The following is a 288,358-nucleotide window of genomic DNA, read 5'->3' on the forward strand; positions in this document are numbered from 1 at the left end:
CGACCACTGAAGCTACAGACCAATCACAGATCAGTGGGTGGGAACTCACGCCCAGAATCGAAACTTAACATCCACCATATTGCTTGGAAGCTATGCTAACAGGCTCTATGGAGAAATCTGATAATGGCAAAAAAATATAAATATAGTGGCGAGACGGCTGCTGCCAACAGGCCGGTCTTGTGCTTTGGCTGCTGCGGCCGCTGGCCACCGCTAGCCACCGCTAGCCGCTAGGTAGTTTTAGGCAGTGGACTATATAGTGCACTCACTCAGCAAAATTAAAAAACATTTTGTCCACTACGCGCTCACTCACTGTCGCTGACAGTGACGTCATTGTTGTCGCGCAACTGAAACGTTCAGCTTAACAAACGGCCGAGGATCAATAACAACATGAATTTCCGTGATAACTCATATTATACTGAGTGTATTTTCACGAAACATTTACAAATAATAAATACTTATAAAATATTGAATTTTACATAATGAGACATATTTTCAGAAAAACTAAATTATTTATGCTCACAGACTCTGGTTTCTCGTCTGTCATCATCATTAGGACAAACTAACATCACTAAAGCTGACAATCTTTTAATCTTTATTAAAAAGGATCATAGATTTCAGTAAAACGCTCTGAATATGAACTCTATTGAGTTTCTGTGTTCATGCTGGTCGCTCCTCTCGTCCGTTTGACAGCAGCCGAGTCAAACACCTCTCTCCGCTCGTAAAAATCTTTTGAACCGCAATGCATGATGGTATATATTGCTCAAATAGTGACCATCACTCATACATTACTTTTCAAAATGCTTTGTGGGATACATTTAGTGGACTATATAGGGTATGACCATGCTCACTCTAAATTCGGACAGCACTACAAAATGGCGTGATAGGGAGTGATTTCGGACACAGCCACAGAGTCTGTTTTCTGCCAGGAATTTCCAAGATCAATTCTGGGAGAAATCTCGGAATCTGTTGAGGAAATGGCCGTATGTGTTGAAGTAAATACGTTTGTAAATGTTTTTATTATTATATTTCTACTGCTATATTGTATATTTTGGAGAAACTGTAATGATCGAATTTCCCTCTGGGATTAATAAAGTATTTCTGATTCTGATTCTGAAATCGAGGACCTTAGTGGGAGTGGCCTGCGGTGCTATGCATTCTGGGACAATTTCCAAAAATACACTTTCTGCCTTTTCTCGGCCAAGAAGGCACCAACTTCAAAATGTATTTTACATTTCTACTACATATATAACCCAATGTCAATACAGAGTCATGTTTCAACGGGTGAAGTATCCCTTTAATAACGAATACAACAATATACTGTATGAAGACATTTATATTATACAAGGCTGGTGTGCTGACTTGCATACATTTCCAGCTAAGAAATCTGAACATTGGATAAACCCAGGTTCAAGATTATTTGTTCATTTTGTTGACATATTAAAGACACAGGCATTTACAGAGGGGATTGTGGATATCTCTTTGTATCACTCCATAAATCAGAAAATACTATCAACAGACTTAAAACATTTTCGCCATGTTTTTATGAATACACTGTTATATAAATCAGACTGTGAATGATAAATGAACAAACCCCTCTGTAAATACCTCCAGAATATAGATAGGAATAAAACTGGATGTGCTACTGAAGTGGAGATTTCTGTCACAGAGTATGAGAAAAAAACTCATTTTGAGAAAACAGACAGATTTGTATTGTAAAATTCTATAAATTCTGATAGGAAATGACTATTTACAGACATAACTTTTGTTGTTTTGTATTTATATCAAATGTGTTTCCCCTCTAAACTAATTTTCATTTTTTGTGTTTGGTCTTTGAGATCCGATAGGCTATTTTCTAGCACTTAATAAATAATCTTTAAATCTTTAAATAAAGCCTACTTTGGAACATCATACTTTTTGAGTGTGTGTGTGTTAAGGAACAGAATAAAATAACCCTGTCACATTGTGTCAAGTGACATCCTTTCATCTACTCAAACCTGAAACGATACCTCGGCTCTTCCTTATTCGCAACACGGATGTCTGCCCTGAATGCCATTGGACGGTTACAGGCGCATTTCGATATTATTGGTCAAAATTGGCGTCTGTCGTCTGGAGGGGCGGGCTGAAGACGCTCCGCACGAGGAAATAGGTTATAAATTGCACAGGCTTGTATTGTTATTGTCTGTGCTGTTAAGTGTCGAGTGCTGGGTTGAAAAAATGTACTTTCCCGTGGTCCTCCTCTCGCTCCTGGTGTTGATCCCTCTTGCTGCAGATGCGCTGGACAATGGACTGGCACTAAAACCCACAATGGGCTGGCTGCACTGGGAGCGGTTCATGTGTAATATCGACTGTGACAAGGACCCCAATAACTGCATCAGGTAAGAGACGTCAGAGCTGTCAGGCGGAGATGATTCAGCAGGATCAGGGTCTGACATGTTGGTGAACACAAACATAATAAAACAAAAGTAAAAGCAATGTGACTGTTGTAGCCTACTTCTTTAAGAAATACGTCAACTCCTCCTCCTCCCAAAAATCTCGTTCATAACGTGTGTGTTCCAAAATGAACATAATAATGATAAAATGTGTACAATCTCTTATACTAGGCTACTTTCAAAAAACGTGTCTCTTGGGAGTCCTGCCCTCTGTGGAACCAGAGGTAGCCACTAAAGTATTGAAAACAAAGTTGAAAGCTTCTGGCCTTCAGTGGGCCTACCACAGTAATTTGCTTTAATTTCAAAGTTGTGCCCGCCTTACTGCTCCTGCTCATGACATTGAACCCTCGCATCTAAGTGGTACTGTGGGCTTTGCCTGCCTCCTCTTGTCGCCCCTCTTGCAGTGAGAGTCTGTACATGCAGATGGCAGACGTGATGGTGAAGGAGGGCTGGAAGGAGGCCGGTTACGAGTACGTGTGCATCGATGACTGCTGGCCCTCCTACCAGCGCGATGCCAAGGGCCGCCTGCAGGCAGACCCCAAAAGATTCCCGGGCGGCATTAAGAAACTGGCTGACTATGTGAGTATCAGGTATAAAAGGAGAGACGGGCTTTGAATGTATAATTGAATGACATAATGCCTCCATAGACGTCAAAGAGAGAGGAGTTCAGATAGACTTAAGGAAAGTTAGAAACACTTGCATTTGAGGTTTTGTACTAGCTAGAGGTAGCTAGAGGGAGAGTTCACACTTGAATACAGCTGGGTTTGTTTTTTTCGTTTTCAGTCTCAGTTGAATAGGATACACAATTATTTAGACCATGTCAGATTGAACACATATTCCCACAGATGCGGTTCTAGTTTTTTGCGAGGCAGTGGTGCAATGCGTCTAAGTTCTGAAATCTTTGTCGAATGAGGAGTTTTAGAAATCCCTGGTTTAATAACTCTCAAGGAAAAGTGATTACACAGTCACATTACATATTCATTATACTTCCATCCAGGCAGACCTGAAATGATTTACATAATGAAGGGGGGACGAAGACCAGATGTGAAAACCAAGTCTCAGATTTCACACCAGTAAAAAGTCAGCACCTGAAGATCAGGGAGAAGCAGTATGTGGGCATACATTGTCTTGATTAGGTAGGAGGACACCCTGAGTCCCTGCTACAGACACAATGGAGAGGAGATCTCTTAATGTGCAGACCCCTGTGACAGGGAACTCAAAAATGCTGTCACCAAAAAACTTGGTTATATTCAACCCTACATAGGTAGAGCGATGTCCTGTAGAAGAAACATCTTTTTTTAAGTTGTGCAACATCGCCACCTACTGTTTTTTTTTTGTCATAACCTGTCCAAAATAGAACTGCAGGTTGCACTTTGTAAAGAAACTTCATGAATGTATTTCTGTTTTAAGGTTCATTCTAAGGGACTTAAGCTGGGCATTTATGCAGATGTGGGGAAAAACACCTGTGCTGGATACCCAGGCAGTCTGGGTTACTACGAGACAGATGCACAGACGTTTGCTGACTGGGGTGTGGATCTGCTCAAGTTTGACGGCTGTAACATGGACTGGAAACTTCTGGGAGAAGGTGACATTTTTCAATCCAAACTATGATTTACATGAATCATTGCAATGCTTGTCCTGCTATGTACTAATCCTTTAACAATAATCTCAGATTATGTTTATGATATGCAAAATGAAAATATGATAGAAACACATTATCTTAACATTTACAATTAGTTTCAATAGTATTCTTGTTAAATTTTCTCTTTTCATTCAGAGCCTCCTTGGAGTTGATATCCATTTTTATCCAACAGTTTCGTTATTCTGTTTTTGTTCAGGTTACGTGAACATGTCAAAAGCACTGAACCAAACTGGAGCAAGCATCCTGTACTCCTGTGAGTGGCCTTTGTATGAGTGGCAATTCAGACAGGTGAGACGGATGCATGTATTATTATATTTTTATAAATGCGTTTATAGTTAGAGCTGCAAAAAAATAGGTCGATTCATTAATTAACTTTTTTACTTACAATTTATATGCAACTGTTTTGATTATTCATCAATGGTTGGAGTTAGTTTAAACAAATACAATTGTTTGACAATGGGATGTTATTCCTCCTTGTCATAATAATGTTGAAAGACATAAAAGAAAATGTTCACTATTTTGTACATTAAGAATACTCGATTGAAATGTTTTGGTATCAGTAGGAACACAATCTGTAGATGTAGCTCTACAACAACTTAACAGTCATTACTCATATTTCATTTTCAAGACTCCATCTACTGAACCGACAGTAAAAACAGCTTTAAAGAATAATTATTAATGTTTATCAACTCATGTGTTGTAGCCTGTACTACATTCAGAAAAACCCGTCTGTGCCTACAGCCCAACTACACAGCCATCCGCGAGACGTGTAACCACTGGCGTAATTATGCTGACGTGTACGACTCGTGGAACTCGGTCAAGTCCATCTTGGACTGGACTGCTTCTCATCAAGACATCATTGTCCCCTCGGCCGGACCTGGGGGCTGGAACGACCCTGATATGGTACACTGCTCTATATTTCTGTTTGACCTCAAAAACTAAGCAGAGAAATCAGGGTCCACAAGTAACAAGCTGTATTCATTTGTTAAAAAATATTTAATTACTGCAAATGAATAGTGACTTTTTGGGGAGATTAACATTTTTGCTTACCTGCTGTGAGGCAGATGAAAAGATTGACACAGCTACGTTAAGTCTCTGTATGGTTTAGTTGGTAGTTTGCAGAATAAGATTATCATGGAGACTGCCAAAAAAAAAACACCTTGCCTGGCTCTGTAAAATGAATGTGTCTCCACATATAATGTTTGGATTTGATCCCCTGTAAAACCACAACTCTTTGTTAATTGCAAAAATTAGACCAAGGTGACATTAAAAGTAATGAAGTGACTTTTAGAAGATCAGGTTGACAAAATGTGTGACTGTCCACTTTTCACAGAGCTGGGCTTCCATTGTCTGTTTCTGAGCTAAAGTAACAAGCTGCTTGTTGTAGATTCATGTTAACAATACATAAAACAAGTGGATAGTGTATGTCAGGTTTGGATCTTTTCATATCACTTAAAAAAAACAGGATACTTATCACAATAATTAATAAGTCTTTTAAAACTTGCTTTGGGAGAGATTCATCTTTTATCTCTATGAAATGAAATGCGAGAGTGAAACTGACAGATTATTCAGTCACATTAAGGTTTTAACAGCAAAGTTTAATGATGCACCACATCCTGTCAGTCAGACAAATCGCTCTGCTATTTACACGGTCCACACTGCTCCATCTTTCTAGCTCGTGATTGGGAACTTTGGCCTGAGTCATGACCAGCAGGAGTCTCAGATGGCATTATGGGCCATCATGGCAGCCCCTCTACTCATGTCTAATGATCTGAGGGACATCTGTCCTCGCTCCAAGGACCTGCTGCAGAACAGACGCATCATAGCCATCAGCCAGGATCCACTAGGCAGACAGGGATACCGCACTGCCAAGGTGGGTGTTACAGAGCAAGGTCACCTTCCTGAAGTTCTTTACATGCTTTATGTTCAACAATAAGCAGTCTGAAGTTTTTTGTTTTTTTTTACAACTAATCTCTATGAAAGTAATGCGACTCTTTCCACAGGTGGATAGCTTTGAAGTGTGGGAGAGGCCTCTGTATAAGAACCAACTGGCTATCGCTGTGCTGAACAAACAGGAGATCGGGGGTCCAAGAGGGTTTTTCATCAGTGTGGCTCCTGGCTGGAAGATCTGCAGCCCTCAGTGTAATGTCACACAGATCCTGCCTCAGTTCAAGGAGATAGGTGTTCAGACCCTAAATAGCAAAGTGGTTGTATCCGTCAACCCTTCAGGGACCGCTCTACTGACTGTCACTCCCATCAACAGAGTGCCAACAGGCTCTCACAAGCTGCACTGGCAGGACACACCAGTCAAACACAACATGCCATTTCTGAAATGAGTCCATTTTGAAAGTCAAAGTTGGGCTTCTTTTACAACAATATTTCTTGATTTAAAAGAAAAAGGGAAACTATTTGATTGACCACAGAAACTGCTTCAATCAGGTTGTTACCATGGTGATTACAGAACACATCCTGTCTTGGTTATCATGAACTACTTACAGTGTTTTGCACTCATGCTGTGAATAAATGCAGATAGACATAAAATGCTTCAATTGATATGCATCACATCCTACAGTTTGTAAAATGTGGGAAAAGAAGGGCTCAACTCCAAAGTGTGTTTTGATACATTTATTGGAAATAATGAAACTTCCTCCAGAAAACTGAGCAGTTTAGAACTGGATGACCTGGCCCTGTAGGAGAAGAAAAACAAATATGTGGTTAAAAGGATGCACAGGTAAGAGTTATACTTGTTTAACTCAATGATAAATGGCTTTTCTAAATGCTACTGGAAATGAATTCATGACTGAGAATAATTATGCTGAGGTGTATTTAAATAAATACTTTTTTAAATAATATATGTTCTTGTTTTTTTCCACTGTACTCCATTTTTTATAACCAGAATAAACCTGCACTGCTGAATGGGCAGAGAGGAATAAATGCTGTAACTGATTAAACAAATAAAAGCATGCGCTATACACATTGTCAAATCAGCCTCGTGAAAAGCAGGTTTGACTTTCTGTTTTTGACTTTGTTAGTATTAATGCTACAAGAATCCTGGTTGTGCCGCAAAACTCTAATCTGTAACTGGTTCTTTATACGACTATATAGCTGGTCATTTAGACCGGTTTAATGGCTATAAATAGGTTTAAATATTAACTCAAAGTCATAACTACAAGAACAGACACAAGGTTTGTATAAAGTAAAACCTTATCGTTGCTTGCAATACAAAGAAAGGCTAGTAAATTATTAGGGGAATGATAAACACATTTTATTTGCACTTGAATTTGTTGTTTCACTGTTTTTCATCCATGAGTGCATGAGACATGAGTTATGTGAACCAGTTTATAGCAGTCCACTGAAAATCACTAACATTTAGATTTTGCCTCCCCCCCCACCTACTATCACCTTTACCAAACAGACACGGTCCCTTTAGAATTAAATATTCCATAACACAACATAAATAAAAATGTCCTAATTCATCATGGACATTTCCAGCGACATCTGATTCATTATCTTTCACGTTTTTTTTTTTTATGTATAATCATCACTCAAACTTTTTTTTTAGCAGCACATTTGTATCATCCCTGTAAACTAATCATTAAGGTTTGGAGAATAATTACTTTTGTATTATTATGGCCATGGTTAATATAATAATTGAACATCCCACTTGTTAGTTTATTCTACACTTCACTAATTTTCAGTGTCAAAATCTAACTACCGAAAATTAAAATTTCTGTTTTTTTTCTCAGCAGCGAAAGCATCAAAACACAAGCAGAGTGGATACAAGCAGGACTTTGACGTTATTATGGGATTATATATTATTAAGCGTCTGGGAATTCAACCGACAGCACTCACTGGTGAAGTTCAAAGTCGATTACACAGATTTTGGGGAAGACATTATTTAGCCTTCCTACAAGACTGGACCTCAGAAAACTTTACAGAAGCATCAACACGCTCCATGAACACAGTACACTGAGGTAACGCACAAAATGACATCACTAATGCCTACCTTTCTCTTCTTGTCACCACCCAACTCGAAGTGCTTGCATCTCTTGATGGGCATCATTCTCTTGGATCTACAGTTGGGCTCCACACACTCAAGCCTCAGCACGATCTTCTTTGTAGTCTTAGCCTGAGGAGATGAAACAGCATCAAGTCAGACAAACAAACAAACATACTGTGGCATGATCTGACCTCATGGATCAGCAATAAAAGAGCAGGTCATACCTTCTTCCTGAAAATGGGCTTTGTCTGACCACCATACCCGCTCTGCTTTCTGTCGTATCTCCTCTTACCTGCACAACAAACACATAATTTAACTCCATCTTCACAACACATTGAACACATAACAACCAAAAAAATAAAAAGCATTATTTACCCTGTGCATAGAGGGAGTCCTTTCCCTTCTTGTACTGGGTAACTTTGTGAGGTTGATGCTTCTTGCACTTCTTGCAGTACGTCCTGCGGGTCTTCGGGACGTTCACCTGGACAAGAAAGAAGTAAAGCATTGAAAACACTCAAAATATTTCATAAGCAACCACCACTTTTTAACCTTGAATGACCATTAAAGCTCATCAAAAGATGGTCAATAAACTAGTTGCAACTAACTTCCAGGCCATGATGGTTTTAAAGTTTTACACTGTTATTGTTGCATTGCATTATGTTGATGCTGTGTGTAACATTTCGCACAATGACTAGACCACTGTGTTTATTATTTTTGACTGCAAGCGTCGCTACATGAACATGGTGAGTGTACGTGAGCTACCAGGCTAACATGTTAGCATTTCAGCTTTACCGTGAAGAAACAGAAATGAGGAAATATCTTCTTATGGGAAAATATAGAAAACACGAAGCAGCAGCTGTTTAACATCACGCAGACATTTAAATGACTACACTCAACAGATAATCTTTCAAACAGAGGCCGACTGCGTGGAAGCAGCAGCAGCAGCATTTCAGCATTAACACATCGGGTATCATTTAAAGACAGTTTAATCAGCTTAAACACACAAAATGATGGTTAATAGTATCATCTCTGCAAGGTTTAAGACTTCCTTAACATATCTGATTCAGCAATACACAATATTCATTCTTTAATCGGCAAGATTGAGTTAGATTCTGTAAAGTGTGTCCGTGTAATATTTTCTTACCATGGCTGCGCCCCGATGCCGAGGAAAAGAGGAAGGTGGAGTCCGGAAGCACTCCTTAATGTAGGCCTCAGCGGTGGAGCAGCTGCCCAGACTGCCCCCTAGCGGTGGTACGAGTCAGGAGGACAACCACTACAAATAAACCAGATACCAGAGATTAACTATTTCATGCATCAACAGGGTTATAGAATTAAACCTGTGCAGGAAAAAAAATAAAGTATTTAGTATTTAATAAAGTATTTTGAAATACATTTGAGTGTATGAAGAGGTTTGTTTATCTTTGTTCTTCACAAATCGAATCAGCTTCAAAGTATAAAATAATGAATCTTTTTAAATAAGAGTAATAGCACATGCGGGAAACAGATGGGGTGTTTTGTTAAAGTTTAGCTCGCTTCTACTTATCACCAAAACTTTCCAGAGGGCTGATATGAAAATGAGCAGGAAGAAAAAGGGGAAGTAAGCCAAGTTGATTCCTCTCTGTGGGTGTGTTTTAGTTTCTTGCATCACAAACTAACACACAATAAATGAAAGGCAAGCAACTGAGGCAAAGGTTCATGCCACTGCTTCTAGCCCCAGCATCTGCAGTCGTCTTGTCTGATGCTTGACTTTTTTGGATGTCTGGGTAAGTGTAAAATGCTCTTTGAATTAAGGATGGTGATCCTGAAAATGTTTTAGTCATTAGTTCATTTAAAGCTGCTAAATTAAATACATTTTAGTTAAAAGAAATTTAACAAAAAACTTGTAAATTCTTCAAATTCTGCAAAAATCCTATGACGTGTGTACTTATAATTCAAATCATATATAGTGACATTATATTCTTCAATTCTGCCGTACTTTGAACATGTAACTGTCTAAATATAGTCCATTTACGACGTCTTGTAGAACTGAGGGTTTAGAAAGAAGCTGTTTTGAAGTTTGTTGAGGTCATAATCAGATATAGTTTCATGCGGTTACCTTGAGAGACTTTCAAATGAGCACTTTAAAGAAAAATAATTTAAGATGCTGTCTTTGTAGTTACCTGCTTTTACGTGCATCATGGGAAAAATTGTGCATTCTGAAAACAGACCTCCAAAGAACACCACAATGTTACATTTAAATGGTATTTAAACTACTTGTGTGGGAGTAGATTATTTGTGGTTAGATTATAGGGCTTGAACTTGTGAGTCTAACCCCCTCTCTCTCTCTCTCTCTCTTTCTCACACACACACACACACGCAGGCAAACACACACACACACACATACACACACATATGTTCTTGTTCTTGTCACTTATCAGTCAGGAAACGTTAAGAAAGGCATCATCATGACAGGTTCCTGTTCAAACAGTTTTGCATGTTTAGGTTTGCTGTATAATACCAAAGTGAACATCATGCAACTCAATTCATGAATTAATTCTATCACAATATTTGTGTATTTGTTAGGGTTACCCATTAGCTGTACCCAAGAGCTCAGCTGTTTGGGGCCACACCACCATTATGCATTTTAATTAACAGTTTATAATGTTTACATTTTGGAACTTCTAGTCAAAACACGCATACTGTACAGTCCTGGATGAAGCTCGATGTAAATGACTAAACGTAATGATCTGTTGCCCATTATTCAGAAAGCCATCACAGTCAGATATTATGAAATCACTTTTAAATATCTTGTGATAACATTTTGCTGCAACATTAAAAAGGGGGTTTGAAAGATCCACTTAAGCTTTGCTTAAAGTTTGAGATGCTGAAAAAGTCGCCTTTGTTAAGTAAAAACTGCATTTTGTAAAAAAAAACAAAAAAAAAAAAAAAAAACTTTTGAGCCTTTTTTTCACAACAGATAGAGTCAAGCAAGTAGATATGGTTAAAGTTGAGATCAGACAAGATACCACAAATATAAAGTAGAGAGTGAGAGAGAAAAAATACATTCCTGCAAAGTGTTAAACATTTTGTTTTGCTGTGCTGAGCAGAGGGGAACTCTGCCAAATCTAAAAATAAATGTGAGACTCTGTTATAGTTATATGCATGTAAGTGATCAAGTAAAAAATACCTCATAGGTAGTTAACCAACATTTTAAAGTGCTAAAGACAGATATTAACATTTAAAGGGGAGATAAAGTCATGTTGAAGAGGTGCAGGGTACTGAGTTTCTTCTCTCTTCATATTGCAGTACAACACTGATGCAACTTCCCTCTGAGTTTGTCTGTGTCAGCCACCGTGAGTCAACTCCCTTCACAAAAAGACACAAAAATCGACATTTTGTCGCCATGATACATCAGTGAAATATTGGCATACAGTTTCGGTCAACTAGCTCCAACAATCAGAGAAGAAGAGAGAATAGTTTGTACATGTGAGTTTCTATTGGCTGCAGAGTTTGTGATGTGAGAAAATCTAAAGTGGTGACAGATGAGGAATGAATAAACAACGTTTAGTCGATTAGGGAACAATGAGGTATTATCCGTCTGGTGTGAAGAAATGTCACACTCCTGGTTAACAGCAGAAAGTTAACAGAAGCTTCTAGTGTTACAGTAACAGTTCAGATGATAGAAGGAAGTACTCTCAGGCTGAAAATAGGCTGAGCTCAAGTGCAAACACATTTGGACACACACTATCAGACAATGAGCACTCAGCTGTGAGAAGAGGCGAGTATGAGCATCTCAGACTTCGTGTTTCACTTCACAATAATACGTTCTTTTTAACTTTAGTGCCCTTTGTAGGTTAGTTGTGTTTGAGAATAAAAGGGTTTTGTGAGATATCTAAAATGCATTGAGCGTTCTGGTGAGTCGTGGATTTGCACTTTGCAGTTGCAGCTTCACCTGATCTTAATTTCTATGTAGGTGAAAAGCACAAACACGGACCTGTCACAGGTCTATTGACATTAAATTGGTGTCAAATCTACTTCCCTTTTTAAAATTCATCGGTATACAAGTTGATTTTCCTCTGACTGCCAGTTATTTTTTAATCCATACTGCAAAGTGATTTCCCCATAATGTTCGCGTCTCTTTCCTTATCCCCTAAAAAACATCAGTGCTTCTTTGTCCCACTACACTCTCATCTACTTATGGTAGCAGCATAGGAGCTTTGACTTGACTTTGAGGTGCAAGTTTCATTTTAGAACTAGCGGTTGGTAGGTGTTGAAAACCAGACACAATAAAAGTTGTGAACTATAGAGAGACAACCTTTTTTGTTCGCCTTCTTATCTTCTAAAGCAGGTTAAATGTTCTTCTGTGTGTGAGTGCATGTGTGAGATTAAGGTGAGATTTTTAGGCTTGGAAGTAAACACACTTCAATAGGTTTCTGTTTTACCAAAAACATAGAAATTATGTATTCTGAGTATTTTATTCAACAGTAAGTGCTGTATGAACGTATGGTCATAGTAAGGGTAGGTTGTGGGAAAGCTGTTATATGTTCACTTATCTACTGCTCTTGAAAACTATATATATCTATTTATTTATCCCATTAAGTTAGATTTTACTGTAATAAATTTTATGTTTTTACTGCTTTATTGCTGATTGTGTGTCCACCTTTCTTTGGTTCAAACAACACACATTTTAATGTGTTAAATAAGCATGAAATGTGTGAAAATCCTTTGACAACCAGCTTTAAAAAAAAGTAATGATGTGTGTATTTTAGAACCTGCGTAGTGAGCTAGCAAAGTTGCCCCGGCATCCTGTCAAACAAATATGCATAAATGTGACATAAGGATGCAAAACACAATGTTTTATCTGATCCGACTTCTGATGTCAAAACAATCCAAGACAGGGAGAACACCTGGAAAAACACCTCCGACCAATGGCATTAGGAATACATACTAGACGGGGGATTTGGTAGATACACTCATCTGATATCTTTTCCCAGCTTCTTATCACAAATGTATAGGGGCCTCTGAGCAATTGTGATCCGGCAGGGGATTTGGGAAACGGAGCATGTTGCTGGCAGTAAAAGCAGGCTTATGCAAACTACAGCTAATCTAACACTGATACGTGCAATCTCTCATGGCTCTTCATCTCTGTCCACATCTCTACTCTTACCAGTTTTAGTGGCATTGCTTTGACCATATGGAGAGTGGTCAGTACATGTCAACTTACTGAATACTCTTCTCATGTGAAATGCAAAGTGAATAGCTGTAAAGTGTTAAATAATGCCAAAGAGGGCCCTAGTTTTGTTAAGCTAAGCAGAGTGATAGTGGATGAGTCAGTCACAGCTCTCAGCAAAATGATCACCATGTGAGCTGAGGTGTGAATGTTCATTGTGTTTCTGCTGCAAAGTAAAGAGTTGCGTGTTAGGCGTCCATAATGCTTTAAAATAAGTCTTAACCATTGTCCTTATCTCTTGTATCTCTTGTAGACTAATCCTGACTGAATCATGTCGGACAGTATAATGGAGGAAATCTTCATTAAACGATCTCAGCAGAAGAAAAAGACCTCACCTCTGAATTACAAGGAGAGATTGTTTGTTCTCACCCAGGAAAAGATAGCCTATTATGATTTTGATCCAGAAAAAGGGGTATGTATAGAACTGCTTACACCAATAAATGACAAAGCATTGCATTTGTGCCGGACTCAAGTTTGCAAACAGAGAACTTTGCAGCTGCATGTGTTGGTTATTCCCTGACTGTTTCCTCATCTTTTAAGCAGAAGCGAAAAGGTCTGAGAGGATCAGTGGACCTTGAGAAGATCAAGTGTGTAGAAACGGTCCAGCCAGAGCCCAACACCCCGCAAGAGCGCATGTATGCATTCCAGGTAGACCCTTTTATCAGTTTATTTATTAAACATCAAGGGATCTTTCCAGAAACTCCTCCCAACATTTTTAAAAGTTACAGAAAAAATCTGCAACTCTGATTTATTTCCCAGACAACACATTACTACCCTGACTCCTAAATCTATGCTGGTGTTCAACCAGTTGTTTTGCTAATATGCTGTTTTAAACTTGGCTTGTCACAGAAGATGATTTTCTTTCCTTTCCTGACAAAAAATATTCAAGCCTCTTACAGTTGATAATGTGAAAGTTCATTGTTAAGAAGTGAAACTTTCTCTTACCCCCAAGTGAACTAGGGGCTTTCAGTGACCGTGCAGCTGTCGCCTTTGCGCACATGTGAAGTCACATGACAAGGGAGTATGAAAAAGTTGTTTGCCATGGCAACCCCTGAAGTACAAGTATTCGACGTTTCTGTCCTGGTCTGCATTGGAAATGATGGCACACAAGCATGTGGAAAGCTTTACTTCATTTGTTTTCAAACTGGTCAGAGGAAGTAGAAAATGTCTTGAAATGACTGACAACTTTCGTAAAACTATAGCCGATGGGAATTTTCTTTTTTTTCTTGACCAGATTATTTATGATGAGGGGCCGCTGTACGTTTTTGCAAAGACTGAGGATGTCCGGGCGCAGTGGATAAAGAAGCTGAAAGAAAGTTAGTATATTTAGTATATGCAAACAACATTAAAAATGTCTTTTCAGTATCAGGATCTCATACAGAATGTGTGTTATTTGAACACATCTTAACATCACCCAGAAAGGCTCAGTGTTTATGCAAATGCCAGGATTAACTCAATGTAAATGCTCTTCTTCTGTGTGTGTGTGTGTGTGTGTGTGTGTGTGTGTGTGTGTGTGCGTGTGCGTGTGCGTGTGCGTGTGCGTGTGCGTGTGCGTGTGCGTGCGTGCGTGCGTGCGTGCGTGCGTGCGTGCGTGCGTGCGTGCTTCATGCTTGCACAGTGGTGCGTTTCAACAAGGACCTCATGCAGAAGTATCATCCTTGTTCCTGGATGGATGGGGTGTGGCTATGCTGCCATCAGGAAGTTAAACAAGCCATGGGCTGCAAAGTGCTCGATAACAAAAACGGTAAGATTCTCTTTTTGTAAACACAATAACTAAATCCTAACCTATGAATTATATATATTCACTTTATAAATATTGATTCAATAATGTCATCAATAGGCTTCACATCAAAACAATCACGACGAAGGTGCTCTAGGAAACCTCTTCCTCCAACCCCAACAGAGGTACATGGAGAGTCCCTTCAGAATATTTATTAAAGAAAATAATTTGTTCAGTAGTTTATTTTATTAATCTTACATGCTGTTTCAGGAGAAACCTGGTCGACCCTTACCTCCACAGCCTCCTGAACCTTCTGGCCCCTCTGTAGGCATGACTGTTATAGCAGAGTATGACTACACCCCCATGTCAACCCAGGACTTGGAGCTGAGGAAGGACGAAGAGTACACCATCCTGGAGATGTCCGACACCAACTGGTGGAGAGCCAAAGATAAATATGGGTGAGTCAAAAAAATAATAATTCTGCAGCCATGCAAACTGATTTGTCAAAATAACTTTTAATAGATTCCTCGTCCTTTGTGTCAAATAAATGCAGGATCTTTAAAAATGTATCATTATTTACATTTAGAGTTCTAGGAAAAAATGTTGTTGACCAGATTCTACTTGGACTTGAAACCAGCAAAGAAAAAATATATCTGTTTTTGTGTTTGTGTGTGTCCATCAAGACATTAAAGATCCATTCAAATTGTTATCATTATTGCAGAAAGGAAGGATACATACCAAGTAATTATGTTGTCGAAGCGGAAAGTGGACTAGAAAGATTTGAGTGAGTATGGGTATTATTGTACTGTTCTAAAAGGGTGAAATAATTATTTACATAACTTTTTATATGTTATATAATGTCAGAAAATGACAAATGCTTTCATGGCAAAAGCAGTAAATGGTATGGAGATATTATCTGTGAAAAAACATGTTCATATTTATGTTCACAGCTGGTATTGCAAGAGTATGAACCGTAGCCAGGCAGAAGTGCTGTTAAAAACGGAGGTAAACTCAGTTTGGACATATTTCTGCAGCTAGAATTACATCAACCTTCATTTCATTTAATGAAATATGCATTCATGTTGTTCCCCAGAACAAGGATGGAGGGTTCTTGGTACGGGACTCAAGCAAGGCTGGGAAATACACCGTGTCTTTGTTCAGTAAGGGTGGTGGGTGAGTAAGCTTGTTAGTGTTAAACACTGCTTTGAGGTGTAGCATTTACAGTATATCCTCTATTCAATGACTGGAGCCATGTGTGAACATATCAAAAGAAGAACTGTTAGAGATGAAAGCGGAAACAGTGAGCCACAGAGGGAGAGAGATGTAAATTCATGCAAAGCATGGACTAATCTTGCCTGCAGAACTTTCACATCCCTGGGCTCTGAGACTGAACTGTGTTGCGGATTACCCTGAGGAGATATTACCTACTCCAGCAAATGTGATAAATGATAGCTTCCTGTGGTGATGAAAACCTGCTCATCTAATCTATCTCCACAGGGAAACTGGTGGAAGCTGCAGACATTATAACATCTGCACCACCTCTCAGGGCCAGTTTTACCTGGCAGAGAAGCATCATTTCAGCAGCATCCCAGAGCTCATCAACTACCACCAGCACAATGCAGCAGGTTAATACAGCAGTTGGTATTCATGGACATCTCTTTAAGTATTTCTTTAAGATCTTAATTCTCCTGGCATTTGTCATGTATATGTATGTATAAAAAAAGAAATGACTATATGTGGCAGATGAGCACACACAGGACATCATTAAATTGAATGACTAGAAATAAAAAAAACTGCTGACCGCACAGGTTATAAAGTCGTTTACTCTCTCTAACTAGGTATGGTTAGCAGGCTGAAATACATTGTAACAAACCGGGCAAGACCTCCATCAACAGCAGGACTTGGCTATGGTAGGAGCACATCTTTCTTGATCTCTAAATTAATTCTCTTGTCAATCATAATGTGACTGATGACTTATTAAATGTTATTCTCTGTGCAATTTATGGGACACACATTATTTTTTATCAAAGCTGCATGTAAACATAGTGAGGATTTAGAGTATGTGTGACCTTTGGAACATCAGTTTAAGTTCCTGTTAGGAACTTGCGATTTGTACTAACTATGACGTTTAGTCTGGACAACAGAATCTGTCTTCATTTAGCTGATCATGTCATGTTCTTGTGTAGGAAGTGTTTTCTGACCCCACCAAAAAACAGTAAAATGTATAGATTTATTAACAGAAAGGTCAGTGTGTTTTCGGCATGTTGCTAATCGTCTCTTCTGACACCCACATGGCAGCAATTACAGCCTTTAAAAGAACCTACAATATTGAAACAGACAGCTTTGTCGCTGATGGTCGTGCTTGCATTTGAAGGTCATAAAGATGCATGAATATCAATTTCAATCTGTCTTATAACCAGCAAAAAAAACTCCTCACAGGGGCTTTAGTTCACCCCTTTTCACTTTGTGCTATTGGAGCTTAAGTGGGAGATGAATAACATTCACACTTCAGGGACGATGACTATGTATCTGGTGTGAGCAGTGAGTTAGCTTAGCAAAGCATAAAGACTGGAGACAAGAGAAAACATCTAGCCAGGCTTTATCAAAGGTTAACGACACACATACAAAAGTACAATATAAACAATATTGTACTCTTGTGTGTGTTTGCTGCTAACCTTTGATTTAATGTTTACAAAAATCAAGTCAACTTCTAAAAGTCTCATTTGTGCTGTAATATGCTCACCAGTATACTTCTTGGTTTGGAGCATTTACTGGCAAGTGTCTTGTTGTGGCCATAAAGTTGCTAGGCAGCTATTCCACAAATAGCTTTATTTTTTTCACTTTGGGGCTAAAAATAAACAAACACAACCTGTAAACTTGAGAAGTTAGAGGTGCTGGTAGGGAAATTATATTTGGCACAGTTAGGGCTTGCTGCTTCCAATATTATGCTAAGCTAAACAACTGCGTGCTAAAGCTCCACACATTAATGAACATCTTCTTAACTCTTGACAATAAACCCAAAATGTAGCTTTTTAGTTAATGTGGTCTCTATTGTTTGCTCCAGGTGTGTGGGAGATTGACCCCCGTTACCTGACCTTCATCAAGGAGCTGGGCACTGGTCAGTTTGGAGTGGTAAAGTATGGAAAGTGGCAGGGCCAGCATGATGTGGCCATCAAAATGATTAAAGAGGGCTCCATGTCTGAAGATGATTTCATAGAAGAGGCCAAAATCATGATGTAAGCGAAACAAAATGAGTCTGTATTTTAACCTTTTATCTTCAATCATAACTGACAGCATTTTACATTTTAATCGAGATGTGCAAGATCATTCAAATCGATGTGTCATTCTGTAGTTTCTGTAACTCTGTGACAAAAACCAATGAATTATGCTTCCAGTAACTTTCTTCTCCTTTTGCTCAAACCAGGAAGCTTCGCCACGAGAACTTGGTTCAGCTTTATGGAGTGTGCACCAAACAAAGACCCATTTATATAGTGACTGAGTTCCTCTCCAATGGCTGTCTGCTAACATACCTCAGGGAGGGCCTGAAGCAGCACCCGACAGTTGTCCAGCTCCTGGAGATGTGTAAAGACGTCTCTGAGGGCATGGCCTACCTTGAATCCCAGCAGTACATCCACAGAGATCTGGTGAGAAACATACAGGTTTATTATAGTATGTGCAACCAAGTATATTTGAGGGTAACAGTAGTAGTTTAAACATTACACATAAACCCAGAGCATTTGTTTTTGTCCTTTAGGCTGCCAGGAACTGCTTAGTAGACGGCAATGGCACAATCAAAGTGACTGACTTTGGACTTTCAAGGTAAAAGACATACAGAGGCACATTAATGCGGCTGTAGTATGTATGATATTTTAATTTAATTATGCTATCTCTGTATTTTTAAAGAGGGAATAGACTCTGAAAATTTGGTTAAGTACAAGATTTTGGTACTTTCTTAGCAATTTATTCTGCTTTTTTTTTTTATTTCAATACCCGTTCAGCTTTGACCCTAATGCAGAAATTAAGATTATTTACTCCATGACATTTAGGTTAGTTCCTCCTCACTTTGTGTTTGAATATTTTGTAGACAAAGAAGAAGAAAATGTCGGCCCAAACATAAAAATTAAGTTGATACAACTACCTCCACCTAAATCAAGTGCAGCAGTAAAATGCAGTAAATGAATACAGAAGTAATATTTAATCCAAATACACAATGTTTAATAATATAACAATTAAAGGTGACATTTTTCCTTCACTTGGTTTTACTTTTGAAATTCTATGCCAATTACTTTTAAATACTTTGGCTTTATTTCTTGAGTGTTTTCATATTGCTGTATTTGTACAACCTCATTTCCTAAAAAATTGAGATGTTGTGCAAATTGTAATAAAAAAAACATGTATTTTAAATTGAGTGCAAGCCTTTCAAACCTTAAAAAAAGGTGGTACAACAAAAGACTGGAGAAGTTGTTAAACTTAAAACACCCGGTTGAACATTTCATAATTAATAAGGTTAACTGGCAACAGGTCAGTCACATGATTGGGTCTTTAAAAAAGCATCCCGGAAAGGCTGATTCTTTCTGAAGCAAAATTGGAGAGGGGTTAACCACTCTAAAAACTGTAAACCAGATTTAGAAACATGGCTGCCTTCTCTGGGCCTAAGGTCATTTAAGATGGATCAAGGCAAAGTGAACTGTCCTGAGACCTGACAAGGTTGAAATGTGAAATTCTGGTTGGAAATAGTGGACACCACGTACTCCAGGCTGAAGAGGAAAGGGACCATCTGACTTCTTAGCAGCACACAGTTCAAAAGCCAAAAGCGAAACATGCTGTCAAATATACAAATTATTTCCAAGGAGATGTTTATGCAAGACAATGCCAAACCACATTCTGGGTGTATTTCAACACCATGGCTCTGTAGTGAAAGAGTCTAGGTGGTAAACTGGCCTATCTTTCACCCTGACTTGTCACCCCTTGCAACACTGAACTGTTGAACAGTCGAAATCCTTCAAGCAAGAACAGGACAGCATTCTACGCTCAATATGACAGAAATTGGTCTCCTCAGTTCCCAAACGCTTACAGAGTGTTATTAAAAGAAGTGTTGATGTTACAGAGTTGTTACCATGACCCTGTCCCAACTTTTTCTGACACATGTTGCTGGCATCAGATTCAAATTCATGGACATGTACTTTGCCTTGTACTTTACTTTGATCATACAGTCAGTTTCAACATTGGATATGTTATCTTTGAGCTATTTTCAATCAAATACGGGGCCTCAAGTTCACAAAACCATCACATTGTGTGATTATGTTTTTCACAACTTCCCAATTTTAAAGGAAATGGGGTTGTACTTCTGCGTTGTATAACCAAGTATTTAGATTATTATTTTTCCTCTACTGTCTCAGGTATGTCTTAGATGATGAGTACACAAGCTCAGCAGGTTCAAAGTTCCCTGTTCGCTGGTCACCTCCTGAGGTCCTCCTCTACTGCAAATTCAGCAGCAAGTCAGACATATGGGCATATGGTGAGTTAACACCATGTACTCCCATTTCTTAATGTAAAGGTCTTCTCTCATTATTGATTCATATCAGTATTAAAAAAAGTATGTGTTTTTCACACCATTAACCTTTCTTTAAACACATAGGGGTCCTTATGTGGGAGGTGTACACTTTGGGGCGGCTTCCGTATGAACGACTCAACAATAACGAAATAGTGGAACAGGTGTCCAGAGGCCTGCGCCTCTACCGCCCCCAGCTGGCCAATGAGAAGGTCTACAGCGTTATGACAAGCTGTTGGTTTGATGTAAGTGTTTTTTTTTTTTTGTTTTGTTGATTGAAAAAATTGAAAAATAACACACAATTTACAGCCTCTCTTTTCCTTTTTAGAAAGCTGATGAGAGACCCAACTTTGAGGAGCTGGTAGTAACAGTACAGGATTTGCTGTACGAGCTGCAGTAAATTTCTGTAATTTACTGGCACAATACAGACATTTCACCAAGATCAGTTTTAAAATAGGACAGAGGAGTCTAACTCAGTCCCTTTGTCATGTAATCAGGCGGCTTACAAAAATTATGGCGACACGCCTGACAAAAGCACCAAATGTTTTCCACAGTCTCCATCACCATAGCTTTCAATTTGGGGGGGGGGGAGCCACATCATCAAGATGGCGGTTCCAAGATGGCAGCCATGTGAAATCTGTCTTCCAAGCAATATGTCATCCAAGCCACTTAGAAAGTCAATCTTGTTGTCAATATTTACATTTTCTGGGTCAAGGAATGCATTAAAATGTCATGAGATGATTATTTGTGCCAAGATCAAATACATATGTTAATTTTGACAATGTATTACATAATTTTCCTTGGTTCCCATGCAGTTGGACATGAATTAATTGGACATGAATTAATTCACACCATCTTGATAAAGTGCGCGTCAGGCGTGTCCCCATTCTTCCCAAATCTGGTCCAAAGCCGCCTGACTAATGTTGATATCTTTCACGTGAAAGTCACTAGGTCTAGCTCAATGTTTAGAATAGCTCTTCTAAAACTAGCGTTTTATATGTGAATATTTTATTGAAGGTTACTGGATTAAAATAAATTGTATCTGACTTTTATTGTATTCTGTATATTGTGTATGAATTGCAAAATGTGAAGACTTGTATATGAGTAAACATGTTGTGTGAGAAAACATCTATATTTCAAAAATAAAAGCCACTAGGCCTATGTCAGGCTTTGAAGTGTACATGATATGAAATTAAAATAACTTGTGTTAATTGTTTTGTTTTTAAATATATTTTGTTTCTGCATTTTAGTTAAGTGTCAACTACATCTGCTGCATTAATACTTTTGATTCAGTCGAGTTTAGTTACTACGACGGATGATTAGGGCCATAAATTTTGAGATTAAACTCGTTAATTTACGAGAATAATCTTGTAAATTAACGAGTTTGAGACCAGCCTGCGCAAAATGATTAAAGCAGAACTCTATTTTCCGCTGAAGACAACTTCCTCCAAGTCAGTGTGGTTCTTTCTTTGGAAAAGCCACAGTCTCTTCAATGTGAAGATGATGATGTGCCAAAAGCATGTGTAGCTTCATATCTGCATAAGTGAAGCCCCAACACAACTATTTGTGTCTGTTATCGGTCTGCCTTGTTAAAGTGTCTCATGTGCAGAGCCAGTTTGTACGACAGAGGATTAGGGCCATGTTAAAAAATATATTTTTATTTATTTATATTTATTTATTCTCGAAATTAAAATATATATATATATATAGTTAGTATAGTTCTATTTTGCTTTTATTGAATAACATTATTAATTAAATATGGCTGAAAAATTACGTATGTATGATGACGGATGACATCAGAAGAACGCACTCTGTGATTGGTTGGTCTACTTCCGCTTTCCCGTCGTTCATACCATCATACATGCACGTGAAGGTCAGCATCAGAACCATAAGAAACTTGGATATTGATAAATTATCTACTACAGCGTCTTGTCTTTTAAACAATGGCCGGCCAGGGAGCGACTGCGGACCCTCAACTTCAACAGTTTATCGAAATCGAGTCGCAAAAACAGAGATTTCAGCAGCTGGTTCATCAGATGACTGAGGTTTGCTGGGTAAGAGTTCAGCTTGAAGCTAATGCTAATGTTTCAGCTCTTGTTTTTTTACTTTTGACTACAACTGACTCACATTGACATTAAATTCATAGTTCATGTTTTTTATTTTATTTGCTGTTTTCCAATAATTATGTAAACATGCTATTATCTTACCTCATGTAGACAGTCTTATGTGACCCATCTCTCCATATGTCACTCATTCATGACGTCACATAGCGACTCCTTTGCAGACCTGCAGGAGCTGAAGTGATGCATATTGTTAAAAACGTTTTTATCTAAGTAATTATAACGACATATGTCCTCTGTCTGGGCGACAAATTATTATATTATATACAGTGTATGGTTACATTACGTGATCGTCTTCTTACGACGGGACGTGATGAGGTCACATCTGGGGCAAGTGTGCAAACAACTACTGTGCTTAATTGTGTATGCTACGGGTGTTTACCTAAATAAACCAGTCTGTCTCTGTCTCTAGGAGAAATGCATGGATAAACCGGGACCAAAGCTGGACTCAAGGACTGAAATGTGCTTCGTTAATTGTGTGGAGAGGTTTATTGACACCAGCCAGTTTATCCTTAACAGACTGGAACAGACTCAGAGGGGCAAGGGCTCATTCTCTGAAAGCATGTCAGACTAAAAACTGTCCCTGAAAAGACTGACGAGACGCAGAGCACGCAGCAACCACCACCCTGAGAGGATGTCATTCGGCAGCCAACGTCATGTCATGTCGTTGAACTGTCCCATCAGCTGGAGAAAAGGAAAAAACGTGAATTGTTGCTTTTGATACAAGTGCCTGATATTATCATATATAGAGTAATGAAAAAGTCTGTTTGTCCTCTCACTTTGAGCTTAAATGTTATACTGAGCTTGAATGTGTTAAACTAGTGGGTCAAGTGTAGGAGACTGTCAAAAAAATGGATGCACCTGGGACATTAAGCTGGCCAGCTGTTTTGAAAGCTACTTGGACTTCTCGGTCTACTCGACGATAACTTAAGTGAGCAAGCGGTCATGTCATGACAGAGGAGGAGGAGTGAGGTTATGGACTGTATATATGCAATAAACCAAATGCCAAATAATTCTGTTCATGCTTTGAGAAATGTTTGTCAATTCATGATGTAGTCGAATGTTTAATCAGCATTATCAAACACAAAAACAGTTAAACATCAGAGATTTGTTACAGCTTGGCATATATTTGGAATAAATGTATACAGGGGGAAAAAAAACATTCTTTGGTGCTGTTTGTATATAATACTGAGGTATTACAGAAACTCATCAGAGGAATTTGAACGTGCTCAACAACAGATGTTTGAAATGTATTCAGGGCAAATATGGTATTTTCTTTACACGTTACAATCATTTATATGCTATGGTTAAAAGTGCAAACCTATGAATAAGGTGATTGTTTTCAGTAACAGAAGGCACAACCTGGTGAATTAATTTAGTTTATACTCGCAATGTAAAATATGTAAACGGCAGTGCAAAAGACTTCATTTAATATAAATTATACCTCAACCCTTTGTGAGGAGTTTTAAAACAGACTTAAATACTGACGCTTCTTTATGACCTAAACAAGCAAACCAGACCATTCAGGGGGGAAAGACTGACTATTTGTGTGAAGTTATTCTTAAAGCCTGTCACCGCTACCACTGGGTCTGAAAAAGACAAAGCAATTTACAGCAGGCAGACAGAAAGAGCCTTTGTTTGTATTTCTACAGTGAGTGAGTAATAAATTAGCTGATTTAAAAACAGGAGGGAGAGAACACATTCTCTCACAGGAAAGTTTCAGCAAAGAGGTAAGGCGTACTGCTTTTTCCACAAGGACCGCCGAAACTGACATAAAATTAAATTTCCTCAGTTGCTTTCACATTAGAATTCTGCCCTCTTTTTAAAAACTTCATCAGTGGTATGAAATCCAGTGTTAAAAGTTTATTTTTTTCTTCACTTTGGCAACTTTGTTCATCCAGTTCATACTGCATTGACTCAAACATACTTGAGCTCAAATTTAGTAAAACAAATCTTGTCATATTTTAAAGCTACGATGTGCGTTTAAACTTCAGAATTGCAATAACTTTTTTTTTTTTTTTTAATAATTGAAAAGACGGTTGGTCCTCTTTAAGAAGTCCTCTGGTGTGCACCCCAACCACCCTTTGAGCCACCTTCTCTGTGTAGCTTTACCTCATCCTCTGCTTGACTGTCGAGGGTGGGGAGAGCCACGTAAGGCTGGTTCCCCCATGGAAAGCCCTGAGGACCCTTCCTCAGGTAGAGTGGGAGGGAATCCCAGCTAAATGTGATGTCCTTGAAAGCATGGAGTAGGAAGATCCCCAGAATAATGGTGAGAAAACCGCTTATCGTTCCAACTATACCGTCAGTGGTCATACTCAACCACTCCTTGAAGAGGATAGCTGAGCAGGCCATGACGGAGGTGGTGAAGAAGACGTAGTAGATAGGCGTGACTAAGGAGGTGTTATAGATGTCGAGGGCTTTGTTCAGGTAGCTGATTTGAACGCTGACACAGATTACCAGGCAGATGATTAACGACCAGAACAGGGGTTCCTTCAGCACTGCGGTCCCAGCGAAAAGCTCCTTAATGCCAATGCCCAGGCCCTTGACACAAGACACAGAGAGGGAGCCAATCACAGAGCAGATCAGGATGTAGACCAGCACATTCTTCTGTCCAAACCGCGGAGCCACAGCAAAGATAAGAACCAGGCTGCTTCCCACAACGCACACAGCAAACACAATGAAACCTAGTGGGAGCATTCAAAAAGGAGTTAGTAACCTGGAAAGAAACCCATCCAGGCCTCGTTTGGGATTCAGATTCCACAGTTTGGTTAATAACATCATACGGATGAAGAGCTGGTTCTACCTGGGTCTTTGAGCTTCTCAGCCATGGCGGTGAGGGACGCGACCTCTTCCTCCTGTGGGGCATGGATCACCATCACTGTGGAGCCCATAACACACAGCAGACATCCGATCTTCCCATGCACATTCAGCCTCTCGTTCAGAAAGTAAGAGGAGAGCACAGCACTAGAAGGAAAGACAGATGACGTACACAAAGAGAGATAGCAGATATGTTTCACCATACCATTTGTGTAGTAGTGATACGACATCGTTTTCTTTGTGCTGACTTTCCTTTCATCAATCCTTTCAAATGTTTTAGGCCGGTAATAAAATCCTTCATTCTAAACACTTAAAGGGAAAAATACCTGAAATTCAGTGTCTCACAAAACTTGCTGCTGTAAGTCAGCTGTTACTATGGTTATTTACGACAACAAGATGATGTATGAGCTCAACTCCAAATAACAAGTCTTTCTAAAGGAACATATCTTCCAGGTCCATAATGAGGCTCAATTTTATGTTTTGGTATTACAATTGGTCTTAAACAAAGCTCTGCCTTTTGAGTGAAAATTGCAGTTGCATACAAGTTTAACATGCAAACAGGAATAGGCAATAACAGATGGTTGTTTATTTGTAATAAAATATTTTATTTTGCTTTACCAGGACATCTCCTTCTGCAAACTGACAGAACTTGTTTGTGCTAAAACGCCAGCTTGACTGATTCAGACAAAGCGCTTTTGCTGTTAAAATGATTTACAACACCTGGAGCGATGTGTTACTTATTGTTAAAAGTCCACGTGCTGTTGCTCATCGGGACTTTCTCAAACCATTCCCTTCCCACTAACGCTTTTTGACATCACGCCCACAGCTGAATTAACTGCCCATTGTCAAGGTGGAGGGAATAAATACAGCAGCAAGCTTTGGGCTGACCACGCATCACGGAAACAGAAACTTTATATAACGATGATTTTATGTCATTCACCTAAGGTTTCTATATAAATTACCCCAGGCAGACTTATTGAACCACTTAATATGAGAAAAATCTCTATATCTTTTTGGTCTATTTTTTGCAAAAATCTGTTTATTAAGATGTTCAGTTTTTGAAAGTCCCAGAAATTATTAAATACTTTATTATCAAATTAACAACGGTGCCCATTCAAACCTAGAAAGTGTTAATTAGATCCTGAATATTAAGTAAACTTTTTGGAGTTTTGCCTCTGCATGATACTACTATTCTTTATCTAATCTAAAGCGTTTACGTTACTGCGGGTGATAACTTGGAACTTCCATATACAGAGTGTCTCCCGCAACAACAGTGAAAGGTGTTACACCTGTTCATTAGCTCAGCATTGGTGCAGACTTGTCATTGGACGGTTAAACAGCCCACTCTCACACCACATTCAGAGGTTTTTGCACTCAATGTGGCGGACCCTCCATGGGAGCGTGCAAGCAGAGTGGAAGTGTATAGGGAGAGAGTGATTTGAGAAAGGCACATGTAATTCCTGTAATTTTGTAAAATGTAATTGGACCTCAGTTTTGAACAAATCAAAGTCATAAACATGAAGGTTGAAAGAGCTAAGTATATATGTATCATGTTTAGCTAATGTCTTATTCAAGCATGTGATAAAATAAGTGGAGGTCAAATAAGTTGAGGTAAAAAACGGCAAAATATATCTTGGGAAAAAGACAATTACCTTACAAGTACACTCAGTGCTCCAAGAGGAGTCACCAGTGTTGCCGGTGCAAATGCATATGCAGCAAAGTTTGCAGCCTCTCCAGCTCCCACTAGAATAAAAACATGACAGTGTACATTCATTTATTTTTTAGCAACTTATTAAACACTGGAAAATGATCCTCTTTCAACCCACGTGTGCAAATGTGCTCTTTGTAGGAATGTGTGCTTCGAAGAGGTTGTGTAGGTGGTGCTCCTACTGCAATCTCACCAGCATAAATACCAAACCCACTAGAGCCTCATTTCCCCCTTGAAAACAAAGAAAACAGTTGTGCTATGGTACCCATTTGTAGAATGAAGTATTTAAATCATTCACTTACTTGAAATAAGTCCTGCCCACCACAGCCATTCCTTCAGGTAAGCATACCCCCCTTGACCTGAGGTAAAAAGAAAAAAAAACAGTTACAGATGTCTCACTTCAAATATTTTTTTACATTTGGTTTGTTATGCAATGTCTTTGGCTTTCTTTAAAACACTTTAATAAACCAATTACACAGAAACTGATTATACAAATTATTTAAAAACGTTAGCTTCAGCTACAATAACATGGTCAAGAGCAATTCTGTTGCATAACAGGACATTTTACTTTGATACTCTGAGAGCATTTTGATGCCATTTTATTACTACATACAAATATGTAAAATAAAGACAAGATATACTTTATTCATCCCAGCAGGGAAATGTAGGTGTTCCAGCAGCCAGCACACATACAAACACACAACACAACACATATATACATACATACATATCCCACCCATACAAAAAAAAACATGAGCCCACAATACAGTTTGATATATGATATATGCAACTCAGGCTAAAGTTTAAAAGTTTAAATGTCTTCTGTCCTTACTTAAAGGGGAGTCGTTATAAAGTGCAATTGCAGAAGGTAAAAAGTCAAGTCAACTTTATTTATATAGCACATTTATAACAGCCGAGGCAGACCAAAGTGCTGTACAGTAAATCAGGCAAAATACATTGCATCCAAAACATCATAAAAACACGTAAAAGCAAAAATTAAAAGTGAATTAAAACACAAAACAATCGTAAAAGTTGTAATAGACACTGCTGGGACAGGACAACTCTTACATGTAAATGAACATTTCACCTGTTGAAAATGTTCTTCTAGCAAAGACGTGAGAAGAAATGTAGTTTAATTTGAATAAAGTCGTCTTTACACTACCTGCTCGCATTGAACCCTTGCTGGCCAATCGCAGCAGACCTTTCTTCTTCAGGATGAAACTTCCGCCGATAAAAGCGCTGGAGCTCACAGCCAGGGTGAGACCGATGTAGAAGTCAGTACGGTTCACTTCCATCTAAAAAACAAAAAAAACAAAAAACAAAAACACAAACCTCAGTTCCTAAGTGTGTTTCAAAATATGGCTTAATTCGACCGTAACTTTTAAGGGAGGATCCGGGCAACAGGCAGCTAATGTTTAAACATCACATGATAAGAGGGACTCTGTCTGTCGTAAAGAGGTTAAAACTATTTTTTTTTTTTTTTACAGAGAATGAGGAGGAAGAGGTGACTAACAACTTTCTTAGCTTTTTTTTTTCTGAGTTCGCTACCGATAATTAAAATATACATTAAAGCTGCCGCTAAACGTCAAAGTGTTTTACCTCCTCCGTGCTCAAGTCAACCCCATTCGTCGTCGCTGACTGACTGACTGCAGGAAGTGGAACAGCTGATTGCCCACTTCCTGGTAGTTTCCTAGGAAACGTGAACGGGGGGGGGGGGGGGGGAGTTAATTTCCTTCAGCTTTACAACTTTACGAATTAAATACAATGAATATAATAGATAAACAAAAATAAATGTTAAAGTCATGACGTCATGTTTAGTGTGTTACATTTAGATAAACGATAACATTTAATTAATCAGTCAATGTATGATCGATGTTCATTAGATATACTTTTTTTAATGTTTTTTTATTTATTGTTATTTCTATATTTTTTTTATTTATTTGCAGTGTCTGATATGCCAAGACTGTCTACACCCTTTACCATACTGTAAATAAATTATATTCACTTCCGGCTAGAAAAGTCAACAAACGCTACTAACTTTGCGGAGGATAGTACTCGCTATCTGATTGGTCAGTGGACTCCACAACGCACTATGCAGCGTTTATATTGGTCTAGTGAATCCGGAAGTAGGAGCTAACCTTGACGAGTGAGCAAAACACATGAGCTGCTGGTTTTAGGGGGAACAACTTGAAATGAGATTATACCGGATCGTCAAACCGGATTACAGGATTATTAAACGATATTCGATTTACCTTTCTGATCGTGGTTGCGTCTCCCCGTCGTTTGTTTGTTCAAAGAAAATAGACCTTGCTTAATGATTGGGTAGCCATCTCCACATTTCCACTTGCACTTGCCATCATCGCTTGGTGGACTTATGTTGACATCGACTGCTCTCAAATAATGAGGACCCTTTTGTTGTCCTGTGTCAGAAGCTATAAGGCTTTTCACAGACTGCAGCACAGCCCATGTTGTTTTCCACTTCCAGCTGTGACACGGAAGAGGTTCACTGTGTTGAGATGCATGAGCACACATGTCTGCAAAGAAGACACGAGTTACTACATTACAACTCCCATCTTCTACGTCAATGCTTCTCCTCATTTAGGCCACCTGTATTCAGCTGCGATTGCTGACTGCCTACACAGATACAAACTACTGAAGGGGTTCAACTCTAAGTTTGCAACAGGTAATTCTTCCCGTCCATCAATACTAACGCGTTTGTGTAACCTTTATTATGGGGCACACTGCAAATAACATGTCTCCACATTTAGCCCTAAAAAAATAAAAATCACGTTTTATTCACATTTAGAGAAATATTTGTGAACTTTGTCATATTTACTTTTGTGAATAAAAATGTAAGATAATTTCATTGGCAAATGTAAATGTTAAATATTATATCTAAATGTTAAATATTATATATAAATGTTAAAAATACATTTACAATCTTAGCTAAATATTTACATTCTAAATATTTAGCTTTGATCCAATATATTTAGCAAAGATTGTAAATATTTATAATCAAAGCTAAATATATAGAATATAAACAAAATATTTAGAAACGTAGCTAAATATTTAGAGTCAGGACATGTATTTTTAACATTTATATATATATATATATATATATAACATTTAACATTTAGATATAATATTTAACATTTAGATTTGCCAATGAAATTATCTTACATTTTTATTCACAAAAGTAAATATCACAAAGTTCACAAATATTTCTCTAAATGTGAATAAAAAGTGATTTTTTTTCTTCCACTAAATGTGGAGAAATGTTGTTGTTATTTGTAGTGTGTGCAGCTTTACAATCAGCGCCCCATACTTTATTCCTGTGGGTTTTATGTGATTTACAGAATATAAACACATAGGTTTCATTAGAGCATGTCAAGTCAGACATTTGTGGGTTTCAGCCTCATGTACATTCAATCTGCAGCTTTTTTTGTGATATACGTTTTAAATTACATTTCTGGAGTTTGGGTAAATTAAGGGATTAAACAAATCACCTTGGGCTATGGGACATTTGGATTGGTGTTCTTCAAATTCTGTTTTGATTAAACAATTCATTGTTTTATCAAGGGCATTACAATAATAACTCTTTATTATCACATTTCAGGTACAGATGAGCATGGTTTGAAAATCCAACAAGCCGCTGAAGCTGCAGGAAAAGACCCCCTGCAGTTCTGCACTGATGTCTCTCTGAGATTCAAGCATCTCTTTAGCAGCTGCAACATTTCGTATACAGACTACATAAGAACCACCGAGCTGAGACACAGAGAGGCAGTGGAGCATTTCTGGTCAGTACTCTGGAACAAAGGTCTCATCTACAAAGGGAGCTATGAAGGCTGGTACTCTACCCAAGATGAAAGCTTCCTCACACCATCGCAGGTGGGAGACGCTTTTGACTCATCAGGGAAGGAGATCAAGGTGTCGCTGGAGAGTGGCCATAAGGTAATATGAGAGAATGTAGGATCATAGCAGTGTGGGTTTTAGTGGAGTGGAAGGAGTGTCAATACACATATCATGCATGTAGTATGTCTGCTGTGGGTTTGAAGGAGTGCTTGACAATGAAAAAACAAAAATCCCTGTTGGGCATACAAAGACGTGCCAGCCAGTGAGGGTCTTACACACTTAGTTGCACTATATCAAGTGTAGACATCAGTGATTTTGAATTGCTTTCCTTTTAATTTTCTTTCATTATAAGAGTTTGATGACACTGATTCGACTCTCATGTCTTCTCAAAATGAAGCTAAAGACTGAGGTGTTTTTTTAAGTAAAATCATCACTCTGAGACATTAAAAACACATGCTATCATGTTGGCTGAAACAGTATTAAACACTGCTGTGTAATAACAGAGATTTGTGGTTATATCAGGCGTTATATATTGTAATATGTCTTAGAAATGACGAGTAGTGTCTTCATGACACCTACAGACAGGCCCATGCTAGTTGTGTTCCCATTACTACTTTTTATGCTGATGCATGCAACTACTTCCAGGCTCTAGTTATATATTAAATGGACAGATATTTATCATGTCAAAATAACAAAGGTGTATTCCAAAATGTCAGTCTACTCAGTATTGCAGACATTTAATCACATCTCTACACCTTGCACAGTTTAACTTTATCAACACACCTTAAATCTACTTTCCACTCTTTTCTTCCCAGGTGGATTGGATGATGGAGGAGAACTACATGTTCCGTCTGTCTGCGTTTCAGTCCCAGCTTCTGGACTGGCTCAGAGGAAATCCTTGCGCCATACAGCCTGAACGATTCTACCACGCTGTTCTCCAGTGGCTGCAATCGGACCTTCCCGACCTCTCCGTGTCCCGTCAGAGAAACCGCCTCCAGTGGGGCATCCCTGTGCCTGGTGACCTCGAACAAACCATCTATGTGTGGCTGGACGCTCTGGTGAACTACCTCACAGTTGCTGGCTATCCAGAGACGCATGACAAATGGTGGAGCGTTGCCCATCACGTTGTTGGAAAGGACATTTTAAAATTTCATGCCATCTACTGGCCGTCTTTTCTTCTCGGGGCGGGGCTGCCACTGCCAAAGACAATATATGTCCACTCTCACTGGACCGTCAGAGGGAAGAAGATGTCTAAAAGTTTGGGTAATGTGGTGGATCCTATTGAATGCTCTCAGATGTTTACAACTGATGGCATGAGGTACTTTCTTTTGCGTCAAGGTGTCCCAGACGCAGACTGCGATTACACAGATGACAAAGTGAGGAAGCTTCTGAATGCAGAGCTCGCTGACTCTCTTGGTGGTCTTCTTAACCGATGCACAGCTCCAGCTCTTAACCCAGGTCAGGCCTACCCGTCGTTCTGCTCTCAGTCCTTCCCCAGAGATCAAGGAGGGCGGGCAGTAGCTGAAGACTACCACATGTTGGATGCTGTAAAGAATCTCCCATCTGTTGTAGAAGAGCACTATGAGAGCATGCATGTATACAAAGCTCTGGAGGCCATCATTGCCTGTGTGAGGCAGACGAATGGATTCGTTCAGCGCCACAAACCCTGGAATCTGGACCGGGGGAAGAGTAAAGACCAGCAATGGCTAGAAACCGTTATCCACGTCACACTTGAGTGCCTGAGGATTTATGGCACTCTCCTCCAACCAGTTGTACCAGAGATTTCAAACAAACTGCTGTCCAGAATCGGGGTGCAACCTGGCGAAAGGAGCTGGGGAAACACTGACTTCCTGCCAAAATTTCAGGGAAAGGACTGTCCATTTGAAGGAAGAGCGCTAGGATCTGACTTTGGAGTGCTTTTTAGTCGCTTGGAAAGTCCAAATGCAGATAAACAAAAACCAAAGCCAACAAAAAAGGCAGCAAGGTCAAAATGAGGACATGTTTTACTGTTTCCTGTACACAGATGAAAAAATAAATAAATAAAAGTCTTCTGGCTGTTTTCACTTAATCTTTGGGAAACTGTGGTGTCTTCACTTAGCTGGATTTCCTGTTAACAGCAAGTACCTTAGAACTTGTACCTTTATGAATTTGGCAAGTTTAAGTGTGTTGTCTTTACATTTTAAGAATCTTATAGCAGCATTGTTGAAACTATGAAAGCATAAAAAAACAGTGGAGTTGAAATTAAGTATTTTAGCAAGCCAAGACATTGAAGGAGCATACATACACTCCAAAACGGACACATCAGCCAATAAAATCACTTTAACCAATGTGTCTAATTAGGTAGTATAAATAATAAAAGGTGTGTTGGTGCACAGGACCTTTAAATGTAGCCATTAATACCTTTTTTCATTTTGTTTAAAATTACAGAGCAGTAACCTTTTCAGTATAATTCTACATCAAGTCACAAACAATTGTTACTGTTAAGTGAAATATAATTTAAAATCCCTCAAAGCACTTTTCATTACATTCACTAACAATAATGAGCTCCCTCTTTTGAAGATATTTCTTAGCCATTGACATGTTTATGGAAGACACTCTGACGTGGCTTAAATAAATAGGAATAGTAAAGGCTTTAAAACCATTTCCCAGCATCATTTTTGGGTCCCAATGTTGTGCATGGTGGCTCTCTGTGGCACTTAACACAGCTTTGATGAATGATACTTTACCGGTGTTTTTCATATCTGGTCAAGTCGATACCCCTGCATTGAAAAAGGTCTGTAACCGTGGCAACCAATCACATAAATTACCAAGATAAATTTAGAAACACTTAAGTAATATTGTGTTGTGTGATCACTACAGTAATTAGGAACATTGGCTATAAATCATGAGTTACTGTGTTGAAGAAAATTGGACCTTAGTTGTCATGCTTCATGTTGGGTTATAACACATCAGAGAGAATAGTTCATTATAACCTTGCTGTCTGAACTCAGTATAATCAAACAGGGAGGACACATATATATATATATATATATATAAGCCATTAATGGCTCTAAATTCAATTTTAACAGGTGATGTAAAAGTTACCTAAACACACGAGATAATCAAGCATCAAATAACTTTGACCATGTTGTCACTTGAACTGATTGAAGGGATTCTTCTGGATCACAGCAGCCTTGTAGAGACAATCCTTTTGAGATCTTTATGAAATATTTCATTGACCGTCTAAGAATAAAGCATACAGGCAGATAATACAAGTACAAGACATAAAAACTGACATGATTTTTTTAATGAGAAATACACGAAACTGAAAAAATTGTACAAATTGAAATAAAATAAAAAAAATTGCATTATTCTTATAATTTCTGGTACTTTTTTTTACATAGACTTCTCCATTTTTAGCCATTATCTGTTTACTTCAGAGCAGGATCCCTCATTTGATACTCCATAATTACACAGCTGAACAAGATATTTTCTGATCGCTGCCATAGTGGTCGAGATGTGATTCTGTTCGTCTGTGTCTGTGTGTGTCTGTGTGTGTCTGTGTCTGTGTCTGTGTCTGTGTCTGTGTCTGTCTGTGTGTGTGTGTGTGTGTGTGTGTGTGTGTGTGTGTGTGTGTGTGTGTGTGTGTGTGTGTGTGTGTGTGTGTGTGTGTGTGTGTGTGTGTGTGTGTGTGTGGTGGTCCTTTGTGCCTTAGACAGCATACATCAGACTGGATATATCTCAGTTGTAGAGCTGGAACTTCCCACATGATTAGAGCCTTTATCCCACTAACTACTATGAACAAGCACAATCAGTAATATGGATTGGTGCCCTGTCCGGGTTGTGTGTCTGAAAAGAGTGGGAACATTTAGTTATAAACATGAAAAGTATTTGTTCTCATCAATGCACAAAGGTAACAAAGGAAGCTTCAGGCACACATATTAAAAGTGATTAATTAATAGTTCTCAAGCTTCTGACTTACTTGAAAGTTGCTGTTGCAGCTGTCTGACCAGAGCTGCTGTCTGCTGCTGCTGTTGAGTCTGTTGCATCCCCTGTCGTGGGAACTACAGTATAAAACACACATTTGTAAGCACAGCTGAAACAGTTTACCCCGCAATTAGTTTTTGAAAGCCGTGATGTAAAGATCACGAGTCGATTGTTTTTTTCTCTCTCGTGATAGCCGGATAATATATTTTTAGAAGATAATTGGGATGGCCATACTATAAAGGACTCGTTAAAGAGTGCCATTTTATTTAATCATAAATGCTTGAACCTTTAGGATAACGGTTATCATTGTTTGGGAGATTCATAACTGAAAGGTGTTTGAAGTTATGATTGGTACTTGATCGGACATTTTCAGATTGATTGCGCCAGATGTGAAATCATCTAAACATGCTGGCATGGCACCCCTCGTCTTTGATAAACAACAGTATTGAGCAGAAATTACCTTTGTTTTCTTGTTTTAACATTTAATTATTTGTTTATCTTAGAGTAACAAAGCTTGTTTTATCGAGTTAAAGATATATAAACTGCAAGCATGGCAGTTCTCCGCGTCAGTGAATTGCAACACTCCAAGTTTCACTAATTCTGCAGAATGCATACTGTATCATTTTAGAATTTGTTCAATATTAATTTTGTTTCCACACGTTAATTTGGGATTATTACAACAGTGGCTTTGAGAGACCTAATATGTTTCTGTTGTTATCAGGAAAAAATTCAATTGCATTTCCATGTTGTGTATTAGGCCAGTCTGCTGTATCCAGTCCCTGTGTAATACTTTTGAGCTTGTCAATACAAGAGTGGCTGTGAGAATCCTTTTTTTATTAACAGAGAAAATGGCATGTTAGAGCCAAAAGTGTCTGTTACAACAACTGATGGAACTATGCACATCTCCTAACTCACTAATCATACTAACAACTGGACTACCTGGATAAGACCTACCATAGGTTGCTGAGGGGGCAGGGGCTGCATGCCCAGGCCCTGGTTCTGAGCCTGGCCTGGTGGTGGCCCCGCTGACACCTGCTGCTGCTGCTGTTGCTGCTGCTGCTGCTGCTGCTGCTGCTGCTGCTGGGGAACCTGCTGTTGAGGAGGAACCTGCTGGGGTTGGACCTGCTGCTGCTGCTGCTGCTGCTGTTGTTGTTGTTGCTGTTGCTGTTGTTGTTGAACTTGTTGGGCCTGCTGCTGCTGTTGTGATAACGGAGAGTTAGGAAAGTAATGTTTCAGTCAAGCCTGATATTAAACATTAAGCCCAGCTCGTTAAAGCTAGTGCTTTTTGTGAGAGTACTTTCCCAGCTTATCAAAGCATAAATTAAAAATGTGTATCTGATTCTTACTCTGTATATGATGATACAGCACAATGAAGTGCTGGATAAATGAATGATCTAGTGACTTACTCTGAGTGCTTGTTGTCTGAGGTACTGCTGCTGTTGCTGTGCTGCTTGTTGCTGCTGCTGCTGTTGCTGCTGCTGTTGTTCTGCCAGCATCTGATTGGGCCTCATGCCTGAATGGACGCCTTGGCCTCCCATGTGACTGAGGTTGTGCATGATGGGATTCTGCTGGAGGGGCTGATGGGCAAACCTGAGACAAGAAGAAGATGGATGAGAGCATGTGGCGGTGTAGCTCCTCACAACTGGACATTATCCTAATGAGTTTAATGTTTGAGTTCACATTAGAAAATATGTGCTGATTATTTATCAAGCGATATAACGCAGAAAGGAAACAAGAAGACTGACCTCTGTGTGTTCTGCATGTTGTGTGCGTAGCCCGGAGCATGCTGATGAACATAACCACTGGGCCTTTGCTGCATTTGCCTCAGAGGATCCACCACAGCCGGGTTGGCTCCAGGGTGGGTGCCCTGGAAGTTCTGGTTCCCATAGGAGGGAGGAACTATACCACCACCTTGGGACGGATGCGGCTGCATCCCCATGTGTGATCCATACGTGGTATAGCCCTGAGATATGTTCTGAAAAGACAAAACATTTGTAATAGTTCAGTCAGGATTCTTAATGAAGTGAATCCCAGTAAGACCAGATAAGACACGAGGGAGTATAAAAACTACAAGTTTGTATGATGCAATTCTGGTAGGATGGAGAACAAATGGAGAAAGATCTGAAATTGCTGTGGAGGTGGTAAAGGGAACCCTGATTTATCAGCATTTCTAGTACTCTTGACATTATTTGCATAAATAAAGGTGATGAAGTACACATAATCAAAGGAAGGATTTCAGATGACTGATGGATTTACTGACAGAACAAAACAAAACAAAACAAAAAAATCAGATTTACCTGGGAAGCCTGCATTGAAGTGTATGGTTGGTTGGGTGTTATTTGTCTAATCTGCTGTCCTATCATACTCTGATTCTGAAAAGAGAGACACAAAGTCAGCATAACAGCAAATTCAAAGTTCTTTATTCAGAGTGAAGGAGGATTCTTGGTACTGACTTAATAGTAACTGTTATTTTTAACCTAAAAATAAACAAACAATATTGATCCTAACCTTTACAGATGATGTTAAGCAGAATTCTAACAGATAATCATTCGTCCTAAAGCTTCTCCATTTAGCTAACTCCTGCTTTTGGTTATCTCCTCTTCATTATCAGGAGAAGCCTGACATCTCAGCGCTGACTGACTCACCAGTCTGACCTGTAACTGCTGTCGTAGTATCTGGCCCTGAGGCATGCTGGGCTGGGGCTTATAACCCATCGGGTATTGCTTGTCCATTCCCATCATGCCTGGCATGCCTCCCTGCATACCGGGCATCATGCCTGTGTAAGTGGGCCGAGCGGGCATCATTTTATTCATCTGTAGGTTTCGAGCCGGTCTGTATGGAGGTTCTAAACCAGGACCACCTGTGAAAAGTAAAACCCAATTTCAGACGGTACTTCATTCAACTGAATAGTGTTGTTGACGTAGTAAAGGAATGCGAATGTGAGAATATGCCTTTAACTGACCTGGAGGTAGAGGCTGGTTCTGTGCGTACATGCCCATTGCCGGCTGACTGTATATTCTGCCATATGGATGATTCTGCATCACCTCAGGTTGCATATTAGTCCCATAAGCAACGCCACCAGGTGTACGGTTCACATAGTCCTAAAGACAAAAATGGAAAAATTGTATTTATTTGAAAATAAACTCATTGTAGAAATAATGGCCGTCAGTAAAGCTCTTCATTGACCTTAAAGTCAAAAGTCTGCTCCACAACTAACCTCTGTCTTGGGTGCTGGAGTTTTCTTCTTCTTGGATTTCTTCTTGTTGGTGTCAGAGGGCACAGCGGGCACACTCTTCTCTGGCTTCACCGGCTCCATCATCTTCTTCTCTGGTTCCTGGGAGACGGGGGTCAGGGGCTCCTCCTCCTCTGGGGGCAGCGGGAGCGGCTCCAGGTAATAGCTACGAGGTTTGGGCTTCAGGTGGGTGTGGTAGAGCAGAAAACGCTGCTGCTCCTCAAATTTGGTCACCTTTCGATCCACGCGCACCGTACCGAACCAGCCCCAGGAGAGTGGGGCCGAGTGTTTGAGACCCTCGAAGACATCCCAGGGAGAAATCTTCTGTTTGGTTGAAACTTGAAGGCCCTGGGTGATACAGAGACACAGCAGTGTTAGGATCAGCATGTGCACGTAGTAAAACTAGGATAAATATTGGAGATGCTTTAGAAAAATGGAGAGGTTAGAACGTAGAAAGCTTTAGTCGCCGCGACATGGCAACCCTTTTGCACATGGACACTATGGAGGAGGGGATGGAGGGAGACAGCTAACGGTTAAGAGTTAACGGTTGCTCCTTTAAGATTCAGGTTACATGAAGTTGGGATGAAATGACGTACCTCCTTCTCAAATCCAGCGATCTTGTTTCCCTTTGTGTCTATTAGCGAACCTTGAGGCTCACAAGTTATGACATCTCGGGTTTGCTTGGGCAACGGCAGAAGCTGGCGAACCTTTTCCAAACTCTCTGACTGTCGATCGCCAAGCTCTTTCTGTGGATGTGAAATGAGCACATTTTGAGGAAAAGCTGTTCTAAAAAAGAAAACTCTCTCAATGACTAAGGGAGACTTTCTGCCTCATTTCTATACACGTTTATCACTCAAATGTTTGCTTGCATACAAAGTTATCAGCTTATCAAGACATAGAAAGTGAAAAGAAACCTGAAGTCCTTTTTAAAAACTGTGGAAACCTTTCACACTCTACGTAGTGGGGTTGCAGCTCCCCTTGTTTTACCCTTAAACTGTCATGGTCTGTCACATTTTCAGTTTATACTGTTTTTTGTTTTGCCATGAGAGATTCTAACTTGTGGAGTTTCATTTGAAATGGTCTTTTTTCTCAGTGCTACATTTTCATCTGATGTTTTGAGACTTTAAAGATCTACAAAACCAGTTTACAAACACAGGTAATATATATAACGTATGAAAAGCAGAAAATAATTGTCATCGTAACAAGATTCTGTTTTTACCCTGAGCTTCTTCACCAGGTTCATGTAGGCTCTCTTATTCTCTTCCATGCTGCCCTGAGAGATGCTGGACATGTCAGCAGCCAGAGTGCCGTTAATCAGCACACTCAACATGTCCAACACCGTCGTGAAGAGCTCACTGTAGGAGAGGAGGCAAAGAAAAGTGTCAGGTCTTTAATGAAGCTGAAATGTTCTTGAGAACAGATTTTATGTTTTGAAAACTTTCTGACGTGTCTAAATAGAGAAATAATTATGTTTCTTTTCTGTAGCCAACGCTCACTTATTGGACTGCATGTCCACTGTGCCGCTGCTGATGATGTCAAGGAGAAGTACGGCCCACTCAGTGGTCTGCTGGGTGCTGCGCTGCACAGTGTCAAACATGCCACCCACCTTGTTAGAAGAGAAAAAACAAAATATTAGCCTCTTCATAACACATTTTATGTTAGATCTAGGTAAGAAAAGCTGAAACTGATAGTTAACTTTGGATGATTAGCTTCATTCATTCGGCTCATTTGTATTACATTAAAAAGGAACGCTGGTTCTTTGTAAGTGTCTTAAACTAAAAGTGAACATGCAGAACTTGCACCTCCATTTGTACAAAGCTAATAATAAATAAATGAAATAAGATGCTGTTTGGAGTGATCATGAAGTTCTTACGAGATTGAGTCGAAGTTTCAGAGCCTCATGCATCATTTGCTTTGCTTTGCAGTCGTCCTGGTACTGGTCTTCCCTCCAGTTAGTAACAATCTGCTGCACTTGGCTGTAGAGGGAGGTGAGAAGGCCTTCCCTCTGTTCATCCTGTCCCTTCAGGCACGTCAGCACCAAAGACAAGAACGGCTGCTGGCTCAGCAGAGACATACTGAGGAGAGGGGGTAAAGATGTGATTTAATAAAGAAATAAAATCATGTTCTGAAGACTGGCTCATTTATTTAGTTTCTGAATCTTTCTCTGAATCAAGTCATTTTCTGCAAAACAATTTTCAAGTTGCTATCAAAGGATCTTCTTGTCAAAGAAGAAATGCTTACGCTTAATGCTTACCTTTTCTGTTTCTGCCTGTCCCTCTCTTTACGTGAGGAAGAACCCAAGTGCTGTCCTTTCTCCAGCTCCTCGCCTGCTGCCTTCAGAACGTGACCCTGAACTGTGGTGGGCAGCTTAGCAATCAACGGCGCCACCAGCCACACGCCTGAGCGCTCTGATGAGCTGCAGCATGACAGTGCAAACAAAAGGTTTCGATTTTAAGCAGGACAAATAAACAAAAACATCAGACCCAAAACATCTATTCGAGGCCATGGTTGATCCTGCGTTATGCAAGACATTTACATGTTGTTGCTAGGTTGTGGTTTATCACAACAAACATAAGAATGAGAAAGTTGTAAATCATAGATCTCCTGAGGCAGCAACCGACTGATACAGAGAGCTGGGTTGACCTTGATAAATATAACTATGTCTGTTACATTTAAATTCAAGAACAATGTGTAAATCTACTAAAGGTAATGCAAAGAAAATTGTTTGAGGAAAATGAATTAGTAGGTAAGATACATACCTTAAAATTGGCTTTATCTTGCTGGTGGCGCTGTTGTTGGATGCAGAGCTGCCCTGGGCCACTGCTCCATTCCCTGAGGGGTTATTGGAGTTCAACTCGGCTGACTTCTGAAACACCTCTATGGTGGCCTTGGCAATGTTTTCCAAGAGCGAGTAGAGCTCCTGTTGGAAAGTAAGTGAGGAATATTCAGATGAATACTATCGTTCATAAATGTCTTTTTAAATAGTTCAGATGCACTGAAAACGTACATTATTTGTGCTCTGTTTGATCATCAGCTGCAGCTCCAGGGACGACTGTCTCATCGTCCACTGGTCCATATTCTATGGAAAAGAAGTATAAATCATTTAATAGACAGATAGATAGATGGGTACTTTATTAATAATTTGCAAGAAATACAGTCAAGACACTACATAAAAACTGAACAAATAAAAACAAGACATCAAAAATCAGTTATCAGTTTTTAGAAACTAGACTAAAATTTCAGAATTGTAAATAAAAGACGTCCTAGAAATGTAATTAACTCTTAGTGTGCAAAAGTATCCAGTGTGCAAAATCTGTTAAAGTGTATTTATAAATAACTATGAGTACTTGTATTTATTGTGCGTTAAACAGTCTGATGGCAGTTAAGAAAAAGGACTTCCTGTAACATCCAGTTCTGAAACTGAACCGGCATTTCTTTCTCCTCCCTCAACGATTAAAACGAGCATCACCTAATAGTTTTATGCATGTTTTTTCTCTCTTGTAGTCAAGTTTGGTTAAACAGTCCCTGATTCGTGCAGGAGAGGGCAGTAACACCTCACAGTTTTGATTCAAGAAAGACGATTCACTGCAGATTGTTTAAAAGTTATTTTTATTTATGGTAATTTTCAGAACTGATTAGGTCTGCGTCGCTGCTCTTATAATCTCCTCAAGTTCTACACCCTCAACTAAAGACCCTTCACTGGCTTAAAAAAAAAAACAAAGATCTGGCACACAAACACAGAAGTCTATCTAAAACATTCTCATGTTCCTGTGTGTTCTCTACCTGAAGGATGCGTTTGATGCGCTGCCTCTGTGGGTTGTCACCATCGTCACTGTCCAGCTGGCGGTGTGGGTAGCAAATAAGCTGCAGGAGCCGTTGGGCCTGGATGTTTACCAGCACCGGGTCCTGGAGGGCACTGCTGTCCTCAGACAGAGACTTCAGGCAGCGCTCGCCGACCCATTCCTGCAAGACAGACAGAAGAAGAGGGGGGGAAAAGTGGGAAGAGTGAGAAATGCGAAAATTGTCGAGAGCCTGAGTGATCTCAAGCTTTCATCATAAACTGATTGAGCTTGGTGGAAGGACTGAAAATTAGTTATTTCTGAGGAATTTTACTGCAGAGACTTTCTGGGTAGAAAATATGTCGTTTGTATTCTAATAACATGTCCAGCCATCTAAGCTACCACCAGCACACTCTCTCCATGTTCCCTTTTCTCTATGTGGTACCAGTGAGGGCTGCTGCTCTGCTTAATGCATTTGAAGTAGCTCGGAAAACCAGAGTTTCAATACAGAGTTTATTGTTCTATGGGAACAGACAACATTACATTGCTGAATATACTGAAAGAAAGCCTGTGTTCTTAACTCTCTACAGTAAAAACAATTAATTTGAGACACATTAATTAGTCGTCTCAGTCCCTTCATTGTCATATTTTTCATTTCACACTGACTTACTGAACCACGGTAGAGAATTTCATTACTTTTACATCATTCCCCCCACGCCGACTCATCTCCTCACCTGCTGGCAGATCGTCTTCAGAACATACTTTGCATACACATCCAAGCTCGCTGTTTCTATGGAGACATTGCGCCCCTCCGATATGTCATCGAGGCCAGCAGGGTGTGAAAGTCCAGAGCCTCTTAGCTCTGCATCACCTAAAGCAAAAGAGAGAGGAAAAGTAATATCAAGCATCTATCAGTGACAACAGGATCCAGTATTTTCACAGCATGTAAACCTGTATCAATCCCCTGTATGACTCAACTTATGCTACAACAAAGCAGCGAGAATGTTTGACGAGGCAAACTGACTTTAGCTCACCCTGAACATCGTAATCTTTTGAAAGACAGACTCTGGCCTTAAACTTTCTGCAAAGACTCTTACCCAGCATGAAGACAGCTTTGAGGACAGCAAACACTGCTCCCACAACGATACTGTTCTGAGAAGCAGCAAGAAGGTGGCGGTCACAAGATGACCGGATACCAACAGGAGATTTATCTGCAAAGATAAGACAGTACCAGCATTAGGTCTAGAAAAAGTCACAAGTTTGACAAAAAGGTAAACAACTGCTGAAAAGAAGCTTTGAAGGTTCAGCTTGTTTTCATTTTTATTTTTATTTTTTACCTGACTTCACACCATCTTGGGGGACCGGGTTGCGCTGTGGCGTCTTGAAAAGGTGCAACAGAATCCTGCAGGTGAGTCTGGCTCCTGGCTCAGAGTCTTGCTCGCTGCAAGCTGAAGATACGTTTCGACAGAGAAGCATCGTTTAGGGATGAGTTTTTGTCACATCAGGTATTTTTGCATACTCTACACCAGCCTTTCCCAAACTAAAGACTGTCGCGGCCCGCTTTGAAATACAAAATTAATCCGGGGCCCGTTATAAAATAAAATGTATGACTACAGCTATACCTTTCAGTAAGGGTAAAGTATTAGTCATGACAACTTGATATTATGGCAAGATAGACACGAACATCTACTAAACAGATAGTAAAATATTATGTGATATAATGTCCATGAATAGTCATGACAGGCCTTACTAATCACTTAAAGGGTTGACTCATGGTAAATCATCATTATTGTGATATTTATTTTATTTCAATACTTGGTGGAGGTCTTTTTGCGGCCCACCTGCAGTACCCACATGGCCCACCAGGGGGCCGCTGCCCACACTTTGGGAAGCACTGCTCTACACCATGTACCACATCAAAGACGCACAAGCTCTTTTCAGATTGCGATTGAGTAATAACGTCATAATGAAGCTCTGGACCCGAGGGCTGGTCTCCTCGCCTGCTCTGCTGCTTTAAAGTGATCCCGTCCTCTATTACTAACTCCGATGCCAGCACAGAGGTGGGACGACTTGGTCCCACCATGACGCCTCTGTGACATTTATATTGAAGCAGCATGAAGGGGTGTAAATATCACACCTTGAACTGGAAATATGAAAAGGGCTACATAAAAATTTAAATCTTGCCAATAACAACCTCTTATCAATCACGATGAAGTGGAATTCTCACAGAGCTGCCGTCGCAGACGAGGGGAGTGAGAACAAAGCATTCACAAAAAAACAGAGCTGCAGGCATCTGGCATATGTAGGGAGGTTATAAAGTGAGCTGGATCAAACCAAACAGCATGGCTGAATGGAGTTTTGTCTCCAAGCTGAGAGGAAAAAAATGATTAACAGTGGGGAGAGAAAGGAACTTCTGTGATCAGAGCACAAAGTGCACCAGTGCTTCATGAATCCACATCAAACAAGCTGCGTTGACTCTCCTCTCTGCTAGAAGTCATTCATTATAAAGTTTGGTGTTCTTTCCTACAGGCCAGAGCTACAACGTAATGCTCACTTATTAGTGGAAAGCCTAATGGCTGTGGTATTAATATACATACGGATTCATGGGAGGGAGTTGGCACAGAGAACCTTGACAAAGCTGTATCACAGATTGAAACAAGTTTACTAAGTTTTATGAAGTTGACAAGTTTCAAGGATGGTTTGAGGAAATGATTAATTACTGTGGGGGCGGGAAAGTTAAGGGAGCTTAACTTATTTCCAAAAATATAGATTCAGCACCGAAAAGCCCGCTCTAAGAATGAGAGGAGGAGTAAAATAGGTGACGTTAGTTCATCAGTACAAAGTTCACCAGTTAGCTCAAAGTCAGCGATTAATGGTTGAAGTAGATAGTTACAATTTGGGAGTCATACATTTAAAAGAGATTTTATTTAATTAATTAATTAAATTTTATATTGGTAAATTGGTCGCCCAGGTGTATGTAACTGGACGATGATCTGATAACCCTTTTTCTATACTCAGATTTGGTAATACATGTTTGTACACAGCAGTAACATTTGAGATGAAAGAATCTTTACCTGCATTGAGGAGGGAAGGAATGGCCACACAGCGGACCAGGTCCTCCAGGAGTAGGCACTGTCTCGCAATGAGTATGGCTACGAAGGTTGCCAGGGAATCATGGAAGGACAGATCGCTGACCTGAAGAAGAAAAAACAAAGATTAAACGCTCAAATAAACGCTGTCAGATAAGAAAAGATACTGAAATCAGACAACTTCTGTGTATTATTTGAAAGGGAATTAGATCGGAATCAAGCTATAGATAGACACACGGTCAAATATAAAACACATTTACCTTACAGTACCATAAAAAAAAAAAATCACAGAAAAATACACGAGAACTGATATTTAACAAACCTCAATTCCATAAGTAAATGAAGGAAGTTATCACTATTACAATTAGCAATAGAAGGCACGTTACAGACGACTGCTATACCACACACGCTTCTAGCATTAGGGAGGTGATGAACTTACATCCACATTACACAGCAAATCATTGAAGCCACAGTTTCCGTTGTTAGAGGAACAGCAAAGGGCCTTGAGGATGCCGAGCCACTCGGCACTCAGGGAGCGACAATAAGCGGTCAGCTCTGCACACAGGATCCCGATATCATTCACCCTGAAAGAACGTCACCATATGAAACGACAGTCTGATAAATGTAATAACCAAAAGTAGTGGGAAGTTCAATCATAAACAAGGTCTCACACCTCTCAGGGTCTCTGTGGTCCACACACACGTCCATGAGCACGTTACAGACGAAGCTGTAGCGATTGGCCGGGCTGTCGTTCAGGATGGTGCCCACCATTTGGTGGTGGAAGCTGTGAGCTGAAGGGTTAGCGATGGCCTCCATCATGAAGCCAGGATCCCACAGCATGTTGGAGTCCGACGGGTCGATGTTGCAGTAGATGGAGTTTTTCACTTTGGAGCAGAATTCACTGAAGAGAGAACACAAAGGGGGGTCAAATTACTAAAGGTGAAATATAGACAACAACATATTTAGTGATCTTTAATTGAATGTGCACAACTGCTGGTTGATCCTTATGAATAAAAGCTATTCAGAAATAGTGCTAATACATGTGTGGAGTATAAAGATGAAAGGATTTTCTTACAGTTTGACTAAAACTTCTCTTTAAAATAAATAAATAAATAAAACGTGACGCTAAATAATCCTTTTTTAGTGTAACCTAAAACATTACAGATCTTTTCAAATGGTTGACGATATTCTACCTGAATATTTCTCCGAACTTGTTCTTCAGGTGACTGCAGGACGTGTAGAGGTCGTACAGGTACGCCAGGATACAGCGCTCAGCTGATGAACAGTCTGCTGGGTTCACACCTGACTTCACAGCGATGCGCAGTCTGTGGGAAACATTTACACACATGATTCAACATCTTCTTTCACTTCAGACTGTCTAACAAATGTGAGACATTCTGACAGATGGTTTTGTGCTTTCTTGCTGGCAGTGAGAGTGGAAGATTAAAGTTTGTGCAGCTCAGTATGGAGTAACAGTCAGTGGTCACTAAATTAGCTTAGAATGAAGCCTGGAAACTGGTCATCTTACTACCTTCAAAAGGTAGAATAGTCATCATATAAACCCTTCATATCCTCAATAATCACCCATTATCTCAAAGGGAAACGACTACATAACTATTTTGCTGTTTTATTGGAGGTTATGGACTGGACTTTTTCCTGGCCCTTGCCAGTACCGTCCTAAAGATCAAGTCAGGCAAATAATCCCCCTTAAATTACAAATACTTTGGGGCGCTGGTGGCACAGTGGTTAGTATGGAGGCAGCGATTCCTCCAAGCAGGCGGCCCGGGTTCGAATCCAGTCTGTGGCTCCTTTCCCGCATGTCTCCACTCTCTTTCCCTGATTTCCGACTCTATCCACTGTCCTATCTCTACAATAAAGGCACGAAAAGTCCTAATAATTGCAAATACCTGTTGGAACGAACATGAAAAATTGTGTAAGGTCCGTCTAGTTTTTATTTTTTTGTCTTTTGGACCGAACAATGACAACCCCACCCCCTTTCTAAACTAGCTGCCTGCTGATGGGAGCGTCCTGTTTACATGCGAGTAGTATCAATTGTCCCATCTTGTCAAGAAAGTGGAAAAGCATATTTCCCAAACTGCTGCTCCATTCCTGTAAAAGTACTTTCAGCAAAAATCGCTGCGTAAATATTTAATTACATTCCTTTTAATTAGAGGCTTTCTATAAGCTATCTTAAAGCTTTTCCTTATCGCCAACACTTGAGGCGTTTAGCTAATGCTTTAATCCAAAATGACTTTCAACCACTGTAACAGCAGAATCAGCTGAATGACTAAAATTAAAAGCATCACAAACAACACCTAACGGTCTGGTGCGCAGAGAGTGCAATGTCAGCAAGCTGTGACAGTAAAAAATAAAATCATTATCAACAGAAGAATCAGGCACAGAGAGAGAGAACCCAAGACAATTATTTAACCTGCTCTGAAGTGTCCTTTTTACTACTTTGATTGTAAATGAAACTAATTAACTAATCTTTCCCCTGCAAACACCTTTATGGATTTGTATGATTATCCTCTGTGTGTCTACAAAACCCAATAATAGCAGATAATAGTTTGTTCCTCCAGTGTTAACCAGAGAGAGGGAGTAAGATTAAATTCTTATGACTCCTATGAAAAATAAAAGCTTGTTAGCTACATACCCGTCAAAAACCTGCGCTGTCTGCTCAGGGTTGAGAATGAGGCAGGAGTGGTACCTCCTTAGCACAGCTACGATACACAGACACAGGCCGATGGTGTAACTGCCCGCCAGGCTGGACGACTTCAGCAGCAGCTCAGCTTCCACCAGACTTAACTCATTCAAGAGCTACAAAACAAAATGCAATGGTTTCTTTCTTTCTTTTTTTTTTACAAACAAAGACACATCAAAGATTTTCTTTTTACTGGATTCATCGCTATGACATTAGTAATGAAGATGCCCATACCTGAATAGCAAAGTCTATGAGGCCACTAACGTTGAGGGAGTACTCCATGAGGTCAAAGATAAACTGAATGTGCTGGACGAGAGGCAGGTGATAGGACATCCCTAAGGCAAAGCTGGTGATCTGTTCCATCACATTTCTGGATACCTACACACGAAGAAGAAAGAAAGTATATCAGACATCGTTTACATGCAAAAGAATTTCAGCTTTGTGTCATCAGCACAATAACAGGCTGCTAATCAGCAGAGCTCCAGACAAGACTGTCTACATTTGACCTAAAAGGAATCACTTAAGCATAATTAATTGATGCCTAAACTTCACATATAAATGCAAAAACAACCAAAGGGGAGTGATTACAGTCACCTTGCTAAAACCACCTTCTATGAGTGTCGTTGAAATGTTGCACATTAGATCAATTAATTGTTCTGTCGCGACCTGGACCAAAGAGATTCTAAATATGTTTAGTTATGGTGGGATTTTAAATGACAGCTGACTGAGTGCATTGTCTAATCAAGCTAAATGAGTCACTTCATTATTTGGTTTCTTGCTGCTAAGTTATAAGCATCCAGAAAAGCGGTGTTAAGCCCACAATCGGGTGATTCTTGCACTGAAACACGGGACACATGAGAACACAGATGAACAAGGTTTCCTAGTCACAACCTGGGAGGTAACTTGGTGCTGGTCAAAGTGGGAGAGGTGCTGGAATTTGGAGAAGATGTCTTCTGCTGTGGGAAAAGCCTCCGGCTTACTCCGCTTCCTCTTCTGTCCTTCCTCTCCTCCTGTGTGTGTGTGTTTGTGTGGAATGAGAGAGGAACACAATCAGAGAGGGAGCAGCGACACTCAACTGGTCAGCAGTATTCTTTACAGTCTGCTGAACACACATGGAATGAAATTCCACTTTAACCACCGGTCTGTTATCTTATTTTACAACGTGGATTTCAGGCTTCAGTGCAAAAGACACTCATACATAGACACTTAGAGGGAAATCAAATTGAACTTTTCATTTAAAATAAACACAATTTCAAGCTGAAGGTCGCCATCAGCTCATGGGAATGTGATAAGGACCCACTAGAACATCTAATCTATGTCATTATAACTCCTTTAATCACTTTAATAAGGTCACTTGTATCAGAGATAGAGTGGCTGAGAACAGATGAGAGCTATTAGCATAGAAATAGGGTGGAAGGAAAATTGAGCAATGCAATGCCCCGAGGGTCGATAAGAGATTTAGAAAAAAAAGCTTGTTCTCTTCAGGGCAGAAGAAAGACAATACAAATGGAATGTATTAAAGAGCGGGATGTATTAGGGAAGACAACAGCTGTAATAGCCACTGTGGGGAAAGTCAGAAATCATCCTGAATGTAAACTATGTTTAACAAAATCCAAGCATGATGAAGCTTCAGCTTTCAAAACTGCAGAACAAAAACAAAAACACCTGATCGTTCTTCATGCAAAACAATGATTTTTCTACAGAAGAGGCAGGAATGAATGATCAATTTATTGCATAACATGTCTAAGAAATGTAAAGCCATTTCACTGACTGATTTGAATTCTTAAACATGAGAAAGTTGAACATGAGGTGATGCAACACATATATAAATGTGTAATAACGCAGAGCAAGCGCTCAGTTAGAGGCTGATATGAGAAGAGAAACACAGTTACCTGTTTCTGCTGTGCTTTTGCGGTTGAGCACCTTCAAGATGTCTTTGGTGATTTTCTTGATGGTGTGCCGCGCCTCATCTCTCAGTTTGCCCACTCCATAGAGGACAACCAATCGTTGGTTGCACTCGTGGCTGGCACTCTCCTCCTAAAAAAAACCGAAGGCAAAGACACAAAACGAGACCCTCAAAACACTGTGTGCACCTGAAAAAGATGTGAAACAGAAATATACCTGGACTGTGTGTTCGTTTAAATTTAAGAGAATCATATCTGTTTGACCTATGAGAAATTGAAGACTGGAAAACCTGTTTAAAATGCCTCCTGAGTAGGCAAACCAGCTTTGAGGCAACTTCCGCTGATTGATAGCACTAAGAAATGTAATTTCTAATGTTTTGTTTAAATGTCAAGCGGTGTGTTCTCTTACCTGAGGAATAGGGAAGTGAGTGGCATACTGAATGTGGCGAGGTTGCTCGTACAGCTGAGGAAAGGCAGGGTCCATGCCCTTGTCTTTACAGCCGGCCTTGCCGTCCTGGTCTGGAGCCGACTTCTCAGGAGACGGGCTCCCTTTGGACTCGCAGTGCATCGGAGGAGAAAACATCTGCAGGGCAAAAAAAAGGGACTGAAATAACTCCCAGAAGGGTTGATGGGGAGTTGACATTTTGCGGTAAAAATACATAAAAAGGGGCAGAAATAAATACTCCAAACATTAGGGAAATTTACTGAAAGTGGACTATATTGTGAGCAATACTAAATTATACTAAACCTATTTCATTGAGGGAAATATGAAGTGTTGAACACTGTGTGTACCTCGTCAAAATTAGCACTGGAGTTTTGATCGATTTCCATGGACTCTGACAGACCCGTATCCTGTAGAACAAAGAACAGCGACCTCAGGTTAGTCTTTTCTGTAACGCTGAAACAAAAATGATTCATCACACTCCACATCAGATGCCTCCAACTCGCCTCCATCTTGCCACTGCCGCCTGCCTCCTGCTCCTTGCGCTCTGACTCATCGGAGGGCTCGTCACTGGGCGAGCGCGGGCGCGGCAGGTGGGAGTCAGACGCCAGGTCACCGCGGGAAATGAGCGTGCACATGTAGATGTTGTGGGAGAAGACGTCGTGCCTGATGAGCTCACAGAAGAGCAGCACGAGGTTTGAGAACTCAACGCGTTCGCTTTCATTTCCAGGCTCGGCTACAGAGGGGCGGAAAAGAGGGTTTGAATAATTTAATACCAGGTTTTCTGCTGCCAGATCATTCATAATAAATATGCACTGGGTGATGAAATGAGAAGCAAAGTCATAAGGATATAAAGTTCCTTCAATATCAAACAGATTGACAGCTTTGAGAATCATAGCCGCAGGAAATGTACAAAAAAAACAAAAACAAACAAGGAAGGAAACAAGAGACAAAGACTCACTCAGTGTGGGGGCCTGAGTGTCGAGGAACTGCAGCAGCACCTCCTGAAAGACTGGAAGTGTAGCAGCAGAGAGAGAGCCGGATGACACTGAGCCCTTCTCATCCACCACCTCTGACTCACCACACCTCTGCAAACAAACACACAGCACAGACAGACATCACGCAGGGAACAGGTGCTGGACGTAATTACAAGCTTTCCTCATTTGAAACATTCGTTAGGATATAGAGTTTGTCCACAGACCGCCACAAAATATGACTAAAGCGATGACAATATTTCAAAAGGCTTGATGGGTCTATTAAGCATTTCTGGAGAACAGGACAATCAAAGTAGGGGCCAATAAAAGTTGATGATAAACATGCACATAGAGGAGTTGGACAAACTTAAACTCTGTGCTAACTAAAGAAAGATCATACTCAGCGGTACCACCTCAGTTTTAAAAAAAATCGTATTTATTAGTTATGAAGGTTTGATAGTATCCATAACATTTCCGATTTAATCATTTCCACTTAAAACTAAATGTAATCCCATGGTGGACTAAAGTTGAGAGTCTCTGCTCCAGACTGCAACGGCGTACAGTATGTAGTTCTTATGCAGCCTGAGAGTCTCTGGAGTTGCTGTTGTTTTTTTACACTGCTGTTTTTGAGAGCATTATCAGATAACAGCCTGGTGTGGTCACTTTCTGTTCAGCTGAAATCACAGATAACTCGCCTCATGCTATGAAAATCATGGGTGTTGAAAAAAAACCAAAATCTCTCCAAACACTCTTTGAACAGTCTGTTGTTGAACAAGCACAGAAAAAAAGTGTCTAACCCCGACCCACATTCTTCACTCTGAGTTCGAGCTTTTCCCCTCTGGGAGAAGAGTCAGGGTCCCTCAGACCAGGCTGAACCCCTTTAAACATTCACGTGTGCCGATGTCCATCAATATACTGATTAAGAGGTGATGTAGGATGATGTGCCAAGGGGCCGTGCAAGATGTCAATATGTCACTGCTGTACGAAGGTGTTTTGATGTTTATGTGGAATTGTTCCATGTTTTGTATGATCTCTGTCTTTGTACTTTTAAATTCTCTTGTAACTGCAGGACACAGTCTCAGACACATTTCACTTTGTAGACAATAAAGTACATCTTATATTATCATCAAAGAAATGTCTCTCTCCTTGAGCGGTAGGCCCGGGTTCGCTTCCACCCGTGGCCCCTTTCCGCATGTCATTCCCCGCTCTCTCTCCCTGGTTTCCGACTCTATCCACTGTCCTATCTCTGCATTAAAAAAAAGGCACGAAAAAGCCCAAAAATAAATCTTTAAAAAAAGAAAAGAAGAAATGTATTATGTATCCCTGACCAGTATTATATTTGGCGATCTTTCTGTAAGATGTGAAAAATATTTGATGAAACTATGGAAACAAGTCATGTAGACATTCTATGCAGGGTTGTGATTTGTGAATTTTGGAAATCAGAATATGTGAAATCTTAGCAGTGAGCCTGTGCTTATCTTTTCTTTCATTTCATGCGTAGATGCAGACACACATTGTAGATGAATGGTCCATAATCAATTTTTTTTTTTTTTTTTTTTAAAGGAAAGATTAATAAAAAAATGATACAATGCCATTCAAAAATTGATTCAGTACAGCTTGATACTATTCGCTCCATTTTTGTCTCCAGCATGCTTTATGTGCTCAAGCAGCGGCTAAAACCTGCACTCCTTGATGCAGGTAGACTCCTCTTGCAGGTACTGTCAGTGCTCATGGATTGTTGTTAATGTTATGGCAATGTTTGACGCTTCCCCCGGCATGAATTATGCCACCGTTACTCTTATTGTTGACTGAACTAATTACTGTACAATGTGACACTTCTCTAGTGGGAACAGGAGTAATAAGAAGAAGTCTATTAGTCCTTATCTGTTTATATTGTCAGACATGACAGCACAGTTTAGCTAACTGGACACCAGAGCAGAGGAAGTGTAATTAACTTGAACACTACAGAGACAGATATATTAGAGCTGTGACGGGGACAGAAACATGTTGTAGTAACTCACAGAGGGGGGAAGTGCGTGTGTGTGTGTCTCTTACCTCTGCTTCTATTTCAGCTTGTCTCTTCTCCAACAGCTTGGCCACCACCATGGCCCTGTGTCTGCCAGAGCGCTTACAGCACACTGCCCATTCACAGAGCAAGGTCACCACCGCATCATCATCCGGTGACATCTGCACACAAACATGCCTTGTGAGACAATACGGCTGAAAATAGAAGCGCTTGTCACATTCTGTAATCTGGTAATCACATGGTTTCTGCAGAGACGCTAGACATTTGGTAGAAGATTGCCCCTGTATTTTTATCCTGTATGAATCTTAGATTATGACACTGAGACAAAAGTGGAATGTATTCTTACCTCGTGGCCGTCTTTAGTCTGACCTGACCCAAATATTCGGTTGTACAGAAAATCCAGTGAGTTGTTAAAGTCGGACTTCTCAAAGCTGTGGTTGTCTAACACCTCCAGAGTGTGGAGGACCCTCCCGATGGTGAACCCTGGCAACAGATTACAAAGACCATCTTAAACATCGGCTTTGTCTTCCCCACGCACAGATCTATTCCAATGAGGTGTAAACGCATATATTCAGAGATAATAAAGGAAACGTTTTCTGACCTGCTGTGGTCTCCTGACACTTGTCAAACGACCACCTGAACTCCACCGCCTGGCCTCGCTCCTTAACCTGCTCCTCGATCTCTCTGAGCTTTGTACGAACCTGTGGTCAAAGAAAAGTAGAACACACGATTGAAAAAAATACCGCTACACATTTGTGCTTCTAACATGTTAAACATTCATCTTTGAATTAGAGCTCGACCGATTAACCAGCCAGCCGATAATATCGGCCAGTATTAGCATATCAAGTGACTACTGGTATCGGCTAATTTTATCACAGATATGCGCCGATATTAACAGATTTATTCACCAGTCAAATAGCATTTCATTTGAGTTTCACTGTATTACACTTTCAGTTCTCTTTCTGGCTGTCACCAACAGAGTGTGCTGTATGGATTACATCAAGCATTCTCACTCTCTAGAGTGCAAGTACAGTGCAGTTCCAGTACAAAAGTTCCAGTTGAGTTAACATCTTTTCTTCATTAAATATATTTTTCATAATTGTTTGATAACTGCATTTTAGGGATCAACGCAAAAAAAAAGTGTAACTATATTTATCTATCTCGACAGATGGAAGAGCTAAGAAAGATATCGGCCCCAAAACTCTGATATCGGTCAGGCCCTACTTTGAATGCATAAACAGGACATGGTTTCTGGAAAAATATATTTTAGTAGTGCAAAATTCATAACAACCCATGGTTGATTTTCTGTCTAGAACAACTCTCTCTACAAAGACTCACTAGATCTTTATAACTGAGAGTCTATGTCTATTGAACAGTTGGTACGCAGCTGGAAGAATTGAACTCAGTACGGTCATTTTTATGCTACATACTACATGAGTCCTTCCAAATGTTTTTGAGCTTAAGTTTGTTGCTCTTCTTAAATATTTTCGTATTTTAAAAAGGTAAAAAGAAGCTTGGGTTAAATTATACGTTTAATTAAACATGTACTGCAGGAACTCTCACTGCTCACTCTAGCCGTGATTTGCTTTTAAAATGTAACCATGTAAATATGTACAGGGGTATGTAAGAAGGTTTGGAAACATCATGCCCCACATCATTTTGTGGCATGTGTAGGAGTTTACTATATTTGTATGTTTTTGTCTATCACTTCTAGCAACATATTTCAATGTGATGAAAAAAAAAAAATCAGTTAAACTTTTCTTTATCTGTACCATTGATAGAGGTACCTGCTGTGTAAAGGCAGTATTTCCCCCTGGCATTGGTAAGCTGGACGGGGCGATCGGCAGGAGGTCCAGAGGAGAACCAGTTTTGTTTCTACTGTCTGTGAGAGAATAATGCCACACCAGAGCACTTGGACAACACAACACGATGCTCTAATGAAACAGTAACAAGGGGAGAAAAAAACAAGGCAAATGTTAGTGGGGAATTTGAAGTCTTGTTTTTCATTTCAAAAGCTGACATGATTGAAACAATCACTGAAATATCCTAAAATAAAGAGGGTACCTGTAACATGCAGCTGAGGCCGAACACCAGAGGCCTGTGCTGAGGGCAGATGTAGAAGTCTGTGAAAGGTGTCTGCGGTTGGTTCCCGCCTGCTGGCTGTGAGGTGGGGGTGGGTGGCAGAGCGTTACCTTGCTGCGCCAACATGCCATGGGCCGGATGCCCTCCTGTGCCGAGGCCCAGACTCCCGTCGCTTAGCAACAGGTTGAGGCGCCGTGTGCAGAAGTAAGCCAGTCGCCGTGACAAGTAAGCCGACTGTACAAATTCCCCTGAGTACTAAGGGACGGAGGAGAGATTCACAGCATTAGCCACAGCACTCAGCGTCCATTAACATCACTCATCTTTGGAAATGGAAACAAAATGGGAGGCTGCGCCCTCGGTGAGCGTCTGCCAGAAAAGGTCAACACCAACAAAGTGCTTCAGACGACATGCAATCTGTCCATGACAAAACTGCTGCTGCTGTACAAGCCAGATGAATGAATGCTAAGAAGGACTGCTTGATTCTCAAAAGCATCAGTCGTCATTATAGTGATGATAGTAAATAGACAGACGGACATACCTGTAGTAAAAGGGGCAGAAGGAGTCTTAAAAGCTCATCTTCACCGGGTCGGACCTTCTCAAAACACTCCAGCACCCAAGTCAGGAACTCGTGTCTGTCTAACATACCATCCTGAGTACAGAAAACAAACACAAGTGGATCTTAATATCAGGTGGATGTAAAAGATGTTGGCTGTGGAGAGGTTGTACTTGTTAATTGGGCTCATTGTTTGACATTATGTAATGATTTCTGTCTTCAGTTCAAGGAATCCGGTTGGTCAAATATGCAGAAAATGTGTTGAGGAACAGAGTAGCAAAAGGAAATCATGACAGATTTCTTTCCTCAGATGAGTTTTTGTTATTTGTTTAAAAATACAGACTTGTTTTTAGCTCCTAATTCCTCATCTGAAAACCGCTATAGATCTGATTAAAACTCAGATCGAAATTAGCGTATCAAGTGACTATCGGTATCAGCTAATTTGACTGTAGATATGCACCCATATTACTAGATTTATTCACCAATCAAACAGCATTTTCTTTGAGTTTCATTCTATTACCGATCTGATCAGTTCTCTGTCACCAGCTGAGTGTGCTTTATTGATTACAGCAAGCATTATCACCCTCCAGAGTGTCAAGCCGTGATGCACGTACATGCACAGTTACTTTCCAGTTGAGTGACCATCTTGTCTTCGTTAGGCTGCCTATCTTTTCCACAAGTGTATTATAACTGCATTTGACGGATCAACACAATAAATGTTTATATCCTTATCATATATCGCTTCTGATCAAACAATGATCAAAGTATAATATCGGCCGAATTATCAGTATCAGATTTTTTTCTCTTCCTAATATGGATATCGGTTTCGGCCCCAAAAATCCCATATCAGTCGGGCGCTAATCTTTGCCAGGCTAATGAGGCAAAAAGCCGATGATCGTTGGGATAAAACTTGAAAATGAAAGGAACCATGACCAGCAGGTACCCTTAAAGTGTGGCGGTATGTTGAAAAATATTTTTGCTGTTTCTATATGTAACAAAAGTCACAATTTTCAGCACAGCAGTACATCATGTAATGAGATTAGACCCACTGTGGCACTTAACAATTCTTTAAAACTTTCAAAACTGTGTGTGATCTTCATATTGCATTATACTGTTGAATTGTTAACCCAAACACAATCAGCTGTAGATCTATTTAGTGAACAAACCTGAAACATGAACATGGCGAGCTTCTCGTTGTACTCCCACTGCTTCATGGACATCTCCACATCAGCAGGAGTGGCCGGTAGTGGAGAGCTGCAGCCCTGACTGGGAACCTGTCTGTAAAACTCAGCCACCTTCTGAAGCTGCTCCCACAGGTACTTAGTAATAATCTGAGTCCATTCTACACACACACACACACACACACACACACACACACACACACACACACACAAATCATCAAGTCACAAACATCAAGAAACATGAACCTAACGGTGCTACGCTAACATTAACATCACTTTCTTACCTATACAAGGATCAATCACGTGCCTCTTCTTGACTTTAGTTTCTGTGATGGCTGCGTGATACGCACAGGTCATCTTTATCATCCATGCTGAACGCATTACAGGGACCAAGTACTTGGCCAAATATCCAAAAACCTCCTCTTTTTTGCTGAAGATAGGAACCTGTAACCAAAAAAAGACATTTCATGTGTCAGTGACGTTGAGTGCAACAAACAAGAATATAAATTAAAAAAAACTGCTCTATAAATCTTTGTATAATACAATGAAAAAAAAAAAACACATTCAAATAAATAAACTGGGGGAATTGGTTTTCACAATTTCCATTTAACAAATGTGCTTCACTGGGTTGTTTTTTTAATGCAAGAATAAAAGAAAATACAAAGTCATTTAAAATGACTCATAGCTTTTATTCACTGGGAAATGAGAAGCTCCACTTTAATTCAGCCTGATCGTCCTGAAATAACATTGTTTGTTTTGCCGCTACATGTGTGACCACTTACATAGAAGACCATTTGCTGTGTGAGAACAAAAATCATCTAGCAGGGAATCCATCAACAATAGATTTACAAGTTTAAAAAAACGAGGAGTGATACAACTTTTTTCACAAAGAGCCATAACATCCATTTGTTTTGGGTCAAAATACACCATAACAAGACAAACCACAGGCTTTCTTTACACAGAAACATTTGGTTTGCTTGATTAGGAAATAAAAACAATGACTTCCTTAACTTTTGGGAATGATTTTCTGTTTTGTGAAGTTAAATTCAATCGTTCAGGAAGAGTTTGCAGACTGTTAAATCCCTACAGCCAGACTGACACTTATCTTTCTGACTTTCACAGAACTGACATGTAAACTCCTCAAACCACTCATATTCTAACATTAAAACATTTTTAAACTGTGACTGATCTCTGAATTTCAATATTTAAATCAAGATTATTTGCATTCGCTATTTTGTTTCCAATTTCAAAACAGTTTTTGTTAAGCTTTTATTTTGATATCATGAATAGCTAAGGGTACTTCACTTCCTGCTTTACAAACCTGGTTTATTTTTAAATGAAATAAGAAACATCCAGAAGATCTAAGGTTACAACATTAAACTAACCATGGAAAAAGTAACTCATCACGGATGGCAAAAGTAAATAAAAACAGCTGCCTGGAAGTTTTGTTTTTATAAGTGAGCCATTCAAAGGCGCAGCCAGGTCGGTTTTCTTTTCCATCACTGTGACTGACTATAAGGAGATGTTGTGTTGGCTTACCTAGGGGGGGCCCTAAAAGGACAAAATAGCATGCAATTTATGCTATTAAAAGACCTTAATCAAATCCCAATCAATGCGTCAACACTGAGAGCCCTTTTACTAACACATCAGGATCCTCAGCAGCACCTGATCTGGTTCTGTAAACTACTCCATCTTCCATCCCAAGAAGCAAAAACCCCATGCTCAAGCTGAAACCTCCCGTTCAGATTAAAAACTATAGAGCCGATTTAAGGCTTCAATATGGTAGTCCAGAAACCTCACTGTTGCTGTCAACCCTGAATAAAATCTATGACACTGCCTTACATGAGATGTTGGCTCAATTAACATGAAACTGATATATCAGAACTGTATGAATATCAAGGAAATCAGCCTTATAGTAACACTGGTAGCCCTTTGAGAATGCAGTGCTTATTATATTCAATTTCTATCCAACATTATTATTACTAATGGGGGGTTAATGTCTCGTCACTAATAACAACTAAGGAAACAATAGACTAGCTTGACAGAGCCTTTTTATGTTCGCATGATAGCACTGTAGCATGTCATAGCAGATGCAGTTATAAATGCTAAGAATTAGCTGTGAAGTCGAAATGGTTTCAAAATGTAAGCATGCTTATTCAATAAATCTAAGTTTGACAGCTACCTTATTATCTCATGGCAGATGTTTTTTTTGGGGGGTTTTTTAGAAAATGTGGACAAGATTACAGACATCCAAGATGTGCCTCGTCTCAGTGTGAATGTGAGTGGGGGAAATGGTTGAGCCAGACAGGTGGGGAATGCATTCAATACACAGCTCAATGATACTACTGCTGCAGAGACAGTTTTTTTTATGTGTGTATTTTAGCAAACTTAGATTCTTCTAATCCGTTATGGAATTCATTTCTCATACAAATAGGTTTAAATGTTGGGTTTTGACGACAGCTGAATGATACCATACCAGTCCTTCATGTATGTGAATACTGGCACACAGCAGAACCAACCACAAACGCAATCAACCAACCTTGTGAGCCAGCGAGCCCAAATTGTGACCTTGTACGTTCAAACCGGTCTCCAGTAACCCGACTGATCGATGAATCAACAACATTTACTTAAGGAGGCTTTAACAGACTCACTGCCGGCTCTTACCTTTTTAGCAAGCTGCGTTAGAGGTTTAGTCCCGGCTAAATCCGTGAACCAATTATTGATGGAGCTCTGTGACCTCGCCGTGACGAGCCAGAAATTATCCTTCTGGTTAACCTGTGGCTTACGCTTCCCTGTGTCTTGAAACGTGTTGTACCGCAGCTTCTCGGCGATGATGCTGCTGAAGTTGGAGCTGATCTGTGAATCGAACGGAAAGGGGGGGGGGGGGGACATGAATGAGGGCGGACTTCCTTTAAAACTTGCAAAAAAAAAAATATGACAACAAGCGATCATCCAGTGAGCGGATACCTTTGAAGGGTTAAAGTTGACATTTTTTGCACTTCCATGTTCATCCCCAGAAACAGCTGGTTGGTTATTGAATCCTTGCTTTACATTCAGTGCAGTCAACTCATCCTGAAGAAGAAGAAAAAACACATATTTTAGTGCATTGTGATAGTGAATTAAAATAGTTAATGCAAAGTAACTAGTGTGCTTTAACACTATTTGATATTTCTAACCCAAGGCCAGTTTTGAATAGTGCCTGATAAGGTTAAATAACACAAAACACATATGCTTTTACAGTGTAATGTTATGAGTTCAGTATGAACGTCATTTGAAACATTAACACAATACCCTACAGGTAAAGCAGCCAAATGTGCATCATAAAACCGACTGCCTCAAGTTAATAATAGATCAGCAAGGCAGCAGTGAAATCCTGCTCGGCTTAACCTCAATTATAAAAACAAAAATAAAACATATATAAAGATAAGGTTATTTAGGGTTTAGCTAACTCGTTGGATAGAAACCTGAAGCTAGAAAACAATTATCAGTCACGCACAATCCCAAAAAATAAAAAATAAACTCAAAACTGTTTCCCTCATCACAAAGAAAAACACTCGTGGTGATTTATATCAAACTAGTTAGCATCTGTTAGCTTAGCTTAGCAGCCTCTGGTATTTTAAAGAAGCTGTTTTGGGGTGTTTTTTACAAGCAAGCTGATGAGCTAGCTAACAGACTGACAACTAGGTGCAGTTCATTGTTATTGCTAGGCCCCAAAAAATCGTCTAGAGGGCTTTGCTAAACAGGCTAATGCTGCTAGCTTTGCACAGCTTCTTGTGCTCTCACGGAATCCTTTCTCAAAAAACGTGATTCTCGTTCTTTGTGGTCGCGCGTCGTCGTGAAAATCTGACCTCTTTCTGCTTCGGGTCTTGAGGATAAACGTCCGGAGGGCCGAGTCGGGGCCGCTTTAAAGGCCGGTGTTCGTAACTTAAGATCCCGAAAGCAGCCATCATCCAGCGGCATCACAGCCAGGGCTTTCCTCCTCCCCCCCCTTCTTCTTCTCCTCCTCCTCCACCTCCTCCTCCTCTCTGCAGCCCGAACAGAACTACAACAACCACACGCACTTCCGGCATGGCTCACATCCCGCAACCTTCAAAATAAAACGCGCGCTCGCTAAGAATACATGAACAAATAAATTAATTAATTCATATTTAAATACATAAATACAACATTTTAGGGGTTTTCATTTCATATTATAGGCTTAAAGGGTAAAATTGTGTAATTCTGAAAAATGTATCCTGTCTTAAGAAAGGCTCAGTTAAGAACCACTTCTCCCCAGAATCTGAGGGGCCCTTGATGTTTACTGAGAGCTGGTCAGGTGCTGGTTTGTGCAAATTTACGAGATACATTTGGGATAGTATAAATAAAAACAAACAAACAAAAAAACATCTGACATGATGCAGGTAAAGAGGTGTTTTTTTCTGTTCTGTAGCTCATGTTTTTAAAAGTTCCCATGTGTCAGAATTTTATTTTCAGAGCTTTTGTTTTCATTTTTAATAATTATATTCCCATTCCCTGTTTTCTTGAGCTGCTGTAATGCACAAATTTTCTCCACGGGGATCAATAAAGTTTATCTTTATCTATTTTTTATGAAGTTTGATGCTTGTTCCTAAACCATATTTTAAAATGCTCTGTAGGTAAAGATGTACTAAATAGAGGGCAAGAAACTGAGGCTTGAGTAGGGCCCAGGGGCAATTTTTCCTGGACAAAAAGAGAAGAATAAGTAAAGAATGGATATTCATAACAACAATAGCTGCAGTTAAAAATACACAGAACACCAATAACACAAAAACACAAAAAAGAACAAAAAGATAATGTCCATTCATTCGCCATCAATCCTAACTGACATTTTACATCTATAAACCTATTTAAGCCTACCCCTATATTCTTAACTTAATTGTAATTAATGATACCAATATACAATAATTGTTCATATGTTAATATTTAAATACACACTTATATAATAAATATTCCCATTACAATATACCATCACATTCATATATCAGTATAACAAAACCCACAATGCAACATACAAAACTAAATGATAAAAGACAAACCTCTGTGATTCTCATAGACCTTCCTCATCCCTACCTCATGAAAAATGTTTTCTTTACATTTCCTTTTAAACTGGATTATACGACTACATTGCTTTACATGGCAATTCAGTTTGTTCCAAAGTTTCCCGCCACAAATTGAAATATAGAAAAGTTTTAGTGTTGTTCAGATATACTACGTGTCTTTAAATGGAAATGCCCCCTTAACTTGATTCAAGATTAAAGATTCAAACATTTTTATTGACTATATCACATAGTTACTGAAAATGATCTTTGGTTAGAGGCTTAATTAACATAAAAACAGGCACACCCATTAGACTCACATACCAAAAATTCCATAACCAGGTAAACGCACAGGTGCAAAGCACGTTAAAAAGTAGTGTTCAGCCTTGTTTAAAATGCGTATTGCAGTGGGAATAAAATGGTTTCTGTTAACTTTATTTTTAGCCAGTGGTACTCTGAAACGGCTGCCTGAGGGGAGCAGTAGAAACAAGTGCTGAAGGGGATGTGAAGGGTCCTTGTGATGCAGACTGCTTTCCTCTCTGCTGCACGCATGTAAAGTTGTAACCCCCCCACTAAATCCAACCTTACGCATTCTTCTTATGGCTCTTTTTTTTATAAGTATACTGAGTAGTAATATCAATCTTATGGAGGTAAACTCTGGGGAGAAAAATACTGGCTTTGGGCTGCTTACTATTTGAAAATTCGAATTAGAAGTTATATAATAAGAGTATTGGTTTAGTGTCTAGTAGTCTGGACACAGTAGTTCTTCTAGCCTCAGTTATACATACACATTCACACAGATTGCAGAAAGGGAAATGTAGTGTGAATTTTGTGTAGTTCAGTCCCTCAAGTGAGCAAATGCAACATAATCCCCTCATTCCTGTGTAGCTCCAAGAATTCCAGCTATTTTCCCACGTTGTTAAGGAATTTGTGTTGTTTGCTAACAGCTGACCATTTTGGACACTGTGCACATAGTGGCTGCTCCCAGCAAATTAGCAGCTGCGCAATAGGTGAGCGAAGCAAATGGGGTACTTCGTGCCACACAAGGGTTTAAATGAGTGGTCTTCACATAAACAGTAATGTTGCCAAAGAGCTCCAAAGAGACGTTTCCATGTGGAATCAGTGCAATGTCTAAATATCAACAATGAAGCACTGGACATCAGCATATTTAGAAAACAGTTTTTATTGAAAAACCAGACCCTTTATGACAAATTAAACATTTAAAAAAGAACATTGCAATATTTAAATCTCAAGTGTCCAAAGGCAATCTTGAAAAAATATATTAATGCAATAAAAAGATATTGCAGGATTCATGATTGTTCAGCACGTACTTGATTATAAGGCAGAAGTTTACAATCCCCAGCTTTGTAGAAAAACACAACATTTGAAGACACATCCTGATGTTTCTCATTTTTATCTTTGTTGCACATTATGCATTTTGTTCCAAGGTTTGCAACCTTTACTGCAACCCCACCTTTTTTTTTTATTGTCACAAGGATTACATTGCCGGTAAAAAGATTACCATTAGCGTAAAATGTGCAGATTTTAAACTCCAGCATTTGGATTAAGAGGAAACATTAACTCACTCCAAAACACATACCTGCATGCAGTCTAAAAAGCATGCTTACATGGCTAACTCCATTAAATGTCCTGAAAGGTATATAGCTCTAGGCACATATTGCATCGGCAATCATTTCCTGAAATTACTGCATTAAAACATTTAACTAGGTGCATGAAAAATCAGAACAGTAAAACCTTTTAAGCATGTTATCGACAGTACATCCTACAGAAGGAATGGTTAGTAGGTGATCATTTAAAATAATCTGCATTGGGTAATAAAAACTCACTTCTCATTTGTAAGCTATTAATAATTTCCTGCACCATGAATATCTTAGATATGGAAATAAAATAGCGTAAACTAACTCAGAGGCCCACTGAGTAACTGACCTCCACAGTAAGAGGAAGCATCACATCCTTCCATGTGTCCACATGAAATATAAAGTGCTATTGTCAGAGTCATTGCTCTGTTTCACCTGCAGCTAACTGCTTTGTCTCCAGGTGATAACTTCTGTGACAGAGCGGCAAAGAGCAGGAGGCTGGTATGTTTCTGTTTGCATAGTATGGTTTTATGTGTTGTTAAGAAATGTGGTCCCTTGTTCTTTGGTTTGGAAATAAACAGATATTGTTAAACAGAGCAGCCTCTGTATTGCTCAACACTTTCACACCATGGCAGGATTTATTTTCACGTTTTTTTTTTTTGTGTCTCCTGGATATTTTGTGTTTGTCATCGCTCATATCCAGAGTTCTTCTCCAGTGTCTATTATCTGCTTTGGTTTTCTGAGGCTTCGATCATGGCTCTGAATCTTGACTTTTCATCTGCTAGCAACGCAGCGGGACTGTCAAACTCCAAAATCTATGAGAACAAAAAGGACAGAACAGTGATCAGTACCAGCATCTTTAATCAGAACCTGCTCATTCAGTGGATAAGAGAATGTTTTATTATTTCCTCTATGAATGTTAAAACCTCACTTATTTCCCCACTGGCAGCTCATGAAAAGAATTTCAATATCTGGAAATAACCTCCCTAATACAGTCTTGTTATGCTTTGGCGGACGACACAAGTTTCTGTAACCAATACTAATTGATCCTTAAGGGTACTTTACACTCAGCGGTCGGTATTCAAAGCACGTTAGGTTTCAAATTATAAGACTCGTTTTGTAATTTCAGGTACATTTGGATGTCTTACAGAAATAAAATTGAGCTTTTGCCTGATGCCATCTTGGTGCTTTAAAACATTGCTACATCTCTACCCTGAGAACTTCTCAATCACAAGACAGCAGCACCCTTAAGCACACCCTGCTCTTCCTTTTGTTTGAATCTTATTGGGACAATCATTTACAAATTGCAGACCATGCAAGATTGAAATCTTAAGCAAAAATTTTACTTCGGAAATGATCAAATAAAAAGTAAGGTATTTAAAAAAAATGTATTTGGTATAATTATTATATTATAAGGTTTGGACAGCTAAAGAGATAAGAGATATAAGGAGAAGAGAGCAGGGGAGGACATGCAGCAAAGGACCAAGGTCAGATTTAAACACACGGTCGCTGTGACGAGAACTATAGCCTCTGTACATGGGGTGCGCAACATAACTGCTGGGCTATCCAGTGCCCTAAAAAGTATGGTCTTCTTTATGCACCTCCATTAAATCCTGTAGGTTTTTCTTTTAATTTGTTTTTTTCTTCTTTTCTTTATATTTTGTATGGTGTCCCATGGTTAAATGTTTTTGTTGTTTCTTTCTTTCTTTCTTTTATTCCTTATGTACCTGTACTGGAATAATCATCTGTCAAAGTGTTGTATGAAAGTTTTTGACACGTTTCAATTCTCAAAACACATTATGAATACGCTGTTGAAGAGGAAAAGTAAGATAGAATCTCAAATGCATAGACATTACTGTGCTGTCTCAGCCAGATAATGTTTTTGAACATTTGCTGCGTTGCATTATTTCAAACTGGGATGCAGTAGTAATCCAAATTCTGAAAATGAGTATCTGTGAACGGCAGATTCCAAGTTGACTCATAAACTACAGACCCAATGGCTGCAGGCTGAGGAAGACACATGCGAGGGTAAGGCTATAAGCAAAAGTGGCTTACTGACAGCAAAGTAAAGTGCTGCAAAATGTCTAAATATGGTGTGTACACATCTTCATTGTTTTTAGGATCAGTTTTTCTTAAAATTATCTAAATGATGGGATATAAATGGCTTGTCTGCAGCAATGTACATCCTTGCTTCCAGTCCAGCATTCTGGCTGGTTTCTCACCGACGTCTCCTATGGCTAATACACTTACTATTGACCTCAAAAAACTCCACTTAAAAAATTCAGAACTTTAAGTCAAATGTTCACTGCCATATCCAATCCATCATCTCAAAGCGACCAATTCCCACAGTAAAATGGATGTTGTGTTTGAAATGTTTTAACAAGTTAATCAGTTTCAACCACTGAATCATGCCATCACACAGTCAGTCGTGTAGTCTTTATACACACCTGGCCGTTGTCCAGGACCATGACCCTGCTGCAGTTCATCACCGTGTTGAGACGATGGGCAATGATGAGGGTGGTGCAGCGGCCAAAGGCGGAGCTAATGGTCTCCTGAATGAGACGGTCGGTCTCAGTGTCGATGGCTGCTGTTGCCTCGTCCAAAATCAGAATCTAAAAAGAAGAATTAGAAATGTCAATCAAAACATGGAAGCGGTTGTGTGACAGTGTCAGTATTACATCGTAGCAACAGTAGGTTCGTCTGCCAAGGTGTTTTTGCCTCTGGTAAAAAAAACAAAAAACAACCTTGTACTGCTATGAAGGCCATTGAGGACATTCATGTCACTGCAGATGTATTTGTTGTCTGAATGCTGTAAATCAAACCGTTTTAAGACTTGCTCGTAAAGACCAAACCTCTTTTGTGTAAGATTTCCTTTTCCAGTTGACAGGACATTATATTATCCCAAAAACTAAATTGCATTGGTCAGTTCTTGCTGAATCAAATCTGAAATTAAAAGAAATATATCTAAAACTAAATCAGAAAAAACACCATATCCTCTGTGTTGTTCTTGTTGTAACAGTCTTGGATGCCTTTCAGATGCACTCCACTAGGTGGCAGTGTTATCCCATGCAGAGACACATGTACACTGATGGCGATAAGGAGAGGTTCTATTTCCCTTAAATGAAACTGACAAGATTCATACTTCAGCTGCTGTCATCACTCGTATGCCTTACTATCCTCCACATGTAAATGTGAACTAGTCGTGTTACACAATCAGCACCTTGCTGTTTCTCAGCAGGGCTCTGGCCACACAGAGAAGCTGTCGTTCTCCCACTGAGAAGTTCTCCCCGTTCTCTGTCACCTCTGATTGGAGTGAATGAGGAAGCTGGCTGACCTGATGGGGGAATGAGGACACATAAAAGAGGTCATATTCTCTTCTTAGAAATGCATTATTGAAATAATCCAACAGTGTTCAACCATCTTGTCACTCACCATCTCTTTAATATGTGTCTCCTCAAGAGCGTCCCATATCTGGGAATCAGAGTAGTGATCCCACGGGTCTAAATTACTCCTATTGGGAAGAAAACACAACTGTTAAATATCTGTTAACTAGACTAAATGTTGAGACTGTTTATCATTAATATTGGAGGTTAAGTATTGTGCCAGTGCTTGTCTTCCATATCTCTGCTGACCACGGTCAATTCTCGCCTGAGGGGATCAGCATCAATAAAGCAACTGACTTCTTGCTTCAAAAACAAAGTAGTGCTGCTGTTTTTATTTTCAAATCAATCTTGCGTGTCTAATTCAGTATATCTTTTATTGGTTTTCTTTCTGCCTTGCAGCTTCTTTATTAGATTTCCCTCTAGTGCTGCTCTGTGTTTTCATTCATGCTGTGCCGGCACATATGAAAAAGTAGCTAGTAAAGCTTAATGTCCTTTTAAATTTTTTTGGGACAATTTGTCGATATATATAAACAGGATCACAGACACAGATGTAGAACATCAGCTGCTCAGTTTTAATGCAAAAATGATAATCCACTGAAGCTTTGAGCAGACAAGTTGACTGAAGGCTCATGACTGTTTCCTGCTGCAAGAAGCAACTACACAGGAAGAAATAGTTATTGAAATGAAACACTGGTGAAAGATGCTACATTGTTGCAGCACTAAGCAATCACAGCTTGACAGCGGTGCAAAAGATCACAGTTGATACGTGATCCGTTCAAATCGCGCCCCACTGTTCGGACCACATGTGATCCTCGGATCAATGAAAATGGTTATCATCATTATGTAAATGACATGTTCTCCTGCTGAATCCCTCTGCAGAGCAAAGCTGAAGCTGGAAACGTATCCAAACCAACTCTGTTACTGAGCACTTTTTTCAGTCCAAAAAGGGGAAGATGTAGTCTCTTAAGGCATGCCTTGGTTGATTGTTTTGTCTGACTCGCACAACATGCTTTACAGGAGCAGCGAGTGACACACACACATCTCAAAAAAACGGTGTGTGTGTGTTACGTGTTACATTTTCAACATTGTCAAAGATCATACTCGGAAAAAAAAAAAAATTTTAAAGACAAAAAAAATGAACGATCTGTTGTATTACCTGACTGTTCCGATAAAGAGCACCGGTTCCTGAGGAATGATGGCTAGCTTGCTCCGCAGGTCATCCAGTCCAATCTGTGCAATATTGATTCCATCAATGGTTATAGAGCCTCCTGTCGGCTCCACCAGTCTGAACAGAGCTACACCCAGGGAGGACTTTCCTGCAAGCAGAGAAGATAGCGCATAAGGGAATGTGATATTCCTGCATTTTACGGAAAAGAAAAGGTCAGTTACTAACCTGATCCTGTGCGGCCCACAATGCCGATGGTCTCTTCAGGCAGAATGGTAAAGGACAGATTCTTAAGCACAAGCGGCAGATCATCACGATAACGCATGTCCACATCCTGGAAGGTGAGCTGTCCCTGCTGAGGCCAAGAGGGGGCAGGAGCAGCTGCCTCAGGACTCTGTCGAGGTGCTTCTCTCTCCAGAGTCTGCGATAAGAGAAGGTGATGGTATCAGATATTAATCTTTTAATCTCTGTAGAGGTGTAAGCCCCCTAACTGATTTGAAGTGATTTTCACTCTGTGAGCTTTTCTTTGCTCTTGAGACTGAACAGAAAGTTAAGTCCATGAACCCATCTATGCAGGTTGACGGCTGTTGTGTGAAACGAGTCCTGTCATGTGCTCTGGAGTATGTGAAGACGGCACACTGGTGCTCCCTGCTGTGTTAATCACACATATTCAATCTCACGAACACAACAAAAACACACATGAACGGAAATCCCTGTCCCTGTCTATGTGACCAAGAACAATATGTCTGCTTTCAACATAGTCCACATATATCGATGAACTGACCTTTATATAATGATTGATCCTCTCCACTGATGTAAACCGAGCTTCAGTCTCTGTGAGGAGACGCACCGTGAACTGAAACAAGCCGGTCAGCTGGAGGTGAAAGACAAGCAGAGAGTGTTAGAAGGTAGCACAATTTCCTGCCAACAATGAGCGTTTAAAAACTCAAATAAAACATCTGAATGTTTTAAATAAAGAAACCAATGATCCCTTTTAGCCAGGGTGTGGAAATACTCTTGCATGCATGCATGGACCGTTAAAGCATCCTCTTTCAAAAGAGAGGATGGTATGACTGAGAAAGAATAAGGCTGATGCTTGGTGATTTAAATAAAAAAGTATCGCAGCTAAAATTTGAGTGAAGGAGAGTCTGAAAATGAAGTGACCTGAAATGTGGCCCTACACAAGTAAATTCTCACAAAACAACATTATCCACCATAACATACTGTTCATACTGGACCAAGTAAAGCTTTAACAGCAAAACTTTAATTGTAGATAATGCAGACATATTTCCTTGATATAAACAATGTTTATAACTTTACTTTTCACATATTGTACATACTGTAAATGTAAAGTTAACGCTTAAACTACCAAAGGGCGGTTCCACAGTAGCTGTTAAATCTGAATCCATATTTCCTAGCTCCCTTTTAAAGCGTCTAAGGCTGCCGGTGTGTCTCAACACACGCTGTGTTACTAAAGGTGTTGTTTACAAACCTGCACTGCATAGGAAATGGCCAGGCCTGCGTAAGCTGGAGGTATCTGATTGTGCATGAAGACAATAAGAAGTGCTACAGCAGTGATAAGCGAGATGCTTATGAGGTCCAGGCGGACAGCCATCCAGCGCATGGAACAGCTGAAGAGGTAGTTTGAGGCCTGGTTTGTGTCGAGTAATTCCTGATATCTGAGAGAAGAGAGAGAAAAAAAACCTGTTTAAGCAAGAGATTAAATAAGAAGACACACAGGGGAAATGTTCCAGGACGAGGTTTGGTATATTTACCAACGTTGGAGTAAACTGATAATACAACATGAGATAGGATGTTATTAAAGTTTAATCATTTCAATCTCCTCACAGACACCACAATGCTCACCTTTGGAGGAAGTCTTGCCCCCTTCCGTAGGCGTGGATTGTGGAGAGTCCCTGCAGACTGCTGGTGATGTGAGAGGTGAATGGTGATTGGCTGATGTTCTCCAAGCGCTTCAGTTCACGTATCAAAACCCTGGATAGAGAGAGAGATGAGGTTGTACATTTAAAGCTCCCATTGAGAGTTTGTAACTGGTTATGAACTGGTTATGAAACAGACTGGCATTAACAGTGATGCCTCTTTATAACCAACAAAAGCAGAAAGGACCTTCAGCAAAAAGACTGATTATTTCTAGACTGTCATTTTTAATGCCTGTCACCGCTGTCATTGTGTAGATATCAGACAACATCATTAACAGCACGAGGGGAAAAAAAGCCCTTTTTTTTTTTTTTTTTTTCAAAAGCAAATATTCACAATGAGTGAAACATTTGAATGCTAAAGAAAGAAGGATAAAACATTACTTTTACATGTACAGGACTAAATCAGCTAATAGACAAGAGGTCCCACTTTTTCAAAGGGGGGGGGGGGGGCGCCAAAATCAACACAAACCAAAAGTTTCTCACAGCAGCTTTAACTTTCTTAGTTAACAGTATTTAAAAGTATTACATTCATAATATTTTATCAATGCTATTATCATTTGCAAATGCGTTTTTTCTAATATTTAAAACTCATAAGTAATGTTTGGTCCAGATATTTTCAGAACAATTTCATATAATTTTAAAGAGTGATTTAAAGTGGCTTGGTCTTAAAACATTATTTTTTAATTTTTTCGTTTTTATACTTGCTTCAAAAATGCATTACAGCTACGTTTTTTAATTATTTACCAATAATGGTTGAGAAAATCATACTTAGGCATTTAACTCCACTCATGTGCCTCGTTTGAATTAAAGAGGCAGGAAAATCAGTACAAACACATTCCAGTATGTGAGGTGCAAATCATCAAATACATTGCATTAAATCTGGAACATTATAAGACTTTACTCTTACAATGAGCCAGACTAAGTACAAAGGAGACATAATTTTATAATCTTGTATGACATGATGCATAAGAAACCTTTGAGAAGGAATCTTGCTTTAAGTTGGATGTTGACATTTAAAACCAGCAATAAGCACAGACAGGTAACTCGTCCCTAACAGAACACCAGTCCTGTCCCTCTTTCTGATTCACGTTGTGCAGTATTATGAGCATCCTCCCACAAACAACCACACAACTGTCTGCCAGAGAGACACCAGACTCCCCAACCACGAGGCTGTGTGTGTGAGAGAGAGCTTTATTGACAAACGTTGGAGTATCTTTCTACTTTTAGACACCAGGCTGGAATAGATGGTGCCTGTGAATTACATGAGTCCCATGAATCATTTGGTTTTCTCATAAAAAAAACCCAGAAGAGAGCGAGAGAGAGACGGAGAGAACATGACACTTCCTCGCTGCAGGGCTGTGATCCAGACAAACATGTTTATGCCCTTGGCGTTTCATTTCAGACTTTAATAAAGGCGGCTTTAGAAGCCGGTATTTTCAATGGGAGATGCAGTTTGATGTAACTTACATATTCTGGGATGTCATGACTTTGAAAGCTACAGTTTTTTCATCTTTAAAAAAAAGATGCTGTCAAGGGTGATCACTCCAGATGAGGGCCATCTCTTCCCTTTGGTATTTTGAAGTGCCTGTAATACTTCAACATGAATTCCCCTTGAATGGCATGCAAATCAAGATTCTCTTACAAGATAAATGAAAATATTTCGTAATTAAATGGATCCCTCCAGAGACAAACGTGGTTTAGATGTGATTAAAGGCATAAAGAATTGAAGTTTATGTAGGAACATGAATGAAGTGATGCAAACTCGCAGACAGGGAGGGGAATTTATGTGTGATATGTGAGCAGAGAGGCTGCTCTGCTGTGAACCTTAATAACTCCTTTATTCCACTGAAAGCTTCTCCAGCTGTCAGATATGTTGTCAAATCACAATTTTACATGCGTCATTTTAGATTGGGCTCGGATGTAAAGCCACAAATATCATGTTCTGTTTCTTATTATTCTATAATTTATTTGTACTTTCTGATCAACACCATCAGGAAAAAAACAACAACACACAGATTAAAAAATTGAAGAAATAACAAGATACCGGGTTATTTCCCGAGACACCGATGAGCTGTTGTTTCCCTCCAGTGGATTCACTTCTGTTGCGCAATTTTTTGAAAACTGTGAATAATGACTCAAGCAGCATCATCCAATCAAACTGGCTGTTCCTCAAACAATAACCAGAAGACCTGGAGGTGATAAAAAACTGATAACCTGATAAAACAGAATAAGTTTGCTTCACCTGATTCAATGTTATTATAGGTTGTGGTGCCACCGATGTTAAAGTGTAATAAAGCTAATATTCTACTTTCTTACACAAAGCCAATCAAATTCAGGACATAAAGAGATCGTTTTCCCCGTAAGACTTTCTGGGTTGAACATTTAAACAAATGCCTCTTCCTACTGTTTAGAATGGTTGATCATGGTACTAAAATAAGACAGAATCATCAAAACAAAAACTATTTCATTTTTTCATTTTTAAATTGTTTGATAACAACAAACAACGCGGAAACAAAATGTGAATTCACAACCTGGGACACCAACATTAGCAGGTCGCAGAATCAATATGAATGTACAAAGACATGACGACGGCTGAGCTTAGCTACGACACCATAGTAGGGAAAAAAGCAGTCTGAAAAGGGCTAATGTCAACAGAATGATTCCCCAATCTTGCAGCTTTTCAGGGGTTTATAGCCTGTTACAGGTTTGTTTTTCATCAGCACCCCAATGTGTGTAAACTCTGTAGATTACCTGCCTAAACTTAAACAGAATACTGTGAAAGAAAACTGGATTCAGCAATTATCTCAAATGTTTTAATGATTCTTTGTTTGCGTCTTGTATGTAGGAATACTTCCTTACTTTATACTTTACTCTTCAAATGTTGGTATATTACGTTGCAAGACTCCAAAATCCAATAAAAAAGGTGATGCGCTGCCTTTATTACAAGCTCATGGCTCCATTGTTTGCATTCACCAGGAAGGGTTTATTATACCGTCGTTGATATATGAGTCTTGCTAAAATCCGTCTGCAAAAAATCTTCAGTCAGTTCATTATCAAACTATAAAAAAGTAAGCTCTTCTCTTTTATCCAGACAATCTGTTAGTGGCGTTCAGTGAAGAAGTTTGTTTTTTGTCCATCATTGTACAACAATATCATAACATTTTATTACTTTAATCCACTGGCGTTGTTTAAGTTACATCGTGCCATTTCCAGGCAATTTTCCACAGCAAGACACTTTTTTTTTTCTCAAGCTTAATGTTTTCTTCACTGTTTGCAGTTGTCAGGATGCCAGCAACTCCAAATAAATGCAAATAACACTCTGTGTCTCAAGGCAATTGTTTGCAGACGTATCATCCCTGTTAAATATACACATCTGTGTGTATCCATTAGTTTATTTTGCAGTGTATCTGTCCCCTCAACACAAAGAATGTAGTTGGAAGTTATTAGTTTATTAAAGTGACTTATGTTCCTGTCCTGTTTGCTTTTTTATCATTCGTTTGGGAGGTGATGTGTAATGTGCAAACAGTCAGTTCGAATGTGAAGGAGTGAAGAGGTCTGACCTTGCGACACGGTTGACGATGCAGAGGAAGGCTCCCAGAGGAATGATGGAGATGAGGAACCAGGGGAAGACGATGCCTAACATCCCCAAGCAAAACAGCACCAGGGTCAGGTTCTGCAGCAGCATTTCAGCTTGCATGGTGAGACGCACGTCAACTTTGGAGAGGAAAAATATTACACATCAGACACACTGTGTGGGGTTGGATGAATCAGTCACTGTGAAGAAAACTTTCTCCTTGTGCCCTGTTAAGTGTTTTTTTTTTTCTCCCAAAAGAGAGAAAGAGCCAACATGGAGTCTCCAAAAATAGTATTGAATGAAACAAAAAGCAACCATCCAGAAAAAAAATAAACAGAAGCCCACGAATCAACCTGACAAGCAAAGACACCAGTGAAGTGGATAACACACAAAGCCACTCCCTCCGGAAAAAAACCAAACTTCATTTGAAAACACTCTGCTTCGTGGCACTACACCTTGTCAAACACGATGACTTCACTGACTGAGCGCGCTCTCTTTGGGGGAAAGAATCCCAGTCAACACAAATCAAGCCTCACCCTCGTCCATGTCCCTGGAGAAGCGGGTCAGGATGCGGCCCAGAGGTGTTGTATCAAAGAAGTGCATGGGGCTGAGCAGGATCCTGCGGAACAGCTTGTCGTGGAGCACGGAGGAAGCCTTCACGGTGCACTGTCAACACAAACAACAGCCGTGTTTGAACATGAGACCTGACACATGTAAACAAACAACTCGGAGAAAACATACGGAAAGAGTCAGGGCTTGGATAAACACACAGTTGGGAGGATTTTGTCTGTCAAAGTGCTCTGATGTAAGCGGAAAAGTACACAGTGGATAAATCCAGTGGTGCTAAAACGACACCCGCAGAGCTGAAAATACTACCTCGCATATGCTAAGCATGTGCACAGTTTTGGGTGGTTATCTTTTCTCCTGGCACAAGGCAAGCTGTCAAAACTTCATTTCGTAATGAGTTTCTGGAAGGCTGACATAAAGGTCATGACCTAATGAGCAAGCGACATCTCTTCAATTGGACATAAATTACATGTGGCAGCAGAGGACAAATTAATTCTATTAATGGAATATTCAACACTCTCAGAAAAGTCCTCACAGCCAGAGGTTAAAGAAAGATTAGCCATCTTTGAAAAATTAGAAATTTCAAGTGGCACACGTTAACGTGGGGACCTGAACTCTGCAATGCATTGTCAGGATGGGTTAGCTTGAAAAAATAAGAGGCGCCGAAGGGGCAGTGACACGAACGCATGCACACACACACACACACACACACACACACACACACTTATTCTCTTTGTTTCCCTTGTGCTCTCTCTCTCTCTTTCATCTCTCTCTCTCTCTCTCTCTCTCCCCCTCTCTCTCACACACACACACACACACACACACACACACATGCAGTGGTTGTGCTGTGAGACTTGGCCAGGGACAGATAAATGTATTTTGCCCACAGGCATTTGCAGCTATAGCACAGTAACCATCAGAGCATGAACAAATGACAATAAAGACATTAATGCAGGGTCACTGCTCAACTGCACACCAATAAAACATCAACTTTTCATATTTCTTATGAACACCATGACCATTTTAAAGAGGGGATATTAAGTTAACTAAATGTGGGCCAAAGTCTCAAATCAGTGTAGTGTCCAGAGCTCAGCCTGCAGGTTTCTCTTAACACCAGAGTTTTCTGACAGTTTTATCTTCCATGGGGATTTTGAGACATCACAAAGTCGCTGAATTTCTTATATGTTCATATGTTCGAGGAACAGCTGTACAAGGACACACCCACACACTCTGAGGGTTCTTAAAGGGACAGTACCTAAAATCGTCTGTGTCTGACAGAGGCTGAAATGAGGCTGTTCACGGACAACAGGGTGAGATAAATATATAAGAAAATAAATGTTTCCCTTTTTAAAACACAGTTACAAAGTACTTCACAAAATCTTGAGGATACTTGGACAAGCACAAATAGATACATACAGTTGCAGGAAAAAGTATGTGAACCATTTGGAATTTCCTAGTTTTGTGGATAAATTGGTCATAAAATGTGTTCTGATCTTCATCTAAGTCACAACAATCGACAAACACAGTCTGCTTAAACTAATACCACACAAACAATTATATGTTTTTATTGAACACAACATGTAAACATTCACATTCAGTGCAGGGTGGAAAAAGTATGTGAACCCTTGGATTTAATAACTGGTTGACCCTCCTTTGGCAGCAATAACCTCAACCAAACGTTTCCTCTAGTTGCAGATCAGACCTGCACATCGGTCAGGAGGCATTTTGGACCATTCCTCTTTACAAAACTTCTTCAGTTCAGCAATATTCTCGGGATGTCAGGTGTGAATCGCTCTCTTGAGGTCATGCCACAGCATCTCTATCGGGTTGAGGTCAGGACTCTGAATGGGCCACTCCAGAAGGCGTATTTTCTTCTGCTGTTGATTTACTTCGGTTGTTGTCCTGTTGCATCACCCATCTTCTGTTGAGCTTCAATTGGTGAACAGATGGCCTTACGTTTTCCTGCAAAATGTCTTGATAAACTTGGGAATTCATTTTTCCTGTTGATGATAGCAATCTGTCCAGGACCTGATGCAGCAAAGCAGCCCCAAACCCTGAGGCCCCCTCCACCATACTTCACAGTTGGGATGAGGTTTTGATGTTGGTGTGCTGTGCCTTTCTTTCTCCACACATAGTGTTGTGTGTTCCTTCCAAACAACTCAACTTTGGTTTCATCCGTCCACAGGATGTTTTGCCGGTAGTGCTGTGGAACATGCAGGTGCTCTTCTGCAAACATCAAGCGTGCAGCAATGTTTTTCTTGGACAGCAGTGGCTTTCTCTGTGGTGTCCTCACCATGAACTCCATTCTTGTTTAGTGTTTTACATATCGTAGATTCGTCAACAGAGATGTTAGCATGTGCCAGAGATTTGTGTAAGTCTTTAGCTGACACTCTAGGATTCTTCTTCACCTCATTGAGCATTCTGCGCTGTGCTCTTGCAGTCATCTTTACAGGACGGCCACTTCTAGGGAGAGTAGCAACAGTGCTAAACTTTCTCCATTTATAGACAATTTGTCTTGACTGATGAACATCGAGGCTTTTAGAGATACTTTCGTAACCCTTTCCAGCTTTATGTAAGTCAACAATTCTTAATCATATGTCTTCTGCGAGCTCTTTTGTGCGAGGCATGGTTCACATCACGCAATGCTTCTTGAGAGTAGCAAACTCAAAGCTGGAGTGTGTTTTTCATAGGGCAGGGCAGCTTTAACCAACACCTCCAATCTCGTCTCATTGATTGGACTCCAGGTTGGCTGACTCCTGACTCCAATTAGCTCTTGGAGAAGTCATTAGCCTAGGGGTTCACATACTTTTTCCACCCTGCACTATGAATGTTTACATGTTGTGTTCAATAAAAACATGAAAACATATAATTGTTTGTGGTACTACTTTAAGCAGACTGTGTTTGTCTATTGTTGAGACTTAGATGAAGATCAGAACATATTTTATGACCAATTTAATCAGAAAACTAGGAAATTCCAAAGCGTTCACTTACTTTTTTCTGCAACTGTACATTCATCAGTGATTGAGGGGATAGGGCAGGTGATAGAGAGTTGAGTCTTCTGAGGTAAGTGAGGGTGGCTTACCTTCACAAACACCAGGCCCCTCATTGTCTTCAGCAGTAAAGCAGCTCCCATTGATGCAATGTAAACAGCAGAATAATACTGAATGTGCGGGTTGAGTCTCATGCTGCTGCTCGCCATCGTTTCATTCACCAAGATTGATGATGTGTTCTGAGGGCAGATGGAGCAAACAAATTACAAAGACTGAAAGAAAAATGAAATCTTCACCCTGATGTAGAGGAACCTTGCCTCTAATAAAACTGAGAGAAGCACATGTTGTCATACAAAGAGCTCATGAAAGTCAGCCACCTCGATAATGTTTACTATTCCCCACACATTTTTCAGAAGCAGCCAGTGCCTGCTTTGCAGCACATCTGTTTCTTCACTGCTCGTGCTTGTTTTTAATTAACTTTACCGTGGTGCTGTTACTTTTTTAATCGTAGCACATTCAAATTAATGCTCAGTCGGCTCCAACAACTCACTGAAGAACAGCAGTTATATTTCTCCTTGGGGCAAACTTAAAAGAGCTGTCTATTTAGTCAAAGAGGGTCATCTCTTAACTCACCCCACTGCCCTGCTTGATCCAGTGACTCAGCCACCAGTTACTGAAGGCTATGCTGCCTGTGGTGGAGAGGAAGAGGAAGATGTTGATGATGAAGATGATTGGCCCTCCTGCTGCTTTGATGTAGGCACCGTACACAGACCAGGCGACTGCACCTGAGCCTTTCTCTTCAGCTTTCATCAGTTGATCTGAATAAAAGATGCGAGAAAGAAAGCAAACGGGAAGTTACTTTTGAGCTTTTCTCATGGAAATGAAAGTGTTTAGCATTCATTCTACATGTGGAGCACAAAAAGTGTCAGAGTCGCTCACTTCCTTTGTTGCTCTCCACCTTTGGTCCAACTTTGGAGACATACGCAGCATTGTCAGTCTTTTCTGCAACCACACTCTTCTGTTTGTTTTTTAAATTCTCTTTCACCAGATTCTAAGGTAGAGAAAGACAGAAATCTGAAGCGTGCCAACGCCACAACTCACAGCAGCAGCAGCAGCAGCAGCAGCAACAACAATAACACCCTGCAAGGCATTTAAACAGAGATATCTGTGACAGGGTCTTTAGCAGCCCACCAGTAAATCAATGCTCGAATAAATAATGAAAGGCCATGTATGCATTAACATTTCCTGGCTATTGGGCCTTCCTATCTGGGCTTATGAATTATTCAGCCTGTAAAGCTCACTGTTATTGTGTAGAGAGGGCAAAGATGCCTCTGTCAAAAGAGCTGGCTTGGAGCCTGGTTCGCCCCCGGCCTTACCTCCTGTTGCATGCTGTTGAACAGGGTGGCATAGTCACGCTCTTTGGCCATTAGCTGAGCATGGGTGCCGCTCTCGGAAATCTGCCCATCCTTCATCAGAATGACATGGTCAGACTCAGAAAGATACTGAAAAATACAAAGGAAAAGAGGAAAAAAAGGAGTTACAGACACTCTGCAGACATCAAGAGCTCTAAACTTCAAAATACTTTTGTAAAGTTGTAAAGTAAAGCTAATTTTGGGAACTTTGGGAAATTATTCAACATAAAAATGAAGTATCAGAAATTCATTGACCCTTACCTGCAGTTGATGGGTAACAAAGAGAATGGTTTTGCCTTTGGCGATACCCCTTATAGCTTTATGGAAGACATGGTGGCCCACACAAGCATCAACAGCACTGAGAGGGTCATCTAGGAGAAGTATGGGCCGTTTACTGTAGAGAGCACGAGCCAGGCTAACTCTCTGACGCTGCCCTCCACTGAGGTTGGCACCTCTCTCTCCAATCTAGAACGATAAAGTAATAATTTAGACGCACTGAACTACAAACATTCAAATACACAAACTTAAAATACTGGTAATTCAGACCATTTTCATCTTTTTCCTCTCTGTTTCTAATCTTTGCTGATGGCGTCCATTAGGACAAATCTCATTTGATTAACAGAGAATGACCCTGAAGTACGCCCCACAGAGCCATTGCATGCAGAGCACACACAATAACACATGCGAGCCCAGACACTACTACTTCACAGCAAAAGTTATTGTTTGCAACAAGACAAGAAAGTTATTTCTACAGGTACCTCAGTCATGTCTCCATATGGAAGTTCTGCCAGATCTGGGAGAAGACAGCAGGCCTCCAGCACAGCATGATAACTGGTGAGAAAATGAGAAAACTGGTGATTAATCCAGCTTCATGCAATTTTTTCTTAATTGCTTGTGTTCCTCGTGAAATCATTTTGCAGCAGTTGATCTTACTTGTCTTGGTTGAACTCATTTCCAAAAAGGATGTTCTCCTTTAGTGAGTGATTAAGGATCCAGGCTTGTTGTGAGACATAAGCAAAGCCACCACTGGCTGCTACATTTCCTTCTAATAGAGTCATCTGCAGAATAAAAAGAGGAGGTTGGAAACGGGAATACTTCTTTTTGAATCACAGGTTGTTTCTTTTCTTTGTTTGAGAATAAAAGGGTTAAACAAAAAAAAACTGAAGCTACCCTTGTTGCTATTATTCTTGTCTGTGCTGCATTGTTAAAACTCACCTGTCCCAGTAGAGCTGACAGAAGAGAGCTTTTTCCACTACCCACACCTCCACAGATGCCAACCAGTGAACCCTAAAAAGAAACCAGTGGTATTGTGATTCATAGTACATAAATCAGGCAACATCTCTTCGCGCCATTTAATGCATGAGTTTTTGTTGTTACCGTCTTAACGCGCAGGTCAATGCGGTGCAAGGTCTTATGCAATGGAGGTCGCATGCTTTGAGTGGAGGAGATGGTGCTTTGTGGGCTCTCCTGCTCCATATTTGTGAGGAGACTTTGCGCGGTAGGACTTTCCTTGTTTCCTTTGCCGTCGTCAGTGGAGATGTAAAGTCTAAGTTTCTCCCTGCGCAGCACGCGCTTCATCCCTCTTCCCTTCTTGGGGGGCTGGGTGGGTTTTGCAGATGGAGGTCGAGCCTTTTCCCAAGCTAGCGTGGCGTCCTGAAATTCCACTGCATTGCCGGGATCATCCATTTTGACCAATACCACCTCTCTGTCATCCATCATAAAGAGCCTCTGTGGAGACAGAAGAAATAACTGACTTTGTGCAACATTTACATTTCACCACATTGTGATGATCAAATTGACCAGATTTCTTAAAATTTGAATTCCCTTTAAAACTGCCAGCTTGTTTTTTTTCTTGTGTGCATGTCTAACAAAAATGTTTTCACTCTTGCACTCAGCACTGTTGAAGTTGTGCTTTGACATGAGATACTGGGATATGCCGTGGTTATGATACAGGGCAGACTCATAATTTTATGATGTGCTAAATAAGAAAAGAAACACAGAGTACAGTGAGCCTTTTGGTGCATCCTTGGCAGATGCGATTGCTTACTTAACCCGAGATGGCTCTGTGAAACCATCTCTCACTAACATGTGACTTCTACCATGTTTGTGAAATACAGTACGTTGATAATGTCAACATGTGGTTTGGGCAGGTCAGTAACAATGGGAGCACATTTTCCGACGAGTAAAACCTGCTTGACTGTTGGCTTATTGGAATTACAATCTCTCAGTCTACTTTAGTCTGTTCCTGACCTCTTTACGTGCGAGCAGCAGGAAGAATAAGCAGTCTGCATCATTTGACCCTTCACTTCCCCTTCACCACTCATTTCAACTGCTCCCCTCAGGCAGCCGTTTATGTGTACCATTAGCAAAAATTAAAACCTACAGAAAGTATTGCCTTAAAAAAAAAAGTGTTTTTACCTATTTAAGGTTGTTTTATGAATTAATGTGAGTCTTAGTGTGAATGTTTTTATGTTACTGAGTCTCAACCAAAGGTAATTCTCTGTCACTATGTGATAGACAATATAGTTTTTTGATCTTAAATCTTGAAACTTCACAATGTGTACTGTATGTAAATGATGATGGGTACACATATACACACAGACAACTTATAAAGACATTTAGACCGACAGTTGGGAACCCACTTTATACTCCAACAATGTTCGACTTTGTCACAAAACAGTACTTATCCATCTTATAGAATGTAAAGCTCATTACAGTATACTCTTTCTCTGGCTAGGGTTTGGTTGTATGATGTCCTAAAGTAGCATGGTCTGACTGGACTGGCAGCAATATTATGAAGAGTGTTGATTTACATTCATTACCTTTGATTTAGATTTGTGGGATGTAATGTTAATCTAAAGAAATAGCTACAAGTACTGCAAGCAGATTATAGTGTTTGTTAAGTTCCATGACACTCTTATGGATCAAATCCGGACACTGCAATTTAGATGGTTCTGTGAGGGTGCGGTTGAAAGATTTCTCAATGTTTCTCACCTGAAATCGTTTGACTGCGACAGCACCCTCAGAGAGCGACCTCACAGCCAGGGGTGTGACTTTCAGGGCAAACGTCATGGAGTTGAAAACTGCAACCACGGTGAAAGCCTGAGGTAAGATGTGCAGAGATGGAGTTAGTTATTTAAATGTCCTCTTACCTGTGGCTACAACTAACATCAACATAAATACATATTTATAACAGTAAGAGACTTATCACATTAAACTGAAAACAGTGGCCAATTGAGATATTATCTATGAACCTAATGTAAAGAAATTACCAAATATTGGGTGCCATTGGGTGCATTTTGAAAACTGGTATTGTGACAACTCTATCTTGGACTGTAAGTACTTTTAAGATTATAAAAGAGGCACTAGGACTCTAAGGAACCAGTGGCTCTTACACCGCAGTAACTTTTCCTTTTTTCTCTTCTCCTAATGACTTATGATATTCAAGAATTTCACCCTCATTGTGATAACTCATATGACTTTTTTTCTGGATTATTTATTTTGGTGTCATTGAGAATACAAAAAGATGGAGCATGCATTGAACAGATAAAAAATAGGAGATTTACTACTTATAGAACTTCAATAGAGTTCAAGAAAAGCGATCTGACATGTGTTTGAAGTGAATACAGATGACTCCGAAATGGCAAGATTGAACATGGTAAGTACAGGCTCACATATTTAAATACCTCAGCTGCAGTAAGGTCATAACCCAAAGCCATATGCAGGGTGAAAGTGCACGCGCTTGCTATCACCACGATGATGGGAGCCACGCCCACTGTGAGGCTCTGGACGACGCCAGCTCTCTCCAATATCCCCCTCTCCTCTGATCTCACCTCTGTGGACGAGATAATAGAGAGAGAGATGGGCAGATGACTAAAAAGGCAAAGGCGTGCTGACAGTGAGAGAAACTCAAGTCTGAGTACTACCAGAGGGTCCTCCAGTGAACAACCAATCAACAACAGCGTAAGAGTCAGTAACCAACACACACGGAGAGTGGACAAAAATAGATACCAGAGGGAGCACAAGGGGCCCCACGTCCATAAATGGTATGAAAAGAGGCTTCAGAACCTGCTGAACCTTGATAACTGTCCAAGTGTAATGCCCAAATTATCACCCCCCCTTTCTGTACATTTCTATGTCTTGAATGCACACCCTAGCTGCTTTGTTCACCCAGTTCATCGGGTGCAAATACTGGAATAAAAAGGCATGTGCATCTTTCATTCAGCCCGGGCAGAATGTGTGTGAAATAAAAGGACTCCCTCCTCCTTGTACATGTTACTCTCCATGGGACTTTTCTCTGTATGGTATGTGTGTTTCCGCTTAGACTACAAAGCTTAAGCTGCACGCCACAGGGCAAAAAAACATGTGATCGTCAATTAAACAACAACAGTAATTGAAGGGGAATGACACTGTAACTCTCAGGACTTATTGGCCATCGAGCTGAATCCCAATTAATTATCATTATAAAAGGTAATCAAAGGGCAGCAGTGAGAACGAGCATCGCCTGGCTAATTTGAAGAACGATTAAGAGGGGAAAATGATCCTTATCCACAACTTACAGATAAGCCCTCATGAGAAAAAGCCATCACTAATTCATGGGTAAGTAGAGCAGCCTTGACAGGCATTCGAGGTATCATAATGCCCTAAACACCTGGCAAATTAACTTTGAAGCCAAAGGATTCATCGGTCCTGATTACACAACGGTACAGGGAAATACTTTAACAGAGCAAGCTAATGAAAATGGATTTTAGGGTCGAGGGTTATCTTGCCAGTTTACGAAGAGGATAAGTCTAATTTAAGGTGATAAACCGACCAGTTTGGAGCTAATTTGCAACAATGACAGAATTTTAAATGAAGTGACCATTTATTCTGATTGATCTGTGAATTAAAAGATTACTAAAATCATAAAATTGCAACAAAAAAAAAAGTGTCTCACTAAAACTAGCCAGCCCTTGAAAACAAGCCTGAAGTGAGCACTTTAATTGTAAAAGCTACTTTGCTGCCACTCACTGTGAATATTCTGAGCAAAGGCGTCTTCCCAACAATACATCTTGATGAACTTTATGCAGCCCAAGATCTCGTTCATCAGCCTCACGCGTCGGTCAGTCACCACCACGCACTTCTTGCGGAAATATGCTGTCAATCTCGAGGCGAGCATCTGACCAGACGGGGGGACAGAGAGGAAATGATGACAAGAGAAATAAGTGGCAGGGGAGGAAATGAAAGCAGACACAATCACATTAGCTTTGCTGCAGAGCTGTCTGGGGGAGCAGAGTGATAAATGCCTCTCACATCAACAGCAGGGTCTCTGGCTGTCAGGCTCCAACTTGGACTGAGTGTAATTTGAAAATAACAGCTTCAAAGTTGACAGGAGATTGATGGACGAAGAGCTGTGACGCTTTCTAAAAAAAGTGCTGAATGTTTTGTTCAAAGTTTCTAAAGTGATGCAGTGTCATGTCTTCGTCTAACTACATTAAAAAAAATCATAGCCAAGAAAACAATGACTCAACACTAAGGGAATATATATTAACTTTGGGTTAAACTTTTAGAAATAGCTCCAACGAAATTGCTTGGAACAGCAATTAAGAAATTAAATTACTTGTCACTGTCATTCCTTGGAATGAGACTGTAATTAAAGTATGAATTGTTGTTACAATTTTCTTTATGTTAAAAACAATTACAGTTGTGGAGACGTACCATGACAGGGTAGAAAAGGATGAAAACGGCCGACCCTATTAGAGCAGTGGGGCCCAGGAAGTATGCAGTGTAGGACAGACCCAGTATCCCCACCAGGGGCCCCCCAGCCAGCAGGCAGCCCACTGATACCGCTTCATGCAGCCGCTGGCCATCACTGGAGCAGATGTTGATCAGCTGGGAAGAGAAAGAGTGATGGAGGATGTAGATATACTAAGATATAAACCTCACCTCTAATACTATACAAGCAAATTATAGTTGTTTACTTGTTGGGCAATGATTCTTCTTCGTCTGTGTCAGGACTTATCTAACAGCCTCTTTTCCCTCAGGCTATGAGATTTGTCTAGATCTAAGCAAATACGGTGTAAGAGCAAGAATTAAATCCATCTCATGCATCTTCATAAGGTGCCCTGCAGCAAGGGATGTTTAGTTAATTTAGGGTCAAGTCCCCCAATTGGGTTACATATTACCTCTCCTGGACCGATGTCTTTAGTGCTGCGTAGGCGGAGGATCTTATTGAAGGCAAAAGTGAGAGCTGCCCCTCGAAGGCGTGCAGCAGTGCGGTAGTTGACGGCCCACATGAGCGCCAGAGACCAGGAGCGCATCAACTCCATGAGGAAGATCCCGGCTACCAGAGACAGGCCGTACAGCACGTGGCTCACCGAGCTCTGGGAATACTCCAGCAGAGCTCGCACCAGGAGAGCCTGAGGACGAACAGAGGAGAGAGGAGAGAGAGTGGAGAAGAAAGTTAAGCAAAAGCAGTGTAGGGATGGTAACAGAAACAAAATAGCTGAAAAATAACACAAGCAGTAACATGGGGGAGAGGAAGTGCGACAGGAAAAAGAGAAGAAGATGAAAGGGGGAAGGGATTCAGGAAATATCAAACATAGAGATTAGAAGAGCAGTGGCAATTTGAAAAATGGGAGAAACATATGACTTAAGGAAGAAAAAGGAGGAGAAGAAACAGAAGAATGAGCAGAAGAAGAAGGTGAAGGGAATATCTATAACCACCAGATTAGAGATAATGTGAGAAAATAGCATAAGTAATACTATACAGAGTGGTTAAACAAGCCTGATGGGAATGACCTGAAAGACTTGAAACCACATGCTTTGAGTTGATGATGTAAAATAAGATCAACTAAAGGCTGAACAGTACAGCTTTCCCAGTGAAAGTACTCAATGTGAGACACATGTGTCCTTGTGTAAGAACTAAATCCAGTTAATGCTATTAGTGTTGGTTGGCAGCAAGTACACAGTCCACACATAACATCACATGGATATACACAGTGCTAGGAACAATAACAACGACTCAGGAATATCATAAACTAAACAAGTTCAAACGTAATAAGCGTTTGGCTTAAGGGGAAGATAAGAAAAAAATGAATTAGTTTATAAAAATGAATCTCTTCATGTATTTTTTTGGAAGATCAAAAAAACATATCAGCTAACGTCTAGACCAAAATGGGACTGGGTACAAATCACATCATCTACGGTGTTAATTTGGGTTTCGTGATCCAAGGCTTGGTAATCTCCTAGGATGGATCCATTTCAATTTTGTGTCAGACCAGCGTGACACTAGATAAAGAGATTTTCTGAGAATACATGCAGACTTTGGACTCAAAAACCAGCGACCATGCTGAGAGGCCAATTAGCCAAATCAGCAGAATTAGGATAATAATAAAGAAAAGGGAGGATTTAGGACGGTACTCACCGGCCCAACGAAGCCTGCCACCATTGTTAGGAGGAGGGAAAAGACGGCCACCAACATGCGGGTTTGGCAGAACCTCCAGAAGACTCTTGTCAGCGAAGCCTCTTCTCTCCCTCGTCTTTTGAGCTCATCATGCCACAAAGTTTCGAGCCTTGAGGCAGAGAATCAGAAGACATTTAAATTAAATTTGCTGAATGACCAGCCTCAAAAGTTCCTCTGTTTTTGCCCAGCTTGCACCACACCACCATGAATGCTATGCAATGTATTGTTTTAGTCCCAATTAAGAGTATGTAAAAGTTGGCATTTCAGAAGGGCAAACTGTCATGAGGGGAAAGAAACTTGCATTATTATTCCTAAAACTGTAGAGCTGCACATTGAATTAATCAGCCTGCCAAATGGCACAATGGGGGATATATATATATATATATATATATATATATGCAGTTTGGCAGGGAATCATGGCAGCTGAACAACACAAGAGAAAAAATGAGGCAGTTTGGCTAATAATATTGTAAAGGTGACCTACAATATACATCATGAATGATGTATTACATAATTAGACCGCAAAAGGTATTAAATCAGATGTATAAAGAGGTGCTAATGCCCTTTATTGCTGTATAATGCCCATGAAAGATAGTAAAATATCATGTTGGCCGAATGTTTCAATGCTAATGACTCCGTAATGCAGCAGAAGAGCAGCTGCAGAAAGTCATTTATGTCCTAACGACTTTATTAAAAACGTATCAGGGAGGACAGACAGAACATTAAACCCTCACACTGATTGATTTTTTACTTCTGAAAGTCAAATGGTTTTCAATCGAAGAAATATAATCATTTGCAACCCAAAAACAGGAAAGAGCACATGACGGGATAATGGAAATGAGACTTCAATGCAACTATTACATTTTGTTGTTCTAAATCCGATCAATGGGCAAAACTAATACGTTTGAACACAGTAGAATACGTAAAGAGATTTATCTTCTATAATACGTCCCATTGATGGTTAATATTAATATAATTGTTCCAAGGTTCTGTTTATTTATAGCTCTTATAATCCCATTAAAGACCCTATCAAAGACTAAAACAATCCTTGATCAAACAGCAGATCTCTGGATGTGAGCATGGTCACAAACATTTATCCAAACAGAAAGCACCCAGGAAGCAGTGTGGGACCGAAGGAGAAATAATTGGCTTTTAAACACAGCTGAAATGTTCCTACCAGCCATCATTTAAGTTTGCCAAATGGCAAGCGAAGCTGAGGTTTTTGGCCAGGGCTTCGCATTCAAGTTTCGCACCTCACTGAGCACCAACAAGTGTCAACTCTCCCAGGGTGCTTTTCGCATTCCCCCCTCACACCGTCATCTCTGCTTTGCATGCTGGTTGCATAACTGTTCCTGCTATGTAAACACAAAATAAAGACCGCCCGTCTCCGGAGGGTATGCTGCTTACCCTCAGTGTGCTATTTAGCAAACAAAAAAGCAGAAGTACTAAACCGACAGGCCCTGAGCCAGAGAGCCTTTACAGAGAACAGGTTATTTACAACCTGCACAGTTTTTACAAGTTAAAAGTAGACTTCCTCAAATGGTGACCCTTCTCTTTACTGCCGAATCATTGTGCCATGACAGCACGTGAGCAATGGGAATAGAATTGGTTTTCTTTGTCAGCACGTGGTAGAAGCTAAATACCCTCTAATATCCTTATTGTAAGTCTATTGTTCACTCAAAGACTTAGTGCATTTCAACAGGGCATTTCTCAAGCTGTGTTTGGCAGGAAGCAATGACTTTTATCTCGCAGTCAATCTGATGCAGCCTAGCTCAAGTCAATGACAGCTAATGAGTGTGACAGGAGACACAGTGTATCCCAGGTAGAGGAGTTAATGACATAACCACCCAAGTCAGGCACTAACTCTCACTGTAATCTCTAATCCATGCTATTCTTAGCAGCCTCCCATCCAGGCACAATGTCCCTGTGTTGGTAAAGAGAGACGGGATATTCATCAATAAAGTCACACCGCACAGACTCAAAACACACACAGTATGGAAACACAAAACCCTGAAAGGTTGCTAACATGGCAGGGAATTACAGATTTCTGCCTACGCCAGCGTCTGGTTTTCTTATTGTCCGCAGTTTGTTTGACAATTTCCACATCCATCTGGTCTGCTTTCACTGCATATACTGCAAAGCAAAAAGGTTTCTCAGTTCAAAAAAGAAACAATTCCAGCGACCCCCACAGTGTGAGAGTGAAGCACAATGTCCAGATCAGTTCACCTGAGCACATCCAAAAACAACAAGCTCCACTGGGTGCCTGAAACAAAAAAACATGACTTTTTCACCCTGATGGATCATTCTGTGTTTCCTGAGATCAGTTCACATGAACAACAGTATTTTCTTTATCGGACAACACTTTTTTCATATCAAGTGGGAAAGCATCACGTACAAAAAGTCCTCCACTTCTGAGAACAGAAAGACATTCCCTCAAAGTGATAATAAACATTATTCTTTCTCCGACTACACTTGGTGCAAAATGCTAATCTTGCAAAAATGTCACGAATATAAACCTGTACAACACATACCTTTTTTAATACAGACAGGAAATTTCAGGAATCATTACTCAAACAGGAGAATATACTGAATTTGATTGAAGTAAGTTTTTTTCTTACCACTTTTGCTGCTTTGCTAAACTGCTTTGCTAAAGTGCTCATGATGGATTAAGCCGGGTCTTTGTAATATAGGATTAAGTAAGGTCTTTTTACCTGCTTTTTGTAACATAACAATGAGTAAGGTCTTTTTACCTGCTTTTTGTAAAGTGTCTCGAGATAACACTTGTTATGAGTTGACGCTATACAAATAAAATTGATTGATTGATTGAGTTGCCATGTGTGTAAAGCACGGACTAGCAAATCCAGAATGAAGCGTAAGAGTCCATGTTCATGGTTAATGTGTTGACGAGTCATGTCAATTACAGTAAAGGTGTGGCTTAACGATGTGATAAAAATAATGGTGCAATTTATTTGTCTTACAATGGAAGTCTATGCCACCTAATAATAAGCTGTATCAGGCTTTAGATAGTTGTAGAACTTGTTCGTCTAATCACCGGTTTTGTTAGTAGCAAAAAAAAGAACAAAATGTTTCAGGAGAATTATCCTTTGAGATGCAACAACCTGCATCTCAACATGATCTTAAACTGAAAAGCAATCAGTCAAATAATGAATGAACACTGGAGACATTGCACGTCATTCATTTTGTTTACTACAATGGCGGCGAGAGCAACACATGGAGCTGCCATTAACTGTGCTGTATTCAGAGCCCAGAGAGATATCGCTGAGATCAAGAACTACAAATCCCACAAATGTAAGTTGAAAAATTGGACATCTATCTCAAAAGTCCCAGTTTCTACTTCACACAATTAGCCAGTACATTAAAGCATAAAGCATGCGTCGGTAATGTGGAACCATCAATCAAAGGCCCATTATTCATATCTGACCTTTATTTCATAAATAATACAACCATACAGTAAAAGTCATCTTCTCAGCATTTAAGTTTTTCAGTAAAAAAAAAAGAAAAAGCAACACCTGCTAATGACACACGAGTTAGTCAAGGTCAGTCTTGTTATTTTTTTACATTTGTCCCTCATCATCTGGATCAGAAGTTGTAAAACGTATCATTTGGAATTCCATCCTCCGTGTTTCAATTGAACCCAGCATTAGATCAGTAATCTTAACAAAAGTAAGCAGCATGGCTCCAGAGAGCCACAATAACACAACAGTGTGACAACAGTGTTCTCTCTTGTTACAAAGCCTTGAGCCCAGCGGCTACACCAAAAGTGCCGACACAGAAACTTTCTCACAGGCAACAAAAATTTTCATTCTCTTTACGCTGAAAGCTCCAGAAGACTATTCTATCTGACGTGGTAGAGTAGGTTTGGGTCAAAAGGGGTATTTCAGCATATTCTGGCCCAATTTTGGCCCAGGGAGGCTATAGTCTTATAAGCGGGTGGCCTGGGATCAAGTCCGATCTGTGGCTCCTTTTCCACATGTCATTTTCCAACTCTCTCCTTCGATTTCCTACTCGACCAAGTGTCCTGTCTACATAAAGGCAAAAGCTAAAAAAAAAATCAATCAATCAGCTGCCCTGTTTAAACACTACTGTAAGCTATTGTCTAGCTAAAGGTTATAGAACATCGTGTTTTAAATCGCCTGATACCCCGACAAATTATTTGGCTGAACGTTCAGGAAACAGTGAAATTATTTTTGCCACAGGTCAAAAATGTACACAACTTGAAACCTGGTACACAACACATCACATTTCCCCTTTTGCAAATCAAATACAAGATTCCCCCCCAGAGCAGACCTGAATATGATAAAAGGGGTTTAACCTCTCCTTTCTATTTTTGTTATGTCTCACATATACTGCAGTTTTCTGGTAATACTGTGTTTAAGCTCCAAATGTAATTTTCCCAACACCACATCAGTTGCTCTCATACGATAAACCCCAGCAGTGACCTCACCTTTGGCAGTTGATTTCAGAAGCTTCGTGGCAAGACAGTCCCCAAACATCATCTATAGACAAGCTGGACGTCCTGTAGGCTTTCAGTGCCAGCGGGGAGAGCCAGTGAAGAGTCATAAATGAGAAGAGGCCGGCATTATCGACTGGGTGCTGGTGCCTAGAATAGAGAATAAGACGTGAAAATGGGTGAGATGTCTACGAGTGCGGGCATACACAGAGGTGCTATGTTGGGGGGGCGGGGGGGTCCACTAAGGCAGATGAAAGAAGAAACGGCGTCTTTGCTAGAGTCGATGAAAGATGAATGACGCCCGCAATGTTTGAACAGTAATTTGCACGCTCTGAACAGAAATCTGACAGAGCAGCGAAGTGGGAAAAAAAGTTCAGGGGCAGTTTATCAGGCGGCATGTGTTCAAACACAGAGCTGTCTGTCGCTGGGGGATAAGTTCACACCCCTTATCATAGCCTCCTGCTATAGCCTCATGCTCTCAGCACACAGCAAACACAACAAATTTGAACTTCTGTAAGAACGTGTGCTATAATTGGTATCTTCCTGTCAATTTGCCAGCCTAAAACTGTCTGTACATGTCTGCATTTATCTGGCTCACACTAAGAGAGACCCCACTTGAACTTAAATACGGTCTTGTTTACTTGTGTGTTATCCTGAAGGGCTTCAGAAGCTGCAGGCTTTGCCGGTAGCGGCCTCTTCTCTTTGGCCCCCTCTCGCCTGATTCCTCCTCCTCGATCTCTGGAAGAGGCTGCGGGGAGGACAGAGGCAGGCCCTCCACACGCCCTGCTGCTTCCAAGGCATCAGGAAACATGGCAGACCTTGAACGAAGGGGAGGAAAGCACAACATTTATTGATAAATCACAAGCCACAGGTGCAAATATATAACACAAAGACACCCTTTAAGAGACGATAAAAAACATGCACGTTATGCTTTTGAAAGAGGTAAAAGTGAAAACTGCTGCAACACTTTTTTTTTTGTTAATTTCTTATAAATACTTTACAAAGCTTTCTTGATTATTCAAGTGTTAATGTGGTCTGTAAACTTCTGCAAAACTGAACGAGATGCTCATCACAATTTTCAGAGGGCTCAAAGTAATGCACTTTTGCTCCAACCAATGCAACAATACAAAGATTTCAATTTTACCACGGTATGTGCCAATCAAATCCCTTCCTATAATAAGAGCCAAAAAAAAAGTCTTAACATCTAAGAAGCCAGAACTTGTGAAAACTTCAGCTAAATTATCTGCAGTAAAAAGGAGGACTAAAACTCATGTCCTGCCTGCTTTATCTTCCTTCAACGCTAGGAACTATCAGCGAAGAGCCATGTTTTGCTGTATCACCCTCTGAGACGCAGATAGACTTGAGAAATCACCTTGCATCAGAGGTCGTGGCCCCTCGCTGGCATACAACTAAAGTGCTTATCTATTTAAAGACAACCTGCCAGCCGCCCCAAGAGCTCTGGTGCAGACATCTGAGCTGCCTGTGTGTCTCTGCACTGTCACTGATCCCCGCTACAGCGAAGCTTTGTGACAACAAGGTCAACCAGGACTCTGTGCAGGTTGCAAATTGACTGTCCAGAGAGTGTGGTCAATAATGAGAGTCAATATAGACAACACAGTCACGCAGCAGGGGCACAAACAGAGTCATATAACAGAAATGTACAGAGTATGTTCCGCTAGAAGTTCACGGGCACAAACAGTTAATTTATGTATCTATATAACAATGTGATAGGAGCCGTATCACCACAAATACATTTTTGTTGTTGTTTTTGTAAACGCTGCTGTTTAGGATTGCTGCTAACGTTCGTTGTGTCCTTGTATAAAATGATAATAAAGATTCTACCTATCTATCTAAATGCTGAGTTAAAAAAAAAAAAAAATCAAGCATGAAAAGAGGTTTTGTGCTCCTTCTGCAGCCCTCAATGCCTGTGTCATGTGAAGTTTGACATATGGCTGTGAACTGACAGACTGCAAATCATGCATGGCAGAGATGAACTTGTATTCCTGCATCGTATGGATAACATACCTGCAAGATCTGTCTAGTTTAAATAGGCTACACTTTCATTTTAAACTGATAGGAAGGGTTACACAACTTCACATGCTAATAAGTCTTGACATGTTCGTCATGTCTAGACATGTTTGTGGAGTCAGGACACAGAAAACAGATATGAAAAATGAAGTCAGAACAATTATAATCAAACTGTCCCCTTTTTTTTGGCAAAAGTATACTCCAAAGTTTACTTTTCAAGTTCAAGTTATGTTTATTAGTCAAATGCACAACATAACAGGCAAAGCAGTCATAGCTGGCAATGAAATTTTTGTGTTCCAAGCTCTCCTTAACAATGCAAAAATAATAAAATAGTATAGAAGATAAGAGCAACAATGTACAGCGCAATTAAGAACCAAAAAATTAAATAAAACTAGAATGTATGTACAGTGTATATATGTAAATATGTATGTTTAGAATATATATATACATATAACAATAAAAAAAGTAAAGTGGTAAGCGGTCCAAAATGCAGCTGGGTGTTTTGTTTATGGTGATATATTATTAGCCCAGTGTTTCCATAGAATACAAAACATGATGTATGAAGCCTCTTTAAACACACTTTTTGAATACACACATTTTATAGATTTAAGAAATATCCTTTAGGCTGGTGAATAATTAAATAAAAGTTTCCTGCCCAACACAAATGTAGACCTGCTGTGTTATAATCACGACCACCATAGCACTATCATTTCATTCCTTTTCACTTTGGTTGTAAAGAGTAATATAATACAGTTACCACGAAGCAGTACTGTGTTAGTGTAATGACTGACTTTCATTCATAATACACTTACATTCAACCGGCCTCAGCAGCAGTGCAGCTCTCAAATGTTGTGTTTATGAGCAGGAAATGCAGAAGATGAAGATGAAGATGCAGTTGACCATGTTGTCTCTCAGTCTAACTTCATGTCATCTAAACAAGTTTCTCACAATCCCGCGGACACGTCTCGTCGCGGTCCTGCGCGGAGGAGATGAAGACATGAGCAGGAAACACACGGTGAAGTTGACGGCTCACCTCACGTGTACAATGTACGTGACGCTTCCTCCCGGCAGCGTCTGAGAGGCTCCGGTTCGCCGTCACACCAAAAGGCACCCTACAGGGAGAGGAATTCCCGATATCACTTTGACGTCATAGCGGCTCCGCCAACCGGATGCGGTGCTGAATGGTCACCGTAGAAACGGGTACAGAAAACGAGGAAGAACACGTTCCAGACAGGGGGCGTGTCCTTCTCTGTGTCCACTTGGGGAGGAGAAATGCACTCATCAAAAGACTAATGCGCTTCAAAGAGATGGGGGTGACTAGGTGGAAGGTAACAAAAGTGTTATAAACACATATTTGTAAAGGAGTAATAAAAAAAAAATCATTAAAAAAATGTTTGTATAGCAACCAACCTGTAAGGCCCTGGCTACATAACAACCTAATGTAGCCTATTATCCCATTGCCCTGTCATTTCACTGTCTACAAATGCCTGATGTTTTTTTTTTACTATACATTTTTAGAAGACGTTTCTATCTGTTGGCCTGTGAAAATTATTTTTAAATACTGATACCTTTATAAAGCGTCCTTGTTTCAACTGTCTAGTTCCATTTATGTACATAGAGGCTATAGGTCATGTAAACAAAGGGGGAAACGCCTCGGTACTCATGCCTGAGCCATGAAGTTGATCTTTGTTTTGACGTTTAAAGATTGAACACTTTACAATCTCGACAAAAACAGCAGATAATAAAGATATAGCTTGTCCTTTGTGCTTGTATTGTTCTAGTTGGGGACATTTGGTGGATTCAGATGAGAGTCATAGTACAATTACGCTCGTCAGAATCATGTATGATAATCTTATCGAATTTGTAAGTTTATTAACACTTATGGAGTAAGCTTCAGGTAGTAGCAACATGTTCTATTATCAATTGTTAAATCTTTGAAACCTCAGACAGTTTTGTAGTTTGATGTTTGCAGGATAAATGTGCATCTGTCTGTTGGACCTTTAGGTCAACACACAGGCATTCATGGTCTATAATGTAATGCATGTGTATCATTTATTATCTTTAAAGCAGATTCCACAATGGAATAATGCATTATAGAATCGGCTTTATATAACATATATCAAAAAAAATTATTATAGACGAATCAACAGATTTAAAAAATGAATCCATGAATTATTTAATCAAAGGAATATAAGAAAACTATGAAGAACCACAGCTAGGCTCTAAGTATACTTTATTACCCAGAGGGGCAATTTGCTTTACAGCCAGCAGTCAATATAAAAAAACTGAAATACACACAATAAACACTAAAATACACACATGAGGGGGGGGGGAGGATTTACATGATAGTGTTTAGGAGACCAATGGTACCAGGGACAAATTAATTAGTAAATCTGTTAGTCCTGCTGTGCAAAGTATATCAGCTATCTGTTTTATTGTAGAACCATACATTTTACTTATAAAGTTGCTAATTAATTTTTAGGTTGATAAATAGACTCATTAGTATCATTTGGAGTTAACACATATGCACATGTAACAAGAAAATGAAGTGTTCCTTTCTTTTGAGTAACAAATCAGTTATTCAGCTTCTTGTAGCAGCTCTTGTTGTGATGGCCTCTAGAATTACAAAGGTGTGTCGAGTTTCTAACATTTGAACTATTCTGTGTCACTCTGCTGCCCGAGGCTCAGAGGAGTTAGTTTGTAGAAGTGTCGGCTGAATAGTAAACACTCTCCACAGTGACTGAGAGCTGTCCCCATATGTAATGATAAACACCTTAAGCAAAGGGAATAACATCTACACCGACAACCTCCTAATGGTCCACAGCAGTCAAGCTATGACACTTTATAGGTCTCAGTTGTGCAAAGTAGAACAGCATCAGATATAAAGCATGTACTAAAAAAATATTTATCTGCTTAGTATCCAGCACACGTAGAGTCAGTGTGGCTTGTTTAAACATTTAGCAACTTCTCACTGTTTGGAGAAAGAATTGAAGAAATACAGGCTTCACCCAGAAACTATTTTAAAAGCTCACATTGTGATTCAAGAGTAAAACCATTTATAATACAAAATAATAGGTCTCAGGGTTGTTACCACAGCAACAATAAAGTCATCCTGGAAAATACAGGTACATACTGCAGCATTGAAGAGACATCCCGTTTGTCTTGCAGAGAGTACGATGTTAGAGGGAAAGGTTCTCCCTGAGGTGACTCGGCTGCAGCTGCTCCAGATCCCAACAAAAAAAATCCCTTCTGGTTCCGACTAAAGAGTTACCTTTTTTTTTTCAAATGAATTGTCATGATTATCACAATGACCACATAGATCTCTTAAACCTGTTTTTCATCTTATTTAATAACAGAGGACAAAAGTGTTGAATTTGGAATGTACCACCCAAATAATTCATGCTCTCTTCATTCAGAATATACATCATTTATGATGTTTCACTGTGTTCCTGAGATAATCAGTTCAAAACATTATGCAGTTTTAAATGTTTGTTTGTTTAAAGAGGTCATATGATGCCCTTTTGGGGGTTCGTATATTTAATCTATGTACCTACTTTTGTACGTTCACAATAGCTAAAGTTTGAAAAAAGTGTCTGTTTTCATGTACTGCTCCTCCTTGCTCCCTCGCGGCTCTGAGTCCGTCAGCTGCATGCAGCTAATGCTACAGCTAACAGGAGGACGTAGGAGAAGCCACGTTTCTGCGGACTTTGAATTTTTGCACATAGATGTGCCTAAACATGCACAGGACACTTGGAAAACACACTAAAGAGCATATAAAACCAGAAAAAAGCATAATATGGGCCCTTTAAATGACTGTGGATGTGGCTCAGTTGGTAGACTCTGTTGTTTATCAACCAGGAGGTCGAGAGTTCAATTCCTCACCTCCTGCTCCAACATGCCTGATGTGTCCTTGAGCGAGACACTTTCCCCACTGCTTCATTGGCGGCATGTGAATGCGGCTAGTTATTTTTGATGGTCACTTTCTGCCGTCAGTGTGTGAATGGGTGTGAACAGTAGGGGTGACATGTGCTGTCAAAGCACTTTTAGTAGTTGACATTTTTAGTAAATGGGGCTGAAACATTTGAATCCTGATCTATGAAAAAATAAAGGCTTCTGTTATATCAGTACATACTCTAAAAATCATGCAGAGTTGAATATGATGGAGTTTATGTGTACACCTGAAACATGTTTCTCTCTTTGTGTTTATCATGTGATATTCTCCTTTACTGAGTTGTCTTCTTTGACAGACATGAACGACTTTGATGAAAGATAAGAAGTGTCAAAAATGACAGGCTGCAAGTGTACATGTGCTATAATTCAACCAAGCATGTACAGAAAGCCTTTAGAGCAGCCATAAGTGTCCAACAAAAGCTTTTAGAAGTGAAATGTTTTTCTGGCTTTGTGGTGGCACCGGTGTGCTTAAAGACACATTAATGCTTTGTGTATCTCCCGAACACTGTCTCTGGTCTGAATTTGAATGTATTTCTTTTAATAGGGACAATGCAATTTAACATAATTTCAATATAAAGCATGAAACTGATGTGCTGCATAAAGAGTATTAGCTATTGCTAATTTGGGCCTTTGTGTAAACAAACAGATTAAAATGTATAACATTCGGTTACATAAAACCCCATAACACTATATGAGGATACATTAAAATGCATGTACAACGATACAAATGCTATAAGTTTAAAATAAAGTTTTAAGATACTAATTAAAAGTGGGTACAGCTCTGGCTTGCTTTGAGCCAGCATTTCACCTGTTTTGTAAAACATTTGAAGTCTGAGATTAATTTTATTTCAGGTGGGAATGTCTTCCAGAGTTTACAGCCTTTGATAGAGAAGGCTGATTGACCAAACGTAGATCTACGATGTTGTACGCTACAGTTTCCATTCATAGTGCTACCCTGTTTCCGTCCTGTTTTTGAACATATCTGGAGGGAGGTTCAGGGGCCAGATTGTTGATGCATTAAACAAGTTTGAGGAAACATAAATGCATAAAGCTCTCAAAACTGAGTAGATTGTGTTTTTTTAGTATGTGACAGTGATGCCACCGGACAGGTTTTTTGTCCATTATTTTCAGGGTCTGGTTGTATAGTGATGAGAGGTTTCTGATTGTAGAGGGTGAAGCTTGTGACCAAACTGTCACACAGTATGAGCAATGAGAGAAAATCATTGAATGCATGAACACGTGCTGCTTGAGTTGGTATGTAGTGTCTTATTAATTTAAAGCAGTTCAGGTTGTTCTTGATTGTTTTTGTGATTTTATTTACGTGTTTATCAAACTTGAGTTGTGGATCTAAAATGATTCCTAAGAACTTAAACTCACTAACTTCCTCTATTCTGTATCTTAACGTTAAAACTTCCAGGTGAGCACCTTTTCCTAATGGAGAAACACATTGAAACTGTTTTACTCTGATTCAAAACAAGACGGTTGCATTCTAGCCACTAATGGACATTGCAAAGGTATACTCAGTTAGGATCTCAGCTGCCTTGCTTTAGACAAATCATTTATAAACAGACTGAAAAGCAAAGGGCCAAGGATTGACCCTTGGGGAATACCCATTTTACTGATTAAAGGAGAGGATTTTTCTTGGTCAACTTTCACACACTGCTCTCTATTCTGAAGGTAAGACTCAAACCAGTCAATTTACTTTTTTGAGAAATTGAAAGATGGTAACTTAGACAGGAGAATGTCATGGTTGAAAGGGTCAAATGCCTTCTTTAAGTGAAGAAACACAGCACCAACAACATAACCACAGTCAAGTGAATGCTTTACATTCTCAATTTATTTTTTTGCAGTTTCTGTTGAATATTTTGGTCTGAAACCAAACTGTTGAGGATGTAAGAGTTGATTTGTCTCCAGATGGTCAAAAACCTGTGCCGCCACAACCTTTTCAAGTACCTTAGACATTACAGGGAGAATAGAGATAGGGAGGTAGTTGCTCACCAAATCGCAGTCACCTGTTTTAAAGATTGGTGTAATGACTGCCTTTTTCGAGTTATTCGGAAATTTACAAGTTCTAATTGATAAATGAATAAGATAGTCAGAGGTGTATAGATCATCAGTATAGAGTTATATTTTTTAATGAATTGAAAATCTAAATTCTAAACGTCATTAGCCTTAGAATCTGATAGTTTCTTGATTACTTCTGCACATTTTTTTTCAGTTATCTCTTTAATACAAAAGGAATCGGATGATGTTTTAGACTCTGTGTTATTTGTGATTGTTGAACAGTCAACATTTGGTGTTAATTCCTCAACTGATTTAGTAAAATACATATTAAATTAATGGGCCATTGTGGACTTGTCAGTGATGACTTTTCCATTAGTTTGTAGTTCTTTGGTTCCTTTTTGGCCATGTGATTTATTGGTTAAGTTGTTTAAGTGCTTCCAAAAGGGATTTGCTATTGCCTTTGGCATTTCCTATAAGTTGTGTGTAATATGAAGATTTTGCTTTGCGTAACTCCAGGACTACTTTGTTTCTTAGACTCTTGTAAAGAAGATGGTCGGTGGTAAGTTTAAAAGATAGTGATGTTTTTAAAGCAAGATCTCGTTTTTTCAAGAGTTTACATATGTCATTATTTAACCATGGTGGAGTTACCTTCTCTCTTCTTTTTCTTTTCTTTTTTCTTTGGAGTATTTTAAATATAGTGTCATTAGAGCTGTAGTCATGGAGTCACAGTATGCATCCAGATTATCCATTTCTGATATTTGATCCCAACTAATATTCCTAAAGTCATTTTCAGATTGTGCAGTTTTGGATTTAGGAATGACCATCTTTACCGGGTCAGGATTACTGTGACCATAATATTGAAGACGACTTTTTGTCAATTTCCTGACGGTGAGCGTCATATTATGGTCAGACAGACCAGTTATTAAATTATACGTTTTTGTTATCTGATCAGTTTTGTTGGTAAACACCATATCAATCAGAGTTCTAGTGTTGCTAGTGATTCTTGTAGGCCCCTTAATTACTTACTTAAGGTTCAACTTTGACATAATGACTTTTAATTTGTTTTTGCTGTCTTTGTCTAACCAGTTAATGTTGAAGTCACCATAGAGAATTGTTTCTTTGCAAGTATCTAACCTCTTCAATACATCTTGAAGTTCATTGTAAAAGGTGGGATATACAGAACAATTATATTAAAATTCATTTGAGGTGAAAGAATAACATTAAGAGCTAAACATTCAAGATGAGTTTCTAATTGTATTTGTTTGCATTTAAACCTATCTTTAATAAAAAGCAGTACTCCCCCACCCCTACCCAAGTGTCTGTCATTTCTATAGCATGCATATCATGTTAGTTGGTATATTGCTATGCAGCCATGTCAGGCAAAGATAGTCCAAGTTTGATTCTGATAACAAAGAGTGAATCTGATCTATTTTTGGAACTACACTTCGGCTGTTTAAATGCATTTTAATGCATGTTTGGCATGGTTTACTGTCTGAAAGAACAGCAATGGTTTTTGCTTTTGCCCTCACACAGTCTTTCCACAGCCCGTTTAGTGACGTGCTTCAGCAGTTCCCCTGGCGGTGCACACTGACACAGATACGGCTTTCGGTTTCAGATTTCCTGCATTTAACATCATGTCTGAGAAATACGTTTGAGGAGGTTCTGTCATGATTTGGTCTTTTTTTAGTTTTGTTTTTCAGTGTTTAGTGTTTCTTCATGTTCTAGTGTGTTTTGTTTCATTCTTGAGTTCTGTGTGTCTTCAGTGTTTCATGTATTTATTTTGTAGTTGTCCTCAGTGTTTCTTGTCTTGTGTTCATTCCTTCCTCTGTGTGTTTCCCAGTGTGATTGCCCTAATTGTCCTCACCTGTGTCTTGTTAGTCTCACCTGTGTCTGATTACCCTACGTCTATTTAGTCTCTGTGTTTCATCCCTTCTGTGTCAGTTCATTGTTTTAGGGTGTTGTTATGTCAGTTTTGCTCGTGCGCCTCTGTGGCTCCTTGTATTTGATCTCTGTGTTTTTTGTTAAACTTTTGAAGTAAGTTTTTGTTAAAATAAATAGTTTAGTTAATTCTGCACTTGGGTCCACACCTCCTTGTTTTCCAATCGTGACAGGTTCATGATTCAGTTTATTCATTTTGTGTTATAATTCCTCCTTGGATATTGTGTTTTACAACTTGAAAGCCTGTTTGCTATGCAGAGTTTCTATCTCTGCTTCAGCCCAAATGCAATGAAACAAAAATATTATTTCAAAGATGCATCATTAAGGAATACTCTTATAATATGATAATACACGCTGCTGGGTGAAGCATTATTCCATCATTTGATAATAGACACAAGACTAATTAAGTTTTATCCAGCAGTTCCTGCAGAGTTACTGTTGCTGTCAGCAAATTTAACGAGAGCTTCCACAGTTTTTACACCCTGCCTCTATACTTTCTCTGCAGCATCTGTGCTCTCACATTTGAAATCTCCCCAGCAGCCCTCTCTGCACCGCTGACAGACAGAAATAGCAATACACCAAATGGTGAAGAAAATCATCGACAGGGTTTCACTTTACTGAGCTGGGAAATTTGCTGAACTCCTGCAATCGATGCCCTGAATCTGGACTTCGCTATCAACCTCCTGGGACATTCATGATAAGTGCCGAGCCAGAGTTGATTCCAGAGCGGAGAATGATCACCAACGTTTCCTTTTCCATCAGTATTTGATGACTTCAAATGTAGTGGAGAGAGCTGTGCAAAGAGGGCCATCAATAAATGATAAGCTCAAGAAATCAAAGGAAGGGAAAAGGACCACATGTAATATCAAGAACAAATAAATGTGATTAAGGTTTAGAATTATGGGGATTACCATGCCAAGTCTATGTCTCAAATATATTTCAGATTTATCATTTCAAACATTTCAAATTTTGGCCCAAAGTTAAAAAACGGCGAAGTCAATCCTGATCTTTTTTAAACATGCAGATCGGAGCTTTTGTCTCCTTCTACTGGCAGTGAGAGTAATAACATATATAATGACAATGCTAAGCTGTTCCCTTTTCTTCACCTTGAAGTTCTCACCAGTGATTAAAAGCTAAATCTACATTTTCTTTGCTTCTTCACAATACAAAATCCTTTTTGAGACTGTAGATTTTGTGTGAATTGTTGGTGATAAGAAAAAAGTGGTTACAAATGTATAATTACATCACCAGCGCCCCTGTCTTGTCCAGTTTTGTAAAGTCCTTACACACTTTATTCTGCAGACTTTTACCATGTTGCAAACTTTACTGTATGGTATTCATTTCTACTTTTTATTGATTTATTTTAAGTACATTATTTATCTCAAGGGGAGATTCTGGTGTTACACTCTGAGAGACATGCTTCTCACACACATTGGCCCAAATTAAACACATGCACAAACAGGACCTATGGACACAACACTTACGGCATGTTGAGACTTCTTCATGTTTTATGGCTTTCTTTGCATCGTCTAGATATTGTGGATTAATGTTGGCAAAAAGTATGCAAGTTTCAGTGTCTGTTTTTCAGAGTATATCTGTTCTGTGCAAATCCGTTCTCCCTTGATGACACCTAAATGTTCCGCTCGATAAATGCAGAGCAGAGCTTGTTTGTTTCTGTGTGGAGAGTTGTTAAATCCCATTAATATTCATAAATCAGTCAGTAGCATTGCACATTTTAATAACTTGGCATTTATTAGAATTCAGGTTTCCTTTTGTTTACATAATGCAGCTGAAGAGACGGGGGCACATGTTTTGGGCTAAGGGTGTGCATAAATCAGGTCTCTCACAGGGAGACACTTAAATTAATCATGCAGGAGCTCGTGGATCTGAAACTTGAACTCATCATCTGAAATGAAGGTGATGAGGGAGACTTCAATAAACTGACTGAGGCTCTCGTGTTAAACTCTTTTGTGTTCACTGCTGCCAAAAACATTACTTCTGCATTCTTATCCCTTCCTGTTTTTGCTCTCTTCCACATATGTCATCAGTGAATGAGTTTGGTAAGAGTTGTAATCTACTGTCGAATGCATTGAGAACAAGACAGGCACAGAACAAGCAGCAACCTCTGATGTTGAAAGCTGAAAGAAAAAAAATAGAATTGCAGTTCATTGTGTGTCCACTAGAGGCTTGATCCAAAATTATATACTGTAACTCAGGTCTTTTTTTTAAATTAGTAAAGACACTTTAACAATGCGTTTTATACGGTCCTTTTTTTTTGTCCATAAAATGTTGGAAATGAGTAAAGAATGATTATAAGCCTTTGATGACCCATTGAAGTAGCTTGTTTTGCTCACTCAAAGATATTACATTTTCTGTCACAAAGAAAAAAAAACAAAATATTCATATTTAAGAGTAAGTAAAAACACTGATTTATTTTCAATCGACTCATCATTCTTTTGGATGAGTAAAGTTATGATATCACAGTCACACCTTATCTGGAAAACTAAAAATGTCCCTTCTTCACACTCAACTTCCTGCCTCATAAAAAATGGATGAGTAGTGTACACAGCTTGTTTCAGTGGTTTTGTTATCTTTAGACTTTCTGTCTGAAATTCTGCAGCTTGACTGGACGAACTACAAAATCCCTGACAGCAGATCGGGGACCAGAGCTCACGAGTTGACAATCAATCAGGTTTAATAAGAGGTCAGTCATGCATTGAGTGAAAGCTTTGGGCCTGTCACTGTGGAGCTGACAGAATGTGTCCCTGGGATCCTGATCAAACTGTGCAGCAAGAAATCAAAAGACATTAACGGCAGACAGATGCCGTTTGAATGACTCTGACCGATTCAACTTTGTTGTTCTTCCAGGGAGACTGCAGCCTCTTAATATTATCTGGAAACGACTGTATTTTCTGTATGTAGCAAAGAAGTCATGATTAATAACTGATAAATACCCTTGGGAAATAATCACTTATGTCACAGCAGAAAGGGAATTTATTTCAATATTGTTCCTGAATGAAGTAATAGAGCCTGCTTTGCTAGTTTGTAACATATTTGTTGTGATGCAGGTTTTTAAGGCTGTCTTCTTTTTTTTTAGTTTCTCTAAAGGTGTCAGGAGAAGTCCATGACATCAGATCCCCGGGCCCAAAAGGAATCTTGAGGGAGCACAACCTTAAACATGAGAATAACAAGATGTATTCTCGTTACATTGTTACACAGGAAAAGAACCAAGCTGCTCGGGGATAAGAATATATATATATATTTAATTACTGAAAATAAAATAATGGCTGTGCTTTGAGTTTGAGCGCCATGCTAACTTCAGTATTCTCACATATCGAGTTAGAAATTCAAAGTTCAGCCTGAGCATTCAAACACTTTGCTGGTTACTAAACAGTACACCTGAGGATCGGCTCACACTTTTGTCCAGACATCTTTTACATATGAAACGATTACAGTGAAACTGACTCCCACGTGTCTCAGGTGTGGTGCTTTGGTGGTAACTGTTAAAATGTTAGCATGATAAACAAAAACTGAGACGTTTAACACGGTGAATATCATACGAAGAGGGCAGGCAGGTTTTAAACGAATGGATGACTGTAGAGCGGTTGGTTCAGTTCGACCTGATTGTATTTTAGGGTGAGGTGGAGAAAATATTCAATAAACCATTTTAGATGAAATCTTCATAATTATGTTTCATTAAAAGAGACCCATTTAAATCTTAGTCTGCAGTAATACATGTATTATATTATATTAATCTGTTAGGCAACATTAAGTAAAACTGTCAAAAGATTATTAAAGTTGTGTTAGTAGTAGAATATTTTATATTTTATTCACGTATAAACAGTTCTAAAGTTTATTTTACTCGGAGTGGACATTCAGTTTAATCATCTTCAACTTCTCTGCTTCTAGTCAAAAAACTTGAGGCTGCCTTTGAAATGTTTTCTTCAGCCCAGTGAGATGAAGATCTTTTGAACGCACTCTTGTGTATTGAACTCATATATTGAAAGCTTTGTACATAACAGTTCCACTGAATACAGTTTAAACAGCAGTCAAAGATTAGAAAGGTAAATTGTAAGAACTATTCGGAGCAGTCCTGTTTTGATTTGGCATGTGATCTGCAGCACATCGTCAACTATGCCTGCTGTAGCTGTCAAAAATGAAAACACCTTCTCTCTGTGCTTCTCTCTCCTAGCATTTTGGAGCTGCTTCGATGCACCTCACCTGTCTCCCCTCTCCCCTCCAGCTGATCATCAGATTCAGATTGATAGTGACTCAGGGTCCAGGTCCGGTGAGCTCATCTCATATTCGGCCTCATGTGTCATCCGTCCATCCAGGAAGAGTCGTCATCGGATCCCAAGTCGCCGGAGTCGCCAGGGCTTCTATTTCTACATCAGCTTCTCATTTTGACTCTTTTTTGTGTGGACATAAATATTGTTCATTGAAACATTAGAAAATCAAACCTGTGAAAACTTTCTCTTATGCCCTTACAGATACTAAACAAACGGTAACAAAGAAGCACAACATATCCGTAGTTTAGAACAGGGGTTCCCAAACCTTTCAGCCCGTGACCCCCACTTTGGGAACCACTGGTTTAGACAACCTAACATTACACTGAGAGAGAAGGAATGTTTGTCTACTGTCATTTTCCCATATCATTATAACTTCACTTTTTAATTGCAGTGGGCAATTGTGGACAGTGCTTACAAGTCAGTGACCACAAATTGATTACATTGCCTGCCAGACATAAATGTTTCAAATCCATGTCCAAACACAGAACTTTTTCTTTCTATAGAAAGTGTGAACCAAAACCACTTATCACTACATCTAAAAATAAACTTTCTTCAAGTTTTCCTCCGAGGAGGAGGTAATTGCTGTCGGTGAAGAGCAATTCTTCTTTGGTAAAGGTCACTCGATTCATAAGAGCATGAAGAGTGGCTATCGCTCATTAGGAGAGAGTTTCAGTCTAACCTGGCATTTCAGTTCAAACACAGTGATCAGGCCCACTGGTTCCACCAACTAATGGGCCTGAAATATCACTGCTGGACCTTAAGGCGGGCTGACCTTTGACATGGACATTTTCTCACCACAGAGGAGTATTAAACAGATATTTTGAAGATGTCTTGCACGGCACACGATGTATCTGCCCTGTAACCTGTTTCTCATCTGTTGGTTTTGGGTATTTGATGTGGCAGAGAATCCGCAGGTGCAAATACCTTACAGGCATCCACTGCTGTGCTTTCCAACTTGTCTGATGTTCAATGTAGAGGAGAGCGGAAGGACACAGAGAGAGAGAGAGAGAGAGAGAGAGAGAGAGAGAGAGAGAGAGAGAGAGAGAGAGAGAGAGACGGAGGCAGAAAGATTTGGTAGAAACAGTGAGATGCATTGTGTGTCATACTCCAATGAGCCCCGCAGCTTAATATCCTGCGCTCAGACACCCCGGAGAGCAGTGTAAAGCAATTATTCCAGCACTTGCCATTCATTCAGGCTAAAAGTGTGTGCAATTCTCAGGGCATACCGAGACGCAGTAAACAAAACACATTGTTCGAAACATGATTTGCTACCTGCCAAACTAATAATCCTACCTTTAATATCTCCATAGTTTTTAGTTGCTAAGATGTCTTTCCAAATGCCTGCAGGCGAGTGTTTCTGGAGTGGTGCTGCATCTCGGTGCTGCAGCCCTGGCTCGCTGGAAATAAGAGTTAATTTAAGGAGCTTTTATGCAGACGTAAATTAATGAGGACCGTGGAGCTTTTACTAAGAAAGAAACCTTCACAAACATGTCCCCCAGCGCTGTGGCTGTACACCCGCTGTCAATGCAAATCACCCCCAGAGCAGGCTGTGGAGAAAAAAAGAAGTAAAAAGTGTGAGGTGTAGCTGCGGTTATGCTCAACAGGAGGAGCTGTTGACTCACCTGTTCATTTCAATGGGCATTTTCATCTTCATGTGCTTAAGATCTGAAGATATTTGGTGATTTACATGCTCTGAATGGCCAAACTCCACACCTGCAAACTGGTTATCTTCTTCTCAGCCACATAGCTGCACACACAGCCAGCCTCCTCTCATCTGCCTGCTCAGGGGAGACCATAATCATAATGAAGCAGATGAGGAGGCCTTCAGGAAGCAATATTAGAGGAAAAGGTAATTAAGGGGGTCTTGGACATCATGATATCACCCAGAAGAACCCGGTTATCTCCTAGTGTCCAATTACCGACGTCTCGTAAACGTGATAGGAGTGTATATGAATGGATTTAAGGACAAAATATCCAACAAGAATTACAATAACACCTTTAAAAGTTAATAATTCAGGCTATGTAATTGCTGGAGCTTAACATCAAAAGATGCCCGAGGACATGTTCAAACATCTTCTCAAATGTAGAAGTGTTCCTAAGGTGGGGGGTCAGTGCCTGCGAGGTAAAACACACCTTTGAATAGCTTTTACCGGCATACACCTTGAACTGGCTTAATGAGCAGGCTCCTTTGCTGTCGCAGCATCAAGAGGACAACAGCGAATGGAGACCGGCATTCACAGGGGGACTGCTGCTGGATTGAATCAGTCTGTGTTTACCGCCTCGTGAGATGCCCGAGAAACTGATGCACAATCACAAGCACGCTCATTGACACACAAACAGCTGTGAACGAGATGAATAGTGAGCGCCTCCGGTCAATCACCTTGTAACAGCAGTGGCGAGGAAACCCGAGACAGAAAGTTGTGTCTGAAGGAGAAGAATGCAACGTATTAGTGTTTTGTTTATGTCAGGGAGAGCGGGAGGGAAAACTAGCGATCGAGCGAGAGAGAGAGAGAGAGAGAGGGGAGGCTTGAGTTTTTCATCAGGGATGTTCTGCTGAGATCAAGTTTTACAGTGTGGAGAGGAAATGCAGCGATGCATGACTCTGAACAGCCTCACAATCCCATGTGCACCATCAAGCAGGGAGAAGCTGAAAAGTACAGCTGTGCAGTTCTTCCTCTCTTTGTAACATCATCTTTGTACGACAAATGGGGGGAAAATACTACCTCAGAAGACAGATGCAGACCTGATCTTTGCTCTTAGGCTCTGCTGTGACTACATATGAAAAAATAATGCACCAGCATTTACTCTTTCCTATTCATGCTTGACAGAAGCCAACAACCTCCGTGGGCTGGAAGTTACACACTGTATGTAACATAACATGCAAACAAGCCCACTCCCGCGACATTGATTTGACATTTTACCCATGAAACCATTTCCTATTCGAACCGATGCTTTTAATAATGGATACGTGTAAGAGGAAGTAAAGCCTGGTAGGAGCTTGTAGGCAGAACATTCTCATTCTCCATTATTAATTAAGGTACAAAGAACGGTACGCTGACAAGTGCAGGAACGCTAATTTTTCAAATGCAGTGCCTGTAGGAGACCGATGAGAGCAAATCATGTGTAATAATAAACCTTGGTTTCTGAGAAGCTCACAGCCAAATAGCCCAGTTGAGGCACATTAAGGATGCTTGACTGGGCTTCTGGGAGGAACCTTCGGTCCTGGCGGCTACAGCTCTCTATCTGGGGAAGATGGAGGAGAAAACTCCCCTCTGTAGAGTGTTGTGTAACCGCTTAATATATGGATCCAGGCAAGTAGCACACAAACACACACAAACACACACACACACACACACACACACACACACACACACACACACACACACAGGCTGCCTCCCCAATTAAACATCATTAACATGATCCCTTAGGTGTGTTTCAAAGTTAAGTGTGATGCTGCAGGCCCTCAGCCAGGCTCAGAGCCAGGCTTAACCGGCTCTGGAAAGACACTGACACTTATGTAAGGTCTGAAATGACTGCCTGAAGCGTCGTCTTATAATATACGATAAGTTGTATCGTAGTATCAGGTATATTAAAATCAACACAAACATTTCTATATTCTAAAACTCTTTTTATCATCAAAAATATTAACCAAGATTTTACAGTGTATTACAAGAAATGATTCTATGCAACTGTTAACAGCCTTTACAGAAAATGAAGAAATATATCCATTTTTGATCTATGTTACAAACCAGACAGCAAAACAGAGAAGAGAGTTTGCCGAAGAGTTTTAAGTGTTCAGTTAAACCCTGATTAGCCTCCTTCAGTTAGCCTTGTGGTCCTGGCTCACACTGACACCATACAGAGCCGACTGTAGGCTTGAAAAGTACAACATTATAATCCAGTGGCTGAAGGAGTCGGTGCACTTCTGTGACTCTTTAAGTCTTTAGGTCAAGAAATATTTTGCAGGCATTGAGAAGCTCAGTGAGAGTCCATGCTCAAGAAGCCTCTGTCTTCATGATTGTGTGACATTATTCCAGTAACCACGGGAATGCTGCGTCTTTCAGTCTCTGCCACCTGCTCAGAGTCCCTGAAAATGCTCATGTAACATCCTCTCTGCTCAGTCTTCTGTGTCCTTGAACAGTCAGGTAGAGTCCACAGTCTCTGATATTTGTGGGCTTTATACTCTGTCCTTCACATCTCCACAGTGTTCCTTATGTTGAGCCTCGTCTTCCTGTCTTCTCCTCCACATCTTGGAAGTGTAGCCAGCAGACTCTATGTGCTCTTGATGCCCTGAAAGCCGCAGAATTTCCATCTTTTCTCCAGACTGGCTCCGACTCCACTCAGCTCCTGTATGAAGGTGCAAGGCAGCCGAGAGAGAAGAGCCTCCACCTCACTGGTGTTTATCTGAAGAGACACACATACCAGACCAGGGTTAGACAAGAAATCAAGGGAACGTATTCATGTTCTAACAGAGATACACCCAGTGTACATGACACCCACAATAATTAGGGATACTTCTTCAGAAAGCAGCTGTATCTATGATTAAAAGAAAACTCTCATTTATTGTGATTGAATGCAAAATGAAAATAAAAAAAATACAGAAAACGTTCTTGTCCACAGTGTTTGTCCACATTCCTGTCTCAGTAATGAGAAAATAAAAATAAAGGCACGGGGGAGTGACAGAGGGAATGGCTTGCCACAGAGAGCATACAGTAGGCTGTAATTGAATCGAGATGGCTGCAATGAGGCCTGATATATGGGACATGGGGTCTACCAGTTGTGCTACAGGGGCTCTCATTTTATATTTAGCACTGAGTAAATGAAACAAGACCTCTGTTGTGGCTGCTGGAGCCCACTATCTGTTGTTATACTATTTGTTGTTGCACAAGGTGTTACACTGGGTCTCATAATTTTGACACGTTTAGTAATCACAACTCAATCTACACTGCAATCACAATCATTGTAACTCCTATTCATGCCCGCAGTGCTGTTAATGATCTAAATGCTTCTTTGGATTACATATCAAATGTCCTGATTGATCTTTTAGATTCAGAACTGTCATATTATACTCGAGCTGCCACTGGAGTACAGCAAGCAGCTTCCCACTCATTGCTAAGAATCAGGTGTTTTATTCAGAGATCTTGATGCTTTTATCTCCTCCAGGCTTCATTATAATAATTTGATTTATTCTGGTCTCACAGGGAAAATATAGAAAACAGTTAATGAAGAGCCCTGACACTGAACTCTTCCAAGAGGAGCAACCACATTACCCAGGGTGTTTTTCTCCTTCACAGGCTACAAGCTAATCGTACAGAATCTAAACCTTACATGGTACAGTTACTGCAAATACACCAAAACCAATTTGAGCCCAGTGTGGTATACTATGGGGAGCCCTTCTGGTGCCCCCCAAGTCCCACCTAGGAGTTTGTGAGCTGCAGAACTCCTGAGAACTAAGTGTGTTATTTTGTAACCTTTTTACTGTGACTGTGAAGCGCTGTCATTAATCAGCTCCTGAGTAAGACCTTCATTTAAACATTCAACAGAGCAATATTATAGTTGATGTTTTATTAACACACACTCACAGTATCCCCACTGAAACACTGAACTGATTTATATCTCAGAGGCCTCTAAAGTTTGAAACAGTAGTGACAGCGCTTTACCTTATTCATTACTTTACACGGACAGTTTGAGAAAACTTTAGTAATTTTAGAAAAAAACAGATGATCTTGCAGATGAATGTTTCTGTGGTGGAATTTCTGTAGTTAGTTAGATTATAATGTACAAACGTCATTAGGTTTATTCACTGTTCTCTAATGTCAGTCAGACCTGACGGAGTTCAGCTGTTATTAGAACATTAAGTACAGCTTAGAGAGTGTCAACTGTTTTTCCTGATATCTGCAAGGATGTTTGGTAGACTTATCGGCTGCTCCAGTGTAATCGACGTCACAGATTAGTTTAGGTGGGTCAATGTGACAACGACCCTGATAATGATAATGTCTTTTGGGATATATGCGATGCCTTTCGAAAAGTTCGGCAGATGTGATTGAGCAAGACACGAGTACGGAAGTGTGATGTTGAATCACGTCTCCTTGAGTCTTATGTATAAACTTTCATCAACGTAAGCCATCTGAGTCAACTGAGTCTTACTGCGTGGAGTCAAGTCTTAGTAATTTCCTCAACAGTTTCAATGCCATCTTCAACACTGAGGACAACTGAACGAATGATCTTTAACTCCAGCTACTGCTGTTGTTTTAAAGGTTCTGCATGAAACAAGCAGTGAAATACAACTCTCCTGTTATATTATTATCTCTGTATGTGAGGCTGTCAAATGTATGACAGAGAACGTTCTGAGAAAAGTGGAGAATGTAAACTCTCTCTTTTATTATTCACTTGTGAGCTTGCTTCAACTGCATAGAATTTGTTGAGTTGATGCATGAAATGAGTAACAAGACTCCAAATAAGACAATCAATTCAAAACATGGAGGTATACGTACTGTACATGGGTTTGATTCATGTTTTTCACCTAAAGCTATCTGGGTTGAGATGTTGTGTTTAAATTAGAGGGTTGGCATGAATCACTGTTTCATAATATTATTTTCTATTTCTTAAAACATTATTTAAAGCAAAAAGAAAGAAGCGTTTGTTGCTTTGAAAAAAAGGAAAGCCATTTACTTTTTTTGGTAATAAAATTGCGACCACTGTTTATATACATCAACTAGATTCGTGGATTCTGTAAAACTTTAAGCGAGATTGTGACGGCACAATCCGTGGGCTGAGGATCACGTGTTGATTGAAATTCTGAGCTGACACTTTTTAAGTCTACTGTAAATGCTGTTGTCAACAGCGTCTCACATTTATAATTACATTGTTCAGGCTCTGTGTTGATGTCCTGATGCATTAAGGTCCGTGATGGAGATAAGACGTGTGTGACATTACACACAATGGAGCTGTGTGTGGAGCGTGTAGATAAGAAGAGTGGATCAGTTCTTGTCATTGGGGAGTCAAGTCTGTGTTATTGAAAAAAAAAAAACTGTGTGGGCTGCTTTATGTGTGCAGCCGGGAGACTCAATGTAGGAGCAATACACAATGCATTCATACGCATACGGATACATAAGAGTGGGCGTTTGCTCACGTACACAAACACATACTGGACAAAAAAACAAACCAAAAAGGCCTGAAAGAATACAGTCACTATCTTTTCTTTTTGTGTGTGAGGATGAGTCAGGCTGGTGATGAGCATATTCAAAGAGTTCCTACTGTCAGAAAGATAATTCTGGCAGCAACTTTGTGTCGAGTTTTTGCAGATGACAAATCAAATCTCACAGTGAGAAACACAAATGGTTATCTTGCAGAATAAATCCCCAGTGAGGCCTCTCGTGTAAAAGATATCTTAATCTCATCCTCTTCATCTAGCTCGTTGTTCTTTATAAAGATACTTTGACATTTTGACAGGGAGATAAATGAGAATATCTATTTACACTACAGAATGTCAAACTATTCATTTTAAACCCTTCAGCTTCTCCTATAGCTGTTTCCTCCAAAACCATCAATTTCAATTAAAAGAGCAGTAGAAGCAGAGAGGAGCATTGGCTCAACTTCACAGCAGGGCATCTGGCATACATAAAGTCCATATGTCGGCTCTGTAGGGGGACTGACACAGTGTCGGCATGTAATCTAAACTCACACTGAAGGTGACTCTGCTGATCTTTCCCACAGTGAAGGTTTGTGTCTGTTACCTTTGTGTCCAAACGCTGCAGGTAGGAACAGATGTACTCGATGCTGGCTCCAAACGGATGGACGTGCAGGAACGTGGAGATGATCCCTGAGGAGGAACAAACCAGTCATGCAAAGATAAAGTTAAGGAAGAAATGTGTCACATTCCCCTCCTCTCCTCTCCTCTCCTCTCCTCTCCTCTCCTCTCCTCTCCTCTCCTCTCCTCTCCTCTCCTCCCCTCCCCTCCCCTCCCCTCTCCTCCCCTCTCCATTGTGGCTCCTGATTAGAGGAAGTGTTTAATGACAGCTTTTGATGTTGTTGCCTCTCGTCAAAGCTCAGCTCAAACAAACCATCTGCTATCAGCTCACCGGGACATGAGAGAGATAATCCTCCACCTCTGCCCACTAACTACCTTTAGAGCATCCAGAGATCAACAGTTGAAACAATGTCATGCTGATAAGTCATAAAGTCTCGAACCCTAGAGCAGAAATAACAGAATTAATAGATTTTTTATGGGGAAATTTAAACTCAAAGACCTTTTTTTTTTTTTTGCTGCCTGCATGAGGCTGGTTGATACTCGCACATAAACAACATGCTCGCCTGGAGCTGCTCCAACAGCAACAAATCAGAGGCTAAGTCTACTGGTGCATGGAGCTACAACACCAAGTATTTGATGCTGTTGATTTACTTTCAGAAAACAGCCCACTGGAGTGGTTTTGCCGTCTGTGTGTATTTGCCTTGAAGGGCCAATGAACATCTCCAGCTGAAAGTGCAGACGTTCGCTGTGACAATGCGCCCACTCAGTGAATATGCAGATTTAAGTGACTGTGAGACCTAGTATGTAAGACTTAGAGGCAGCATCAGCAAATGTTTTAAAAAACGTAGCTACCAGAAACTATCTTTTTAAAACTTTTTCTTATTTTGTTTCCCCTGGAGTCTTACCACTTCATATCAATGACAAGTTGTGACTGTAATATCAATTCTGCATCTGATGGAATCCAAAGTTTGTTCTTTAAACTGTGTAGCTCATCCTAAACAGTTACAGATGAGATTACAGTGAATCATACATGAGCTCTGTGTCTGTTTTATGTCCTTTGTGCTTCATGCTGAATCATAAAGACCACACATGCATGTTTGCTTGAGTTTTTGCAGCATTCGCACCTGCTATCAGTAATCTGCTAGACTGGCAAAAACTGAGCTGTGAGACTCTGCTGACACCACTTTTCAACAGTTCAGGGAATTTTTAATAATCATGGTCTCTTTAAATACCCATTAAGCAAAGTTCCCGCAGCCTAAGAAACCAGTAACCGTACAATAACCAAACGCTGGAATAATTGAATCCAGTTTTGTTGTATATCAACGACTTAATGGTGTTTTCATTAGACTAATAATATATGTAAGCGCAGCAGTCAATAACCTGAAATAATACAGCTCCATATCAAACAGTTTGAATTGTAGCTGCTAGTGCTCCTATTAGGGAGCATTTTTTTTGCAATATAAAAGATTTGTGTCAGCGTACCGACTAGCAGAGCTTCTCTTTCAGAGTGGACAGGACTCGATGGAGTCTTCTCTGTTGGACCTTCTTTCTCCTGACTGCAGCTCACCACTGCAGAGACTGTGGCTTCCTGCACACACAAACACACACAAACACACACAAACACACACACAGTTAACCTGCATGCTTCTGCTACCAGCCGCTGCTTTTGATGAGAAGTAAACAAGCCAAACTTAAGTTCATAAATGACACACGATATAAAGAAAAAGATGAATGCCAATGAACACACCAGAAAGTTTCTCCAGCAAAAAAATTATACCAAGAGAGAACAAGGTTGAGGATAATGAGACGAGGGAGGATTTTCAGCCAGCAGCTTTAGTTCTCATAAAATGAATAACTCACACACACAAGGACAAAACAGAGACGAGTGTAGGAAGAAGAAATAGAGGGAGAGAAGAAATGATCAAACTGTTTGTTTCAGATCTCTGACAGGTGATGGAAAATTTGTCAGAGGAGTGTTTGCTGTTTGTGGTCCTCCATAACAGTGTGTGTGTGTGTATTCTTTTCACTTATGGTGTGGGATGCCTGTTGGCCTTTTTCTGTTTTTAATCTATCCATTACACCCTGACAGTGTGTGTCAGTGTGTGTGGGTGTGGAGACAGACGCACATTTGCGAGTCATTGTGTCTTTATGACTCCTTTATTTCTTAGCCTAGTTGTGTCTGTGCTGATTTACTCAATGAGAAATGTGATGGCAGTGAATTGGATCGGCCTGCAATGATCTGTCATGTTAGAGGAAGAGTTTAGAGAGGAGAGTCAGAGGAGGAGCGGGAGAAATGAGGACACAAAACAATATGTGAAGAGGAGAATTCAGGGTTAGATCTCTTTTTTTTCCCCACTTACACTGGCTTGATTCTCCTCACTGCCTCTGTCGTCCTGCTTCGACATCTCCAGCTGCGGCACATCACAAACACACGAGGACAAGAGGCAAAGAAACAAGGTAAGTGCTAATGTAGACAGACTGGCGTGTGTGGATGCACACAGCTCGGTGTGCAAAAACAGACAAGTGGGGAGTATTTTTAGAATCATGTCAAGAAATGTTTTGATTCAGATCATAAATAGAAGCAGAGACGCCAAACTGCAGCTTGATATAATGAACCCTTACTGAGCTAAAATGAGCAAAAGGGGTTTGTGAGATTTTTTGGGCATGCATAATAACACAGTTTTATATTTTTTTTGTTTCTACATACGACCATAGCTCTATACATTGGGTTCTGAGCACCCCTTGACTGTACCTCTCCTTTAAACAGGACGACTTAATGAAAGTCTGCTTGCTCTTCACCTCAGAAAACCCACCGTCTGTGGAGGATGTGCGGCTGTGCATATGAATCCATATTAGACTTACTGATCCTGGTGTTGTAAATGTTTAATGTTTCTTTTTCAAGGTGTTTGGTCAAGTTGCCTTGATATATATCTATCATTTAGAGTGTCAAATTATTAATGACATATTTATTATCCATAATTATACGTGTTTCACTTTTGCACTCACTAGATATGCAGGTTCTTGACTCACTGTTACATCTAGTGGAAAGGTTTGAAAACTGAAATTCAACAAGTTCTATCTAATCACAGACAAATATCAATGAAGACAACCTTTCTTAGAGGTCTCCTCTGGGAGCAAAGTTAAAGTGCTGCTGGTGTAATCAATGAAGGACTTCCTGTCATGACTTTCTTCTCAGTGCGTGACATGTTTTACAGTCAGACTAGCAACTCGAGACTCAAATGGGGTTGATGTTGAGAGATGTCATATAAAACCAGATTGTTAGCTGCACTTGACTTTAAAAATGGTCCCGCCCCTTATATTCTGAGATCATATCGATACCAAGTCCTTCAAAAACATTTTCTGACAATTTGATGGTCTCCATGGACGGTTTAGTGGGAACATATGAACTTTAGTTCACCTGAGATAAGGTTTATCATTCACTGGTGAATAACTTTTCATGTGGCTCTGGAAGAGAGTACGCTTTGTAGGTCTGAGACAATAACCCTTTTATTTCCATCACAGTTACTTTAGTTTTAGCTTTAGGGAGCTCTGTAAAACATTTGATTAAAATGATCACTTAAGCGATCACTTAATAATACAAATAATCATTAGAGGGAGCGCTATAACATATTTACTGAAGCTTGATAATAGGCTTTTTTTCATGTTTATCATACTGTAAATAAAAGTGCCAACAGCCTCAATGACCTGCACTGGTGTAAATCCAGTAATGTGTGGTGACAGCAAATCAGTGACTGGACCAGTGAAGGAGAACTGATGGCACAAAGAGAAGTCCTCAACATGACAAATCACCCACAATGACCGCTAATCTTCAGAGAAACCTACACCCAAACATTGATTTCTCTTCCTCCGTTTTAATGAGACTGCCTCTCAGGATTCATGTGTGCTCACATGCAGGGGGTTTAATTAGCATTTCTCCCACAGCTCCCAGTCACAGGGACACATTTCTAATCAAATCGTCCCTGTAACACTTTATTGACAACTCTGTAACTTCAGTAGATCTCAGCGCCCCTGTCAGCTCGTACATCTCGGAGCAAACAGACGACATGCTGAACCACTCCCGAGTGGATTGAGAGCCTCTAGTTTTTATTTTTATCCAATTGAAAAGGAGATTGAACCCTTAGCCTACTGCTAATGGAAGCCCCTCCTCTCTACTCACTGTTGCCCTCATTCTAGTAGAAAACCGTATTCATTTTTACAATCTTACCTTACAACTATTAATGCAATATTAGAAGTAATATTCCCTAAATTTCCCCTCAGCCCTGGTTTTAACTGGCTTATAGTCATTTGCAGGGTTAGTTCATGGTGATCTCACTATTACTGCTCATACATACTGAAAGCAGCATGAACACACTTTTAGTCCATCACAACTAAATGATGAAATTATTTCTCCATGTGAATCAAGTGCAGATTTAGCCAGAAGGAGCAACATGTTCAGGAATGACAGGATGTGGGTTTTGTGGTGGTTTGATTTCTCATAAAATCTCAGCAGCTGACAAACAAGGAAACAATTTGACTGTGGTGCCACATGCTCAATGTGTTTCTAGTTAGGAGAGAATTGATTTCTTCTTGTTCTTTGTTATGTGGTTTATTGGATAACATGCAGTTATGGAGGAGTGGACAAACACTATATCTTATCTGGCAGAGGAGCACAGATGGGAGGAAAAAACATACACTGTGTGATGTACTGGAAGGTTTTTGAAATAAAGGTTGTTTTGAAGACTTTTAGAGACGTTTTTACTAAAATGTTTTTTGATGCATTATTCTGTTAATGTAAGTATTTGACATTTGTTGTGTGTAGGTAGCAAGATGGAAATACGTTTGGGGAGTTTCACAATAACTCAATAAAAATGAGTTGTATCATAAAAGTCAGTCTCGACATATACTCAAATAATAAGTAACAACATCGCAGTGAAACAGGCTTCATGTGTTTAAGCAGACGGTACAGAAGTATGAAGATAAAGACGAAGCTGTATCAGGCAGCTACTGATGATTATCTTCTCTAGTGATCGATATGCAGAACATTTTCATAATGCGACATTGTGATGGACAAATGAAGGAAAGTAGTCATGTTTATTGTCAAGCACACAGGGTGACATCATCGTGTTGCTCGTGTTATGCATTTATCTAGCCATGTATGATCTTGTGCTTCCTGTGTTTAATTGAGGAGCTTAGAAAATAAATCTTCAAACTACTCTCTCTAACTGAAGATTTTTTTCTCTAATATATTTCCCACAATGAAACTCATCTTGAACTAATTTCTTTCTTATAAAAATGCAAATTAGATACAAGTGTTGACTTTCAAACTTAGATTGTCACTCAGAAACAAACTAATCAATACAATTCCATCAGAGGAACACGCCCCCCCCCCCCCGTCACACTAACCTGCGCTGCGTGTGTGTTTTGCAGGTTCTGCAGTCCCTCCTTCAGGGTCTGGACTTGGTTCTTCAGCTGCTGTTTGTCCTCCAAACTCTTCTCCAGCTCCGCCTCTCGCTGTTTCATTTCTTCTCTCATTTTTAACAGTTGCTGCGCAGAGAAGAGGGAACAAAAAGCCATAACTGCTATTGTGAACTATGTAACCGTGACGATATAAACCTTTTTTATTCAAACTGCAAACTGAAAGCAGAAAACAATCAGACATTGGTTTAATTAATATTTAGGATGAAATCCTCAATGACAATAAGAACAAAGAAGAAATCAGACAATGATGTGAATTATATCTCCAATAATCCCTTTTTCAAAGGAAATGATTGTTACATTATAATCCGTCACACATGTTTCTGTTGTATGTGTCCAAAAGGAGAAATATGCTCAAAAAGTACAAATTACATTGAGAGGAAGAACTCACAGGGGTAAAAAAGGAAAGAAAGCTTTGATAGCTTACAAAAGTTTGTATTTCTTACTTGTCCTCTGAAGTTTTCTGCTAACACAGATAAAAAGAAAGATTCCCCTCTTGCTGTTTGAATTTCAACAAATTAAAGGTCCACACCTTGACAAATGAGAGGTCTTTAAGTTTGATCTGCAAAGCTGCACATTAAGCACTCCCTTATTACAGGCACTTCAATTCAAAAATTAGAAAATGGTTTGCCACTTCATGCTGAGACTATTTCATTGTAATTTGTGTTTTTGCATGGATATTTGCGTGGGTGGGGGGTGTTATCTCATTTCAGGGTGTTTTTATTGATTTAATCCATCCACCTCATCGTTCCATAAACACATCATGAGACGTAAGATGGAGAGGTAATTAGTGTCTGCAGGCATAAAGGAACAGCAGGGACTTAATGGATTCTCTTCTTCTAAACGTTATGACAGCCACCAGAGTGAGGACACTTTTCAAACGCACAATGACTCAGTAGTTCTCTGGTATTTATGGGGTATTACATTTTATTTATTAAAGGTAAAATTCCTCCCGTAGCCTAAAGATAAGGTGGTTCAGAAAACAACGTCAATGTCTGCACATACTGTCATTCCTCACAGTGCACGCACAGTAATATCAATGTCCTATAATGTATTGACATTTGCACCTTGAGCCCATACTCTGTTGTATGACAACACAGTATGTTGTTCTTCTAGACAACGTACAGTTTTTCACATAAATCATTCTTCCAGGACTTTAGTTCAAATTTCAAAAAATTCTGTGCCAAGAGAAATCTTAGTGAACTATTAAAAAGGGATAAAAAGGATGGGTCCTGTTTGAAAAAAAGACGACTGAGGATGCTGTGGATCCACATGTTTTCAAACAAAGAAAAAGAGAAAACATGAAAATTGATTTTTTTGCAGCTCTTCAGAAAAAGACTAACAGCAGCTGCAGACACCTGTTCTTGTACTTGTTCCCTCACTGGTCTCTTTGAGAATACTGAATCATGAACAAAAGACAGTCTAAGAGGAAAATTCAACGGGTTAACCTGAACGACCTTGTTCATAAAAAGAACCTGGAGCAGAACGGTAATGAATAGGAGATGAAACTTCTTGCTGGATACAGGACAGGAAAAGAGTGACTGTATGATTCTTTGCTTATGTTTTTGTAAAATAAGTGTTACCTTCTGCATGCCCTGCAGAGCCTGCTGCAGGAAGCTGAGCTGCTGAGCGTGTGTGCTGTCCTCCTCACTCCTCATTGGTTGGTTCTTGCCCTGTTCCTGTTTGAGCAGCTCCACCTCGTTCCTGTAGGCGTCCAGCTGACAGCGAAGGGAGTCGTTCTCCTCCTTTAAGGCTTCAGCTTGAGAAACTCCTGCAGGTTTCAACATAAAGTGCACAAAGCAGTGTTTACTATGGTCATTATTATGTATAACATTGCACTGCTGTTCAATTTATACCTCATTGCTGCCTACTGCTATCAACCTGAGTGCCACTTTCATCGTATAGACTTTGAGTTTCCTTCTTTTTACTTCTGATCTTTCTTTCTTTGTGGAAACATTTCTGTCACAACCTGACATTTCAAATTCTTATTAGATCACTCATCATTCATTTTTGTCTGCCTAAATGAATTGTAGAAGGTGTATAAATATTCAGCAGGGTGCCAGGGTAGTTAGTCCAATCTAAAAAATCAAAGCATTATTGGAAAAAGCAAAATCTCAATTTGACTTTTTTTTTTTTACAAACTTCAGGCTGCTTTAAACACAAAATGGCAAATTCCTTCTGGATATATTTCTGCTGATATATTTGTATCTGCTTCTCCCAGCAGGGGTTTTTCAGAAACAGTATTTAAGTCCCTGAAACTTGTCTTTACATCTGAAATTATTCTTTTCAATATCAGTTACACAAAATAAAGAAATATGATAAACTTTTTAAAGCGTGGTAGACACTTAGAACGTTGTTTAAGTTACATTGGTTAATAAAAAAGCTTCCTTGGTTACTTTTCTTACTTTTAGGGAAACATTTGATCACTGCTTTCAAATTCTACGAGGGTTGAGACAAAATAGTCTTCAGCCTAACTCAACTTTCCTTTGCATTTTAAGTCAAATACTGGGATACATTGTTCAACCTTTAGCCATGTTTGGATCATAAATTTAACAACGAAGCTCTTTAAACTGCTTTGACACAAGACTTTTTCTCCATAGCAGTATGTATACGTCAAAATGGTTAAAACAAACAAGATTGATCAGAAACAGTTGAACTACATAAAACTTGTGATTAGAGAATTAACACATGTACGGGTAGTCAGAGGGTGTCCTCTAACACTCTTTGGTGAAGCATTAAATAAATAATTTAAGTAGAAGTATTCTGCTCAATGAGAAACGAGCTCTCTACTGGAGGGAATCATTCTGAGTCTGAGTCAGAATGAGTCTCTCTCCTTTCCATTTCACAGCAATATTACAAGCAGCAACATCAGCAAACAATCCCACACAGCCATCAGACTTTAATTAAAATGTTGCCCCAGCTCGAATGTTGCTCCGGTTCACATAAATAACTCTTTCTGGAGAAATTACACTTCAAATTATGTGCCAATAAAAGAAAAATTAAGAGCCAATAAAAGAAAACCAGAGACAATGTCTCATGTGTAACAAAAACGGGACCCCATCCCTTTAATTAGAAAGCTGATAATAAATCTGAATGATAAAAAAGGTTTCCTAGCACACTACTTGAAAATATTGGTGAGAGGTTCAGTGTAGTTAACTATCTGGAAATGTGTGAGGTAAAAATATTGAATCCATGCCCAATAATCTGGCACCTTCAGCATACTAACAGAGAAAGCTGTGATAATCTCAAAGTGTTTCAACCATTAGCTTTCTTCTGGACATCTGAGCTGACCTATTGAGCACAGAGAGGAGACAGAGGGAGTTATTACTGTATGAGACCCGCTCAGCTGCAGTCGTATCCACTGTTATCAGCTCTGTTCTCCTCCTGTGGGCCTCAAGGGGAAGCTCTTTGGGGAAAGTTCAACACACTGACTGGACGGTGAAGATAAGCCCCATCCTGTGCAGGTCTGTGTGTGTGTGTGTGTGTGTGTGTGTGTGTGTGTGTGTGTGTGTGTGTGTGTGTGTGTGTGTGTGTGTGTGTGTGTGTGTGTGTGTGTTTATCTGGCTCGTTTTAGTGTGGGTGTCCACGAGTGCTGCCTGCAGTCTATCACAGAGGACCATTGGTTGTGTTAATGAACTGTTGCTGGGTGTGTGTGTGTGTGTGTGCACGTCCATGCTGTGTTTGTGTGCACTTCTCTACCATCAAAATAAAGGTTTGCAGCGAGAGGAATATTGATCTGAGAGCCTCATCAGCTCGGTGCGAGGAGATGTCAACCACTTGGTCAGATTCTGAGTAATTCCCCCTCTCTTACATCACAGGTAGAGCTATCGACCTGCAGACATCCTGGAGCCTGCATGCACACACACACACACACACACACGCACAGGCATACAGCCATTCACACAGGCATACAGTCCTGCACACAGGCGGTTCTTTTGCTATTCTGCGCAAGAGTCAGACGCAGAGCATCGGTCGACTTAAGAGGCTGCAGTTGTAAAGAACTGGGTTTCAAGCTGAAAAGTTAACGTTTTCAACTTAGTGAGTAAAGATCGAGTAACAGTTAGCCTTTTAATACAAATACCAAGAAGTATCACATTAACACCCGTCACCTAGGTCGACGTTGCAGCATGGAGAGGAATGACAGATCAATGACAGCAATGCTAATTACTGATAGCTAAATAACAAGGTTGCCGAAGAGAAGGGGGCTGAGCTGACTTCATTTACATACATCTGCATGCTGATGAGAGAAGCTGTCATATCAGCAGAGGCAGAGATCAGAACGATTAAAAAGCAGGAAGATAGAGCAAAACAACATGAAAAATATCAGATGACCTGACATGTGGTGGTCACGGTACAGCATGTTGTCCTGACAATCACTCTAGATACATGCTTTATTGCGGTGGGGGTGAAAAGATTATCAGCACTGTTAGTTTTTGTTGCTTGACAAACATAAAGATGCTCCTCAAGGGGAAAAACAGGAGATTATGGTGCTTAGATATCAAATGATTTGGCAGCTTGGAGATGTGGACACATTCACACACGCTCACACACGTACACACAATTATAGAGTATTGTGTACATCCAGTAGGGACTGGGCTTGATGTCTTTTAGTAGTTACAGTATGTTCATCATTCACTCAGTGAAGCATGTATGTTGTCAGCATGTTGATGTGTTGTGCATGTGTTTCTTATTCATGTGGAGTTGTCGGGTGGTTGTCAGATCCTTAGAGGAAGATTACTGTCACTTCAGCTTTCTCCCTCTGTGATTTCAACGCTCTCAGAGTACATCCTCTGGGGCTTCTGATCACTGAATATCCTGTCATGTTGACAGAAGTGCTGATCTGTGAATACATGCATGTATATGAATACCTGAGTCCATTGAGTCTTTGCTGTCAGCCATGTCCTCCATGTCGTCGTCCGACATCTCCATCTCCTCCTCTCGCCTGATGCCCATCAGCTGCTCGTTGTGCATGTTTCTGATCTCCTGAAAAACGCAATGAAAGAGAAAGAGGAGGCTCAGAGGTGCAAAGATTCATGTGATGCATGTTTTAGTTGGTGCTATCAGGAGGAAGATCTGCTAGGCACCTCTTTGATTAGCTGTAAGGAACCCTTCAGAACAGAATAAATGAGTGTGATGAATAAAGATGTAATAAAGGATAATTCCTCCTCTTGAACAACTCAAAAGGCGGATGGTAACAAAATCCAGCTGGACTACACTCTTTTTTGCACTTTACAGCACAGATGTTAAATAAAGAAAACAGCTCACTCATGCAGGAAGTGATGACACTGACAACCACAGCTCCCGTCACTGAAACTTCAGAAGTCACTGATGTAGGCTGACAAAGCGAGAAATGTCTCCAGTACTAACTGTCACTGATTTGCATCCATTAGTTTTTTTTATGTATAGATACACATACAGTTGTGGTAACTGTAACATACTGACTGTATATGCTTCATGTCAATTTTACAGACTGATTTTTTAATGAATACATCTATATGGAGGCGAGTAGGTTTAAAGACTAAGGTCAACCCAACAAATAACTCTCGAGGAGTGTGCCAAGAGAAAAGAAAAACAAACACGATCTACATAGTCTACATTTCACACATTAGACATCAGTTTGACCATTCATGAAAACACTATCTCACTGAGATGAGAAATAAAGTGTGCACAAGTCTCTCTATTTTCAGCTCTCCTTCTCTGTTATGAGAAGATGTATGGACTACACCTGTAAATGGTGTTTTTCATGAAAACAAAGAGGTTTCTTGCTAATGGAGCAGCTTAACAGAGAGTCCAGCTTTTTACACTGTAAAGAGACACACATTGAAAACAACTTTTATAGAAAAAGAGGGTTGAAGGTCCAGGAGAAATGTTCGTGCATTGTCAGGAGACCATCGTCCTTTGGGTTGGGGTCAGATATGCAGGTAACCATGGAAGGTTTATTGAAGTGGGCAAAACATAAATGACAGTAAAAATGAGATCAATACATTTCATCACTGTTTAACAAAGGTCCAGTGTTTTTGCGAGAGGTGTCGGACAGGTCACGTACTGGTAGAAGTTACCTAAGGATTTGCCTCATCTGAATGCTTATTTTTAAAACCTTTTTTTTTTTTAATAAGTCTCCATTAAACTCTGTTGAAATCATCAAATGTGTGTTATATAGTGTCATAATGGAAATCTGCATTTAAAATATCACTACACTTACCTTCTACCACATAACATAGTTACCTTTTTAATTGAACACAATTGGTAATTTAGCAGATATCATAAAATAACACATTGTTAAAAAACCTGAGATCAGCACCCACATGTAGCACCTACACAGCAGCTTCCAGCAGGCTTCCAGTGCTTTAGCAGGCTAGCATAGATGACTAACATATTGACATATTATTTCCAACATAAATAGTGTGGTAAGAGATGTATTTCTTATTTTGCTTCACATGGAGAGACACAAACAGATTCAAAATTACTTAATTTGTCTTTTCGTCTCTCATTTAAAAACACACTCACCGTTGTTTGTAATGAAATAAATGAAACCATGTTTATAAGGTCTCATTCTGAATGTCAATAAAGTCTACTTTCACAGCTTATAAAGTATCATTAATAAAGTAAAGTTTCTTTAAGAGACAAATCTCAACTCAGATGTCATTTTAAGGATTTTTCTCTGAATGTTTTCTGAATGAGGATATATTCTGCAGATCTGAGTCAACCCACAGTGGTGACTTCAACGGAAACCTATCCTCATGTTGTACTCCTTGGAGTATTCAGTGTATGCAACACAATATAAAAGGAAGCATGGGATGAATTGAAATGTCCCTGAGGCCTGATGAAAACACTTGGTTATCCTCATGGTAGATTTTAATACTACTGCTTCAGAGTGAAACTAGTCGAGTGTTTCCCCACAAAGAAGATCCTTAAGAGACCATGGAGGTCTGGATGAGGGAGACAGTAAATCAAAAGTGGTCTTCACTGACGTCACACACCCCGGGTCATGTACTCAACTATCATCCTGCCTCCTACATACTGTTCAATATGTGTTAAAACACCTAAACACACACACATGCTATAATGAGCCTGAATAGCAGAAACGATGGGCAAAGATTCAGGTGATTCATCTGTCATCAGTATTTTCATGTTTCTGCAGCATCTACCAAAATGAAAGCATACATTTTTACTTCACAACACCTACCTTTAACTAGAAGTTTTGGCCAAGTTGATTGCTGCATTTGCTGTAAGATCTTAAATAGTATAATTGTGTGTTCGATTAGAATTGAGATCATGCCTTAAATCTGTTGTTTTTTTTACAAAGAAACTTACCTATCAGATCTGATCATATCCCATCTCAGGAGTGCAACACACTAGAGACCCTCCATTATAAACAACCCATCATCATGTTAGTTAATGCTAATCATTTGGTGAAGAGAGAACATTTTGAGCAGACAGTGAAGAATAAAAAAGGCATCTTGGTTTAAAAAAAAAAAAAGGAATATGCAAATGTCTCAACGTGTTTGTGCAGGGGGAGAAGGCATATTCAGAATAAGCTGCGTCTTGGATATCATAAGAAATGGAAAACTCACCCAGCAGCTTGAATCCAATTCACAGAGAAGGGCAGTAATGGAGGGAGGGGAGGAGAAGGGGTAAAGGTTTGGACCTGTGTGTGTGTGTGTCTGTATCTCACACTGGCTGGAGAGTGAAGGCACCTGTTCTGTGTTCAGTCTAATGTGTACCGTACTTACTGTTCCAAGGACTCTGCTCTTGTTATGCTTCTTGCTTTGACTAGTGATTAGACAATTCTTCTTCACTTGGTTACGTTTAAATTCCATGAGGTAATCATTCTAACCATCAGCCAAAATAAAAATAAGAACTTAAAAAGATACAAAATGGAGACAGGTGCTGAGCAAAATTGGACAAAGTGTAATTCTCCAGAAATCATGTTGACATCAGAATGAAATCAAAGTGGACTAACCTCTACTTGTTTTCGCCACATGTCCAGGTTCTTGCGCTGAGCTTTGGAGAAATGGTCCCATGCCTTTTGTTTGGAAGCAGCTTGGAATACAGACACAATCTGTTCAACTGTGGCGGGATGCAGGGAGGGACCAGAGACCATCCAGAGACAGAGAGAGAGAAAGACAGAGGGCAGGTGGGAGGGAGCAGAGCAGTAAGAAAGTCCAGTCAACTAGGGATGTTATGAACTCTGTGTGCTTTTAACTGAGTATGTGTTCGGTCTGTGTGTGTGTGTGTGTGTGTGTGTGTGTGTGTGTGTGTGTGTGTGTGTGTGTGTGTGTGTGTGTGTGTGTGTGTGTGTGTGTGTGTGTGTGTGTGTGTGTGTGTGTGTGTGTGTGTGTGTGTGTGTGTGTGTGTGTGTGTGTTTATAAAGGCGTGTGCAACCAGCAGATCAACTTACCTGCTGATGCCAGAGCATCATATCTTGGATGTTTGGTCAGAGAGTTCTCACATGCAAAACTTTAATTAATCAAACAATTTCCAACATCCATAAAGTAAACATCATATCTTGGTTCATACAGAATGAAGCCCTCAAACCCTTTATTCTTTGTCCTTCATTTCTCCAGAAAGGGGAGCCCCTTACTAGACAAAAATGAAAAGAAAAAAAAAGATAAAATGGAATGAAGTATAAATGTCTTGGCAGACTTACTGTTATGCCAAGACAACATACAGTCAGTGTATGCTCACAGAGCTGTCAGCATGGCTGTATCTTTGTCTGCTTTAATATTTTTAACAAGGAAGTTTTGCTAAGCAACTGACAGCTGTCAAAATGAACCTACTCGACATGTGCCACTTTTGACCGCTGTGCAGCTCCACCGCAGCAGTGGGAAAATAACCAAATGACAACATTTTAAAAGTAACACAGTGTTTCTTAATTTACTTTCTGAATGTGGATTTAAACTGTTATTAAGAGAACAGATATAAAGGTACAAGCTGCAAAATAACAGTGTAGAAACGTTAAACTGGATTGATCTTCTTTAAAAAGTCTTTAAAAGGCCTTGAACTCTCAGGTTTTCAGAGTTCCTTTGTGTGTTGTGCATGAACAGCAACATTTTGAGTCAGATTTCATTTTAGATGCGGTGTATTGATAAAGTAATTCTCCCTCTAATCTCTAAACTGTTGACATGTGGGCTGTCATGGAGGAGTGTTTGGGTGGTCTGTGTATCCCAAAGGTGCTACTGAACACAGGGGGAGTCAATATGACCACCAGCTAAGTGTGTATGTGTTTGCAGAGTGGTGAGAGACAGAACAGTGCAGCGATCGATTGCTCTTTCCCAGCACCCTCTAATTTTGACGGAGCAGATCGATGAAGAAGTAAGAACAGAGAGCAAAGACCACAGACAGACCTTCAGGCATTTGAGCTCCTATACAAGTCAGTCCGTCCATCTATCAATTTATCCATCTATCAATGTATTTATCTATAGGCAAGATGCATTTTTGTGACATGAGTGAAGTGACCTTTAAGGCGACATATCCCATCAGAGACAGACCTTTGTTCTGCAGCTTAAAGGGTCGACAGGCTGATTTCATTTTAAAAGAACAGAGAGTTGTTCCCAAGCTAAACTTTAAACCTCCACACAGGAAGACAGAAAGAAAAGTTATGGGTTAGAAAGTGCCTGCAAGGATGGATGGCTAACACAAGTATAGCTAGCCCCCCTCTCTCTGGTGTATAAAGACACAAGCACCCATCATACCTTTGAATATCTTCTCCATGTTATATTTACACATTTAATGATTAAAGGAACAGAAACATGGACCTTCACTCCGTGTTGAAGGATGTTTATGTCGTATTAAACATTCATTTGGTGGGATATGTGGAGACAAAGCCTTTACTGCACGTCTGCCATCGATGACTGAGTTGGGCTACTAACGATTTTTGTCTGAAGACAACTTTTTTTCTGACCTCACCTCTTTGTTTCAGGTTAAAGATAAATGTATTAAAAGAGAATAAAACTATCTCTTTTTGAAAAAATAAAGAAAACTTACCTTTAAGTCTAGCCTTAACCTAGCATCACACAAGATAGCTTCTCCTCCTTCTCACTCAAAAACATCCATCCAACCATTATGTGTTATTCAGAGAGAATAGAAATAATGGGTTTACATGCTTTGTGCGTTTATACTTACTTTGTTTCACAGCAACAAGTTCTTCAGGCACCAAAAGTCTCGACCATGATTTAAACTTAAACTTAGAACATCTGGCTGCATATTGCCTTCCTAGCTTCTTTTCAATAATGCTGTGTCTAGTTCTTTTATCTGGAAACTTACATGGACTTCAAACCAAGCTCTTTGTTCCTTTCTAGCCTCCTACTGTTCACATACTTCACATAAAAAACATATTCTACAAAACAACTTTAAACTATTTACCCACTTTTCCCTCATTGTGAGTGATCCCCGACTTAAATTTGGCCTAAATACAAAAGTAAAAAAAAAAAGTAAATAAAAGTACAGTTTAAAGTGTATTATACATCACAGTCTGTAGTGTGTTATATAGAACATAAGACTCACATTGACCCAGTATGCCAGACAGAGCGGTCTTGAATTTGTCTTTGGCCTCCTCCATCTCCTTCTCGTGCTGACTCTTCTCGCTGCTCAGCCGGCGGATGTGGCCGTTGGACGACTGGATCATCGAATAGAAGTTGTTGGCATTCCTGCGGTTGACTTCCCCTCGTTCCAACCAGGTCAGGAGAACACGCACAGCTTCAGGAAACTTACCGTCCTCTGCCAAGGGTTGTGGGCACAGAGAAAAGAAGAGTCAGGTTCCAGGACACTTAAGTCAGTGGAAGCAGTACATGTCTAAAAAGATGTCCGAGCAACCATAAGGAAAATAAAAAAATCAGAATCCCTGTGAGACAGGGCTGTTCATTCTATCTATACCAGCTCTCTGTATAACATATTTAAAACAGTAAAAAGGCAGAAACAGGTGACTCAGGGTTATTTTGAGCAAAGACAATGAAAAAGATAAAAAACTAGAACACAGTGATCCAAAGAGAGTAAGGACAAGAGAACAAAAATACATCGGATTAAGGAAGAGAACACAGTACAGTAGATATAAAACACAGTACAGATAAGAAACTGTCATTATGTAGGCAGCAGTGGAAAACTTCACAGACCACAATGACACCTCAGAGACATGGAGAGATAAAGGGGATGAAAACCATTCAAAGGGTCTGGTGAAAATGTTTAACTCCTGTCATGACAAAGACGCAGTGCAGTAACGGAATATTAAGAAAAGGGCTTAACCTCCATTTTTTCTCTGGGTGGAAGATTCAGGGATGAAAAAATCTAAATTTGAAAAGCCAGGATGTGTTTCTTCACCACAGAAGCCGAAAGTAATCAGAAAAAAGTCTGTGGCTACAATGTAATAACATGACAGTGCTTTTTTCTTTACTCGGGACCAAGAAGGGGAAAGCTGGGAGACTTGATTCGAACAGAGTGGCAGAGAGTCACGACTATTTGTTAATGGGCACCAGTGACTTAGACCTGAAAGTGTCATTTCTCATTAGTGAAATATGTTTATTCAGCCAGAAACTTGAGGTAAGCTCTTCAGAGAAGGACAAGGAGAGCTAATGGAAAACATGTAAAAGTTGAGCAGTAAAGGAAGGAGAGTGCAGAGAGGGAGAGTGGAGGAGATAAGAGAGAGAGGGAGCATATGCCTAGGGATGAGTAAACTGATACACGTCCTTTAACAGTGTTTGTGTAACGACCCTTGAAAACAAATCCCTGAATTTATTAGAACGTCAGAAAAACTGCGTTGTCAGTTTACCTGCTGCAGTTTCAGACCATTCCCATAATGCTTTGTATCCTGTGTCCCCGACCATCACAAAAGACACATCCAAAAGAAATACCCTTTTAGCTTTTCCCTACCTCGTATGTTTATCATTTGAATATATACTTCCATTTTAACTTGTGTTTGCTTTTTAAATCTGTTAAAACTTGATTTTTTTGTGAATGTCCTTTCAATATTCAAAGGAAATACTTTCCCTTTCACACAAGTTGAGGTTCATCTGTGTATTACATGTTTTATATTTTTTTATTTTGTAAGTATTATATAACTCCTGGTCTTCTTACCTTTGATCTTGTCTCCCAGCTGGCTGCACTCGTGCTCCGAGTAGTGGACGATGGGAGGAGGGGACGGCGGTCTGAGTCGATCCTCCTCCATCTTTCGTCGGTGCCTCTCCTCTCTGGCAAACATGCGCTGTCGACACTCCCACTCATAGAGGTCGTCTCTGGCCTGGGCGAAGTCCACGTGGAGACGACCCGAATCCTTTTTGTCTGTGCTGGAGCCCAAGCGGATACGATAACCTGTCGGAGAAATAGAAGGATATATACAGCAAGCTGACGACTAACCGTTTATAAAACTTGACTGTCTGTCCAGTGATTTTAATGTCATTCACACTTAGTGCTGCATGTTCTACACGTGGTAACTGTCCTTTAACTTTTAATGATGACTTTTCATTACTTTCTTTTTTCTTTTTTTTGTAAGGCTCTAGTGGTGACACCAGACAGCTAATCCACTAGTTTGATTCAGAATACTAACTTTCCTTTGATGACAACTGACCTCCACCTTGCACAAGCAAAATTTCTACATTGGTGATTTTTAGTTCTTGCATATATAGGCACATATCATGTCCTCCTCAGAATGAATAGCATATATAGGTATTAAAACTCAAAGTAAGTGACTTTTCTTTTATCTTTTATGCTTTTTGACTTTAGTACAACTAGTCAGTGCTCGAGTACATCCAAATCTACAACTTTGCATTAGCATTAAAAACACAGTCATACTGATGTTAGCCTTTAGCTAAAACCAAAGTGAGTACAGCTGCTGTACAGACCATCTGTGAAGAACATCAGCTGGCCACTATTTCAGTTCATTTTTCCAATATACTTCATTTACACTGAAGACATACATCTTCCAGAATGCTAATGAACACACAGAAACAAATAGTTGTATGAGAGAGACATTGCACATTTTGTAAATGCAAAATAAAAACTCCTGGAGGTATGAATGTGTTTTGATTTGTGAACTTAATAGAAGCATAAAAAAGAGACAAAAAAAAAAGGAAATACATGAGCTTTATTCTAAATGTCATAGACTCTCTTTGTGGATTAATTTCAACAAATTAAATTCAGAACAAAGAAAATTCTATTATTCTGGCCCTACCTGTTGGATTACCTTTCTCTTTTTGCTTGCTGTTACCTACTTTACAAGTTGATCCCTGAATATGAGGAGGTTCTGTAGCCAAAGAGCTTTGTGGAGTCCAGAAGGCCTGCATCATTACATCAATTCACTATAGAGACTTGCAGAGGCCGATGACTTCTCTAGTGGTGCTAACAGACCACAATATATCCCTCATTACCCCCTCTTCTTCTCTCTGCTCCCTCTCATCTTTATTCAATTTTCACTAATGACTGGTTATGGTTTTCGGGTGAAATCAGACCCTTTTTTTATTATTTAATTTGTTTTGAAATGATAACACAGTGTGTTCAGTGCAGTGTTTTGGTACACATGTTGAGTGCGTGCTCTAGGCGGTCATAATAATGATGCCCGGTGTGTTTCAATGGGAGACAAACACACTCATCACAGTAGGCATTGCTTGTTCCAGTAAAAACAGGGAAAATAAATGAGCATGAGTTTGTGGGGTTTCTACTTCAGTCTGCTCTCTGCTTCCAGCTTCAACTCCACCAACGTACTTCAATATTTCATATGAGGATATCTCTGTGTGCTGGGGAGGGTGCGTCACTGGGTGTTATGTTTGTACATGGTGTGTATGAAAAGTATGTGAGTGGGGTATTGTTTATGGGAAACTACACAGCTCTGTCATCTGTCTAATATACAGGCTCCAGCTCCCACATGTAGCGGTAAGAATAGAGGCTTACTGAATCACAGCTAAGTTCAAGAAACTGCTTTGAAAATTGACAATTACAGAAAAAACTATGAGCTTGCTTCCCACAGTTAATGAATGTGTATTTTGTGCTCGCAAGTCATACATAGCTCTTGCTGTCTACAGTTACTCTTATTTATTTCTAGAACAGTCCTTCTTACAAGTTAACCTCATGGAGCAGGGAAGAGGGAAAGGGGCTGTTTTCACCATTCTCTGAAGTTCCCTAACAATTTGTCTTTTATCTTTCTCCTTAAATTAGAATAGGAACATCAGTCCCACAAATAACTATATCATCCAACAGGTTTGTGATGCAGCCAACAGTTTCTATCATTTTAGCTATATGTGTTTGGCATGTTAAACGTCCCCTGACAGTACAATACAATGGACAGGGTTTCTTTTGGGAGGAAGCCATGTAACAGGCATATTGCAAGTTCACTACGCTTTATTACAGGAGTCTTTGTCAGAAGACGGCACATTGATGCAGCGTTAAATCCACATCGACAATCAATCCTTAAGTGAAGTAATTTACAGAAAGATTATAAAATAATGTGAAAAAGGGAAATCGTTTTTTTGCATACAGGCATCAGATGATTGATGCATTTATTCTTTAATGATCTAACTGTGACTCACTTAACATTCTTCAGGGTTAAAAATAAACCAGTTTTACTTTCAGTGACTCACTTCAGAACTCTTTGTATTATTGATTGTGATGTATCCAGGTATCACTGACACAGATCCACTGACATGTTACACCAAAAGGCATCATACATTAGGAGAGACTGAGGTTTCTGAGATCTTACCTGATAGAAAGAGAGCCTTGTCCACAGTGAACTCTTCAGCAAATCTGATATGGCAGAAGTTTTTCTTGCTTTTTCGTATGGCTGTGATGTCTCCACACTGTCCAAAGATCTCCACGATGAGCTGCTCTGTGGCGTTTTCTGGCAGACCGCCGACAAACACCGTCTTACACCCTGGAGGGCGATCTCTCGTGGCTGGAGGCGGAAGGTCTGTTCAAAAGTAGGGACACAAAGACTTTTTATTAATTATGGGAGTGAAAAACATCACCAGGTTTAAAGTGACCTTAATGATGAAACTTTATGAGGGAATGAAAGAGTTTAATTTCAAACAACTATTGAAACGATTCAGCTGTCCATGAACACTGAATACCGACATCGAGTATGAATTCAACTCTTCATAGGTAAGAACAAGTTGTTTTTATTAAACCACTGCGGGAAGCAATAATGGCAGACATAAGGAACAGGTCTGATTATCTATGTGTCATAAAACACATTTAAAAAAAGTGAAAAGCATTTCAAGACTGACAGTTCTTTAAGCGTCAAACAGGTAAACATTATAAATAGGGTTAGAAAAAAAGACTACCCCAGTACTGTCCTACATTTCAAGAAAGAAGAGTCAACATGCTCATAACTCCGATCCTCTAGATTTTCAGTGCCTGACGTTTTTAGACTCCTATGATCCAAAACAGATAAAAGTATTTAAGAAATGTAACGGTATAACTTGAGCTTGAAACTCCTTGTAATATTGTGGTAAATAAACCAACAATATTAATTAAATGTTAAAAAAACAAACACTTAATGAATGTCACAAATTGAAGACAAAACAATCCAAACTCAGATTTTTCTTCTGAACAAAAAGTTTGTCGACTCAAAAGCTCTCTCTTGTCAGAGCTGCTTACACTCTAAAACAGCTCTTTGAAGAGTTGCAACAAACTTTTCAAAGTCCGAGCCAGCCCCGTCCCGTTCTTTGAACTTTTTTCACAAAGAGGCTGCCACTGTACCCCCTCTGCCTCCTCTCTCCCTTTAAATGTGCCTGCGAAAGCAAAATATTGACTGTCTATTTATTCTTTGACCTCCAGAGCTGGGGCGGATTAAACACATTTTGAGTTGAGATGGCCACTCAGAAAGAAAAGGTGAGTTCAGAAATAGCCTGCAACAGCAAGAAGAAGCTTTGTTGGCAGATGCGACAAAGCGTCCCAAATGATCTGACCTTTTGGGTCCATGAGTGGGTGATGCTGGTGAGCAGTGAGGACAGAGAAATGAGCACAGGTGCAGCGCCGCAGAAACATGGGTGTCATGTGGTTAATTATCAAAATAAAGTTTTTGTTCAAAAAGTGTTTTATTATTTTAAGCTCCAGTCTGCTAATTTGTTTCACTGCTGCCAACAGTTTTCAGGAGGGATTTTCTCTTCTCAGATACCTGCCATGCCACTACTTAGCACAATACCACAATTTATGCAAAAACACTGTGAAAATGAACTATGATCCAACTACTTTTGATTGACTGGATTAAAATAAATTACAATAAATACATGAAATAATATGTGAGAAGTGAAAGTGATTGCATTACTTATGAAAATCAGAGCAGGTGTACCTGAAGCAGAGCGGACAGCAGGAGCAACAGGAGCAGCCAGACAGATTTTGAAGTGTACAGTTTTGACCAAATTCATCATGAATGTGTTTTTTCTGGATACCTAAAGCCTGAATATTCGAAAATGCAAATCTACGTGAAGAGAGGGGAGGGTGCATGCAGGGCTCAAGGTAGAGAGAAAATGAAATTGCAAAAACACGATTAACTGTCAAAAAAATCCTTCAGCAGTAAATCTATTCTACTAACATCAGATTTTTGGATTACAGTTTTACACAGTGTAAAAATGTCAGGCTGAATCCGAAGCCACATTCAGCTGGGAGTAATGACAACACATCAACAACAAAATCCACATCAATATCATCATCATAATGCATTTTCTAATCATCCTTAATATCCTCATTATCAATATCATCAGCTACATCAATATCACTCAGTGTGCGAGTGTCCATGAAAGAGCTGGGTCTTTAGGATTTCTCAAAGGTGGAAAGAGACTCTGCAGATCGAATGGAGTTAGGTAACTAATTCCACTGAAGGACTATGGAGGAGAAGAGTCTTTGGGTCCTGTTGTGGAAGTAGGACCAGGTGGTGAAGAGCATTGTGAGAGGGAGGGAGCGTGGTACTGGGTGAGGGAGTTCAGGTAAGCAAAAGCTGTTTTTTAGCTGTTTTCTAAGCACATGGTGATTCTCTCTGCAAATGTTGCACGTCTTTAATGTATAATGAATCATTAGCTGACTAATTACTTGGTTCCTAAGCTTTCATTCTGACATCTCACTTGGATAAATACGGAGGCCTCCGTGCAGCAAACACACAGGCTTATTCTCAGTCTCACAGGAGAGCTGCCTGCGTGGCGACCCGCCGGTGTGTTATAGTAACACAAGTCATCACCATCCATCACCCTGACTTGCTAAAAAACCTCTTTATGGTCCACGGGGACGCCACAGGGGGGAGGGGGGTTTGAATCTCAAAGGACTATTTTTCAGAAGACAAACTGTATTTACAAACTCTCACTCTCAAGTAAACATGTTGGTTCCTTCATGTCACACAATGAAGTGATTTATTCTATGAAGAAACAAACTGCAGAGTCAGCATATTCTAATGACTTATTTATCCTCCTGTGAGTCACTTTGTCAGGTTACATTAGTGCTTGGTGGACAGACCTTTTTTTTAACTAGCTTGTTTTAAGGAGACATTTTACATGTTTTAAGTCCTTACAGAAAAGTACATAAAAAGCGAATTTTAAATGTTTTTTTTATTATTAAAAAAGATAAATTAACTGAAGACTAAATCAACCAATTTCTTTATTCCAAGACATCCCTAAACAAGTCTGAGTCGGTATTAGTAGAAGGGCGGAAAAAAAAACTAAGTTTGTAAATATGTGAACATCATTATGATTACACATTATCGGGAGGGGGGTGAAAAAAACCCCCAAAAAACAACAACGTGAAAAGAGCTTGATGAAGATGCACACTGAAGCTAAAGGTGAGGAGGTCAGGTCAATAAGAGGGGAGGATGCTCGTTGTTACAGCTTCAGTGTGATGAACAGAATTTGCAGCCTTGTCATGTTATCTGCTAAACGCATCAATACAGCTAGCATCAATACAAAACCCTTAAAATCAATTAAAACCTAAAACATCTCTGGCTCAGAACAATGCGACTGATTTATGCTTCAACTTTTTACAACAAATATAAAAATAAATAATTCTTGAATCCATAAACACAAGGCAGAGGTTTAATAACATGTCCTTTATTGCTCTAAAGTTTTTAAGAGATGCATTCTCTAACACCACTGTCGTGCATTCGAAAGTACTTTTAACAGCTTGCAGAATTAAGTAATGATTTACCTCCATCATTAATGTTTCCTCTCACCCTCTCCTCGGCTCCATCCTCCAGAGAGGCGACGTAGCTTTAGTGGGATGGATGCTACAACCATCCTCAAATATATTTTATGATTTTACAACCCTTTTACCTTTTCAACTTGACAGAATAGGCTTTTTTTCCTGCCTAAGTACCTGGCATAACCACCAACTCACTCACTCACTTCTAGAAATTTCAAAAGACGTTTCAGCTTTGATTTGACAGAACTGAGCAGATGACTTTATAAAGAGGTTTTACCAAAGGGCATAAAACACCCGTAGAAAGGTATTCTATCCATCCACTGGATTTGTACTTTCTGCAGCTCCAGGATACAGTGAGTGCAGTGGTTCCTGAATTCATTCCAGATGTCCGTCTTTTCAGACATGTCCACCTTGAGGGGGTTCCTGAGGCATTTTCAGACTTAGAGGGAAGTATAATTCCGAAAGCACTTACCAAGTCTGCCTGAGTGTCTCCTGTAAACTGAACATGCCTTAAATCCCACCACTTAGAAGTGTCCAGGAGGCATCCTGAGGAGATTCTAAATCCTTTATCCTTTCAACGCAAAAAAAGTTTAGCTCCAACAGTCCTCCTGAAAGTCGTAAAAATCCTGATTCCATCCCAGAGGAAGTCTAGGAAGGCTTCTTGCAAGCCCAGCCTCCATTGTTTGGGTTGACTGATTTGAGGGTGAATCGGTGCAGAAAAGGGAGCTGAGAGCAAAGTGTCATGTCTAGATCTTCAGCTCCACTTTTACTTTATTGTAAAGCTGAAAATAATTGGAAGCCAATAACAACCAAGCTGAACACTAATGGTCATGGTACAGTACAATCAAGTCATCAGAACTGCCAAAAAAACAGGGAGGTGAATGTAAGGTTACCAAGGGGGAGCTCTAGAATTCTGCTCTACATAGAAATGCCCCATTGTTAAGAGATGAAACAATTCACATACAAGTCTTTCCGTTTTTATGGGAAGTCTTTATCTATTTTTATCCATTGCCCCCTAAGTGTCTTCAGACACTCCCAAAAAGATGCTTTCTCTGATAAAACAACTCTCACGGTTTAGTGGCTTTAGTGTAGACTAAGAGCTGAAGCTTGTAGAGCAATTTGACTTTTATGAGTAGAAACGAGCCAAAGCCTTTTTTGTCAGATGGCTGCTTTTTCAAAATACCTGGATTTGAGAACTTGTTTGGTGACAATTTAAAAAGGCGACAAGCAAAAAAATCCTTAGAAGAGATTGGGATCATCAAAGAGTAAATAGTAACTGGGACAGAGAAGAAAATGAGAGCAGGTCAAGAGTGTCATGACAGAGTTTGAAAACTGTTTCATGAATCACTGCAGATTAAAACAACTTCCCATTTTTGTTGCACATATAATCTTAGAGAGGGAAACGGTGAGAAATAGTGAGGTTACATTTTCCAATCCACGTATGCTTCACTGCGCCTCATACATTCAGAAAAAAAGTTGTGCTTGTGCCACAGAGTGATTGTGACAGGCTCTAAAGTTGGAGGGTAAAATCTTGACAAGCTGATCCCTCACACAGCCTCAGGGTTTATATGTGCGCAGAGTACTGAGTTCATTTTGCTCAACTGACGCTGGGTTAGAGAGACTTTCTAGGTGGAGTTAAACTTTTAATCAGCTTTTCCCTCTGCACCATATTGTGACAGTGATGGTTTCTAAGGAGCCACAGGGCAACAGCACAGCTCTAGAGGAAACACTTCTGCACAGTTTTTTAGGTGTGGTAAAATAATCATATTTGTCTAACAGAATGCAAAAAGTGTGTTTTTTTTTTTCAAAACGGATCCTAAACTCCTGACTGCTGCTGCGGTGAGAAGCGTTTGTTTTATTCCAGCTTGAAGATGACATGTGAGACTTGTGAGAAGAAAGTCCCCAGGCAGAAACTTTTCTGCAGTGTGAAATCTGAAAATATGGAGGTGAGATCAATCAAAGCGCCCCCCCACTAACTCTCATCTCACTCTGGATAATTGGATGTTGGAGGTGAGATAAATATAAGCAGCGTGTGGAACACACCTACAGTCAGATGATACAATGTGACTCTCTGTGAATATTAACACTTTGATGTGTAGATTTCAATGTGGACCGAAGGTGAACAGGTAAATGGTTGGGCAGGTAGAGGAGGACATAATAAGATAAGGAATAAATAAAGATGATAAACCATTGGCTTTGGTGTTTTTGAACAAAAGTTCCCATATTGCAATAAATAAAATACAATGATCTCTGATATAGTATAAAAAGCGCTATCTCGAGGTTTAAAGGGATACAAAATCTGAACAAATAAAGGTTAACATGTTATCTGCCATGACATCATTGAATTGTCCCCTTTTTCTTGCCTTTCATAAAGACAAGAAGTCCTTCTGAGTGTCAGTGTTAAGAGCATCACATTAGACCCTCTAATGAAGGCAAAGCCCACAAATACTTCCCAACATCTTTAATGTACATTGGTCATTTTTACAAGTTCAAATAGCAATTTGAGCTGCAAGAAGATGATAATTATCTATGTACAGTACGTGGATATGTTTCACAATTTTTGCTCAGTATAAAACCAAAGCCCGTTCAAAAGTGATTGGTCAGTGATATTGGAGAACATTCAAATGCTTCTGAAACCAGAATTGTTGTCCCTCAACTGCTTATTGTGGATTGAAATTTCTATTCATAGAGACTATTGCAGGATTAGCATGATGTTATAACTCACTGGGGTTGGCGGGGAACAGTGTGCAGGTCTTGCAGTGGATGATCTCCTTCACAAGTGGGAAATCCTGAGAGAGGGGAGCTGGCCCCATACCGAGGCCGGGCATCAGGGGGTTCAGGGGGGTAATTCCAGGCATCATACCAAGGTTAGGATCAAAATCTGGAGAAAGCAGGAGATTAAGATTAATGAGATCACACAGACAAACCTTCCTAAGAGAGAATTTTAGGGATCCCTGACATTATCATTTCATCCTGTTTACTTATTTACTCTCTGTCATCACCAGTGACACACAAGTAGTCTACACGAAATACAAAACTCAGTCATTCATCAATAAAACATTTCGTAAACAACATGCATATTTGAAGATGTTTTTAGTGAGCCACTCTCTCTGTCACTCATGCTGTTTGAATCATGACCTTATAGATAATGTACACAGCTGGATTCCACACTACAGAGAGGCTTTATTTATAACACTGATTTAGACTGCAGAACTAGCATCCATATACACACATGCTTTTATGTGCACATGTATTTCAGGAAGAAGCTTTTTGAAATGGAAATGACGATGCCCTCCAGTGTTTGCCTCAACGTCACCTGCAGAAGATTTGGAGTTGACAATTATGCCGCAGGGTGTGTGATGTTCATACACCTGTGTACGTGCATACAGACACACTGCTCCCTAAAACACAAAACCTCAATGGAGATTATACACACACTGTTATATAGTAGACATGTTACAAAATCAATCTGACAAGCCGGAGGACTGTTTAACACAAGGAGATATTTCTGACTGCAGACACAGTTGATGAAACTAGAATCATGAAATGCATAAACAAACAAGTCACATTAAGATGATGAGACAGTTCAACTATAAATCCTTCCATTACAAAGATATTCATGTTCAGCTTAGATTTACACTATGTCTCTCTAACTAACTTGTTTGTTCGCCCTTCCTTAAGATGTTAAATATCGTAGAGAAAGGGAAGAAAACCTCGATGGAGGGAAACATCTATGAATTTATGTCATACAGATCCAAGCTACCCCAGTTTTACTTCAAGCTACTTTAAACAACTGTGTGTTATTTTTTTTAGAATTTTCACATCACTGGGGGACACAACCTTTTTGACACCACACCACCTATAAAAATGTAAAATATTGTCATCTTTATGTTGAATATAAAATATGTGTACTGTACGTTAAGACATGATGACAATAAAAAGTAATTAAAAAAAAGATGTACACTATGTCTCTCAATGTTAACTACTTGTGTTGTAAAAGGCTAAATGTCACAGGGAGGAGTTGCCAAATGATTACAGTTAGGTCTACCCCTTTTACAAACACAAAAACATATTTCTAACCATACACCCCCAGTCCCAACATATAATTACATTTACACATCTAGCCATCGTAGCTAAAATATCCAGTGAGTGTATATTTTGTCAATGTACACCAAAGTACTTTTCCAGTTGTCAGAGGTGAAATGTTTCAGTTTTACATCATTCATCTCAATAAAGACTAAATTTTTCTCAATTGCTCTTTGCAATTGCTTCTGTTGAACATTCTGTTGCTAGTGGCAACCATTGTTGGCAGAGCCAGCACATATTAACATACTGTCTATATTAAAACAGTTTACTGCATACTGCCTCTAAACCCGACTGTTAGAATGTCTTTAGCAAAATACTAAACTACAGGTCACTTGACGTATTTCCGGTCTGAGCTACGTTGGAGCAACAGTCGGTCCATAAAGTTTAACAACAATATACATGCATTCATTACTAATACAGCTACGTTGTCATTATAATATTATTTGACAAGACATATTACAGTGCAGTTACTTTTGTTTGTCTGAGAGCCGCAACGCAGTTTAGTTGCGGAAGTTTGATTCCATACTTAAAAAATCTGGTAAATCTACATACAGGCATTTATCGCATACACAACAATGCATACTATGATTTCTTAATTTTACTACATACTTTAAACAACTTGAGGCAACTGGAAAATATTAACATTGTGTAAAACATATCTGAAAATATAGCAATAAATACAATGTAGTAATTTGACACTTACTTTCTTAATGTAGCTTTTCCATTAACCAGGTTAATAGTCTTGCTATTTAAGTGTAACATTACATTAACCTTACTATATTGTGTATTTTATACCTGTGATAAAATATCTAGTTGAAAAGAACTATTACATTCTCCTCCAACGGAGAATAGCTGAGCAAACATTGTGTGTGTAACTATTCAATTCCGACTAACTTATGTTTAAATGCAATAAATCTAGTGAAGCAGAAATAATATTTAGTCTTCCAAAGCACAAATCATTTACCGGTAATACAAAGTACATTTTCCTGTAAGGGATTTGTCCTAAATCTAATGTGAGAGCCAAAATGGATGAGTTCAGTGACACTAAGTAAACGGATGCACATCATTAACGATTCAGGATAGGTCTCGAGAGACAGAGAGGGTGCAATAAAGAGGGCTGAGGACTGAGAGGAAACAGGTGATGTGAGAAGAAGTAGCCTAGTTGCCATGCGAGTGATGTTTCCCTCTGCATATAGGGCGAGGGAAAGAAGATAGAAGGAAGGAAGATAAGAAAGGGGGATGGAAGATGGAGAACTGGTGTATAACAAATTTAAATGCCAAAAACAGAATAGGAAAGGACTAAAGGAACAAAACAGAGAATACACATGGATATTAAATCATTAATATAGTTGGAGGAACTAACATTTAAATACATTAACACAACATATTATATATTGATCCAAAGCAAATGATCTTTCGGCTCATATGGAGGAAACGGTCTGGTTACATCACCTTATCATGGCTGCTGCAATTGCAATGCAGCATTGCTCATGTTACCTTGAGTGTGTGTGTGTGTGTGTGTGTGTGTGTGTGTGTGTGTGTGTGTGTGTGTGTGTGTGTGTGTGTGTGTGTGTGTGTGTCTCTGCACCTATATATCTATCGTCTTTCATTAAAGAGCCTTAGACCTGAAGCAAGCATGAGGCAGGGCTGCGTGTAATAAAGGAGATTATTTACTTCTAAAGGTTTTCCAGCTCCACCAGACTGCTCTCATCTCCAGTCTCCACAAAGTGCTCCAGGATGTGTTTCATCTCTAACGCACTCTCGTTCTGTCATTCTGTGTAATTCATCACAGTATATACAGAAAGTACAAATGTATAAAAAAAAAGTACCAAGTACAAAGTACAAATGTATAAATATCAGACTGGCACACGTCATCCAACCTACTCCCCCCAACCTTCAGTGAGCTGACGTCCCTGACGCCCAACCACCACCATCAGACTGTGTCGTCCCCACAACCACAGCTATCCGCATTCATGCATGGCCTGCTCAGACCTCCACCTCAGCTGCAAAGAAGTGTGAAGAACAGGAAGGCGAGGAATACAAAGGAGAAATCCCCCCCACTGAATTGGTGCTATACAAATAATGATTGATTGATTGATGGACCTAAATATTTATGTAGATTTGTAATGGATTTGCTATTGTTGCTAGTTTCTCTCCAGATTAAAATATATCTGATGTTATTGAGAAATCCTTTTGAGTTCAGTCTGCAAAACCTTTATACTGATGGATCTGATGTTTTGTCAGCTAGTGTCAAAAGTGCATCTTGTAGTTTGGAGCCTTGAAACAGGAGAATACTTCAACTATGATTTTCTACCAATCAAAGTGGTATAATTCTCAAAGAAATGAATGTCCTACAGTACAAACCTGACACTAAAAAGTATTTTGTAAATATTACAACATTGTCAAATAAGTGTAGAGCTGTAAGCAAGTAATACAGCAGATTTACTTCCTTCTATCGAAATGATAATAGATACATAAAAAAGTGACATTTTGAAGACAGGATTTGAGCTCATCATTAACATTTCTTTGGAGCAGAAATATTTACTTAATTTTGGAATTAAGTAAATATTGTGTATACTTTCTTCACCACTACCTTGAATCTAGTTTGGCTGAGAAGCAGTGAAAGGTTAGAAATAAGTATGCAGTATGTGTCAAAGCCATTGAAGCCTGGAGCCACTAAACAATACTGTACTGAAGATGATCTTCACAGTCATTTCAATTTCATTCTTACAATGAAAAGACATTGTGCCTTGAATACCTAAACACTGTGGGTCTGTATTATAACTCCATCGATGATACTTTAATGAGAATTTAAACTCTGACGGATACCACATACTAAATAATGAGGCTATGATTGGACACAGAATAATGAGATCATTTCAGTCAACCAGTCAATGAGATGAATGTTAATCGAAGAACAACTTAAACTTAAATTTCCCCATCTGTTGAGGATAACCTCTGTTATCCTCGAGTGGTTGTCTTCTATGTTTGTGAACAAGTGTGTGTGATGAGTTTCATTCAATCGTCTCACCTCAGTGAGCAGATAAGATAGCTGGCTAGCTACTTATCTTATCTCATGTAATCATCATTGAGTTTAAAAGTAAACACTTTATAAACATCAGCTGCCATCCACAGAGAGTGAATCAACAGCATCATCGGCCAGTGAAATGAGGGCGGTTTGGAGGTCTCCCGTGATCAATTTTTATGCACAATTTTACGCGTTTTCTGCACCACATCTTTTGTTTCTTGAATTCTATTGTCGTGTTCATTAAGGTGCATTTTCACACAGTGATGCGTGTTCTTGACTGTCCGTACTATTTTAGCCCTGCAGAATTTCGACAACTGACTTGTAAAATAATCCAGAATATGTTTATTCTGTGACACGTGGTCATAGTCGGTTTGACTGAAATCTTGGGTTTTATTCAGAGGGACTGAAGTTTGCCTGAGCTCCGCTCTAAAGACTTCTTAGGATATCGTCTCTCCGGCTTGTTAAAAGGGTTTGTAGTGTCGCCATCCAAAGTGCAAACGTTAACTGTGCAAACCAAGCAAATGTTAATTTCTTGCTCTCATTTGGTTTTGAACAATCTCAAACAGTTCCATATAACTGAGATGGACTTCTTTTTACAGAGTAACTCTTAAGTTTCATTTTCACTTACAGCTATGAATCCCGCTCCACTGCAAAACAAAAGGGAGGGGAAGCGACTGTGTAGGAGCATCAGATAGAATGAACACTGTAGCCCGATTCTTCAATCGTCAAAGCAATCTAATTCTTCCATTAGCTTTTTGCGGATTTGTTACTAATTTTATTTATTTAACCAGGAAAAAGTCTCATTGAGATTAAAAATCTCTTTTACAAGAGCGTCCTGGCCAAGACAGGCAGCAGCACAATTACAGGGTTTCAGACATAAAACACTTAACAACAATGAACATAAACACAGGAATCACAAAAAGAACCATTCATCAGAATCTGTCATGAATCATCAGCAACAAAGCGATCAAAAAGGGCAATACGAGGAGTTAAAAAGGGCTAACGAGGAGAGAGTGAAGGTAGAAGAATGCGAGGACCCAAAGAGAAACAGCTCTGCCCAGCGTCTTTTTCATTGTGCTCAGAGTGTTTGTTGAGCAACTCCAGGCGCTACTAAGAAAACATCTCAGCTTGAAATGTTAAGAAAGGTGCTGGTGAAACCGCTGCAGGCAACTAATTAAAAAGTAAAGAGGGCGAGACTTGTAAACCCGCTAACCAAGAAACTAGATGCTCGAAGAATAAATTATAATTTGCTTTATACATTCTCTTTGACGGGAACAATACAGTAAGGTATTATACAATGAGCATTTGAACTTTTGAACAGTTTGAACAGGGATACAGCATACAACTATTCATCAGTGTGCTTCATAAGTATGGCAGAAAGAGAGAAGAAAGTATGGCCCTTTTGAAAGAGGACAACAGAAAAGAAACCAGCAGCTGGGTCCACCCACACATGTTCACACATCTGTCTGATAGCAGGGACCTGTTTGTGGTTTTCACACCACATCTGTTCACAGTAACACAAGAGTGCACATGTACTCACACAAAAATGGTCTTTTAAGTGATTTATTTAACTTCTATTATCTTCGTACCCTATTTCTCCCCTTCAGACTCCACTTTGGATTTCAAACAAGCTATTTCCTAAAGTGCTATCTTTAAAGTAATTACATCTAGAGCTGACCATCAATCAGGAGATGCAAAGAGAGAAAAAATAAATCAACTGGAACTGGAAACTGCTACCTCTTAAAGTCTTCTTTACGTCTAACAATCTTTCGCTTCTCGGATTTGCAGAGCAAAGGTCCCCTCTAGCAGTCAGCAGAGGGTGGGGGACATGGTGGTTGTAAGGCATGCTGGATAATATTCTCTAATGAGGCGAGCTAGCAGCACCTGAAACTCTACCAGAGGCTGAAATCAGCCTCTCTCAATCTCTGCCAGGAGTCACACACTTTGCATTTTCATACGAACATCTCCGACTTCATTTATCCTGCAGGGACATTTTTCCTTCCTGCACTCTGCAGGAGGGAAGTGAAAAATAAACACCTTACTGTCTATTAAAGTTATCCCATCTTCCCTTTCTATTACATCTAAATAAGAATCTGTTTCTTACTGCCTTTGATGTTTTATTTCTTCATCTGACACCTTTACAGTCACATCACCATTACAGATCTAACTTTTTCAATATCTATCCTTCAATCTAATAAAGCTGCCATAGAAAGGAAGAGCTTTCCATCGGCCCATTACTGCAGCCCTGTAACTTCTGCTCTATTATTTCTCCCCTCAGACACACTGTCTATCCAAAGTATATCCACTCTGTCCACCTACACACAGCCAAAACTTTCTGGCATCAAAACCAGTGCAACTCCCGAGCAGGCAGCAGAAAGGGACACTGTGTTCAGTCCAAGGATTGGAAAAGGCTTACGGCAAAGGAATGACTGTCAGTTAATATAATTCATGATGGGGATTCAGGTGAGCTAATGTGTGACAATGAGGAGACCCTGATTCATATCTTGGGGGATTCTTGAGTGCTTTCACTTCACATGATGAGCGCTGTTTGGATGTTTGGTAATGAGACATGACACAAAGTTTGCATATATACCACTGTGGGTTTGTATGTGCATATATTTGTGTTTATAAGCAGTTTGATTACTTTGGGTGAGGGATAAGAATGGAGGGGGATGATACAGAAAAAGACCACAACTTAATTCAGGAAAGAGTTGTTCGTCCCTGCAGCCTGCTAATGTATTCTCCAGGCTGTTTCAGTTTGTGTTTGTGTGATCATGAATAAGAATGTGCATCCAACATTTATTATGTTAACCTTGCAAACACATGGCTGTGAAAAGCTGAAGGTTTTTTTTTCCTTTGGTGTTGTGTGTGTGTGTGTGTGTGTGTGTGTGTGTGCTGTGTGTGTGTGTGTGTGTGTTTGTGTCTGCGTGCCTGCGTGTGGGTCTGCTGCGTGTGTGTTTGTGTCTGCGTGCTTGAGAGTGAGTGTGTGTGTGTGTGTGTGTGTGTGTGTGTGTGTGTGTGTGTGTGTGTGTGTGTGTGTGTGTGTGTGTGTGTGTGTGTGTGTGTGTGTGTGTGTGTGTGTGTGTGTGTGTGTGTGTGTGTGTGGGGTAGAGCAGCATATTTCTCTAGGTTCTAACCATTTCACTGTGTCAAGTATCCAGTGAGAAGCTTTGGCTCTAAATAATAAAATAGCAAATATAACGCAATATTTCTGCTCTTACACAAGCTGAAGATGAAGCGTGGGTACTGGGACTCTGTGCAGTTATTGGTAAGGAAGGACACACTAAACTATCAAGCTGAGACAAACACAAAAATTGGAAATTCTTGTACCAAAACAAGCCTTACTGCTACTTTTCACAAAGCTTCATTGAGAGGTGGTTCAGTGTTTAATGCTCTTAATGTGATGAACTCTAATTGAGAGGTAAGATTGGATCACAAGTTAATTAAAGAGAAAGAATACAAAAGTAAAGAAACAACACTGCTCATACATACGCATGTATAGTCTAAAAGTATGGTCGGTGTGTATTTTGAAAAATATATTGTATTCTGCTCTTTAGAAGTTTGTTGTTGGTTTTTCTGTTTTCTAAATTTTATTTCTTAGGGCTAACCTTTTTAAAGGAAGAATCTGTGATTTTCACACTTAAATGTAGCAGAAATCCAGTATATCCTCTGAAAATAACTCTGAGTCATGACTGTCTACAATGAGTGTAACACCCGAGTCCTGCTGTCTGTGATGTTGTCTTAGCCGTATCTAAGGCGTGTTCACATGGAAGGGACATATAGAAGTTGTTTAATTGAGGGACTAGAGAAAAGAAGAGTAACATACCGTACTCACTGCTTATTTGAATGTCATGTTAGCATTTTTAAGATCACGGTCATTTCGTGTAAATTTACATGCAGTGTGAAGATACGAGCAAAATAAAGAGCGCTAGCATTAGCATGCTAACACAACAATGCATCGTGAGTCGTTTTGTTTTCATGCTGGTGCTCAAGGGCGACATCTGCTGGATCAAAAAGTTTTTCTTAAAATAAGACAACAAGATCAAGCTACTAACAGTAAATAATATCATATGTCCAGTGTGCATTAATGTATTTTGTAGTTCCAGTGGTATTGCTGCAATAAAATCACTCAAACTCCTCAAAAATGAGTACAAATGACAAACTCTGTGTCTCTCCATCTGGTTCTGCTTATATTCGGGGTGTGTTAGGAAACATCGCAAATTCTCCTGGAAAGGCTTTTAACTTCAGGCTTTAAACCTGATGTTGATTCCTGTTGTTATTGTTTAAATTTCGACTGTGTTCGCATAATATATAGGAGTGTGCTTTATGCCGTACTCATCCAGTCAAACATCTTTAATTTGTTATGACACTTTAGAACCTATAGTTTTGAAGAGGGATGGGTTTTCACTTCTCTAGTTTCTTTTTTCCACTTTATGGTCATTCTTTGGTTGGGACAGCTCTGGGTGAGTCAGAAACTGCTGCAAACCTAGGGCTATACAAGTCAAGTGAATTTTAGATATAAATATTTATTTACTTGAGAAGGCTTCAAAATACCTCCAAATGACAACACCCTCTGTCTTTCAGCCAAAAGACTAGAACTCCAAACCAGAAATGACAAGTGTGGGAAAAGCCACAGATAAATCCTTTCAGACTATACATACATGCAATCCATTCTGTACAAGCAGAATAGTCAGGTTTAACTTGAAAACAGAAGAACAGTACTTACAAACTAGATTCAAGTGTCTGGCCTGAGTCAAATCTTTCCCTCTATGAACACCTCACTAATACAAACATGCATGAATAACTTTGTAACACTGTCACTGTCCAGACCATCTATAGAAATAAAACTGTCATCATTAGAAACATGTACCAGACATGTGAGGCTGCAGTGGGGTGAATTCTCTGCTCACAACGGTCTGTTTATCCAGCTGTCTGTCTGCAAATATCCACTTGGGTGGAGGCAGGAAACACATTCACACACAGAGGATGAAACAGAGACCAACTATAACTTATGATGAAAGCAGTCCAGCACAGACAGTTCCTGAATGAATGATAGAAATTGATAGACACAGAACAGCTCAAACCTACATGGAAACGTACAACCAATTATACCCATGAATCAGCAACCTCTTAGATAAAACATGAAAGGACATGAGACACATGAATGGAGGCTATAGTCCGCCAAGAGGGCAGCCCAGGTTTGGGTCCAACCTGCTGCCCCTTACCTGCATGTCTTTCACTACTGTCCCTCCCCAGTTTCCTACTCTATCCACTGCCCTATTGAATAAAGGCAAAAAGCCCCAAAATAAATCTTTAAACAGGGAGGAACAAAGAGAGTGATGGGGAATTTTCTGCTGTTGTTTGGAGGTGAAACAAAAGGGAGACAAAGATGATGTTCAGTCATGATGAAGAATCAATAACTCATCCACCTGGAGTAACTTCAAAGCCACAAGGTGCTCTGAGAACAAGAGCTGCGTGACAGAAACCCCATGAGACATCATGTGAAAGTGTGTGCCTCAAGCTTTGTGCTCTGCGAATTTTTGGGAAACTTGGCTATTAACTAAAAACAGAAGCAACTAAAACAGACGTGCACAGATGCCACTTTTTTAAGGCAAAGTACATCTCTTTCTTACATAGCTGAATAATAGCTGAATTTAGAAATATAATTATGTGCCGTAAACTGAGACAAAGTGACAAGCAAAAAAAGAGTGCTTTAGTGGATACTCTCCCACTTCCATATTTCTCCAGGGGTTCAACAACAAAAGTTGTATTGGCCCAGGTGAAGTGAAGTATGCATGTGGTAAAGTAGAGGCCCGTGAATAATATATGTTAAATGACTTTAGCGTTGAGAGATGATAACACAGCAGAACATTTCTTGAATATACATATCAGAACAGAAGTATCTTTACTATTCATATTGGAGATGATTGTTTTTTTAAGCATTCACAGTAATTATATATTTCATACTTTACAGTTGGAGGGGTCTCAACATCAGTTTTTGTTCTGTTTGAACAAATGATCATTTCAGTGTGACTCAGAGGAGTCTGAGTGTGTGAAGGGGCTCAGAAAGTAACAGTGTGTGTTCAGTGCAGCTCTCAGTTACAGTTGCTGACTCAGCTGTTACAATATATAAATGAGAGTCTGGGTTATTTAGGAAGTTAGGAAAGAAGGGATGATGAGGGAAAGGTAGGAAACACCAGCTGTTACTCCAGTTGATCTACTAGAGGAGACACAGCTGTCCTATTAACCCTCCTCTCCTCCCTCTCCATCACTGTCTCCTCCTCTCCTCTCCATGGCAGCCTCTACAAACGGCTCCTGAGACCTCATGGCTTTCCACAACAGAGGCTAAAAAACCCTGATCACTCATGGGAAACATACTCAGGACAGTTCATGATTTTGTCTGATCAGAGCTTTTTTGTTTCACTCGATTGTGTTTAATTTAACCTTAAGCTCAGTCACATTCTTACCAGTGTCTTGATTTGGGAATCAATTGAATGCAAAGAAATATACTTTATGATCTTATAAATTAAATAAGTGCTGCAGTGGTCTAAAAGCCTTACTTAGAGGTTGGAAACAGCTTTAAAGGGCTTATTCTGTGATGTACAGTGTTTGTCTTTATTTTTTATGAAAGGAGAACAGTGCAATATGCAGGAGGTGCCTGCACAAATGACTCACTAATGTCTAATGAGCACCGGTTAATGAGATTTGCATTTTTCAGGAGTTTCAGTTCAGTTGCTTTCTCTGTGTAAGTACAGGGAGAGCACACAGGTCATGCTTGACAATTGAACCGTTCAGTGTGAATGCAAAGTGTGTGAGCTTCCGCTGTTCATTGTAAATGCTTCAATCATTGTGTGATTTTATATTCTACCTCAACATTCACACAATCTACAGTGTACGCCCGGTCTTACCCAATAACTAGAGACGTCATTAGGAATTACCTTAAAAAAGTCAAGCTTAAATTGTTTTGTCATGTCAGGTTACATTAGCATTAATCCAATAATTCTGATGCACACAGCAAGGGTAAACTGATAAGTGTGGTCAGTCATGTGCGTTGATGCGCAAAAAAACATGTTGATGGAAACACTACTACTAAATTAAAGTCTAGTGCTGTCCATATATTCGTGCCTGGTCTTGGTTTTGTGTGTGTTGGCTCCCTGGCATGGCTGATTGGAAGACTTGATGGAACAAAGCCATCATTAACACAAAGTGTTTTGACCTGAGTGTATCTCCTGCTTTGATAAGTCAAAATGTCTGCTGTGAAAATGGTCTTACTAGGTTTTTCCTCCAATTACACAAACAAAGTCCAGAACCAACCAGTGTTTGCACCTGCTTTTAAGTACGACTGCAGGCTAAAGCTGGCAGAGGGCCTGATTGATTATAAGAGCTGTTTAACTGACCTTTGTTACATTTGGACTCAAACAGGTGCAGCTAATAACTTCACTAATTGCTGCATTCCCCTCATGTGGGCCAGTTCATCAGGCTCTGATGTTTTGTTAATGCTGTATCACTGCTGGCATGGCTTAATCACATGCTTAAACTGGAACAGAGACATCATTAATGTTATTAGTTACACCTGTTCTTTCCCTCAAATTACAAGTTATAAAATCTGCTGAAGAAACACACTTCAAGTAAAGTTTAAAATCAGGAAGTAGTTACTTTGCTCTCTCCTGAGCTGTAAGGTTTTAGTTTACCGTATTTGAAATATGACAGGCCTGCACGCGTGCGTGTGTGTGTGTGTGTGTGTGTGTTGAGTGTGCTTCCCTTAATATTTCCAGAAGAGGATATAATCCCACAGTGCACTGACCAAAATACTGAAATAAACCTGCAACACAAAATCTGTGGTTCAGGTTTCGGTGTTGAACAGTAGTCAGTGTGTTACCTGGCATGAGTTGCTGTCCGGTTATTCCCATTGGAGGCATCCCCAGGTTGTTCATGGCTGTAGCCCAGGCGTTGGGGTCTGACAGGGGGATTGTCATCGAGTTGGAGTCCATCGTCATGTTACAGATCCCTTCTGTAGAAAAAACACAGAGAGAAGACCGAGTGTTAGGCTTGAAGTCAATCACTGATACGAGTAGGATACTGGTTTAAACATTCAACAATGTAAGTACATCAACACATGGACCTCTGGACGGATCTAAAACTGTTGACAGCCCAATTCTAGTCAAAAGGGTCAGTGGTCTGTAGCTTGTCTGCTAATTCTGAGTAGTGTCTCTGAGGTCCCATAAAAGGTCAACTCTAAGAAGATAAATCATGCCGACAAGATTTACAGATCACCTTCTAATCAATTAACTTAAGTTGGAAAACATTTTTATTTCTCCCCTTCACCAACCTAAAGTGAGACTGTTTCCCTTTCAAACTGTATCGTCTCTGACTCAAACTGTATCCAATACATCGAGATACGTTTCACAGCATTTTATTTGGCAGAGATACAGACAACTAGTCTGTAACCTCTTAGTCATCATGATTCAAGGTCATGCTGAGCGGTGCCCTAACGGCTTCTCCATCCTCTTCCCTTCTTCTAAAATCGTTCCTTTAAGTCTCTGTTTTATGTGAGAGAGGAGCGGAGAGGGGAGTCTCGCTGTGACCCTGCAGTCCCCCTGACACGACAGTGATTTAAACAAGACTGTCATTGAGACTCTGCTCACCCTGATGCTGCTGTTTGTTCAGTTTCTGCAACGTGGCCGAAAACAGCCTGGCCTTTTGACACTTCACATGTCAGAGACCTGTTAGCTCAAAATGCTGCAGTGAGAAAGAAAAACCTGTCACATATGTTTGGAGTCTTGCTCACATATTACAAAATAGATATGGATTCATGTACCTACACAAAATGAACAACAATGAGTACTTCAAAGAAAGATCAGAAGCCAGAGTCAGAGATAATGCGGTGTAAAACTAGATTAGCATGGCATGAGGCATAAATCTGGATATTATCAGACATTTGCCACATGTTCCGCTACCAGACCTTGGAAAAATCTAAAACGACTTAGGACAAAAAATACACTCTCACGTTTTACTCACAACCGCAGACTCATGGTTTCCTGCCAAATGTTGCGTAATAAAGAAAACACATTTAGATCCCATAATAAAAACCTTGAAGTAAAGTCAACATGAACAAATCATAAATCCAGCAGCAGCTCATTCTCTCATCTGGGGTCTATTTTACAGCTCTAAACGCTCTTTAATTCTCTTCTCTACTTGACCTCTTTCTCTTTGACAAACCTGTAAAATGCTATGACTGCTGGCTGAGCTGAGCTGCCCTTTACTCTCCTCATGCCAAAGCCAACACAACTGTTCATAATGAGACACACTGCACCCACTTCACACCTCACAGGGTGTGTGGCAGAGCTCACTGTGGAGGTGATCTGTGTAGGCAAACGTGTGTCTGCCTGCACAACAACAGCTACATTGCTATTCCTAGTGTTCAGACACATCTGGCAGAGTGTAATGATGATATTTGACTCTTTGCCTCCTCTCTGAGCGGCAAATTTCAGAGCTGTCTGCCGTCACAGAGGCCTGATAAAACCTTCACCGTCTGTGTGGGGCTGTGATAATGCTACTGAAACAGACTTCACAGCCTTGTTAACTAACACAACCCCATTAACCTAGGACACTTTCCAGGAAAAAAGTGGAGCAAGAGGGATGGTGGTGAGACGTTTATAGCACTTTCTAAACATTTTACAGGACACCAACTGCAGTGACCACAGTACTGATAGAAAAGGATACACTGTGTTACAGTCTGAGTTCAATAAAGGTGAATCATTGTTCTTGTTTGTGTCTTAAAAAGATGACAAAAAATGTTAGAAACAATTAAAACTGTTGCATTAAGCTGATCATTTTTGGGAAACCTTTCATTAAATGTCTATTCAACTTAATATTTTTCATAGGCAATTTCTTTAGTAATTCAAACAAAAAAAATGCTAATGTCGTCAACTTGTTTGTTTTGTCCAATAAATCCAATCCTTCAATCTCAAAAGAAAACAAACAAAGTTTGATTTGAGAGGTTTTCGCCCTGCATTCTCTGTACACACACAAACACACAGAGTCAGTGCATGAATTATACTTTTCAGACATGAAGCTCGGTGTGTCAATCACTGAGGATTTCTGATTTCTGATATGGGACTTGATGTAACACAATGACAATAATCCTAAACTATGCTAAAAGTAATGAGCATTCATAGAAAAGCTTTTTAAATCATCTTGTGTGCAATTTTACACCATTATCCCCCTCATACATTTATGTGTGGCTATAACCCATGGCGATTTAAGTGATAGCAATATGTGTATAAAGCAGAGCTCCACATGAATTAAAGTCTTTCCTGATCTTCACTCTCTGCAGGCTGTGACCAACTTTTAGCTCCTCTAAAAGCTCCCCCAGGAGGCAGATAGAAAATTAGGTCATTTGCAGGCCCATTGGCCGTAAGCTTCAACAGCAGGCGGGTAGACGCTGGGGGCTATTTAGTCTAAAATGCACATGGTTTTAACAGCTAACTACAGGTTCATTACAGCTCCTGCAGAGTGAGTACAAGAGGCAGCTAAAAGGATGACGGGCATTAAGACAATAAGAGGAGTAAAGGTTGCTTTTAATAGAGAGATGCGATGCTGACAGGACAAAATTAAAGAAAGAAAGGTAAAGTAGAAAATGGAAGAGACCTGATGATAGTCATTACAATAGAAAACCTACAATTAGTGTTTAAATATAGCATCAACACTGAACACAGTGTTCGAGCAGAGAGAGCAGCATGATTTAGTTTCAATGTGTGTACTTTAACCAAAGAAAAGGTCTCTGAATACTGCTGCTGATGTTTCTCATTCTTTGGTTTGAATCACAGTATTGCTGAAGAGGTCAGCCATTTTCATCTGCAGGGACGTGTGAACTGTTCACACTTCAGCATGGAAAGCACACAGAGGGGTAAAAAGCCTCCAGTGCACAACAGCTTCTGAGAGCGGCTGCCTCTTTGACCTTAATGGTCTCATGAATGCAGGTCTGTATGTCTGTCCGTGTGTGTTTCTGTGTGTGTTTCTGAGCAGGGAGGAAGGTCAAAAGGCCAACTTCAGGGTCATCTTTTAATGAAAATTCTCATCAAGACGTTGGAGAAGCCTGAGAGCATAAAGAAAGGATGAATACGTCAGTAGAAACCTACTTTAGGGCAAGTTGTACAACCTTACATTTGATGTGAAATATACATCATATGTTTATCATTTACTTACTTGCCGTTCAAAAGCATGCAAACACAGTTTACCTATAAAAAGTCACTTTTCTCAGCTTTATAAGCCAGTTCATTTCATTTTTGTATCGATTGTTTTTTAAAGTTTCATTTTAGCGCTCTTTGTGCCTTTATTTAGTAGACTGGACAGTGGACAGAGTAAAAAACTGGGGGAGAGAGAGAGAGAGAGAGAGAGAGAGCGGGGAATGCAACGAGGGAAAGGGGCAAAGGGTTGTAGTCGTACTCGAACTGCACGGTCCAAGGACCATGGCCTCCATGACCATGACCAGTGCAAAAAGAACCTGTATACACAATAACACACATTGAAACAGCTGGGAAAACCCATTCATGCCAATAGTTAACAACTATCCATCTGATCTACAGGTGTGAGTTACTTGCAAAGAAATGGTACAATGCACAAGGTATGAAGAAGACTAAACAACACAGCTCTACAACCTTCCCTAAGATTACATTTTATTACAGGAGCTGAATATGTCAAACTAAGTCACCTGCTTGTTTATTGCTTGACTATATTGTCATGGAATTCGGAGACTGAAGCTGTTAAAATTTAAAGGGAAAAAAACAGATTTCAGATTTCACCCCCTGGCAGCGTCTGAGAGACGACCTCAGGCGTTACACGGCAGAGACTTTAAATGGGACAATGCCTTTTTTAAATTCTGTGCTGCATCAGAAATGTGGTCATAATACTGAGCACCTACCAAACCATCTGAAAACAAGCAGAATGCAGAGCTTAGCATCCATTGCAAATGAATGTGTTGCAGTTGAACAGCTGGGACTTCATCTATGTTTTCTTAACACGAGGCCGTGGCTTTGGTGTCGTGGTGGCAGTGGAGGTTATCAAATCGAATGACAGCCTCAAGAATGGGACTAGAAAAACTAACCTGAATCTAATCTTCAGAAGAGGGGATAAAGAAAATTCCAACCAAATACTAAAACAGCAAAGCAGATGCAACAACTACTGCAGTATCAGTCAACTATACATCGATTAAAATAGCTGTTTAAGAGAAGATACCGACGACTTGTTTTTGACCTGCAGTTCGCCGAGCTTAAAAACGTCACCTTCTGAAAATTATCTTCATCTAGCAATTAGCACGACAAGGCTCAGAAATAAATCATCGTTTAAAAAAAAACAAAACACACTAATGCTGAGCTCTAAAAAAAGGAAAACTTGGGATTGTGAACGCGTTAGCTAGGTTAGCAGCTGTAGTCCAGTGGACGAAAAAACGTCAATAGACAAATCTTACCCTGCCTCTATTTGCATCAAATCCTACTTTCTTCCAGAACTGAAATATAAACATCACACATCTGACACATTAGAACCCTTAACCCTCCCACGTTTCTTACCTGATGAATCCATAGCAGCAAATTGCCTGTACATATTGATCTAGAGTAAATATTGATCGAGAGGAGACATTTCAGTCACTACATGATCAATAACAGCAGCACAGACAGAAAGAAGACAGAAGAATGATTCACACCTCATCCACCTGTCCATCACCAGAAACACCAGGCAGTAAAGTATGTAGGGTATTCATGTAAAAAGGCTGCGTGTGCGATCAATAAATAACTTCTTAACTCATGTATTTTTCCGGTCTCAATTACATTTAAGAACATCCCTGATCAAGTGTTGACCCATAATAGGTCAGAATGTAAAATAAATGTAATGTTTGAATTCTAGCTCTGCGGCAACATAAACATAATTAAACATACAGGTGATGCAGGGGCATACAAATGACCAAAGCATCAACATGTGCACACATACACACAAATGGTACAAACTGAGAGAGATTCTAAAATACTCCTGAAATGGCCACATGCAGCATATCCTCATTTAAAAATATTTCACGATTAGACTCAGCTATGAAGCAAAGGCTGACGCAAGACTTGAGCACATGAAGAACTGAGTCACAAATCCCCTGTTCATGACAGTTGCTTTCATTATCGGTTAATTAAACGCCTTGACAGGAAATACTGGAGGAAAAGAAACCGATGCACAGTGGACTGCAGCTGACTGAAGACTTCCCCGGGCAGATTAGTAATGGTAAACAACCTCTGTTTTTATGGCCTCAACAGGAGCTATTTTTGTACAAACGGAGCAGAGGCACTTTTGTTTGTGTCAATGTTGTCAAGGAGGAACATCCGTTCTCAGGAAGGAGCACGACTCTTACCTCCCTTATCGGGCGGGTTAAGAGAGGTGACAGACAAGAACAGATTACTCTGATATCTTGAGGTGAAGAGGGATGGAAGATAACGTGCAAGAAAGAGACAAAAAAAGCAATCAGAGCAGAGCTGCAACCTCAGCACATCAATATTATCAAAGTGATATAATCTGAAGTTGTTCATGAAATCTAAATTTATAAAAAACCATGTATGTCAAAAACCAGCGTTCCTGAATCCTGAATCAAGAAGTTGTTTCCAGTTCATCTGCAGGACAGTGAGACTGGCTATGATGATCTTAAACCTTGGCAGATACTGGAATATATTCAGATGCCTCATTTTGCACTGTTAGCCATCGTGATCTCCAATATGTAAACAGTTCAAAACCAGTTCCTGCCACTTGAAGCTGGCTGTAGAAGCCCTGGAAGTCACAAGCATACCCACTTTTTAGGCTTAGGACCCACCTCAGCTCCAGCGTTGCCTGTTGTTAGGTTGAATGAAAGTTAGGTTGAAACAGCATTTCAAGCATGGCGACTGCCATCAATCAGACTTGAAAAGCATGATTGATGGCTGTAACCCCCAGTAACCAATAGGCGATGTCATTCAGGTTTCGTCCATGTTTATTTGCAGTCTATGGTTTAACTTCAACCATGACTTTGAAAAGTATGACGCTCATATCACAGTATACGTTTCTAAAAGTATTCTGTAGATTAGCTATTAAAAGTGTCCCAAAATTATCAACTTAAAATGTAAAAAAACAAGTCAACTGTCCAAACTCCTTCTGCTGAGGTTGGTCAATTCAAGAACAATTCATGTGTGGTCCACTTTACCCTGAGAGTTAAACATATTCACCTCTGAAGCTTCCCTAATGTAATCATCAATACTGAAAACAAACAAAAAGAGACACTTGACATGTACCAGCAGGAAAACTGACTGACAGAATGCATTAGCACACTGATTGTAGCATAGATCTTAATGATGAAACAAAACGGCTGCTACTAATCTGTAAGAATGACGAGCTCGAAGAGACAGAAAGTTACTTTAATAAAGACTATAGTAAAATAGCCGCTGACATCCTTCTGTCCACGCTGACAACACTGAAAATTTGACCAAATATAGAGAAACTGATAATTGTCCTGTGTTTTTGTCGCCAGTGGGAGAAAGATGCCACACAGATGGGAAATCACCGGAAACACACATTAAGGATGGGGAGAGGTCTGCACATCTGTTTCTAATTTGGCTTCTTATAAATTGAACATGCACAATGAATGACTGAAGCATTTTGTAGAACAAAACTCTGTTGGCATTTTCTGGCTGATTATTTCAAACTTGCACAATGAACCAGTGAAGCACTTCATAAAACTGAACGATTTTGATGTGAAGTAAGCTTCAAAGCCACAAGCAATGTTTGTGATGTGCTAAACAGCCGTCTCACATTTACACTGTACATGTGAAAAAGGACCAACGGATCTCATTACTGTGCAGGAGGAACGGCTTCTCATTTTAATGTACAAATGATTCACAGCATCTATTCCGGAGGGGAGATGAGCAACAGCGATGGCAGGAACACATCTGAAATATTTCTTGATGGCCCAGCTGTCACATCAGTTAATACTTATATGTGAGGCTGCAATCTTATACACCGTGTAGTACAGATTGGGAGAGACTGACTCAATAACTAGACCTCCAATCTCAAGAGGAGAACTGTAATTGGAATTTGGATCATTTAAAGTGAGTGCTGCAAAGAAAAAGATGAATCCATGCTTCAAGTCCTGCAAGACATGAGCCGAGAAAGGACATAATACCAGGGATCAATACAGCATTGTTTTACTTTTATTAGAAAACAGACCATTCTGAAATAAGCTTCAACACAGTGAGAGTTATCAGTCTTTTTTCCCCACAAGTGCTCTTAATATTTCCATCAAAGAGAAGTTCTGAGGATCTGATTCATTTAACTGCTACCTATTCTTACAAGCTTGGGATGTTGATGATGGGGCAGCAGTAGCTCAGTCTGTAGGGACTTGGGTTGGGAACCGGAGGAGTCCCGGACCAAATATGGAAGTTGGTCTGGTAGCTGGAGAGGTGCCAGATCACTTCCTGAGCACTGCTGAGGTGCCCTTGAGCAAGGCACTAAACCCCCTCACCACCACCAGCTCAGGAGCGCCCGCTGTGGGTCGCTCCGTCACTCTGACATCTCTCCATTAGTGCATGTCCATAGGATCCTGTATGTGCATGTGTATATTTCAGCCTATGTGTGTGTTGCATGATTAACAGAGTGTAAAAACAGAATTTCGGGGATCAATAAAGTAAATCTTAATCTCTTAATCTTAATGCTTCCATGATATATGTAAGCCTTGCTGCAAAGGACACATTGTACCTTAAAAACAAATCCTTAAAGTTTGAAGTGATCTGAGATTTGTAGAAGGCCTATGATGGAGATCCCTACTAGATGATTGAAGCTTATAGCAAAGATTATGTGAAGGATCGATAGAAATAGGAGCATTTATCAATGGCTTTTAATTTGGATTCCTAAGGCTTTACAATCTAAAGATGTGAATAGTAAAACAGATTTAAAACACAACTGCTTGCACCCTGCACAGAAAATACTGTACTGTATTTGCCCTGTGTTTTCAGGACTCATTATCCCAACAGCCTGTGTCGAGTTTGTAGTCCTTTAGGAGCTGTATGTTTAGCAAGTAGTCACAACACAGCCCAACTCTTGTTTAGAACAAGAGACACAAATTGAATGTGTGTATTGATGCCTGAAGGACAGCTTGACACCCTCCAGGAGGAAAACAAGCCGGAGAGATTCTTTACATCTGCTTTCTCTCTCATTTGAAGTTTAAACCTTCAGAACAAGGGACCCTTGCCTGAGAAAAAAAAGCGGTTGGACTGGCACTCTTTGTTGTTTCTCGCATAATAACAGTGCTGGAAGTGCTCATGGCATGTTTTTCATGCTATGCATGAAGACAAAACAGCTTCGATGGTCATGGTTAATAATCAGCTGGAGTAAACTCTAAATCAAGAATCATATGGTCTTGTACGGCAACTTGCATGCTTATTATCCTTAGAGCACTTCTTAGGCTTTAAAAAAAATGCAGAAAACATTACAACCCTACAAAACTCAACATTGATATTCTTCTAACATAGAAGAATATCAATGAAGTTACTCCGCTTCCAAGAAAACTAACAAATATTCAAATTATGGCATTTATTTGTTTACTACCTCAGTGACCATTGAACCACTCCAGTCAGGGAAGAAAACAATGAGATGTGGCTGAAATGTCCATAGCATACCTAGTTAGTTGACCCAATGAGCGTTTTTTGTCAAACCAATAACACCAAGGTTATGGATGATCTTCAAGCTAAGAACTTTGTTTTCCCTGTTAAATTAGAAAATATCTAAGGACACAAATTGAAGAAAGGCCGGCACACTTAATGTTGTGGTTACTCTCTGTTTTGTCCTCTTAACCCTTTTTTTCACCCACTGGTATCGCTCACACAAACTCTTCCTTTACTAAATAAGAAACATGTTCACTTACTCAGGATCAATACATGACTGAATGCTCTTGTGTGAGATACAAGCTACCATGAATAATGGCCTGGAGTTTAAGGAAGATGACAGGAAGTTATGGGAGAAGGGCAGGCTTCAAGCGTATTAATTAAATATTGAACTAGGCTAAGGACACAAAAGCACAAAATATATTTCTCAGCAGTTCCAGCCCCAACCCAAGAGACTCTGAGCTACTTCTGCCAGCAAAAACATCTGCTGTTTCTGTGAGTGTGGCCTCAAACACAAATATATAGCCTGATATCTTAACAGAAAATAGCGGCTTAGATTCAGCAAGTCAGTATTTAATAAAAGAATAGGTATACCTCGGTATGACGCATATAAGCTAATACAACAATTGTTCCCCCTTCATGACCTCCTACTTAGCTGGGATCTGATCAGGAGGCCTGTTTCTATGGCGACCGTTCAGCGCAACACCTCTACCAATGCATTTTAATGATAGCTAACAAAAGACTGATTTTAAATAACATGGATTGGAGGCAGGTTGCTTCTTTCTCGAAGCCAGCAATAAAAGCAGAATTAAATTTTGGATTGAGTCACAGATTATGTTATGTAGTTGTATAGAAAACCTCAGTGATCACTCAGTACGTTCAGTGGCTTCATAGCTTCCATTCAAAAATCTATGTATTATTATAAACCATAGAGTAACAGAGGTTTGAATGTCTCTCTTTCCATTTCTATTGTAGGAAGTAATTGTTGCCATAAATGTCCTTTCTCTCCATTTTATTTCAATACATCCCATGCCTTGCAGCTCCTTAAAGGCTGTTTTCAATATGTTTCACACTAAAATAAGAGTGGCTCTTACAGATATTTTCCATGAAATAAACAGTTGTTCATTTAAAAGTCCATGACTTTGCTGTTTTGCACTTAGATTTTGCTTTGCTCTACATGCTCTCATCTTGTTTTCAATCACAGCTGGCAGATGCTTTTTAAAAAAATTTAAAATAGGGGCGCTGGTGGCACAGTGGTTGGTACGCGTGTCCTATGTACGGAGGCTGTAGTCTTCCCAGCGGGTGGCCCAGGTTCGGATCCGACCTGTGGCTCCTTTCCTTCATGTCATTCCCCAGTCTCTCTCTTCCCCATTTCTGACTCTATCCACTGTCCTATCTCTTAAATAAAAGGCACAAAAAGCCCAAAAATAAATCTTCACTACTCGCTCTTACCAAAAAGACATTTAAAACTGACTGAAACTACACAACTTAGCAGCTGTTAAAGACAGGTATGAGACCAAAAAGACAAAAACTGATAATAGTATGGGAAAAAAACATTCTTAGTTGTTGGAACATCAAGAAAGTAAATTCATTGGCAAGAGAAATTCTCCACCCCACACACAGTAAAAATATTGGTTGAGAAAACATGTGAGCCATTAACTAGCATATTATCTTGTCTTAAAGTCTTTGTTAAACCTGTAGGCACACCTCTTACTGGAAACGTTTCTCTGGCATATAAGGTTCAGGGTCTGGATGTAGCCCTGTCTGCCCACAAAGTCCTGGGGTCTCATTTATAGCCGTTGAGTACGCACAAAACGGGGTCTGAAACTGGCGTACTCCTTTTCCCACGCAAAGTTTGTGATCTATAAAAACAAACCTGATGGTAAAATGTGCGCACCGGTAAGCAAACTGTGACCCAGGCGTACGTTCATTTTCGAGGCATGGGAAGTTGGCGACACAGACGACGAAGTGGTGAATTGAAGCCTGCAGATACATATTGATGTCTCTTCCACAATTTATTTCACTAAATATCAAACTTTACTGACAGATCCACGTCATCATAATCATTCAAACCGATGGTTGTATTTAGGCTATAATCGCGCATGTAGTGAGCCGTTTCCAATAAGTCACTTTAATTATGACAATATATAAACATAAAATAAAAATAAAGCGCCGCCTCGCCTTCATTATCCCGGACGGACCTCAGAGGACCGGACTTGTGCACTAATGTAATCACTGATGTAGAGTTAAATATTAGACTAACACAAAGACCATAGAGCCACCAGTTTTCACTAATATCTTTCAATGTCGTGCATTTATCATCAAGTGTGGATTTTAGTTTTAATAAAGATGCCTGCGTCAAGACGCACAGAGACACAGCGGTGGCTTCACACATTTCGCCTTCTCGTTACTCAGCATGTCTTCATAAGCTGCACATATTTATTCTGTAAATAATTCAAGTGTGGACATTAAGTCGGGGCATCTCTGAAACGATCATTAGACCTATATATCCTCATAATTAGTCACAGTGCAGACGGAGTTTCCCATGAAAAAAAGGGGCCAACAATCAAACGTTTTAGTTCGTTCATCAAACTTTTGATTACTAATATGATAGAGTGAGGGAGCCTGCTGACTGACGTGAGCACTCTGGCAATATGAAGAAATCAGTGTGGGTCCTGTAAACATGTAAACATTGCAGATATACTCGTGCGTAATGATGAACGGTGGATGTTTTGGCACATAGGACAGGGTGAATGCAGCAGGGACGAGGTGTCATTCTCTGATTTTTCTTCAGTTTGTGATCCTCCTGCTGCAGTTATCTATCGATATGTCCATTTTATCCTTCACTTCATTCACAAACTCCTCCGTTTCTGGGTCAGAAAGTTTCGTTTCTTTGTCTAAGCTTCTGGGTTTCGCCGCGATCCAGCGCTGGAAACCTTTGATCTGCCCCCTCGTTTGTATGCATTTTCATTCAGGAGCTGCTTTGCATTGACCATTTATGGTCGAATGTGGGCGTGTAGAGGGCGGAACATGGGGCTAATGTACGTGCGCACATTTCCAGGTGGATCGTGATTTATAAAGGGAACATTGCGTACGAACGGTTTTATAAATCTGAATCATTTTGGCGCACGCACGTACATTTTTAGTATGGATTCTACGCACTCTTTAATAAATGAGACCCCTGAGCTGTTGTCCCCTCACCATGCTGCTGACTGCTGCAGCAGCAGCTGAGAGCATCTTATCAGCAGCTGCCAATTACGACACAGGAATCTTATCAGCTGCAGCCAATAAGAACCAAAGGAGTTTGTGTGAGGAAATGTCAACAGCTCAGTGAACCTGCCGGGCCTCTTATCTGACCACGCCTCAACATCCAGGCAGCTTTCTCTGAGTCTGCTGTCATAGTAACAACTGCTTGTGCAATGTTGTGACAAGAAGGGCTGGAGGAACAGCAAGTAACAAAAAAAAAGGAATAACTCTTCCAGAAAGGCTTCATGTTTTCTTAAAAACTTTAATACTTTAGAGAGTTTTTGACAGCTGGAGATGATAAGTTACAAAATGATTCAATCATTCGCTTTGTCCCAGCTGGGTGCTGAGACTGAATACAGGAGTTTGACACACTCTCATAACAAAATCAAACTTAACTTACAATAATGAAACATAATATGTTGGCTTTTTATGAGACATGCTTTTCAGATTCAATGAAATGTCAGAGAAGGAGACATTCATTTCTCCTTTTCACAGCGTTGTGTCATAAATGACAAGTAAGATGTATTATTTCTGTTTTTCAGCATCTGTTCGTAAATCTCTACAGAGGAATCAACGACATGATTATGCATCCTTTATCTAAAGCTTCTAAAAAACACCAATAAACAAATGCATAATTTATGTTTGCCGTCTATTTATAGAGCACTGATTTAATGATTTCGTCTTGATAAGACTTTACCATACGCAGTTTGAAACCGCCAAAGGTAGTTTGTTTCTCCCCATCATGTTATAATTGCTCACCCCATTTTAACAGTTATTAGATCAACTCAAGGGCTGTTCTTTGTTAATAAATCCGCTGATTGTTGGCTTCTTTATTTTGGTCGCTAAGATGTAAAAAGTAGTGAAACAAATAAATAAAACATAAAGAAGTGTCCCAAACCTGAATATATTCAATTTACAAGGATATGTGTGCAAGAAAAGTAGCAAAATGTTACATTTAAAAAACTGTGGGAACAATGAGAGGGGAGGACAAGACGTGATACTTTTGTGGTCAGTACAATGGCTGTGAATGTAGACGGGCACATTTCTGTCAAATGTTATCATCAACTGCATCATTGCTCATGAAACTTAATGGAGACACGTAAAAGAATGGGCTGTCTGAGGTTGTATAGCAGACCGTGACCTCCACAGACTCATTGAGTGTTGAATGACTCATGGTCTGATGATTTCTGTCGTAAAGCTTTCAGGATGGAGTTGAATGCAGGAGTAGACGGTATGACCAGATTATTATTATTTTTTTGCGCAATAGAAGTAAGCCTATTAGAAAATTAATATAAATACTATCTTAAAAAATAATATAAGAAAGTATTGCCTGTAACATTAGTTAAAGAAGCAATATCTTGTTATAAATACCACATGTTTGTTTTGGGAATAAATAGCGCAAATGAAAAGACTTGATAGTTGTTATCCTAATGGTGTCATGGTGCAGGTCACACAGGTTTTCAGAATTTAGTAAAAAGGGGGGAGAGTGTAAAAGAAAAGTCAAAGAGAGTAGTTGTTAATTTGAAAAAGAGCTTTTCTTTCAATGGCTTTGACAAATTGTCTGAGCTCTGTTCTGGTCAAAGCGATTACAAAAAAAAGTTGGACTTTAACAACCCTAATCATTCCGTGTTCTGACTTTAGATTAAACCTGCTAGCTCTCCTACATTACAAAACACCTGAGAGGAAAGCCAGGGGAGTCAAAAGACTGCTAACAAAGCCCCTGCTGTGTTGATACAAACACCATCACACTAGAATCCCCTGCAGACCCTGAAATATTTGAGGAGTGACACTTCAAAAGACAGAGGCCTGTTCACACAGCACAGCCTGAACCGGAGTCACATCATCTGCATCCCTCATTTCATCATTCTAATGAGAATTGATATTAAAATGCTGCTGTGTTAAATAATTAATCTTCATGCTCCACTTGGATTGTGTCACAATTCTCTTTATTGATGCCAGTCTAAGTGTCCCACAGCTACAGTGTCATTATTGACTTCTCCGTTATTTTTCTTTATGACCACATTCCTCACCACAGGCTCTGCTAATCAGGTCATCTATTCACAGCAGAAGATTTAGCCCCCATTTCACACGTCTGCTCACAGGTTGAGAGACCTATGTGTACAAAGTATGACCAGGTATACATCCTGTCATGAAGCTGAAACAGTTAACCTGCTGCTCTGACCCCACAACAATATACCTCTATCAGAAAACAGCAAGGTGAGAAAGAGGAAGGCAGAGACACGATCTGGAGCAGAGCTGTCAGAACATGGGCTTCCTTAGCATAAAATGAAACTGTGGCAGCACACAGTTCCTCTGTCCATTTACATGTCAGAGACTTGTTGAGAGGAACACAGAGAAGAAGACAAATACAACTATAGATTAACTATATTCTGATCCATTAGACTTCTCAAACAGACAAAACACCACACAAGAGACTTTTATATAATAAAAAAAAACCTCAAGTAATGTCCTGAGCTGATTCACAAGACTTAATTTTGTTTTTTCTTTGATGCCACATCACTTTTCAAGCAACAGTTCTAAAATGCTAAAACCAATTCTGACTGCTTCATAGTCTTAAAGTAGACCTCATTTATCAATATATAACAAACTAAAGCCTAAAGAAAGGATCCTTCAGTAGCAGAAGAAAGACAAAAGCACAGCTAATCTTCACACAGGCTATAGTCATTATAACTATTTAGACAAAAGATTAGAATATGCTTTAAAAAAAAAAATCATGCATCCTTCACACAAACCTTCATAGGACAAACACAGCCGTCCAACCCTTAACAGATCTACACTTTGTGTATACACTTGTTTTCTTTACCATTCTTGAAGCAATCAGTGTTTCCCTCAACAACAACAGTGGTGTATAAATACATGTGCTTGTTTGCTTACATGCTGTATGTGTTTCTACAGGAGGAATCAGAGCCCATGGTCAGACACACAGCAGCTCTCCAATGACATCTTGGAGTTCAGAGCCTCAAACACAATAAAACAGTCTAGTGTGCACTGCCTGTTAGAATCTAACCCCACTTTCTGCCCCATTCCTCTACAGTGTTGTGTTGTGTAACTTAGTACCGTTCTCTGACTGACTCCTATACTCAGAAGCCCTGATACTAACAAACACTCTCTCATGTATCTGCTGGTACAATCATGCATTAATAATGGCTGGGTGGCTCCCTTACCAAGAGTCCTGACATCCAGAGAGTTGCAATGATAATATAGTGCAAAACCAACATATGAGCAGTGAAACTGTTCTTTCTAGATGTTGGTAAAGTACACCCTTTTGACCAGGATGGATACACAAACTTGACTAACTAAAGTATAACTAAATCAGAAAGCGGTCTGCAGAGAAAACCACCCACTGCATCGACATGATTGTCCCTGCAATGCCAGTTCAATGTTGTTTCAAAGCTGTAATGCAGATGCCTGCCATTAGCCAGGAGTCGGACTGACATTTTTTGGGCTATTTTCCCTTTATTAGAGAGGACTGCTTCTACCCGCATGTAAACAAGCACAGTGGACAAATGGCATCTCATAGTTCACAGTATTTTGATCTAGAAAATGAAGATTCACGTGGGCTGTGTCAGGTTAAACTAGCAAATAACCCCTCCACAATGAGGAACCACATTTAGCAGAGGCGTGTGAATGTTAACCTGCAAAGAGGACCAAAGGCTGGCCGTGCTAGCACTAGTAGCATTTGCCACACTTCGCAAACCCATTTGACATTGTTGACCTGCAGACACTGTGAAACCGTTTTTAGCTTTTAACTGTTTTCTGAGGGCTTTCTTACCTTTACACTTTTCGACTAGAGTGAATATACATTTGGGTTTTATTGACTTTGAAATTAGATAACATCCCTGAAAAAAGTCTTTCAATTGGTTTAAGAACCCATCCATTAGCAGAGAGGTCAGCCAGGAAAATGATGATGGTATAATAACACCGCTACTGTTTTCTACATTCTACAGGCAGAGAGAGGCAGCTGGTGAGGATCAGTTAACCCGGCTGAAAGCTGACAGAGAGGAGACAAACGGACAGGGGAGGGGAGGGGAGGGAAGGATGGAGGATGTGGTGATACAGCAGCTGCAGGGTCTATATGATGAACATGCTGCTATGTACAGAGTGTTGTATGAAAACAGGGACATTTCTTCAGATTCTCAATAAGAAACGTGATGTGAAGGAGCACAGGAGAAAGGACAAACAAGCAGGGTGGTTGATGTTTAAGTCCTATCTTCTTATGTTTGGCTTCCGCATATAAGTGATTTTAATATTTAAAAATCTCCACTAAAGCTTTGTGTGTATGTAATAGAGCAAAGCATGTCACATCCTGTATAATTCAGTCATGTTATATCACCTCAACCTTTCTATCTCCAACTATAGCAGAGGGAAGACGTATAGTAATGCAATGTTTCCAACAGCGTACTTGTACAATTCTAAATAACTTAAATAACACCGGAGGTTAGCTGAAACTAAATTTTGATTCATTTGTGGGAGAAACTAGATCCCATGAATAATTCATCAGGTAAGCCGACCTACCGACTTCTCAGACATGTAGAAATCTGACAGTCGCTGGTGGCTTGATGAAAATCACTGCAGATAAAAAGCCTCTATAACAGACTTTACATATGTAATTAAACCCTCTGGGCCCATGCGTATTGAACCAGTCTTCTCTATTACAGAACATGCCCTCGACAAAACGAAATAGCAGCTTTAATTGCAACTATAAGAAAGGGGGGGTCGGAGGGCTGAGATAGAAAGCAGGTGCATCGGAGATTACAATTGTCTTTTACAGATTTACAGATAAGAGATTATGAGAATACGCAGAAAAGGACATGTTAGAGAAAACATGTTAAATATATCTTACATAATACTCAGCCGTATGCACGTTTTGGGTCATGAATGCAGCTTTGGGTACCTATTAGGTAGGAAAATGTTGACAAATTTTGTTATTAGTTATCTGTTAATTATTTTCTGATTAACCAACAAAAAAATGTCAGAGTATTGCTAATGAAATGTCACCTCTTTGTTACAGACAAACTCCCAAGACCCTTTGCTGTCAAACAGATCTCTGTATTTTAAAAACGTTTTCAGGAGCTGTGGAAGTTCCAAAAAAAAGTTTTTATAATTAAATACTTTGGAGTGATATCGACCCTTAAAACCTTTTCAGGTAAAGTTAGAATAACAGATGGTGTGTTTCAAAGTTTTAATGGAAAAGTGAACTACATGTTTTGCTTTTATTGAAGCAATAAAGAAAAAAAGAATCATAAGAATATCTTATTTAGTGTAGTGTTTGTTGAAACAACAACCACAGGCAAAATGCTGATTAAAAAGTAGCAGAGATAATAACTAAAAGTAAGATGAGAATAGTGGAGAAAATCAATTTAAAAAACCTCTGCCAGAAGACGATTAATCTGGCTGTAGTTTTCCTTGAACAGGTTTATCCCTGAGGCAGCAGAGAACAGCTCATCTAAAGGCTAATTGTTTGTGTTCCTACACTGATAATGGTCAAAGGTAATAATAGGCGGACAGCTGTGTGCTAAACAACCCAACCCTGTTTGTTTTGATAAAGTACAAAACTGAGAGCCAGGAGAAGATTTTGGTTTTCTATTTTGAACATTTCAGGGCTCAACTTTTGCTGGAGGCTCTGCCATTAACCTCAGTGTGAGTCTACAGACAGAGCAGAGCAGAGCGCCTTCTGGCACCCTGAATTATTTAGAGCTCACATGATTGTGGGCTTTGCAAGATGGGGTGAAGCGGCACTAAATCCCTGACCACCACAGGACACAGAGGAGTGACTGGGAGCGAAAGAGCACGGCTAAGAAGAATGAAAGGGAAAAATGGGGAAAGGGTCTGGGATAGGGAAGATGAAGCCCAGCTTAATTTGCTCTAATCATCTGGTATGATTAAGACAAAGCAGTCTTATTTCAGTATCAATATATCATCTTACGTATTAGATTGTTTCTGGAATGTTTAGTTGATGGGAAATTAATCTACAATTTCAGAGTTAATAAATCTATTAAGTAGTTAAAAAACAAACAAATATATAACTAAATTGCTTCCAAACTCTATTAACATCAGATCATTTTGTTAGCTTTTCACAACATCAAAAGTTAAATTATTCGATTTAAGGACAGTCTAACAGACAAATAAATACATAATTTAAGACATGAACTACACTACTTGATGCAACAGTGCTAACCATTGCACCACCATGCAGCACTAGCAGGATTTCAGAAGTTTGGAAATAGTAGCAACTATTTAATTTCTTCTTTCAGCTTTTGAGAGGTAGATATAAGAAATTTCACATTTAAGGTAAAGTAAAATAAATATGTGCTCAATTTAGAGTTGTAATGCAGCCTAGTTATACTTTTCCCCTTGAGCTCTTCAGTATCATTCATTTTCAATTGGATATTTCTGAGATACATCCAAACTCTTGTCAGGCTATGGAGGCTCAAGAGTAAAGGGCTGGATAATCTTTAAACTCAAGCTTGAAAACACCAGACTGTGGATTCAGATGCAAATAGGTCTGTTCACACATATGCACACAACAGAAAGTTATAGAGCCATGCTATTCCATGTCATGTCAAAATGTCAATATGGGTGTAAAATACTGCTGCTCCCTGAATACACACACAATGTATCTTTATTATTTTATGGTGAGAGAAATTCACCTTTTCCCCGAAGAATCACAAACATTTTGTTCAACACCTCTCTCTTAACGCCTACTTAAGTTCACGGCACAGCAGATTGGATCGGTAAGAGGACAACCGCTTCATACGCTAAAACTAAACTCAGAAAATAAACCTCATTATCAAAGCTGATAGGACCTTTGCTACAAAAAGGATTCATGCCTCTTGTGATGGTTTCACACTATTCTACTGGTGTACATGCAGTGGGAAAAAGCCAGAATATGCACCAACACAGGCAGGGAAAGAGAAGACTGCAGTTGAACTCAATGTCAGAAATCCTGGAATGAATATAAAATAAATCTGCTTTGATAATGTTAAGTGAGGCAATGCTGCTCAACATTAACAAACAGCAGCATTTCAAAATCTCACAGTCTTCACCACGCACAGTTTCAACACAGCAGCGCATGAGGGGATATGTTCTCTCTGACTGTGTTGTGAAACTGTTGAACTGTTCGGTCATGTTACTGCGTCCACAAAAGAGAAGCACAATAGTGATAATTTTGGAATGTATTTTTAAAGAACAGTCACAATAAAATGAAAATTTCCTGACTTGATTTTGAATGAATTTGATTTCCCTGAAGCGGTTTCACTCACAATAGATAAAAACATGGAGTGCGTCTGAGTGTGAAGTGAGTGGACTCTGATGAATAGTGTCTGTTTTGAGGAGAGTGAACAGAATATGAATTTAACTTGCAAATGTTTCCTGTTACTGTTTACAGGAGATGGTAGGCTTTTAATATTTTATCTGTCTTCTTGTTGTTTGGGTCTTGGTTTGGCAGTTTAAAGATCATTATTAAATCATGTGTCAGCAGGGTGGCATTAAGTATGAAAGGACTCTCTGGTGACATCCAACAGACAGTTTGTTTGTCGCCTTCAAAAATTCTTTATCAGTAAATGAAATAAAACGTGTGAGGATAGTTGAAATAAAAGTTGATGTGTTGTTATGGATGACTGCACACATGCATGATGGATTAAAGAGAGTTATAGCAATGGTAATGAGACAAATCTATCCAGCAGGGTCTCTTAATGAGACTCAATCAACATGGCTCTTAATGAGTCGGTGCTGCATTGAAAGGCTGGGGGACCTGACAGAGACAGGAGACGATCATGAGTCAGACCAATAGCGGCGGAAAGTCTTTGTGATTTAGTCGATTCTTCAGACATTAGCTTGTGGCTTGATGGGGAGCTCTCTTTGCTGGTTTTGCCCCTGGCCTTCCTTCACTCTTTGAGAGGGAGTATTATCTTGTGGCTCCATGGGGACCCTGTCTGGACTGGTTTTGCTGGCAGCCTTCGATGCCAGCATTCTATGATCTCCCAGAATCGTTGAAAATATCAAAATATCAACACAGCAAAATACTTCATTTGTTTTCAGAATATTTAATCAAGTACTCCTGCCCCTCACATCAATACAATAAATGTATTAAAACAATAGCATCTTATTTCCCTCAACACTTCAAACAAAATGAAATCAACATTTTTCAGTGTTCTTTTGTCATCGTCATTTAATGTGCTGTTCTGACATGTTCACCTTCTCATTTGAAATGTAATTTCATCAAGACATGACTTGTATGTGAAGATATTGAGGGAGAGATCCATTTGGCTGTGTTAATGCGGTGCTTTTACCCAGTCAAATTAGCATTGCTATGAATGCAGAAAACATGAAAACAACACCTCTCTATCTGAAGTGGTCTTCTCTTTCTATTACTCATAAAGGAATTCATTAGTCAGCCCCTTTTCATTATTTAATTAGAAAGGTCCTTCTTTGATTTGACTCATTACCAGCACAAGCTCTCACTCAAATGACAAACAAATCAACACACACATGCACAAAAAGCTTTCTCTCAGAGTGCCCATCTTAGTGAGACAGGTCAGTGTTTGTGTGTCAGGAAGCTGATGCAAGTTTGATTGGCAGGTGCTGTTGGCACGGTAACAGACAGTCTTCTTGCAGCTGCCCGACCTCCAAACAGGACAAACAAGCAGAGCCCCAGGACATGGCAAGCTAATCTAAAACAACAAAGACTGAACCAAGCTACGTTTTTTTTCTCCATATTGACACCCAGAGAAATGGTAGAGGAAGAGTAGGAGGTATCTCAAGGTTGTATCACAGCTTTTCTGTCGGCAGTACAGGCGCGTGTATTTAGAATTGGACACAGCTGAGGGCAAAACGCTGAAGATTTGGGACCCTCAGTAATCCTGCAGCAGATGTGAAATACTTGTGTTTGTTGTGAGTACCTGGAGGCAGGCTGGCTCTCTTCCTCTTCTTGCCGTTTTCTGCAGTGTTTTCCAGAGGAGGACACTCAGTCATCAGAGGCCCGCTGGAGCCGTTAAACTGAAGAGGGTCGTTGTTGGTTGCTGCATCAAAGGGCAGAGGGTTGAGTCCTGGAAGACACAAACACAGAAGGCCTGATTAAAGTGAATGAAGTGATGGCTGCTGACCAGAGATGGAAAAACACTGAAACATCAAAAGGGATGAGCAACATGAGCTCTGAGTGCGACAGTGCCTTTAATGTCCAAACACTGCAGGCTTTATTTAGTGAATACTAAGTGAATACCTCATGAATGGTTATGATTAAATACAGTCTAATACTAAATATAGAAACAAAATCCTGTGAGGATTTCTTTAAAATTCCACAAAATGTTACAACATCTGAAGATCAAGTGAATATTACCAATTCAAAGAAGACAAAGGTACTCTACTGATGTAGATTCACAAAAAATAATAAAAACCACAATTATTAAAATAAATTGTAACTGATTTTTTTGTTTTAATTACAATATAAATCACAGATAAAAAAAAATATATTGCAATGCTAGTCTTTGCCAATATGATTCAGCCCTATCATGAACACAAGAAAACAGCAACATTTATATCCAGAGTAATAAAAACAAAAATAATGTGGACGTTGTTTCTGAGTCCTAAGTAAATACCGGTAATAAACGTCCCTTCTGTTTTTCAGCTTAATAAATTGCTCTTATACTCTCTTAAAGAATTGAAATGTGTGTTTGTTTATGATCCAGAGCAGAGTGCTGGGGAGAATCTGTCTACAGTCATGAAAAATTCATGACACTTCTTCGTGCACAGATTTGTTTTCTCTTCCATTGAACGGAATAGATTTGCTCCACATTAATGTGGCTCTATCAGAGGTCCACAGGACACCAATCAGTTAGGCACAAAGTCAGACAGTGCTCTGAAAATCAACAATGTCACTATCGATTAAAACTGTTTACTGTTGTAAAACCCACTTAAAATAGCATCTAAAAAAAGAGTCTTACTTCATGTCTTGACACTGCTTCTTAAGAAAACATTTTCAAGGTGTGTATTGCATGTTTTGGTTTTCATGTAATACTGGATCTAAAGGCATGACAGATTTCTATCAACTTCATCTTTGTTATTGGTTTAAAGGAAAGCAAAGAATGATCTTTAGTTTCAAAGAGGATAATTACTTAAACAAATTAAGAAAAATAGTAAAGTAAAGTAATGTAAGAGAGTAAGAGAAATAATAATATTGAAATCTATTAATCTTATAAGTTTAAGGAAACACAATGGGGCTTTCAAGCTGGTGCTTATGTTTGAAAAAAAAAAACTTTTTCTGTCTCTCAGACTCACACACACACTCTCTTATCCTGTATAGGTATTAACACTGTTACAGTATCCGCCGTATGTCCTCAGTTATCAGGGATTTTCTACATTTAAAGAGAAAGTGAATAAACATGTCTAAAAGGAGAACAAGCAGTCTCAGAGCGGAGGCAAAGGCCGTGCTGAATATCAGACAACACAGTCTGAAAAATAAAGCCTTAAAATACATTTAAAGCTGTCAGAGAGAGATCTGTTTGATTTATGCAGAACATCCAAATCCAAATAGGTTTTCTGTTTTATGTCGATTGAAACTCAGCACTCATCCGTCTCACTTCTTTGAAGATGACTGTCAATACTGCGGCGAGTGAAATAAATTGATCACTTAAATTGTAACGCCAACTCTGTCACCAATACACAGCTGCAGTCTTCATCAAAAGAGGCGGCCTTTCAGTGAGAAGCATGAGTGAGCGTTCCCATAACACAAAGAAAGAGTGAAACACTACAGAACAGCTGACAGGGAAATACCTCTCAGCTTCAGCAAACGTTGGTATTTCAGTTCAAATTCAAGGCCAACAGTTTTTTAAACCATAAGTGCTGTGTTTATCTAAAAGATATTCTAACTCTATCAACTGAAAACACAGAAAAAAAAACAGAACAAGTGCAAATGTGGAATAAATGTTGACTCCTGTGAACGGAGGAAATGGGTTGCAGTGAAACAAATGTGATTTAAAACTTGTGTAGAGCAACATGACCGACTGCATCTCATCCGAATAATGCCGGTTCACCATGCTCTGGAGGGATAGTGTTAAAGTCTAAAGCTCTGAGGCAGAAGTGGAGAAAAGCATTTTACAGATTCAGTCTCACTACTACAGCTTTTGGCTTCACATCACATCAGTCGCCTGCTTTTCTGGTTTGAGCTTTGAACAGTTGTTAGTTTTCAAAATCTGTGTGTGTGGTTGTGTGTGTATGAGCCTGTATATAAGGGATTTCTTTGCTGGGTCATTGCCTCTGTCTGCTGTGCAACTTTCTCTAGGCTGATGGATAGAGTGTTTAAGTTTAAACATCTGGCCAGAGGAAGGAGTGATGTCATCAAGTATCACTCCCTGGGGGGGGGGGGGGGGGAGGATAATATACCAGAAGGCTGGGTGGAGATGGGAGGAGGCAGCAGGGGAAATAAAAATGCTAAGAAACACACTGTAAGCTCTGCAGACTCAGAAAGCTTAAATTTAAGTTGTATAAGTCAGGTGAAATATCAGCTGATTATTTGTTTTGTGACAGAAGCTTAAAGAAACATGCCATCAATGAATTTCAGCTGCTTAGATGTACATTTGTTGTTTATGATAGAGCAGTGACTTCTTTTTAAGGGTTGGTTTGTCAGACAGATTCATTTTCACAGCAGATATTGAGCCCATTAATGTTGTTTATTATTTTTTAATTTTCCATTAAATAACAGTTATTGATCGTGAAAATGTGCAGCAGATAACTGGTGTGAAATCCATTATTAGTTGCACCCTTTGGTGTTCATGAAGCTGTAATATGCCATTCAAAAAACTTCTGTATAACATCTTTTTTCATCAGTTTAATCCACAACAAAGCTAAACATACAAATATAATGATGTAATAAACTAATTCAGTGAAATAGTTCACTCACACAGTACTGCTGTCTACATCTCACATGTAAAACTGGGTCAGACAATATTAGACACAGAGGTAATCAAGCTTGCTGTCACATTGTAGCATGAAATATGAGAGAAATTACATCATGAGTGTATTATTATGTTTAATAATGGTGTTAAGGCAGACCTGCAGCTGTGGGGATCAAACCTGTGATCTTTCTTGAATCACTGCTGTGTTTGGTTTCAATGACTCCATCAGTAACACGTTCTCCTGTTGTCCTTCATCTAACTTTGATCAGCAGATAAACACAACAGTACAACAGTACGATACAGTATATGAACTTCGACTTGTATAGCGCTTTTATAGTCTTCTAGATTACTCAAAGCTGCTTTTATTCATTCACCCATTTACACCTTGATGGTGGAGGCTGGTATAAAAAGTGCACATCAGTATGAACTCATACCATACACATTCACACACCGCTAGAAATGGGTATAATTAGGATTCTATCAATACCTGCAACTATACAGATTCTTCTCAATACTCTTATCGATACTACTCTTTATTATTTGGGACAAAAACTAAACAAATGACATGAAAGATGTCTCCATGTAAGTCGTAAAATATAAAACTAGAGATTCCACCACATTTAGGGCATTCATTTTTCTAAAGATTTATTTTTGGGCTTTTGTGCCTTTAATGTAGAGATGGGACAGTGGATAGAGTCAGAAACCAGGGAGAGAGAGTGGGGAACGACATGCGTGAAGGAGGCCACAGGCAGGACGCGAACCCGGGCCGCCCGCTTGAGACAACAGCCTCAATGCATGGGGCGCGCGCCCTAACCATTGCGCCACTAGCGCGCCCCAAGGGGGCATTCATTTGAGGTTCACATTTCAAGGAAGAATTTTTCATTTAATATTAATGTATTTAAATTTGAAACACTATGCAGTTCATGCAATTTTCCATACACTCCTAATACAGTTTAAATAACCTGAGAAACTCTGACGGTAGCATATGGCCTCTATGGGGGGATGGAGTGTGTGTGCAGACGGATGCCGACACAAACACTTGAAGGAATCTTGGTGTTCATGCGTTACTTTTAATGACAGCTGTCCTGTTCTATCGGAAAGGTATCCTTAAATGACTTCTTTCCCTGATTTCCGACTCTATCCACTATCATATCTCTACAATAAAGGCACAAAAATGTATATATATATATATATATAAAAATATAATGGTAACACTGGGTTACATTTACCTACCTTTTAATTAGGCCATTAATGTGTAATAGTCTATAATAATCTGTGAAGCGTCTAACAGTACATCAGAGCTTTTCTGTCACACAGTAAAACGCTGATATGTTAAAATGAGAACATTATTTTAATGAGACCAAACTCATCAGGGTGCTTAATATTAACTTAATAATACAATATCAAGACACATTGTTCCCCGATAGACCGGGCGGGGGGCTTAACGGTAGTCTTAGTACTGGCCCAATCATGTACCGGTATTCAGAACCCATCCCTACACATTGCTGGGGTTCAGTGTCTTGCCCAAGGACAAGACCAACTCTAAATCTGAGCTCCAGCCGCATGAATAATGCAGAGAGTAAGGAAATGTGCATCAGCACAACATTGTAGCTAAGTGCGTAAGAGGGGGCAGCCTAGGCCTTTCATCTGTGATAGCAATCAGAAACATGTAGAAGCCATGGAGATTACTGGACCTTCATTAATCTAAATTAATTACAACATGAATATTCTTCCAACCTTATAAGGGCATGTGTTTCTCTGACTTTCAGCATTAATAAACTGAACATGTCGGCAAGTTCTCTTTCAGCTCATTTCATTTATATAGTCAAACTGACTTGGAGGCGTAGCACATTGACATATCAGAATTCAAAAAGCATCTTCTCTTAATGAATTGTCACATCATCCATACAGTCTGAGTGTGTCTCAGTAAAGTGACAGAGACTATAACTCTGAGTGCTGTTGGCTGGCAGCTGGTGAGTCCACAAACAGGATCTTAAATTAGACTTCAGTCTCCTGAAAGGTTACCGAGGAAACAAAGTCACAGGACCTCCATTAAGTCTTTGCTAAAAAAGTTTCTCCACAGATCAGTGAGCACAATAAAATGAGATATTACTCTATTCATAGCCTGCATAGTCCATCAGAACAACACAACATGTTCTGGCCGAGGCTACGACCACGAGCTCCCAGGCTCCTAAAAAGGGAAGCACACTGTCAGGTTGTGAGTGTCCTTAACAGATGTATAAACAAGGTGTCTGACTGATATGGCTTAGCAGAGGAAGGTGAAGCATGCCAAACAGCTGAGGTATTCTCATGAGGTCTATTAGCCAAGCTTTTCACTTCCTGTGTATTTATAGAAAAGACAAAGAGCCGTTAAAAACAACACAGTTCATACAAACTGTGGACACCCAGGGCGGTTTCGTGTGCAGCTGCTCCAACATGCAGACTTTGCTGATTTTAACAAAGCAAATTAATGTCTGAGAGTATCCTGCTTTGTTTCTCACTCATGCCTTCAGTGGCGAAAAGGGAAAAACTTGCACATAACAGGCTGTCGCACATGCAAGCTGTTTCCAGCAAAGGTTCACACTTCAAATTTAAGATGAAACCGTGTAACAGAGAGCCGCAGAGAGAAGTATGTGTGTTTTAATGCAATCAAAAGAAACACCGAGTGGTTTCAAGAACAAGGTCTCAACTTTCAGGCTTTTATAATATTTTACTTCAGTTTGAATTTTCGCACATGAGGGGAACCTTTTTTTCTGCAAGTCTTTTGTGTTGTGTTCACCCTGAAAAAAAGAACATGATTTTTTTTGTGGTTGTTTCAACACCATCTGATAATTTGAGCCAGGTATATAACACAGGCCAAACAATCCAATTTTCCTTTAGGTCTAGTGTGTTATTGTATCCTAATACATAAAAGACTGAGAATATTCAGCAATTTGCATTTATAACAATACAGTTTGGAGTCTGGTAAAGGTTAATCTATCTGTTGCTGAGCCTTCAAACTTGACCTGTGTTAACATGGATGTTGTAATACACTCACTCAAACAATGTCATAACAGTTCATAACATCAATGACATGAAGTAAATTCCTCCTCAAACCCCCTCTGTTGTTCCTCCAAACCTCGGGGGATTGACTGAAGGTTAATGTATTTAAATCTGCCATCCACTCATCTCTGTTCCATTAAACTCACTAAGAATCTTTGGTCTGCAGTTTAATCCGCTTTCTACTGTCAAAGGCCTGTGCCCTTTTTGCTATCTATTAGCTGAACAAGCATGTGTGTGTTAAAAAGACAACACAGCGGTTGGTAAGGTCATGTTAGCTTACACATGCATGTGCAATGTCCTTTGGGGGCAATTCTTAACATTGGACTAATAACTGTGAGGCGCCCCCTGTAGGAGGTAATAAAAATGTATAGTTCATTCAGGAAAATTATTCTTCTCTTCTGTCCTCAAGGACGCTGAAAATCTAAGCTCTACCATCTGGTCTCCACTTTAAAGACAGGATACTGTAATGCCTGCAGTGTATGGTGAAATCAAGATATCAACAATTAGGCTGTGGTACAAAGGATATCTTGGCTGTGTGGACAATAGCTGCTGTATCATTATAACAGCATGGCATGTGGTATGGTTGGCACGGGCGCTCTAATGCTAATGACTTTGGGATTGTTCTACCTTCCCTTGAATAGTTGGTGAAGCTGGTTGCAGTCAGTTAAAAAAAAAAACATTGGATGTTTTTTTGGCTCCAGAGGAACGGCTAATGAGACGCCGTCTGGCTCCAACACGCTTCAACAATGACACGATGGGAGAGACGTGTGCGTCTGTGCAACGCCGTGACCGGCTGCGAATGGTCATCTTTAAATAACACTTGGCTCCACAACTGACTTTAACTGTCTGTCCATTATGAGCACATCAGGAGATTTACTTTAAAACTTTCTAACACATAGTGACTCAAACTTCTGCCCGTCTCTCTGAGGTGGAACATGAACTATTTGGCTTCCCAAGAAACTCTCAATTTTGCAAGAGTTTCTATTTAAAAAAAAAAAACCAGATACTCCTTTAGAGAAAGGTGAAAGTCTTTACTTCAAATTAAAATGGAATCACATCACAGAGGGAACCGGCTGTTCCTTTAGGGCTTCAAATGTATATCACAAGTCACGACCCTTTAGCACTGTCTGCCTGTCTATGAACCTCTCCTTTACTTCATGCCACCTTCTGTTCTTTTCCATCTGTCTACTCAAATATAAGCTTCTCTGAATTATTCCTCTGTCTTCACTCCACTGCTTTTTGTCTTATTCTCTGCCTGTTCTGAAATCCTAACTGTTCTATAATTTGCTTCAGACCACCTATATTTCATTCTTGTGAGGAAATGGACGTGAACAGAGGACTCAAGAGATGTATGATGAGCAGCTGTCAACAGTGACAAAGGCTTTATAGAGCGACAAGCTGTATCCTGAACGTTTGCCTTTGATTGCAATCTGACTGAAATCCTCACTGAAGTCTAACATTAATCACAATGTCATTTTTTAAGGTGGGCACAGATTCTTCCGCAAGATAACTGTGTAGGTAAAATGCATAAGGAACATTTAAGCAAACAAGACTATTGGTTAACAATCGATGTACGCAAAGATCAGATGTTCTGACTTTTAATCCTAAACACAGGTCATTCTCTTGTAATTATTTTGAGAACTTACCATGACACATGGTAATGAAATCTTTTCTTACACAATTACTATCAGCTCTGTCTAAATGCTCATGTTTTTCAACCTTATTTATCCATGTTTGTATCAAAAGCTCAAACCGAGATAATCACTACAATCATCGCCATGTTGAGTAAACTGTTTTTTTGGGTGTAAAATAAATGTCATATCTTACAATGAATACAAAGGATAAAAGTGTTTTTCTTAATCAACATGTTGCAACACTGTAAGGGCTTCGCCTAAACACAAACATTAAAGACACATCTGCTCTTTAAAGCGACATTATTAAGAAAAAGCCAAAATCCATTTCTGAGAAATAAAAGCTCCATGACATTTTGGTCTCTTTTGTCCCTCACTTAGTGCAGACATGCCAACATTTGGAGCTGTGTGTGCAAAAAAGCAATATTTAGTCACACATGAGAGTGTTAATGGACCCTGTGGCACTAAATGTCAGCACTCATTGTTTGAAGTCTCTTGTTGTTTTGTCACAGGAAAATGGGAGGGAGCATGTTTTTGTGGTGAAGAGGGGTTTAAGTGTGCCAGAAGGAATTACTCAGTGAAGCAGAAGAAACTTCCTCCTGTAATGACCAAGGGACAAGTCGGGGAAAATCAATCCCAGAAGCTGTCATACTGAAATTTAAGGCATAAATAAAGATAATGGTTTAAGAGCTGCAATATTTGTTTTTGGGGAGGCTGGGAGCAGCTGGGGTCACAACAGGTTGCTCTCAGTCAAGTAAACACCCACTTAGGAACACAATGATTTATTTGACTTAATTCAAATGCCCGGGGTTTAAATTGATGCATGCTAAAGCTAAGCTCGGACTCATTTAAAGACAGAAACATGGTGACAAAGGGTAAAGTGAATCATCTTCTTAATGTGATCTCTGGTGCAAACTGCCCCAGGAAGAATAGTACAGTAGAAATTCTGAATAATAAATAAAAACAGTCAGAGTCACAGGTCAGAAACTACTGATTTAATAATTATTGTTTTAGCGGGACTAATGACAACAGTCTGTCAAAATTACCCTAAGAAATGTGTAGAGTTTGGACACTCCGATAGGAAAAAATAGAATCAAGCTGATTTTGACGCTGATGCTCGCTCGTGTTGCATGCTATCGGGACAGGCTATAACACATATAATTCCAGCAGGAAAGAACACTAAAATAAGGCATTATCCACCATAATGGATTTAACCATTTCGTAGGACTACTCCTTAAAAGTTTGTGACATAAATTAAGAATCAAAGGAACATGGGAAAACCTTTTTTTGTAATAGCTACATAGTTGTAAACAGAGAAATACAGGAACAACAGGTACAGCAGGCAGTAAACTTCACAAACCAAGTTTCAAAATGACCAATTAAAAGGGGGCTGGGGGTGGAAACAGAGAACAGCATGACACTGGACACGGCCTCCTCTCCTGCTGCAGAGTGTGACTGATTGTAGGGCTGACAGCGCTGTCATCAGCAGTGCAGTACAGATGCCCCATGGTGTCCTGGGACTAAGCTATGAGCAGGACCAGACTTTTACTTGCTCTGAGTATGAATAATGTGTCTCTCATGTGAAGAAAAGTAATTTGAAGAGGTTGCATTGTACCAGATAAAATTGTGATGTGCATTTTTTACTCTCTTACATTGATTCCAATTAAACTACAAATGTTAGGTGAAGCTCTGTTGGGTTCCTTTCTAAATCTATTGTTACAAATTGCATGTTTATTTCATACACTCCTTACAGCATTAGTTAGAAAATCCAGTTCAAATACTGGTTTTACAGCGTCATGATCTGCAGGGTACTCCTCAAAAAACTGTCGTCACATCTACCCACTCAAGTTCAATCACAGTTCCACTAAATCTGTGCTCTTTGTCTCCTGTGCCAAAAAGCACCAGAATAAAGCAGATTTAAGACTAGTTTCATTTTGTATAGAAATCAAATCCTGTTTTTGTATTATCAAGATCTGAAGTGTGAAAAGTGGTTGTAAATCAACCAAGCTACCTTTTCATTTTATTTTAAATTGCCTCTGCTTCCAGGTAAAATAGGGTATTTACTTGTATCTGTCAACCTGCAATGGATCCAAAAAACAGCAAACAAGAAAGAGTTTGAGACTCTTTGAGAAAAATATCTGCTTCGTCATTGTTTGTTGCCAAAATGACATGCTAAATTAAGTTAGATCGAGTTTACAGTCATCTAACGTCCTGTCATACATTAAGCATTAGGACACAACTGCAGGGTAACAATAATACGTCCACTCTTTACTTATGTCATTTGTTGAGTCAGTCTCACAGTTTGTTCTGACAGCAGCTTTGGGATTGAACTGTGTCATCAAAAATAGATGAGATCTAAAAAGTCCCTGCTCCTTTACTTTTCAAACTTCAACACGGCTAAATGGATGAATGCTTCCTGTGCTTATCTTTTTGATTCCTTTTCTTATCCCAACTTCGTACAGGAACAGTTAGGCACAAATGCTGCATGATAGCTTTGAGTGCTCAGATAACCATATGCTGACCTTTTTTGAATTCAGAGACGCATTCCCAGCTGTTCCCAAATTCCATGATCTCTCTTCAGTGGATTAGCTTCAGTAAATTGACAAACAAACCCTACAATCATGTTGCAATAACATCATCTGTGGTATTGCTCTGTGCTGTGGAGCAGTTTCCCTGATGGATTCCACTGTAACAGGACAGGAAATGACCTTTCCAGACAGTTAACGACCTGGTCATAGAGGCGATCAACACAAAGGCAATTAGCCAGTCCATAGATCACACTTATCCGGCTATAGAGAAGGCAACCAAGCCCAGCAGTGGCCACTCAACCAACATAACGAATAAAGAGTCCCACTTCCATACAGCCATTAAGAGATCTAATGCCGTGATGTGAGAAAGCTTTCTAATATCTGAGAGAAGGTTAACAGCGCAGCACTTCCTTGATTTGATTTTATGTCATATGTACAGCTACTGGATAGCTTGAAATGAGATATTGTAATTGAGTTTGGTTTGATATAGGATATAACACCAAGTAATAAACAAAAAAAAAATATTTTTTTTATTCACAAGAGTCACTTAAGAACTGTGGCAAGTAGAAGCTGAGGGCGCGGTCACACTGGCCATCCGTACCGTGCTGTACTCAAGCACGATTGCCCCCCCGCAGCGCCATTCCCGACAGGACTATCTGTGCCTAAGCACGATTACCTCTTGTACATAACTTTGTCATACAACACATGCACGCTTTATGTTATTATGAAGCGTGCTCAGTTTACAAACAGGCGGACGAGAGAGAGAGAGAGAGAGAGAGAGAGAGAGAGGGAGAAAAAGAGACGCGCAGTCGAGTCCGCGTCTGCACATCAGAGAACAACACACAGAGCATGACAGCTACTTTACTGAATTTACAGCTTATTCTAAGCCATTTTAATCAGACACAGCAATAAATTAATTAATTGTTCTCCGATGTACGCCGGCACATCGCGGACAGCTACTTTGTGTCTTATATTGAGTAATTTTAGCCAGATACAGCCATGAAACTCTGGATTTTTCCTTAATGAAGGCTCTCAGCGTTGTTTACCCGCGTGCTTGTGCTCGTGCATGAAGTGTACTGTGCTGAAGCACACCTCTCCGAAGTGTGCCAAAGCCAAGGCAGTGTACCGTGCCTGAGCACGATACGGAGCGGTCACACTGGTCAAATGAACTGGACTTTAGCGTTGAAGCGCGGTACGGATGGCCAGTGTGACCGTGCCCTGAGTCTTTTAAATGGAGCTTGAGTACAGGGAAAGTTTCATGGCGTTTGCGAAACTTATCAACCAAGGTATCAGATTGCTCTTGTATTCACTTAGGCCCATGGCTTAAACTTGACAGAAATATAGATATTCAGTTATCAGTCCTGTTCAGTTACTTTCTGCATGTCATAAACATTTTGAAGCCTCTTGACAATGTCCAAATGACATTTTTAAAACTTTCTGAAAAATTACCAATTTGTTTTTAGCAAAAAAAAGGTACAATGGGTTGCCAGGCATACGCATCATCATGTCACCCAAAAACTGCATCTTAAGACTGCAAGAATGTATTTTCTGCATTGAATAAAGAAATACTTATTGTCCCCATCATAAAAATGTTCTATAATTTGAAGACGGGGGAAGAAACGATTCCAGAATTAGTATTTCTCTTAACTTTGACACAGAACATAACATAACCTATGCATCTAAAACAGGTGTAATAGTCTTAAACTAATGGAAGACGGGTAATGTCAGGACTGAATACTACTCATGGATTTAAGGTATAGACTAACTAATCTTTTGATTCACTACTGATTTGTAGAAGAATTAAAGACAAATTACTGAAGACTTTTCATTGTATAAAACTGGCCTTTGTGAAACTTAATCATGGTCACACCTCTAAATACCTTGAAGCCCTCTGGTAGCGACTCAGTCCCAGAGCAGTTAGCAGAAAGCTTGTACTTTTTCTGGATGATGGACCACAGCAGAACATTAACCCTATCTTTACTACAAAATCCAGTTCTCATTCATTGTTGTAAAAACCTCAGAGAACCACAGTAAAAAGGCTAGTAAATAATTCCAAATAGTCACGTTCCCTTTGGGACTGAAATATTCATGGTGTGCTATAAACTCATGGAGATGTTCAAATGACCATGAAATTAAAGCTTCTCTGATTTTATACCCTTGCAAGAGAGCATCTAGTCTTATGCAAATGTAATCTAATTATTTAAAAATAATTGATGACACAGTTTATTAAAAGACGTAAATATCAAAAGCCAATCAAGGGCTAGGACTCAAATGGCCCCTACTTTATCTTTTCGACTTACTAGCGGCCAAGAAATGCAACACTAGTATATAAAGATAAATTCAGAGTACGGTAGTCACAAATAATGGTTGCATCATCAGGCCAAAGCACAAATTGAGTTGAGCTCTAGATAAAGTTTTATCCAACCTTTTCATAACGCCTCCACATTAAAATGACGTGATTTAGGTTGAAAATTGAAATCTTTTTTAACTTTACATTCGTGTTTAACGATCAAAAACATTTTTCAAAACTCAGACACACTTTCAGTCATCTCTGAACTTCAGATTCTACACTCAGATCTGAATCATAGAGTCACATCATAACAAATTAAAATGCAACCAGTTTGTTTCCCTACCAGCTTGAACCACACATATACTGTATCAGCAGATCAAGAGTCCTCTGTTGAGAAATCTTTCAAAAGTCAACCAGCGTTCTGGGCAGTTGCCGATATTTGTCTTTGTCATATGACTCTATAATACAAAAACATTAACATGCAGAGACTCATGGAGCTGATGAGACATCGACAGAAGGCAACATGTAAAAGCTTGCTGTCCAAACATAGTTAAATAAACAACTACTTTACCATGGGAATATCTCTCATCCCACACTGCTCTGTTTACATTTAAGCAGCTCCTGGGGATTACGTTCTCCCTGGGACATTGATGAGACAGAGTGTGCTGCGTCACTCAACGAGAGAAATCTACTTCAGCCGAAAATACAGACTCTCCACACCTTTACCATTGAATCCCGTATTACTACATTAATTTGCAGTTAGAAAGCCATTTTCTCAAGAGTGTTGAAGAGGCGTCTCCACTGAGCCTGCACTCATTGTTGTTTCTCGGTTTTGTTTAATGAGGGTCTGGTCAGGAGGCTGAAGCTGACAGCTCAGACCTTAAAAAAACATGTGTCAAAACGTTGCCCTAGGGGAGATTTGAGCAGCTATCTGCCCACAGGAACAGTTCTAATATGGGTATCTAATTCTCCCACTTGGCTGTTTACCTGCAGGCTACATGTCGAACTATTGTGAGTTACAGACCACATTCAAACTTACATCAAGTCTTGTTTATTCCTAAACCAATAAATCTAATTTAATAATGCAATAATATACAATGAATACTGATGAACCAACACTTGATTTTTTGAAGCTGATAGTGATGTTTGGACCAAGAGAAAAAATATCCAATAACACTATATCGTTGATAAAGTATTACTGAAGGAATCTATGAATAATTGTGACCAAAATACTCATTGAGCCTGACATTTTTAAGCTGAAAAATCATATAGTCAATTAGACGCCTGCATGGGACTGCTTTCTTAATCCTGCTTGTGCTGGATTTTTGATCATTACCGCCCGCTCCCGCAGTCTGTTATGCATTCCTGGCTGCAAATGAAACATGCATGTCCAATCCAGCTCGCACCCACACAAATTCTGACCATTCACATTAAAACTTTCAGAATAACAAACTTTCAGAATAACAAACATTGAATTCAGTTGAAGGAATGATAATATTAATGTGTTCACTTAAGTTAATTACCAAACATGACGCATCACTTTTTCATCCATCAAAGACAAAGCTTCCTCTCTGAATGGACTCTCATTAATGGACTGTTACTGCATGCAGTAAGGGTAAAACTGCCCACTCCTACCAGATTTGTGTTGAGTCCCACAGGACCTGCTCCCAATGCAGCCCTCTATTGTCAATGCTCTATACTGAAAAAAAACAAATAGGGAGATTATGTTGTGTCTACATTTCCTGATACTTTGTTTGGCATTAACGTACATGATATTGCTTTTTGGAAACCCATACACCAATAGACCTAGACTGCTAAGCCTTGCCAGTCCTGACAAAATTCTATTTTATATGCACAATGTATCACTTCATTAATTGTTTTTTTTTTTTTTCAGTTCACGGGATCAAAAAGTGCACATATAAGGGAATTAGATTGCATTGTACTTTGCATGTAGATTTTTTTCTGCGTCACATGAATAGTGTCATTGAGCGGGGTCTAAGAAAACACACAGACGGTCCTTCTGTGGTAAAAACTCACTAATGCATCAAATTCATGGCTAAAATCAAATCCCAACCAATCCACCTGTTTGAGAAACGTTTGGCAAAAACACCACGCCAGCTGTTGTAGGACATCATGCGGTATGAATATGGAACATTTCCAGCCATATCTTTCAATGATTTTTGAATGATATTTCAATGAATACTTCTATAAACTGAGAGGGATGATGTGGTGACAAAGTGGGATTCTGATGCTTGAGCTTTCAGAAGTCCCATAATCCATTTAATACTTGCATAAAACAAACAGTCATGATGTCCAACAATTAGGATGAGGGATAAATCCTAGCTGAGAATATTCTGCTCCAGGGCTTGTCACGATATCATCTGCCATTAGACGTCTGGACAGACGCCACATCTAAATATCTGTGACCACCACAGTGATAACATCCTGGCCGAGCTCCCTATAAAGAAACAAGGAGTAAGTTGAGTAAACAAGATGATTCCCTCCCATTACCAGAGGGACTGCAGGCTCTCCTGTCTTTCCATCATTAATTATCGGGTCTTATGAGAAGATTAGAGGAGAGAAACTAATCCAACAGCATGACTCCACTGAGCAGGCCTCCCCTGTTTAATTATCAAAACAGCCAAAAAAAAATTGAAAGCTCATAGATCATATGAAAGGACAGCTCCGGAGGCTACGATCTGGCTCAGACTGGCTCTACTCTCTCTCTTTCTGGTCTCTACTGATGCCACCCACCCAACCATCAGTCATTACAGCAGATAGACTGTTGTCAAAAAGACTGTGTCCCTTCATGTTAGTAACAGTAAAACATAACTAAAGAGAGCATGTGAAGTAAGTCTTTACTTTAGAACATTATGGGCATGGTTTGAAATTTTTTTTTAATTGATTTGGAGGAAGTAAGTTTAAAAATTCCTGCCTCTTTGAAAACCTGTAAAGTGTCTCCTTAGTCTCTCTGTTACACAGAGACATAATCACATCTGATGTCAGAAAGACACCTGATTGTGACTAAATCAAATTAATCTGTTGGTTTAAATCATCTTCACTGCGAGAAAGCATTTAAAGTCTCTCTGGTGGCCTTCAGAAGGATAGTTTATCATTCTCCTGTCTGACATTTTCTTGCTGAGGCAACTCAGGTCCACACCCAAACAGATGCTGTAGATAAACTAGCATGACATTACTGACATTTTAAGGGACAATTTATCAATGGGATTCAATGAAAACACGTTGATAATGTATTCTGCAGACACCTTGTAAATATTCCTCATATTGAGCAGAAATATATATCTAGTTTATTTGGGGAGGAATTTCAATGCTGGATTTTAGGTAACAATATGACTGTGCCAACCTTGATAATTACATCAGATTTGGTTTTGTAATAGGAGGAGAGAAAGTTTTAGTTTTTAAGCAATAAATCGATACTATACACATATTTTGAACAAATGAAATTCTTAAATTACCACATGATTTTCTTACTGACTTTCTTAAAATCAGTTAAAATAATAAAAAAAGATCTAAGTATACATGAGACTAATACCTTTATGAATGTCTTTTACTTAATCAGACCCCAAACAGCAGTTGAAACAGAAATTATTTTTTTCCCCCTTTATCTATAAAATGTTTATTTTTGGCTTTTTTTGTCCTATTTGTGTCATATAGTCCGTGTTGACTCGTTTTTGCAGAGTCACTCAGCCTGAAACTGTATTTCTGTCCCAAACTATTATGCTTTGTAAATTACTATTGCATAAGAAAGCATTAAATAAAACTTCTGGCTAGAAACTGAAATGAGGAAGAAACTGGTGGAGTTTTGAAGAGAGCAAGAATGACTCTTTGAGCCGGGTTTGAGTGGAGAAGGAAAAAAAGGTTGACAAAGATAACAGCGGAGAATATCGATTGAGTTCATATCTCCAGTTAGAACCAGGGGTGTCGCTGGGTGATCCCCAGTATCCCCGATGACGACCGGGGATCTCCCCATTTAGAACGCTATGAATGACTAGCTACCTAGCTAACTATAGCCCTTGCTCTCTCCACAACTACAGCAGTTTCTCTTCCTTCTCCACAGTCAAGAAGAGCCACACCTTCCTTCGCTTCCTGGTTGTGTTTACTAGTTCGGAGCCTCCTGTTTGGTGCCAGGGAGGTTTTTCCTATTGGTTTTTTGATAATCATCACATCATTAAACAGCACAATTTGCGTAAGACAAGACTAAAGACCTGTGATAATATTTGATTGTAACGCCAAGACAATATAAAGTCTGCCTTAAGATAGCTCTGATTGAGTTTTAAGACCACCTTATACCAAACAATCGCAATCACGGGAGCGCATCCAAACTCCAGCATGACTCTCAGAATTATACTCCGATGTTCAAAATTTGTCCTCGACCTTGAAATCGCTTGAAAAGTCGGTAGGTGTAAGGCCAGCATGAGCTGAGCTACACTGAGCCTTAGTGGGTTATCCTTGGAGCCTGGACCATTTTCTCTGAGCACAGCTTTGGTTCAGAGACCACACTAACAAGCTAAAGCTCAATGCTCATAAGATGGGGAAGCATTGTTGATGCCCACTAGAGGCCTGAAAAATGCCTGTTGTTGGTGCAGCTCTTAAATCAGACACAATAATTAATCTTCATATTGATCTTCCTACCTGACTTCTAACGGGACAGGCACAGAAAGCCAAGAAGTACGCTTCAGACCAAGGAAGACAAAGGAAGATTTTCTGTTCCCACCCAGCCTGAAAACACACACACCTCATCATGCACCTCTCTGTGAGTCAGTCGAAATTTTATATTTCAACAAGGGAGAAAAAAAACAGAAAGAAAGAAATGGATATACAGAATAAATGGTTTAGAGGCAGAATCTCCACATTGAGCACTGAAATAGAACAAGATAAACTTAAGGAAGTGTTCATAAGATGGCAAGGTCAAAACAACGAGGAGGACAATTTCAGTAAAAGAAAAGAAAAAAGCTACAGTATGTAAATGTTTCAATCAATTTACACCTAAAGCAATAATATTCGACAAGACCTAAATACAGGTTACATGATACGGAGTCTTTTCTCTCCCTGTGTTTCTCTGAGACCAAAGGACAGCTCAACATCTCTGACTCTCTCTCCTGCACCAGTTTCAAGTTACAACCAAGCCCCACTCTGACAGCCTGCCCACCAGTCTCCAGTCTGAAATATTACCCATAAAGCCCAGTGCCACAATAAACCCCGAGCCATGGCTGATTTGTGAATCCAATTACCTCCATGTCTGTAATGGCTGTGTTCAGTGCCATGATATTAAGTCAGCTGTTGTCAGCATATGTCCTTAAGGCCACAGCTTCCACAAGGAACCACATTCAGCATCTAGGAACAGATCATCTCAATAACCGCCTTAATGGATTGCAGAACAGGAAGATAGGCTGCAAGAAGCCCCTCCAAAAAAAGTTAAGTTTGCTGGCATGAACACAGACGAATGGGTCAAAGAACATTAAACGACGTATGGACGTGTAGTTACTGAGAGGACTTGCTGACAGAGATTCCTGGAAAGTAATTGTTCTCTGTGTACTTGGGCACCTTTACACCTCTTATGTTTTAGATGCTGTAACACAACTCTGCTGACAGACCAATTACCTTAAACAGTGAAACATTCAGTCTTACAAATTATGTCAAATGATTTTATATCTCGACAACATCATTAAACAAGGTCAATATCTGCAAGTATGAGCTTATTCCACATTTATATGCCTCTGTGTGTTGATAGGCTGATAAGAAACAACAAATTGTAAAAATGCAGATGATATGGTTGAAGCAGTGTCACTATTGCATACTTGTGCCACAAAGAGTACTGGCAGTTATTTTTTCTGTAGTAAATTGTGCAGCGATATAGATACTGAGGAACAAATCAAAACAAATCTAAATTAAGGACTGTCTTTGTCTGGGATAGTTTACAAATCAGAGCTGACTAGAGATCACTGACTTTAAACAGAGACTTTGCAATTGCAAGAGCGATCTTAAACCCCTCACCTACCAGGATAATCCGGGTAAGGAACTTTTAGTGTAACTCAGCACAGGCCAAAGTCAAAATGTGTTTACCATGGATGGCTTGATCTGGCAGTCTGTAAGGGGCTAATTACACCTGGATGGACAAAATAAACCAGGGTTGGTGGCTAACTTAATGTGTTGATTACTTTTTGTTTGATCTTTGGTCTCTCAAAGCTTTCAACTTTTTGTTTGAAACCCTTTTCATATAAAGCATGCAAACCAAATGACAGCCACAGACATGTAGCAATGTTACTTTCACAGTTTTCTCGGAGCGCCTGCTTTACATTATCCCCCAGAGTTTCCTGACACTAGCCTGAGGGCTGACAACGTAATTTGAGCATGAGCTGCAACTATTAATGGTGGTTTCCTAAACAGGGTATAATGAAAAGCAAGAATGCTGTAGTACGCTTCAAGGAAACAAGACTAATGATGCACTGAATGATCAGATTCAGGCATATCCACTCAAGATAGTTACGGAAATGTTTTAACCAAGAAGGTTAATCTAGAAAGTCGTAATTGCCAGCTGGCTTTTTGAATACCAAACTGTGAAATCTGTGGACATTTGACTTCACAGCTGCCGTCTGGCTCCTGTCGGAGGGGGGGTCGTAACCTTTTTTTTTTTCCACTAGTTTTGGTTATATTTTTAGGTTCCTATATAGGTGTTTCATCTAATTGATTTTAGTTTGTGAACAAACGACTCTGCTCACTATTTGAGTGGATGTGTGGATGTCCTCAATTCATCCTTTGACCGTGTCACTGAGCGGAGTCTAAAGATCACCTAAAGCCTGGCCTCAGCTGGCATTCTCAAGCTCCAAAATAGAACAAGCTATAATTCAAAGAACATGACTGAAAAGTACACCCATTCCCTGGTCAAAATGTTACTCTAGGGTTGTATCATCCTATAATACATGCTGACCTCCCATTTCTCAAAAAAAGAAAAGCTACAAATATTGGCCAGTTATATGTGCCGAGTCCAGAAATGGCTTAAATTTATTCAGCAGCGGAGATCTATCTGCACCAGGCTTCACGTAGTAAACACGCACATACAGGGCTTCCTTTGAGCTCGAACACAGAACCCTTCAGAATAGTCCCAATGACATTTGAGATAGGTTTTTTCTGCTTTGGTATGAAAGAATCTGCACAGTGGGGATCTTTGAGAGTGAGTTTGTTGATGTAAAATGGAAAAAAAAACACCACAAACAACATTCACCACAAACATGTGTTAGCAAATGGAAAATTATTTGGTGACTCAAATTCTTCCAACTTTCATTCCACAGAGGGAACACTTAAAGATTCAACACGGTTTAGAATATGGACTTATGAGTCTTGCAAAACATGCTATACCCACGAGCTAAAGAAAGCACTTTCTTTAATTCACAAACAAAATGCCCCCACAAGACAGAGCATGCAGAGAACCATGGTTGCTCTTTCCCTCTCCCCAAAGTAAGAGCCCCATAAATCTTGCCTTGCCTCTCAGTCTCTGTTACAGTGGAGTGATGGCTGCCTGCCAGACAGGCAATCTCTGTGGACACCCTGTTCTCTGGTCATGACCACTGAACCACAGTCTCAGCTTTCTCCATTTTCTCTACAGGGAAGTATTCAACATATCAATGTTTGGGGGAACAGCATTCAACCAAGAGGGCCAACTCTAGCACAGACATATATCCATATGACAGCAGAAAAGGTTTAATAAATGTCTTGAAGTATCCTGTATTAAATTCAGGTTCCCCGCAAATAAATCAACAGTAAATGCAAAAGCCGATTCTTATGATATTTAAGAAACTACACAGTGCAACTTCAAAATAAGAGTTAGATTTAGTGGCTCCATTTATCATCCAGTGCTAAGGCAGAATATTTATTGTAATACAATCCCAGAAGCAGCAGTGGTCTCAGGTAACTCCAGAGATGTATCCAGCAGTAGTGTCCAACATCCCACTGGTGATCCATCACATTGCAGGCTGTGCTACTTCCAATTGCTTCTCTTGGCATGAGTAGTGAGGGGAAAAAAATGCCACCATAAAACAAAAAAAAACTAAAAATATCAGGTTCACCCAGGGAATCCACATTGCTGGGCAGTTGTAATACTGCCATGAATGTTTTAGAGATGTTTCAACTAAGTAGAACAGACAAGGAGATACAACTATGCTTACGTCTGCACAGTAAAGTGACAGCTGTGGTGTCCCTCATTACTAAAACACAAACATAAGCACAAGCCCAGAAGGTTGGTCTGGATGTTGCTCTTTAATTTTTCAGTTGTAGAGGTCTGACTGTCAGATATGCTTTCAAGGCTGACATTCTGACAGTTATTCTGTAATAACTGACAGTCACCCAGCTATAAGGATATCTATAATAAGCTAAAAGTTCCTGAAGTGTATCACCCAAAACTTTCAATGTTGTACTTTTCTAATTAAACACTGCAGATAAGTGGCAAAGACTGACAAAGTAAGGTAGGCATGACGGAATTTAGTAATTGGACAAGATGAGTCTGACTTTTATTCCGAATCCTGCAAGTCACATTCAGCTGAGAAGTCCAGATCCACATCTTATTTCACAAAAAAAGCCAAAAAAAAAAAATGAAGGCCTGCATTGCTTGTAATGAGAAAAACGAAGAAGATTGTAACTAAATGATTACATCTCATTTTAAAGACATTAAGTACCCAAGTTAGTTTTACAGATTGATGATAACAATGTAGATGACTAATAATAAATATCTGGGGCTTTGAGGGTTAAAAGTGCAGAAAGGTTGAGCAACTCTCCAATGAGCAGTTTAATTCAGCTTCATCAAACTTCTCCTTAGTCTCCTGTGCTCAGATGGACTCTCAGCAGGGTTCAACACTGTAGCACTGCAGACTGAATCCTGTCTCACACACCGCCCATACACAGCTAATGCAAGACAAGTCTAAGGGCTAACTTCATCCTTCATGGAGTGCTTAAATGGTTCAAGATTCAAGGTATCTTTATTAGTACCCCAATTGTTTCGCAAACTGGAGATTCAGTATTTCAAATGTGCTGTTCTGAGTCCTAAGCTCCAGCTTCAAAGTTCCCTGCGTGGCTGTTTGTCAAATAAGTGATTAGAAATGAAGAGCTCTGACAGTGATATGGTTCGGGCTATGGTCAGTTGCCTTCAGGCTGCCAGGCTCTCTTACTTGATAGATGCTGCAGTTGAACTGCTGCCACTGCCAACACTGGTGATCCTCACAGGGATCTCTCACACAAGCTAATATACTTTCCTTCAACATGAACACACTTCAGACTCACTTTAATGCTGTGGATTTTCAAAAGCTGAACAATTAGACCAAGTCAAATTGGGTTTCTGCAGGGCATATACAAGTGAGCATTAAACACAGGAATAAACAACAATCATTACATTACATTAGGCTGCCACACGGACTTAGGATGAGTGGTGAGGCACTGAAACAATCAAGCTATTGCACCAACAGTCTTAAAAACCAGCCTGACAGATGGTGTGCCAGCATGGTAGTACCACATGACAGGAAATAACTTGACAATAGAAGCCAAGCATCTTGTAAAGTAATTTGAGGAAGCATCTTTCCATCACTTTTTCAACAGGAGGTATTTGTAATGAATTGCTGTTGTTTTATGATAGAGAGTTGAGGATAAAACTGTGTTTTTCACCATGTAATCTATCAAATGAGGATCACATAGTTAGTACTATTCCAACATGGCATCCAGTTTGGTAGTATCTACTACAACATTTTTCTTCAAGTAGCCGAGAGCTGTGGAGTAAGGAGATACAGAACACCAGTTTTCATAGACGTATAACTGATGTAACTATTTTCCAAAGACATAATGTTAATAGACTTGATGTTAATAGACTTGATGTTAATAGACTTGAAACATGTCTGAATACCAATATGGGGACTGAGTCATTGAATAGCTGTGGAAGTTTGTCCCAGATTAAACAGACACCACTACTTTTTCTTTCAGGTAAAGTGCTTGAGCTTGTTTTAGTTTCTAGTGATGATGGATCTCCCCTCTGTTAATTCTGGGGCCTATCGCACCAATAAATTTCCACTTAATTGTGCTCTCAGTGAGGTGGCTGGTTTCACAAAAACTGTTACAATGACTCAAACTATCACTTGGTTTTCTGCATTTTCCGTTTGTCTTCGTCACTTTTTTCATATTGTCATGAACTCAGCAATTAAATTTGAGTTTTAAAACTGCCATATCTCCCAGAAGTACAGAAGTCATCTCTGTATTCTGTCTTAATTTGTTCTGCAGCACTCCCATAATGCCAAAGAAAGCTGAAATATTTAAGCTTCTTTTCAAGCACCTTATGCACAACCTTTAAATCTTTCCTCTCCAACACATCGGAGTAAAGAGCTCCCTCCCTTTACACCATTTTAAGCAATCTGAGGACACTCTGCCAATTGATCAGAGAGAGGGAGTGCAGTGTAGAGGTAAATGGCTGTCACAAGGCCTGATGGAACTTTTCCCTCTCCCAGAGGTGCACCGTTCAATCGTCAGGTGACCAGAATCGGCCAATTTTCAGCCTGACCAGCAGTGATCGGTGACTGTATGGTCCTCACAAGTATAGCCAATCCGGGGCTGATCACACACACACACACACACACACACACACACACACACACACACACACACACACACACACACACACACACACACACACACACACACACACACACACACACACACACACACACACACACACACACACACACACACACACACACACACACACACACACACACACACACACACACACACACACACACACACACACACACACACACACACACACACACACACGAAATGCCAGGGTACCACACAGCTGCTAGCCGCAACATTTCACAAAGTTTGGAATAGTTGGCCATAGACACCCGACATATAGATAAAAGCCCTGGATTGAAAGTAACTCTGCGAGTTTGTCCTGTATGGCACAGCCTAGGTTAATTTTGTTTACTCAACACTGTGGCCGGAAGGCAATACTGCCAAAAAAAAAAAAAAAAAAAAACCTGCATATGGCAGTTCGCAGATGATTTTTTTCCAACCCTCGTCAGCGTCGACTATGTCCTGTCCCGGCTGCATTAATCCTCCACGTCTGTATCACGGTGCATCAATTAAACGATTAATTTCAACGCTACTAATTTAGAGGACTAATTTCAAACATAGCATTTAAACATCTTTATTTCTTTGTAAAAAAGGTAAAAAAAATATCGGTACTTCACAGCAGAAGTCAAGGATCAAGAGACAGGTGCCTTTGACTATGCTGGAGGGGGAGACCAGACGCCACATGTGAAGAACCAGTTGCATCAAAGCCCACAGTACCTATACCTGACACAGACATGCTTCCATTTTAAAAAAAAAACATGTAGCTTTCTGCATTCAGCACATTAATCAATGCTGAATGGGAACTCTGAGGTGGGGCACCTGCCGGATCATCCTTGATATATGCAGGTAAACAGTTACCTGTCTGAGGTGCCCATCAGCAGAGGCGAGAAAGCATTGAGCTACTGGAGGAAAAACAAAGACATTTGTTTGCACCTCTCTGCCCCATGTAAAAGTGTTGAAGGTGAGCTCTTGTTCAGTTTAGCTGGAAAGGTGAGAGAAGAAACTGACTCTGGTGACAAGGCAGAGATGCTCTTATTGTGAAAAAAAAATCTGCTACTTATCTTGGAATCTTAGTGACTGAAAAACAGCTAAAGGTGCCTTTTTATATTCTTCGGTTTCCTGTTCCACTGGATTTCCTTTCAAACAGAACAGATACTAAACTTTTGTTTTTCAAGGATCCTAAAAGAAAAAAAACTGTTAAACTGGTGCACTTTTTAAATTTTTTTTTTTAGATACTATAAAGAGAAATAAGTTTCAGGTTCGGTTCTTGCACTTTCCAAAGTAAAAGAAATATTAAGAAGTTCAATGATATTAGTTGTGTTGTTAAAAAGTTCTGTTGAACCTCATTTCTTTGTGGAAAAGTGACTTGTTTGATACAAGTCATAAACTTTAAGTTCCCACATTAGAATAAGGGGAATAAGAATAGCTATAATAATTGCAATGACAAAAAAAAACGAGGTAAATTTCCCACAGAAGAAGCTGTTGAGCAAAGTGCCAGAATAAAGCAGAGTAAGCAGGATAATCTAAGATTTCAGACATTATCCGAGTTTAATTACATCCTGTGTGCCCAGAGAAAATGCCCCATCCTGCTGTGTGTGCGTTCTGGTGACTCATGGATAAATGAAAAGGAAATCGTAAGAGTTGAAGCAAACACACAACTTATCGGCTATATATAAACAACACGCGAGCACCCTCATCACAGGCCAATTCATTATTCTGACTGATTCATGTATTTTATTCTGTCTAAATATGACAGAGCATGAATTTTAATAGCAGAGACGTAGCGTTACGCAGCGGAATAATCTGAAAACTTCATCCATACAGAGCTGCAGTAAAGACGGCTGTCGGTCAACATAACAATAACCACTCGTTCCTATAACAGCCTACTTTCTGCTCGCGTAAAATGCGCACATTTCATGCCTGTCATATCACCATAACGCACACCGTTACACAGCAAATAGCCTACTGACGAATAGGCTATACGAACAACCCTACCACAGTGGAGAAAGGCAGCAGAGGTCTCTTCATGCGGTCTTAAAAGCTGGTCGGCTATACGCCCGTCAATTAACACGCTGAGAATATTTCATAGTGTAGCCTATTATTGTTTAACTTGTATCAAACAACGAATAGATACGATAAATACACGTGACAACAATACCCTGTGGGGTTCAGTGATATATTTTAGCCTGCGGCAACACAAAACGGACAGTCGGTGGGTTGTGTGCACCCAAAATATAACCTTTTAGCGTTTAAAAAGGAGACCGTTTGAAGAAACAGCGCATGAATGATACAACTTGAAACACGTAGCCTACCTGTGTACTGCAAGAGAAACATTGTCCACAGATGATGAGCTACGGTTCCTGTCGGGTACCCTGCTTTAGGACGAAGTGTACGAAGTAGAAATATATCCTTGAATGGAGCACCGGGTCTCTTCCCTTTGACAGCCCGCTCCGCTCTGCAGACAGGACTGCATTGAAAGCAGCCAGGAGAAGCGGGACCTTGTAGCTACAGCAGGAGAGCCCGCCCTCGCGTCGACGTGCCCGCGCTTCACGACAGAAGAAAGTTCGCCTCCCGTGCACGAAGCGCGCAGGCGAACTGTTTTTGGCTGTGTTAAAGGGCGGTACAACATCCTGTGACTAAACTCCTGCTTCTTTGACACCGAAGGCGGACTCAAGCACACGGGTAAACTGTCCAAGAAGGATGTCAAAGCAGATCCACTACAGCTCAGGCACGGTTTTAGCGAGTTACTCTAAGCGAACAAGCGATCACCCACACATGAACCAAGTGCCATATATCAATATCCTAAAATATAATCTGAAAAACATTCTTTTAAGACAACTTCTGAGATGCTGCGAATCCATAAATGGCCTATAAGGCGAGGTATTTTAATAGAAAGAAAACTTTGAGAGCTGTGCTTTCCTGTTGGTGTCAATCTGTAGCTGCAGTTTCTATAGACGATGGTAGAGGATTTCTTTACTCAAAAGGAGCATTCAAGCCAAATTGGCCTCATGCTGTGCAGTGTGCATTATTAAAATGTTAAAAATGATTGAGAGCATGAACAGATTTGGTTTGATCAACACACAGCCAACACATGTTTAGTCCAACCTCTAAAAAGAATCTTCATAAAAGGAGTTTACATTTCATAAAAGATCGTTATGCAGTGTCCTTTAACAGAGTCAGAAAATCAGTCTTTTTTCTGAGTTACTGTTTTTCTGGCATTAGGAAGGTGGATGGGTTCACATACGGTTAGGGAAACTTGGTTCATAAAGACAGTCTAATTTAGGAGCCCTGCAAAAAAGTCCAAATGAATGATTCAGGTGTCAAACATTAAGAATGTTTTCAAATATTTAGCCCTACATATTCATAAGGGATATATAGGCTGGCTATATACATACACACACACACACACACACACACACACACACACACACACACACACACACACACACACACACACACACACACACACACACACACACACACACACACACACACACACACACACACACACACACACACACACACACACACACACACACACACACTCTTAAAAACCATCTCTGCTTTGGCAGATTGTCAACACATTCTAATCCACAATGTCAAAAACAAACACAATGGAAAGGGCACACTTCATGTATCAACAGCAGTAACATTACAGTCTCTTCACTGATCCTCACAGATGATATGAAGCTTTCATCTGTTGCTATTTTAAGTCTCTCCATTATTTTAACAAAGGCACTGTAACTGTACTGTAACACTATATCCCTAATGAAGGTAATGAAGGATTTACTGCAAAGCTGCTGTATTATTAGTCTAACTTATGGACCCTTAATATGGCAACTCACTGTGTGTAGTTTAAAAACAGGGCTGGTACAAAACACACACAAACAGGAGCTAAAGCTGAGGTCACCTTGTTCTGGTTAAAAGGCCCCTCTCTGCCCCTCCAATAAGTCTGCTTCCACTGCCATCCCAAAATGACTTCAAAAGCTAAATAAATAAATATATTTACCAAAGGCCAGAGTGCTGTTCTCCTTTTTCACAAACCTCAAAAGGTAAAGTATTTCTCAATCTCAAGTCTACTCTGACGCTACAAGAGCACTTTTCTACAAACTGTGTGTTGGAATGATTCAAAGTTGGGTCATTACTTTACTGTGCCATCATCTGTCCAACAATACCTACAGTCACTGATATATAGTGATACAAAAGCTAATAAATCAAACAAGTTTCAGTACATTTTATATGAATTCAACGCTTTTAAAATCAAACTAACCAGCAGACTGACCTGAAGACTAATCAAGGATAAATCTCTTTTACCTCTGCAAATAATTCCTGTTAATATGTCAAAAGGATTACAAAGCAATTTACATTTAGACTTTAAAAAACCTTGGAGGGCTGTTGCATAGTTGTTTGCACCTCTATGACTTAAAACCTCTCTGACTTAAAACCAATCAGTTAATAGCTGATGTGTCTCATGAACAAACATCAATACTAACCAATTTCTTGAACACTTGAAGTAAAGGTAAAGTGAATGTTGTGATGAAACTACCATACTGTTAAACATGACAGCCACTTCAAACATGATTGTAGACACAAATGCAGCAGTTATGTCAAATATGCAGGTCCTCCAAGTGAATATGAGGCTGGATTGTTGGCCTTGATGGAGGCCAGAGCTGTTAGAGCGCCCGTCTATGTTACAATGGGGATTCTTGGAAAGGTGTGAGAAACTCGACACAACTAGAAAGGCACCCAGAGATTAGAGACCACCACCAAGATCATGAGTCAAGGGTTCTATGAAATGTAAATGTACACGCACAACATGTACATATCTAGAAATTCGAGAAACAGTTCCATATCGAGAGAGACAGTATTTTCAGCCTGGAGTTCCTTAGTGATCATCTACTTTCAAGGTTGTACAAGTCGAAAACAAAGCCACCAGCTGATTGTTTGCTATTTTGCTGTCCATGTTTCTCCAGAAGAGACTTAATGATGAATAAACAGAGTTATTTTTCTCAGCAGAATTCAATTACCCCTGTCAGCCAGTAGTAATGAGTAACAGCCAGTGCATGCTCTCATTCAATTTCAGAGTCCATCCGTAAATAATGTTGGTCTGATGTCTTGATTTTTTTCTTTTATAACAATGATGTTCTTTCAGCAGTCTGCTTAGTGTAGCAAAACATTCATATCAAACACTAGTTTGACTCTGTGCCTCAGCAGATGAAGATGCCCTTAGTTTGCTTTCATGGTTTCATATAGGAATGCAATAGTTATGAGACTTGACAGCCATCTTTAGAGATATAATCTCACTGTCATGAGAGAGCATACAGTAAGTCACACAAGTCATTCTAAGCTGCAAGATTGAACCATATCCCAAGCAAAAACAATAATGCAACAAGACTGACTCACTCACAATGGTTTAGTTGACACCGATATCCTTCATAGATGGAATTATTGATATTTAATTACTGCTTTTTAAAATGGAAGCTGGGTTTCATTTACAACTTTATTAAAATTTTAACAAGACCTTTAAGAGACTGTCTTCCTCTTCACTAGCAATTTTTTAGACTTTCTGCTTATAACATTTTTGACTATTTGTCCTGTGAGATATTGGAACTGTTTGTCTGCCTCTATTGAGTAGTATGCAGCACCACTCACTCCTGTTTTCACACTGTAAGAGTGCAGCTCCACGTTGTATCAAAATGTTCTTTTCAGACAAACAACATTGTTCAGGTGGATGCTCAGAGAGGAAGAGAGAAGATTCAGCTCAGCAGATAGTTTAAAGTGATTGTAGTGGTATTTCTGGTCTTCAATTTTGAAATCATTAAGTGGAGTTTTTGTAGCTCATGCATGAGTAGAATATGTCATTAACTCCTCTGCCCTCTGTAGAAGAAGACAGCCAACACAGAAATGTGTCCTGAGGTTGGGGGACATCCCTGTCTTTTGCTTTTCACTGGTTATCTTTGACCTCTATCTTTCTTAATCCTCCCTTTTCTAATTACCTCTCCCATCTTCTCCTCCCCTCTCCTTATCCCGCACCCCTGCCCCCTGACTGATGGTTAGCAGATGATCATCTGGACAGGAAAGGTTGCAGTGACTCCCCAGCTCGTTATGACACCTCATTAAGAGAGCCGCACAGTGTCCCAATTCACGTACTGGTGTGTTCCTCCTTGGAGGAATTTAATGAGTTGAGGGGGAGTGATAAGACACCATAAAAAGCTGGATCCAAAGTGTTTGCCACAGTTTCCAGAATGATCTGAGAGGAGGGAGTTACTGGTGGCGGCAGCATCTGTCCTGGAAACCGAAACTAAGCTCAAAAGGAGGACAGGCCTTGTAACTAGAGAATTTCCCCTCAGCATTAATATTGATGGAAATGGGTCTCAAACAGAGTGCAAAACAACTGTTAACCCTCCTGCACTGCAACAATGTTGTTAACAGCCCTCGCTGCCCCACCATCATTCACAAACAGAGATTCACTTGACTCAAACACCTCTCGTGCGTTTCAGCCACAAGAAGAGGTGATGATGGATTGTGTTTGTTTATTTGGCAACATAAGTTCACTGTGTTTTATTGCTGAAAGCCCTCTGATACACGCAGCAGCATGTTTATGAGAGAGAGAGTGGGCACTGTGGTACATTTTTGGCAGCTGAGGTTTGTAGCTAGCTGGTTGGGGATCCTGCCACCAAATGTGTCATCAGCTTCCCACAGGTATCAAACTTCACTGAAAGTCAAGATTCACACAAAGAGAGGTTTGTCTTACCCCCAATCCCCAAAAACCCCTGTTCAGCTGCGATCCGTCAGCGCCAGGCTTTTGCTCCGTCGGACGCCGTGACCCACTGGATCCGTTTCTGGAACGTGAGTGCAGCCATGATCAGCTGTACACACATCACAGAAGAACTACAAGATCACGGGGGATTAAAGAGAGAAACAACATGTTGTTTTGTCTTTCTGAGGATATGATCGTGGGTCCGTATATTGTGTTTTACGCTCTGTGTGTTTCATTGTCTGACTTCATGTCTGTGTTGTCATATTCTGTCCAGCTCGACGCGTGCCTGCAGCATACTACGTCGATAAAAATTGACATTCAGCGTATTGGAAACGGAGCAGAGCGTAGTGGCGCTGGTGGAACGCTCCTTAGACGGACCGCGTCGCTCGCTGTGGAAACACAATGATTGACTGGAGTGGCCTGGGAACTACGGTGTAGTGCGCTGATGGACCGCGGCATGCACGGAGTATGTGGAAATTGGGGGTTTCAGCCAGACTTTTACCTCCCACAGAGAAGTCAAAACACCATCAATAAGACTGAAGATAGTGGTCTAAAGGGGACTTTGGAGGAATTGAAGTGAAAGTTTGGTTCCCCTCAAATTTAGGATTTTTTTCAGTAATCTGCTGAGTTACATGCTCAGCTGCAGTCAGAAATGAAAACAGCCGAAAAATCTTCCTTCCTTAAAACTACAAAATGTCAAACAATACTTTTTTTTATAAACCAGCATAAATTAACATTCTTATTTTCTTACTAAGTATTAGTCACACCATTATTGTCTTGTTCTGCTGGTCTGTCATCAGACATTTGATAATACAAACTGTTCAAAGCACTTTGTTTTATTCTCATTAGAGGAGCATAGATTCTTCTAATCATCATACCAGCATAGATACCACACCAGTAGCATATTTGCTGCTTGTATCGGAGAAACATACACCATCGTGAAAAGGTAAACTCTCTCTGAATGTTCACCTCGTATGATAGTTCAGTCAATGTGATTGGTGGCCAATTGATGGTTTACTCCTCACAGGAGAAGGGTTTGACATGTAAAACAAACAAATCTATTGAATACCATTTAAAAAGGTTTGAAGGTACAAAGGAAATGGCTTGACATGCATGCTAGCATTTAGTTTACACTCAGAGTCTTTGTTTCCTACTAAAGCCTAAAACGGAGGGGTTATTTTTCATCTGATTTCATTGATATGTCATCAGATCCAACCTTGAACCTAGATCTAGTGTTTCAGTGAAATGTTGGCTGAATGTATTATTGCATCTCTTCCTGTTGCAGACGGCTGTGTAGGGGGGGTTGATGTGCTCAGAATTTAATTTGTTCATCCGATGCTGTGTGCTCGGTGGAGGCTAAAGCAAATGATCCACTAACAAAGGTTATTTTTGTTTTTGTTCATACAAACCAGAAGAAAATGTGTCCCACAGTGAAGAGACTTTGGCCTTAAGTCAGAGTTTAATTAATGAAGAAAGAGAGAGAAAAACTTGACATCTTTAACATCTCACACCTTTTAGCTGCACAACAATCCTGAGGAGGAAGAGAGGAGATTGTGAGATTGTTAAACCCACCAGAGGAAATTTACTCGATGGTGTAGAAATAGAGGGAGAAGAAAGAGAGCGAGGAACAACAGAGAGAGCAGACCAGACAAGCAGGAGGAGGAAAAAAGGCCAAGTATCAGACAGAGCATTCATTATCACCTGACTGACCTGCATATTGCTCTGCGTGAGAGTAATGGGAAAGGACACACTCATCGGCTGAAAAGCCAGCAAGAAAGGCGCTTTTTATCCCCCTCTCTCTCCACACTCTTCAGTAATCTGTCACTTTCTTACTCAGTTCAATTTCTATCCTCAGACAGTGTGCTGCAGGAGCCCACTGTGTGTACTAAATACAATAACAGCTCAGTAATTGAAGGCTTTATGAAATTAATGTTGAATAGCCTATATAACAGTTGTTCTTTAATGGCTAATTGTTCTTGATTAGAATATTTGGCACTTATTTCAAATAATTGACCATTTTTTGTATTGTGCACATCAAGTGCATATTATACATAGAGTGGCAGGAAACTTCTAAGAGACAATTAAAGAACATTATACTTCCGTTTATGCATTGCAAGCATACTTGCAATGACAATGCTATCATTCTGATGTAAAGCAGATGCAATGGTTACCTTTTTCAACATCTTGGGTTAGTGTGTTAGCAAACTCATATTTGCTAGTTACAAATAGCAAAAGGGACTGCCCAGGGCAATGGCAATGTAATTTGCTCCTTAGAAAAGTGTATAAAAATTGCCTGTAAAAAGTGGCCTTGAGTGAGCGTTAATCCTATAAAAACACCTCTTAACAAGAGAGAAGAGTGAGAGAGACAAAGGGGATGAGTGAGGAAGGTAAAGAAGAGGGAATGACTTTGACAATTTGGCTGGTGGCTGGTAGAAAAAAAGTGAAATTTATAGTTGAGGATACTGACATTTTGCTTGCTGGTCTGCACTTTTTTTAGGTATTCATCAGCCTGTTTACATCAGGGACTAGTTTCTGAACAGCTGCGTTTTCAAAAATATTTCGATTTATAAAATCTAATGTAATTATTTTTCAAATGTTCCCCCTTCTCCCACAAAATGCCTCACGGGTCAGATGAAACCTGCTAGCGGACCAGATTTGGGGTCGAATTTATTATCTGTAAACCATTAGTGTCAGTGCAAGTTATAGTAATCTATCTACTAGCTGTTAAAGAGCCCATATTATGCCCCTTTTGGGGTTCGTATATTTAATCTATGTAACTACGAAAGTATGTTCACGATAGCTAAAGTTCGAAAAAAGTGTCTGTTTTCATGTACTGCCGCTCCATGCTCAGCTCGCTTCTGACTCTCTTTCTAAGGCTCTGAAGTGCCCACGTTCAGAGTCCCCACGTGTGCCAAGTCTGATCTGATTGGTCGGCCTGTCGGCTCTGTCAGTCGCTCAGCCACTCTGGCTCCGAGGGCCGGGGAGCAAAAACCTTAGCACTACTGTGCTACCGCAGGCTACGGCATATCGTGGGCGTGCCACAGAAGTTAACAGGCATACAACATGAGCTGCTGGGCTTGCCACAACGAGCCAATGGGCTTAGATCAGTGATATCACACTGACAAGACATCACACTGACAATTTTTTTTCGAGGGGGGCTAGAACCGAGCGTTACATGCAGCTAATGCTACAGCTAACAGGAGGACGTAGGAGAAGCCGCGTTTCCGCGGAATTTTTCAAATAGATGTGCCTAAACATGCACAGAGAAAACACACTAAAGAGCATATAAAACCAGAAAAAGCATAATATGGGCCCTTTAAAATATTTCAGACAATAACAAACTGGTGGACTGACTTGCCAACCTCTGACAGATGTATAGCCTCTCTAGGAGGCTCGCTTACAAAACAGCGACAAAAACGGCTCCTCCTTACTTTAACTCTCTCATCCAGGTCTACACTCCCTCTCGCCCACTACGCTCTGCCAATGAAAGGCGTCTGATCCAATCTTCACAACAGGGCCCTAAGTCTCTGACTAGACTCTTCTCCTCTGTTGCCCCCCGGTGGTGGAATGAACTTCCAAACTCCATTCGATCGGCAGAGCCCCTCTGCACCTTTAAGAAAAAGCTAAAGACCCAGCTCTTTCATGAATACCTACTAACTTAATGATGATGGTCACGATATTATTGATGATGATGATGATGGTTGTGATGATGGTTTTTGTTTGATAACGGCGACTTATAAGATGGTTTCTATACTGATTAGAGCTCTCAAGAACTGCCGTCAATGTTGTGCTTTGCCTCTGTGCAATGCCTGTCAGCACCTGTGTGTCCAATCGGACTCAAAGCTGATCGTTTGCTCTTACTGACATTGTTCCCTTTTTTCTAGATCCTTGCTTGTGTTGTACTCACTCTCTGATGTACGTCGCTTTGGATAAAAGCGTCTGCTAAGTGAATTGTAGAATTGTAGGAGCATCATTGTCTCCAATGTAGCTGAAAACCGGATCGTTGTATCTGCCACTTATTACAAAAAGTGTCAGAAACTCAAAACACTATAACAGTTCATAACTATTTCAAGAGGGAAACTAATACAATCTATAAATAACTTCAAAACTATGTGAGCGACATATACAAGAGTACAAACTATACTTGAAGTAAACTACACCTCCCACTGAGAGCTCCATTCTCTGCCTGACCTGCTTTCTAAATCATTGGTGAGAAGGATCCACAGAACATTTGCCAATGATCATCATCAACATCAGTCATGCTGCTTGGCGCACAAACAAATGTCCATTGGGACAGTATATAGTTTATCTTGTGCAAACTGAAGTCTAAGTAGGGTAAATATCTTATATTGCAAAACGGAATTTTGACTTTCAAGTATATAAAAAAACGTATGGGTTGAAACTTTCCCTAGATGCCACTAGAGATGCAGTTTCTTTTGGAAAGCCAGACTATTCCTCAGTGCCGTCAGTATCTGACTTCAAAAGAAGACTACTGTATTGGCTTAAGGAAAGTAACCAGCTGCAATCAGTTGCTAACTACTTCTACACAATCCCAATAATTGTATGTATTATTCTTGTTAGCATATCTAGGTTGACAAACAAAATGATGAGCTTCCTCTGACTTTTGTGACAGTGTGTGTGTGTGTGTGTGTGTGTGTGTGTGTGTGTGTGTGTGTGTGTGTGTGTGTGTGTGTGTGTGTGTGTGTGTGTGTGTGTGTGTGTGTGTGTGTGTGTGTGTGTGTATGCGCGCTACTATGTGCTCTCCATGTCAGAATCACATGTGTAGCTCTGAATGAGATCAATAAATTGATTCAAAGGCCTTGACACCAATAACAGCAGATTGTGATGTCTGCACAAAAAGAGGCAGAGGAATACGGGGAAAAACTAGATACGATTATGGAAAAATATTTGAAATCCACCAAGCAGTAAGACAGGTTTAAAGGTTAAGGAAGGTAAGAGGATGAAGATCTGATGAGATAGATTCAAAATAAGACCTTTAGAAGGTGCACTGACTGTGTTGTTTGTGTGTATACAAAAACTTCTTTGTGAAATGAAAACCCAGCAGTTATTAGACTGGCTATTTTTGCTGCCCTAGAACAAAGCCCAGAAACGCTTGAATTTTAAGTACACACAGACACACACACAGACACACGCACACACGCACACACGCGTCTTACCGTTGACTCGGCTTGATCTGTAGTCATTGTACATCCTAGTCATGCGGGGTTGTTGTGTGAAATCTCAGTTTCTCAAGGAATCTGTTTTGAAAACAAAACCAACAAGAAAAAAGTCAGCTCATTCTCTGTTTGTCCAGCACATTGAAACACCACACAAGAGCATGTATTACACCACAATTTTGCAGGCCGACATTTTTCACATTTTAGTCACACAAGGACACTGACCTTGTTAAGAAGGGCTAAAATAAAGGGGCTTTGTCTTGTAAAGAGAAAGGAGAAAAACAGCAGAGAATGTAATTCATCCACTTCTCTTTGTGAAGCAGAAGCCCATCAGAGCCGGAGATGGCTCTGAGGCGAGGGAGAGTCCCATTGACCGCCCTATTAACACTTAAACTGGGTGGATCAGCTTAGAGGAAATACAAAATGCTGCCAGGATGTACAGAGAATTTTATAATACATTTCATTCCACCAAGAGGAGCCCTGAGGGCGCCGTGATGACCAGAGTAATTGGCTTTCTCCAGCTATGATAATCTGCATCAGTCACGGCATGCCAACAGTCTCTAAGGCCACTCAGAAGGTCATAGTGATCCACAAACCTCCCTCTGACTATAGAGACCCTGAGTTTCTATTAAAGGAAACACAAGTAACACATTTATTCTGCATTTCTGGTATTTTAACTTTAATTAAGGAACTCTACCAAGCATTGTTTCCTACACATAGATGTATATTCTGTACATATTTACAGACTTAACAAAACAAAACAAATCTGCACTCACTAGAGAGAAAGACCGAGTGTGACAGAGCACGCTGAAACACTGCACGGATATTGACAACGTCCTGGCCTCACTTAATCCACAGATTTTGCAATGCAAATCTGTGCCCAGAGTTTTCAAATCTGGAAGCACAGTTTAGGACAACATCCCCATAGATTGCAGATTCATGCACATGGATCTGCCAACTGTGGGAACGAACTTGCGGACATCTTTTTAATTATTTCTTGACTGAGCCTTAGGGGGGGCTCCGTGCAACACAACAAAACTCCTGTTTTGGGTTTCAATCCTTTATCACAACAGGAGAGCCTCGCGTGGGGAGGCTTGTTATTCAGTTGTGGCAAAACCAAGAGAGAGCAGAATCACACCATGCAGCAGCAGAGAGGACGCCTGCATGTCCCTCCCATAAGTTCACCGACTGCTCATGTCAAAACTGGAGCTTCTCATGCCTTCATTTTAACATAACTAACTAGTTTAGGATGATTGTTACGATGCAATCATGGATAGGCCTCCTCATACGCAGATCACCCGATGAATAAGGCACTAGCGGCTGCTAGTGTGTGTGGATATGAGAATGGATGGGGAACAGAAGTGGGACAAGCTGAGTAAAGTTGTTTGTTACACAAACTAAAATGAGTGTCAATTCCACTTCCCAGGTACAGCATGGAAAAACACTTCCAGGTATGCTTTTAGTCAAAGTTTGCTTTGATTCACGTTTGGAATTGAATTTACTGTCTCTACATAACACCTAACTAATGACATCAATCATACACAAGGAGGGGTGAAACGATGAGTTGACAAATTTACAAATTTTAGGATAATTCATTGATAGCAATTGTGCACACAGTTGAAGTCAATTAAAAGTGAATAATTACAAACACTCTTGTTTAGGTTACACAATGTTTAAATGTTAGGCTATGCATAATGAATAATAATACTCCCCCTTTCACAGAAAGTGGAACCCTCCACCACTATATCTCATGTCACAGCTCTAGTAGGATTTTAGTGCATCAGCTCTGTTATTCTCTTCCTAACGTGTCGGCTAGTGATAAGATGTTTATCACGCATCCACACCTGTCATGTAGGTACGTTAATGCTGACACACTGAATATGACAGGCATAATAAGCTCTTGGCACACACAAACACATCTTCATGGCAGCTTTAAAAGCCAGTGTGTGTGTGTGTGTGTGTGTCTCAAACTGCTCTTTTCAAGCCACACAACAGATGAGAAGCTCACAGGCTGTAGTTCAACATGAGGAGGGAACACACTGTACAAACTGTGTTACTTTTTTACTAAAAGTGCACCTTTCACCTTCTACACTAATGGCAGTCTGCGTACAGTTATGTTAGAAGTTGAAAGAACCTGCTGGAGAATTTGTCTCAGGTCATACACAGTTTATCATTTAGCATTTGTGATTAGTTGCAAAGCTTCTAGAGGGCGAGTCTTACTTAGGTGGAGCCTATTGAAGGGCAGACAAAAGACAGTCGAGGTTGATGTGCTGCAGATGATCACAAAAAAAACATTTAGGTGAGAATATGGACAATGAACAGCTGCCTCATGTACTTTATTTAGTTTCTGTTAGTGTTCGTTTGTGCATCGAAACCGCCATGAAGTTCAAGGCATGGTTTAAATATAAAAAATGAATAAGTTATAATCTCGCAGGCTTCAGGTCTTTTATCCTGTGCTGTTGTTGGTAGTTACAGCGTAGCCAGGAGTAGCTATTAGAACGAAACGCTTTGATTGTGGTCATAAAAAAAATACAAAGATAAACCTAAATTTCATTATTTTGTGGCTCTATTTATTAATCTGTTGTTTTATGATAATCTGATACATCTGCTACTCATTTAAAGTCTGGCAAAGCTCAGGTTGAAAACCCTCTTTTCGGCCCCCTGAGCAACAGCAGCCTGAAGATTTGTTTTATCACTGTTACTGTTTCTGTTCAGACAACAAATCAGAACAAAAGTAGTGTTTGACATGCTACAGAATCATGTTGATTCTCTTTTTACTTGTTCCTGTCTACAATGTAATCAATGTAATGACGAGGGCTCTCTATTTACACTGCAGACCTACAACGATATCCTAATTTATCAATGAGCATATGGACGACGGATGTAAAGACAGTCTTATAACATCAGATTAACCCAGAAAACACAAAGAATGTTTGAGACTGAATGCAGAGTTGTTTCCTCTTTTCCACATGGTTTTAATACAGCAAACAAAGCAGAGTGGAGAACAATACTTTTGAAATGGGAAAAGCAGAGAAGTGATTAAAACACTGGCTTGTGTTCAGTTTGGAGCTCTTGAAGCATGAATAATTCAAAAAGGGCTGTGTGCCTTTTTTTTAAGAAGTAAAAAAAAAAGTCCATACTTGCACAACTAGACCACTTTGTAGGTGTCTTAAGTCCTTGTTTACACATGATGGCTTGTTAGTACAATGTTGTAAAATAAAGCAAGACAGCATTGACTCATCATCTGAATAAAATGACTTTAGTTTAATAAATATTCTTAACGGACAAAACCAAAAACCACAACTGAGAACAAAAATAAAACTCTGGCCTCTTTAATCTGAAAAGAAAACTTTTAATCTGTGACTTCACTCTGTAACAAATTAAAACTAGGAGGAAATGACAAACAAGGTGAGAGAGAGTGATGCATGACACGCTGGTAGATGTTATTCTGAAGCATCTTTGGGTGCACTCACACTAGGCAGTCTGTACTCAGCACGCTTCACCCCTAAAGTCAGTGGACAGTCTTCATTATGGAGAAATCCCGGAGTGTTCTGGCTCTATCTGACTAAATGACTCAAAATAAGCCAAAAAGTCAGTAAAGTAGCTGCCATGTTCTCTGTGTTGTTCATGCACTAAGCTGTTGTTCTCAGATGTGCTGACACAGACTCGACCGCGCGTCCCTTTTTTGTTTTTGTCCGTCTGTCTTGTAAACTAAGCACGCTTCATAAATACGTAAAGCTGTATGTGCCTAATGTGACGGATGAAGTTTTTATTGCCCTTGCACCAGGATACATATTATATTATACATGTGTTAATCCTTTGCAAGAACCATAGCGAGGGAGCTTTGTTACTCTTCAAGCACCAACATTCCCCATCATATTTGTTATAACCAACAATTTTTTATTTCTTAACACTCTGCTTCAAATAACTCAAGAGTTTGGAAAAAGTACAAGTTGGTTACATCAGGGAGTGTGTCCACTAAACATTATGAATGTGTAAAAGAAGCTGTGAAAAGATAACTTTCACACTGGTCTTTGAAATCAGATTCTGAATTTAGGATTCAGATCAGCCCATCAAACAATATGCAAGCCTCAGAGTACACAGCACAGAAGCTGTAGAGATCGAGTTCAAGATAGATTTATGTAGACCAGGGATGTTACTAAAGTCAAAACATAGAGTTTCTTTAAGAATAAAAGCTACTTAAACTTGTTTCTCAAAACAGGAGGGTTTAAAGACAATAAGCCAGGGAGCTACAACAGAAGTAGGTTAGAATTATAAAAGAGAGTCTGATGAGTAAAAAGAAGAAAAACAACCATCCTGCATCTTATGAGACGTAAGTTTGTATGACCTTTAGTGTTAAAACAGGAAACAAAGTCAGTTTTTACTGCATCAAAGATGTTTGTTGTGCATCATTCATTCAGTGTGTTCAGCCTTGTGTTAGTGTGCGTATGCATTATCATCTGTATTCTCACTCACAGCTCAGTGCATTAGTCATCCTGACGAACGCACAAGGCCAGACACCTGTGTCTAGGAGGGATTAGAGGATTCCCTCAGTGAGGAGAGGATTATCAGAGTGAACCGGCCCCTATAGTGATGGAGGAGGAAGATACCCCATAATATCCCCGATCGGTCCATTCATCTTTTGTCTCCACAGCAGGAGACAGCAGCCGGGAGAGACACAAACCAAATCACCCTCTGAAAGTATTTGCAGTGTTGGATAAATCACACAAACTTTACAAGAACTGATGGGTACTTCAAAAGCAGCTCTCATGTACCTTTTCTTTTCCTGTAGCTGTCCCTCAGCCTGACTGTTTATCTTTATGATAAAGTACCTCCTCTCCCACACAGGGACAACAAAAACAGGTTTTTTACATCTCTCTGGAATTCATAAAATTACGCCCACATGATGTAGTGTAAAAAGCACAAGCTGACTGCTGTGAATCCGACGTTTACAAAAATATACAAAGAAACTAAGTTTAACATGTCTAACTACTTGCAGTTTTCTGGTCATTTTTAATTGGTGTGGTATTCTAAGTAAAGTAACTTTGTAAATGTAATAGAGTATTTCATTTTTTAAGAGCATTCTTCTTCTTCATTAACATCATTAATGTCACAATCAAACAAAATTTAGCAGTAAAAATTAGCTGGTTTGACCACTGTGTGTGACATGCGGGAAAGATTTGAACCCTAGTCACCCGTTTCTAGGACTACAGCCTCTGTGAATGGGGCCTGCACACTAACCACTAGGCCAACGGCACCCCAATTTTTAATATTTTATTCAACTCATGACATTATTTCTCTTGTTGACGTATTATGTATTTTCAATCTCAGAGGCGTAGAGTGAAACAAAAAAAGGGGTCAATAAAAAACTAAAATAAATAACTGAACTGAAAAAAAGATCTGACAGAAACAGGAGAAGAATCTCCAGTCAAAGTCAAGACTCAAGTCATGTTTTACATTATCTTAATGCAGATGTTTGTATTCTACATTTAAACGTGGTCCTAGAAGATGACCTTGGTACCTTGGTTGCATTTAAACGCTCGAAGGGTAGAAATGTAAGACTAATTACCAAGAAATCCTTAGCAGATTAACCCTGAAGACAAGTTTTTCTTTATGCTAAATATTCTAACTGTAATTGTTTAATTCACAAAAATAAAATTCTATGTAAAGGTTTAACATTTTTCTACATTTAAGACTAAATAATACATTTTTAACACTTGTTTGTGAGTAACAAAAGGACCATTTTTGGCACATGTCATTTGTGGGTTGTTGTGGGTATAAAAAAGCATCTCACTATAAAGTTGAGTCGTATTTATAATGAGGTGCATATTTCTGTCATCGTTCCTAAAATTACAGTTTGGAAATTCATATTTTGACATGTAAAAAAGACTCTTTGAATTTCATATATTAAAAAAAATACAGTCAGAAGTCTTCCCACGACATTACAAACACGCATTCCTCTTCAGTGTTTGTTTTTTTTAATGAGCCCCTGCTGACGTGTTGAAGAGATGACAGTCTGACAAGCCGTCCTACACACGAGAGAAACAACATGTCAGAGAGATGGAAGCAGCACTACTCGGAAAAATATGAGGCCAACAAGTATAAATAAAGATGTAAACTGCAGTCATGTGTCCTCTGGGTGCATTTCTCCACCAACTGAACTGATCCACCAGAACAAACAGAATGACAATCAGTCAATCGTATAACATTCATACCAGCTGATTGGTTTCTTGTGTAGTCATGTTGAAGGAATAAAAATAACTTGATATCACACAAGATTACTGACAAAACTTTGGAAGAAAAAAGTTTACATTGTCCACTTTTTCCCCACAAAACAATCAAATAGAAGGGATCTCAGTTTGTGTGCATCTTCTTTTGTTTGGACTCGTCTCAGGCTTAAAACTGAGGCACTGAACAGGAAAACAATTTTCTACAACGTTTAGCACCACAGCCAGAGGACTGACCAACACAGCACTATTGTCCATCACCTCGAGACAGCAAACAAGCCTCTAAGTGTGAAGAAAGCAATACAATGTGAGCATCCGCAAATAACTAATGAAACTGCAGCTAAGGTGTTATGGACAGATTTACACAGAGTCCACAGCTCAGCTTTAATAAAGAGAGTAACACAATACAAAATGAATACACACATGTGTAGAGAAGCTAGGTGAGCAAGTATGAAAAGAAAACAAGGCCATCCCAGTGTATTCTTTATTATTGAGTGTCTTTATATTTAAGCATTCAACCAATTAACCACACTAGGGGCGGGACGAACAATAATTTCTCAATTAATCTTGAGGTAAATAAGTGCTATGTTTTTTGAAGGTTTTTGGGGGGCTTTATATGCCTTCATCTAGAGACAGGTCAGTGAACAGATTCAGAAACTGCGGAAAGAAAGAGCAGGAAAGGAGCCACAGGCCGGACACCAACCCTAGCCACCCGGAGGACACTGGCCCCCGCACACGGAGCAAGCACACCAACCTCCACAACACCGCTGCACCTTAATGCTATATTTTGTTATACAGCACTGAATCATTGCAATTAAAAATTGCCTGTTGGACCCTCTGGAGTCTTTATAACAAGACTATCATAATGAAAAGAATTCTTTATGTAAGAAAACAAGGGCAGTAAAGAACTAATCAACCTTCAAAAGCAGCTTTTCATTATTCTGAAACACATACATGATCTCTGAACCACAAAACAGTTAACTGACAGTCGCGCTGTTAGTTACAGAAATCCACCTTTCTGACTGCTGTCGGGACACTCCATAATATACGAGTGTGCCAAGAGCCACAGTGTTTTGTTTAACAGCTGTAGACATGTGCTGCCTTTACATGCTTGGCCAACGAGAAGGTTTGGGAAATCAGTTTCTCCCTCTGGCTCACAGAAACAGCAAACTAACTTTAGCACCGGATAGCATTGAGTGGTGCCAAAAAAAAAAAAAAAAAAAGAACTTCACCTGAAACGTTGGAAATTAACTGGATTTTAAATCACCTGAAAAAGCAGCAACAAGTGCTTAGATTGCCAAACTTAGATTGACTACTTCCACTTCAAGAAAAATATCTAAAATGAAATCATAAGTGAGTGTCTTTATTTTGTAATGATAATCAGACAAAGTCTTGACAAAGAGGAAACTTGAAACTTGAAAAAATGAATTAAGATAAAGTCTGACTACTAGACATGGCAACAAAGAACTAGATTATGTTGTTTTAAAGGTCTCTGTAATTAACCCTGGTATAAAAAGTCAAGGTTTTATAGCTCTAAAAGAAAACTTACAATGATCTCATTTGACAGAGTAAGTTTTCTCCAAAGTTTTACACAACAAAATTGTTACCAACAAACATGATTTGTAAAAGTGCTACTGGGTGAATGTGTAGCAGGGAATTGCTGAAAAAGAGCAGAGGTGTAGAGTCAAACAACCCTTTGTTAGTAAAGGCTTAAAAAGCAGTCTTGCATGTGAAAGGGTAGATGAGGCTCAGCTCTCGCTGTCACAAGTGTTTAAGTCAGAGGAGAAAGATAGAAGAGCAGCTAAAGTATGTGTGAAGAGGGGAAAGGATGAGACATGGGATCATTCTACTACTACTGTAACAGACCCACAGTCTTTTTATCCTAAGACACAGTCAGACCTACAACATGTAATTTAAATTGATATTTTATATTTTTAGTTTACATTTTTAGCCTACCTTGCACTGTCATTATATACTACTCTGTGTGCCTTTCAAACTATTTCTGCATGTGACAGCATATGGTCTGAGTGTGCACTGCTTCATCTTTTCTCTCTCTGCATAACAAACAAAGAGAGAGCCCAACACATGAAAGAATATTCTAGTCTTCAGTTGATGGTGCCGACGTCATTTTTTTCTTTGACGTTGCAAATATCCACAATTTTTAAATAAAACAGATTTGGCTGTCACTAACAGTAAGAGTGAGAAAATATTATCGGTTCTTCCTGTGTCCTCATCGATCAGTTCCTCTGCTGCTCTCTGCAGCCCTGAGTGCAGAGAGCCTCTGATTGAAAAGCAGATGAGTCTGTTCTGCTCCTCAATGCACACTCCTCTTAACAGCTAATTGCCTTGTCTCAATACTGAAGCTGCTGCTGATAAAAGGTATGAGAGGCTTGAAAGCAAAGAAACACTGTGCAGCCCACTGACACAATTAAACCTAAGAACAGACGTTTTTCGTATGCAGGGCGGCTTTATAAAGGCTTCCTGCCATTACATCAAATTCACTGGGAATGCAATTTACAACTTCTTCCCGAAGTAGCCGCATACGCCTCTAATGTGCATACAAATAGCCAAAAACACACATTTAAGCAACCTGTCATTCTGCTTTTTGTGATGCCTGATGTCAAGTAGGATCAAAATCCTATTGGCTGGTGAGGTGCAGTATGAAATTGCCCCAGGGAGTGTTAAAACGACTGGATCACATAATGAGAGGTTCTCCATTGTCCTGCTAGCTGCCTCCTATAAACACTTAGCACACTGGCACTCAGTAGACTTCTCTGTCTGGCCAAATTGACTAATGGATTTCAAAACTCTGCCTCAGCCAAAGCTATTAAGTGGTCTGCAGAATGACTTTACAGTTGCCATCGAAATGCAACACAAGACTCAGCAGTTTCTGCCCACTATTGTGCAGGGCTGCTGTGACAAAGTTAATTTATTGCGAGACAAGCACAAACACTTGTGCCGACACACAATAAATAACAATAAATAAATAAATAAATAAAGAGAAACATCTGAATGAGCCTATTTTCCTTTTGGTCATATGAGGTGACCATTGCTTTACAAGTTCTCTTCAGGGAATGTAGGTAAATGGCTTTGTCTTTTTATGCTTCGTGTACTGTGTGATACATTAACTACCTCGAATGAATTCCCCCTCTGTGCTCTCAATTAATAAAGGAATTGAAATAATATGGCATTTAATCTCAATCCTGAAAAACATCAGAACATCTTTTTCTTATGGACAAATTACTATCTTCAAACTATAAAAATGAACAAACTCTGAAATGAGTATGTGCTGTTTTTTCATGAAAATGTGGGAAATGACAAACAAGATGCAAACTCAACCCTTCCCTGCATTATTCTTGGTCATATCTGAGTGTTAGCAGATTAATCCTATCCTTATCTTCATGGTGATGGTTTGGAAGAGCAGGCTTCTAGTTACACTGGGATTTAACTGCCTGCCATGGTGAGTTAAACATAGAGCTGGTCTCGGAGAGATCTGGCTGTGACTATGTCCCTGAAGGGCTTGGGGAGGTGCACTGCATATCCAGTAAATATATTGCAGTCAATGGACACTGCAAAGAGGTAATCGAGAAATACACAGCTTACAACCATGTTAAAAACTGAAATTATGTTCTCAACCTTATTTCTCGCTATTTATGTTAAATTGTACATGTAAATTAGCTTTCACCTACACAAAAACAATGCAAATAGGGTCTTAAAATATGACGGGAGAGGAAGTTAGAGAAGAGGTTAGCTCAACCATATTTGACTGAATGGATTCAGATTTCTTCTAGCCAGGATATACAGACAACTAAATGCATCGTTACACTGTAGACACAATGCATTTTGGTACTTGAAGGCACCACAGACAAGGCTCCCTGAGGAGATACCTCACATTTCCTAACACTCTTACTTGGACTTTTTATTGCCATCAACTCTTACTTTGCAATTGTGAGAATTTAATGAACACATTTCAAGTCTCAAAGTCTGCCTTTGACTCGCACTGTAAAATTCCTCAACTGGAACCTTTGTTCCAAATCAGGTAAAACTCAACAGCAGTCACAGTGTTAATTTAGCAAGAACTAAAAGATTTCACATTAATCTAATTATTTAAGTTACTTGTCATTAGCTCTAACACCTGAAAAACATTTAATTAACACAGACAACTTACTCTGAGTTTAAAAGTAAAGTATTCAACTAGAGCAAACTGTTAAGGGTCATTAGTCCCATATCTTGTTTTCCTCCCCTCCATTGTAGTGAGTGGGCTCTGACTTCAGTGCCTCTTGTCTCCGGGTCTTATCTGGCTGTGAAGCACCAGGCTCTGTGCTGCTGTCTCTGTTGGCGTGGTGATGGAGGGAAGGCCTGCCATCCCAGATAAACCTTCCTCTGTTCTCCCTGCAGCACAGCAGGCTATATGTTTGCTGCAGGTGTCACATAAAATGTCCCTATAGCTATCAGAGCTTAGCGCTGCATGTGACATGTTGGCACCTCTGATGGGACATCACTAAAGATGGAGAGAAGTGACAACAGAAATTGGAGACAGAAAACAGGGGGATAAGGAAAAATAAGAAGGATGGGTTGAAAAGTTGTGGCCACCAAAAACAGAATATTTCTCACTGAAGGGCTGTAAAACTCAGTTAATAAGAAAGGTCTTTCATAAAATGATTAACATAAACAGTTCTGCGTACCAATGAACCAAGCATGTTTAAAGCAATAATTCCATAGAGTGTGACACCATGAGGAAAAACTGAAAATGTGTGGCAGACAGGTTGTAGCAACATCACAGTAATGATGCTTGTTGCTGCTGCTGCTGCTCAAAAACTGTCACCAGGGGAGAACCTTGTTATGCTGAATATTCAGCAGCCAAATAATTATCAGGTGGGCTGAGATTTGATACAAGGACACCAAATGCACCAGTAGAGTCTATAATCCATAACGTATACAGGTAGAAATCAATCTTCATTTCAATTTTTGGACTCAGTCGAGGTGCATTACAAGCTGATTTCACCTTCATGTCAAAGGGAATCCAGGCTGCTGATGTTATGTTTATGATCATAGTCACTTTATGTGCCAAATATTTTACCAAATAAAATTGAAATCGTTTGGGGTCCGACATAACCGTACCTTAAAAAATTATGTTTACTATATGCTAAGACCAATGTTAAACAAAGATAAGTTTTGAAGTCATTTTGAAGTAAATTTTCAGTCAGTTGACTAAGCTCTTTGTCAAGACCCAGACTGTCTGCAGTCCTTTTTATCATGTCCATTTTGATACAAGACATGGTTTATTTTACTATTCCTTAATTTAATAATAATAATAATAATAATAATAATTTATGCTTTATTAATTCTGCGAGGGGAAATTCGGTTTTATACTCTGTTTAATGAACATGAACACACACACAGGCCGAAACACACACACATGCACAAACAGGATCTTATGGACATGCATTAATGGAGAGGTCTCTGAGTGAGGGGGATGCCCACAGCGAGCACTCCAGAGCAGTTTTGGGGTTCAGTGCCTTGCTCAAGGGCACATCGGCAGTGCTAAGGAAGTGGACTGGCTCCTCTCCAGCTACCAGGCCAATTTCCGTACTTGGTCCGTGCTGGGACTTGAGCCGGCAACCCTCTGGTTTTCAACCCAAGTCCCTACAGACTGAGCTACTGCTGCCCCAATTTAATAAGAGATCAGGTGTCTCTTAATTTCCACCGTGTCATCAGTATACAAGAACAGGCCCATCTGGGGCCACTGAGGCCAATGTTAATGTGGGGACAAACAACCGTCTCTGCCACCTTGCCAGACAGGGAGCAGCACACTGAACTGGCAGATTAGACCACCTGGCCCTGCCAGACTGTCAGCCTATTTATACTCAGAGCCAGAATTTACACCAGGAGCAGAGAAACACAGATCCAGACAGAAGCAGCTCACTGTGACACTCCCATGGTGGAGAAAGAAAACACACTATGATGACCTTCTCCCTTTTTTTTCCCTGGAAGGTTTTCTCAGAGTGAACCAATTACAATTTCCTCCGTTACGATGCTCTTTCACCCAGCAGAGAAACTTCTCTATGGTAACATTCCCCCTCCTCCTTAGGGTTGTTGTGATTGCACGTTGCCATGTTGCGGACATGGTAGCTTCAGTGTTTAGCCAGATCTACATCAGTCTTGAAAACTTTCTGCATTCTAACCTTTCTTCATTTTCAAAAGCATCTCCGATATTTATCCTAGTTTCACCATGTTTCTGGTCGTCAAGCTTATTTAAAAAAAAAATGTTTTTTTAAGTCGAGAAGCATCAGTAGTATCTGAATCAGTTTGCTTGCCCACTTCATCGATGCAATGCCTGTTGGTTCGCTGTGATAACTGGTCTTATATCTGGCAAACTGAGGGGTGCCTAAAACAGCCATGTGGGGTGCCTTAAACTGCCTACCTTCTCTGGTCAAAACAAATACAGACGGAGAAGCAGCACCACTTCTGGCTGAATGGCTTTGAGTAAATGTTGGTATGTTGCATCATTTTTTGTGTCATTTCGGCTCTGTTAACTCTGCTTAATTCTAAAAAGTAGTCATTTACAGTTTTACAGTAAACCAGTCTGCAATTAAACCAGACATGGAGACGTTTGAACTTTAAATCCCCAAAGAACATTTTCTCATAAGTTGCACAGGCGCGTAGGTGGTGGCAGAAGTATTTCATTTCAGAGTGAAATTAATGTGTCACTGTGTTTGACCAATTCTAAAGAAGAGGAGAATTTGAATCACTTAGAAATTATAAATCAGTTCAAAGCCATTATCAGAGTTCATGCAAGTGACAGATTATTTTTTCTGTTTAACTTTAAAACTATGTCCTAACTAACTTTTAAAATTAGCCTCAAACGCAAAAACACATTTTGTTTTCACCTAAATGATAGAAAATCGAACAGCATGTCTCCCGACCAGCATTTCTATCTGTCAAGAATGTTGTATTTAGTTTGTTTACGCCAAACGAAATCCTAAGTGTCAAAAAGCGGTTTACATAACATTTGCATTTAGGTACAATTAACAGATAGATGTCATGTTATTGGCAAGATTTTTTTAGGGAGCCTTTTTATAAAATATGTCCAGGAACAGGACAACGGATGAAAATTTGCCTTTTGGCTAACTCTGGCATATTTATAGAAATGTTTATTAATATGCAATGTCCCTGTAAAATAAAATAAAAAAAATAAATAAATACATTTGCAGTTGTCACTTGTCAGGAGCATTGTTGGGGGAAGCAGCTCCGTAAATTATCCATCAAAAAGTCCAAAAACATCCATCAAATCAATCAATATCAAAGTATGGCTATTAGAGAGTGAGAACTAAAATCATCACTGTACAGGATGAGCTGTTATACAGTATGTGTTGTTGTGGAAGACAGGGCTGGAGTGTGTGTACAGCTGTTTCAGACTAGAAGTCCATATTTTGTAAATACAACAAACAAAACGAAAGTGTTTTCTTCAGGTATTCCATTCAAATGTTCTAATGCTTAGAGTTGAATCAGTGTACAAGTTTAATTAGCTAAGCTGATTAGTCAGTTTTGAGTGACAGCCATACAATCTGATTATTAGTCGATGTGAAAATGTTTTGACTGTTCAAACACTCACATCTGTTCTGCTCTCTATAAGCTGAAAGGTGACTGAGAGTTTACTGCTGATCGTGGAAAACAGGTGTAACTAAGCTGACCGGGTGTCTACCTTGTGTTTGTATCACAAGTTGTATGAGAGAAAGACAGAGCGAGACAGCCTCCCACACAGAGCAAAGGTGAGTTCTAATATTAGTCTGCTGCTGTGAATGACTTGTTTGTTAACATGAGAGGTTAACAATATGCTCCCCAATCTTAAAAAGTATGTTCTTCTGCCTGTGAATCTTTTTCTCTAAATGGAATACGTGGTTTGACTTTTACTGGGTTTATACTTCCCTCAGACACCTCTGAAATGTTCCATCTGACTGGTCATGAAAAACTGGAGTATTGCTTTCGTATGTTAGTTGGAATTTTAATACACTGTTGTTCCATTCAACTGTGATCAATTAAGTTAAAGAAATAGAAACCATATTTTGTCAATCTATTAACCCAATAACTTTATGTACTTCTCTGTTTCAAACAGACGACTTAAAAAGGAGTGGGAATATAAAGTGTACAAGGTCATTTCTGAAGATATAAACCACTTGATTGTAGCCATTATTGGTAAGTTTGAACTAGTGTTGCTCTCACTGGCTTATAAGGACATGCTTTTGCAGGTTGCCAAATACTGAGAACTATTACTCCCCTGAAATACCTAAACACACGCTTTCACCCTCCTACAGTCAAGTATTAAATTGTAGACCTTCAGAACAGACGGGAAATGAAAACAGAAGTATAAAAATGCACAGAGTACTTGACTGAAAATGACTCCTTCAGTATGTTCAATTGTAAATTGACAGTGATTTGTTCTGTTCTGTAAATGTCTGCACTAGGAACTGAATATCAGGTAATATCCTCTCCGTGTCAGACACACAGTGGTGTCTGAGCTGCTCTTAAATGTCAAATAGCTTTTCTGTATAATATAATCAGTGAGAGCTTGACAAATATTCCTCTGGCAAAGTCAGTCTGGTATTGTGTATTGTGTATTGTGTGTGTGTGTGTGTGTGTGTGTGTGTGTGTGTGTGTGTGTGTGTGTGTGTGCGCGCGTGTGATGGGGAGGGGTGTGCAAGCAGCTCTAAGCAAAAACAGCAAAGGTACTTTGGAAGCCATATTGATGAAGGAGAAAAGGAAAAGTTCATCTACAGCTGGTTTTAAGTGGGAACTCACAAATATAATCCAGTTACAAAAAGATTCTTTGTATTGCAGAAAAAATCCACTAATTGTAAACAGACTTTGTTTCATAAAAAAAAAAAAAAAAGTCTGCGAGAGCAACCAGAATTGCAGACTCCAGCATCTCTACAAATATGCATGATTGTTTGTTTTGGATGAGAACAGAAATTGAACATTGTCATTGGATGGGTGATCATAAAGCTGTCAAAATATGTTATCCCCATAAAACTCTGATTGTCTTGTAGATCATAAGACACACACACACAAAGAAGTATTTTCCTTTTCTAAGAAGGATGCTTGATGCTTAAAAAAGCCTAAAACCTGTGCTTTGTTTCACTGATGCTTGATTTACTGTAAAGGTTTCTAAAGCGAAATAGGTAAAAAAAAAACAAAAAAAAAACAGAGGATCAGAGGAAGATCATCCACATGTCATATGGTCCTCATTAAACTGAAGTCACAGTAGTACAGTCTGTACAGTCAACATGCAAATGAAACCCATATGGACTTCACTGCATGTGCCATGACTAGAAAGTAGTACAGGTAAGGAAGGTTGGGAGAAAACTGTGCTGCATGTGCTGACTACAAAAGCAAACTGTACTACCTGTTTATCAGAGTGTCCTTCTGCTCAGTGTAGATTTTTTTTAAAAAACCTTCTGAACATGCAATTTTATAAATAATATTATAATTGCAGGAGATTATGGTGATTCCCAAATTAAACTAAAGGACTTGAGTTTGTATAGCGCTAGTCTTAATCTAGAATACTCAAAGATCATTATGCCATAGAAAAAAACAACACACTGCAGGACATGAAAACAGACATCCATTTGTGAATGTGCCCACAGCACCGCAAGAGAATCTCCTCTAGTCTGGGGAAACTATTTGACATGCAGCCCACATTTCCAGTAGTTAGTAGTTCTGAGGCAACTAGACAATTAGAGGAGGTAGGACTGCTGCTATCAGCTTTTAAAGCTGAAGGCAGAATCGAGTAATACAAGCCTGAGAGGCAAAAAGCACCTAAACCTCTGGGACTAGACAGAACTGAAAGCAAAATACTTTAAGCACTTCTCTCTCGTGAAGTACATCTCAACTTGTGTTGCGCTTCTTCAAGTCTTGTACAGATCATGAAGACATCAAACCTTAGCACTTAGCAGGTGTTTGTGTAGGCACTCTCGGCAGACAGGATTTAGGGTTTTTTTCCTCCTTTTTGCTCAAGCACAAAAAGCTAATTAACAGTGTGTTTCAAAAACTGAACTTAACTTTAAATTTTAACTAACGACAAGCACTTTCCTTCTCCTTGAAGAAATGGTCACTAAACCTTAAGAGTCACATGATAAATAAAAAACTCAGAGGTAGTTTTGGTTCAATGTTTTGTTCAATTTTGAAGAGGATGGATTGACCATGGAGTTGAGATTTTACCTTTTGGACTGTTGCAATCGTCAAACAGATTCTTCTTAGCATCAGGACACTTCGATCTGGCAAAGACGATGTTGCAATTTGCTTCATCTTTAAATCTGTAGAACACAAAGGCAGAAAATGAAGCCAAAATGAACACCACTACAAAACCTAAATATGCCTCAACCGCCATGATTCTCAGTAAGATTAGGAGCTACGTCGCTAACCAAACTTAAAATTGTGGTCTTGAGCCTGATTTACTTTTGATTCTATTACTTTGAAGCTCCAGTTAAACTGCCAGTCTCATATTATATTATTATATATTCATCAACATATTGTGTGTGCTTATGCTCAGCGTTGCATTATTTCAGTTAAAGTAAGTTTCAAAAATTCATGAGTTCAAATGCAGACATAATGATACTCATCATACATCATACATAATCAGCTCATTTTCAGTCATCAATGATTAGATTAGTACCTACCAGGACAGCATTGAAATAGAGTGCAGAGTTCTTGAATTTCCCCTCTGGGGATCAATAAAGGATTATCATATCTGATTATCTCATTACTTTCTGGGGTTGTACAATCACGCTTCAGACATAAACCGCAGTGTTCACAGTAACACCTTTCAACCACCATGCAAACACTTTGCAGCGAAATAGGAAAACTAAGTGCCTCCCACCGCACTGCTTTACAGAAGTGTGTCCTAAGATAAGCAAAAAAATTACATTCAGTACTGCTTAAAACCAAAGAATGAATATAACACAAAACTCTATAGATCATTAAAAAGGGTTATTACTGTACATTGCACTGTACTCCTCGCAGGAAATTGATCTATTCAGCGGATTCAAAACACTGCAATGTATTATTCATTTTCCTCCTCAGTGTCCCATTACAGCTGTTACATCACCAAAGAGCAAAGGCTCAACTTGATGTGTTTTGAACAATCACACAAAAAAGCTGCCTCTCCAGGCGTGGATAAAGTCCTAAAAGATTTTTGTTGTGTTAAAATTTTGTGTTGTTCGGTTTATAGAAAAAGAGACTGGTGTTATTTGTGGGTCACAGAAGACTGACTCTCTTAACTGTGGCCTGACATAGTGTGTGTTAGAGGAGGGACAAATACAGCTATATAATGTTTTCCTGACTTGTGTGATACAATCATCGATTGATGGGGCCAAAAAGAAAAGGGAGCAAAGCCAAATAGGATTGTTCCAAAATTCACTTTTTGTTTGAAATGTTTTCAGCTTTCTGTTTGGTTTCAGAGGAGTTTGTGGTCAGCTCAATGATTGCTAGAATAATAAGTTAGAATCACCAATATTGAAACGGTAATTGTTGTCAACATTTGAGCAATTCCACTGAAAAGGGTAATCATAATACAAAGACTTTGTCCTTCGCAAAATCTCTGACCCTCATGCCCAACCTCATCCTCCTCAGGATCCAGCTCCCACCAGAAGAGAAAGCATTAACAGTAATGACAATCGATGTGGGTCTTAAAAGTATTGGCAGTCCAGGAGCTGCTCTCTGTGCCGTCTTTATTAGTCTGGAAAAAGAGTGCTGGTCTCTAGCCTGCCAGCTCCAAATAGGAGTGCATTGATCAGAAGGTCACGCCAAATGAATGTAGCTCTTTAATTGTCTGTCAATCCTCATTCTTGGTCCAACCGCCGTCATTGGTCTCTCAGGTAAACCAAAGCCACCAATACACTGAGGAGGGTTTAAGACCCAGACAGAAAAAAGATAACGGAGCCAACAGGATATTCTAATATCACAGTGTGTGTAGCTTAAAGGGTAACTAAACCCCAGAGTTTCGGCCAAAGTGGGTTGCAGATGGCACAGCGGTTTGATTAACCCCAATACAGCGAGGCTACAGTCCTACAGTCCTGTTGCTCTTTGACAAGCAGCAATGATACTTGGGACATAAAAGTAGTTTGAAGTAGAAGACTTCTTTCCTCAGGGGTCTCCTGTAGGCCATGACCACAGTGGTCCAGAGCCGAATGGGTTTGAACCGTCCAAAAGCAGCAGGTGCTGGGACATGGTTTTAATAAGGTTTGGTGATGAAAAGCTGTCACCTGCCTCCAAATCAGCCAATATTCTAATTAAATTGCAGTAGCTGGATCTCAACCTGTAGAAGGCAGTCCACTATACGTAGTTCTAAGACAATATGTGGAATTTAAATACTTTGTACTCAGATCTCGAGATTTGAACCCAAACTGATCCCTAACAACACTTATAATCAATACGTAGGTTTTCAGCTGAAAATAGTGATCTTGGGGTTTAGAATAATATGGTTTGTAAATAAAGTCAGAGTTGACAAAAAAAAAAAAAAAACTGTTATCAAGCACTGGCTAATTTCATTCATGATGTCGGACTTAAGTGTGTCCCATGTGGCACTCAGAGTATGAGCGAGTCCACTTATCTATTCTTTCAGCCTCTTGGGAAACGTACAGGGTGCTCTCATACTGTCAATTAAGCTCATTTATTTTTGTACCAGGAAGGTAGGTTTTGTAAAACTTACTCAATAAATGTATTTTTAACAACCGTTTGAGTGAAGTGGAACAGGAGGTAACATGAGACCCCTACTTGGAGGTAACTATTATTAAGTCACTATGCCAGCTAAATGTCTTCAACTGCACATTTGCTCTGTCCTGGTTTCTATCCTGGGATTTCACACATAAGAAATGAAAAATATCTTTACCAAGAATGCTCTTCATTGATGTAGGAGTGATGTAGAAAATAGAGCTGGGCACAGACATGACTTCTTTCAGTCAGGATGGAACAACAGATAGATCATTTCCACATTAAAAACACTTTCATGTTGATAAGCTGGTTCAGTCTGAGAGTGATGTACATAGCTTTGTTAACCTGAACGACTCTGAGCTATACTTAGAAAACAAGGTGTGCATTATCAGCTCCTTTACACTTTCTGATGTAACGAATTATGACGTCACAATGATCGATCCAAGCGGGAAAAAAACTTTTTTACTTTTTATCCCAGCTCTAGCAGAAAGACACCAATCAAGAAATCCTAAGTTTCATTTTAAGTTAGTTAAATTGACCAAAGCTTAAGAATCCACATTTGGTTGAAAGAAATAATAAGCACAAAAGACATTACAGGAATACAGTTTTAATCCTTTTGTATCACTAAATTAGTAACGTTGAACACTACTAATACGAATAAAGGTTATTATCATATTTTTAATTGATGACAATTATTGTGCTGAAATAAGCATCTATTCAAACATCCTGTAAAAAGTAACAAACTGACACTCCCTTAATATTTGATGTGAGCAATATGACACTATTATCATTAGAATCAGTTAATAGGACACTGCACGACTACATTTTCTTCATGCAATCATCATCAATTATCAAATCTAAGATCCTTTTAATTTCTTTTAATCAAGGCCTCATTGAGATTAAGTATGCACTACAATAAAAATGAAATAAAATATCAGGTGGAACTCAGTTTTACACGACACTACAAGAAGAATCATTCAATTAAATGTAATGCTATTTTAATAAACTCAAACATGAAATGATGTCATTAATGTGCCCACAGGTTTTATAGTGTCTGGAAGATGTATGATTTTTCTCCTTTAGTCGAGTGACCGTAACAAAGAAGTAGAAGTTTACCTTTACGAAGGGTCTTACTGTAGTTAACGAAAACGAGCACAAAAGAGATACATAAAAAAACATAAGCACCAATCTAAAGCTTTTTGTAAGAACATTACATTTCCGATAATAGACATTTCACTAACACCTTTTTTTTTTTTATTCACTCACTTCGGTGTTTTAAATTAAGCTTATTGATTTGCTGCTATGACATCCCCTCACTGCCTCATCTTATCAGAGTCCAAAAATCCCTCGAGGGGCCGATAAAACATGTCATAATAAGAAATGTCACCTTTCCTCACCCGAAGTGGGACGAAAACAATTTGGTTCAGAACATGGGAAATGTTCTCAACGTGATGCCATCCGCCGAGCTAAGTTTAGTAAGATGGCCTCTGGCAGGTAAGTCTAGTCAGACAGCGCTCGGGCATTTTTAAGCAGCAGACATGAAAAAAAAACACTAAGGCAAGAAAAAAACTCTTAGAAGTGATATGTTGAAATATCTAAGCCCAATTCGATTTTTTTGCCAGTAGCTATGGTTCACTTGCAAAATATCTGACTTGTTTATGATTGACATGCTACATAAAAACAGTCATTTACATGTAATTTTTAATAATATCCCACTGAAGATCCACCCCTGTCTATCTCAATCTGTATACCTCATTAATATTCCTGAACAGGCTTTGAATGACTCTGACATAAGCACTCTGATAATCAAGGACACACACTGTAAATGTGGGCAGACAGACTGCCCACCACTCACAGTAAGGAATATGTTGACCATATGGTGGAGGAAAGTGGTTGTGCTGTTATTCAAATGTATTTTAATAAACTGACTCAGTATAGCAGAAGAAAAACACAAATGTATCCATATGTGAACAAAAATGGGACGTATGGAGGCAGAGTCATTTTACATGTATCATCAATAACTCAAACTGCTGCTCGGACCTTAGGGCCAGAAGTACAAATGTGTACATCACATTATAAATAAGACAGTGACTAGTAGTGAATATGTGTATTACAAAACAGATTTTTTTCTCTGCATCTTAATGGGTGAGTCCAAATTAGAGCCCACATCACCCTCCCTTCTGTTGACTCCTCTTTAAGTGTAGCTTGCCCTTCTGTTCAGAGCCAGTTTTATCACTTTCACTTCCCTAACCAAGATTTTCAGTCAATTAAAACAAGCATCCTCCTGTCCCACTGACACCCCGCCTTCCCTTTTTAAAGAGGTCTTGGAGACCATTAGACATCAAATTCAGAGCCATCACTGATTCTGTGAAGAAAAAGCTTTTTAATACTCAATGAAATACTCAAATTACTCAAATTAGAGAATTGATCTGCAAATGAAAATCTGCACACCAGCTAAAGTCTCTATTATTAAACTCTTTTGAAGGAACAAGATCACTTTATGAAAATGCATACTAAATTCTGAATGAAAGACAAACCTAAATGTGTGTGCGTGGTTGGCTTTAAATTTAAGTTTCTTCATGTTATTCAATCTTAGTTCTGATTCAAGCAGCCAGGGTCACCTTACCAAACATCCAAATTTAACTGAACTGACAATTCTGTAATGAAGTGAAGACAAATTCTCTTTTAAAGAAACAAAGATTGTTAGAGCAGTTTGCTATGATAGCATATTGCAATGCTTGAAATTCTATTTTGATTTTATATCATATTATATGGGATACGTTTACAAAACTGAAAGCCTTAGAGAGCTTGACAGGGATAGAGAAAAGTCAGAACAAGCGAACGCTCTCTAATCATTGAAAAAGACGCTGGCGCTCAGAAAAAAAATGCTGGTTGTGGCTAAGTTGTAGATTGAGCAATACATTTGACCGGCATCAAAGGCCAAAATATTAATAATTAGTTTAACCGACAAATGATTCTGGGTGTGAATAGCAAGGGTGATGACATTTAACCGTTTAGTGGACTACACTTCTCTAATTCTACGACATGAAGAAAACACTTTCAATAGATTTCTAAATGTTGAATCAAATCTATGGGGTAAACAACTTTTTAAATGCTTATACATTGTAATATCAATCTGAAAAGTACAAATAGTAAACCAGTAAGCCTCCTCATATTCTACACCTAATCTCCTCAGCAGAGTCTTGGTGTCCATTCGTCTCTGTCCCGAGCCTTCAATAAGTCAAGCACTGATCCATCAACCAGCCAGTAGATCAGGTAACACTGGCATGGCTGCAGTTCTTATTTGTGCAAAGCAAGGTCACAGAACTACGTGGATGCCGGATCAATCAGACAGATTAATGAAGCACAACCTGCTGACATGACGAATATTGACACCCCTATTACATCCTCGTCCTGCAGTCCTCAGCACCACTTCAATAAATCAGGTCCAAGTAGAATGAAGCAGGTAAACTTCTGAACCTAATCCTTCACAGCATAAACAGAATACAAGAGGAGTCTGAATTTAGTAGAGACGGAGATTTCCCTGGAAGTGAACTCCAAAATGTCCTCAGAACTAAACATCACTTTGGCAGCTGTGACTGCAATGCACTTCATCTGAGCTCTACACTCTGCTTAAGATGAAATTCCTCAAAACCTTATATGAAGTAGCAATGCAAGCAACAACACAACAAGGATATGATGAACAATTAATCAGTATTATTTAGTTGATAGATATTTTTGATGGGTATTGTAATTATTGAGAAAAAAATAAACGTGAAAATAGAGAGAATTTAAGTTGCTTAACATAGAAACGCAGCAAACCTTAACATTTAAATGTCTGACATTTTTCAAGCACAAATACTAAACAGTTAGCCTCTCAAATTAAGAAAGTTTAAGAAGCAGATAGAAATAACTCCAGTTGCTTCAATACTTAAATCCCCTCAACACTTATTCTCGTTTCCTGCCCAGATTCTGATTGATTCTGACTTGTATGACCTGAACAAATGGCATGCTCCATTTTTAATAAATAGAAGGATTAACCTTTGCCAACAGCGGTGCCTCTTTTAGCAAAAATGTGCAGTCGAGATTGTGTACCTCTGAAGACATGATGATTAGACTCAGGTCGTTAAACATGTAGGACACCGTTCATATTATTGGAATTAGGTTAAGATGAATGACTCAGTAATATCTCCCAAGAAATAAACTTAAAATGAGTGTCTTTAGAAATGCATGAATTTGCAAAAGGTTTCTTTAGTAATGATTGTTAATATTTTCACTTCTATGCCCTCATTAAATTAAATGAATGCTGCCGATCCACAGTGCTAAGACTGTTACCACACTGCGTAGGTACTGTGCTGTTTTTTTTAACAAAAAGGTGGCTGCCAATACATGGTTCAGATCAGAAAGTATCTAGACCAGGGACGGGCAACTTTGGTCACAGCAAGGAGCCACATTCATTTAACTCTCACTGCCAGGGGGCCAAATTGTAGAATACAAAAATGATTACAGTCAATTATGTCTCAAATATAACTCAACATAAACCAGTGATCAAATATTATTATGGACCTATTTCTGGTTTTCACTATTTCATGGCGGATTGTGTCATCTTTTCTTCATGTTTCCAATTAATTGATATGTCAAAATTGACCCGAGGGCCACATTGAGGGTTGATGGGGGCCGCATGTGGCCCCCGGGCCGCCAGTTGCCCACCCCTGATCTAGACCATGCCCACTTGACATGATATACAACAGGGACGGGGCAACTTTGGTCACAGCAAGGAGCCACATTCATTTAATTCTGACTGCCAGGGGGCCAAATTGTAGCACACGAAAACAATTACAGTCAATTATGTCTCAAATTTAACTTCAACATTTACCAGTGAGCAAATATTATTATGGACATATTTCTGGTTTTCATGATCTCATGGCAGATTTTTGTCATGTTTTTCTTCATGTTTCCAATTAATTGATGTGTAAAAATTGACCTGAGGGCCACGTTGAGGGTTGATGGGGGCCGCATGTGGCCCCCGGGCCGCCAGTTGCCCCCCCCCGGTCTACAGTCAGTTTCGTTGTTATCACATTAGGAGCTGAAATGGGCTTCAGCTCTGATACACGACGTTACCTTTCAACCTCAAGCATGTAAACCAAAAAGTGCCTTAATAATAATAATAATGCCTTATGTTATGTAACATTTCAGCAATATAAATCATGTATGAACGTGTCATCTCCTGCTAACTTTGACCAGACTGCCTCACTTTAAACTTCCTGATACTTCAACACACCTCGAGGCTAACGCTAACTGCTGTCGGAAGTTAACACCGGAAAGAGAAGAGGAAATACAAATGTACCTTTCTTAGATGTCGGTCGTCTTTAATGCTCCCTGTGTCGCTGAAACAAGTCCTAAAATCCATTCGAAACTCGGTAGTTTCTCTGTCTGGTGTTCTTACTGAGCGGGTAACCAGGGAAAGCTTCTGGTTAGCAACGAGTCCTGTCAAGTAATGGCGGAGCTAAGTACGGCAAGCCGGAGGCCGACATGTGCCTTTTGTTTACGTTTTTTAGCGATTCAAAATTCGATGTGAGGCTCTAGATCAGTGGTGTCCAAACTTATTTTCTTGCGGGCCACAGGTTTTGTTTTTTAGAATACAGTTGAAAAAATAGTACGGCTTTGTAGATCAGAATCAAAAGGCTCGCTAAAGAAACCCTTAAATAAAAGGAAATCAAATATTTTGATATCTTCGTTCTACTTTATTTGTTTTTTTTTTCTCAGAATCAAGCCTGTAACGTGGTTCATTTTTTTTTGGAAAAGCTTTCTGCATTTAGCTCAGGTCATTAAATGGCTAAACAACAGTCCGCTTGTTTGCAAAAACTTTGCATAAGTTTTTTTTCATAGTTTACAAAAAAATGTGGAAAATAGTAAAAGCTGTAGATTTCAAAAAACAACAACAACATACATGTTACTGAACATTTTCTATTTTAGGAATATTGTTCAGCCCTTGTTAACATGAAAAAGAAAAAGAAGATAATGTGCCAATCTTAATCAAGGCCTCGGGCCAAAATCTTCTGATTCTTCAATTGAAGTCACGGGCCGCAAAAAATCCCCTCAAGGGCTGCAAATGGCCCTCGGGCCGCACTTTGGACACCCCTGCTCTAGAACGATACACTGTAGAATATTGAACAAAACCAGAGCATACAACTTACCAGGTTTAATGAATCAACACTGTTTTCTTTTGCTTTCTTTGCAAACTGTCCAGATATGTGCAACCAGAAGTAAAAGTTGAAGATGGTCCATGAATTGGTATATCAATGATCATTGGAAGAGGTTGGAACAGTACAAGCAGGTGAATGTAGTCCATGGTTAACGAGGCAGACATCTCATTGAGCTAATGGGGAGCTCTTCTTATTCTTTGAGTAGACTAATGAAATAATCACACCTTTGCACAATTGTATTAAATATCCGATGTTTACGAACTGGAATCAACAAATCAAACTGCTGTAAAGTAAAATTGGATTTGTAGCAGCAGCTAAATCAACTTAACATTTTCAACTAAAAAATACTAAGAATTCCAATTTATATAGTATTTTCTGTAACTCAAAATATTTCCATGTGTGAATGTTACTCTGCCATCATGTGACTCAAACCAACTTTAACAACATTTCAACAATGCATGCAGGTATTTTTGTTTGCTGTTTTCCCCCGAGGGTTGAGGTCACCTACAAAAAGAATTTCAATATAAGACTTAAGTAGATAGGTTTGATCAAAGTTGCACAGGTTGTACTTACAAGAGGAAGTTATTCACTGATATTACAAAAGAGAAAAACTACAAATTATATATTCAAGGACTAATATCCAAGATGTCTACTGAATAAAGTCACAAAATGGCATTTTATCATCAGACATTAAGGAAACAAATGTGAAACATAAGTCAACTGCTGGCTTTTCCGTCAACAGTGCAGCAGCCAGTATTTCATCCTTCCAAGTTTTGATTCCGGTCCAGAGTGTTCTGTTTTTTGTTTTGAACAGAGAATCAGTTTGGGGCAGCTTTGGAGGCCCCTTGGTTTGCCAGGCAAACGGCAAACCAACAGGGGTTGTAGCGATGGAAGCGAGCAAGCAAAGTGGCTCAGATATAACTGATTCAGCCTCTGCATTTTTCTAATAAGCTCTACAGCCAGACAAATGGTAAACTAGGATACATTTTGGAGATTCTTTGGTGCAAAGGGGATTCAAGCAGATGTAGAGCTGGTTAAACATTAAGCTGGCAACCTGCGTGCATATAAGCTCTGGTCAGGATAACTGCAGAGACGAAGAAGCATTGACAGTTGCCGGCATTGGAGCCTCTGCCATTGAACCCCGGGGGTGCGCTGGGGCTGACTCAACTGTCACCGGTGCCATAGCAACACCTTATGCGTCATCTGTACCAGGGAATTAAATTAATTGCAGACTTGACCATTACTTTTTCTTGACATTCCATCAACTCTTTCACGTGATGACAAAGAATGTTAATGTGGTAATCTTGTAATGCAACTCTTTGACGCTGGCGGTATGCATCATTTCAGAGTGGCCGGTTCCAGCTTATGGCCAGTATGTTCTGTTACACTGTATCGCAAAAAACATGCAAATTCGTTGTCCATTTAATGGCAATCAACATTTGTACAAAGAGAATCCAAAAATTTGCAGGCATAACTATCAAAAATAGAAGGCTAAAGGCTTGGTTAAAAACACAGAAACACTCACATCAGAAAGGCTACGAGAAACAGTAGGGAGAATGTTGGCCTGGAACGCTGACACAAAGTACAAGATGATCTGGCACATAAGGAGGGGCACATAAAGACTACAAACTGCAGGAGAGTGGAGAAAACTAGACAGAGGTGAAACACATCAGGTAATCAAAGATGTGGGAGACATATGTGGAAGAGAAGGATCAGACCTCAAACAAGACCCAGGGTTAGTAACCTAAAAAAACAGGAAGCACAATAAAAAAAAAAAAAAATTAAATTCTACAAATATTCTTCAGTCGCTGGTGACTGAAAATATACAAGATACAAAAATTCCTACTATTAACCCATTTTCTTGTGACATGTTTATATAAAGTTCCTCGTATCATAATTAATTGAATACAAAGAGGACCCATGTGTGGAAACCAAAAAAATGTATATTTATTCAAACAAAAAAGGCAAAAACTAATGCTTACGCTTTCAAGTCCAACAAATTGTCCCAACTAAAAAAATCCATAAACTGCAAAAAGCACAATGAGCCAAGAGGAACCTCAAGTATGAAGACATATGAACTGACACAGAAGGAAAGAAACACACAGACTAAATAGAGCGGGTAATCAAACACAGGTGAGGACAATCAAAACTGGAGGAAAACACACAGAGGCAGGAAGAAACACTGAAGACATGATACACTACAAAAACTATAAAAGAAAACAGGAAACAATAGAAACTAAACTCGAGATTATTAACAGATAAATACACAGGAAACAGAGAAACACAAGGATACAATTGACAAAATGAAACAGGAAAGCACAACAAGGAATGAACAAACTTAACAAGAGTAAATCATGACACTCTGTCTTCACCTAAGGTTCAGGATTTGTGTTGCTTAGTTTGTTCTAAAATGAAAAAGCTGAAACAGCTCAAGGCTGATTGTTATTATTATTATTATTATTATTATTATTATTATTATTATTAATAATAATAATGATAATAATAACAATACATTTTATTTAAAGGCGCCTTTCAACACTCTCAAGGTCACCTTACAAAGAAGCAGAAACAAAAAAATAACAACACAATGATAAAATTAACATTAAAAACACAAATGTACAGGATGTAAAGGAGTTATGAGAATGGGTGGAGAATGATCAGACTGAATATGCCAGTTTAAAAAGATGTGTTTTGAGATGAGATTTGAAAATGGAGAGAGAGTTGATATTACAGATTTGTGGTGGGAGGGAGTTCCAGAGGTGGAGGGCAGAGCGGCTGAAGGCCCTGGACCCCATGGTGGACAGACGGGCGGGTGGTGCAGTGAGTTGAATGGAAGAAGAAGACCTGAGAGTGCGGGTAGGTGTGTTGATGTGCAGGAGTTCAGAGAGGTAAAGCGGAGCGAGGCTGTGGATGGCCTTAAAGGTGAGGAGCAGAATTTTGAAGGTGATGCGATGTTTAACCGGGAGCCAATGAAGTTGCTGTAGGACAGGGGTGATGTGATTAACAGAGGGCGTTCTGGTGATGATGCGAGCGGCAGAGTTCTGGACCAGTTGAAGTTTGTGGATGGACTTGAGAGGGAGACCAAAGAGAAGGGAGTTGCAGTAGTCAATGCGGGATGTAACCAGGTTGTTGACGAGGATGGCAGTACTGTTGGGAGTGAGGGACGGGCGGAGGCGATTAATGTTACGTAGATGGAAATAAGCAGACCCGGTGACATTACTGATGTGAGCTTGACACCCAGACTCTTAACCTGAGGGGAGGGAGAAACTGAGGAGTGGTCAATAGCCAGAAAAAAACTGTTGAGTTTAGGGATTGTTGATTTGGTGCCGATGAGGAGAAGCTCGGTTTTGTCACTGTTTAATTTGAGGAAGTTGCAGGTAAACCAGGATTTGACTTCTTGCAGGCAATCAGTCAGGGAAGTGGGCGGGAGGGAGGAGGTGGGTTTGGTAGATAGGTAGTGCTGGGTGTCATCCGCATAGCAATGGAACTGGATGTTATACTTACAGAAGATATGGCCAAGAGGAAGGAGATAGATGATGAACAGAAGGGGGCCCAGGACAGAACCCTGAGGAACACCGGTAGTGACTGGAAATGGCTGGGATTTGAAGGTTCCAAGTTGCGTGAACTGAGTGCGACCAGAGGGATAGGATGAAAACCAGTGCAAGGGTGTGTCAGTGATTCCAATGGAGGCAAGTCTGTCAAGGAGTGTGTGATGGGAGATGGTGTCGAAGGCTGCACTTAGATCAAGGAGGATGAGGATGGTTAGAAGTCCAGAGTCAGCTGCCATGAGTAGGTCATTAGTGATTTTTACCAGTGCTGTCTCTGTGCTATGGAGGGGGCGGAAACCATACTGGAACTATTCATAGAGGTTATTGTCAGACAAATGAGTGTGAACCTGAGATGCAACTGTTTTTTCAAGAATTTGGAAAGGAAGGGTAGATTAGAAATACAACAAGTTACTAGTTATTGAAGTCATTGGGGTCTGCACCAGGTTTCTTAAGTATAGGGGTTATTGACGCTGACTTGAAAGAAATGAGAACAAGACCAGAGGTGAGGGAGGGTCTAATGGACAGGTAGACTGTTTTGATTTCCGAATTAGGTCAGATATTTCAACAACAGAAGGAAGTTTGAAACTTGAAAGTGAGCGATAGAGAGGAGGTAAGAAGACTAGGAGAGATGAGATGTTAGGAGTCAGTTGCTGGAGAATCTTGTTTACTTTGGCAGTGAAAAATGACATTAAAAAGTTACAATAGGCGGTGGAATACAGATGAGAAGCAAGAGAGTCCGGTCATATAATGCAAACTTGTGCAATAAACTATGAATGTAGACCCCCCCCCCTCACAGTGACACATTCTTCTCACTCTTCTTCACTTAAAGTACACCTCGTTGAGAGATCACTGTCTTAAACGACAAGATATCTTGATTCAGTCATCCAAAAGCAAAGAAATAATATGATATCTTGTTTTAAAGCCTTTAATATCTCAGCTGTTTCTTATTAACCAAACGATATTAGACTGTTTATAATTTAATTTTACTCCCAGTTTTCTTCCATGCCATCTCCTGCTCTTTGGCTTATTGTTAGTGTTCCGGTGGCTAAGCTCTTTAAGAGGCAGGGCCATGAACAAAGCCAATGATATCTGCTGAATTCTCATTACAGGAGGATTATCATTTGAGCCAGCACGCATTCCACTCCCACATCATCAAGTGTTTTGAACTATTTACAGACAATTGTACCATTGCTAATGGTTTACTCTGCACCCACCCTCTCCCTCGGGTTCATGTTGATATTTGATAATTTTACACAACTCAGCATCAGCTTGACTTAACCTCAGCACCTCCACACTCTACCTAGACATCATGGAACCAGGACAGACAATCCAACTGATTATTGCAAAGTTGATGTGACAGTCCCATCTCGACTGATTTATCCAACATAGGCTGGAATTACACCAATGGTCAAATGGCTTTTATCCAATCCAGTCTTGTTTGTCCTTTGCATCCTTTACAAGCTTTCTAAACTAATGTTAGATTGATGGAAAATCAAGAAACAGATGTATGTTGTTTTGACTGTGTGTGGCTTCATTATAAACAAAATGAAGTACCCTTTCTTTGTCTACATGAACATTGGGTTGTAAATGTCAATATTTATTGAAATTCGCATAGCAGCTTTTTTTCAATATAAATTACTCAGTGCACACTTTGAAAGGATATTACTTGTGATTCCAGTATGATGTAAATGTTATACGTTTCCGTCTGCATTGAGGAAATGAAAGTAGAAGAAACTCTTTACCCAAACTGCAGGGGTACTTTAAGGACATTGGCTTAAGCTAATGATGGACAGTCTGCTTTCAAATAGTTGTTTAAAAGATTTTTCTGTCAGCCACGGGGCTTTGATGGTAACATTTTCCAGCAGCAACATGAAAAAAGAGATTACCTCTACAATGTAAGTTGCTGTTGACCAGAGAAAACATGTCATGTTTCTTCACAGTATATGTGAGAGCATTCAATATCAGCCCTCCTGCAGGCATCCAATCTCCTTCCAAGCTGCTTTCTGTGGTCCCGCTGCCGGTCTGTTCAACTTTTCTCATTAGATTTCCCCTCTTATGCATCCACAGTATTTTTGAAGTGTATTGTGTGTGGAATCATGAAATGCATTCATGTGTCGAGCCCGTATAAATCTCATCACATCCAAGACGATTCACATATGGAAAGTTTGGTATCCTAGCAACAGCCAATCACAAATGGCTCTGAATGTGGCCTTCCTCACTTTAGAGTCCTCATGGCGGCCTCTCTATGAGCTGATGGGAAGATGTTTACAAGCAATCAAAGGTTGTTTTAATCAACCACAGCAGGGTGTGTTAAAGCACACAATAATGGTTTTTTCTTGTCTGGAGTGAGAGCTGAAGTGTGTGTAATCCCTTCTTACCAAACAGTTGAATTTTACATGAGCGCAGACAAAACGACCCAATCAGGTGTTTGAGCAGGGAGGTGATTGCTGAATTAAACTTTATGAATGTTATTCACACATTTGAGGGTCACACTCTAGGAGAGGTTTCAGCACATCTGATTGGACCTGGATAGCAGCATTCAGTGCGTGTGTTTTTTATAACAAAATTTGAGTGTCATTGTGGATTTTACATTATCTCCAGACAGCTAAATTAAACCCAAAAGACTCTTTTATGATTCATGTTTCACCTCCTTCAGTTTCTCTTTAGAAGTGGTTCAATTTAAAACGTGTTTGATGCTTAATTTATCCTAAGACAAAAGCGTGTACAAGGAAAAGCCATAGAGAGTTTATGCCTCAGAGAAAAAGTGAGCATAACGGTTCTAAACGATAAAGGTGGCTCTAAGTTGTCTTTAGTTTTCTTTTTCTTTTTTTGGGGGATTTTATTTTTGTTATATGCTGTTGATCATAAATTAACCTCCCATCACACATTGTTTGGAGAGTAGAACATATCAAAAGCTGGAAACCTACAAATTCCGCACAGCTAATTTGAGTTTCTGAAAAATACACGACTGGATTTTCTAACGATTTAATGAGCTTTCTCTTTAAGAGATTACTTTTCAACCAATACTTTACAGAACAAAAGAAAACATAAGACTCCAGTTTGCCAGTTTGTCATTCTCTGCCTTTATCAAAGGGAATTATTTAAGACTATTACATAAATCTTCCCTTTTTTGTTCCTTATTTTATTTTCAGATATTTAGCTCTCAAAGGATTACACATCCTGCTTTGTTTTACAGGTTTCACACACTGGAAGAACAACAATTGTTCTGAGGAAAGATTAGAAGCCATAGCGCAGCAATTTGCCACCCTGAATGCAATCATTTCCAAATGACCAAACACATCATCAGTATCTGTCATAATTTGGATAATTGTATAATTTGGTCTCAAGAAACATCAACATTTCTCTCTGCATTTATTACAAATGAAGTGTGTTCAATTGATTTTAATAGGAAATCAAAAAGGTTGAAAATGATAAAGGTCTCTTTTATTTCAGTTCATTTGTTTAAAAAAAACCCTAAACATTTCTGCAACATTTGGGCACCCAACTGTTATGACTTAAATGACTACAGTCTAGTCCATAAAAGGTGTCATGTATGTATACTGCAAGAACTATTGATACAGACAGATGCAGCAATGTTATAAAATCAGTGATAAGAAACTCACTGTTGAATTAAATCTCAAGAGCACAGACGTATAAATCCACATGGGTTCCTAAGCAGTGTGACAAATCGAGGATAATGTGCTGCAGCTAAGCATGGGAATATGAGAATCTGAGAGCAGAGAGCTTTCAACATGTAACTTCCCGAAACGCCTGGAGGAAAAGTCTTTGATGAGGACACCAAAGCTGAGAGAGCTCACACCTAGACAAAAACATGACACATCACTACCTGTGCAGCCCCGCTTTAATCCAGAAGTGGGCTCATGATGAGGTGAGTTCCACCCACAGCGGGCTCACTTTGAAGAGATTTGTGGAAAAGGTTTATTAAAGTCTGGTGGAATATTTGACGCCTTGAATGTCTATAAAAAAATGAATACAGTAGAAACATGTTCTCCCTGGTTTAATGTGGACTCTTGACAGTCAGTAAATCAATCAGAAACTTGCACAACCATCTCTGAAGATGTAACCTCTGCAAGATGAGGGTAAGTATGAAGCTGCATTATTATAACAAGTTCCTCTCAGAAAACAATCTAAGAAATGTGTTCATTCCTTAACAGCAGGATCTCTGGGAAAACTTTGTCTTTGAGAGAAAATGGGATGTGCTGTTCAAATGTATTGATGTTTGTGTGAAGACCTTAAACAATTTAAAATGTGTTGATCAAAATGTACAATAGTCATCAAGAATGATAACAATCCTGATTAATAATTTGTTTCATATACAATTGCTTTGTTTTCAAGTTGTAAAAGATAACTTGTATGAGTTTCAAAGTACACATCATATATCAAAATAGCTCTTGGTGGCAGATATATTATACAGTTGCTTTGCTTTTTTTTTAACTGATAAACCTCCAGTAAAACTGATAACTTATTTCCCCCACCTAAAAATCCTTTCATAGCAATTTTAAAAAGCACTCTCAAAGCAAAACCAGAATATAAACTGACACTGCAACACTGAATAAACAATCTAATCTCACAATCGTTGCCTCTGGATTACAGATAAACCCCTCTCTCATTTAGTGAGCCCTATGATCTCATATTGCTGCTAATAAATCAGGAGACACATTAAGCAACATGATAACTTTGTTATCCGTCTGACAGAGCAAGTTTTCAGTGAAGATTTCAGAGGCTGCTGAAGTGCAGGATTTTACCTGAACTTGACGTATTGTTTGTATAAGAACAGTTGAATGTTGTCCATAATGCAGCTGATCTGAGAAATGAATGCTTCATACTTATGGAGGGAATTGTATAAAAATAATTTGTGCAGTACAGTTTAGCGAAGGTTATAAGCAAAGAAGAGGATCAGATTCTCCATTTCATAAAATACAGTCGTAAGGTTTGTCTGGAAATAACACAGTAACTCAAATAAAGTCATAATGACTCTTTCATTGTCCCAGTTATTAAGTTTTGTATGTCATTAACTTGATGTTATCATTTCCTGTTTTACTTTGTTACTCACCCTTCTTCCTGTGTATGAAGCTGTACTTCCTGCTTTTTCCCCCTCTGTGCTTGATCTGTCTCACCTGTGTCTGATCACCTTCACCTTCCTGTTTCTGGGCCAGTTTGTCTCCAAATCCTGTTACTAGTGTGGATGTCTTCTTTATACAAGTGCTTTCACCTTGTACCTCTGGATCTTTTTGGAATTACTTGGATATTTATGGTCGCCTTATCCCCATGGACTTTTGTTTTTTTAATGATACAGTTTGCAAAACAAGATGTGATAATATACAAAGTCTTTCACCCATCAATTACATACATGGCATTGAATTTAATATTCAGTAGTTACATGTGACACTGCAGCTGTTAGCCTAGCTTAGCATAATGACTAGAAAAAGGGGGAAACAGCAAGCCTGGTTCGGGCTGAAAGAATCAGAATACACCCAGTAGTGCCTGTAAAGCTTGATTTTTAGGTAACACTTTATATTAAGGTGCTTGTAATAAGCATTAATAACAGGTAATAAGTCACTTATTAGACCTTTTAGATTCTTATTAACACAAATAAGACTATATAAGTGTTAATATAGGCATAATTAACACATTTATTATGTCTAATAAGACACTTATAGGCTCTTACATGTACTAACACTTTATATACCGTCATTAATTATTAATCTTTATAAGTAGTGTTCCCACTTTAGATCCAGTACTTGCAGAGGAGCTTTATTAACTCTTAATAAGTGCATAATAAAGTATTTATTAACCTTTATAAGTAATGTTCCCACTTTAGATCCAGTGCCTGCAGAGGAGCTTTATTAACTTTTAATATGTGCAAAATAAAGTATTTATTTGACCTTTATAAGGCATTAATATACACCTAATAAAGTCTTATCAATGTCAATAAACATCTTATGAACGTTGATAAGTGGTCTATAAACAAGTTTCTTTGTGTTAATTAATATCTTACAAGCCAATTATAAATTAATTTATAGTTTAATTAACACTCATGAAGTCTTATTAATGTTAATAAATATCTTATTAATGTTTATGATGGCATATAAAGTGTCAGTACATTTCTAATAAGAGCCTATAAGTGTCTTATAAGACATAATAAACGTGTTAATTATGCCTATATTAACACTTATATAGTCTTTTTTGTGTTAATAAGAATCTAATAAGGTCTTATAAGTGACTTATTACCTGTTATTAATCCTTATTACAAGCGCCTTAATATAAAGTGTTACAGATTTTTAAATATGTTGCAACTAATTTCTTTAATTCAAACAAAATGTATTTGCTAAAACAGTAGGCTACATCATTCTTGTACACGCTGACATGCTGTATCCATGTGTTACATTTTGTGGCCAGGCAGGTGTTCTCACTTCCTGATATCTGTCCTGGTGACTTGGTTTGGGGCCTAAGCCTCTATAAAACAAAAGTAATATTTTTTATATTGCTTTAACATAGTATAATGCTTTAATGAGTGAATTTCTTCAAAAACATCCATGGTATAAACTAAGCTAGACGGTTGTTGGCTGTACCTTCACATGGTGCCATTTCATTCAGCTTTTCTTCGAACTCTCAGCAGAAGAGTGTTAATAGTTTCCAAAATTCCCGGTTATTGCTTGTTAAAGAGACCTTTTGGCTTTTAAAGGTTGATAATTGTGTTTTAAGTGTAAGCCTGTACACAAAGCAATCATAGGCTCTGCACGGCACCATCAGGTAGCACCATCAGGTGCATATTGGAGCCGTTTACACACTAGACAAAACAAGAAAGGGCTCCAAGGTAGTTCAGACACCTGGTTAGGATCCCCTGAGCGTTTCCCCTTGGACGCATTTCAAGCTCAGATTAATGGGAGGAGAGCAGCAAGGGAGGAGACTGGGAGCAGACTGGGACATGCTGCAGGGGTTACATCTCCATTTGAGGTCCTCTAGAGACAGGTGGAGGGAGCTTGGTGGGGCAAAGGAGGCCTGAACTGCTGTTCTCGCCCTGCTGATACTACAATTCTGACATGGATAATAAGTACCTGGCAGGTGGATTGATGGATGGAGGATTGCCTTTTCATTGTTGTTTTTCAGCGGTGCTTCTGTGGAGTACTGGAGCTTTTTATCTTCTTGTTAAGTTTAGGTGTTGGATTTGATTTGGAAATTATACTGTAAACCAAACAAGGTATACTGTGCAATGATGTATATCTCACAAAATAGCACACAAGCACAACATATTAACATTTATTTGATACCACTTTAGCAACAACAACTTAAAGGTTCAGGCTGACAAAAGAACAACTTTGGAAAATATAAAAAGACCCAAAGCATTTATCTCTGAATAATTTGCCTACTCTGTCAGTTTCAGACCAATGGTCTTTAATTGTTACTCAAGAATTTCTAGTTTTATTTTTGTTAAAGTCTGAAAAAATTCATAAACAGCTTGGCACTGTGGAAACAGTGTAACTGAAACTGAAGTAAATAGTTTATCTTTTTTCAAATACTTTTAGATACAGATCAAAACTGAATCTAAATCACACACTGAGTATCAGCAGCAGCAGGAAGGCCTAAAATAAACTACAGCTCGTGCTTATGGTAATGAAGGCATGTCCTTCTGTGCCCACTGATGTCTTGTAAAAATAAAATTGAAACATACTTTTTACAGACCAGAAAACAATTCTTTGTGGAATTTACAAATTTGTATTTTTCATCCATTCATTTAACCCGTCAAAAATAGAGGCTACTTTTTCACAACTGTACGGGTGTATAGGTGTAAATCCAACTAAAGATAAAAAATAGACTCACTGCCATTTATCATGCTTAAGGGTGTCTATGAATAAAATCCAGCTTCATGTGTATAATCCATCCGGCTGAGCAGTGACATTCTTGTTGTGTTTTATTTGGAGATGTACTCAGATGAACTAAAGCACACACACAGATGACATTTTTGAGGATGTACGTTTTATTTGTATCCATGTCTTAGTCAATGTTGATGTATGCCTAGTTCTATATTTGCTGCATGTTGTTTCATTTTGCCTCCAGGTTTACAGGTTTTAGAGATTTGTCAGAGCTGAACTTAGGAGAGCAACACTTCCATTGCTAAACAAAAGTCAGCCCTGCAGACGGCGTCTGAACAGCACAGACATTAGTCCCATTTATTACCCATCCTGGATGAAATTGTTTTTGTCCTTCACAGGGAGGGTTCGCCTGCATTTCCAATTACCAAAGACACTGTGTTGACCCTCACAGGCACAGGAGAGATGAGAAAAGATGTAGATGTGAGGAGGTTCCAGTCTTTTCGATCAATATGCTTTTTATAGGCTGTGCTTGTCTTTCAGAGGAACAGCAGCATCTTTACCTTTACCAAAAAAAAAACGGACACAGGCTGAATCATTTATGACGCAAGTGGATCACAGTACAGGCATTTGTTTCATCCCTGAAATACATTTCCAGCTCACAGCAGATGTCTGTATCCTTAAAAACCTGTTTGATTTTCTAACCTCTGACATATATTTCACTTTAAAGTTAAATATGCTGCTCAGTGACAGTCTGTACTTTATTTTTTATTTTTATTTGTCAATTTTATTTCATTAAAAAATAAAACCAATAAAGTTAAGAAAAACAAACAAACATAAAATCTCAAATTTTGGATGAGAAGGAGCAGAAAGAAGATTAATCTTATAATGTCTGCCCCTCTTTTACTTCAGAATAGGAGGATGAAACCTGGTGTAGGAGATACCAGCGCCTCGCTCTTATTGGTATCCCACTGGTTGTGATTGATGCCTTTTCATTGGTTGATGGAGCGTTGAGTGCTTACTTGATTTTTAGCAGAAGGGTTCTTAAAGTCTGACACTGTGGACTCGCTCTCAGACTAAACTACCATCAAGCTCTAAGTATTAGAACAACCGTTCCCATTATTTGCCAGATACTGTCATAGTTGCGAATATTACTTTATTGAGGTCAATTTAAAATCATCTGTTACTTATTTCTGTATCAAGATATTACGATGTGTATTTGATGAAAACAGGTGTATTAAAATCCCTTTTTTTTTTTAAAGTGAGTCGAGATAATTTATCAAAGAGCATTTTTTTTGTGTAAAGTTGGAGCAAGACTAGTCTTGTTTTAAGATGACAAGTTCTGAACTTTCCTACTTTGCCATTAAACCTGAATGGACAGTTAAATAGTGACTTTTAAATAAACTTTTCTCACACTCATCATACCAACCAGGTCAGCAGCTCAGAAAAAATCAGCTCAGCCCTATCGGCTCTGCCTGAGGACACACGATAGCAGTCTGTTAACGGATTAATGTATGTACCTTAACTCCAACAGAGCCAGGGAAAAAAAAAACACCTGGGGAGAGAGCTTTCCCCCCTTTGTCATTAAATAAGAGACATGTCAAACTGAAGGATCGATTGACCCAAAAAACAATTTAATAATGCTCACTTGTGTCTGATTTTTAAAACAGAGCCACAACTTACTTTTACTCACGAAAGAAGTGAAAGCTTTTCCAGCAAGGACTATTAAAACATAGACAGAGGCTTTATCAACAAGTTTAAAATAAAACTGTAAATTGTTTTTTGAACATACACTATATGAACATAGAAGCAGCTGCATCCTTGTCTCTTCTTTTCTCTGTTTTGACTTCAGATCAAGACACATTTCTCTTCCCGTGTTGCAGCTCAGTAAATCCATTTCTACCAGAGTTTCATTGTCTGTTGTGAGCATAATGGAAAATGTCAGAACTATTAAATGAGATGTTTGTGGTAATGGTTAATAATAAAAAAAACATCAGTGACTGACAGAAGGGAGATGGAAAATGTACAGAAGACTCCCATGTCAAATTGAAATGTTTATTTGACCCACCTATCCCCTCTGCCCTAGAGATCAATTTATTTTCAGAGTTGTTAGAAGGCACTCACTGCAATGACAGCACTTTTACAAAGGACAGCACAATTTTGTGTATTTCCAACCACACAGAAAAGGGAACCATGTATTGAATTTTAAAAGAAAGCAAGCAATAAATTAAAAGAAAGCCAAAGTGTTTCTCTATGCAGAAACATTTAGGCGTGAACATATTCCTGACAAGGCTGAAACCAGAGTTTTTCTTTTCATCCTCTTCGCTCTGCTTCTGCCACTGCCATCACACAACACACTCTTAGTGGCATTTTGCTTCTTTATTCCAAAGATGACACAACAGACACATCTGATGCTGTTAACCTAACATCCAGCTCTTCCAGTATTTCCTCTCTGGTGTGCAAAGGTCTTTGTTGAATTTGCTGCAGGCGGCCACATGCTATAAGTCCTCCCATCAGAGCTGAATGGTCGCTGATTTAAGATGAAGTCTGAGAAGAGGTGTGAAGTAAATGAATTTCATACACCAGTAAGCCTGAAAACTCAGTTCTGACTGAGCAGTCACTCTGATTGAGGCTGACATGTGGGTAACTGTGCTATATGCTAATCCTGCAGCTAAAAGGTCTATTGTGGTGATATGTACAACCATACATGTTAGAATTCACTGCACACTGATGTTCATGAGTTGTATCCTCTTATGTTTTCTTTTTACAAGTTGACCTAAAAGCTGTGATCTATTTAACTCAGTCACTCTTCACCTAAAGACTGAACTTACATGCCTCCCTCTCATAAACAGCATATTCTTCACACAGACAGCTGGTCAATGCTGGAGCTGATTGTTTTTCTGCTGCTGGACTTGAGCCATCAGTTGCCGTGGTGATGAAGCGTGAGCTGTTTGATATAAACTAGGGAAAGTGACAAGGAGATCATTGCTGGATCTCACTTTGGTCAATCTTAACGCTATAAATAATGTGAATGGAGTCTTCACAGCTCAAACTAATGCGGATGATAAGTTTGACAAATGGGGAGAGGTCTGACAATATCTTGATTACAGGATGACTCTTGGTGATTCATGAAAGTGATTTTGGAGAGTTGTCTTTTACTGGTATTGTTTTATGTTTTGATGTATCGCCACATAAGGGCTACAGTTGTCTGACGGCTCTGCCCTTAACGGCAGGGTTGGTCATTTTCGAAAAAACTAGCATGATTTTGAAATTAGCAGTCCCTCAGTGATCTGTCTGCACCCACTCCCTCCCCTCTGCGCTCCCTCAAAAGCCTCGCCCCTCACTTACATGCACAAGCGCTATTGGTCCAGAACCGTAGCTCAGCTCATGCTTTGAGTGTTGGCTCGTGCATGCATGGGGTAGAGAACGAGCAGGGAGACAGATGACAGATTTTCTTTGTTCCTTTTTCAGAGCACAAAACCAAAATCTTAAAAAGGGTATCTGGAGAAAATTACCCTGCCTGTAAGCAAACTGGTACAGATGGTGCCTGTTGGCATGTGTTCTGCATGTGGGTATGGTGGGTGGGGAGAGCTTTCATGGAGGGGGTTGACTCTGGGATGGCAGAGTTGTCAAGCCTTTCCAAGTGCCTTGGGTCTTACTTGACGAAAAACTGGGGGAGGTTACCACAATAACCCTGGCTCTTGCTGCCCATTAGTCTACAAGGTTGAGTTGCGGGGGCCATTAAGGGCCATGTGTTAGAATAGGTAGTATCTGCGTTGTCACTACCTGGTGCTTCTGTTTGGATTGGGGGGCACTAAGGGCCATGTGCTATACGTGAGGGATCAGTATTCTGCATTTCTGCAATCTGTATTTCAGAATTGTATATTTGGTGAAATATAATCAGTCCTTAGTCGTGTCCCTGCATCTGTTAGTAATGGCCTCAAATACGCTCAACTGATGTTAGCAAATGTGTTGGTTTACACCCCTCATATGTTAACGTTTGAAACAGTCTGAGCATTTTTAAACAACAGAAAAATGAGCCTCCTTACATCTTGAGACACAGTAAATGCTGATCATCAGTGAGGCATCTGAATTCTATATTTCTCTGATCTTCATTTCAATCTGCATGACTCAGAGAGCGGTTTGTGAATGACAATGAAGCTTTTGAAATTTCAGCAAGCCATCTCTTTCCTTGAGTGAGAAATGTTGAGACAACCGCTGAGACATTGACACATCACACCGACTGTCATCTCCTGAGAAAAGGTGAAGCAGGGCACTGGCAATGTTCACCCCTGTCTGTAAACACTGCAGCACCGGTTACAAACTGGGAGCACATTAGCCACAGCTGAACGTTCCTCCGGCCTGTGGATCAGCCCGCTGACTGGCCCCCCTGCAGAGAGGAGAAACATGAGACTCAAACACTGGAATGAAAATAGAAGATCAATGAGACACAAGCCTCCTAAGTTATGCATTCACAGTAGTCATCAAGCTGCAAAAGCAGAATTTTCATTCCTAGACAGCAATTGTGTATTTTACAGTAATGGCTAAAATTACACCTGTAGCAGGCACATTTGACCAGCAGCTATAAACAGCTATTGAAATAAGCTAACATTTCTGTCGTGTTGAGAACATGAACTGTTCTAGAGAACATGAACTCCGGTTGACTTTTTAGCTTTTTAGTCCCACAATTCAAAATGAAAAGATGTTAATAGTTAATTGCATGTAGAAGAAGAATGAAGCATTTTTCATTTCTAGCTAGTAGCTGTTGTCTTTGACGGCTAAAAGGACAACTATCAATGGCTGATTTAGTGAACAGTCGTAGCTACATAGCTAAATAAGCTGTTGTTCGCTCCATGAGTTGACGGATAACATGGTCTCAATCTGACTTTTAAGGTTTTCTTTGAATAATATTAAAAACTATCAGTTCTTTACAGAGGTATTCTTATCTCTTATCTCTGGGCAGCGGGCAGCAATGATAATCTTGCACAGAGGTCAAAGCTACATGTTTAGCAAAAACTTTAGGTTAGAAAGCTAATGACACAGGGCCTTAAATCTATATCTTTAGTCTTTTGGCTTTATTGCAGTGTGTAGGTTCATCCTTTTATAAAACATGGTTCTCAATTAATGGGCCTGGAGATAGTTTTAAACAAAGTGGAGATGACGTTGATTAGCCTAGCATCAGTCGATTAATCTACTTACATCAGTAATCATAGGCAACAGCTAGAAAAGGATTTTAAACAGGCTGAAAATGAAACTCAACTTCTGTTTGTCTATTTCAAGGACTCTTGATAGTAACTGGGGAGCTGTGAACCCAGAGTGATCTCACTATACTCCAGACTCATCTTACATAACAAGCACTTCACACTGTCAGCACATAGACTCACAGGCTTTATTAAAGTAAGGTGTTTACTTTCTTGTAAAACCTTTTTGTTCATTTTTCTTTTTAAAGGAGGTCTCATGTCTCTTGACCTACAACCTCTCAGTTCGAGATGGTTACACCATTCAACAAAATGTGCTTTACTGGTACGCTTTTAGGCTAGGTAGCTAATTCCAATATCCAATTCATTCAGTCTCTGGTTCAAAATGTGGATGTTACATCAGTTTGGCTGACATTTTTTACCATCAGGTAGACTAACAATTCTGCCAGAGCAAAAAAATAAAAAAAATAAAAACAAAAAGCAAAAGTGTTTTCTACAAAGAACAAGGAGAGCTACAAACCCGTAGGATTTTGATTAGTATGTCAGAAAGTTTAAGTCATTTATGCATTAGGAAAATTTGTATCTTGCTGATTCTCATAGATTAAGCAACTGGTTCCTTTTGTTTTTAATATGATTGCATCACACATAAAAATGCAATTCTGTTCAGATATTTATACTTTGTACATCCCTTGAACTACATACTAAAAAGGAGCCTGCCCTGATTGCCCCTTACTTCAGTTTATAGCAGTTTAAAACAGTCAGAACAAGTCAGAACATTGGGAAACACAGTGATTGTTATGATAATTAAATCCTGTGGTCTGACCTTCTTATCAATGACATTTGGAGCTGGCAGCATCCAGAACTGTGCTCCTTAACAGGCGCCCGACTGGGAGCACAGGGAGGTGCATCTGAGCTGGACTATCAATACATTTCACACCAACATCAATTCTCTGCTCAGTCTAAGCTGCAGCGAGGGTTGGCAGGGGTACAAACTGAGATTTAGGAAACTAAATTTGCAAAGTAGGGCCTAGCCCGACCTTCAAGTCATATTGTAAAGCTTATAAGCAACAAGCCATGCTACAGGATATTTTGCTAATAGGCTGCAGGCCAAGAATGTGCCAGTTGTTAAATAATGCCCAAAATAAGGATGAAGCAGCCTGGATATTTACATTTTTTGTGGGATTATCTTAATGAAATTCTCCTCAGAATTGTTGCCAGTATGAAATGCTAATTTGTGAAAAAAAGAAAAATGAGCAGCACCCTCGTGAAGATATTCTCCCTACAGTAATTTGCGATTTTCTCTTGTTCTCACTCTCATTGTAAGAAATAGCTCTGCATATTTTACTGAGCTGTGGATCTGTGAGTGTTACGTCCATCTCTTTGGCTGTAATAAGTAACTAGTTAAGACAAAGTAATGGTTACTAAGTCTTCTAGTTCCTTCTGTTGTTGTGTTTAGGGAGCATAAATCAATTGTCTGTATCACTGCTGGACATTCAGAAGCTTTGGGTCACAGCATGATCGCTGATTCATGGTTAAATCTGCAGATCTGCTCAGTGAGGACACAGCTGTACAGTACAGAGGAGTGACATGTTTGTGGAAAGGATTTTAGGGGATGGATGGATGTTCTGCTTTTCTGTGTTTGTAACAGGATCCTGATGTGTGCTGGTAGGAAATTAGTTTTTAAAGAAGCAGATCCCTCTGTTCTCATGTCTGTCTGAGTCCTGCTGAAGCTGCAGCTGTCTTTGTCTGGATGTCCGCCTGTCAGCATGGATAAAAATGTATCAGTACAAGTTAAACATTAATTAGCACATGTATAAGGTTTTTCTCAAGGCAACTCTGGACACATTTTATTTGTCAGTTTTTGTTTATTTTTTCATCATTAGAATAGGTGCATATAGGTATAGCTTCACGATTTTTACGCATCAAGTTCAGTTTTCTTGTCATCTGGAGAAAACAGGGTTTTAATTTCTTTTGTGGCTGCAAAGGGAGCTGTCTAAACTACCATCAGAGTTATCTCAGCAAACTGTAATTAGTAACAAAATAAATTACAAACAGCAGCATCGGGTTTGAGACAACTGGGCATTTAACAATCAGGGCAAGATATGATTTTGCTGTAATTATCAAGAACAAGAATCCAGCATCTCTTGAGCTTAATTTACATTGTTCTATAGATTTCAAATATCTGTCTCTGCACTTGGTTCAATACTAACATAACTCTTTGCAGAATATCAATGTCAGCCTCTTTCTAATCTTAACCAAACTTAATCACTTCCTAAACCATTTCCTAAGTGTTGGAAAAAGAGCAAAAATAAAAAAAAAACCACGTAGTCAATGTAATTCATGCTGAAATTACATTTTCCTCCAATTACGTTAGGCAAATTCATTTAAATGAAATATCTTATCACAACCCAGTTGGAGAGCTGCGGCTTATTGGTGGAATAAAAAATGATTTTCAGTTGCAAATGAGACTATAGCCTCTAACTGACTTTAATTGGATGAGACGCAATATAGAACATAAAACAAAATTAAGAGCCAACGATTTAATCAATCAATTCTAAATGTATTTTCATTTTAATATAATAAATACATCTTTTAATATGTTAAACACAGACAAAAAGTCTACTCCTTAAAAGTTTCAAACATGATCTCTGTAACTAAATTAAAAGCTCCTACAGAAAAGATTTAAAATCCTGTCCCTGCCAACCTCGCAGGATCTCATCGTGAGTTGTTGTGATTACCTGTAAGGCGGCTGTATCTGATGTTTTTTCTCTAAAACTCTGGCACCACGATCACTGATAATTTCCCCTGTGCCAGTGAACCACACTGAGAATGATGCTAGTCGAGCCAAACCGTGTCCTTAAACTCTGCGTTACCTTTCATCCCTTCATAAAAACACATTAATACATTTATTGTTCCATCTTCCCAGCGTTAATAGATTTTATTCTAACCATATTCCTGATGTAATTTGCATTTCATCACCTCAGAGATTGGCTCTTTTTTCTTTATTCCCTCTCAGATTACCTCTCTGTCCTCACGCTCTGCTGCAGATGTTGGTACTCAGTCTTCCACAATGACCTGTGCTCATTACATCAAACTCACATCAATAATCTGATAATTCATCCTCTGTCCTGATGGCTGCTGATGTATGTGCTAATCACTTTTGTCCTGATGTGCAACCTATTGAAAATCAGTAATGTATTCATTAACTGAAATGTACACAGAGTGCAATATGTTCTTCCTGGAGTTTGATCAATTATCACTCAGATCAGATTCAGTTCTGTTTCAGTGTATTGAAGAATTGATTTCAGTTTCATAAATTGGATATCAGTGGTTTGACTGTGATGTTGTGTTTTTAATTGAACCAGTAAGACCAATTGCATGTTCGTGACTGCTTTCACATAATCCTGTATTTTGAACTTGGTGAACTTTTGGTATGAACAAAATACAAGTTTATATATTTTTTTTACTTAAATCGCTTTCAATATGATGGTTACAAAGCTGAAAAATTAAACAATCTATTAAACAATGCACCACTCTGTTCATTAAACATCACATATTATTCTCTTTTTAACAAGTTTAAATAAGTCTCAGAGCTCCCCAAAACATGTATGTGAAGTGTCTTGTTATCAATCCACTCTGTTCCTGTATTTTATCATGCATATAAAGCCCTCTATTTCAGCCCTGCTCAGAACAGGCTGTTTCTGTGTCTGTTGCTTTAAATGCGAATGAGCTGTATTTGACACTCTGTAATGGGGTTTCAGGCTTTCTCTCTCCGTGCTCCATGTTTTCGGTGAGAAGGCAGACTCAGAGGGCAGAACAAACACCTAGCTGTGGGAGTGTCACCGATCTGGGGAAGGAGTTATTGCCCTTTGTGATGTCATGACGAGAAAATCTTCAAATGGCCGTTAATGTAAAAAAAAGGGAAAGAAAAACATCGGGAGTTCAGTCTTATTGAAAGTCATTTGGCAACACAAAGTCATCTCTCAGATCTCTAGAGGCCATTCTGCAGCCTGTCATTAACACTCTGCAACATATTACATCTCTCACATAGTATATGACACAAATGTACATGCATACAGAAATGCTCCTTGTAATAACCTTCTGCTGAATCCGTGGAGAAATGAGACATCAACTGAGGACGGCTGGGAAACTGTTTTTTTTTACGAGACCTCAATGATACTCTTAACACCCTTAAAATTCAATGATTCATTTTTGCAATCAGATATGTAGTTTCTCTCCTCTTTTACATTAAGTCTGGTCTAGACCTATACAAATGGTCAAGTGTTTCAGCTCTAAAACTCAGAGTACACACTGTCCAGATGGACAAGAAAAGGCTGGAAAAACAAAGTACAAGTGGATTAAAAATAGATGACCTGAAGGTTCAATATTTGATTTTCTACTAATAATCTGCTCTTTAGGGAGAACTACAATCTCCTCTCTGTGGGTTAAAAACCTGACCTTTGACCTCCAGTGAGAGTAGGCCTAGAACGGCTTAATGATGAATCACGGAGGCAGAAGTTGAAGACAGAGTTGAGGGCCTTATTTGACTCATTGAAAGTTCAATAAATGTTTTCCAGATGCAGATTGGTTGTATGTTGTATGTGTAGGTCATATTGTTTAATCTAGGCTATTAATAAACATTTTGTTTTTGAATTAATTCTGGCTCCAGCTGGATTTTATTGTTTACAGCTGTTGTGGTTTCATGAGTGGTTCAGTGCCCTCCGGTGAAATCTAAAACCACAAAATGTTATCTTAGAAGGAAACGATAAAAATGATTGATTTAAAGACATAAACATTGATTTAAAGACAGAAATGTTTCATTTTAGCTGCAGAGCAGGGCAGCAGGGTTTAGGCAGAAAAAAAGAGCTTCAAAAAGTCGAGCACAAATCAAGATTTACACAATAATGAAAAGCAGGATTATGGATTTATTCAAAAGCTTTTTCATGTCACACTAGTAAGACAGCAGTACAGTCTGTATCTGGTGATGAAATCCTTCATGCATGCTGTCAGCTGTTTTAATAACTGAATGTTTGTAGCTCTCCTTCTTGGTGGAAAACACTCCTTTTGCTTTTTAGCGTGTGTTCTTTTTGCTCTGGCAGAATTGTTAGTCTACCTCGTTATAAAAAATGTCAGCCAACCTGGCCTGAGTTAAGCCAATAAAGACATTTTCTTGGGCTTGTTGAAGATGTTGTGGATTGTTGTCGATTATCCTAAACAACTATTATGGCTGCTGATGTGTAACATCCACATTTTGAACTAGAGACTGAATAAATTGGATATTAGAATTAGCTACCTAGACTAGCAGCCTACCAGTAAAGCACATTTTGTTGAATAGTGTAACCATCTCGCACTGAGTGCATGTAGGTCAAGAGACATGAGACTGAAAAATGAACAAAAATGTTTAACATGAAAGTAAACACCTTACTTTAATAAAGCCTGTGAGTCTATGTGCTGACAGTGTGAAGTGCTTGTTATGTAAGATGAGTCTAGAGCAGAGTGAGATCACTCTGGGTTCACAGCTCCCTCAGTCACTATCCGAGTCTGAAGAGAGAGCGCTCATCATTCTAGACCCAGTCACCCATCTCTCCCTCCCTCCCTCTATCTCCATCTCATCCAACGGTGTCTACCCCCCCCTCTCTCTCTCTCTTTCTCTCAATCTCTGTCAAGCACAGTCACAGTGTGAATTTGGGAGGGCCAAGCGTCCTCTCAGGGAAATTACCTTGAGCTCTCTGCCCATTTAATGTGGTTCACAATGATTTATGTAACCTTATGTACAGAAAATAGAATCAGGGAGCGGCATATTGGCTTGTTACTGATTAATTCCACACTCTAATTTTACCCTGGATGCATATCAATATTGTATTGACAGCACTGTGATGTCCTTCAACTCATTGCTTTACAAGGAGGGAAATTAAAGCTCTAGTAAATTAAGCACATGGATCTCTTTCTGAGGGTTGTTGTGCAGCTGTTTGTCGCACAACAACCAGCTGCACAACAACTTCTCTCCAAAAACGGGACAACGTTTTTGGAGAGAATTTAAAAGTAAAATAGTAAAATGGCGAATGAGCTGATGTCCCATCTCTCTCTCTCTCTCTCCACAAGTACAGCTCAACTGTCCCTTCCATTCATGCACAAATTACCTCAGCTTGTTCGTCTTGTTCATGGCTCTGATTTACATCTCATAAAAGTTGCAGATGAAGCCTAATTCATCTATGGATCACGTAAAACAGTGACTGAATCTAAAAAGCATTTGGGCCTGTTGTGTCTTTTTGAGCACACATTTGAAAGTCATGGCAAGCTTTAAACAAAAATAAAAAGACTTTAGATGGACGCTGCCAACGTTGTTCAGATGGATGTAATGGTGCTCACTCTGTCAAACTTTGCCCTTGAACATATTCCTCGCGTTGCTCCTGAAATGCAAATATCGACTTCAGAGAAGTTCAAATCCTGATTCTCACCTCTACACAGCTGGATTTGAACAGCAGGTGCCTGTGAATGTCAGGTTTCAAAAAAGCTAACTCAAAACTGAAGGGCACAACTTCTGAATTTAGGGAGAAAGGTTGTCTAGGACTGTAGATGAGATTACTATCAAAATCACTGTAAAGTCCAGAAGTCTCCACAATAAAAAACAGCAACTTTATTTTTCAATGTTCTGTACCACGGCACTGGAAGACGTGTTTATCTCTATCTGCTGGAGCAACATTTTTGATGAGATTAAGTTAGATATGAGAACAAAAATGACTTGGTAGGTTAAGCAAAACATAAATTTGCATAAAAACTTCGACTGTTGGTTAGAATCAGAATCCAAAAACTAGACCAAAGTGCCAGGACAGTTTTGTTGCATTGTTTGGTAATTTCCAAGAGATATGTTTTGAAACTGTGGCAACCTGACGCAGCACCCCAGTTGAAAGTTCGGTAACGGGAGCTCATGGATATTTTAAATGTCAGGAGACTGAGACATGAGCTGTTGGGCACTCCTTAAGAAATTCTTCAGTATATGGAACCCAGTGCTAAAACACATCAAGGACTAATAGAACCCCTTACATCTGTGAAGAAAGCAGTTTGTACTGAACACTGTAATATAAGCAGAGAAGATGTATAAAGGACATAGAAAGGAAAAAGTTGCCTTAAACCCTTTTCTTTTCTCCACTTTGTATTGTTTTCCTTTAATTAATTCTTAAGTGTGTGTGTGCATGTAAGTGTATATTTTAAGTATGTTGGGATGTATGCATACATGTATACCTTTACTCAAGTCAGATTCTCTATTGGTATGATGTTCACAGGTGTGAGCGTGTCACTGTGTATGGGTGTGTATGTGCATGATCGTGTTAAAGCTTCTATTGCTGCATTACTGCAGTACCGGTATTACTTTTCCTTTTTCCTTTTTGTTTGGTTTAATTATGTTTTGTCATTTTTGAGTTGATAATGCATCTAAAATCATTATTAATAAATGTAAACAAAAAGTACAATCAGTACATTTTGAGTTGTTTATTATTGTGTCAGGCTGATGTTTTGTTTGCCTGAATCTCACATTCGATAGAGCTCTGCTGCAAGAACATGTTTTGAGGGGCGTTTGAAACCAATTATATGTCTTTGTTTATCCAAAGAGGACAATTTCGAAACACTCACATACAAATCCAGTTTTTAAGTGCTACTTGGCTCTCTGAGTGAGACTTAAATTTATGAAAAAATAATGTTTCTCACTGGTACTGAAGCCTCTGCTGTTCTTCCTGTGAACACCGTCCAGCACTGAGGCAAAGAGGAAACTTTACATGTGTCCAAGAATCAGGCATTAGTCACAGCCACTCTGCCAACACTGCATATTTCTCTCGTTTGCACTTGTTCACCCCTGGGACCCCTCAGACAAATACACCTACATGCACAAACACACAACCTGAATGCATATTTTAATGTTTGCACACATGGAAACAAACCTCCCACCTGTTCTCACTGCTAGACACAAAGAGCTCTGTTACCTCTCTGCATAACAAGCACGGCTGCCAAAATGTTCTCATAACTCCATAACACTGTAAGCAGCACTGCTGGTATTTACATGAATGTAGCTTACACAGGGATCATGTTTATCAGACTTCAGAAGGAGCCAAAGGTCAGATTCTAACCTGGGCCACCTGATTTAAGTTCTACAGCCTCCGTACAAGGAGCGCAGGAACTAACCACTCGTTCACTGGCGACCCAATAATGTTTAATTGCTCTAAAGGTTAAGACCTCTTTTCCATATTTAGACCTGAGAACGTTGTTGATGGACAGTTAAAGCCTGACACTATCCCAAACTGCCACAGGTGTTTTCAGAGGTGACACACAGCAAATAGACTAATGTCACCCACCCAGTGAATGTCTTATGTTACACTGGCAGCAGACCCCTCCCACACTCAATAACTCATTACAATGTATTTTGCCTCCTCTTTACTTTCAGCCTTTTCCACTTCTCAAAGCAGAGCCAGAGGACAGGATGTCTATTCATTAAGAAGGCTGACTAATAGCCGCTCCAGAAAACACTCCCCCTCTTCTCTCTCTCTGACAGGTTAAGTAAGTGGTAGTTCAGATGCATATACAAATTAACTGAAGCATTGAACAACAGCTAGATGCGCTTGCACTATGTGTTCCTGATACAACTGAAGGAACGATTGAACGCGTTGTTCCCTGACATATCAACACAGTACTTTATCATATTGTCTCCTGAAATCAAAACATGTGACTAGAAACACTATAGGGAGGAAGTCAGGATTTGTAGTCGAGATGAAAAATAATCTAATTTAGCATTTATTTGCTTACCAGCCAGCGTTGTTTTTCTTTACCCGATCTAAATGTTGTCGTACTTTAAATGTTGTGTTATCAGTTGTTATTAATAGGAATCCATTCAAACAAACCACTGCTGGGAAAATTGGAAAATTTTAAACAAACAACAACAGCAGGACCTACTGATCCAAAATGGAGACGTATGGATAAACCGCTTCTCGAACCTTTTTGGCCCAATACAGCAGAACAAAGAACAAAAGCACATATAAGATAAACTACTAAGTCTAGGGTCCATCATTAAAGACTATCAGAACCCCTTGGATTCTCCAATAACCCTTAAAGAACTACAGGACAAAGTAAAGTCACTAGGAACTAAAAAGTCCTGTGGTGTTGATGGCATCTGAAAGAAAAGGATAAAGTGTACAGACCTCAAATTCTAATTGGCTATTCTAAAACTCTTTAACATCGTCCTTAGTTCTGGGATATTCCCCAATATTTGGAACCAAGGACTAATAATGCCACACCACAAAAGTGGAGACAAATTTGACCTAAATAACTCCCGTTCCGAGAGATCGAGCAAGCTCGGGTCCCGCCCCCTCCCGTTCTGAGAATAAGGAGAGATCGAGCGAGTTTGCACCCCCTTTGAAAATGACCTTTTTCTATGTACTCATGTAATTTTTTTTCTCACAAAAGCTAAAGTACTCACTATGCGCATGTCAGTAAGATTTAATTAAAATTTTATTCAATATTATCATTGAGGCAATGACAGGTGACAGTTGCAGACATTAGGGATGGCATCAAGAGGTATTATTACAGATACCAGGAGGTCATTCTTACACATTTACCAGGCGTCCTGTGTGTCTTATATTGATAATCCTGTTTGAACATCATTAATGTCTCCTTTATCTCTCTGAAAGGAAGGTGACAGCAGACAAACTAGTCAAAGCAGTCCCTGTTTACTCCTCTGGGAAAGACTTGCAAGGAATGACAGCCGAAGGTCAAATCTAATTCTTTATTAGATCACTTTCCTTATCACCAGGGTAACATCACCCCCTACATTTCCTTGTCATTGGTGCTGAACCGCCCTGGTGCAAAGTATTGTCCTGGGTATAAATAGGCTGTGGCACACAGGCTGTCAGATCTTCTAGCTACCTGGCACAGTGCTGAAGGATTGTCAACAGAGAGCATAGTTTCCTGGAAAACTGTAACAATGAAGCTCTTTTGAGGAATAGATGACCTTTAATTGTATCAAATGTAATTGAACATTTAAATACATTGGTTTGACAATACTATATCTGAATAAACAAATATTAGCAGCATCTTTGTTATTCTGCTGATCAACAGTAATGTATGCATCAACAAGTGTTTTGTTATCTCACACTGTCACTCTCATTGACATTTCAAAGTAATTAGGTTGCTGATTGTGATTGTATCTGTGAGATGGTTTGAAATCCCAAAAAGGTCATCATAGTGTTTTGGAGAAATTAGCCTGTTTGTGTTTGTGTGAGTTTGGCAGGCCTAGTTTTGCATCTTTGGTATGTATTCATTTTCCTTTAATTTTTGTGATCACCCAACCTTAGCGTTCATACTTCGCCTATGACTGAAAGATTATACCAAGATTTTCTAAGCAGTATGTTTGATGTTTATAGAAATGTAGTCCTTAAGCTATCTAGTATATCTAGTCAACTGTTTTGTTCTTGTTAAGATGAAGAACATAAAGAGACACTTGATGGCTGGTTGGTTACATATTTGTTTTTGGCATAGAGATAAATCTATGTATCATCTGCATAAAGGTGACAAAGCTGGGAATTTAACAAAAAAAGTATTAAAACTATACAGTTAAAGCTGCATCCATGTGTTTTTTTTATCCATGGGATGGAAGTTGTTGCTTCACATTATTCCAATTAACTGTTGAAATAGTTGTTTTAAAAGCTCAGAGACAGAGATGACTGGAAGGTGATAAAATAGCAATAAAGAAATGGCACTCATTTGTTATTTTGTACAACCCGCAGAGGTTTCACAAATGGATAGTTTGTGGATAGAATAAATTGACCATGTGTTTTGTTTCGGGGGATGTAACATTCCTAATATCATAAGTTCCTTAGCTAACAATAAAGTTTACTTGGATCCCCTTCTTTCTGTTCATCTATTGTCTCTCCATTTGGGAAATAAATCTCACTGAATGAAAAGTTAATGACTATGTAGAAAATCGCCCACAGATGTTTGACTAATTGATTGACCAAGAAAAAAGATTAGGGTTTTAAGTGAATGAATTGTTATAATTGTGTTATTTTCCTTCCTAATGAGGCAGAGTTAGGAACTGACTTGTGCTAGCTGCTGGTCACAAATCGAAAAATAAGACTCAACACATTGCTGGGTAAAATGCAAATTTTTCCGAGTGGGCTCATCAATTCTCCATTCCCATATTCCCTCCACCCTCTGCAAACCTGTTTACTTGCAACCTTATATTTCTCCCTTCTCCTGTTGTTTATCTTCTCCGGTCATGGGGGCCTGCTTGTCAACAGCAGACATCTTGATGTCTAATGGTTGTGGGAGCATTTCTCTTGGACGCCTGCAGCAAACAGGAAGCCTGATAGGCTGCAGGAAGAACAGAGGGAGGTTTATCTGGAAAGTCAGGCCGTCCCTCCATCACCACGCCAACAGAGACAGCAGCACAGAGACCGATGCTCCACAGCCAGATAAGACCCCCAGACACAGAGCTCTGCAGTCAGACCCCTCTCACTACAATGGAGGACAGAGACAGGACGTGACCGACTACTCTGACACTTCTTCCCTCAACTCCCCTTTGCACCCATGTAAAGGAAAGACTTATTTTCCTGAAGTACAATTTAGAAAAGAGGAAACGTTGATTTGTCAGCTTAGCTGTCTGGGAATTTTTCTGAGTTCCAATGAAGCGGACCTTCAAAACTTACTTACTACCATTACGTATTCCCAACGAAGGTGGGACACAATGTTGGCTAGAATTTGATTGGATCATAGGCTTTGACAAAGATTTTTAGTTGGTCAAAAAAAGCCCCTATTCCCAGGACTCTTCAGTCTTTTTTTATTGCTGTGGGAGCAGGAAGACGCTGCATGGCTTATAAATTGCGCTGAAAGGGCAACTTCAACCTATTTTAAACACAGTAGGCAGCTGTTAATAGTTAATCCTATAGTGTTGTTCAGCGTCTCCATCTAAATAACTTCAACATAAATTGATAGGAAAAATCTGCTTGTTGGAAATCTATAAATGTATTGTTCATTTTAAAGGCTCAAGTGGAACACAGTGTATGTAGTAGCAAAAAACGGTTGGCCTTTTCTTCTTGCCTTTTCTTCTCATGCCTGTTGCTTGGATCCCTCGAGTGAGAACAAGGTCTTCTGGGAAATGACTGCATTCAGTGTGTTCTGTATACTTAGAAATCCAGTTCTATGGTTTGCCAACCGTATCAGGCTCTTAAGTCACAGAGGGCCTGATTTCCTCTGGGCCATTTCAGCCTGTCACCATGAATGTATAGACTGGCTTTATCTCTTCAGACTTGAATATTATCATGAATAATGTAGAAGCAGGTAGAATGAGTGTTGAAGAGCGATCAGAGAAGCATTACAGATTCCACAGCTCTTTTAAATTAAGTCAGCGGCATGATGCCACTGAGTCATCAAATCTTATTTACTGCTGTCTGCTCAAAGTGCAGAATACAGTAATCAAAAATCAACAATAACATCATGAGCTGGGAGATTTCAAACGCATGATGGATGAGGCTTGAAGCAGATTTCTAATAAAAGAAGCTGTGAGAGCAGAAGCGGAAGAGAAAACGCTTCTCTGAGGGGAATTCATTCAGTTTGGGTCACCTCTTCATCTGAATCCTGTGTTCATAATGAGGGGGAACAAAAGATGGAAGGAATGGGATTCACTGTATTTTCTGCTTGTAATTTGTTGTGTGTCTCAGCACATACACGTTTGCGCTTGTCTGGCAAGAAATGAACTTAGTCACAGAGCTCTGAAACAATAGCAGGCAGGAATCTCTGAGCCAATCTCAGCACCTCAGCAACCGTAAATCCATTTCGCTCCAGCAGACCACTTAATAGCTTTGGCTGATGCAGAGTTTGGAAATCCATCAGTCAACTAAGCCATACTGTTATGAACAGCCCGCTCAGCTGCGCAACCAGTGGGTGAGGAAACATTGACCTTGGTACTCATCATGAATTCAGGTCATTCAGAGTCATGACCTCTCCTTCAGAATAACATTTCTGGGATTAAACTATTAAAACAAACTCCAGCAAAGTCATTACACTCTGTTTTAATGAACAGAAACTCAGACTTTCAGACTTTGATAATGAGGCAAAAAGGAGCAGCATGTTTGTAAGGTTTAAATTGTGCTGTGTGTATTTAGCTTTGTCAGGTATTTTTATGATTTTTTTGTCAAAAATGGGATCAATTTCTGAGATGATTGATGCTCGTTTTATTATACTTTTCTAGGAGAGGTTCATTCTTTTCATCTCCCGAAGGAGATTTTTTTTTTTTTTACTAGTAATGAAACGAACTTAAATGAATAGTGGTGTCTTTGACCCCCCATCACAACCACGAACATCATAGACAAGATTGTTTATAACTACACTGTTGTTATTGCCAGGGGGTAGTCTTAAACAGCATGCTTGTGAAAGCCTGTTTTTGCATTTTTCATTGTAAAGACTCTCAGGGCCTTATTCACAAGTGAATTCACAAATTAATGCAGCAATAACTGCCTGTTTCGTGTATTTAAATCGTAGACTGTAAATGTTAATGGATGAAGCTGAGTGACGTCGCCCATTTGTTACTGCAGGCGGCCTGTCATGTCAGCTACGTGCCTGAATATAGTGTTGTGAAAATAGCTTATTCTTCATAAAATCAAAAGGATGATTTATCAGAAAATGGAATCCAAACATTGTGTGCTTCTTTAAATGTGGTGTGTATGTGACTTCCGATGCTCCCGCAGCCAGCCTCAAGTGGACACTGGACATACTGCAGGATTTTGCATGTCTGCATTGGTATAATTTTTCAATCCTGAAGGTTGCTGCTTAAATTAAAGAAGCCATTTAGTAGTAATGTGGGCAAAATGTGGCCCTCTTTATAAGAAGTGTCACAGGACAACTTTCCATTGATTGCAGAGCGGTGCTAGGTCTGCAGCTGCTGATGGCAAATGTAGGCACTGATGGCACGGCTCAGCGAACTGAAGAATAATGATATTGCTTCATTTTACCATATGCAACCGAAATAAGTTTTAAAAAATGACCTTTTAGAGCCATATCCTTTAGGAGTTTGTGGAGACCAAAACAAAGATCGGAGACAATGACTACTTGTTTTGCTTCCGGGTTGCTCTGGCTCAGTAGGAGACAGTGGTAGAGCTCTCTCAATTAAAAGTCTGGCAGTTTAATCCCAGCTAATGCCATTCACATCTTGGTCCTTGGTAAATACACTGAACTCCAAATTGCCCAATGCAGGAGGCATACCTTCTGCCATCAGTGTGTGAATGTGTATGAGTAAGGGTGAATTTCACATGTAGTGTGAAATTGCTTTGTGGTAGGAGATCAGAAAAGTGCTATAGAAGTGCATTTGGCATTTATATTTGTGTCACTTGGATATGTGATGGGAAACAGTCAAGAAAAAAAACTTTTGTGGAGTCAACTTTTAAAACTTCTTTGTAAGTGTCTATTTTAAAGTGTAGGCTCTTTATACTACTTGTTTGTGGTTTAATCAAATATCTGTAGCTAAAGTATATAAAACCATCACATGACTCTGGGATTTTGTATTTCCCTGCCCAGTGCCAAGTCTTTTTGAGCGTTCTAGTGGTTGATGTCGATCATTGTCACTGATCTCCACTTCTGGCTGAGTTCACATTTAAATAAAAGTAACCATCAGCAAACAATTAATTCACTGCCAAAAAGAAGACGGACAGTGATAACCACCGTAGATTCATCATGAAACACTCGATGAATAACTTGATGAGCTGTGCTTCGTTAATTTTAAACCAAAATGTTTCCACATAGGCTAACCTCAGTGTCAACAGTCCAAATTGCTCGCTTAATATTTCACACGTATTGCCACCAATAGAGTTGGTGACCTCAGGTTGAACAATCAGCGAGGATGATGTGTGCTGGGCGATATGAGGGAATCTGTATTCATTGTGTCCGTCTCATACAATGAATAATTTGTGATTAGCTTGAAGCTACTGCTGGTCTGCTGTGGAGCAGAACGACTGCAGTAGAGCGATGGTGAGAGGAGAAACAACCAAGTGTTAAAATCAGAAGAAAGCCTCGTCTCTTATTGTTACTAGGGATGTCTGTGATAAGCTGGCTAAACAGTTAAAGTCAACACCTTTGCTAGTTGCCACCAGAACTCCTCCAAATCGGTTAAGCTAATTCAAATATTTATCAACGCAATGGCAGGCAAATGTTATGTCTAACCTGTAATGTAGCTGCCCACTATTGGCCAGAGGTGTAGCTCTGGTTATTAGATACAGCCCTAGTGGATGTGATGTGAACAAGGAGAGTGAAATAATCTCATAGCGCTATTTGGTTTGATCATGTTTTGATCTAGAAAATAGACATAAAGTTGGGTTAAACTGGCATGTCTACCTGAAACGAGAAAAACGATAAGGACAACACATTGGTTTGATTTATGTAACCCCCAAAGCACATCTTCGCATCACTTTGCATCACTCTGCACCATATTTTTACCGCGTAACTAGCAAAATGTATTCGGACATGCCCCAAATCACTTTTCCTCACACATTTTAGACAGTGCACTTTGTGCTTTCAAAAATAGGACCCTTCCTTTTATTGATTCTGAACAATCAAACGGAAACTCTGCACTGAGGACACTTGAGAACCTAAAGCTGTCAAACACTGATTCATTTTCAATTTCCTTCTCCTGCTCCTCTGTCTGTCCTCCTTGTTACCTCAGCTGTGCTGCCAGGAATAATTTAAACTTTTTCACTACTTTCCTTCTCTTTTTATGTTTGTGATGTTTTTTTATTTCCTTCTCTCTTTTGTTAGAGAGATTCAGGCAGGTGCTGCCAAACTTCCTCCTTTCTGCTTCTCTCTGTGTGTTTACGTGTGTGTGGTAATGAGAAAAGGCTTGGGATGATTTCTCCATCTGACTAACTGGAAATGGATGCAAAAAGAACATGTGGCTGAAGGCTGTTAAACAAGGTGCACTGGCTCGCAGCACTCTCAAATATAACCAGAGGGGGAGGTTCAGGCCTCAAACCAGGAGAGCTGTTTGCTTGAGGGCGCCGAGTCCTGAAGCCACTGAATTTTGAAATTTAGAAATAGCATTACTTCCTTTTTTTTTTTTTTTTAAATGAATGCCAACTTTTACTTTGGTTTCACAAAGATTAACTGTTTTTTTCATTAAGGCAAACAGTTTCGTCATTAACAAAACAAGTAGAAACAGATGAAAATATTTTGTCAAGCATTAACAGTTATATTTTCTCAAGTAGTGTTTTTTTTTTCTTTTTAAATCTTGGAACCAAAGTTGAGTAATATCTCATTCATCCCATTAATTAATAATTGTGATTCATCATTATTGTTTACTCATTTCTTGTTGGACTCAGTCGACTCATTGTGCATTATTTAGCATGTAAACAAGCAGTCACTTCTTATTTTGAAATGTTTTCTGGTCACAAACAATACGTCTTCTACCCATTAAAAACTGGACTCACTTGAATTGTTGTCGAACCCTGAATGTATTCCTCAGACCATTTCATCCATTGTTATTCTGTGTTTGAAGGGGATCCATTAGTTATGTCTGGGCATCTGCTCTGCAGCGTGGAGCCTGTGCCAGCTTTCAGGCAGACGTCTGCTTCTGGCTCTGGGCTGTTGGTGCCTTGAGCGAACGAAAGCCTGACAGAGCCTGTCATGTCTTCAATGTGTCAGCGGAGACTCATTAACTAAACAAATCTGTGCCATCGGCCCACAGACCAACAAGAGATCCAGCCTCAGAAAACAAGAAGATTGGAAACAAAGGACAAACTGATCTCACAAACAAAACCCTCCCTGAAGATAGATTGAACGAAGCCTTCTTTCTCCTCTTATGAAAAACTATTAATTTTGAAGTACAGACAGTCAGAGAAAAACGTTTTTGTCCAAACATGCTTTTCCACTTCTTTTAACAACCTCTGCTCTCACATGAAGTAAATAACAGGTTCCCTCTAGCTTACAGAGAAAGAGATGAGGTTCTTCATCACACAGATAAGAACACAGACTGAGGCTCTGCTACAGGAAAGCGAAGGAAGAACAGTGTTGTTTGTGAAGTATGGATTAGTTCTGCTATAGTTACTATGATTAATTCAGTGTTGTGGAGTCAGAGTCTCTGCTCCTCACTGGGCTGCTGTTTTCCTGCAGCGCAGCCAGGCGAGATGAATGGTCTCAGATGTGTCGAGGTGTTGAATCTCCTTTCTACATTATAGCGTGAGCTTGTTGATTTTCTCTGGTTGTTCTTTGTTAATGCAGGAGGGTCGTCTAATCAGAGTCTGAGGCAGGTTTCTGACCTCTGCACTTATTATTAAGGGCTCATCTCTGATTCACATGTTTGGTTGCCTAAAAGGATTAAAGGTCCATTCTGTAAATATTCTAAGATGCAGAAAAGGGTGCAATCTTCAAAGTTATTTCATACATTTAGCTTTTTTTCTGCTTTACCCAATACTAAACAACAAAACCTCCTGACATATTAAACCTTGAGCACATGTTTAAGTAAGACTCTCATCCTATCCTGTAAATTTCCTGGACAACTAAAAAAAAATATATATATTTATGCGTTTGCATATTTTTAGGCAGGCAAGTTCATACAGCACATTTCAGCAACAAGGCAATTCAAAGTGCTTCGATTTAACCTAGAGAATTGGAATTTCTTTTTTTTTTTGGTTGAGTTTTGAGACATACAGATATACTGTATGTTTGACAGGTTCTTCAGTAAAATAAGAGTAGTTTTAATTTGAAAAAACAAAAAACAAAAAAAAAAACAAAGAAAAGGAGACAACTAGAACACAACACTAAATAAGCTTGGCCGTTCAACGAGTTGCAAAAATAAATAAACACAGTATGTATTTGAGGTAACTATAGCACATTATACAGAAGGGCTATAAAAGAAAAAAGAAGGAAAACTGATCAAGTATGCATACTTGTAACATGCACACACATACATGAATATGCAGAGACATACATAAAAGAAGGATGTACACATACCACTACCACAGCATTCAAGAGAAAAATAAATAACATGTAATAGATCAAATAAAAAGATACAAAAACCCTGGTGTTATCACACACATTATGAGTCATCCAGTAAATGCAGAGCCTTAACGTATTTGAAAAAAGTGCCCTTATGTTTTATGAAATCTTTTGGTTGAACCTTTTGTTACACATCTTATCTTCTCCATTTTAATAAAGTACAGAACATCTTTGAGATATGCAAAGTGAGAGGGAGGATGCCAAAGCAAGCTGTTATAGCAGATGGCCTGACGGGAACCTCTAAACTTTTAGAAAATGTTTGGAAGAGTTCTGTCCAAAATGTAACTAGAGAAGGGCAGGACCATAACATGTGACTGTATGATGCTGGTGCTTGATGGCACCTGTCACAGGTTTCTTGGAGGAAAGCAATGTGAACTCCTAAATGTTGAAGATGTCCAAGTATTTTACTACGTTTGATTGGCTATGTTTGATTGGCTGGTTTAGGCCTTTGATAAATAAAGGAAATAAATAATAATCCTGTTAGCAATAACAGACTGTTGCTAGATGAGTCACATATAAAAAAGTGCATTGTAGCTAAAACCTCACAATTTTTTAAGGTGCAGCGGCCAAGCTGTATACAAAACAATACAAATTACATCACTCAAAAGGAACTGTGAACAGTGGTTGCCAGTGAGTCGATTCTACCGCATATATCATCTTTCAGAGAGTCCAGCATTGACTGCAGAGTCTGTAGGTCGGAGCTGTTAGCCAGACTTGTGCTAGCTGTAGCAGCAGGTGGTGACGATGGCTCAGTCAAATGAGAGGCTTTTTCTGCGGCCTGCACGAACAGCATCAGTTCTGTGTTTAGTGGAGGTCGTAGCTGGTAAAGGTTCCAGAAAAAGTCAAAAAAAGTGACCCAAAGTTAGAACTGAAGAAGCAGAGAGTCACACAGTGTCCAGAAATGTCGTCAAGAGACTGATTTTAGGTGAAATTGTCACATAACAACGGAGCATCGAAAAGCACGTCTTACATGCTTGGTGTCCGGCTCTGTATTCAGAATTGGAATTTCAAAAACTTCACATTGACACATCCTGCAGTTCTGTGACAGTATCTCTTTCTCAAGGGAGAATAAATGTGATATCTTTACATTTCAGGAGGAAAGATATATCCTCTTTTCATGGGTATTTTTCATGTTTAATGGAGGCTATTAAAGGGAGCTACGGTCTACGTTTGACCCACTTTCATGTGTAATCTTAAATCTGAACATGCACTCTATAGTCAGAGACCGATTACAAAAGCACATAACCATGCTGGAGTTTCCTTTTCCTATATCCCATTATTAACCATTATTAATCATCCCACATGTGTTACTTCAGGCCTGTCTGAAGTCCTTTAAAAGGAAAGCTTGTAATATAAGAATGAGTGAAATATCTGAGCTGCATATGTGCAGAGAAAATTGGTGTTGTGGCTGTGATTTTCATAAGGTTTTCTTTTCCATATGCTATATATTGTTCTCTTCTTTCCAATTTCAGAAACTGTGAACAGTCGTGCTTCACTTTAAAACAGCACCATGTGTGTCTGGTTTTAATCAGACCATACAAATAGGCTTCCTTCTTAAAAGGGGTCATAATCTGAAAGGTATTTTTACATATTCTGAAGCCATACAAATTCTTATGTATGAAAAGTTTTGGATTTATTTCACCTAAGCTGACCGAATGCTTGAAGGCATCGGCACCGGATTTATTAAAGAGCTTGTTTTTGCCACAGAGAGGCTCAAGTCATTATGTGTCAGACAACATTATGGAAAGGTTCTCTCCCCACCTACTCATGTTTCGATCAATATTCTGATTAACAATCTGAGCCTTTCAGTTAAAAGAACAAGCCCTTTTCGCGGTCATACTTTCATCTTGTGCAGTTGCCTGCAAGGAGTTCGTTTTGAATGAAGATAGCTCTTTTCCTGCCTGAAGAATACTTATACCAGGCCTTTCATCACTGCTGCAGTCGGGTAGAAAATTCTGTGAACACCAGAAGAGGTTGAGCTAAAAGCTAGAGACAGTAGGACGGGAAGAAGAAGGTTTAATGCTTAAACTTTTGATATAACGTAACTAAAAGACTTATCAGACCACCTTTGGGACCCAATCAATCAATCATACCTTTCACTATGTATGTTGTAAAAAGGTGAAAGATGATCAGTAACGTTCTTGGGATCAACTTCACTCCTCCACCTGGTGACAATAATTTTTATATTCAATTTTATGGCAACTTTTTGTGATTATTATTTTTTTTTTTACATGAAAAGTGAAGAGTAGGTGAACAGTAAAAAGAGCTCATCATAGAATGAACATATGATAGCTTCTAGAAAACAAAATGAAAGAAAATAGGATTCCGAGTTGTTACAATTGTCTTGGACTTTATTCTCAACATATTTATTCTTCCATAGTTTCCAAATGACTCCAATTTTATTGTAAATGTTTCCTGCTATTTAGAGATGTGGTGTACATTTTATCTCCGATAATTAGATCCTCCTGAGTACTCCTCTTAACTGAGACAAACGCTTTAAAGTCCTCTCTTCTCCCATGATGCTCTTGTTTATGAAGTTTCCTCTCATTAAATTAAATGTGCTCTGGAGCAGTAAACCTCTCAAAACCCTCATTATTGTTAATAATGAACCACTTTGCCTTTTTCAGTAGATCTCAGATTCAGTCTTAAAACATCTGTGTGAAGACGCTGTCAGTCTCTCACGTTACCTCTGACCTCGTCCTTGTTTGGAGTCGGGACCTGACAGCACTGCTTGTGTTCCTGTCCTGGGGGCCATTATTCACTGTGACAATGCAGCTACACATAATGAACAACTTTGGCCTTGTGTTGGAGCTAAAGCTGTGCCTGTCCTAATTTGAGATAAAGATATGTTATTGATCAAGGGTCCTAAACCATTAGTGCTCTACCTGATTTCTGCTTTGCAGCTGATAGGATGGTCAGGATGCTGAGGCAGCGAGAAGAAAGGAAGCGAGGACGGTGTGGATAAATCAGACAGGTCTGCTGGTCAGCAGAAGAAAAAGGTTAATTGTGTTCATACGTTAGGGATTGTTGTGCTTAACAAAGCCGGCAACATCAAAAACAGGACAAAGGAGAGGTAAATAGAAAGTGGAGGAAGAATCTACAGCTCTGCTAGCTCCAGTTCAAGCCTAGCATGATTTAGCATTACATTTCAGTCAAGTAATCACCTGGGGAGGGCTGTTTCTGATATTTTCAATCATCACTGCATCTTCCAAACAAATTCTTAAAAATACTTTTGACCAGTATCTAAAGTTGGTGCTCCAATAAAGTGAACACACTACAGCTACAGCTAAGCTAGCAGCTCTGTGAGGCTGCTCTGAAGCACAGAGAGGTTTTGAGCTAAATTTTAGTGTATGAGCGCCAATATGTTCACAGTGGCAATACTAACATACCCATGATTAGCAGGTATTATATTTACAATGTTACCACATAAGTTTATCTTATAATTTATCAGTTTTTTGCTTGTTAGCACTCAACACAAAGCAAGCTGAGGCTGATGAAAATTTCTAATTTTTGGCAGTATTTTGCTCATAAACCAAAGTATTTGGACATAAGTTCTTGACATTGTTTTATGTTCTGCTTAATTGGTTTCATATTTTATGGGCATATGCAGCATCCCTTTATGGAAATATAAAATGCAGAGGCTCTCTTTGACTTGAACATCTCCCTCTTCTGTTGAGATATGTTACATCTATTTATTTCCTTTTTTGGAATGAAATGTATATGCTTTAAAATTCTGTTTAACCACTAGACAAAGTTCTTCAATTGCTCATTTAGTTAATGTGAAATATAAGTTGTTTGTATAGTGTTTTTTCAGTTTGTGACGTATTGTTTTAATGCAATAGTAGGATATTTAAGTAAGCCAACTCCTGTCTCCTGAGCCATTGACCACATATGCCTCCACGAAGAGGCGGTGAGGCTGTTATTCTATCTTTTCAATACTTTTACTGAAAAATAAAAGCACTTCTGATAGGATTCATCTCATTTATGCTGCTTAACTTCCAAACAGGGGTATTGACTCTGTAACGAGGACAGTGAATGAAGTTTTTTTGAACATCTAATCTTTTCTTGTGTGCTGAAATAGGCTATCTAAGCGGTGAATTAATGATGCAGATTATAATAACTGTATCCATCCAATAAACCCGGTCATCACAAGGCCCCAAGGTCGAAAGGAAAAATGTTCTTTTCTTTCGTACACATAAAAGGGAAAGCTGTGACACTTATTAACCACTTGTCTCGGTGTCCTTGCTCTGGTACCACTGTGGATAAATTGAACATCCAGGATTCATACATTTTTCAGGATGGGTTCAAGAGATAGCTGGAGAGATTAAGGAAGATTTTGTGAGGTTGGTATGTGTGTCACTGTGTTCACAGATTAGGAGTTTAGGTTCCACCTCACCATAGGTGGATTGTCCAGATTTTTACAGCACTAAGAGGATTTTGCTTGCAACATTTCTGCTTCATTCCTGATAACATTGTCATTGTCTCACATGAGGAAGTCTTAGCTTTACATCAGAGAAGAGCTTCTTCTCATCTGTGTCAACCCCCACAGCTTTGTCTAAAATACAATACTCTGCCCTACATCATCTATGAGGGCTTTAATCAGCTGCATGCTCTTGCTGTTTTTTTTAAATCTGTGTCCTTCAGATAAAAAAAAAAAAACCTACATGTGTGTCATGTGACAGGCTAACAGAAACCGCGGACTCACATGCGTGGGCACAGCAGAGATTAAGGGAGATTGTAGCAGAGGGAAGACTGTGAAAAAAGAAAAGGCAGAGAGATATAGAGTGAATGAGAGTTGGTTAGAGAGAGATGGAGTAGCGGTAAAGCTCAAACATGAAAGTATGATAAAAACGGGGACATAAAAGGAGATGTTCCTTGAGAGTGATTAAAGCGCATGCATACAAAATGATTGTGAGTGTTTTTTTAATGCAGCTTTACTTAGCCTGATATTTGTTATCGCTCAGGTGTGTCGGTACCAAGGGATTTTGATTGTTTGTAGCAGGTCCCCAGCAAGCCCTGGGAGTATAATTAAAAAGCATATCACTCAAGCATAATTAATTTCTTTGAGATATTGAACAAAAAATACCCACATTATAATTATACTACTATCATGACCAAAATCAAAATCACCACAATAGGCATCACTACTTGCTTGGTTTGAGTACTTAAATATAAAGCAGATTAAAACGCAACTCCTGCTAGCTAGCAGCCGCCTGCCAGCACTAGCTAAAAACATGGGATTTAGACACACAGCTCAAAATAGAAGTATATTTCAGCACACAACGCTAGCATAGCCCTTTCAATCATTCACCTCATCAGCATCCTCATTGCTTGAATCAGCACTCTGTGAAAAGTCAGCAGAGATATCTGCCATTTTGGCCTCTTTTCTTGGTGATATAAGAATTTTTGTCCATAATTAGCTGATAAGCACATATGTACTATGTCATCGAATTGATTTTACAAACCAAATCAACCCAAACCAAATTAAAAGGCACAAGGTAGATAATTGAGATGTCATCACATAAATGGAAATATTACCATCTTCGTTTCATTTCTTACATAATTATCCTCTCCTCCTTTCTATACCCGTCTCTACATTTTTTGTTCCATCAGCTGAATTGTTTCTTTTCTCTTTTGGCATGTGTGTGACATCAGCCCTTGCCCTCTGTCTCTCTATTTCTGTCGGCTAATTGGACCCCGTCCCCTCCATGGCCTTCAGGGACTCAGACATAATTAAAGCAAGCGAGAGGGAAAGTGTCAGGTTCAGGGCTGCTAACCACACCCTGTTAATTGGTGAGAGTGGGAGGTGAAGAGCAGCAAAGATAGGGGAAGGTGGATTGGAGGTGGATTGGTTGGATTTGGATGCCTCAGTGGTTGCTTCTATCAGATGTGACTGCTGCTGTTGAATGTTACGTGTGGAGGGAAGTGATAGTAATGAAGCTGGAGCGTGTCTGAGGCATAATTACCAGAGAATAAGTATGCTGAGCCATAAGCAAAGAGATGATGAGGGTTTCAATGAGCTTAATTTCAGGATGATGATATTTTTACATGTTTAAAGGAGGTTTCTGCCTTACTAGAACTAGAACTTTTTCATTTTGGGCTGTCATTTCTGGCAGTTATGATAAAATTGAAACACACTGAAAGCACAGTTTTTACACTGGGTTTCATGAGAAATCACATCACAAATTATAAAACATTTCTCTACTTAAGTTAGGAGATTTTATTTTTTAATTTCAGATTCAAATGTAAGTCTGGGCTGTTGGTTTGTGATCCTTTTTTTTTTTTTGGTTGAAAATGAGGACAGTTGTGGGTTTTTTTTCTATCACATTCATATCCCTATCAATTCAAATCATTTTGAATCTCTCTCACATTTTACCAGAGTTTTTGAGTCCTACTCTTTGGAAATGACAGTTAAGCTTTTTTAAATTATTTTTCTTTGATTATTAACAATCCCCAGCTCTCACTGGGTCATGTTTTTGTGGCTTTCCTGCAGCCACCTATAGCAGATAAAGTTGTACTATATTTTGCTGCAACTTTGGGTCACTTAACTTTTCAAAAGCTTTGATTCCAACTCAGCATCCACCTGTTGCTTCTGGTTGTATTCCTGTAGAGGTAAAGAGACGACTGCTTTCTGTCCTAATCCTTCTGTTCTTTTTATAGTGACCGGGTCAGGGCAGAGATGGTAAAAGTCAGTGTTGTACATATTCAACATTTACATGACAATACATTCAAAACTCTGAGTTGCACTAGGAAATCAGTCTTTAACTTTTATTGGATTTTAAAATGACACATGCATAAATTCAGTTTAGATTTCTCTTTTGCTGTTGGGGAAGTATTTTACGTATTAGGGAGCAGATTTGAACAAAATGTGCGTGCTTTATTCAGTGAAAAGGTATTACATTTTATTGAGTTATTACATAATGTGGTATTATGACATAATGTATTATTACATTGTAGATTACATTGCTTATCTCAAACCCTGTTTCCCAACATTTAGGTTTGTATGAAACTAAACTGCTTTCCTCATTGAGTCGCTTTCAGTGTCACGACTTCATAGATCATGATCTAACACAATGTTTGTAAGACTGAATGAAAAACAACATTTATTAAGGGCTTGATTCACAGCACATGAGTCCAGGTTTCATGTCTACACTCTGGTCTGTTGAAGTTAAGCAACAAAAGCACTTTATTTAAGGTGAGGGAGAAATAGTGACTCGATGTTTATGAAAAATCAAATGTCTTAAGTCGACCCTGACGTTTTTTGTATTACACAAAATTTGGAAAATGCTGTCAAAACTATTTACGGCAAGTTTGCCCTTTTCAGCAGAGAACAATTAAAATATGTCACCAGCAAAGAAATAACTGTAACATTCTGTTATGTACTGTTAATTAACAGACATGGCTTAACTTTGTCGACCATAACGCATTAGGGTTTATTCTAAAATTAACATTTTAAACATACAGCTTTATCTTTCCAAATTGCCAGAAAAAAAAAGAACCAGAGATTAAATGAACTAGAAAACCCCTTTGTCTTGTCTAAATGTTGCAGATTTTCTGTCAGATATTATGACCAGATAGCCGCAGTAGCTGGGGGCGGCAGTAGCTCAGTCCGTAGGGACTTGGGTTGGGAACCGAAGGGTGTGTGGACCAAATCTGGAAGTTGGTCTGGTAGCTGTAGAGGTTCCAGGGCACAGAGTGTGAAGCCGAATTTCCCTCAGGGATTAATAAAGGATATATATAAAAAAAAAAAACACAGCTGCTAAAACGAATCAAACTATCCACCAAGTGTCAATGACCTGTTGTGCTGTGGAGCACGATCTTTGAGGTGTTTTAATGGAGATTTGGAATTTTGAGATTAAATAATTTAGCTTGTTGCTGGATTAATGAGGTTTAATGAGGTTTAATGTTGAAGCGTCGTCCAGACTCAGACTGATGGTCGGAGGGATTCAGCGATAGAGAGAAGGTAAAGGCTCTTATTATGTTCTCTGCATGAAATCCACACATCAATATTCATGCCAAAGGAATCCCTCAGAGACCGGCAGACCTCTGTGTGGATTTAATCCAATTTACCGATTGCTGCCACCGACAAAACGCCAATCTCTTTGCTCCCCCTCTGTGAAAATAAGTAAGCTCAACACAAGGTTTCTGAACACAACACACCACAGCCACATGCTCACTTTCTTATTCTCACTTCTTAACTTAACCTCCAATACATCCCATCAGTCAAACTGGTAAATGTCATTTAGCTGGGACAGTGGTGTTAGGTAAATGATGGGGCTCTGACGGGTTGAAGAACAGCCTGAACCTTCTCCGTCCAAATGATCACTCGTTAATTACTGATGACACGAAGATTTGAAGAGGAGTCAGAGAACAGAAGATGTGAAATAATGGGAATTAATGATGATTATGGCATGAAGGACAGAAAGCACAAAGAGACAGAGTGAGAGAGAAAGGGGCAACATGATGACAGTGAGGAGAATACATTTAAAAGCCAAATACACAAGTGTGTAGACTCACATCCTGCTCAATGTCTTAAAATCAACAGGAGAAAGTGGAGTTAATGAAACATCATCAACTATCAAGTGTGACATTTGTGGTTCCTGGCTGAGCGACAAATCATTGATTTTACAATGGAGGATGCAAATACCACAGCAGTCTGTAAAATAACTGTTTGACATTTTGGGGGATTGGCTCATTTCTGAAACAAGTTGAGTTGAATACCAAGGTTCATGCCTCTCTCAAAAGAGGATGGATATGGACCTACAGCTGGTTGATGGTTAGCTAAACCTAGCATGAAGACTGAAAACAGTAAGCCTGCTTGTCCAAAGGATATCACCCATAAAACCACAATTGTTTTATTAACACTTATACAATATATATTTTTTACACTCTAGAACAAATGTGTGAACAAATAAGCTGTAAAGATGCTAGTATTTAGACCTATTGTTTTCATTGTTCCCTATCTCTCAGAATAAAAACAGCCAGGTGTTTGAGGTGGAAATTCTTAAAATACCACACATTCATGAAAGCTCTCATTATCTTGGGAAGAGAATAAGATTCCAACGTGCCACTCTTTTAACTTTGCAAGCGGGGCGTCACACATTGTCTGCTGAATGCAGAAGCAGTGAACGTACAACAGAAGACATTTCCTGTGTGTTTTCTGCTCAGGAAAAGAGTGTGACGAGAACGTGGAGATCCTGTGGAGAGAGTGAAACCCAGCTGTGATCTTAAGCTGATTTCCCATGTGCGGGTACAATAAGTGGCTTTATTTGATCCGCACAGCACTCAGAGAGAATATGAAAGAATCTCTGATCTTCATCTATTTTTTCTTCAATATCTTTTATCACATATTCATATTTTCATATTCAGGTCAGCCCTCATGATGGAATGGTTGAAACAACAGTGAGAGCATAGGTTAGATAAAAGGGATGATCAGCTAATCTATAAATGTAGTTTGAAATGAGCAGGGTCCAATTCATGCCTCTTTGAAGACCCAGTGGGGTTCCTCATTTTCTAAAAGAAGTGGAAATGATCTTGCAGGAATCACTTTGATTTATTACACCCCCACTTTCAGGCCACCCAGTTCACTTTCCCACTGAGGCCTGTTGTGTTGTTAATGCACTGTGCTATCTGTAACAGCCACAGAGGGTCTCATGCACCTGTTAGGTATTATGTCAAAGTAGCATTTGACTAAATTAATTTTCTGACTAAGCAAACCATGGAAAGCAAACTATTGTCTGAAAATTGAGGAAATGCAAACATCATCCTCCAGGGAAATGCAAACAGAATAAGAGAGCACACACCAGCTTTTATTCATTTCATTAACAGAGATAATTGAATTCAGTCTGGAAACCATTAAGATTATTTATGATTGCTTTTCTTCAGAGGAAGCACAAACAGTGAGAGAGAAAGAAACCTGTGTTTAGCTTTATATTTCTGCATGACCACTAAAAGCTAACGCATGAAGCACATCTTTCTCACCCAGTGGAGGATTGTAAGCGTCTTTTTTTCTTTTGAGTAAAAATAGATCATAAGTCTTCAAACATCATGCAGAAAAAAAGGAAGCTGTGATCTTCTTAGTGCTAACTTTATACCTTCCTGTCAAGCCAGCCAAATCCCACCTGGTCTTGCTCAGTGACAACAGCATCATATGATCAATACCAGTTTTTAAATGTGGCTCTGTCAAGACTTTGGCAGCTTGAAGTCTCTTAAATGAGCTCTCACAGTGAATATTTAGCATCTTACATTAACATTCTGACTGTGCTGGAAAGTTGATCGAATCTTCAAGAAAACATTGGAGTTACTTGTGCTTAAGCAGAGTATTTCCATTTAAACGATGTTAATCTTTGTTGGGTGGAGATAACACATTTGGTTTACATATGCTGCTCAGGTGCTCTGAGAACTATTTCCCAGTGAAGAAAACAGCCCAGTGATATTAGGCACCGAGCCAACCAGACGTTGGTGGCGGAGCACGGGGACGGTTTGTGTGCAGGAGGAGTAAAATCACCAGCCTGCAACTGATTTATGTGGAGGATGAGACCACCTTCAGAGTGCACATGTTTATTCTGTAAAATCCAAATGTTCTATTTTCTCCCTTCGTTTTTTTTGTTTTGTTTTTGTTTTAGCAGGGTCTGTATACTTGCATGGCCTATTTTCCTTCAACTTGCCAGCTATCCTTAACATCACACATTGAAAACACCAAGTAGATACAAGAAGGGGAAAGATATGAATAAACACATTTATCGAGTGAAAATGCAGTTTCTATTGTGGTCTCAATCTTCATGCATAGCAATGAAAACAGATCCCTGCCTCTCTCTCCCTGCTCCAATCCTGGGCTAATCTAGGCTAAGGAATGCTAATGAGGACTGGGACAAAACAACAAGGTTATTCACTGCAGTAGTAAATTACATAGTGTTATAGAGACCATCACATAGTTGAGAATTGAGAAAACTTTGATTGTTTTGGTCATTCTTATTTTCATTATTTGAATTAAGTCATTTAGCCAATTTGAACAGGTGATAAACATCCCTGTTTCCTAGCAAACACACAAAAAAGTCTACGACTTCAAGGAATTATTTCACTTTATTTTCTGTGAAACTGTTTAATTATTTTAAAATCTGGGACTTAGGACAATTACTTCCCCAGTACACAGGAAAGCTTGTCAAACTAACCTCACACATCTCACAGCATCACACAGAAAACATGGACAGCGTTTAGGTGAAGTGTATTAAAGGGATGACAATTAATTTAACTTAATATAGGCTACATGTCAGCAGAAAATATGCATGGCAATGAATATATTCTATGCCAGAACAGTTATATTTTAAATTACATATGCAGGGCAAAAAAATGAATTAAAAAAAATATATATTTATTTATATAAAATAATAATGGGCTTAGGCTACTTTATGAGTCTCTCTCTTCCTCTCAGTGAGTGATTCGTTCACTGAATGTACTGAGAGGGAGATAGAGTGAGACTGCGAGTCAGTCACCAGCCTCAGTCACACACACACACTGTACTGACTGAAACACGATCGTTAGTAGATGTTAAAACAGTCAGCTGAGTGAAATTAAGTTGGATATAAAAGCCGTTTGTAAACTGACAGCAGCTATAAAAAGCACATACATTTTCGCGATAATAATATATTTTCTACTTCCTCAATTTTGGAGACATGAGAGGGAGAAGTAGGGGCGGGCTTTAGCGACACAGAGCTCCCGACCGACTCCGTCCTGTTGGTTCAGTCAGTACGTATCACTGACATGAAAGGGGAGAGGAGAGCGCAACTGAAGTTAAGAAATGAACGACTCTTTTCAGGAAGTGATTCAGTTCAGTTCGTTCACCCAGATGATTCGTTCGTTTTGAACGAATCATTCACGGACGACACATCACTACAAAGCACTACTTTGGTAAGCTTCCTGCTGTAGCTTACATTAGTGGAAATCAATACAAAATGTATTTCTTTACACATACATTTTTATGAGTATGGACAGTGAAAGTTGTGGTTCAGCAAGTATTTGAATCCTTTCTTAATTTAGAATAAATGGAGACCAAACAGAGGCCTCATTCTGGGCTTAGCCTTGATCATTTTTTTAGCTTGGTCTCTGTTCAAACTTTCTACATTTTATATAAAAGTGTCTGTCCTTTCAAAACTTTATGAAAGGATTAGTTCACTTCTGTGTGTGATGAAATTCATCTTGCTCATTTGACTTTATAATGTAGTTTATTCCTCCTCTCAAGCTGTGAGCCATGGGAAACTTGGGGGAAGTGTGGCCTAACTGTTGAAAAATCATTTGATTTGGCTGGATATGGGATAAACAGATAACTTTCTTAAGACTCTCCAGCCATAAATCTGATGAAGGCATGCACGGCCTGGAGGATCCCAACTTCTCCATTTCTGAGGGGTTGGGGTTAAAAATAAGGAAAATCTACATAAGGCGTCTGCCAGTAAGAGTACCAAAGTGTATCTCTATAAGAACTTTGTAATTGGAACAGAGAAACATAAAAAAACATCTTTAAACTTTACTCATGAAAATCTTGTAGTTTTGAGTGCAGAGGACTTTGTATTATCCTGCATCAAGCTGCAACCTCTGGTCTTGAAAAATGAAGCCAATACGGAAGGGTAAAATCCTGCAGTTTGTCTTATTATTATTATTATTATTATTTTAATGATTTTTTGATTTTGAAAACGATACGTGTTATCCATAGTTAGGGCGCGTAGATGACATGATTGACAGATGAGTGCAATGTAACGGTTCGTCAAGAGGCTTAAAACCCGCCTCAGCTCTGGCTCTCAGCCTGTTGTTAGGTTGACTGAAAGTGAGGTTGAGACAGCATTTCCTGCATGGCGGCTGCTGCCGATGAGCCTCCGGAGCCCCCTGCCGTCAAGGCCAATTCTAATGATGGATAAGTGCTCTTAGTGTGATGATTAATTCTCTCAGTAACTGTAATGAAGAGTTGAGGCCAGAGAGTTGCGCAAACCTGTTTAGAACGAGAAGCTCTGACCACACAGTTGTGCAATCTCACTGCTGCCCTGTTGTTATCTCTCATCTTTGTTGACTTGATAGACAAAGCAGACAAATGTGCATTTTGTGGAGACTGAGTGACCTCAGGAGCAGCCATGGTTCAGTTAAGGTCTCATTCCCTGTGACAGCCATTTACCTTCACCCTGCACCATACCTGGACCTGCACCTCTCTCTGATCAATGAGCAGCAGACATTGACAGCCCCTTCCTCCTGAAGACAATCCAACAGAGAGTCTGACAGAAATACTGATAAATGGAAAGAGAGAGAGAGAGAGAGAGAGAGAGAGAGCGAGAGAGAGAGACTGTGAATATCTGCTTTGTTTCGGGTTTGCAGAGGCCCCAGGGATAACTTTGCTTGTACAGCTAAATTAAAGCGCAACTGAATGCAGGGCGAGATGTTGCAAGAGTGTAAAGAGATTTGTCAGCTTCAGAAATAAAAAAATATTCCTTACAAATGAGGAAACGTAAGCTCAGTTTTCCCAAGAATTCAGACTTAACAATGGCCATGGGGAGAAGAGGCAGCATTATAAAATGTGAAAATATGAGTCAGAGATAAAGGAAGCTCACACTCAGTTAAAGTACTGCTGGCAATATGACTGTTTGGGAATAGAAGACTCAGTATGCGGAGATAGTCAACTGTAGTTACCTGGTTATGGATCATTTAGTGGTGAAGACATGTAGTGTCTCCTGGCAGTTACAATCCTGGTCTGGGTTTATTCTGCAATTCATTGCTCTTTCTTCTTTGCTCAATCAATGAGTTTGTGATCTATATAAGGTAAGATAATCCTTTATTGATTCCCAGTGGGGAAATTCAAGTGTTGCAGCAGTAAAAGACAATATATATGATTGTCTTACAATATAAATAATTGCAAAATCGCTGTATCATGCATGATATTATGGTTCCTGTGGACCACACGTGGTGTATCAAATCATATCTTGTCTTATCTAATCTTCTTTCTTACCTGATATTTAAATGGGATAATGGCAGATTTGTCAATGTAAACAGAGGCCAAAAACATACTCACACTCAACCCCAACACATAGTGAGACAACAACATTTTTATGGTTTTTATCAGTTGAAATGAGACCTTTCGATTGAAATAGAAAAAGAGAATGACTGTGCAGCAGCTACTACTGAGTCCTCACCCCTACTTCAGACTTTTTGTGTGTGCAGATCGCTGCACAGTATAATACTCTTGAATAGTGAGACGTTACCCGGTGTGTGAGCTGCTCTTCTGTTCAGTTGTACTTCTCTAAATGTGATAGAAAGTAACACATTTAAACTTCCTTTTACCGTCTGCATTAAGTGACTCTGCTCAACTCTTAGTGGTTCCCCCTGCAGGCAAAGTGTAATCATTTAAAGCAGAAACTGAGGGATGTCTCAGAACTCAAAAGACTTATGAAGACATCAGAGACATCATCGACTTTGCTTCTTGAGGATACATTTTCATAAATCATTTTTAAACATGTGAAGGCAGCATTGATAAATGCAGTTTGAACCATTTTGTATCTCAACAGTCATCTTCTTCTGACCTGACAAGGAGCGTATGTAAATCCATAATTTGGTGTTAAATGAGTTTCTAATTTTCACTCTGCCCCTGTGAGCACCTCATGCACATCCAATATAATGTTGTAATACAAAGGTAATCATTTGGATATCTGTTTTTTTCTTTTTTTTTGTGGGAAGGTTAAATAAATGTTCCTGTTACAGGCAGACATATACTTTTTTTTACATCACAATTTGTTGTATAATGTAACTTTTCCACAATTACATACGATGTAGTGAACAACTGCTAGGCGCTGTCGATGTGCGTTCACACTGCTGGCAACTTTGATGAGAGTTGTTGATTGTCTAGGTTGTGTGAAATGCTTTGATTGCATTTATGTACTGTATTGGTCTCATGCATTATATACATGTATACACAAGTTAAGAACAACTACTGTGCATTAAGAAGTTTCCCTGTTTTAACCAGAAGTCAACGTAGGTTGCTGCATTCATCATTGACAACTGAAATTATAATGAACTGAAATGCTCTATTATTCATGCAGACAGGATGACAACTGTTTCCAAACACCTGATGTCTTGCAGTCTCTCAAAATAAAAATAAAATAACAGGGGAGCAGACAGCTTTGAAGGGCTGTAATCAACTCCATAAAAAAAAATCACCAAAGAAGGAAAGCAACAAATCTCAGACATCTGCTGATTACAGATAAAAGCAGAGAGGCTGGCTTTGGACAAGATTTCTCTGCCTTCACACACTGAGTTTAGCCAGCTTTCTGCAGCAGAGTCGCAACATGAAGGCTGCAAATACTCATTGAGCTCATTAGAATGAATGGATTTCTTCTCCTTTGCTTGTAACAAGTCGAGCAGGTAGAAGAGTATTTTTTTCTCATCTGAAGCTGATTTGAGAATGTAATGAAACAGAACACACTTTTACACTTGGTCAATTTCCACGCTCTCCCAGAGGAAATCAGATGCAAATATGCAACACTAAACTAAATAGAGGCAATTTATTCAGCTGCAGCAATTGCTATTGTCAAGTCTAATAGTGTTATATTCCTTTTGGAGCATCAAGAAAGAGTGCAATTCTTAATCTCCACAGACATGTGGAACATATGACAAATGTAAATAGGAAAAGGGTAAAGAATGAAAACTATAATGAAAAGTGAATTTTCAGATGTATAAACAGTAGGGGGGGAAACATTATGAAAACACAGTCTTAGCTAATTGTGACCTTTTTTATCGGAGAAAACCCTACTGTACATGGATGGATAAGTCTTTAGTTCTGTTTACTTCAGATCTTAAAGTTCTTTCTTTCATAACTTTACGTGTAACTTAGATTTAGTGACTTTAAAACAACACATGGTTAAACCTGTACCAGGCCAAAGAAACAAGTTCAGGTCAGAATCATTATCAGAAAGGAAAAATACAAACATCTCTGTTTGAGTTGACACTGGAGTATGTCATATTGTTCTTGTTGGCTGGTCCTGTCTTCTAGGAGAGTCATTCAGGCGATGAGTGTGATTTTCACCAGAATGAGTTCACTTTAAGAGCGATGTGGCTGAACTCTGAGTGTCAGCAAAATCTGCAGCAAACTTGGCAGCATGGAGGAGCTTTTGGATCAATCAGAGCTCTCTCTGGGGCTCCAGCTCCTGATTGATTGAGCTCCTTTGTTCCTAATCACTTCAGAGATAAAGTACCATGCAATGATTACTGAAAAATGATCCGAGGACTCAGCAGCTGCAGGTGTAGGAGTGTAGGATTATCTCATTGCTTCAGAACTCACATTGTCGTTTCTCTGTGGCTCGCTTTATTTGGTAATGGCTGTTGTGTTAGCCTGCCACTAATGTTCAGGTATCAGTGTTTGCCAGAAATCTCATGTGTGACGGCCTGATTGTTCAGCTTTGGGATCTTCTGGACTTTATGAAAGCTGAACAATCAGTTGTATGAGGTGACTAATCTAATTCAGAACAGAAGTCTACTTTAGAGAAGCTGGTATCATTTCAGGTACAGAGGTAAACAATCCTTACTCTGTAAAGTAGGCAGATTGAAAACAGTGAGAGAAGAGGGTGTAAATTCACGATGACAATACACAGTGAACACATTTAATGGAAAGGAAGGAGAAAGGTGAAAATAGAAAAAATGAGCGGAAGGGACAGGCTTAGATGGAAGAATCAGGATTAGACTATTCACTTGGGAAGTGCTCTGAAAATCTTTTGGAGAAAATCTTTAGAAAAAAACCCCTCACTCTTCTACGATAACATCAGGATTCCCTCCTGGAAGAGAAAGACGATGGTTGCATACCCTCTCAACATCTGGCCTCCATTTGACTGTGCTCTTTTAAAAACCTGAAAACTCAGTTTTGAATGCAGGACATCTCCCCCTCCCCCTGTCTCTCTCTAAACGATGTGCTGTGGTTACAGTGGAGGCAGCTCAGCTGTTGGCAGGATTACTGCGACTATCGCCTTCAATCCACACACAACGACCTCTTTCAAGAAACAAAGTGTTGCTGAGATTTTGCCTTGGTTGTTGCATTTTTTTTCTTTTCAGCAATGCCAGCGTAAACTATTGGAAATAGCACAACACAGGCTATGATAGATTACAGTAAGGATGAAGTACACTATATAAGAATGTGAGTGTGTCCACTGCTGCTGGTCAACACTGGATGGACTCAACTGTGTACATCGGAATAAATGGCATCTACCCCTAAATTTGCCAGGAGAAAGAAGAAACTAAATAAAGCCTGTCGCAGAATTTTCAGCTTGATTGCAATATATTTATTCAGTATACACTATTCTAGAGACATTTATTCTCATGACTAAAGTATAATCAGGCCCCGAGCTTGACTTCTTTATATTTTCTGTCTATAGAGCCATGGGTGAGATGGGAAAAATAAACAAATACAGGAAAAGGATTGAAAGCATGAATTGCCAAATTACAAATATTGTCTCATATAGTAGATATGTATTTAATCATTTAACAAAAAGCATTTCTTGTATAGTAATAGACATTGGAGGTCTTCAGGGCTGTTGATGGCAGCTTGAGGATGAACAGAGATGTAAACACAAATAGCTTCACCCCTGAGATACAAACCATATTGGTGGGGGTGCCGACCAGTAGCTCGTTTGCCATCTCATTCCCCACGCACTTTCTCTCACTCACCCTGATTTAAGAGTCTATCAACTGTCCTGTCTTTCTCATGAAGGCAAAAAGCCCCCCCCCCCAAAAAAAAAAAAAAACAACAAACAAAAAAAACAACAACAACAACATAACATAGTGGTGAAGGTGAGGTTATAGTGTGGGGTAATCCTTGTCCTAAAGGGCCGTCTACCACTGCCACTGAATGAAGAACATCCCTATCTGCTTCACTGCATGAGATTGGATTTTTATTTTCCTCCAGGAAGTAAAAGCACCATGGAAGAGTTGTTTGTTGGATCAGAGCTACACCAGATTAGAAGCTAAAATCACTGGAATATAGAGGAACCTAAAGACAGCTCAGTAATTTTCCATTTACCTGAATTTTTGCTGTGTTTGCTGTAAACATTCTCGCTCTCTTACAGACCCCTACTGTGCAGACCTTCAGAAACACAGAAGAAGCTTGATCTAATATCATCTACAGAGCTGAAGAAGGCTCCACTGTGTGAGCTCAAAAGAAGCTCTGTACCTGAGTGTTTACCGCTCCCAGCTTGGCCGGAGTCAGACTGCTGCTGTTTGGATTACTTTGTGTATTTTTCTGCATCCAGCACATCTCACTGACCTAAATTAGTTCAGCTGCCTCTTTGTAAGTCGACTTGTTGACTGGATTGTGGTCAGAATTTACAGGGAAGTGATTCATCACCGGTGTAACATTTCAAGAGGAGAGCAAAGCAGCTTTCATGTGAGTCCTTAATGTATTTCTTTATTTCTCAGCACCTTACAGTCAGCAGTCTGTCAGAACATTAGTCACATGGAGTCAGCTGCAGAAATCTGCATTTCAAAAGAACTCTTGTGTTGTTTTGAACTACTGGAGCTGAGGGAAGCGATGGTAGTTCTGGGTCTTAGTTCAGTGGATCAAAAACTTTTTCTTTTTCTTTGGTCGAAAAATAATATTTTCAAAGACCCCACCCCTCCCAATGCACATCAACACTTAAACAGACATCCAAGTACACTAAAACATACAAGTCCACAAGAATCAAATTCTTATATATTTAGAATTGATTTCATAACAGGCGTAGTTGAGCAGTTGATGGCACATTGGTTCTGAAGAAACAATAATAATAATGAAAATGATGCATTTTATTTTGGTTGCCTTTCATGTCATTCAAGGTCACCTTACAGACAAAGCAATAAAGCTGTGAATAAAAAAAAAACATAAATTAAAGTAATAACAGAAACAAAAACAGCAATAGAAAGAAGGGTGTGATCAGAGAGAGTAAGCTATTCTTTTTTGAGGTGAGATTTGAAGGAAGGGAGAGAGTCGATGTCACTGATGGTTAGTGAGAGAGAGTTCCAGAGAGGCTGCGCGACTGAAGGCTCGGGCCCCCATTGATGAGAGGCGGGCAGGGGGTGTTTTGAGGAGCATGGAGGAGGCCAAACGGAGGGTCCGAGAAGGTGTGTAGGTGTGAAGGAGATCAGAAATGTACGGAGATGCGAGGTTATGGAGAGCCTTGAAAGTGAGAACTTTCTAATTGTCTACTTTCACAGCTTTTTTCCCCTTGTTGAAGGAATATTATAGTTTTAAAACTGTTGCTGTCTACTTGTTTCAAGTCTTTAATCTGCATGAACTCAATCAAAGAAATGTAGAAAGATGGAGTTATGTTCATGTTTTTGGGTAACATGATAGCAATTAATTTGTAGCATTATTCTTCAAATCATCTCTTGGTTGTGGGAAAAATATAATGATTACCATCAAAAGAGTTTCATGGAGATCTTTGAAGAGTAAAATATTTGTAAAATTAGATGAAAGCAACAGAATTTAAGTGATGGACATGAGCTCCTATGGTTTCTGTCAGGCCTCATTTATTCACCTCTCATGCTCATGTGAGTCCTTGCAGTCTGCTCACCATGTGAATTCACATCTACATTCACAAACCTCCTCTGTCTTTGGCTCTGCATCCAAACAACCTCCCTGTGGGCTTTGCTATCTGCATTTCACGGCATCCCTCATTGATTTGTCCTCGTCCGTAAACTGAGGAGACCTCCACCTGGGTCAACAAGATCTCGATCTCTCTTTAGGCTGCATGTCTCAAACATTTCAAATGCCCCCCTGATTATTTTTCTGAGCCTGAGGATATAAAAACAGTGTGATAAAATAAAATTACTATTTTACAGTACAAGGACAAACTGTCAATATCCTCCTCAGTGCACTTTGCCTTTTGGCAAGACCTTCACAAGCTCAGCAGGATGTAAGGTAGAGGAAACAGCAACAACAGCAACATCAAATCCGGAATCAGGAATCCGTCCTTTTCACTCCTTTCATTCCCACGTTACCTCCCTCCTACAGTCAACTGTTTTTCACTTTTATTTCTCACATTGAGAATTTACATCAAAGTCGCTGACTGACTCTGGCCTCCTGCAGGTGAAAGATGCCCATGGGATCTGAGTCATCACCGCTGCATTCATGCACATGATTTCACCAGTCCTTTGATGGATGTGCTCTCCACCTCTCTCATGTCTTTCAGCGTGACAGTGAGTGCTAAGTGAGTGGGATACAATGATTCACTTTGCTCCTTAATTTTCACTGTGTCTGTGAAAGTCTCTCCAAGCGGACCACAGGGTCGTCGCTCCCTGAGGAGCATCACAGCTGAGGTGGACAGCTCCCACTGTGCTGCAGCTCCAGTGGAGATAATCTCCCTGTCAGCAGCCTGTCTCCCTCCCTGATGTCAGCTGTTGTGTTCCTTCAGTTTACTCTCCCACAGTGCTGTCAAAACACTCATCGTACTGTTTTATATGCTTCCGTTGATCTAAGAAATGTCGATTTCGATACATAAGTCAATAGTGTAAGTCAAAGTTGGCCAAATTACTATTACACGGCTTAAACCAGACGCTAGATTGTATTCTGTTATATCTGATGCCCATGAATCAAACTTCATTACAGCTTTAATGGGTTGTATAAAAGTACTCGGCTCCTTTGTTATCTAAAAAACAGGCTTTACTTCTGAGCAGATGCTGCAGATTGTTCTTTGTGCAAGCTGAGTATTTGTTGACAGGTTTCAGCAGCATCTGACTCACATCATGGTTCTGAACACACCCATTACAGTGAGGAAGTTTACTGGATTCTCAAATCAGCTGACAGCTCCAGGTTTATAGGGACATTGGGCTCTATAGGTAATATTTCTGGAACAGTTGGGGCAGTTTGTCACAGGTGTTATGCAGGTAGAGAGCACCAAGCACAGGAGAAAGGTGCACCGTGGGAGCATCAGCATTTATTTCTTACCTTTCTCAGCTTTCACTGAGCAGAAACCACTGGTGAGCAATGAGTCACAGTTATAGCTCTCTGCCCTGCTTCATTGACAGGAATGATATATGCTTTTAAAGTATTAAACCTTTAAAATATAATCAGAAAATATTCTTAGGCTAAGCCATTTTGTGATGGCTTTTACCAAACCCTTTCAAATTAAAGTGCATTCAGAAGTGATTAAATTGACTCTTTTGTTTGGATCTAATAACAAATGTGCTACAAGACCTTATAAGTAATTTGCCAATTACACATTGGACTGCAATACCAGCTTTGTGATGAAAAGAGACTGAGCAAGGAAGATGAATGGTTTAAAGAGCCATGCCATTGAGTAACGTTTTGTACTTCATGAGAAATGAAGCCATCTGAAGTCAATGGTGAGGTCAGAGCATATGGTCTGGCAAACTATGAGATGACTCCATGACTCTGCCTGCTGTTTTTTACGATGGAACAGTGAGCTGGCTTTTCTTGCTACCAGATAAATAGTTGTGCAATTGCTGGGTCACAAAAGAGGAAAATTCCTTGACGTTAGAGGTCTCCAAAAAGTCCAGCTG

At 39.5% G+C, this 288,358-nt stretch overlaps 9 protein-coding genes across 11 annotated transcripts; 4 read left to right on the forward strand and 5 right to left on the reverse strand.

The window, feature by feature from the left end:
• The first annotated feature begins 2,105 nt into the window (after positions 1-2,105).
• gla (galactosidase, alpha) lies at positions 2,106-7,045 on the forward strand. Its single transcript, XM_020640445.3, has 7 exons — positions 2,106-2,375; positions 2,834-3,008; positions 3,840-4,014; positions 4,268-4,359; positions 4,813-4,974; positions 5,747-5,944; positions 6,075-7,045. Exons 1-7 carry the CDS (start codon positions 2,215-2,217, stop codon positions 6,405-6,407), a joined length of 1,296 nt encoding a protein of 431 aa, XP_020496101.2. The 5' UTR covers positions 2,106-2,214; the 3' UTR covers positions 6,408-7,045.
• rpl36a (ribosomal protein L36A) lies at positions 6,682-9,320 on the reverse strand. Its single transcript, XM_020640446.3, has 5 exons — positions 9,216-9,320; positions 8,447-8,552; positions 8,296-8,363; positions 8,078-8,200; positions 6,682-6,758 (listed from the first exon to the last, which is right to left on the reverse strand). The coding sequence occupies exons 1-5, from the start codon at positions 9,216-9,218 to the stop codon at positions 6,738-6,740; spliced, it is 321 nt and encodes a 106-aa protein (XP_020496102.1). The 5' UTR covers positions 9,219-9,320; the 3' UTR covers positions 6,682-6,737.
• A 364-nt stretch (positions 9,321-9,684) lies between these two features.
• btk (Bruton agammaglobulinemia tyrosine kinase) lies at positions 9,685-21,762 on the forward strand. The gene is made up of 18 exons (XM_020640444.3): positions 9,685-9,834; positions 13,534-13,692; positions 13,824-13,928; positions 14,515-14,596; positions 14,899-15,024; positions 15,121-15,185; positions 15,271-15,458; positions 15,722-15,784; positions 15,951-16,005; positions 16,094-16,173; positions 16,498-16,625; positions 16,839-16,910; positions 18,065-18,236; positions 18,425-18,644; positions 18,755-18,819; positions 20,400-20,518; positions 20,639-20,796; positions 20,880-21,762. The coding sequence occupies exons 2-18, from the start codon at positions 13,552-13,554 to the stop codon at positions 20,949-20,951; spliced, it is 1,911 nt and encodes a 636-aa protein (XP_020496100.1). The 5' UTR covers positions 9,685-9,834; positions 13,534-13,551; the 3' UTR covers positions 20,952-21,762.
• A 620-nt stretch (positions 21,763-22,382) lies between these two features.
• timm8a (translocase of inner mitochondrial membrane 8 homolog A (yeast)) lies at positions 22,383-23,691 on the forward strand. Its single transcript, XM_020640457.3, has 2 exons — positions 22,383-22,605; positions 23,084-23,691. Exons 1-2 carry the CDS (start codon positions 22,495-22,497, stop codon positions 23,243-23,245), a joined length of 273 nt encoding a protein of 90 aa, XP_020496113.1. The 5' UTR covers positions 22,383-22,494; the 3' UTR covers positions 23,246-23,691.
• A 31-nt stretch (positions 23,692-23,722) lies between these two features.
• zgc:101583 (uncharacterized protein LOC494104 homolog) lies at positions 23,723-28,882 on the reverse strand. Its single transcript, XM_020640456.3, has 6 exons — positions 28,796-28,882; positions 28,359-28,491; positions 27,499-27,555; positions 27,141-27,231; positions 25,475-25,635; positions 23,723-25,355 (listed from the first exon to the last, which is right to left on the reverse strand). The coding sequence occupies exons 2-6, from the start codon at positions 28,489-28,491 to the stop codon at positions 24,721-24,723; spliced, it is 1,077 nt and encodes a 358-aa protein (XP_020496112.1). The 5' UTR covers positions 28,796-28,882; the 3' UTR covers positions 23,723-24,720.
• A 428-nt stretch (positions 28,883-29,310) lies between these two features.
• mars2 (methionyl-tRNA synthetase 2, mitochondrial) lies at positions 29,311-33,096 on the forward strand. Its single transcript, XM_020640442.3, has 3 exons — positions 29,311-29,879; positions 30,813-31,147; positions 31,864-33,096. The coding sequence occupies exons 1-3, from the start codon at positions 29,597-29,599 to the stop codon at positions 33,040-33,042; spliced, it is 1,797 nt and encodes a 598-aa protein (XP_020496098.2). The 5' UTR covers positions 29,311-29,596; the 3' UTR covers positions 33,043-33,096.
• A 1,220-nt stretch (positions 33,097-34,316) lies between these two features.
• On the reverse strand, positions 34,317-60,982 carry med12 (mediator complex subunit 12). 2 transcript variants are annotated; one of them, XM_065958577.1, is made up of 43 exons: positions 60,826-60,982; positions 59,945-60,049; positions 59,642-59,833; positions 57,262-57,421; positions 56,963-57,138; positions 55,782-55,892; positions 55,226-55,498; positions 54,934-55,095; positions 53,763-53,862; positions 53,508-53,644; positions 53,191-53,322; positions 51,123-51,249; positions 50,668-50,897; positions 50,512-50,571; positions 50,129-50,302; positions 49,708-49,852; positions 48,707-48,825; positions 48,050-48,193; positions 47,768-47,931; positions 46,308-46,439; positions 45,788-46,015; positions 45,554-45,698; positions 45,100-45,220; positions 43,363-43,473; positions 43,123-43,236; positions 42,760-42,896; positions 42,030-42,209; positions 41,254-41,325; positions 41,006-41,166; positions 40,501-40,662; positions 40,120-40,321; positions 39,743-39,852; positions 39,466-39,601; positions 38,843-38,992; positions 38,232-38,594; positions 37,977-38,115; positions 37,669-37,874; positions 37,312-37,386; positions 36,760-36,989; positions 36,421-36,604; positions 35,969-36,211; positions 35,010-35,091; positions 34,317-34,876 (listed from the first exon to the last, which is right to left on the reverse strand). In XM_065958577.1, the coding sequence occupies exons 1-43, from the start codon at positions 60,925-60,927 to the stop codon at positions 34,839-34,841; spliced, it is 6,534 nt and encodes a 2,177-aa protein (XP_065814649.1). In that variant the 5' UTR covers positions 60,928-60,982; the 3' UTR covers positions 34,317-34,838. The 2 variants fall into 2 exon arrangements, with proteins under 2 accessions (XP_065814649.1, XP_029134406.2); XM_029278573.2 differs by having other exon boundaries at positions 37,660-37,874.
• A 2,216-nt stretch (positions 60,983-63,198) lies between these two features.
• wu:fb13g09 (ATP-binding cassette sub-family C member 5) lies at positions 63,199-93,721 on the reverse strand. The gene is made up of 29 exons (XM_065958836.1): positions 93,416-93,721; positions 91,217-91,393; positions 90,570-90,725; positions 86,066-86,213; positions 84,825-85,058; positions 84,358-84,531; positions 83,671-83,818; positions 82,347-82,495; positions 81,655-81,762; positions 80,038-80,388; positions 79,876-79,947; positions 79,594-79,718; positions 79,419-79,491; positions 78,922-79,125; positions 78,625-78,750; positions 78,188-78,299; positions 77,882-78,066; positions 77,341-77,487; positions 74,228-74,357; positions 73,678-73,831; positions 70,044-70,172; positions 69,670-69,856; positions 68,962-69,051; positions 68,406-68,598; positions 68,169-68,328; positions 67,062-67,140; positions 66,850-66,963; positions 66,077-66,241; positions 63,199-64,444 (listed from the first exon to the last, which is right to left on the reverse strand). Coding segments are annotated over exons 1-29 (4,185 nt in total). The 5' UTR covers positions 93,418-93,721; the 3' UTR covers positions 63,199-64,351.
• A 14,508-nt stretch (positions 93,722-108,229) lies between these two features.
• On the reverse strand, positions 108,230-231,539 carry enox2 (ecto-NOX disulfide-thiol exchanger 2). Of its 2 annotated transcripts, XM_029278574.2 has the most exons (17): positions 231,388-231,539; positions 223,551-223,645; positions 207,106-207,186; positions 172,061-172,207; positions 151,109-151,240; positions 138,841-138,996; positions 132,694-132,900; positions 130,080-130,313; positions 128,517-128,729; positions 125,974-126,080; positions 122,879-122,993; positions 119,594-119,781; positions 117,939-118,079; positions 114,896-114,946; positions 114,018-114,123; positions 112,522-112,607; positions 108,230-109,189 (listed from the first exon to the last, which is right to left on the reverse strand). In XM_029278574.2, exons 3-17 carry the CDS (start codon positions 207,146-207,148, stop codon positions 109,058-109,060), a joined length of 2,058 nt encoding a protein of 685 aa, XP_029134407.2. In that variant the 5' UTR covers positions 207,149-207,186; positions 223,551-223,645; positions 231,388-231,539; the 3' UTR covers positions 108,230-109,057. The 2 variants fall into 2 exon arrangements, with proteins under 2 accessions (XP_029134407.2, XP_065814788.1); XM_065958716.1 differs by lacking the exons at positions 207,106-207,186; positions 223,551-223,645; positions 231,388-231,539 and adding an exon at positions 197,481-197,748 and having other exon boundaries at positions 108,232-109,189.
• Between the last annotated feature and the right edge of the window lie 56,819 nt (positions 231,540-288,358).

The sequence above is a fragment of the Labrus bergylta genome, chromosome 9 (assembly GCF_963930695.1).
Source record: "Labrus bergylta chromosome 9, fLabBer1.1, whole genome shotgun sequence".
Taxonomy (NCBI): Eukaryota; Metazoa; Chordata; class Actinopteri; order Labriformes; family Labridae; genus Labrus; species Labrus bergylta.

Bases quoted from the DNA above. Each gene is read 5' to 3' on its own strand.
- enox2 (XM_029278574.2), bottom strand. From the start codon at position 207,148: ATGACTAGGATGTACAATGACTACAGATCAAGCCGAGTCAACG. The intron at 151,241-172,060 runs GTACTCACAACA...TTTTTTCTACAG, and splicing joins GAGAGCCAGCCTGCCTCCAG to AAGGGATCTGTAACATGACG. The intron at 130,314-132,693 runs GTAAGATCTCAG...TTTCTCCGACAG, and splicing joins CAAGGCTCTCTTTCTATCAG to GTTATCGTATCCGCTTGGGC.
- rpl36a (XM_020640446.3), bottom strand. The intron at 8,364-8,446 runs GTAAATAATGCT...TTTGTTGTGCAG, and splicing joins GGACTCCCTCTATGCACAGG to GTAAGAGGAGATACGACAGA. The intron at 8,201-8,295 runs GTATGACCTGCT...TCATCTCCTCAG, and splicing joins AGCCCATTTTCAGGAAGAAG to GCTAAGACTACAAAGAAGAT.
- timm8a (XM_020640457.3), top strand. From the start codon at position 22,495: ATGGCCGGCCAGGGAGCGACTGCGGACCCTCAACTTCAACAGTTTATC. The intron at 22,606-23,083 runs GTAAGAGTTCAG...CTCTGTCTCTAG, and splicing joins AGATGACTGAGGTTTGCTGG to GAGAAATGCATGGATAAACC.
- btk (XM_020640444.3), top strand. From the start codon at position 13,552: ATGTCGGACAGTATAATGGAGGAAATCTTCATTAAACGATCTCAGCAG. The intron at 16,911-18,064 runs GTAGGAGCACAT...TGTTTGCTCCAG, and splicing joins AACAGCAGGACTTGGCTATG to GTGTGTGGGAGATTGACCCC. The intron at 18,237-18,424 runs GTAAGCGAAACA...TGCTCAAACCAG, and splicing joins GAAGAGGCCAAAATCATGAT to GAAGCTTCGCCACGAGAACT.
- zgc:101583 (XM_020640456.3), bottom strand. From the start codon at position 28,491: ATGGAAGTGAACCGTACTGACTTCTACATCGGTCTCACCCTGGCTGTG. The intron at 27,556-28,358 runs GTAGTGTAAAGA...TTTTTACCTCAG, and splicing joins CAAGGGTTCAATGCGAGCAG to GTCAAGGGGGGTATGCTTAC. The intron at 27,232-27,498 runs GTAAGTGAATGA...TTTTTATTCTAG, and splicing joins GTGGGCAGGACTTATTTCAA to TGGGAGCTGGAGAGGCTGCA.
- wu:fb13g09 (XM_065958836.1), bottom strand. The intron at 81,763-82,346 runs GTATTTAAATAT...ATCTTACCTCAG, and splicing joins ATGACCTTACTGCAGCTGAG to GCTTTCACCGTGGTTGCAGT. The intron at 66,964-67,061 runs GTGAGTGACAAG...TTCCCCCATCAG, and splicing joins AGACACATATTAAAGAGATG to GTCAGCCAGCTTCCTCATTC.
- med12 (XM_029278573.2), bottom strand. From the start codon at position 60,927: ATGATGGCTGCTTTCGGGATCTTAAGTTACGAACACCGGCCTTTAAAG. The intron at 41,167-41,253 runs GTACGTTTTCAG...ACTTTCCAACAG, and splicing joins TCAAACAGAGCACAAATAAT to GAGCTCTACTCGCTCTTGGA. The intron at 35,092-35,968 runs GTAGGTCTTATC...TTTATACTGTAG, and splicing joins TGCCCCCTCAGCAACCTATG to TTCCCACGACAGGGGATGCA.
- mars2 (XM_020640442.3), top strand. From the start codon at position 29,597: ATGAGGACCCTTTTGTTGTCCTGTGTCAGAAGCTATAAGGCTTTTCAC. The intron at 29,880-30,812 runs GTAATTCTTCCC...ATCACATTTCAG, and splicing joins CAACTCTAAGTTTGCAACAG to GTACAGATGAGCATGGTTTG. The intron at 31,148-31,863 runs GTAATATGAGAG...TTTTCTTCCCAG, and splicing joins CGCTGGAGAGTGGCCATAAG to GTGGATTGGATGATGGAGGA.
- gla (XM_020640445.3), top strand. From the start codon at position 2,215: ATGTACTTTCCCGTGGTCCTCCTCTCGCTCCTGGTGTTGATCCCTCTT. The intron at 2,376-2,833 runs GTAAGAGACGTC...CCCCTCTTGCAG, and splicing joins GACCCCAATAACTGCATCAG to TGAGAGTCTGTACATGCAGA. The intron at 5,945-6,074 runs GTGGGTGTTACA...CTCTTTCCACAG, and splicing joins AGGGATACCGCACTGCCAAG to GTGGATAGCTTTGAAGTGTG.